This window comes from Sorex fumeus, unplaced genomic scaffold (assembly GCF_029834395.1).
Source record: "Sorex fumeus unplaced genomic scaffold, SorFum_2.1 ptg000045l, whole genome shotgun sequence".
Classification (NCBI taxonomy): domain Eukaryota; kingdom Metazoa; phylum Chordata; class Mammalia; order Eulipotyphla; family Soricidae; genus Sorex; species Sorex fumeus.
In genome coordinates this window covers 15,585,565-15,873,922 of record NW_026606102.1, presented here as the reverse complement: position 1 = coordinate 15,873,922, position 288,358 = coordinate 15,585,565, and the positions used below count along the sequence as shown (strand labels likewise).

The window sequence follows — 288,358 nt, the reverse complement described above, 5'->3', positions numbered from 1 at the left end:
CTCTCTTATGTGGGACATGATATACAGAGAATGCACCTTCCTGACAATATTAGACCAAAAATGTGAAAATCCAGTGTTTGATCAGCAATGCTTTCCAATAATGAACCAGTGATTCATTCTGAGAAAAATCTTGTTTAAAAAAGAGGAAATGTGAAAACACTAACATTCCTGAAGCCATTTTAAAAAATGGGACCAGAAGGTCAAAAGAAATAAATTACATCACCCATTTATTTGAAAGTTGGCCAATGACATTGAACTGGGTCAAAAGTGATTGTTCTAAGGAAGCATCAAGCATTGTTTGAGAGATCCCAGATCATGAGAACTGATGTTTATGAACTTTTACAAAATTGCTTATGTAGGCATCGTGATTTACAAAGTTCTCATAGTTGAGTTTCCGGTATATAATTTTACAACACCTATGCTGCCACCAGTCTCAACTTCCCTCCACCATTTTCAACACCTATCCTACCTCCTTGACAGGCATATTTTAAAGTTTGATTATTGTAGTTTGGATCTCATGCTTTCAATTTTGTTTGTTCTATGGTTCAATGTGTCTGTGGGATAAGACATCAAAGTGGGGATACCTAGATTACACTGGATCACTGACTATAGAACTAAGAATAGGGAAGGAAAGAAACTGATGTTTATGAACTTTTTTTAAACATTTATTTTCAGGCTAAGTATCAAACCCAGAGTCTCATATGTACAACACATGTGCTCTACCACTGAGTTACATCTCCAGCACACTAACTCTCTATGTAAACTCATCTTCCTCCTTCACTCTTAAACAAAAACCAACCCTGACTTTGTACCTCTTGGAAGGAGCCTGTTTTAGGCTTCCTACTTGAATTGCAAATCTTTGATGTGAAATTCAGATTTAAATTTGTCTCCTGACTTTTAGGTTGACAAACTTATTTTCAATAGAGATGATTTATAAGGTACATCAAGACGACCCATAGAATGAGTTTATTTATTAGAAATAATTTTGGAAGAATCTATGATACACTGCCTTAAATCTTTATGATTTATTAATAAAAGATTTTATCATTGGGGCTGGAGCGATAGCACAGCAGGTAGGGCGTTTGCCTTGCACGCGGCCAACCCAGGTTCGATTCCCAGCATCCCATATGGTCCCCTGAGCACTGCCAGGAATAATTCCTGAGTGCAGAGCAAGGAGTAACCCCTGTGCATCGCTGGGTGTGACCCAAAAAAAGAAAAAAAAAGATTTTATCATTGCATTCTTGTCTTTTATTTAGTCTGTGATCTAATTTTACTGGTAATACCTTAATTTCATCTTTACCATGAGGCTATTTGTTTCTTTTGAGATTCTTGTGCTAACAGAAAATAGTATTCTGGGACCTTATTTAGTTTACATTTTATCTTTTCCTATTTTATCATATTTGGAAAATCCAATTACAGTGTGCATTTCCTGCATGGAAATTCCACAGCCAGATTTTCTAGTTCATTGGTTAACTTTATTTTTCATGCTACCATAAAGTAATCATGTTGTCAAACTTCCCTCCAGTTTCCAATAACAGTTTCTTGACTGTTCTGCAAGTACCCAATAATTTCCTCCCAGATTTCCCAGCTTTTACCAGCAGACTTCTCAAGGAACTACAAGTCCCCACCCCTTCCCCAATCTCAAAGCTAGTGCCACATATTTTGGGATTTGTGTTATAGATGTGCCCCATTTCCAGATAAATTCTGGTCTGAATATTAGTTGTTGTTAATTGTCCCAAAATTTAGTGTTAAAAAAGTCTTATCTCAATTTAATGAGTCAATATTGAGCATGAGATTTGAATGACTAATTCAGCTCCAAATGGAATGAAGCAGGGTCAGTTGGTGGTATTCAGTTGGCAGTTGGGTGGAGGGTAAGATAACTTCACTCAGGTAACTAACAAAATGTCCAGGACAACTGGAAGATTGGGCTCACCCACATCCTCTTTTTTCCTGAAGCTTGAGCTCATCCTGTCCCTGCTTCCTCGTGGTCTCTCTAGAAGGGATGTCAGACATTTTAAGGAGCAACAGGAAGCAGTCTTCTGAGAGGTAGGAAATAGGAAATAGAAGCTTACAGTTTTTATAGTCTCAGTCTTGGAAACTGGTAGTATCATTTCTGCATTAGTTGGAAGAATCTTTTAAGATTCAAGGAGAAGAGACATAGGTAGCCCTCTTAATAGTAAACGTGTCAAGGAAGATATTGGCATATTCGATTTGTCACAAAAAGAACGCTAACAGTAAAGTCAAGAGTTGAATGTAGGTCTTTTCTCAAATGCATACATGTGTTATTAGAGCACTTATTTATTAATTAATAAATAAACATTTCTGGAGCTACCCTGGGGCAAGGTACCATGTTAGAAGCTGAGGTATGATGTGGTCACAAGGAGTGTAAACTCTTTGATGGAATAACTCACTCTCTAATGAGATTCGTTCACAGATAATGCTAGAAATTAATATGAGAGAAATGCAAAAAAAAAAAAGAAGAAAAAGTAAAAGGAGACTCAGAAAAAGGAGTCTCCAGTGAGAGAGTATGCAGAGTTTCCCAGAGAAATGGATTTAGGGTTGTTTTAAAGGCTAAAGCCTGGAAGATAGAAAAGGAGTTAAGGCTCTGGTTTGTATGCAGCTGACCCTGATTTGATCTCCATATCACATGTTCCCCAACACACCTTTCTACCACCATTCTTTCCATCCCTACTCCAAGCACCACTGGTTATTGCCAAAACAAACAAACAAACAAACAAAGTATAAGAAACTAGAGAGGGAAGGGGATTTGTGAAGTCAAGGGTTCTATCTCTCTCATTTCCCTAAACCTCACCTTTTACCTCAACCCCACCTCATTCCCTCCCACACTACAAAAAAAAAAAAGTAAAAACTAAAAAGAATTTGTTGAGAATACAATGAGATCTTTCTAGGCATGAACTAAGAGGATTTAGGGGCAAAAGAGCATGATGTTTAAGAAACATTGAGGAGTTAAGTGTTTGACATAAAGGATGTGTGGAGTATAAACTGCTCAGAAATCTTAACATTTTTTTTCCAAGACAGTGAGAAAATAATAGGGAGAAGGTGATTGGGTAATTCAACTTTATGCTTTTCCTCTTGATGGTGAGAGTTCTGAGGTCAAAGGTTTCCTAGCTATCCCATTTGCACCCCAGTCCCATGTCATTAAATCATAGTAGTAGAATTAAAAGACAATCACTGGTATGAGCCAGCGGTGACGGGGCAACTGCAGTCTCATGGGAAGGGAGGCAGTACCAGCTCGTCCTTCATGCCCTACTGAGGTCACGAGTTGCCCCCCATGAGTGGCTCTCCGGCACAGCCATAACACCAGACGCACAGAAACCAATCTCTAAGTTATCTGGCTCTTTGCAGAAATCCAAAATTGTGTGGCCGCAATAGCGGCCACACAACATTATATAATTCTCATAACCAATCTCGTAATTATCTGGCTCTTTGCAGAAATCCAAAATCATTATACAATTTTCATAACCAGCTATAGAAAACAAAGTATTTCACAATGCCTTTTCAGCAATTCTGATTGTTGGGGGGGAAAGTCTAAACAATAATGGTGCATCTTTTGTCGAAATAATGAATGTAATCAATGTAGAGAAGAGTTAAGTGGAAATCATCTGCCTCACAGGCATTGAGAGGGGTGGGAGGGGGTGTACATTGGGGTTCTTGGTGGTGAAAAATGAGTACTGGTGGAGGGAGAGGTGTTTGATCATTGTATGACTTAAACCTGAAAGCTTAGTAACTTTTCCCACAGTGATTCAATAAATAAATATGAGAAGAAAAATAAATAAAACTATGAAAAAAAAAAAGCAAGGTGGCGTACATGCCCAAATCAATCAGCTAATCAGTGGCTGAATAAATAGCAGTACTCCTACATAAAAATAAATAAATAAATAAAAATAAAAGACAATCACTTAATGTTCCACATTTGCATCCAAAAGATATTCTTCTGTCTTTGAACATTTCAATATAGGTAACATGCTATGTATCATGAATATCAGTCATAGTATTTTATATGACTAATATTTGGAAGTCTCCAATGGAGACGTTACTGGGCCCGCTCGAGCAAATCGACGATCAACGGGAGGGCCTTTAATATTTGGAAGTATTGAGGCTTGCCCTAGTGCTTGTGGGAGTCAAGGTTGCTGTGGAGCAACTAAGGGGTTACTTTACTTGTGCATGTTACTTTACTTGAACATGTTATCAGTGGCCATTCCACTATCTGTTCTCTGTGGTGCCTTTATGTTGTAAAGGCTTTTGTGCCTCTGGGCAGATAACACTTGCTTTGACTTTCAGAGTAGAGAAAGGTCTAATGTTCAACCCTAACTTGTCTCCTGGATTGAGCACCTTTGTGACATGTACAAAATGTGTGACACTGTCTTCTGGCTTTGTTGACTACTGCTGTGCCTGTTAACTTGACAGAGCCTGTGGACATAGATGGAAGAGGCCAGTTTCCCATTTTCTTCTCACATTCCTTGAGTTATACTATGACTTACTGATCAGATTGATATAATTCCTGTACTTTTCCTTCTCTTAAAGCTCAAAGGATTGTGCCTTCCTAACTTAACTATAGAATTCCATTAGTCTGGAATAAGTTGGGCAAGCATAATACTTTCTACATACTTTTACCTGCCAAAGAAAAATGATTTTTCTAAGAGTAATTGTTCTCATTTCACAAACCATTTTTGAGCACTAATATGAGGAAAAGAGAGAAAAAGAACAGAAGAGAAAACATTGCTAAAAATTCTTCAAGTAAGCAATTTTAATTTGTCTACAGTACCTTACTTACCATTATCTCTCAAGTTCCTAAATTCTAAATTCTCAACTTGTGTATCATTTTTCCCTTTGCCATTGTTCTAATGAGAACATTTTCTATCATATTTTCTGTACTTTTTACTAATACTTTTTACTAAGTATTTCCTGAGAAGTTTTAATGTTCCATTTGCTATATCAAATAATTACTTTGTTCTTTAAAAACTCTTAGGTATTGAAGATATAGTAGTGAAAATAACAAAACCCTTACATTATGGACTTAATTCCAGTTATAAATATTTATATTGAACACTATGTGTATAAAAATAACAACTTATAACAAAAAGTAAAGGAGGTAGATAAAATTGAGTTCACAAAATATCTCGTGGACTGAAAACATAAAATTACTTAGCCAATTCCCAATTTTTATTTATTTATTTAGTTTTTAATTTTATTTATTTATTTTTTATTTAAAAATTTTAATAGTGAGACATCATGAGGTACAGTTGCAGACTTACACATTTTTGTGCTTGGGTTTCAATTATACAATGATCAAATACCATCCCTCCACCGGTGCCTACTTCCCACCACCACGGATCCCAGTATCCCTCCCACCCCCCATCCCCCCATCCCACCCTGTCTCTGTGACCAATTCCCAATTTTCATCTTATTTTTATTTGAATTTTTTCCTTTAGAATAAAATTTCCAAAGAGAACTACATGAGTTTTATCCTGGTTTGATTGTTAAGATATTGGAATCAACACAACTCATATTTGAGAGGATAAAATGCTACAAAGAAAGGATTCTGGGAAGACAGCGAAGTAGGAAGTCCCATGAATGTTTCTCCATCACCTATACAACAACTGCATTAACCAGGATCTGCTTCGGACAATTTTGAACTCCAGAGTCTACTGAAGGTTTGCTTATGACTTCTAGGGAAAGACTGAGAAGGTAAATTTAAGTTAATTTTTATTAACTTCTGTTCCAACTACAGTAGAGGCCATTCCTTCTATTCCCTAACCTTGACCCCAGCAGCAGAGAGCTATACGTATGTTACTGGAGAGGCTGTACACAGTTCATGTTCAAAATGGACCGTCCTACAAATACCTGAGATCTGGGTTCTCATCACAGATTGCCATATCTGATTACAAGGGTGCAGAGAAAGAGGTGGTCAACAATTGTTCTTACACCTCCCACCTATTGAAAGCCTCTACCCATGTGGCTGGAGCCATAGTACAGTGGGTAGGGCATTTGCCTTGCACACGGCTGATCCAGGTTTGGTTCCCAGCATCCCATAATGTGCCCTGAGCACCGCCAGGAGTAATTCCTGAGTGCAAAGCCAGGAGTAACCCCTGTGCATTGCCGGGTGTGACCCAAAATGGTGCTTTCTTTTTTCCTACCTTGTCTTCCTTAATATTTCTTTACTCTTTTAAAATTTGGAAATCAAATTTAAAACGCCACTATATTAAAATAAACAGCTACATATATGGAAAAAATTAGAAAGTGACTATGAACATCCAGGAAAAGGTTCAGGAAAGACCTGAGAGGACCATAGGTTTACACCTTCGGCTGATCTCTGTCATAAAAATAGCCAACACAAAAATTTCAAACCAACAAAAATAAACCAAAATAACAACAAAAATAGCAAAACCTGGATAAGAATAGAACCCTCTTTTCAAAGTTACTCTATGAAGTTTTCAACAAAATATATAATGAGAAATGCAAAGCAAGTAGAAAGTATGGCCTAGTCATAGGAAGAGAAAAAACCACAGAAACTGTCCATGAAACTATCTAGAGTTGGATGCACTAGACAAAGTTTTAGACAAGTATCTTAAAGTTGCCTAAATTAAAGGAAATATGAAGAAAGATAAGAAAATAATTATGAGCAAAATGAAAATATCAGTAAAATTTAGAAAAACACAAATTCTGAGACTGAGAGTATACAAACATAATTCACTAGAGGGATTCAAAGACAATCGAGCAGTCAGAATAAACAGTGAACTTGAAATCTGAATAATGGAAATTACTGAACATGAAGAACCGGAAGAAAAAAAAGAAATAAAAGTGAACAGTCTAAGGGATCTATAGGTTACCTTCAGGTAGACCAATAAAAGCTTTGTAGGAGTCTTAGAAGACCAAGAGAGAAAGGGGCAAAGAGAATATTTGAAGGATAAAAGCTAAGAGACTCCTCTATTTGGTGAAGGAGAATATAAACATCCAAGAAACCCACTGAATTTGAAGTAAAATGTATTCAAAAGACCTATTATGCATCCTAAAACAAACAAACTTGAAAACTGAAAGAAATAAGTGAACCATCACATACAAATGACTTTCACTCAAATTATCACCAATTTATTTTTGCCTCCCAAGTGGTGCTCAGGAGGCCTGGGGGCCCCTGCTAATGATTTTAGTCCATAGAACCAGCCGTTCAACATGAGAGCCAGAGGGCAAGGTGCTGTGAGGACACGCAAGCGGTGATCCTGGCTTCCAGGGGCTCACAGAGGGGGCTCTGTGCCTCCAGGCCATACACTGCTCTGCTGGGGGACCCTGTGATGCCAGGTATTGAAAAACAGGGTTGGCTGTATGTCAGACAGGCACCTTAACCCCCTGCATTGTCTCTCTAGCCCCTCACCAAATTTCACCAAATTTCTTATCAGAAACTTTTCAGGTCAGAAAACTCTAAACAAATATACAGAAACCAAAATACAAAAAGAAAAAATAAGTTTGCCATCCCTGGCATTCCTTGGGGCTTTTTCCAGTTCACATTTGGGAATAATTCACAATGGTGCTTAGTGTTCAACAGAACAAGGAAAATTAAAATATGCTAGGATAAACACAAGCTAAGGAACTTTGTGGCCATTAGAACTGCTTTTTAGAATTCTTAAAAGTAAATGTGTGGGCAATCATTAAAAACTTGTATTATGTGACAATGGTTTGCAACTATACTTTTTTGCTATTAGATTTAAGGATCTAATTCATGAAAGGGAAAAACATCAATTTATGTATAATGGCTAGTATTGTTTTACTTTGGGTGGTATCTCCAAATTTTGCTTTCTATGCCATAAAGGAAACTAATATATTTTTGAAAAATTAGTATTTTAGGCCCACCTATTCTGGAGGCACCTGCATCCCACATTGGTGTCCGTTATTTATGGGTTTCTCTTATTATTTTTTTCCTCTCACATTTCTTGAATAAACCATTTACCTAAAAAAGATGAACTGTTATGGACTGGGGATGTAGTGTATTGGCAAAGCACATGCCTTACTTGCATGAGATCTGTATTTGATCCCCAGTACTGCCAAAATAATTAAAAGAATTTTTAGTATATATTTTGGTACAAATAATATATAAATAGGGAAATTGAAGACCATTAGTAACTTAGAAGAACGAAGTGCAGGAGCAGAGGGTTTTACATGTTATTGAATTAGCTCTGCCACAAATTCAAATTAGATTGTTAAAACTAAAGATAAAAGATTTCTAGAAAAGAAAATTCTAAAATAATTTAAACATTTTACTCTAAGAAATAATATGAATATTTGAGGCAGGGGGCTGGAGCGATAGCACAGCGGTAGGGCGTTTGCCTTGCATGCAGCCAACATGGCCCACCCGAGTTCGATTCCTCCGCCCCTCTCGGAGAGCCCAGCAAGCTACCGAGAGTATCTCGCCTGCACGGCAGAGCCTGGCAAGCTACCCGTGATGTATTCCATATGCCAAGCACAGTAACAACAAAGTCTCCAATGGAGACGTTACTGGGCCCGCTCGAGCAAATCGATGAACAACGGGAGGACAGGACTTGTATTTGAGGCAGGAGCAATTGTATAATGGGTACTGTGTTTGCCTTGCACATGACCTACTGGAGTTCAATCCATGACAGCCTATATGGTCTCCCAGTACTTCCAGAAGTGATTCCTTAGTGCAGAGCCAGGAGGAAGACGTGAGCACAAATACAGGATGGTCAAACACAAAGGGAAAAGAAGATGGTCACACAAAAAGAGGATATTGCAGACAGAATGGTGAATGGCATTTTAAAAAAGCATAAAAATAATAAAATTAAAAATTAAGAAGACAAAGCACAAAATGATAGAAATGAGTCTTTATCAATAATTACTTTTTGGTGAAGGGAGAACTGCCCAAGCAGTACTCAGGAGCTGAAGTCACTCCTGTGAATACTTTGCCAACCAGGCAAGATTTGTTTAGTGCTCAGGCTGATGGTGATTAGGCCAGTGGTACTGAAGCCCTCCAGGGTAGATCCAGTGGTGCTTGGGGAGGGGTCACCTGCCATTGGGGTTTGAACTCAGGTCTCAGCATATGCCAGGCATGAACCCCTGGCTGCTAAGATATCTCCCACCCCCTATCAGTAATTATTTTTTATTTGGGAGATTTGGGGGCCACGCATGATGGTGCCAAGCCTTTTTACTAACTCTGTGCTCAGTGACCACTCCTGATGGGTCTCCGGAACTATATGTAGTGCCAAAAAACAAACCCAGTTCAGTTTTCAAGACAAGCACCTTACTAATGTACTGTACTATCTCTTTAGCCTTCAGTAATTACTTTAAACATAGATGGATTTAACTGTCCAATCAAAGACAAGGATTTTCAGAATGAATAAAATCAAATGATCTGGAGCCAGAGAGAATACAGTGACTAAAGTATTTGCCTTGCATGTGGCTGACCTAGGTATGATGCCTAGTACTACACTGGTCATGCAAGTACCACCAGGAGAGATCCCTGAGCACAGACTCAGGAGTAAGCCTTGGGCACCTCAGGATGTGGACAAACCCCCCAAATAAAATGATTAAATCGCATGACACATCCCTCAATAATTAAAATATACAAATAAAATCATATGATTCAATTATATGCTATCTATAGGACAAATGTAAGAGGCTATATTTAATTCTAAAGCACAAATAGATGAAAAGTGAAAGTATGGGGACCAGAAAGCTCAGTGGGCTGAAGTGCAAGCTTTGCATGCAGGATCCCACTCACCAATCAGTCCCCAGCACTGCACAATACTCTGAGCACCACTAGAAGTGAACCCTGAACACTGAGTCAGAAGTTTGTCCCTTACTTAGCACTGCCAGGTGTGATCCTAAACAAAAAAATGATAATGGAAAAATAACATTCTACTCAAATAATATTATCCTTCAATAATAATAATAATAAAATAATAAAAGAGCATGTCTTGGTGTTGAAGACATAGTACAGCGGGTAGAGAGTTTGCCTTGCATACGCCTGACCCAAGTTTGATATCCTGCGTTCCATATGGTGCCCATGCACCACCAGGAGTAATTTCTGAGTGCAGAGCCAGGAGTAAGTAACCCCTGAGCACTGCCGGTTGTACTCCCTGCCTCCCTGCCCCCCAAAAGAAAGAGCATATATGGCTATGATATCAGACAAAAAATTTAAATAGATTAAAAATGACAAGAGAGAACACAATATCATTATATGCTAATATAGCAAGATATTTGTTTATAAACATATGCACATAACGACAGACTAACAAAATATATAAAGCAAAAACAGACTTGAAGGAGAACTAGTTCTGCAATAATAGTTGAAGTTTAGATACATGACTCACTTTAACATAAAACAACCAAGCCAAATACAAATAAGAAAACAAAGAACTTAACGCAACAAACCAAATAGATCTAATAGACATATACAGAAACTCTATTATATAAAAATAGCATATTCTTATGTACACATCCATAAATCACAAAGAACAGAAAATTTGAATAGATCTATACCTAGTAAGGGGATTTAAAAAGATCTTCCAACAAGAAAATTTTGGACCTGATGATTTCATTGGTATATTCTGACAAACTGTAATGAACTTTTCCTAAATTTTCTAAAATTTTACCAAAATATAAAAGCAAACATCACCTAGCTAGTTCTGAGACTGGTAATTATACCTGAAAAATTTCAGATAATGATACTATGAGGTAAATACAAACCAACACCCTTTATTAACATTTATATTAAATTCTTGAACAAAATATCATCAAACAATGGCAAAAGAGATAATACAAGGACTAAGGTGGTTGCCTTGAATGCTGTTGACTCTGAAGTCAATCTCAGACACCACATATAGTCCCTTGAGTACAACTGGGAGTAACACTTAATCAGAGAGCTGGGAGTAGCCTTCAAATACTGCAGATGTGGTCCCAACACTTGGCACCCCACTAAATAACAGGCAAAAAAATTAGCAGCACGTTAAAAGGATTATACACTTTGACCAAGTAGAATATATTTCTAAAACAAAAGGGTGTTATAGAAAATGTAATTTATCACAGTAACAAAATGAAAAGGGAAATATTAATTCATGCAAAAAAATCTGATAAAATTTAGTATACTTAGATGAAAAAGATATCAAAACAAACCCAAACCAAACCAAAACAAAACATGCACAAAATAAAAAATAGGAATAAAGGAAAGTACCTCAAGTATGAAAAAGTCAGCTAAAAAAATCACTCTCAATGATGAAAGACTGAAAACTCTCAGCCCAGTTACATATCCTGAAGTTTCTGCAGTGCGTGGCCATAAGTGCAGCTGCATGACATCTGCAAATTCTACAGTAATATCACAGTAGGAGTATAACAAATTAGATAGGAAAGTAACGTAGATGACAACTAGGCTCAATAAAAAATAACATAGAAGGTTCAAGTAGCAACAAATAGCTTAGTAAACCCTCAAACAAGGACTTAATGATCCTACATTAGATATAACAATTTTCACAATTTTTTTACTTAAGTTTTTTTATAATTCCATTGTCCATTTAGTTGTAATAAGAAATATAAAATGAATTATTTTGTTCCTATTAGGAGGCAGGGTTGGGCTGCTTGGGAAAATGGAAACAATGATGGAGGAAAGGACACACTGATGATGGGATTGGTGTTGGAACATTGAATGTCTGTAACAACTGTATTATGAACAATTTTGTAAACCATGGTGTTTAAATAAAGGGAAACATTTTTTAAATGAAGTATAATTGTCCCTATTTGCAGATGATACAATTTTATATATAGAAAACCTAAAAATGTAAAATTCATATAGAAATTCAAGGACTCAGAATAGCTAAAAACTTTTTTTAAAAAGATGAAATTTGGACTCACACTTCTGATTTCAAATGTGACTAAAAGGGTACAGTAAATTAAAACAGTGAGACATTGGCATTAAGAGAGACATACAAAAAAAACAGACATACAGATCAGTAGAATGGAACAGAGAGCCAAAGAAATAAGCCCTTACATATGGTCAAAATATATTTGATAAGTCTCCTTTGATCAAAAGAACATTATTTTCAACAAATAGATCTGGAAAGGCAGATCTACATATGCAAAATTATAAAATTGAAATTTAGTTAACACCACATAAAAATTAAGCCAAAATAGATCAAGGATCTAAACATAAGACCTAAAGCAATAAAAAACTATTAAGGGGAAAATAGACTGAATAAAAGCTTCACAACACTGGACTTGGCAATGATTTCATACTATTATACAAAAATACAAAAAAACATACACACACACATACACACACACACACGGAAAAATGGACTAAAGAGCATTTTAAAATTTGTATCAAGACACAAATAAGGAAGACCACTGCATGGGAGGAATTATTTCTAAATCATGGTTCTGATAAAGGATTACTATCTAGAATAGAGAACTTCTAGACTCAACCCAGAAAATGAACAACCTACTTTAAAAAGAGACCAAAATATTGAAAAGACATTCATCCAAAGAAAACATAAGTATATGAAAAAATACCCAATATCACTGATTGCTCGGAGAATGCAAATAAAAGTAAAATCAGATACCACCTCACTCTTGTTAAGATGTCTACTATCAGTTGAAAAGAACTAACATGGGGATAGGGGTGGCTCAGTGGCAGAGGGCATGCTTTTCAAGTGTGACAAAACACATTTAATTCCCAGCACCTCTCAAATTTGCTGAGCATGTCTGGGTAGCTTTAAGTGACCCAGAGTCTGTCCAATCTCTGATGCACTATACCAGGTGTGTCTAAGCAATACAACTAAAGTGTATTATATGTGCAAACACTGCAATAAAGTGTGCAAACCGTGACACCACTTGTATGAGTACCACAGTTAAAACATTTGACCCACCCCCAGTGAGCACATGTGCAAGCTCTGCAGTTTAAGCTGTGCAACCCATGATGATCACCACAATCAAGTGCGCATGCAACTGTTGGTCATCACAACAGCAACACAACAACAATAAAAAGCAAAGAAAGAAATAATTAAAAAAATAAATAAATAAATAATAAAAGTGATAGTATAGTGCGTAGGGTGTTTACCTTGCACATGGCCGACCCAGGTTCGATCCCCAGCATCCCATATGGTCCCTGAACACCACCAGCAGTAATTTCTGAGTGCAGAGTCAGGAGTAACTCCTGAGCATCACTCAGTGTGACCCAAAAGGAAAAAAAAAGAACACAGAGAATTTGTAACACTAAATACAGTGGATGGGTAAAATGGTAAGGGTTGTTCTTGGAAATAAAATGGAGGTTCTTTAAAAAATTAAATGTATTCTCATCTCATGATTCTCACCCCATGAGTATATAACAAAAGGAATTGATAGTAGGGTCTCAGATATTTATATATCCATGTCATAAAAGCATTATTCACAGCAGCTCAAATATGTCAACCACCCAAGTGCTCATCGATGACTGAATGAACATTTGTGTTAAACATAGAGAATGTGCTTTTCCCCCATACACAAAAAATAGAAACAGTTGTCTGCCATAAAGTGTGATTGCACTGTCTTTGGTTTCATTTACCTTTACTCAACTATGACCCTAAGATATTATACAAAAGTATTTTGAGAGAGCCTACATTCACCTAACTTTATCATTAGAGTCCAAACAACAAACACTCCTCCCGTTGTTCATCGATTTGCTTCAGCGGGGCCAGTAATGTCTCCATTTTGAGACTTGTTGTTACTGTGTCTGGCATATTGAACATGCTCGCCAGGCTTTGCCATGCAGGCAAGATACTCTTGGTAGCTTGCTGGACTCTCCAAGAGGGGCGGAGGAATCGAACCCGGCTCGGCCAGGCTGGCTACACACAAGGCAAACGCCCTACCGCTGTGCTATTGCTCCAGCCCTGTTTTAATTTTTCTATTTTGTTATTAGTACTTTTGTTATCTCTTCCTATGCCTGATTTGTGAGTTTTTCATAGGTTTGTATGTGTAGAAACAAACAGTATATATAGGACTAGATAATATTCACAGTTCCCTGATGACAAAATGGGGGCATATACCCTGTAAATAAGGAGGGGGGCTACTTTATTAGCCTTTAAAAAGAAAGGAAATTATGTGGTAGATTACAACATGAATGAGTTTTTAGTATATTATAATAAGTGAAAACTATTGTGTGGTCTACTGTATTTAGAATAGTCAAATCATAGAGATAAAAAGTAAAATAGTGATTGCTAGTACTTGAAGGAGGGAGAGATTGTATGATAAGTAATAGATTTTAAAATTTATAAAAATTTTAATTAAATTGTTTTGAACATGGTGGTGATGGTATAATACAAAGTATATTAAATACCTCTAAATTATACACTCAAAATGCCTGATGGTAAATATTGTGCTAAGTGTATTTTTGCACAATCACTGTCACTGTCACTGTCCTCCTGTTGTTCATCAATTTGCTCAAGCGGGCCCAGTAACATTATGAGACTTGTTACTGTAGTTGGCATATTGAATACATCACTGGTAGCTTGCCATGGTGGGGGCGAGATACTCTCGGTAGCTTGCCGGGCTCTCCGAGAGGGGCGTTGGAATCGAACTCAGGTCGGCCATGTTGGCTGCGTGCAAGGCAAATGCCCTACCTGCTGTGCTATCGCCCTTTTGCACAACAGAAAAAAGGAAATAATGGAACATTTCATAAAAATAACTCTACACATGAAAGTTTATAGTAGCTTTATTCATAATGAAAAGAACAAGGAAGCATGGAAGATAACCTTTAGCAGGTAAATGGATAAACTGGTATACCCAGACACTAAACTGTTACTCAGTGCTGAAAAGAAAAGGATATGGAATTCAAGTGAAAAAAGTTCATCTGGAAAGACTACATGCCTCAAGATTTTAGACTATAACAATTGGGGAAAGACAAAACTGGAGACAATTTTTAAAAATCAGGACCTAAGAGATAGTAAATGTAACTGCATTTTGATTCCCAGAACAACATGGTTCCTCAGGACTATGGAGTGTAGCCTTGGATGACCCCAGGACCCATGGTGTGGCCCAGGTATTCCAGGCATTCCAGGAGAACCTAAGCAGCATCACATTCTAAAGCCTTTGCATTGAATCCATGGTTTATTGGCCAGAAATTATTGGTGGGATCCCTGGATTTCCTGGGTACCACTTCGGAGTCGTTACTAAGAGGAATCATTACAATGAGGGGAAATTCAAGCTAAACATTCTTGATAGGGTTTTTGCTGAAAACAAACAAGCAAAAAGGGGCAGTTTTATATATAATAAATATTCTACTTAGTGTTACAGATATTCCACCTGACTGAAATCAAGGATAGCTTCATAAAAAATGAGAAATGCAGGGTCTTAAAATATGGCTAGACTTCAACCAGAGGAAACAAAGGCAAGGTCAGAGGTGGAAAATTACAGTGAAGTCACGGTAAACCATATAATGTGACTGGAGTGTAGGATGTGTGGTTGGAGTTAGTCACATGGGAGGTAAAGATGGGAATGAATTGTTGAAGAGCTTAATGCCATGCTCATGCTAAATTCCAGAAGGAGGAGTCCATGTATGCTCTCTGAGAGTTAGATTGTTTCCTTTGGCAGTAGTGTGGAAAATGGATTGATGGTAAGAAGCAAGGTTTTGTTAGGAGGCTACTGCAATTGTATCGAGGAAGCAAGGAAAGTGAAGAAAGGCAGAAAGAGAAAAGTACCTGAAACTTTCCTCTCTAAGGATCTAATAATTTGATTTTCCCCGGGAAATGATTCTTGGGAATGTGTGAAAAATTCTTATACAAGCATGACAGGAGGGATACACCTATTTAGGTGAGGGAGGGGGAGGGGTAATAATGAGGAGGAAAGCAAGCCTTAGAGAAGAGGGCATTTTACAGCAAAAAAGGTTTCATTTGATGTGGGATGTGGAATATGAGTACCTTTAAATAAGATAGCAGTTTTATAGATGAGGGACTGGAAAGTTGGAGCACACAGAATGCCTCTGAGAATGATTTATTTGGGGGAAATAGAATGTTCATATTCAGAGGTACTCAAGAGTACTGGTTCTGTGCTCAGGAGTAAACCCTGGCAGTGCTCAGAGGACAATATGAGTTCTGGGGATTCAAATGGGGGTCAGCTGTATGCAAAGCAAGTGACTTATTTTCTGTTTTGTTTATCTGGCCCCCGGGTAATTGCTAATTTTTACCCAAATCATGTAATAAGCACTTTCAAAGGAACCCTTTAAGAACCTTTTAAAGGTGGTGGATGAAGGGAAAGACATGTCTGCCTACTTACCTTTTTCAGATGGATCCTAAGTTCACTTGGGAACAGGTTAGCTCTAGTAAATCAACTTCTGTCATGTGTACACATAAATAAGTAAAAGATAAGTCCAGTCCCACCTCTTGTTGAATAAATGTTTCATTTTCATCTTTCTTGTTTCTTTACTTTGTTTAGGTTGCTCCTTGAGCTGTTTGGTAAGTCAACCAAGAAGAAAGCCTACTCAACCTTGTCAGTCTATGCACAGAGAGAGAAATGAGTCAGCTTGATCTGGTCAAGGTTTGACAGACTGAGACCACAGAAGAGGAAATTAACCCAGACTGAAGGGTTCCTGAAGAGGCTTCCCCAGAGAAATGAATTCGAGTCCAGGAAGGCCAAGTAGGATTGATGGTTAGCTTGATGGTAGATAAGAAGTTGAAAATGAGGAAAAGTGATTTTCTGATGGGAACGATATGGCTAGAGGCCCTTAGATAGAAGGAATAATCTAGATAATTGAAAGTACTTAAGACAGCCTAGAGTTAACACTGATGGAAGGAAGTTGACATTTGTGGTGGGATTGGTGTTGAAAATATTATATGCCTAAAACTCAACTATCAATAACTTTGTAAATCACGGCTCTTAAAGAAAAATTTAAAAATATCCTCGAGTTTAGAATGTTAGAAAATAGTGATGCCAGTGAAATTAGGGGATACATTTGTAAACACTTAAGAATTTATATTTAGCAGGCTGGAGCCATAGTAGAGCTGGTAGGGAATTTACCTTGCATACTTGCAGACCTGGTTTCAATCCCTGGCATCCCATATAGTCTCCCTAGCTTGCTAGGAGTGATTCCTGAGTACAGAGCTGGGAGTAAACCCTGAGCAGAGTTGGGTGTGGGCCCAAAACAAAAACAAACAAACATATATTTAGTAAAAACATCAACATTATTGGGGAAGCCACTGAAGGTTTTGAAGGGCAGTGACTTCATCAGATTTACTTTTGTTTGCTTGTTTTGGGCCACACCCAGTGGTACTCAGGGCTTAATCTTGGTGGTGCTCAGGGGTGCTTGGTGGTGAAGTGGAAGGATTGACCCTCGGCGGGCCACATGAAGACCACACCTTGTACTACCTTTCGGGCGCCCCAGATTTACTTATAAAAGAATTAGGGAGTAGTGGTTTAGCTATGGGTACCAGTGAATGTAGGCCGAACAGCTGAGTGTTGCAGTAGCTTTGAGCAAGAGATGATGGCTTGATCCAGTGTTAAGCGTGACAAGGAAGAGGACAATGCTATGTAGAGCTGAAAAAAAGAATCTCTCTAGCTGTGATGAAGAAGAAAGGGAAGTGGTTGGAGAGGTGGGCAGGTTTGACTTCATGCTCCAAGGGGTACGGAGAAAGCGTCCAACCCGGGGTCATGGGAATGGATCTGGAAATAGATCACGTGGCAGGAGACGGCGAGAAATCTTTTCAGAAGAGCGCCCAGGTAAAACCCGGGGTAAGCCGGGAGGGGCGTGGGGAAGGGCAGAGACCAGAGGGCTGGAGGTCAGGCGTCCAGCCAACTGTCAAAGAGAAGCAGAAACCGACTCAGCCCAGTAACAGCTGCTGGAGGGAGGCGGGGCCGCCGGGGGCCGCCCACGCCTCGGAGCGCGGGGCGGGACCGGGGCACGTACGGCGGCGTGACGCAGGCGCGCCCCTGCCCCGTCCAGGCCGCCGCCGCCGCTGTGAGGCGGAGTAGGATGAGGCCCGCGGCCGCGGCTCCGGCGTCGGCGGGGGCAGCAGCAGCTGAGGCAGCAGCTGAGGCAGCCGCGACGGCCGCGCCCCCCGCTCCTGACCTGGACTAGGCCCAGCAGCTCCGTGGCCGCCGCCGCCCCGCGGGGGGGCGGGGTGGGGAAGCGCTCCGTCTCCCCGCCCCCCCCGCCCCCCCATCGCCGCCTCGTCGGAGGCGACTGCCGCGACCCCAGCGGAGCCCGCGGCCCAGCCTTGAGCCCCCACCCCCGGGGGCTGGCATGAGCGGCTCCTCGGCGGCGCCCGGGGGCGGGGGAGCCGCCGTCGCCTGAGCCCCGGCCTGCGGCCCGACCCCACCTCGCGGCCCGAGGCTGCCGCGGGGCGAGCGGGCGACCCCGTCACCGCTTTCTTCCTCCCCTCAGATCGCACAGCCCGACCCCGGAAGATGGGGAACTGCCTCAAATCCCCCACCTCGGATGACATCTCCCTGCTCCACGAGTCTCAGTCGGACCGGGCCAGCTTCGGCGAGGGGACGGAGCCGGATCAGGAGCCGCCGCCGCCATATCAGGTAGGGGAGGGGGGGGGAGGAGGGTGCTCGGAGCAGGGGCCGCCCGGGCGGGGGGCGGGGGCGGGGGGCGGCCGAGGCCTGGGCCTGGCGCGCGGGGCGGGCGGGGGGGGCGGCGGCGACCTCCTTGGCGAGCTGCTGCTCCTTCCCCGCCCGGCCGGGGGTGATCCTTGACCTCCTGCGCGCAGTGGGGATGGTGCTCCCTGCCCTTGAGTGCTGGGATCCTGGCCCCGTGCTCCGCGGCCGTGGGGTCGGGAGTGACATTTCCCTGCTTCGGCGTCTGAATCGCGAAGTCTGAGCTGTGGGTTTGGGGGGGAGGGGACGAAGGGGGGGCTGGTTCCCCCGTCGGCGCCGCCGATGGGATTATGGGTCCTGGGTAGGTCGTTGCGGATCCCCCCCCCCCCCCCACTTCTGTTTTCTCGGGATCGGCGCCGCCTCCCTCCTCCCGGCGGTGTCGGGGAGTGTCTGTCCGTCCTGGCGTCCAAGTGATTTCAGTGCGTCCCTGCCAGCGACCTGGAGTTGTTTATGTCTGTGTATATTCGTTTTGGACCCCTCCCCTTGCTCCGCCCCTATGACACCCCCTGCAAACGCGCCGGCTTAATAAAACGGGATGATCTCGAACTTTGGAAACCCTTAGGCCGGACTTGAGAGAAAGGCCGGCAGTTCCTCGGAGCCGGCCTCCGTGGCCGCCCTTCTCGCCCTGTCCACGCTCTTCCCATCTCAGTCGGCGGCCCCAGATTGCTTACATGGTTTATGAAGAGCAAAGTCCTCTCGAGGAAACTTGAAATAGGTAGTAGATGTCATAATTTACAATGTGTCAGGAAAATCTTTTCTCTGCGTGTTGACTGCGTAGTTTCTTGACTTTTTCCCCCCCTCCCCCTCGAAGGATAATTCAGGGACTGAATTTTTTCCTGAAAAGGGCTTAATTTCCTAACAGGGCAGCTCCTTTGTTGTTTCATGTGGTGACATCATTATCTAGTGTTAATCTTTTCTCCTTCCAGTGTGAACCAGTGTCTCATCACACCAGAAAAACCTGATCACACATACGCTGGTTTTCTGACTAAAACCCTTTGGTCGTATCTACCAGTCAAGTTAAGCATTAATCGTTGCATAAGTAAATCTCCATGACTGATCTTTCACATTCCGTACTCCAGGCCTCCCATATAGACAGACCAGCCGGTCGGCGCCTCTCTGCTTCTGCTCTCCCTTTACTTGAAACCGTCCCTGAGGTCTGCCAGCTGAACATCCAGTCCTGTTAGAGGACGAGGTGCTCCTGGCACCTCATATCTGAACTTCCTGCTTTCCCTTTCCTCTGCCCTGAATTTGTATTTAGGCTGCTGGGACCCTTCCGAGCCCTCCTACACTCAGTTCACCAGGCACCTCTAACGCTTAGGTGTTGTATCCACACTAAGTTGCTTGAATTTACCTTCGTGAGGAATTCCTTGCCTTTCTTGTTATAAGCTGCATGAAGATAGTTGAGTCTCCTTGTTTGCTCTTGTGTCCCCTGTATTTGACTCAGTAGGTAATTGTGAGATAAGTGAACACAGTAAACCTTTGATAACATCTGGCTCCCCAAGGCTTATTGGCACATGAAACACTTAAGTACTGGATGAATTAGTAAACTTGAATTTAGGTTTATTTATTTTTTTCTTTTTCCCAGTTTTTCTTAGCTTGCCTGGTGGTGCTTAGGGATTACTGCAAGCTTGGGTCCCCCCTGTTGGTTGGGAGCCGTGCTATGGAAAGAGTCAAACCTGAGCCTCCATTCCAGCACATGCCCAACATATTTTAACTGTCTGGCATAGTATTACGTATTCCATGTTTATGTGCCCGTTTCCTCCCCACATATTGTTAAGGAGAGAGTCTCTTAAAAATAGAAATTATATCTTAGTCTTTTTTCTGAATCTTTAAAGTATGTGAATTATTTATTGTTCTCGTTTCTTTTAAAAAAAATTCAGAGAACCGTGATTTATAAAGTTATTGATAGTTGAGTTTTAGGCAATATTTCAACACTAACCCCACTACCAGTGGGCTGGAGTGATAGCACGGCGGGTAGGGTGTTTGCCTTGCACGCGGCCAACCTGGGTTCGATTCTTCTGTCCCTTTCGGAGAGCCCGGCAAGCTACCAAGAGTATACAGCCTGCACAGCAGAGCTTGGCAAGCTACCGTGGGGTCTTCAGTATGCCAAAAACAGTAACAAGAAGTCTCACAATGGAGACGTTACTGGTACCTGCTCTAGCAAATCGATGAACAACGGGAGGACAGTGCTACAGTGCTAACCCCACCACCAGTGTCAATGTCCTACCACCAATGTCAGTGTCCCTCCACCAGTCTTCCCATATTTCCATCCCCTCCAGACCCCATCCCCTCATTCCCGCCTGCCTTGAAAGGCACATTACAAAGTTCCATGGTTGCAGCTTAGATCTTCTGTTTTTCAGTGTTGTTGAGTGTGTGCTTTGGATATATAATTGTATTACTCTCCCACATCATCAGTATAAGGGAAGCCCCAACCCCTGTTCCTCATTACTTCCTTTTTTATCTTACCCTTCCCTCCTTCATTTCTTTCTTTTTCTGCCCTTGTCCTTAAGCCCTGGGTCAAGGGTGATCTGGGCATCCTCCCTTTATTACATTGCATTTCACAGATGAGACATGTGTTTGTCTCCTGGCTTCACTCAACCTGATATCTTTGAGTTTCAACCAGGTTGCAGCACATTGCATGACTTCATTGTTCTTGTAGCTGCATAGTATTCTATTGTATTTCACTGTTTTCTATCAAATACTGTATGATATTGTGCCTACTTTCCTGCACAAGTTTTTTAGAGGTAATAAATTTTTATTTTAGTCTCTTTCCTTATTTAGAGCCTGTTTAAGGCAATTTAGTGTCTCGGACATTGACTTCTTCTGTTCTTACAATGTTATATACAACTTTTTTTAGAGTTTATGAGAATCGTATGTGCCCTTCCTTGGAAAACTAGATAACAATGGAATATTTTTCATTTTTGGTTTCATAAAAGAATGTTTTTTTGCAGTATAGCAGGCATTTTTTGTTAATTGCCTTTTCCTGAGAATAACTTAGATTCTCATATGCAAATTTGTTATCAATTGGAAGAAAATACTTAAAAAGATGGGAGCATATGAGAAACTTTTGTATAAAACAAAAAAAGTGTCTCCCAGAAAAGAATATAGTACTGTTGATAGGGTGGTAGGAGAGCTGGAAGGGTGTTTGCCTTGCATGCAGCCCAGGTTAAATCCCATCCCATAAGATCCCCAAGCACAGCCAGAAATAATTCCTAAGTATTACTGGGTGTTGGGCTGGAGCGATAGCACAGCGGGTAGGGCGTTCGCCTTACAAGCGGCCAACATGGCCGACCCGAGTTCGATTCCTCCGCCCCTCTCGGAGAGCCCGGCAAGCTACCAAGAGTATTCGATATGCCAGACACAGTAACAACAAAGTCTCCAATGGAGACGTTACTGGGCCTGCTCGAGCAAATCGACGATCAACGGGAGGGCCTTTACTTTACTTTACTTTACTGGGTGTTGCATACACATTTAGATTTTTTTTTTTAATGTAGGAGTACTGCTATTTATTCAGCCACTGATTAACTGATTGAATTGGGCAAGAACTCCACCTTACTTTTAAAAAAATTAGATTTTTAGGAATAATTAAATTTACCTAAAAAATATCAGCATAAAATAAATGAACTTTGTCTTTAAGAAATAGTATATAATTAACAGAGCTACGGGAATATTGACATATTTCTTAAAGAATAGTATCAATTGCAGCGGGATTGAAGGTTTTTTTGTAAATGTAATAGCTAATTATACATTTATTTATATATACATATATAAAATCACCTGATATTTTTCTGTGATGAGTTTTAAAAAGATGTCCTTTATATTTGTGTTACACAATGGTCATATATGCCAAAAGATTAATACATAAGGCAAGTTCCAGTTACTTCCTATTATCATGATCTGACATATTTCATTATTGTTGGGACTGGAGAGAGAGTACAGAAGTTTCTCACTATGCTCCCATATTTTTGTGTAGTTATTTATTGTAGTTAAGGTAATGCATGTACCATAGTGTTGCCAAATATCGTCATGGTATGCATGGTATACCAAAATAACCCCTTCTTCCCATGCCCCTGTGTGTAACTTTTTCTTAACCCAATGGTCAGAGTGATTCTGGTAAAATAGATCATGACATTGTCCTCAATTTTCTATGGATTTCCATTTTGTTTAATGTAAAAACCAGATTCCATAAACACAACATAATCCACAATCTCTTTACTACTCTCCCACTATTCTTCCTTTCTGTCAGTTAGCTTCCTTTGGCCCTTCAGCCTCCTATTCTCTAGTATATTCCAGAGACTTTGCCTCAGTTATTTCTGTGTCTAGAGTGTTACTCCTTCAGGTTTCAATATGCTGACTACCTTTAAGTTTTCAGTCAAATATTACCCTTATAAAACCTTCTCACACCACCCAATTTAAAATCACATCCTGGGGCCAGAGGTTGCTATTTTAAATAGGGTGGGTAAGGCACTTGCCTTGCATGTGGATGACCTTGACCCCAGTATTCCATTTGGTTCCCCGAACACCACCGGGAATGATTTCTGAGTGCAGAGACGGGAGTAACTTTTGAGCATGATCAGGTGTGACCCAGACGCCTGTATCCCCCTGGCCTCCCCCAATTATTTTTTTTTTTTTTGCAACCTGCCCTGTTCTGGCTTTCCTGTGTAACTTTGCACACTATTTTAAAATGTTTTCTATCATTTTACTAGATTAGCTCCCTGAGGATGGGGGCGGGGGGAGGGCGGTTAAGAGTTGGGTGTGGCCTAAATACTGGGGGGGGGGGGGGAATGGTGATAGTCCCAAGTACAGTGTCTGGCCTTTGATTATTGGTTGAATGATAGATTCTTTCAAATAAACTATATACTAATTTTGTGAGAATTTTGACGAGTTATATATTCCTAGTACCTTTACCCCTATATTGTGGATCATTTCATTTATTTTGTTTTATTTTGGGTCCACACCCAGCAATACTCAGAGCTTACTCCTGGCTCTGCTCAGGAATCACTCCTGGCCATGCTTGGGGCACAGATTTGTAGTGCTGGGGCTTCAGGGATTTGAACCAGTGTTGAGTGGGTATAGGCAACCACCTTAATCTTTATGCTATCTTTTTAACCCCAACTGTAAATAATCTTAAAGGAATCAAGATTAAAATGAAATTAACAGTATTAATAGGATTTGATTTTAAGTAGTTATTGATAAGATAGTATTTTTATCCCGTGTATATATACTGCAACAAAATATTCTAAAAAGTGGCAGATTTTGCATATCAAAGGCAGTTTTAGAAGGGTTATAAGAGGGAAGATAAATGATAGAAGCGTAGGGAAGGAAGGTTCCTAAGGGGAGAGAGCCAGAAAAATGTAGACCCAGGTCTGAAAAGTATATGTGAGTAAATTGATGTACCAGTCTCACTATAAGATCCCTGTTTGTTTATCTTATGCTGATTCAAGACTGGCATTCTGTTGAAAATAAATTCATTGGACAACAGATGCCACTTCATAGTATTTTCTATTTTAATGTAACTGTCTAAATATGCAACTATCAAATTTTGCATTAATTTACATAATACGAAATTTAAAATTTACTAATCTTCTTTCCTGTACTTTTTAATATATTTGAGATTATAAAATCAGTGGAAGATAAGTTATTGTCATTATATTTGTTGAATACAGTGTAGCTCTGGTTTGGGATTCAGATAGATTAGATTTCATATGGTTTTCACATGTAATATGTAAAAGGAAGGGAGGGTTTATCAGATTATGTCTTAAAGAACTTTCACAAGTAGTGGTTTGGATATTTCAATTTGTAACTAATACTTTCTTCGAGGTATTTTCTTTATCTTTTATCTTGGTTTGTCCTATAGAAGAACTCATTAAAAAAACCCTCCCCCCCATTAAAATCTAAAATATGATCAAGCACTTTTTAAGCATTTGGAATTGTAATATATTCATACCTTTCTCCCCTGATAACGGGTCACTGTCCTCCCATTGTTCATCGATATGCTCGAGTGGGCCCAGTAACATTGTGAGACTTGTTACTGTGTTTGGCATATAGAATACGTCACGGGGAGCTTGCCAGGCTCTGCCATGCGGGCGAGATACTCTCGGTAGCTTGCCGGGCTGTCCGAGAGGGGGGTCAGCCATGTTGGCTGTGTGTAAGGTAAACACTTTACCCACTGTGCTATTGCTCCAGCCGGTATAATTCCAAGTAATTTAAAAAATTTTGTTTTCTCATATATTAGTATTTTTGGTAGAAATCACTACAAAATAATTTTGCATATCTTAGTGTGTTTCACATAAAAGAATAGCCTTTGTGTGAAATTTTATTCCTGTCAAAGTTGTTGATTTTCATCTGTCATCTCCAATATTCTCTTGGGGGTTGAGTACCAGGGCGGTGTCACCTAACCTAGGGCCTCACATATGCCAGGCATGGACATTTCTATTTTTCCAAGTTATAATTTCTTTAAACATTACAGGGATGGGGCTGGAGAGATAGTACAGCGTGTCGGTGCTTGCATTGCATGTGTCCAGCTCAGGTTTGATCTCCAGCACTGCTTTTGTTTCCCCAAGCCTCACCAGGAATAATCCCTGAGCACAGAACCAGGATTTAGCCCTGATCATAGTTGTCTGTACCCCCCCGCCCCCGCCGCACCTGCCTTCACCTGCCCCCATCCCCCAAAAAAGAAAATGTGGAGAAGGATGTGTAAAACTTCTAAACATTTCTCAGTGAAATGAAATGGCACCTCACACATTTTTAGGTACCCTAAGATTGAAACCCTTCTTATACTGGACTCATAATTGAGGTTCTCATTACTTCTCATGGTAATCTAAGTAATGTCTCTTGTCATCCCTGTTCATTCCATTCATTGTTACTGAATACATTTTATTAAATTCCTTTCTTAATAATACTTAATGATTATGACTAATCACTGAAAATCTGTAAATATTTAGAATAATTTTTAGCAGACTTCTTGTATACTTTTTCAGCTTTTGTAATTTTGTATACAATTTATACTCCAGTTAGACTGAACAGTTTTGTTCTCTATGTATGGCTTCTGTTTTCCAGTCCCGATTTTTGTTTCTGTTTCCTTTGTCCAGAATGTTCTTTCCAATCTAAATGCTGTCTTTCAGGTTTAGCTCAAAAGCCATAAATCTTTTTTTGACCTCCCCCCAAATGATAACTTTTAATCTGACTTCCTTCAGCAAGTTATTATTCTTCGGACTCTTTACTCTTAGTATTTGATTATAATTATTTATAACAATGTCACATCTGCTATCCTGTAACTTAAAAGCCTGATTTATCTTTGCATTACTAGAATGGGTACACTTTGCACATAGCTGGTACTCAGATACTTGAGAAGTGTGAAAATCAGAAAATGTCTTTTTTTAAAAAAAAACTATAGCACAGCGGTAGGGCATTCGCCTTACAAGCGGCCAACATGGCCAACCCGAGTTCGATTCCTCCGCTCCTCTCGGAGAGCCCGGCAAGTTATCAAGAGTATTCGATATGCCAGACACAGTAACAACAAAGTCTCCAATGGAGACGTTACTGGGCCCGCTCGAGCAAATTGACGATCAACGGGAGGGCCTTTACTTTACTTTACTTTGAGAACATGAAGTCTAATGATTTTTTCTTCTCTGCAAATAGCTTCTGGAATCCTATGCAATTCTATGCTTTAGTGTTTGACTTTTGTACTTAAAAGAAAGTGTTCTGCTATTTTTCTCTCACATTACCTATTTCCTTTGTTTATTCAGTTTTATCGTAGCACATCTGATTTATAAGCTTTATGAACTTTGAGAAGTTAGTTCCTTTACTAGAATTTGGTTTTGCATTTTTATAATTCAGCTTACCTAGTAAGCAAAGATGTTCACTTACTTATTTCTAACCATTGTGTATGTTAGAAAATTATTGGATATCACTTTGGATGTCATTTAATTAAAGAAGATTATTTGCCATGGAGATGATACCTGGAGATAAGGTGTTTGCCTTCAAGTGGCCAACTTTGCCTAGATCTCCATCTTCACATATGTTTCCTTGAATACTGCTAAGGGTCACTCCTGAGTACAGAACCAGGTGTAGTCCAGCCTCCTCTGCGCGTGTGCACACACACACATAGGGATGCACGCACGCACACAGGTCTGGAAGGGATGTAACTCACTGCTTAGAGCACTTACCTGGCATTTGTGAACTCCTGGGTTTAATCCCTGGCACTGTTTTTTCTCTCCCCACCAAAAAGGTATGCTCCTTGACTGGGGAGATTGAGGAGGGCTGGCACAAATGCTCGCTTTGCTTGGGTAGCCCCAGGTTCATGCCGCAATATTGCTTGGTTCTCTGTGCTGCGCAAGAGTTCTAATTTTTGCATTTCACCACTAAAACTTACTGTCCACTTTCTGTTTATTTATAGCCATCTTAAAGTATAAATAAACTATATAGCATATAGTTATGGCTATAAAGTAAGTGGTATCTCTTCATGATTTTGAAATGCTAACATTGAAAGTCTTTTTCATGTGTTTATTGACCTTTTCTGTATTTTTTAGAGAAATTTCTGTTCAGATATATTGTCCAATTTTAATTGGGTTCTCTTTTCACTACTGAGTTATAAGTAATATTCTTATATTCTATTTCCTTGTCAGGTACATGATTTTTCCCATTTTGTGGGAGGTGTTGTCACTTTCTTGATGGTGTTATTTGAACACAATTTTGATGAAGTTCAATTATTTTTTTCTTTTGTAACTTGGGTGTTGTGTCTCTGTCACTGTCACTCTCCTCTCGTTGTTGATTTTCTTGAGCGGGCCCAGTAATGTCTCCATTGTGAGACTTTGTTGTTACTGTGTCTGGCATATCGAATACTCTCGGTAGCTTGCCGGGCTCTCCAAGAGGGGCGGAGGAATCGAACTCGGGTCGGCCATGTTGGCTGCATGCCAGGCAAACGCCCTCCCCGCTGTGCTTTAGCTCCAGCCCGCTCCAGCCCTTTTGTGTCTAGAAAGGTTTATTTATTTATTTATTTTTTATCTTTGGGTCACACCCAGTGATGCACAGGGGTTACTCCTGGCTCATGCACACAGGAATTGCTCCTGGCAGTGCTCGGGGGACCATATGGGATGCTGGGAATTGAATCCGGGTTTGCTGCAGTGCAAGGCAAATGGCCTACCCACTGTGCTATTGCTCCAGCCCCTGTTTAGAGAGTTTTGCCTTGCCCATAGTCACAAAAAATTTACATCTGTTTCTTCTAAGAGTCATATAGTTCAGCTGTCACTTTTAGGCATGATACATTTTAAGTTAATTTTTATGTACATGCAAGAAAAGTCTAAATTTATCACACCCCCCTCCCCTTTTTTGTTTTTGTTTTTTGATTTTTGGGCTACACCAGGAATGCTCAGGGTTAGTCCTGGTTCTGTGATCAGGAATCACTCCTGATTGGGGACTTTATGGGATGCTGCGGATTGAACCCCAGTGGCTGAGTGCAAGGCATGTACCCCTCCTGGCTCTGTGATCGGGAATCACTCCTGATTAGGGACTTTATGGGATGCAGGGGATTGAACCCCAGTGAGCGCAAGGCATGTACCTTTGTACTAGCACTCCAGCTCTTAAATTTATTCTTTTGCATGTGTCATTGTCTCGGGCTGAAGCAATAGCATAGCGGGTAGGTCGTTTGCCTTGCATGCGGACGGCCTGGCTGAGCCAGGTTCAATTCCTCCACCCCTCTCGGAGAGCCCGACAAGCTACCGAGAGTATCTTGCCCGCATGGCAAAGCCTAGCAAGCTCCCCGTGACATATTCGATATGCCAAGCACAGTAACAAGTCTCACAATGGAGATGTTACTGGGCCCGCTCAAGCAAGTTGATGAACAACGGGAGGACAGTGCTACAGTGCTACAGTGTCATTGTCTTAACATTCTTGCTAAAAATCAATTGTCTGTAGTCTGGGTTTTATATCTGGATTCTTCAGTTCTGTTTATCCTTAATCTTGTACTATACAGTAGTATTATACACTGTAATAGGTTGTGAAATCAGAAATTGCGAATCTTCCGACTTTAACATTTCACTGTCACTTGTCACTGTCCTCCCATTGTTCACCGATTTGCTCTAGCGGGCCCAGTAACATTGTGAGACTTGTTACTGTGTTTGGCATATCGAATACGGCACAGGTAGCTTGCCAGGCCTTGCCATGCGGGCGAGATACTCTTGGTAGCTTGCTGGGCTTTCCAAGAGGGGTGGAGGAATCGAACTTGGGTCTGCCGTGTCGACCGAGTGCAGGGCAAATGCTCTATGTGCTGTACTATCGCTCCAGGCTTGTTTATGTTACTCAAAATTATTTTGTCTACTCTTAGTCTTGTGTAATTCTATATGTTTTTGGATCATTGTCAGTTTTTGTAAATAAGAAACTGGCATGTTAACAAAATCACATTTGATTTAATTTTTATATATCTTTTTTTTTTTTTACATTACTCTTATATTGAAGTATCAGCATTGTCTCCCAAAGTCCGTGTTTTACATTAGTGTTTCTCTTATGGTTTGTCCATTCTATGAGTTTGGACAAATATATATTGACATACATCCATCATCATTATAGCATCATGCAGAGTAGCTTCACTGCCCTGAAAAATCCTCTGTGCTCTGCCTTTTCATTCCTTTTTAACCCCCGGCACATAACTAGTTCTTTTATTGTCTCAGTGGTTTTACCTTTTCTGGATAGCATGTTACTGAAATCATGCATACACGACCATTTCAGTTTTACTTCTTTGACTAGTAACTTTCATTTAAGGTTTCTTAAATGTTAAGCTTTTGAGACTCCTTTATGACTCATTTCTATTTTCTGGATGTACCATTTCTATTTTCTGGATGGAGGTGTGGGGTGGATGTTGGTGTTGTGTCACACCCAGCAGTGCTCAGGACTTAACTCCGTGCTCTGAGCTCAGGGATCACTCTTGGCAAGGCTAGGGGCACCAAATGGGATGCCAGGAATTGAATTCAGGTTGGCCACGGACAAGGCAAGTGCTCTTTCAGCTCCACTATTGCTCTGGCCCCTAGATATAGCAATATTTTTTATCCATTTACCCACTAGTGCTTCAACCCTTAAATTTATTCTTTTGCACTTTTATCATTGTCTTAACGTTCTTGCTAAAAATCAGTTTTCTTGGATTGCTTCCACTGAAGGACATCTTGGTTGCTTCCAAGTTTTGACAGTTATGAATAAAGCTACTCTTAAGTATACATATGCAGATTTCTGAGTGGATGTAAGCTTTTAGGAGTATAACTGCTGCATGGTTTATGGAAAGAGTTTGTTTAGTTTTGAAATTGTAAAGTGTCTATTCTACTTTAGAATTGTTTTTGCATTCCCACCAGCAATGAGTGAGGTTCTTGTTGCTCTATTTCCCCCTAGCACTTGATGTCATTTTTTGAGATGTTCACCTTTTTAATAGGAGTATTGTAATTTTTTTTAAATTTGGTATTATATGGGGTGGGAAGATGGCTCAGTGGCTTGAGCACCCGACTGGCAAGTGAGAGCCTTGATCTCAGGTGTTTTAACATATGCTGAAGCCATTGAAGCAGTCCTGACTGTCTGGAGCTCTGTGGTCCCTTCCCTAGGAAAGGAAAAGAAAATTGGAATTCCCAGTATGTACCTCCTTACAGTAACATAGTGACACGTGCTGTCACTCTCATACTCACCTTCATTTCCTCTTTCTCTCCTCTTTATTGCCCTTACCCTCTTATTTTTTTAATTATTATTATTTTTTCATAACACCGTGATTTTCCAAGTTGTTTATAATAAATACAGTTTAAATACAGTTGTTGCAGGCATTCCGTATTCCACACCAGTTCCACCACCATTGTGTCCCCAGTTTCCCGCCCACCCCTAAGGCTGTCCCCTTAGGCACAAACACATTTACTTCATATTGTTTGTCAACACACAAAGGCAAATAAAAGTCAGTTTGTGATAATTGTTACTGTATTTCATAATAGTATTAATAACGTTATTGTCTTGAGGATTTATTTACTAGCCTGGTTGGTGCTAGTTGAGTATTTTGTGTTGCTTTCCCTCAATTGAGCTTGGTGATCATCTGCATTACTTTCCTATCAGATTTGTTGTGGTCCTGCTGGGCTGTTAAGTACTATGAAATTTGAAGGTCACGCTCCAGGAGCTGAAACAATTCAGTGGTTTGGCAGCTTGATAAAGTTCAGTTGTTGACTTCAGTTGTTGAGTTGTTCATTTCTTTGCCAAAGCGTGTCAGGTGTGGCTATGAGCTGCTGTGCCTTCAGGCAGAAAGAGGACTGGCCTGTCCCCATTCCATCAAAGCCCCATTTTTCAGCCCAAACTCATCTACTTGGGAAGATTCAATGACATCCTGTACTTAAGGAGGAGGTTAGTTGTAGAACTGAGCCATTCATTTTCCTCCCAAAAGAGATTCTCAGGCTGGAGCTAGTACAGCAGGTAGGGTGTTGCATGCGGCCAACCTGGGTTCGATCCCCAGCATCCTATATGGTCCCCTGAGCACCGTCAGGAGTAATTCCTGAGTAACCCTTGTGCACCGCTGGGTGTGACCCAAAAAGCCAAAAAAAAAAAAAGAGAGAGAGAGAGAGAGAGAGATCCCCTCTCTTTTATTCTTTTCCCCTTCTTGTCCTTCTTCCTTTCTCCCTTCCCTCCTGTCTTTCCTCCCCCATTTTCTCTCCTCTCTTCCTTCTCTCCCCAAGTGGAACAGGATGGAGTTGGTTTTTTATCCCTTTTCCCACATGTAAGTTTACTGCCAGCTGGGTTTGAGTATATCCCTCAGAGAGGATTAACTCTGATTAAAACCCCTAGCAGATTAAACTCTTGCAAAATACTTTCTCATGAAAGCAGAATATAGTCTAGCATATATAAAAATTATTCGCTGGGGGCAGAGAAAAAGTACAGCAGGTGTGGCTGGAGCACAGTGGGTAGGGCATTTGCCTTGCATGCACCCAACATGGCCGACCCTGGTTCGATTCCCAGCATCCCATATGGTCACCTGAGCTCCGCCAGGAGTAATTCCTAAGTGCATGAGCCAGGAGTAACCCCTGAGCATTGCCGGATGTGACCCAAAAAGCAAAAAAAAAAAAAAATATATATATATATATAGCAGGTAAGGTACTTGCCTTGCCTGTGTCTGACCCAGGTTTGATTCCTAGCACCCCTTATGGTCTCTTGTGCCCACTAAGCATGATCCCTGAATAAGCCAGGAGTTAGCTCTGAGGACAGCTAGACACGGACCCCTCCCACTCCCTGACGAATGGCTTCCCCCCTCTCATCCTTAGAGTGACATTTCTCAGATCTTTGCTGTGTGAATTTGGTAGAGCTTTTGGAGATAAACATTACAAAAGTACAGGGTCTTCTTGGACTTTAGACTTCTTTAAAGTGGGCCTCCAGCATTGTGACAATTACAGTGCATATTTTTTGGCCCCCTGGCACTGGTTTGGCTCATGGACTTCTATTTTGGTATTGTGGTTTTTATTGTATCTGCTTATCTTTCTTCAATTCTGTGTCTGTAGTTTTATCTTTACTGATTTTTTAATTTGCCTAGGTATGAATGGGAGTGGCTTCTTGTAAATTCTTAACACGCAGAACAAGGCACCAAAACTTTTATGAAAGTGAATGTTATATCCCACGTATAACAAGATAATAGATGAAGAAGTGATTGACTTAGCAGAGCTAAACAGTTGTGAGAACTGAAGTTTATAAAGCAAAGATAATTTTATAGTGTGGCAGAGGAATATGGAAGAAGAAGAACAACAACAACAAAACACTATATTTTAACTCAAAGACAGTCATGGAAACCTAAGATTGCATTTCTAGTACAATTTATCTGTCAGAATTGGATTTTAGTGGGGCCGAAGAGATAGTAAAGCCTTTAAGATGCTTTTTACACAGCTCACCCAGGTTTGAAGTCTGTCACCTCATATGATCTTCCAGATCCTACATTGAGTGATCCCTAAACATTGAAGCCAAGAAAAAGGCCCTGAGCACTGCTGGGTGTGCCCCCCCCCAAAAAAAAAACCAGAAGGGCATATTAGAATGCTGTCATTTATATGGTAATCATCGAATTAATGGAACTCATTTGTAATGTGGCAGGTTATTTGGGGGGGGGGGTGTCACACCTGGCTCTGCACTCAGGAATTACTCTTGGCGGTGCTGGGAAGACCATATGGGATGCTAGGAATCGAACCCGAGTTAGCCATGTGCTAGGCAAACGCTCTCCCCTCTGTGCTATCACTCCAGCCCCAATAATGTGGTAGTTTTATAATATATTTCATAAATCATATGAATATAGGTTTAATGTAATGTGCTATATTAATAAAACCATTTGTATACACAGCATCTTTTGTTACTTTGTCAGCAAAATGCTGAAGTTAGCATTTAGTGTTAGTGTTTTGGTGTTTCTTGGTCCCCTTTTCTAAAGCTAGTGATTGCCCTTTTACTTTTTCTACCTTAGGTTGTCATAATTTTATTTTATTTTATAAAGTAGCACTGTCCTCCCATTGTTCATTGATTTGCTCGAGCGGGCACCAGTAACGTCTCCATTGTGAGACTTGTTACTGTTTTTGCCATATTGAATACGCTTGCTAGGCTTGCTAGGCTTCGCAATATTTGATTACATTTAATATTCAAACATTAATCCCACCACCATACACCTTCACAATATTTCAGGTGTTTCTATCCCATAACCCAATCTCTGCCCCAAAGCAGAAACAAAATAATATAATATTTTCCTCTGTGTTTGGTTGCCTCCTACTTTAAATTCCATCAAAAGTGGCGCACTACTCTTTGGGTAGGGGTAGGGTGTGTCCTGTTTATGGCCCCTGGGTCCAGGAAAAGGCTCTCTCATGGGTGAGGCTCAACCCAAGCATGTATAGAGTGGCTGTGAGTATGATGGCGTTGAGTTCTGGAGGGTTTTTACTGCTGGGGCTGGGTCCCTTGGGGTGGGGAGGGGTCTCACCTGCCCTCCTCCAGGGCGCCCCAAGTGAAACAGCCTGGCTTGGGTCTGGTGGCATGGTTATGGCAATTTGATCATGTTATGCTCCCTTCTGGGAGAGAAGGACATGTGGTCTGATCAGTGGTCGATGATGAGATTATCTGGCACTTAGGCTGTCATAATTCTATGTATAATGTTTTTTCTCTCCCAAATAAAAAAATGTACACTTATCATTAAGATACCAATTCCTATTTATTAAAGCTTATTGCAATGAGTGTAAATGTGTTTTATTTAACATTTTTAAGACAGTACAAGCTTATTTTCTTGTCTCATTGTGATATTTTTTACAATTTAGAAGTAGATTTGGAGCTAAGGGGGCTATAATAAGTCCTATAGGTGTTCTATTCAGCATAATGGAGGTGCAAGGGGTCCAAGAAAATCACTCATTTTTTAAAAAATTTAATACAGTGTGTTTATTCCATTTAAATTTTCTGTTCCATGTTGAATTTTCACTGTGCATGCATTTTCCCATAAACTCTTGTTTTTTTTTAGATTGTTCATAATTTATTACATTCAATATTATCTAACACCAATCCCACCACCATTGTTTTGAATTTTCCCACCATCACCCAAGCCTGCCCCAAAGGCAGATCCTAAGCAATTTATTTATTGCTTGTTATGAATGACTCGCTAAAAATAATCCAGAAAGGTTTCCTTTAAGGAAAGTGTATGAAGATTGGTATATCTCATCTTGGAGCCATTAAGCCCTTATGTAAGAGATTACTAACATGTTGTTACAGGTTGAGTCTTGTGTGTTTTATATATGTGTGTGTATTTTTTTGGCAGGGGAGGGGGAGGATCAAGATCAGTTGCCTTCTACTTTATAGCCAATCAAATGTGACGTGCTACTCTTGGTACATCAGTGGCATAGCGTATGAGATATCACTTCTAGGAATTATAAAAATTCTAAAATTTTAAATAGGGTGATACAACTGGAGTTATATTTTTAAATGGATGGTGACTGGGTTCTGGAGGCATCTTTGCAGCTTGTTGCTCTCTTCCAAGATTGTGAGTCTCTGGATCATGGCCACTAATGAACTTATATGGTGCCCAGAAGCAGTTTGTGGGTGTAACTGCCAGGCTCCCTGAAGAACAGGGAGATGAGGGGAGGTCGCCCATTCGCAACTCTGTGCAAGCCTGGAGATTTCCAGATTTCTATCACAAAACCTGCATACCTGAGTTTAAGAAAATCACTCTTTAAAAGTAAACATAAGAGATAGAATATTAAAATCACACAGGAAAATGTAATGGATTTAGTTGTAGAAAATAGAACTGCAGCTAGACTTCAGTTTGAATGATTCACTTAGGATAAATATGGTTTGAATAGAAACCCTACATTTCTATTTTTAAAAAGTATATGTTTTTGTCCGTATTTTTTGTTCTAATAATTAAACAGAGTCAGAGTCAGTTAAGACTCTGGTTCTCACAGGGACCCTTCACAGACTGAGTAATAGAATGGTGTCTTTAGTCTTATATGTAGGGCTATTAGTGTTTTAAATGAGGTCCATTCCGCTTTTAATATTATACTTGTCTTTTGTTTGTTTTTTTTGGGGGGGGTCACACCTCCAGTTCTCAGGGAACACTTCTGGCAGTGCTCAGGAGACTATATGGTATTTTGGTTACTGAACCCAGGTTGGTGAACCTGAGTTGGTTAACCTGGGTTGGCGAACCTGGTTCAGCCTTGTGCAAGGCAAGTGCCTTACCTACTGTACTATCTCTCTCTGGCTCTAGCCATTTTTTCCTTTGCTGTCTTTACTCAGTGTCCATGGGTTCATCATCCAGTTAGTGCATTTGCCCTTGCAGTACATCTTATAAAACTCTGCATACTAGAAACCCAGTAATCAAGCCATTCATCGTATTTCTTAGTAGCTGCCAATAGACAGATCCCAAAGGCATAATTTAAGAAAAGAACATTTTCTATTATCACTCATGATTTGGGAAATGAAAATCAAAACAACATTGGGATATTAGTTCACACTAATGAAACCTGCACATATCAGAAAATCTGGAAACAGTATTGGTGGGTTGTGGTGAGAAAGGAACCCTCATCCACTATTGATAGGAGTGTCTTCTGCTTTAGCCTCTATAAAAGCAATATGGAGAGCTCTCTGAAAAATAGGAATATAACTCTCATATGGCACAGCAATACCACTTCTTGGCATCTCTTCCCAGAATACAAAAACATTAATTCAAAAAGATACATGCACACCTATATTCATCACAAAGCTTAATGCAATAACCAAGATGTAGAGACTACCCAGATGCCCAAGTACAGATGAGTATATCAAGAAGTTATTACACACACACACACACACACACACACACACACACGGATATTGTGCAGCTGTAAGAAGAACAAAACCATGCAGTTCGCTGTGATATAGATGAAGTAGAGGATATGCTGAGTGAAGGTAGTCAAAAAGAAGGGGACAGTTACACAATTATCTCTCATATATGGGATTTAAAGATACACAGGAAGGTAGCAACAAAGAGCAGAAGGGGAGACAATGGGAGAACTGATCCACACTACTGAGTTGTGGGTGGGAGATGGGAAAGGAAGGAGTGTTGGGGTCTTTGAGGGGGAGGAACGTGGGTACAGAGGTGATTGGTGTGGCGTTGGAATTAATAGTAGAAGCCATTATTAACAATATTGTAAATCACAAAATTCAAGAAGTTTTAAAGGAATATTTTTATATGTGAATGAATTTTGGGATGATTTGGATCATGGGTGCCTTGTAAATATTTCTATGTTCAAAATCATTTTCAGGGGCTGGAGCTATGGCACAGCAGGTAGGGCGTTTGCCTTGCATGTAGCTGACCTGGGTTTGATTCCCAGCATCCAATATGGTCCCCCGAGCACCGCCAGGAGTAATTCCTGAGCGCATAAGCCAGGAGTAACCCCTGTGCAAGGCCAGGTGTGACCCAGAAATTAAAAAAAAAATTATTTTCAAACATTTCTTTGAATGTTAAGAAAATTACAGCTTAAGAAAAAATAAGGAAAATCTGCTTAAGAAAATAAAGCCAATTTTGGCAGAAAATGACATCTAAATGAGTAGAAAAATAAAGGAAACTTCTTTAATAATAAATTAACTTACTAGAGATTTTTCATATACAGTGCTTCTCGAACAGTTTCATTACCTGAAATTTTTTTCCCTGGTAATATGATTTTATTTTTAAAACTCTTTCTATTTGTCCCTCAAAACATGCTTTGATTAGCTAGGATTCCTTGTAAGATCTAAATTCATATGTACTCTTTAGATTGAGAAGTTACTTACCTTAGATCCATGGACCCTTGTAGGAATAGTGCTGCATTTCCTTGATAATCTTATTATTTATTCAGAAACACTGAAATGGGTTTATAACTTCCCTCAGATTGCCAAAGTTTTCTGTACTACCAGGAAGGAATCCCTGAGAGGTAGTCTCTGAGTTATATCTCTTTGCTCCCCAAAACCACAAAGCTTCTGAGGTTTAAGCCACAGAGTTCTGATAGGTGTATTAGAATAGGGATTCGGTTAAGTTTTGCTGTTGTAATTGTCAGAGCTCCGTTTAAGATTGTATTGCATGAAATGGGCCTATTTTAAAATTTATTGAGAAAATTTACTCCGCCCCTCTCGGAGAGCCCGGCAAGCTACCGAGAGTATTCGATATGCCAGACACAGTAACAACAAAGTCTCCAATGGAGACGTTACTGGGCCCGCTCGAGCAAATCGACGATCAACGGGAGGGCCTTTACCTTTACCTTACTAGAAGTACAGTTTTTTGGTCATAGGTAAATTTTATGCATCACAAGAAAAATACCAAGGCTTTGGGTTTTTAAGTATTTTTATGGACAATAAAAATACTTATTTTTTGATAGGGATCAAACTCAGGAACTCACACATACAAGGAGTTACACCCTCCAGCCTTAAAAATGCATTTTTTTTACCACACTTCAGTTAAAAAAAAAGACATTGTATAGGATAATATTGACCTATGTATTCTTTATATTCTATTCTGGTTTCTAAACAGTCCTAGCTGTGACCATCTAAGTGATTTCACAACCATCATTAGATCATGACATACAGTAAATATCCCAAGATACAGAGCTGAAAGATAAAGATTGTTAAATACATTTAAAATAGTTTGTATGCCCTGCGTCTTAAAAAAAAAGATCTCTGTGAATCCAGATTAGGCTGTAAGAGAGCAAATTTTAGAGAAGTGGACATATTTGTATACTAGCAATTATCATTAAGATTCTGTGCCATATCCTTTACAATTATCTTTATTAAGGATTTTGGACCTTAATCTTCAAGCAGTGGGCAGATAGACCTAAAGGGTTTTAAGTAGGGCTGAGAGAGTGTGATTATGTATATTAGATTTGCATTTTAAAAAGAGATCTCTTGGAAACATTCAAAATATGGTGGTGGGAAGGTGTAATGGTGGTGGGATTGATGTTTGATTATTAAATGTAATCAAATACTGTGGAAAAAAAAAAGAGAGATCTCTGAGAAGGACTGGTGCAAAGTACAGCAGGTAGTGTCCTTGCCTTGTGTGTGGCTGACCTGAGTTCGGTCCCCAGCATCCATATGAGTCCCTCAAGTCTGCCAGGAGTGGTGTGAGCCACTAAGTGGTGTGAGCCCTGCTGGGTGTGGCACAAATCTCCACTCCCCCACTCCCCCAAAAGAAATTTGGAAACAAATTAGCAGCGGTAAGAAATCCATACCCTTCTACTCCCCTGCCCCCACCCTGGATATTCCAAGGAGTCCATCGGTGAAAGTGGAGGTCACAGTACACGGCAGAGGGCTCAGAGGGCTCCTCTCTGTAGGGCAGGGAGGCACAGGAGGGAAATAAGACCAGTAGGGGCCACAAGTCAGGGAAGGGTTGAGAAATACTGAGTTAGTGTATTGGCAACATAGGTGAAGAGTTACAGGAGGTGACCTTGAGATATTAGTGTAGGCACTTTGACGCTGATGGTGGGTATGGAGTTGGAAGGTTGTATTCCTGAAACTGGTATAAACTATTTTAGATCATAGTACCTAAATAAAAATTGGAAAGAAAATAATAGAAACAGGCAGGTACATATTTTATCAGTCAAGACACTGTCAGTGTTCAAGTATTCAAGAATTATGATGCAAATTGTATAATTATAAATGTTCTAAAAAACCATTGGGTTATATATTTTGAATGGACAGATTGTATTATGCAGATTACCTTTTCTGCTTCTGTGTTTTAGGTAACATGGGTGAAAAGTATTTCTAATAAATACGTTGTAAAGTGTGTCTTTTACCTTATAGTGATAAATTTCCTTAGTACTTTTGGAAATGTGCTTTTTAAAAACATTTTTTAATTCAGTCTGTGCATTTCAGTTTTGCACATTTTATTTAATGGTCTGTTTTTCTATTTTGCTTCGAAATTATTAGAATTTAAGAAAGGTACCTTCTTAATATTTTTTTTTGCAAAATTTTTGTAATTGAAGTTCAACAGTATAGAAAATTACAATTTTTTGAATTCTAACAAGTTTATTTGGAAATAAAGGGAGGTAAGGAGAGGTAAATTAAGATACGAGTTCAAGAGAAAGCATGGGGTGCTGTTTATTTCCACAATATTTTACTAGGTTGCTAGGAGAAATCTCAAGTTAATATGTTGTCCTTTAGGATAGTTTGAGTGTATATGTTTCAAGGATACAGTTTTACTACACTGTGCCCACCAGCAACAGTATCCCTCCACCACAGTCATTGGACCATTTCAGCCTATAACTCACCCCCTTGGTACTTTCAGTTATGTAGTCAGTCTAAAAGTTGTTTTCATTGGGCATTGTCTATTTCCTTCCTTCATTTCTGTTTTCACTCCTTGCTATCCCTGTATTGATGATGTAATGACGGTGATATTCACATGCAGACTTGATTGTTTTCCTCTCATACTTGGCTTTGGTGTTCACCAAAGGTTAGTCATTTACTTGTGATGCTTGCATATACGCTGGCTTCAGGGTCACAGTAGTAGTAGTGTTAAGCCACATACTCCCCAGGGGTGTTGCATTCTTGATGATGGTCCTCATACATCGTTTCAGTTGTAGTGTTTACACACACTTGGCTGCTGCTGAAGTCACTTCTGACTCTAGATCTTGTGTTTTCTCCTAATGTGTTCTATTCTTGGGAATGGTCTGTTGTGAACTGTATATTCAGCTTTTTGTGTATTCAGCCATTAATTCCACCACTTCCAGTTCCTCATTATTATTTGGTGTAATAATATTATTGTTTCATTACTAATTTTTTGTGTATGACTTATCTGTCCCATAGTGATATAGGGGTATTAATGTCCCCTACTAATACTATGGGCCGGAGTGGTAGCACAGCAGTAGGGCATTTGCCTTACGTGTAGCCAGCCCGGCCGAGCCGGGTTCGATTCTTCCGCCCCTCTTGGAGAGCCCGGCAAGCTACCGAGAGTATCTTGCCTGAACGGCAAAGCCTAGCAAGCTACCCGTGACATATTCAATATGCCAAACACAGTAACAACAAGTCTCAAAATGAAGACATTACTGGGCCCGTTTGAGCAAATTGATGAATAACGGGAGGACAGTGACAGTGACTAATACTATGCTGCTCTCAATGTCTCTTCAGGCCTTTTTTAGTTGCTTTATATTTCTTGTTGCCCCCTTCATTTGGTTTATTAATGTGTTAAATTTTGATGTGTTAAATCTTCTTAATGTACTGATCTATTAAAAAAAAAGATAAGGGAAAGAGTGGAGTAATAGTACAATTTGTAGGGTGCTTGCCTGGCACACGGCCAACCTGAGATTTATTCCTATCACCCCATTGGTCCCCTGAGACCAAATGGGGTGCTGGAAATTGAATCCAGGTTGGCTATGTGCAAGGCAAGCTCGTTGCCTAATTGAATCACCATGAAATACAGTTACAAAGCTTGTTTTTTTTTTCCTTCTTTTTGGGTCATACTCGGAGATGCTCAGGGGTTACTCCTGGCTTTGCATTCAGTAATTACTCCTGACAGTGCTCAGGGGACCATATGGGTGCTGGGAATCAAACCCAGGTCGGCCGTGTGCAAGGCAAATGCTCTACCCACTGTGCCGTCACTCCAGCCCCTACAAAGTTTTCATGTTTGGAATTCAGTTGTAGCATGATCGGACACCCATCTTTCCACCAGTGCACACCTTCTACCACCAGTATCCCCAGTATGTCCCACCCCTCCGCCCTCCATCTCAGTCCTCACTCTGCCTCCGTAGCAGGCAGTTTACCCAATACTCTCTCTCCTTTTGGGCATTATGTTTTGCTCAAATTTTCCCACCACCATTGAAGCCTGACGGCCAGGGGCAGATGCTAGATCATTTATTGCCCATTGCTCATTTTTTTAATATCTTGGGTATAGCAGTCACGTGCTTCTGGAATCCTACATTGTAAATGATTGGGTTCCAGAGACATTTCTTGGGGCACTAATCCATTTTGGGATTCAATTGGTCATCTCTGGACCAGGGCTGTTGGTGCACCAAGATGGTGCCCAGAGGCACATTGTGGGTGTTACAGCCAGGCTGAGGAGTGGCCAGGGAGCCGGCGAGGGACAGCCTGGCACCTCTGCCGCCATGTAGCATGGAGATTTAGTCCCGGAACCACATACCTGGGCATGCCTTGTGGAAGCTCTTGGTTGCCGGGATTCCATCTGGAGTAGGTGGGGAGACTGCACCTGCTCCATCTGGAATACCATATGAAATTGGCTCGGTACGGGACCCAGAGAGATCTCCAGTTCTGTAGTGTCTTCCAGGACTCACTGTTGTGTTTCTAACTTTTGATTTCTTTTGAGATTTATTTATGGGTCTCTGAAGCAAAACCAGTAATAGAGTTTATAGAGTCACACTGGAGTTGGTTCGTGGGGTGACCGCTAGTGCTTCCATGTGTATTGGGAAGTGGGGGGAGGTAGCACACCCCAACTCCGTTCACATAGACTTCAGTCACAAAACCTCTATACCCAAATTTTCAGCAGATTATATCTTTTTTTGGAGACTTCAGTCACAAAACCTCTGTACCCAAATTTTCAGCAGATTATATCTTGGTGAGGACCATCCTCCACTACCTTCATTACCCAGCTGCTGCCACATTCCAGGCTGCTTTCCAGCCACATGACACATCATAAGACACTTAACACCCATCTTCCAAGATTACCACACCATATTTGATGAAGTTCAGTTATGGTGTGAACCATGGGAACACCTATAAGCATGATTAGAGGCCTCCCTAAAAGCCTCCATCCCTCTGGAGAGCCTGGCAAGCTACTGAGAATATCCTGCCTGCACGGCAGAGCCTGGCAAGCTACCCATGGCATATTCAATATACCAAAACCAGTAAAAACAATGGGCCTCATTCCCCTGACCCCGAAAGTGCCCCCAATACAGCAGCATTAAGAGGGATGAGGAAGGAGAGGCTGATAAAATCTCAGGGACGAACTAGGCTGCCAAAAAGAAGAATGACTAAAATGGCTGCTTGTACTTTCAACGCATGTACACTGGCATCAGAAGCATCCATCGAGGACCTGATGGTGCAAGCACAAAAGATCAAGTACAGCATCATTGGTCTGACTGAGACAAGAAGGCATCAACCACATCATGCCAATTTTGACACTGGAGAAGAACTGTTTCTCGGAACATGCAACTATAGAGGTGTTGCTGGTGTCGGTGTCCTTATCAACATGAACTTGGCCATGAGCATTGATTCATTTGAATGCCTAACATCCCGAATTGGACACTTAGCTTGAATAGATGTGACTCATTGCTGGCAGTTTCTGTCTTCGTCATCTATGCACCAACATCCAACTACGATGAAGAAGAAATTGAGAAATTCTACATAGAGCTGGAGAAGTTCTATAAAGAAGACCACACCTTCTACAAGATCATTGTCGGTGATTTTAATGCTAAGATAGGACCAAGAAGATTGCCCAAAGAACTCCACATCGGAACCTATGGCCTAGAACGGAACAAACAGGGTGAGAGACTGTCTGAGTTCATCCTGTCGACCAAAACCATCCATGGCAACTCACAGTTCCAGAAGACCAAATCTAAACGTTGGACATGGGAGTCTCCCAGTGGACAGTTCCACAATGAAATTGACCACATCATATTCAATCGACAGTTTTGCCTGACCAGTGTTGCTGTTGTCCCAAAATTCCAAACAGGATCAGGCCACCGTCTCCTTCATGCAAAATTCTACTTCACAGAGCAAGGAGAAAAGGCTGCAGAGTTTAAGAAGAGAACTCTCAGAATGACCACCAACTGGTAGCTCTTTAGCACTGTTGCGGCAACATGGGAAGATGCCATCATTGAGACATCTACGAAGAATACAATCGACTAGTTCAGCACCTTCATGACTGTTCAAGGAACGCGGAGAGAGAGAAAACCACAAACAGATGCTTGTCTTCAGAAACTCTTGAGCTGATTTACCAGCATGCCTCGCCGCAAGCCTCAGGCAACCACAAGCTAATGTCCGAGCTCGGAAAGCAGTGCAGAGAAGCGATAAAGGAAGACCTCAAAGAGAGAAGAGCAGCAACACTGGCCGATGCGGCAGAGGCCGGGAAAAATATTTGCAACACCCGCCTGTCCTTCGCCAACTACAAGACCAAGATGACTGCCCTCTGACGTCCTGATGGATCTATCACATCTTCCAGAAGGGCAGTGGAGAAGATTATCCATGACTTCTACTCAGATCTCTTCGATAGCCACGTCCACCTGCCCACATACCAAATTCTGCAGGATGGATATGTCATTCTCAATGTTCTCCCTTCCAAAATCCGACACGCAGTTTTGTCAGTAAAGAAGTACACAGCACCTGGCCTAGACAAGGTCAGACCCAAACACCTGAAGAATCTGCCATCAGTACTCATCAATACACTGGCTCAGCTCTTCACACGCTACCGTCTGAATGCAAGGTTCTGTCCCAGTGGAAAACCAGCAGGACTGTACTACTGTACAAGAAGGGAGATATCCATGACATTGACAGCTATCGCCCGATCTGCCTGTTGTCTGTCGTCTAAAAGCTATTCACTCGAGTCATCCTGAATAGGATTGGCAGAACACTAAATGAAGGACAACCATGCAAGCAAGCCAGTTTCCGGAAAGGATTCAGCACGATCGACCATACCCACACGGTGACCAAGCGCATTGAGGTTTCTCAGGAATTCAAGATGCCGCTCTCTCTGAAGTTCATTTATTTAAAGAAGGCCTTTGATTCCTGTGAGACTGAAGCAGTTATTGAAGCCCTAGCCAAACAGGACATTCAAACTCTGTACATCAGGATCCTCCATGAGCTGTATTACGATTCACTACCAGGATCTCACCATTCTATAAGGAAGTGATCATTGATGTAGGAGAGAGGTTCGGCAGGGTGATACCATTTCACTTAAACTCTTCAGTGCTACCCTTGAGAACATCATGCAACGACTGGAATGGGAAGGAATGGGAGTGAAGATAGGTGGTTGTCAACTACACCACCTCCATTTTGCTGATGACATTGTTCTAATAACACCAAACATTAGCCAAGCAACACAAATACTGACCAACTTCGACCGTGAGTGTGGAAAGGTCGGACTGCAGCTGAATTTCACGAAGACAATGTTTATGAAAAACGGACTAGTTCCTGACGTTCCATTTGCTCTCAACATAATGAACATCTCCAAATGCAGCAGTTATGTGTACCTAAGTCGAGAACTCAACATGACGAACGACCTGGCACCTTAGCTGCCAGGAGGAAGAGAGCAGCATGGAACGCCTTCAAGAGCATTGAAGAGGTAACAAAGAGGACGAAAAACCTATGACTCCAGGCACATCTTGACTCCACCATTCTCTGTGGACTAACATACGCCTCAGAGACCTGGGCCCTACGAAAACAGGATGAGAATGCTATTCGGGTCACCCAAAGAGGAATCGAAAGAGTTATGCTTGGAGTATCACACTTCACTCAAGTGAGAGAAGGAATCTGGGGTTTCGACCTACGTCGATGATCAAGAATCAGAGACGCTGTCTCATTTGCCAAGGTGTCGAAAATCAGATGGGCTGGACACATAATGCGACTTGAAGATGACCGCTGGACTGGAGCTGTTACCAGCTGGATTCCACGTGACGTCAAAAGAACACGTGGCCACCCACCTACGAGATGGTCAGATTTCTTCGTCAAGACCCTTAACAAACGTTTTGAGTCTCTTTGTGTTCCTGGAGCAAGCAGACGCCATTGAGCTACACTAGCACGCGACAGGACAAATGGAGAAATTACTGGTGCGTGCTCTAGCAAATTGATGTGCAAAGGGGTATCAAGTGATCAGTGATCAAGAGGTCCATCCTGAGATGGTGGAGTCAGGCCGGGGATATGGTGGTGGTTTTGGATTGTGGAAGCAAGCAGCTGCTGGGGGCTCTGCTTGGGTAGGCACAGGCCAACCTGTTACCCTACCCCCCCACACACACATTTACCCCAGTCTGTTCAGCCATGCGCAGGTCCAAGATTAACTGTGACTTTTGGTCTCTTTCAGATTTATCTATGGGTCTCTGAGATAAGGCCAATAAATGAGCTTATATCACTTAGCTGGAGGTGGTTAGGGGGCGTGACTCCCACATACCTAACATTTGGCCATTTAATTTCTTGGTAAACTTGGTCCCAAAGGCACAGCGTCAATTTTTGAGGTGTCAGAAAGTCTGAAGGCACCATCAGGCTGCTGATGCGATCACCCAGCAGGTACAGATTAACCTGTTGGAGGCATCATACCCCCAGGATCTTCTTGACCTGTGCTCAGGTGTGACTTTGGCTTTGCTCTGAGGATCATGTGATGCTGGGGATTTAAACAAAGGTTGCACCCACATACAAGTACTGCTATTCCTATGTTTTCAGCCCAGCAAGCTGGAGAGATAGCTTTCATTGGGAGTCTTTTTTTTGGGTGAGGGTGGGGTGAGGGGGAGTGCTCAGTGGCTACTCCTGGAATTGTATTCAGGAGTACCCCTGGTGGTGCTTATTGGTGTCATGATCAAACCAGGGTCAACCACATGCAAGGCAAGGTCACAAACTCTACTACTTCTCCAGGTCTGTCTTTTTTTTTTTAATTGAATCACAGTGAGGTAACACAGTTACAAAAAATCGTTCATGATTGAGTTTCAGCCATATAATGTTCCAACACCCATCCCTTCACCAATGTGCAATTCCCACCACCAGTGTCCCCATTTCAGTCCTCTTATATTTGCATCTTCTATTTAAAGTGAAATGTACATTTTTATTCTTTCAAGTTGGTAAAACTCAGAGCTGGGATCTCGGAAAGTTGTTAGAGGTAGAACACATGCTTAGCATGCATGAGGCCCTGGTTTTGATCTCTGTAATTGCAAAACACCCATACTTTCATCTTTTTCCCCAACCCCAGCCCCTAATAATTCTTTAAAAAAAAATGAAGACAGAATTTTAAAAAGTAAGTTTATAGGGGCTGGAGTGATAGATAGTACAGCGGGTAGGGCATTTGTCTTGCACGTAGCCAACCCAGGTTTGATTCCCAGCATCCCATATGGTCCCCCGAGCACTGCCAGGAGTATTGCCGGGTATGACCCAAAAAGAAAACAAAACAACAAAACAAAAATGAAAAGTTAAGTTTATATGTTTAAATGAAGGGGCAGTGGAGGTGGGAATGCAGGATCTTTTTGATGTTAGCAAAGTAGTAGTTCCAACAGTAATGCATGCTCTAAGTTGCAGAGACATCTTCTGACCTGCAACTATGTGAGAAATCTGCAACTATGTGAGAAATCTGCCATGCTACTCAATGTTCAAGAAAAGAGCCATTTCCTTCCTGGAAATAAATTTGCTTTTTGAGAATGAAATGGCGGTCTAATTTAGGAAAGAAAAGAATGATTTAAAAAAAATTTAAACTATCCTAGAGCAGAGCGAAGGTGGATTATTTGAGTTGTATTCAGTTATATGGATTAGAGTCAGAAAGCTGACAAGGCCTTCAGAGAGGTTTCTCTGATTTCTCTTCTAATGACCTGTTTATACATGCCTCTTTTTGACTCCTCCATCACTTTTTAGGTCCATTGATTCCATTTTTTAAAAGACATAATCAAATTGGTTCAGCCGCTCTTCATTAACTAGGAGTGTGTAAATCTTCAAGAATTGGCTAGTCTCTGAGTCTGCTGGAATCAGTGTATGCCCATCACAGGTAATGGGCAATTTATGGATAGTACGAACTATGGTGTAGTTACATTGTTTACTATATATCTTTTGCCTAAATCACATCTGAAATAAAGTTAGATATTTAAGAAATTTTATATCTGTTGCCTAGGCTCAAAATTTGATTTCAGATTTATAATGTCCTCCCGTTCATCGATTTGCTCGAGCAGGTCCAGTAATATCTTCATTGTGAGACTTGTTGTTACTGTGTTTGGCATATCGAGTACGTCACGGGGAGCTTGCCAGGCTTTGCCGTGCGGGCGAGATACTCTCAGTAGCTTGCTGGGCTCTCTGAGAGGGGCTGAGGAATTGAACCTGGCTCGGCTTGGCTGGCTTTGCTCAAGGCAAACGCCCTACCGCTGTAATAGTAATATTGAGTACCTGTATTGACAGTGCCTGCTAACCCTGTATAAGTGCATAGTATGTAGATTCTTCACGTATTCTATGTGTAGATTCAATACATAAGAATCATTTTGTATTGGATAGAAGAAACCATTCTTTTCTTTCAAAAACAAATACCAATGCACTGTCCTGGAAGCAGCATTTGTTTTCATATTGATTGCTCTGGGTGTATACCCTCTTATTAAATGTAACAGCATATGACTTATAGGTATTATAGATGAAATGCTGCATACCTCCCCTCCCATGTATAATAGTTATCTTTTATGGTTCAGGAACTATGTTAATGCTGATTATCGAGGGGCTTTTTGGGTTGTTTGATTTTAAGACTCATTGAACATCAGGATCAGGATCAGGATATGAATCGGCACCATCTACTCCAAATCCTCCGTCTTATGGCCGGCAGTTTCAGTCTGAAAAAAATTTAAAGAAAAAAATAACAAGTAGGAGACTGCAGCTGGGAGGGATGGTGCCAGCAACAGCTTGTGAGACTGTAAGGAAAAATTCAGAAGAACTGACTCTTATTTCCTACTGGAGTAAAGGATACAGCTTTTGGTGACATGCTGCATTCTTTAGCAGTGACTTTATTTTTCCTTCACCACAAATCAGACTTGTACTATTTTCAGCTTCAGCACATTATTTAGGCACTTCCCCACTGCATTGTTTTAGTTTCTGAACTTGTATCATATTCCTTAAATTGAAGCCAACTTTTAATGCGATGACTTTTGCATAGACAAGTTTACACTTGCTCTGTTTGTCATTATTGTCTTGTAAACTCATTTAGATTAGGGCCCATTCTATTTTTCACAGAATTCATCATTTTACTGATCCTTTTTTGTATATTAACAAACCACTTAAATGCTTTCAAGATTGTTCTCATCAGAAGGTCAGATTTTTTATGACAGACCCTTTTCCCTTTGTTCTGCCTCAGCATATTTTATAATTTTGTTCTTTCATATTCTACCCACATCCATGATCTGAATTTCTTTTTCATAACATTTTAATTTAAAATGATTGCTTTTATTTAAGGCAAATGTTTAAAGCAGGACCGTGGATATGACTCAAGTGATAGAGTACAAGCCTAGCATATAAAAGGCCCTAGGTTTGAGCTTTGGCACTGCAAGGTACCCCCAAGCATTGCATGTTTTGACGCTGGATCCCCTGGATAACCCTGTTTAAAAAAATAATAGACCTAGGTTTGCTCTTTCAAATCTGTTTTCTCTCGAGTACATGAATATTTTAGCCTTTTCTACTCTGAAGAAGCCCATGTTCTCTTTTGAACACATATTCCTGTTGCTTCTAGTAAACTTTACTCAATGAAAACTATTTTTTTGCTTCACTAAAAATTTTAATAATAATAGGACTAAGAATTTTTCTCTTATTCCTATTTTGTTCACTTTGCATCAAGACTTACCATGGAAATTTAAGGGAAAAAATGTTTAAATTTATTTAAAATCCATTTTCTTCTCTTATTGTGAATTACCCCCTTCTCAAATTTTAAACTCACGGGGAATTATATATATGTCTCCTTCCTCCTATTTACATGAGGAAACGCTTTTGATTAATTTAAAAAAACATGAGGGTAATTGGAAGACAGGTTATCAAAGGATTAAGAAAGGATGACATGTCTGCCTTGGATGACTTTTATGATATCATCACAGGAAAGGTCCAAATACTGAGCCCTTATTATGGTAGGTGCTTTACTTGAAATTTTTAATTACTCCTAGTCAACTCTCTTTAAGACAGAGACTCTTGTTTTGCTAATGTGGAACTTTGTACTTTTTAATAGTGGTAAGTGCCAGGTCAGATCTCCTGTGGAGTATCTATGCTCTTTCAAGTGTGCTTCTTTGCCATTAACCTAGATAGTAACATAAAAATTCTGAGTTTGAGATTTTGGCAGTAGGAAGAAATAATTCAGTTTGGGTATATGTATTAAGTTACCATGAGATAAAGAAGTAGAAATTTGAACAATACAACAAACCAGATATTTTCACTTGGATAAGAAATCTTGATTGCTATTTATATTACATTTTCCCTTTTTGGCTTTATTGAAACGTAATTAACAAAGTCATTCATGGTTTTTTTAATATAGTATTTTTATAAAACTGATATTTATGTAAAGGTAAAAGGTAAAGGCCCTCCCGTTAATCGTCGATTTGCTCGAGCGGGCCCAGTAACGTCTCCATTGGAGACTTTGTTGTTACTGTGTTTGGCATATTGAATACTCTCAGTAGCTTGCCCGGCTCTCCGAGAGGGGTGGAGGAATCGAACTCGGGTCGGCCATATTGGCCGCTTGTAAGGCGAACGCCCTACCCGCTGTGCTATCGTAAGACTTGAAATATAGAAATGCAAACATTGAGTGCTGTGATTTAATTATTTAGTTATTCTATAATGTTTATTGAATCCCTACTGAATAGTGAGTAGTATATTGATAAGCATAGCAGACACAGAATCTGCCTGTATCAAGATTATGATCTAGTAATGAGGAAATACATTGATCAAATTACTGTACATAAAATCACATATCTCTTTATCTTTTTGTAGGGGGTCCAGAGCTGGTAGTGCTCAGAATCCTAATCTGCAGTTTGTACTGTAGTCAAAATTCATATAGACAGGGGCAGGGTGCTGTCAGCAGGTCAACCTGTTACCTGAAGTGCAAGTGCATCAACAGCCTGATGCTACCTTCAGGCTTCCCGATCCTTGGAAATTACTGCTGTGACTCTGGCTGGACCCCAACTCAGGACCAAGTTTCCTGGGAAATCAAATGGCCAAAAGTTAAAAAAAAAAAAAAAGATATGTGGGAGCCATGCCCACAAACCACCTCTGACTCAGCTATACAAGCTCATTTGTCGGCCTTGCTTCAGAGAACCATAAATAAATCCAAAGAAATAAAAACCTGCAATTAATCTCAGATCCATGCAAGACTGAGCAGACCAGGATAAATCGGAAGGACATGGGTCAGCCTGGTTCCTGCCCAAGCAGATCCTCTGGCAGCTGCTTGTTTCCACAATCCAAAATTGCCACCATTCCCCTAGCCGGACTCCACTGTCTCAGGATGGACCTCACCAAGATATAATCTGCTTAAAATTTGGGTTTGTGGGTTTTGTGCCTGAAATCTCCAGGTTTTCTTGGGGTCGGGATGGGCTACCTCCTCCACTTCCCTATATACCTGAAAGCACTGGCAGTCACCCCTGCGAACCAACTCCAGTGCCACCATATAAGCTCTTCTACTGGCCTTGCTGCAGAGACTCATAAATAAATCTTGAAAGAGATCAAAAACTGCAGTTTAATCTCGGACCTGTGTGTGGCTGAACAGACCGGCGGGGGAGTTGGGTGGGGGTGCTGGTTGGCCTGGTGCCTGCCCAAGCAGAGCCCCCGACAGCCACTTGGTTCCACAACCCAGAAGCGCTGCCAGGCCCCTGTCTGGACTCAGTGTTCTCAGGACAGAATTCACCAAGATATAATCTCTGAAAATTCGGGTATTCAGGTTCTGTGACTGAAATCTCCAGGCTTTCTCGGGGTTTTGTGACTAAAATCTCTAGGCTTTCTCAGGGTCAGGATGGGCTACCTCTTCCCACCTCCCTGTAGTTGCTGAAGCCACAGCACTCACATCCACACCCCAAAGCTGCCACTCAGTTAAAAAACTACCCTTCTGGGGCTGGAGCAATAGTACAGCGGGTAGGGTGTTTGCCTTGCATGCAGCCAATTGTGGTTCAATTCCCAGCATCCCATATGGTCCCATGATCACCGCCAGGAGTAATTCCTGAGTGCGTGAGCCAGGAGTAACCTCTCTGCATTGACGGGTGTGATCTTCCCCCCCCCCCCCCCCCCCCGCCAAAAAAAAAGGAAAAAAAAAAACTACCTTCCCAATAAAAATACCAAAAGCCCTGAGCAAACTCATTGACCTCTTAGTACCTGTGTTGCAAATCATAATGCACAAAAGGAAAAGGGGGTGGGGGTGGAGAGGGAGGGAGGGAGGGGGAGGGGGAAAGGGAAAGGTAGGGTAGGGGAAGGGGAGGAAAAGAATGAATCTGCTGTAGAGGCAGGGCTGGGGGAAAGGAGGGAAACTGGGGACATTGGTGGTAGGAAATGTACACTGGTGGAGGGATTATTACATGACTGAAACTCGATCACGAACGGCTTTGTAATGGTCTGTCTTGTGGATATTCAGTAAAAAAAAATTTTTAATAAGTATATGTGGAGTTCATTCTGCTTCAACCAGCTTAATCAGTGGCTGAATAAATAGCAGTCTTGTACATTAAAAAAATTCATATGGAATGATCATTCCTGAGTCATTGACAAACCCATTCAACGTCAAGGACAAATAATGTTTGTTATCCAGCAGAAAAAGCAACATGAAATATAAATACAAGGTTATAAATGATTTATAAATTTACCTAAAGAAACTTTGAGATTCTTGAAGTTGGACTGCCTGGCCTTGAATCCTGGCTTTGCCTCCTACTAGCTGAACAATTTAGGCAGAGTTTCTTTAGGTGCTTCAGCTTTCTTATCTGTAAAATATAAATATTAATGAGAACTTTATTTTTTAATCTGAATAAAGGCAGTGGAAATTGAGTTACTAAATTTTGGTAGATATGATCCAGACTATACAAAACTTGTAAGGTCTTACTGGGAACTTTGGCTTACATCAAAGCTATAGGTGAGAAGGGTTGGATATATTTGAAAACAGTTTTCTAACTTCTGGGTAGGGAACAAATTGAGATTTCGCTAGCCCATTTTCGTTCACTAGGAAGAAATGAGATCTGGCTTGTATTAGCAATAGGCATGGAAAAATAAATGTCTGAATTCGTTATTTTGGTAGTATGGGAGGGTAAGGCCAAAGGATATCACAGCCTTAGAGAACTAAATAATGGTCATGTCATTCACTAAGTTTGGGTACCTAAAAGAGGGGAGTTCACTTTTGGACATACTGAATTTGAGGTGCTTTTGAAATACCAACTGCATGTCAAATAGAGCCTGGGGTTTTATTTTAGTCTTTGTTTTGGGACCACTCTCATCAGTGCCTGGTGGCTCCTCCCAGTACTAGTTATGCTCTGGGAATCATGTGCCTATGATTAACCCAGACCTCCTGCATGCCAAGGAGTCTAAGAGAAAGATACAGATTCGAATAACTTCTTAGTAATTTTAGCTTACAGGATGGGCAAAAGTTATTGGAAGAAGAATATAGGATAGGCAAAGAGGCCAGGATGACATCAAAATCTAACTTAAAATGGTCACATTCTGAAGTACCAGGGATTAGAGCTTAGTGGTGCAGGGTGAGAGCTGGGAGGAGTGGTGGTGACATGGACCACATAGACACCATTTCTATCTCCATAGTGATTTTCATGGTGCTATGTAATAAATGTTGAAAATATTAGTTTCTTTTACAGTCTTTTTTGTTGGTGATCCATAGCCAGTGGTGCTCAGGACTTAGTAGTTTCTGTGCTTAGGGATCATTCTGGCTTCCTGGGGGACCATTTGTGGTGCTAGGGATCTAGCCTGAGTTGGCCATGTGCCAGGCAAGCGCCTTATCCCTGTATTTTCTCTCTGGTTCCTCGGAATCTTTTTTAAGTTTTATTGTATAACTACTGTTGTCAAAAAACACTTCAGAAAGGAACATTTCTGATGAACGTTGCCAAAGTATTTTAATAGAGTGAATCAGAGCCAGGGAGATAGCTCAAAGGGCTTGAGTACAGGCTTTGCATGCTGAGTCCCAGGTTCCATCCCTGGCACAGCACAGTTCCCCCGAGCACCACCTGGAGGAACCTCTGAATCTGAATGAATAGTCAGAAACAGCCTCCAAACATCTGGCAAAGATCAGCACACTAACAAAGGAGTCAAGGTATTGTTAGTTTAAGTATTACCTAGAATAGTCAGTAATTCAGTAGGAGGAATCACAAAATTTAGCATCTAATTTATCACAGCTATGATTTATAGTGGCTCAAAGCAAAATAAGGAAAGGGAAAAGGTTCATAATGTGCAATTCATAGGAAACCAGGTACCAGATTTTTAAAAATTTTTATTAGTGAAACACCATGAGGTACAGTTATAGACTTACAAATTTTTGTGCCTGGGTTTCAGTTATACAATGATCGCACACCCATCCCTCCACCAGTGCCCATTCTCCACCACCAGGGATTCCAGTATCCCTCCCACCCCCCACCCCCCTCCACCCCCCCTGCCTCTGTGACAGGGCATTCCCCCCTGTTCTCTCTCTCCTTTTGAGTGTTGTGGTTTGCAAAAGAGGCATTGAGTGGCAATCATGTTTGGTCCATAGTCTACTTTCAGCTTGCTTCTCCCATCCTGGGAGGATCCTCCCAACACCCTTTATTTGGTGTTCTCTTCTCTATCTGAGCTCCCTTTTCCCCTAGCATGTGTGGCTGGCCTCTAAGCCATGGAGCAAAACTCCTGGTACTAATCTCGGCCACTCTTGGGTGTTAGTCTCCTATTTTGTTACTTTATGTTCACCAGATGAATGCAATTTTTCTATGTCTATCCGTCTCTTTCTGACTCATTTCGCTTAATATGATACTTTCCATGTAGTACCACTTGTATGTAAATTTCATGACTTCATCTTTTCTAACAGCTACATAGTACTCTATTGTGTAAATGACCAGGTACCAATTTTCAGTCTTCTCTCCTAGCATAGTAAAATAGAAAGCACTTGATTCCACCAACTTTGAATTGTGCTGACATGTGTGAAGGACTCTGTAGTCAGGGATGCCAGATACCTTGAAGAAAAGCAGCTGCCCAACATAGATGTTGGTGTTTATACAAAGAGTTTACATGAAGTGAATCATCAGGGAATAATGGAACTAAATCTTAACCTTAAATGTACTGGAATCTAAATCTTAAAAATTGGTGTTTTTATATTTCTGTCTCATCTTTCATGTCTTCTAGCTAGCATTAAAAATAAGATTTCACTTTTTCCACCTTAAAATTCCACTGTATCTCTAGCTGCTAAACAATAAGTCATCCATCAGATCATTTTTAACAAGTATGATAGGAAATAGGTGTGTGTGCTGAGAAGGGTGAGACCACATCCATCTTTAAAATTTCAGGAGTTCTTAGTTATTTCCTTCCCTCTAAAAAGTGCGTGTAAATTTAAATTTGGATGTTTAAGTGAGATTCAAAGAACTCATTTGGTTCAGTAGAAGTACCAAAGGAAAATCTGTTAACATGTTTGTTTCTTCATAAAGTTAACATGTTTGTTTTCCTTTGTTCTCTTTTCCATGTCCTGTGTATACTACACTTGTGAGCCATGGAAGAAATCTAGCCCTTTAAAAAATTGTATGTGAGTGGCTGAGAAAAGAAATCAAAGTGATGGAACACATGCCTTGCATGTGTGAGTCATTAAATTTGATCTTCTTTATTACATGGCCCCGAGCACTGCTGGAGTGGCCCCCAAGCACAGCAGGGATGAACCCTGACACTGCTGAGCCAAGCTCAGAGCCAGCGTACCCACACACCACCTTCCCTGCTTGCCTCCGCCCCCCACCCCCCCATCCTTGCTGGAAGAGGCTTCTAATTAACAAAAAACAAAAAAAACCACATGCTTAGAGATGATTATTTCTGAAGCGGTGTAGTTATTTTTACTTGTAGTGAGTATGTCACAAAAATTTCGTAGTTCCTTTTTACCCATACTTAGACCAGTTTTTCCTTTTACCTGAGTGAGTTCTTAGTACTGGGCCTCCTCCACCCAGATCCCCGATCTTCCAGTAGCTAGGCGTTACACCCACCAGCTGCCCCCTGTGCCGTGCAGTCTCATCTAAGGCCAAGACCCAGAGACTATAAAACAAAGCTCCCTGAAGTGTGTGCATGACTTCTTATTGTCTAGTTCTCGCTCTCAGAGAACCCTGCAGGCTACCGAGAGTATCCTGCCCGCAAGGCAGAGTCTGGCAAGCTCCCTGTGGCATGTTCTATATGCCAAAACCCAGTAACAATGATGGGTCTCATTCTTCTGACCCTGAAAGAGCCTCCAATGTGTCACTTGCTAAAATCTTAGGGCTATGATGAGTGGAGACATTACTGGTGCCCGTTTGAGGAAATGAACAACGGGATGATGGTGACAGTGACAGTGACAGTGATTTCTTAGTACAACAGATGGCAGCTTACCAAAGTTAGATTAGACTAGCTCTGAGAATCAGAAAGGCAATCTAGAGTTGTCTTAGGGTTGGAAAGCGTAGAACTGGCAGGATCAAAACAAAGACCAAATGAGTACTTAATATTCGGGGACTAGCTAGAAAACAGATCAAAGCCCAGGGACATAGCAGTTATCTAAGGTTTTCAGATCAGAATTATTAGTGATGGGGGCAGGGGGAAACAGTATGAAGAGTAACTTGCAAATGTTGTCATAAACCAAGTTCTTACAATAGTATCTTACATGATTATATCATTTGACTTGAGTCACCACAGTAAGTAGTAAGACTCAAATCTTGAAATTAAGGTTTTTTTGGGTAGAAAATCCCATACTCTTACTTGGGAGGAGGTGGAGTTTGGACCACACTTGGTGGTGCCCAGGGATTATGCAGTATCTCTCTGTGCTCAGGGATGATTTCTGATAGGGTTTAGGGAACCATATGCAGTGCTGGGGATTGAACCCAGGTTGGCCATGTGCAAGGCAAATGCTCTACCTACTGTACTATCTCTACGGCGCCTGAAACCCCATACCCTTAGTTATTATGCTTCATTCACCTCATTCTATAGAGTTGCTCCAGACAGAGATTAAAGATGGAAACCCTGATTGTTCCTCCTCAGTCAGATTGCATTCCAAACCCATTGTACTAGAATAGCTATTTTAATTTATTGTATTGTTAGTAAGATTCCTTTGAATATAAATAGTTTTGTTTCTTTAAAGACTCATTGGATTTCTAGACTTAGGAAAGTGATACTGGAAACCAAATCCCACAGTGAGCACAAGAAGAAACTGTTCTCTGCTGTTTGAAAATAGCTTTCTGACTTTAGATAGCATTGTAGCACTGTCCTCTCGTTGTTCATCGATTTGCTCGAGTGACTTTAGGTAGCAGTGGATTTTTGATTGTCACCCAAATACATAGGAAGAACTACATGGAGTAGCCCTCCGGAGTTCCAGATGAAAGATCAACAGGGAAAAAAAGTAATTTGACTTTCAAATGTATCTGTTTTAGAGGAATAATTAAAAGATAAATTTGATTATTATTAAAGTTGAGACTGAAGTTATAAACCCTGTATTATAGATAAAATCATTTATTGAAGCATTCATTCCTTTGAAATGCCTGTTTTTGATAACTTTCTTAAAATGTTAATTCAAAGAATTCTTTTTTTGAAGTAATGTAGGTTGACAAAATTCACATGATTTATAGAGAATCTTGATATCTATAAATCAGGTATTCATATAGTAAAAATTAATTAACTTAAAACAGAGAGTAGAATTCAAGTTCCAGTACTGTTCCAATAATTAAACATGTGACTATAAGGCAAGTTTGGTCTATAAAATGGGAACATTAGTCTTAGAAGATGAATCCTAAGATTTCTTTTTTTTTTTTCCTTAAAGATAAACCTCTGCCAAGGTCCAATAAATTTCTTTCTCTTTTTGATTAAATTTTGTTTTATTTTGATTTCCGCTTTATTGAGATCTACCATATATAAGTCCAGTCTATTTGACAGGGGGTGGGATGCTCTTGGGACATACCTGGCATTGCTGGGGGGAAGGTAAAGGTAAAGGTAAAGGCCCTCCCGTTGATCGTCGATTTGCTCGAGCGGGCCCAGTAACGTCTCCATTGGAGACTTTGTTGTTACTGTGTCTGGCATATCGAATACTCTCGGTAGCTTGCCGGGCTCTCCGAGAGGGGCGGAGGAATCGAACTCGGGTCGGCCATGTTGGCCGCTTGTAAGGCGAACGCCCTACCCGCTGTGCTATCGCTCCATGCAATATAAGGGATTAAACCAGGGTCCTCAGAAATGGTTGCATGTTAGACAAAGTGCCTTACCTCCTGTTCGATCTCTGCAGCCTCCAGTCTATTTTTTAAAATATTATATTGTTGTTGTTGTTTTTGAGTCACAAAGTGTTTTTTCACAATTTTCAGACATTCAGTATTATAAAACCAATCTTCCTCCCCCCCCGCCATTTTTTGCTGGAGGTGGGGGACACATCTGGCAATGCCCAGGACTTATTCCTAGCTCTGTATTCAGGAACCGCTCCTACTAGGGCTATGGGACACGGGGGATCAAACTAGGGTCAGCCGCGTGCAAGCCAAGTGCTCTGCCCTCAGTGCTATCTCTCCAGCTTCCAATCTGTTTCTTAAGTAAACATTCGAGTGTTTTTCTACAGTCATAGCAGAACTACAATACTACTTGTTCATATTTAATGAGGTTTTATGTGTATCTTTTGAGGACAAAACTTGAAATATCTTGCTTTATTCTTTTTGTTTTGGGATTGTACTTTGCAGTACTTGGATGCTACTCCTAGCCTTGGGGGTTGCCCTTGGCAGTGTTCAGGGGATTTATTTAACCTGGGATTTCAACATGACTTCAACTTTTTGAACCATCTCCCTGCCATTTCCTGTTTAATTCTTACAGTGCCAGTAGTAGTACTTTCTGTATAGAGAAACTAAGGCTCATGAGGTTAAATAATTTGGTCAACGATTTATAGCTAATTTGTGGCATCACTGTGAGTCTGACACTGAACTGAGAAGTTTACCCATTGTAAAACTTTGAGCTGAATATTCAAGCCCCAAACCAGTTTTGGTGTAAGTACTGATATACCAAGGACACAAAACTCCACTGCAGTTTTGAGTATTAGTTTTTGAAAAGTCTGTCTTATTTTATTTTTTAAATTTTATTATATTTTATTTGTGGCCCACACCTAGTGCTGCTTGGGTTTATGCCTGGTTTTATGCACAGGGGTCTCTCCTGGTGGCGCTCAGGGGCCTATTTGTGGTATCCAGGTAATGAATTAGGGTTGACCTCATGTAAGGCAAGTGTCTTAGTCCCTGTATTATTTATCTTTCTGGCACCTAAAATAAGCCTGTTTTGTTCATTATATTGATTTAACTATTCATCAAAATTGAATACCCCTGGGTTATATAGTCCTCATAGAAATACATGAAATGTTAATGCATGCCAGTTTTTCAATGAAATTTGTGTTTACGTCTTTCGTCGTATATGCTAAATTACAGCAGCTGAAAGTCTCTTCTGCATAGTAACCCAATTTAACAAAGGCAGCCTGCTCCCCCATCCATAACCTAAAAATATGAAATAAAAGGATAGCCTTAGTTCAGGGGAAGGTTACTTTTAAACTAATTATTTTCTCCGTTTTTCAAAATTTAGGAACAAGTTCCAGTTCCAGTCTATCATCCAACACCTAGTCAGACTCGCCTAGCAACCCAGCTGACTGAAGAGGAACAAATTAGGATAGCTCAAAGAATAGGCCTTATACAACATCTGCCTAAAGGAGTTTATGACCCTGGAAGAGATGGATCAGAAAAAAAAATCCGAGAGTAAGTCTTAATAAATTCACACCTGTCAAGAAAAATATTTTGCATTTTGAAAGTCAAATATTTAATCAGTTCATTAGAATTTTTAGGTATAGCACTGTAGCACTGTCCTCCCATTGTTCATCGATTTGCTCGAGCGGGCCCAGTAACATCTCCATTGTGAGACTTTTTGTTATTGTGTTTGGTGTATTGAATACATTACGGGTAGCTTGCCAGGCTAGCAGTTTAATATTTTGCATTTTGAAAGTCAAATATTTAATCAGTTCATTAGAATTTTTAGGTATAGCACTGTAGCACTGTCCTCCCATTGTTCATCGATTTGCTCGAGCGGGCCCAGTAACATCTCCATTGTGAGACTTTTTGTTAGTGTATTTGGTGTATTGAATACATTACCGGTAGCTTGCCAGGCTAGCAGTTTTCATAAAACATTAGGAAATGATGGTGTGAATTCTGACCATTTTATGTGTTGCAAGTGTCCATTTGGATGACATTTGATGTTAGTTAAAAATTATTCATCTGGAGGCTCTTACAGTAGTATAGTGATTAAAGGTGCTTGTGGTCCCCAGCACCCTAGGGCCTGAGCAGCACTGTATGAGACCTGATTATCACTGAATCACTAGCCCAGTTAACAAAGTATTACTTTGAATGGTCCCCTATTCACTGAGCACTGCTTGGGGGGACACAAAAAATAATTATCTTGTATCTATAAACTAACTCTTAATATGAGAGGTGGATTATGGTATAGGGACATTTTGGTACATTATGCAATTATTGTTTGCTAAGTTTTTTAGTGATATGAGGAGAATCTTGTGTCTTATGCAATAAAATTATTGCAAAATAATTAAGCCTATTAAGTTGAATATAAATATTGTTTCTGGGGATTTTTTTCCTCAAATTTCTAGTATCTGATCAATTGTAATGAGTCTAGCCATTATTTAGGTAGAGAATAGTCTCACCAACATAGACACAATCTGTCTCGTTTACTGTGTTGTTTGGATGTTAGCCTTAGCATCATTTAGTACATAGTGCTTGTCGTACTTCAGTTAGTACCTCTGTCTACAAACACTGAAGAGTTGAATAGTGAACTTTAAAAATGTAATTATAGAGTCCTTTAACCTGCGGCATCCCAGAGAATAGGCTGAAGTTAGAAGTTCTGATTGTATGTTTTATCAAAGTTAAAACTATTACGCTTTTGTGCCTACACTAAATCTCAACTCAAGTAAAATGTTCAGTAACGATATTGATCTAACTTGAACTGGAGCAATAGTACAGCAGGTAGTGTGTTTGCCTTGCACACAGCTGATCCAAGTTCAGTCCCCTATATCCCCTATGGCCCCTGATCTGAACACTATCAGGAATAATTCCTGTGTGCAGAGCCAAGAGTGACTCCTGAGAATCTCCGAGTTAGATCAAATGTTTGATCTAACTCGGAGATTCTCAAAGTTGGCCTATGTACCTCTTTTCAGGGGTGAAAAAATCATTGTGTCCACCGGAAATATTCTTTACGTGAACAAAGTACCTCTCCATGATATTTAAGGTTATTATCAAACCCTGGTTCCTTCCAGTATTCTACAGGTGCTGTCACCCACTTTGGGAAACATTGATTCTAACTGATGATATGTAAAAAAACACTTTTCCCTTTAGTTGTCTTATGTAATTTGTAGCTATTTTACATTCAATGAACTTGAGTCCCATGCAGCCTATTTCTCATTGTTCCATTGATTTCTCTCAAACTATAAATCCCAGGGATTGAAATAAGAGATAAATGGATTAAATTTATTGGGGTGAAGGGATTTTTTTGCATGCTTCTTTTTCATGACTGACAAGCTATTACATAATAGAATTTTAAGGTATTCTGGATAGGTGATTTCTCTTAAAAAAAAAAAACAACATTTTTTCTCATTTCTCTCCCTTATCCCTGACAGGTGTGTGATCTGTATGATGGACTTTGTTTATGGGGACCCAATTCGGTTTCTGCCGTGCATGCACATCTATCATCTGGACTGTATAGATGACTGGTTGATGAGATCCTTCACATGCCCCTCCTGCATGGAGCCAGTTGATGCAGCACTGCTTTCGTCCTATGAGACTAATTGAGCCAGGGTCTCTCGTCTGACTTCAAGTGAACCATCATTTTTGGTGGTTTTGATCTTTTGTCACTGAGCCCAAAGAGCCAGGGATTAGGAATTAAGATCATGCACAAAAGTTTCCTTAAAATTCCTGAATGGCTGCAGATGTTGGGAGAAAAGTATGTGATATTTTAGAAACTTAGGGGGAAAAGTAGGTTGGTATTTTTATGTAAAGCCTTGACCCAGTGTTTAAAATATAATTGTATTTAGATCTTGTTATTGCTCCAGTACATAGGAATTGTGTAAAAGTGTTACAGCAGCTGTATATGTTTAAATTGTGTGTGTTGAAGATTAGGAAAAAGATAGTGGTTGTTTTTCCTAAAGTGAAATAATTTCCCCTCTACCCCCCCACCCAAATTCTTTTCTGAAGTTGCTGGCATTTGGGTCAAGGTTTTATTAAAAGCTACATTTTATAACACTGGCACAAAAAAAAAAGTAGTTTAAAGCTTGTTTGCACAGTTCTTTTTTTCCATTGGAAATGGAATTCATTGCCTTAGGTCTTTTTAAATAGTGTATTATTATCGTTGGGGCTGGCTCTATGCTTGAAAACCAGTTTATTTATAACCTATTATAAGTGCTATATCTGTTTGCAGTTAGGAAATGCAGAATTCAAATGATCTCCTAGCTTGTAAGCAAACTGAGATGCACTATCCCTTTTCTATTAAAAAAATTAGTTAATGTGTCAAGAAACCAACTATAGTAAAGTGGGATTTAAAATTACCCTTTCTATATGTTTTGTCTAATTATTTTAGTTGTTAATATGGTGATAATTAAAAGTCAAGAAAATGTTAAATATTAAGATTTTGATTTATTGAGCTTGAATTATGCCACCATGCTTATGTAAAAATGAAAGTGGCACCATGGTGAAACTGAAGTTTCTCACTTGTAACAGTTTTTGATTTATCCTTTTCTGTGACCTCCTTCCCTGTTGTCTTGGACCATAAGCAAAAGGATACTGCATCTCTCATTATTGTAGTGCTGAGGTTATTGAAGTTATATAGAATACATCTCAATCTATATTTCTTGGAAGGGAAAATCCTGCTAGCTGATTGACCAGTCTAAGCAGGGAGAATTAAGATAAATGTATTTCATGTTTTGCACACAAATACCGAATTTGTATAACCACATGACTTCATAGTTGTAATCTCAGAAGGAATTTTTTTTCCTTTTCTTTCCTTTTTTTTTTTTTGCTGTTATATAAGAACACTCTGAATCTCTAAGCTTCTGAAGTATTAGAGGTAGAGATGATCTAGTAAAAATGTAGTTTTAATGTTTTATCCATTTAGCATGTGTTTTTTTCCCTTATATACTCAAAGATGACTTATTTGTTCAACTCTGATATTAGCTAAAAAAAATCATTCACTAGCAAAAGGAGAATCAGTCTCAATCTAATAAATCGGAAGTGTTTATTTTGTAATGAGTTGAATATTTGACTCTAACACTTTTCTACATACAAAATGCAAGTATCTTGAAGGTTCTTCATAATTGCATTGTAGAAGTATTTTGTATGTCATAAATACTTCTTATGGATTTGACATTTGACTGTAATGTTCTTTTGTTGGTTAATTTTCTATGAGCCCCATGATGAAAACACTTAAAGATGAAAGATGAATTAGAGGAAAAAATCAAAACTATCAAGTTCTGTTAAATTGTTACATGTATCTTGCTTAAGTTTTTGTTCATTAATTTATATTCACCCAATTACATAAAGCAAATTTGGAGAAAACACCTGAAGTTGTGCAGTATTTTCAGAAATGTTACTTTTGTTTAATCTTTGTGTTGCTGCTTACAATATCATGTCGGTGTCATCACTATCAAAGACATTTTAAATTACATTGTTAAAAGTTGTAATGAACCTTACAAAAAAATCATCTCTCATGTTGGACTTGGTGTATTAGAAGACTTCTCAACAGAAGTTTGGCAGTATATTGAAGGAATTAGTATTGAGCTGAATGCTTTTTTTTTAAAGGTACTTTGTATTCTTTAATTTTGATCACCACATATTTGATCTCCACATATTATGTTAAGAATCATCAATTTTTGACTTTCATTAAATTAAATAAAGTTATAATACAGTTGTAAAGGGCTAAAATTAAGAGTTGATTATGTAAGAATATTGTCCTGAGTATTTGATCCTTATTTAACAGAGATGTATTAGTTTGATTTGTTACTTTAAAATTTCTAGATGCGTTTACTTTGTAAGAATCACTTTTTTTTTTTTTTGCTTTTTGGGTCACACCCAGTGATGCTCAGGGGTCATTCCTGGCTCTGCACTCAGGAATCACTCCTGGCGGTGCTTGGGGGAACCATATGGGATGCTGGGGATCTAACCCAGGTTGGCCGCGTGCAAGGCAAACTCCCTACCCGCTGTGCTATCACTCTGGCCCTGTAAGAATCACTTTTTAAATTTTAATTGAATCACCATGAATTACAGGGTTGCAAAGTTATTCGTAATTGAATTTTAGGTGTGCAGTGTTCCTTTCACCAGTGTCCATTTTAAGAGGTATTTTGAGGGGCTGACAGCATAATACGGGTAGGTGCTTGCCTTGCGTGTGGCCAACCTGGGTTCAATTCCTGGCATCCCATATGATCCCCTGTGCACCACCAGGAGTAATTCCTGAGTGCAGTGCCAGGAATAACTTCGGAGCATTTCTGGTTGTAAGAGAAAAAGGAGGGAAAAAGTATTTTGAGTTGCTTGGCATTAACTGTCATCTAATCACAAACTTAGAATCTTAATAACTTCGAATTTCTCAAAGCAGATAAAAGCAACCTTTTTAAATTTAAGCAAGATTTCAAGCTTGGTTCTGATTTGTATGCCTGAAAAGCCTGAGCAGGAAAAATTAAAAAAAAGAATCTCAGTGTGATAAATGAGAGTTTTTAAGTTGAAATACTTTCATATCCTTGTAGTTTGGTTCACAAACCCTTTTAGTTCTATGAGTATTCTTTATAGGGATCTCTTAAATAAGGTGTTAGAACTGAGTTCCTCTATTACTAATGTCTAGCATGTAATATAAGGCAGCATGTTTTACAGAATACAAGTGAGCATTTAACAAATTTTCTGTATGCAAAGCTCCTTCACAGGAAAACATTCATTTAAAAAAGGATTATAAGTAGTCCAAAACAGGATTTCCTTTAGTTCTGAGAGTGAAAATAATAAACAGTAATGAAGGTGAGTTTCTTTGGTATACTTCAGACATGTAGATAGTTTGGTGTCCACGTTTACTTACAAAGGCATTGGCCAGAAATCATTTCTTAGAGAGTCAGTTTATTCTCAAAAAGAACTACCTGAAAACATAGGCCTAGTTGAGGATGTTCTTATCTCCCTCATTCAGGGGCCTGAGAGCCATCAGAGAGCAGGGTTCTCTTGAGTCTTTGGGGACTTAATTGAATTACTCCTTGTTTCTTTCCTGTTTTATCCCATTCTGCAAGCATTTTGCCTTTAAGAGCTCATGCTTCCATCAATGCCATTCCCCACTTAGTCATGAAGATTATTTGTTCTTCCTGCTTCCTACGAAAATGAATTTGCTAGCTTAGCCTATGAAAAGATCAGATCCACCCATTCATCTGATAGGCAAACTTTAGCCTACCTTCTAAAAGATCCAGTCTAACCATTCATTTCTTTAAATACATTTTCCTCCCTCAGGAAGATACACACAAAACCTAGATGCTTTTTAAATAAATGTTTATTAAGTAAAACACATGATAAAAATATCCATCAGCAAAATTTCCATTGCTGTAACAAATGTGATTACTGATTGACCCACTGTTAGGTGAGCTATTCCCGAAAGCTGTCAAAAATGGTCTTCAGAATAGTTTGTCTCAGTTATGTATGTGTCAAGTAAGAATTTGCCTATGGTCAGGCAGTGGTTTAATGTAAAACAGACTTGCTGACAATTCAGATTTAGAAAAGGCTGAGTGATAATTTTTTTTTTTTTGCTTTTTGGGTCACACCCGGCGATGCTCAGGGGTTACTCCTGGCTCATGCACTCAGGAATTACTCCTGGCGGTGCTCGGGGGACCATGTGGGATGCTGGGAATCGAACCTGGGTTGGCCATGTTGGCTGCGTGCAAGGCAAACGCCCTACCCGCTGTGCTATCGCTCCAGCCCCACTGAGCGATAATTTTATGGTAGTGCAAATGAAACCTAGGATTTAATAGGGTAAATTATTGCATCATATAAATATCTTAAAGTAGTACTTTTTCTAAGTAGTGTTTTGGTTGGGGTGGGGGAAGGGGGTTGGTTTTTTTGTTTTTGTACCACACCCAGCAGTTCTCGGGTTATGCCAGGAATCATCAGTGGTGGTGCTTGGTAGACCATATGGGATGCTGGGAATCAACTCAGGTCACCGTATGCAAGGTAAGGTGCCTGCCTTGCATGTGGCCAACCCACGTTTGATCCAAGGTGGGGGCACTGGAGTACAGGAAGTAAAGTGCTTGCCTTGCACATAGCTAATCCAGTTCAATTCTCAACAACGCATACAGTCCCTTGAGCACTGTTAGGTGTGGCCCAGAAACATAAAAAGGATACACCGATTCATTTTTATGTATTTAAGAAAAGTTAACTAGGTCTGGCTGTTCTGCATAAGGATTTTGGGGGGGGGGGGTTCTTGGGTCATACCTGGCTCTGCACTTAGGAATTACCTCTGGCGGTGCTCAGGGGACCAGCTGGGAATTGAACTCGGGACTTGGGTCGGCCACGTGCAAGGCAAATGCCCTACCCGCTGTGCTATCTCTCCAGCCCCTGCATAAGGAATTTTCAACCAGTGTCAGTAACTACGATTTTGTTTTTAGCTCTTCAGGGATGTTTACATTAAGGCTTATATTAAAATGACATAAAAGTGAGTAAATGAATAAGACATGTAGTTTTGGAATATTGATTTAAATATGCTTTGCAGAGCTGGGTACTTAGTTGCAATGCCTGCTTTACTTGCAGAAAGCAGATTTGATCTCTAGCACTGCATAGTCTCCCTAGTAACCCTCAAGCACCCTGCTGGGAATCGCTCCAGAGCAGCATTGAGTATGGCCCCCAAACCAAAAATATACCTTGTAATGTAATTACTTTTCTCGATTTCTAAATATGCCATAAAAAAGTATTAGCCCACAGCTGTGGGTAGGTCACTTTACGTGGATACAGCTGACCCAAGTTCAAGACCCCATACCACATACAGTCAGGAGAAACCTCTGAGCACTGTCAGGTGTTGCCCAAAAACAAAACCAGATGAGTTCTTTTACAGCCTATTTCTTAGCCTGTAATATTTTTATTAGAGACTTTAGTGAAATTATTAAAAGAGGTTTGGGTTTATTTAGACATTTTACTAGTTTTCATTATGATAGCACAGTGGGTAGGGCGTTCGCCTTACAAGCGGCCAACATGGCCAACCCGAGTTCGATTCCTCTGCCCCTCTCGGAGAGCCCGGCAAGCTACCGAGAGTATTCGATATGCCAGACACAGTAACAACAAAGTCTCCAATGGAGACGTTACTGGGCCCGCTCGAGCAAATCGACGATCAACGGGAGGGCCTTTACCTTTACCTTTACCTCATTATGAATGATAGAGGATAATATGAATGATTAACGTTAGAGACAAAAGTCATTTACTATTTCATTAAAAAATTAAAGAAATTAGAACATACTTTCTATATCTATATTTATTTGCTTTTTGGGCCACACCTGGCAATGTACAGGGGTCATTCCTGGCTCTGCACTCAGGAATCACTCCTGGTGGTGCTTAGGGGACCATGTGGGATGCTGGGAATCGAACCCGGGTCGGCCGCGTGCAAGGCAAATGCCCTATCCACTGTGCTATCACTCCAGCCCCTACTTTGCTATATATTAAGAAAAAATACTGTTCATTGGAAGATCTTTGGGTAATATTAAGATGATAGTATCCAAAGATAATATCAGTGTATGAGTGAAGCAGTGTTATTAGTAAGGTACCAGTGTTGGGCTGCTAAAACTGTAGTCAAAAGGATAATCCTTGCTGGCTTTAAAACCTTTTTTTTTTTTTTTTGCTTTTTGCGTCTTGCTTTTTGGGTCACATCCGGTGATTCACAGGGGTTACTCCTGGCTCTGTGCTCAGGAATTACCCCTGGCGGTGCTCAGGGGACCATATGGGATGCTGGGAATCAAACCCGGGTCAGCTGCGTGCAAGGCAAACGCCCTACCCGTTGTGCTATTGCTCCAGCTCCTTTAAAACCTTTCTTACTACTTCAGTTTTGTAGCCTCCAAATTTATGGGCAGTGAGAAACAGTTGAAATGATTAACTCATTTTTTTGTTTTGTTTTTATGAGGTCACACATCGCAGTATTCAGGACTTGCTCCTGATTTTGCACTCAGTGATCACTACTGGCGGGACTTGGGGTCCATTTGGGATACCAGGGATTAAACCCAGGTCGGCCATGTGCAAGGCAGAGAACCTTACCTGCTGTACTATCACCCTGGTAACTCAAGTTTTGTATCAGGAATCTGAACGAAGTAATGAACTCTGAACTCAAGATCAAGTTGTCTTTGCGAAGGGGGGAGCTCAGCTTTTCCTCTGGGCACCACACATTAGTCTTAAAGAAATCAAAAGCAAGATTTAGGTATTGTGTGAATGAAGAAAACTCAGCTATGCTGCCGGGGGGCCTTGAGATGTATTCTAGCACTGTTCATCTATGCTACAGATGTGCAAATAGGCTACATCTGTGAATTTCAGAAACTGAGCCAGTCCTTTAATTTTCAAGCACGACAGAATAATGACCCTCTCTCTGTCCATGAGGGTAGCTGTAGTCAGCAAATTAAAAGTTAATAGCCATAATTTTAGGGTGTACACTATGTGGGGAAGGGAAATTGTTTTTCACAAACCATTTGTTCCCGAGGCCCTTCATGCTGATAATCACTATGTTATCTTGACACAAGGAAGAATAACTCATAAACATTCTTTCTGATAGTGAGTCAGGTATTTTCTAGTAGGGTATTTTCAAATGGCCAGACATTGCAAGCCTGTTCTCAGGAGATTATTACTGAAATTTTGAGTTAATGACTTGGAAGCTGTCCATCAAGTCTATGGATATGAGTTTTGACAAATAGGGATTGTTTTCCTGTTAACAAAAAGCATGAAATGGCAACTTACTGATTCTTAGAACTTGATTTTCACTTAGCATATTTCACTTAGCATATCTTTACTAGATATTCCCACATCTAATAAAGGTATTTTTAGTAGCTGTCCACACGAAGCAGAAGCAAATGGTGCTGGAGACCTTTGGCTTAGCACTAAGTTCCATGTTTAAATCTATATAATCCATTCTTCACACAATATAGCAAAAATAGTTTTTTAGAATGATGTCATTCACCTCCTTAGAACTTTTATAGTTTCCAGTTGTTCTAAGAATAAAATCTATAGTCCTTAGTGGCAGAAATAGTTGGCTTTCTTCCTCTCATAGTACTCAAGCTTTATAGATTTTTTAAATGCTAAACTCTGTTCTGCCTATGTCTTTTGAATTGTAACTTTCTTTCCTGTTTTTCCTTCCCCAGATCATTCACATGGTTGACTTCTCGTCCTCTGAATTAGACCAGAGACATCCTTTGTTTATTAACTCCAGAAGTTCCCAAACTTGTCTGGCCTACCCTCTTCAGGGAGGGGAAAATTACTATTTCCTTCACCCCCCAAAGGATACTCCACCACATTCCGGTGGACCCCCTCCCCCGCCACAGGGAGTGGTAGTGTTTGGAGAACATGACTCCATGATTAATTTTTACTGTATGTCTTTCTTACCAGAATAAGGTCCATCAGAGCAGGACCGTTAGGCACTGAACATTGTGGGGAGAAGTGGAGAAGGGGAGGAGAGGTCCTGAGCATTTCTGATAAGAGAGAGCCACTGTCAAAGAAGTGCTTGGTGCTTGTTGGAAAATAGGATCTTTGGGGGAACATCAAAGAGGCAAAGAGCTCTTTCTGATTGGGTAGCCCTCTGTAAGATGCCTCGATGAGCCTTGTCTATATAGACCAACAAACTACACCCACCTCTCCCCCTGTCACTTTCACTTGGGAATATGGCTGTTTGAAGTTACCAACTTCTGAAAGAAAGGACATGTAATGGTTAGGTGGTGCTTTTGTCTGCAGTGTAGCCTATCATTTATTTTTAGAAACGGCAGCCCCAGATAACTGAGCATAGACCCGAACTAGACTACTGATTGTACCACCTTCCCTCCACACTTTCCTGAGGCAGTGGCTCTCAAACTATAGTGGTGTATATCAGATCCATATGGAGGGCATTTTAAAATTTAGATTGCTCGGCCCTCATCCCTATAGTCTGGATGTTTAAAATGCCTACATTTCTAACAGATTAGCTGATCTGGAGAACTAAGGTCTCTAAGGGCTGGACATTCAAACCAAGCCTGACTAATACCATTATCTAGAATTTTTTGTACTGGAGTCATGGAAAGAAGCCATTTCCTTGTCCCAGAGCTGTGAGGATGTGAGGTTTGAAGTGCTGTTCATAGTAAAGCCCGTTCAAGAGATTGGTACAGAGCAAACCAAGAGAAGTTCTAAGTGAAAACAGTGGCATCTATTTCAGTCCCTGCCTAAAACCAAGTCCCCCACACCTGCTTTTCAGTCTTGAGACTGTGTTTTTGCCTTAATATTCTAAGGGTAGTGCCTAGGCTATTTACGTGATTTTTAAATTTACTGTTGTTTTGGGGACCACACCTGTTGTGCTTAGGGGTTACTTCTAGTGCTGTGATTAGGAATCACTCCTAGCAGGATTCGGGGACCATATAGGATACTGGGGATCAAACCTGGGTCTTTCACATGCAAGGAAAGCACCCTGTCTCTGTCTCCATACTACTGCTTCGCCCCCTACGTGATTTTTTTTTTTAAATGTAATCTTTGAAACAAGTTTTCATTTTACAGACGCATGAACTGATTTTTAAAACACAGAAATAATTTCAAATCTGAACCCAGCCTGTACTAATATATATATATATATATATATATATATATATATATATATACACATTAGAATTTAGGCTGGAGCGATAGCACAGCGGGTAGGGCGTTTGCCTTGCACGCAGCCAACATGGCCGACCCGAGTTCGATTCCTCCGCCCCTTTCGGATAGCCCGGCAAGCTACTGAGAGTATTTTGCCCGCATGACAATTCCCGTGACGTATTCGATATGTCAAACACAGTAACAACTAAGTCACACGATGGAGACGTTACGGGGCCCGCTCGAGCAAATCGATGAACAACGGGAGGACCATGACCGTGAATTAGAATTTAAAATGGTGACCCACAGATGTATTTGGCACATCAGCCCTCTTAAAAAGTTATCTTTGGCTGGAAAGAGTATGACAGGGCACTTGCCTTGCCCCTGGCCAATCTGGGTTCAATCCCTGGCATTCCATACAGTCCCCTGAGCACCACCAGGAGTGATTCTTGAGTGCAAAGCTAAGAGTAACCCCTGAGAATAATATTGCCAGAAGTGGTCACAAAACAAAAAAATATTTTAAGTTTGCCAATTAGCATCAGACACTTTTGAGTTTGCCAGTATTCCTACCTCTTACTGTTACACCAAACTCCTTGTAGCAGGTGGTTTGCTCCCCTTCAGCCTAGGCTTCTGCATCTGTGTGGCCTTTACTCCCATCTCTGCATTAGCTGATCGGAATGCTAACTGTGGAACTGGGGATTAGATTTCACCTTTTCATTTGACATCATTGTAATTTCATGAGCAAATACTCTTTCTTTAATGGATGCCTTTTTCCTTTTGATAATTAGACGCCCTATGTGACACTGCCAGGTGAGCAGGGGGAACCATGCCATATAGGCATATGCTCCATGTGTTCCACTCCAAGGATTTCCACTGAGTTACTAGCCAGTAAGTAGCTTTCCAACTTTAACAGTTGCCTAAGTCAATGAATCAGATCCAACTTTAATAATATTACAGTTTTGACCAGCAGTTTTGTAAAGCATGGGCTTTAGGTTTCATGAGCTTGATATCTTTCTGCTGTGTTAATAGCTATGCGATTTTAGGCAGGTTTTTTTTTAACTTGTTTTCTCATCTGTGAAATGATAAATAGTTCCAATTTCATTGGTAGTTTTAAGGGTGGCTGGAATAGCAACTGGTAAATATGGAGCTCTTATTAGCTAGTATGGGTACTGCATATATGGCGTCTTGTATTCTGAAATATTAATGTGAAGAAAAAGCTAAGCAATATAATCACAGTTATCTGTGAAGTGTTGGCTATGAAGCATCTGATTAAGCTTGTCAATTATAGATCTCCGTAACATTTAGTAGTTGTTTATTCCTAAGGAAGGGTCTCTGGTACATTTTTGTCACAATAATTAACTTTATGTTGTAAAAACAGTTCCTAGGTTTGCTCACTTTGGAGTTTTTAAGCCCCCAAATAAAACTTGTGGATTTTGTTGAACACTAGTGAGCTTTGCACCAGCTTATTAAAGGAGCTGTGCTAGCCCAAGCAAAAACACACTTTTCAGCCTTGGAAAACTGCAGACTGGGGGGAGGAGTTAGGACTTCACATTTGCTGCTTGGTGTTTAGAATCCAGGCACCTCTGCTTTATTACTGAATTAGTAACATGAATGATGGAGCTGAGGCTGAGGACACTGGGAACCAGTTGGCGTGACATTCAGCTTTAAATTTGATGCAAACAAGACAGCTTGTCCACTGGACATCATCTTAGAAGCAGTAAATTGGGAGTAATTCTGGAGAGAAGTGGAATTTATTTCCTTGAGTGGTTCTAGCAGCAGCTGGGGGCTTTCTCAGAACCTCCCAGAACCTCTCTACTCCTGGGAATCTCCCACCTGGACCTCTGCCAAATCTCCAGTTGTCAGTCGCCTTTTAGGGTCCTGGTTTTGCTCTCAGGTCATGGCTTTTTGCTGTGAATGACGATAGCAGTCTTGGAAACACTCCCGTTCTGACTTGAGATAAGGACTAGGGAATCCTGCCAAACCGTGGGAGAGCTGATAGGGGCTGGCACACTGCTGGAAGCCACCCTTCCAGTTCAGGGGCTGTGACCAGAAGCAGAGAGGTAGACTTCCTGATCATGATGTAGTTGCTACTTCTAACAACCAAGTTCCTCTGTAAGGCCCAGGAATTTAGACTTTCCTAAATGGGGATTGTTTGCTGTCTGTGGACCTGGGCTGCTGTAGAGGTCCCCGATTGAAGCAACGTACGGTTTTGATGTTTAGGGGGCCTGTACCCCAAGATCTCTGAAAAGCAGTAACAAAGCAGAGACTAGATTTCAAGTTTTCTCATGTCTAGACTCAAACCGGATCGGCTTCCTCCTCCAAGGGCAGATGTGCTTGAAAGGTCTGCACTATTAGAGACGCAATGACCAGAAATGACTCAGAAGAAACAATGAAAAGCCCATGACATCATTTTTACCTTCGGAGGCCTCTGCCTAAGGGAGGGAAGGGGTCAGACACCCAGTGTGTCATCGTCTTTTATGTACATGTTTTCAGTCGACTATCTCAAGTTGCAGGTGGAATGAAGGAGCCAAACCCACTGATTTCTCTTATCAGCCAGACTGCAGCTGGGCAGCAGAGGTAAAGGTGATGTAGGCTAACTAATGAAGCCCAGCAAGAAATCAGCAAAAACCAACACTGACAAGGAAACCAGCCTGGCATAAAATGTTTTAAGTGAAAGCAAAAGCCTACAATGTGTACTGAAATGAAAGTTTTGCAGACTGCAGTTGTGTTTGGCCTCCTGTGAACAGGTGCTGCTTTGATACAGGGTGGGGGGAGGGGTGGAGGGAAGGAGCAGGTATCTCCCTCCTCCAACAGCCAGGCTCCACTTACCCCCTCACCCTGCCCCACAACTTAGAAGTGGTTGGTCTAGCATTCAGGCTTTGGAAAAGAGCTTGCAAAGGGTTGTAGGGATTCTTCTAGTTCTAACAAATTAAGAATTCTTGTTTCAGCATGCCTGCTGATAGTTCTTAGTGCAAAAGAGGGTCTTTGAGTTTTTGCTATTTTTTTTCTACAGAGAATACACTTTATCTAAATTTCAGGATTTCAGTATCAGAGACCAGCTGACTCTTCTTAATACATTAACCCACCCACCCCTAGCAAATACAGTAATACCAGGAAAGTGGACGTAATGTAACTCTTTGTGCTGTGTACATGATTTTACCTCCTGGGAATAGTTAAGTTGCAGTATACTTATCTTCCAGTATAAAACTAGCTATGTTTAGTTTTTGTTTTGAATTTAAGAGTTCTCACTTTTGACAGCCCCAGAGCTTGAAAATTCAAGTGTTTTAAGCCAGGAAGGTAATACAAGAGCTTGAAGAAAAGTAACCTCTACTCAGCTGCTGCTGACTGCAAGGCAGATTTTAAAAGAAGAAGCCAGAAACCAGATTTATTTGTGAAAACTCACCATTTTAAATATTAGAAACATTCTGAAAAATTTTAAACATATTGTCTACATAGAACATACAGGTCCATACGACTTCAGAACCAAATTTGTGACCTCCCCAAGTATTGAAGCAACACATATTTAATTGAAATAGATGTTGCATGATTTCTTAAGTGTGTTTTATTTAATATCTCTTTTAACTGTAAAGTCTAAAATGTGTATATCAGCCTGAAAATAACTGTTGAGAAAAAATGCTCTCAGTAGATCAGTATACTTCAGAGTGAAGTATGGAAGGTTTATTTAATAAATGTTTCCCTGTGTTTTGTCTTGCAAGCTGGTTTCAGGACCTTCCCTGAAACTTCTTGACTTTGGTACAGAAAGGGCTGCCCAGTTTCTCGTTCAGCAGGCCTCAGATTCCCTATTCTGTACTGGTGGACTCAAATCAAAGGACATCTTTGATCTTTTTTGTTAAATTGAAGAGCTAGGAAATGAAAATTAACTTAGAAAGGAGTGAAGTGTATGTGTAATCCCTGTACCCAAACCCCAGAAAGTGCAGATCCTTCCGGTCCTCCTGGATTCCTCGGGTTCTCAGAGAAGTCTTTCTAGCCCTTGCTGAAGATTGAAAAGCAACTCGGTCTTTGGTGTTATGAGAATGTTTTCGAGAGCAATCAGTTAAAACAAAGATTTACAGGTGATTGGTTGGTGTTTTTTTTTTTTAAGCCAACTATGATCTCATCAATATATTTCTAAGGAAAATGTAAACTTTATACATTCTCTTAAACATCACAGTGAAAAAACAAGTACCCGTATGTGTGTAGGGCAGTCCATGTGCTCCACCTGCTCTGTTCTTGGCAAAGGCCCTTGGCCACACTGGTGAAATTGCTGGCTTCACTTCTGCACGGATACCTCTGTGGTGCCCTTCACTGGGCACACCAGTGATCCCAAAGGCAGGGCAGGGCAGGGCAGGGCAGGGCATGGGGGAGGAATTGTTTTGAAATGTTTCCAGGAGCTTTGTCAGCTGTGTCTGTCTTCAGGCTGGGAGTGCTGCACAAAACTACAAGGACACTGACGAGACCAGGGATCTGTTGCCGTTCTCTAAGGAAGTCTTGGCTTGGAGGGTGGCTGCCTGGATTCGAAAATGTGTCCTTGATTCCATGGAGTAATTCTTGTAGTTTTGTCTGGAAAAGACCAAACAATCAGACCCTTTTCCTTCCATTCGTGCTGTGGGATCCCACCAGCCAAGAATTGCCCTGTGTGTTCAACGAAAGAGTTGGGCCCTGTGCAATGGAGATTAGCAGAGAGGGTGCATAGTAAACCTTAGAGTTATAAATAGAAAGTTCACTCTTAGTCTTCATGAGTGCCCAAGCTGAGGAGTGATTCCAAGAGGTGGAGACCTGTGTCTACACCAGTCCTGCGGCTGGCCTGCGGTATGACCCCAGGGAACGATTCCCTGCTTCTGGGATTCTGGTTTCTTGCAAGTACATGGAGAAGGAAGCCTCCCTCACAAGGTGAAAGCTGGGTTCCCAGAGACGGGCCCCACCTCTGAATGCCATACTGCCCTGGGCAGCACCCTTCTTCCCTGCGGCCTGAGAAGCAAGTTCCTGAGCTCGGGTGGAGCAAAGCTACCAAGGCTACCCCAAGCCTTACTTGGCAGTTTCTAAGAGTTTGACAGCATCTTCATTTTTCCCTTGCTCCATAAACAGCAGGGCCAGCTCCAGCATGGCGTTTGGGATCAGGTAGTGGTCATATTTAATCTTCTTTTCACTGTGAAACGAAAGAGAATAAGGCTTACAAGTTTCTGCCCTTACTGTTCAGTAGGTTCCTTCGAGTCTTCCCCAAACAAGAGAATCCAAGGAGAATTCCTTCACATGACCCTTTGGATGGGAGTGCCAGGTTGGGGTGGTTTCCGCTTCCTAGCACTGCGAAGCTTAGGATCCAAGCAGCCTTCTAGTCCTCCAGAATCAGACACAGCCCTCCCCTCCACAACATCCTTTTTAGGTTGAACAACGTATTTAACTGGAAGATTTTCTCCTATCTAGCCTCCAAACCACCCTCCATGCTGCCTTTTTTTGTGGGGGAGGGGGTCACACCCGGCGATGCACAGGGGTTACTCCTGGCTCTGCACTCAGGAATTACGCCTGGTGGTGCTCGGGGGACCTTATGAGATGCTGGGAATCAAACCGGGTCGGCCGCATGCAAGGCAAACACTATACCCGCTGTGCTATCACTCCAGACCCCTGTTAAAGCTGTTCTGTGTCCTTCATGGCTCTCTCCTGTTCAGCCTTGTAGGCCTCCCCCTGTGTCCTCCAGAACTCATAACCTAATGGGCAGGGAAGACCTTAATCACGGTTGTCCTTCACCTCAGGTGTCTCCATTGCAACTCCCTTGTGAATTCTGTCCCCATTCCATGTAAAACTCCTCCCTTGGTTTGCCTGCCTGATAAACTTCTGAATGAAGCTGCCTCCCTAGAGGCCATTCCTGGTACCTCACAATATGTTCCAGTCCCCCCTCAGGAAACCTGTGCCCTCTGTTCTTCCTCTGTCACCCCCAGATTGGGTTGCCTGTGCATTTAAACTCTCCAAAGGCAAGAGCAGCCATTGAATTGGAGACTTGGGGGGCATCATGCTAAGGCAACTCTGTGCATGGGCTCTTATCTGTGAACTTCTGGGGATCTGAATGATATGCCCAGCCAGAAAACTGGCCTCAGACCTTAGTGTGTGTGAGGACTGAGCCACCCTGAACATTCTCAGGAGTTACAAAGAGGCGCTCACTTGGCAGAGATGCTTCTGAAGTTCTCCTCAGCTTCCTGGGTGTGGCCCAGGTACTTCAGACACAAGCCTTTTAGCAACTTCACCAGGCACTCATCGTCCATTGAGTACTCGTTCTCTGCGAATGGGGGAGTGAAGGAAGACGACACGGGTTCAGGTCTGACACAGTTCCATGGAGCTCCTACTCTGTTCTGGGCCCCAGGGACACAGAAGTGACTCACATATGGTCCCTGTCCTTGGGGAGCTCACATCAAGGGAAGACAGGTAATGAGACGATGACAGTAGAGTGAGGCCAGGACTGACTGGAGGAAGCCCAGGGGCTAGAAGAGCCCCGAGGATGCCTGGGCACTCAGAACAGGGACAGCTCTTTGGAGGAGCTGCCCTTGAAGCTTCATCTACAGAAGCAAAGGACAGTATAGGGAAGAGAAGGAAGGGAGGGCATTTCTCCAACTGTGAGACCTGTGGTCAGACCCAGCCTGGAGTTAGTCACCTGGGCCCTTCTGCAGAGTCTCTTCAGCCTTGATGATAATTTCAAGTATCCCGTCTGTGAGTTCCGGCTCTTTCCCAATCACTGCGTAGCCATTCCAAATGTACATCATTTCCTGAAGGCAGGGAGTAAATCAGTCCTAGGTTTTCTTTCCAATGGGGCCTCAGTTTCCCCATCTGTAAAATGGGCAGCTTAAATCAGAGGATTAACTAAAGGCCCTTCTAGAGCTTGTCTTCCACAAGTCTCAGTCTAGCCTATGAAGTTGTGGGTTTGAGGGGATTATGAGTGAAGTCTTATAACAATAATAAGATTATACCCTAGTGATACAGTCATGAAGATGGACTTATTTCTTTAATATTCTATTTAGAACAGTGAATAGTTTTCAGCTATTTCTCATTGTGCTACCCTGGCACTGTTACCCTCTCCCAGCCTAAGTCTGAGCTTTTCCTGTTCTATGAGGAACAAGCCATGCTCCACTCTCTCCAGGAAATCCCCCTCCTTGTTCCAGCTGGCAGGGCCTTATCCCAAGTTGGAGGAACCAAATTTTACTTAAGTATTTCAGAATTTCCAGTAGAGCTTAAGACTGTGTCGGCTTTTCTCCTATGGCACTTAATTAGAAAGAAATCAGTGAAATATATCTTAATCCTCTAGTCGCCTCCTTCCTGTTGAGTGTGCCTTAAAGATCAGGAAGCTTAGAAAACTCTTTTTCGTTCAGAGTAACTCCATTAGATTATCTTTTCCTAAACTACCAAACCAGGTAACAGATGCGAAAGTGATTTGTATAAATCAAGTTCTAGAAAGACAAGTGTCATGGCTGTTAGGGTCTTGAGAGGGAATTTGGTTTAGATCACTATTTCTCAAATCATTACATGGTCCCAAGTTAGCAAACACTCTGTCTAGACTACTTTTCTGTGGTCAAGCACACTGCAGCATATAAAGAATTCAACAAGGTTAACACATAAACTTTGGTCAAGTTTTCTAAATATATTTAGTTATGTGATCATTTCATGCATAAACTGAGTTTTGCAGATTATAGTTTGGGAAATTCTCCCCCAAAATTTGGTGTAGTTGCTTATCTCCCTTTCTTACAACCCTCACCCAATTTGATAATAATAGATTTGCTGTATATTTTAAACTAAAATGATTTCAAAATTTGCTTAGAGATACTCCGGATGCTAAATTCTATATGATACTGAACTTTTTGATTTATAGACTATGACACCTTTTATCAACAGATTCTCCTCATTGTCCTGGGGAATGGGTTAGGTATCAACGACTATTTCTACTTTACATTAAGGGAAAGGGGACTTGACTCAAGAGTCCATAACTTGTGACCAATCGGTGATGGCTGAACCAGTGCCTGTTCGAGATTTTTGCCTGCCCCACTACTTAAAGCATAAAAGGGCCTTAGCAAACTAGAGATGTTTTTGATATCTGTTCCGATCTTGTAAGAAATCAGCATCCTCACAGAGTTCAGAATATGGACTCTGGAACCCGACTATCAGGGTTCAAATTCTGACTGAGATGTGTCCGATGCTAGTCATTCTGTCCTTCAGCTTACATCTTATCTACTTGTGTGGTATTCTCTCTTTCTCCTTGTCTCTCTGGGGATAGCACAGCACCTCTCTGTCACCGGGAAGGCGGCTGTGAGAGCGACGGGCAGTGTTTTAAGGAGCCTTGAACATAGCAAGTGCCTAAGTGCTGCCATTGCTGTCTCACAACTGACTACTCTGTGGTTCCAGGGAGGGCAAACATGTCAACAGGACCATGTCACAAGACTGGGACACAGGGTGGAAACACAAACAGCTGGGGACAGAGGTGTGGTGCTATCTAGTGAGTCAGTCATCTTTGGGGTGTTTCCCTTCCCCCGGCCCCCCAGACTAGTTCTTTCAGACTCACCAGTTTTCTTCACCCCCGCCCGTGAACAATATCTCCCGGCTCCCCTGAAGCCTGAAGCTCCTCCCCCTTCTACTTGCCCCTAGGGGGTCCAGAGTTGACTCCCAGCTAATCTACCCAAGCCCAGGCTTGGGGTGCATGGCCAATCAAGATCTTCCTACCCACCAGAGCTGGGATAGGCAAGGAGACAGGATTGGGGGAGAGGTAGCGTCTGGACTTCCGGATGGCAAACTTCTCTGTGGGCAGAGATTTCCCAGCAATCTTCAGCTTCAGGCCTGGCACAGCTCTGAGAGAGGTAAGGGTAGAGGAAAGGGTGAGAAAACATTTGAGGGGACTGAGAGCCCCCAACTGCCCCACCTCAGCCTGGCCCCCTCTGAACTTATATGCCCACAGGCCAATCCGGCCCCATGACCTATCACCTCCTGTTTCTAGGCCAGGGGCACCTTCACACCATCTGGCAGAAATGAGAATGTTCCCAAACACACCTCAGGTCCATTCAGCTCTGCTGTACTGCCAGAACCCACTTCCGGGAGTCCTGTGTGTCTCTTTGATCCGGTTCACAGGGAGACAAACACTCCAGGAGACAAACACTCCACCCAGTTCAAACCTTTCGTGAACTCCTGCCAAGTCCCTCAGCTGTCTCTAAGGACAGAGTTAATTGTGCTTTGCAGCACACATGAGGACTCAGCACCCTCATTCTTTCCCACCCTCGAATTTCTGCCCGAGTCACTGGGTGTGGTGATGACCTTCAGCTCAGAGCCATCCATGTCTAAGAAACAGCTGGACTGAGTGTAAGGTTCCCAGCCAAATGCCTCTCCTGCGTATTCATACAGAACCACTCTGGGCCTGTTTTCTCATCTCTAAAATACAATATAATGATCCCTTCACATGCTTTCCAAGAATTTCCACGAGATGGAGAAAGAGGCACTTGGTAAATGATAAACACCTTGTGACAATGACAGTGATAGCCCAGGAGGCTCAGGCCACCCCCTAACCCTCTCCCAGGTCTGCAGGCCCAGGTGAAACTTCATGCTTAGACTCTATGAAGCACAGCAAAGGGGGCTGGGAGGGTGGGCGCGGGGGACACAGGGAGCGACCCGGGGGGAGTGTGTGGAGCTCAAGACCAGGAAAAAGGACACTGCACCCTCCCCCTCCCTGGTGCCCCCAGCTCAGGGGGACTGTGGTAGAGCCTGGCGGAGTCGGTGCTGGGGAGGCCATGATGGGACCCACCTGAACAGCTCCACTTCATCGTCACCGAACGGCTTGCAGTCGTCCTTCCCGAACATGCTGAGGTAGGCAGCCTTCATGTAGATGTAGGTGGCCTGTGGGAGGTAGTCAGGTGGGAGCAGCCGCCCATCATGGGCCAGTCTTGGACACTCCAGATGACCCCACACGCAACTAGTCTTGGCCCCAAACCCCGAAATCGAGGGTGGGGGAACTGAACTGACCTGAGGACTTGAACTGGGAGTGATTCCCAGCCTGGGCCCTGTTAAGGCAGCCACCCTTTCTCCTCTGAAGCATCAGAGAAATGGGCTCAGGGAAGCAGTGCATGGGCAGGTCATATGGAGAGTGAGATGGAGACACCCCCCTCCCAAAGACCCTGGGGCCAGGGCTCCTGAAAAGCAGTGACCCCCTTATGAGCCACTGGCGGCCAATAGTAAGATTCGCAGAGAGCCTGGCAAGGTAATTCCAGGCCAGGAAACAGCCTGAGCAACACCAGGGAAGGGCAGCAGCGTGCCCAAGCCAGCTGGGAGGCATGAGAGGTGAGGCCTGAGTCAGGGCAGGGTTCAGGCTCCCGGACAGAACAGCCTTACTGGGCGTCAGCTCTCACAATCACCCTGCCAGATCCCAGAGACTCGGCCCAGAGGAATCCACACCCACACCTGCTTCCTGGACCCGCAGTGCTACCCACGTGGAGCAGTGCACACGTCCCGCTCCAAGTCAGCGCCTTGCTCACTGGACCCACGCCTGTCCCTGGCAGGGACAACTGCAGGCAATGTGCCTCTGAAAGGCTCACCCCACAAACCCAGCCAGTGGAGTCTGGCTCGGTGCTGCCTTCCAGTGGCCAGACCATGAACTACAGCTTCTACACAGCCGCCAGTAGCCCCGGAAGAAATGTGGGGGTGGAGGAGGACATCCTGGAGTCTCACCTCTGGAAAACTGTCTCCACCAGGCAGCCACACCCAGGCTGTAGCCTAGGACGACTCCCAGCACCTGAAGTCTGCCCTTTATGAAATGAGGAAAACTTGGTCCTTGTGGGGTGCAGTGGGAAGGATCTCCCCACAATGAAACCTGTTTCCTAGTCCCTCTGATTTCCTGTTGTCATCCCTGCCTTCCCTACCCGCGCCCTGACATTGAATCATCCAGTGCTCATGGTTCTACCTGCTATCTTAGATTCCACTGGCCTCGCCCTCAATGGCTCACTCCAATTACTGAGCGTGACCCCGCTCTGGGGATGTTCTCCAGCCCAATCCTTAGGCTCTGACCGGCTCACTGCTTCCACTGCTGCCCCCTGCAGGCCACTTTCCACACAACCCCACAGTCTTCTCAAAATCATCTGCATCCCGGGTCAAATGTAGAATAAAATGCGAACTTCCTCTCACAGTCTGTCCAGTCTACCCCAGTTTTCTCGCCACCCCCCTCTAGGTACACTGATGTGTGGGCCCTTCCGGAAGACACGGAAGCCACGCAGTCCTCCCCGTTCCAAGCCACCTGCCACGGGGTGAGCTGCACTGGGGCTGATGCCTTCCTCTGTTCTGGGGTTTTCTCAGGTAGATGGGATGGTCTCCACACCACTCCCTCATCCCAACCTGGCACCCAGCATCCCTGAGCCTCTCGTCACACCTGCAGATTTCCTGTCTCTTCCCACCAGCACAGGAGCCCCAAGGGAGGGGGTCTATTCACTACCGACAACAGTCCCCAGAAGAGGGTTGCCAGTGACTGCCAAGAGACTCCTAAGATCTAAGCGTCAGGGGCTCCGCGCCCCGCCAGACTCCCCCTCTGGAACCCCATGACCTGCTGTCCATCTCAGGCTCCTCCTCTTCTGCTCCTTCACCTCCTCCTGGGCTGCCTGTGCTACCCCCTCCCCCAACCTGGGAGACGGTGCCTTTCCTGGCCAGCCTCATGCACTGCCCTCAACAGTGGACCCCCAGGTCAGATGTGTGACTAAAGCTGTGATGCCCATGGATATCCAAGTACCTGAGAAATGTTGAGGGGCTGGGAAGACAGCCACCATCTCCCCTCAAGGGAGATGTTTGTCCCCTGATCTCACACCTCTCTGGGGTCTGTTCTGAGTCTGGTCCTTCAGGGGCTTACTGTCCCTCCTTGCCAGTGACAGAACCTTCTGGTAACTTCCCTTGCTCTTCTCTAGGTTTGGGCTGTCGTTTTACTCCCTTCACTCAACCCCCTAAAGCCGCCTCCTGGCTGGGAGACCCCAGGTTCCCCTGAGTCCCCCTCCCTGAGCCTCCTGAGCAGTGCTGTGCCCCCCAGGTTCCCGGCCATCTCAGCTCTCACACACACAGGCTCCCCAGAAACCAGGGCCAGTCCTGGCAGAAACAGGCGCTAAGGGAGGAGGGTGGCTGGCATGTGGGCATGGACACCATTATTTGGAAGTTGGTGGGAGCTCAAGCAGACAGGGAATAGAGGTTAGAAATGAACAAGGGTCCAGCACTTGGGGGGCTGCAACCTCCCGTTTCTCAGGAGTGCCCATGTGCCAGGAGTGTCCACCTATGCTGAGTATCTCTTGTGCTTTGTTTTGCCCACTGGCATCCCTTGGATGCACCGCCCCCACCCTGCCACCAGCATCAACTTAACTTCAGGGATACAGCCTTGTTTTCCTGCTGGGGAGTCACCCTCTCCTGCCTGCCCCCCGCCCTCTCTCTGCACTGTGGCACACTGTGCCAGATCCAAGAGCTCTGTGTGGGCTTTGGTTGAAGCCCAAGGGACTATGAGAGTTGGGGGCCACCCTGCCTGTCCCAAGGATAGGTCTCCCTGCAACAAAGATGTCCTGGACGAGAGTGCAGCTACAAAAGAGGAACAGCCAGCCCTAAGGTCATCATTCGAATTTCTGGATCCAACCCAACCTGAAGTTAGGAGGTTCCTTGACAGGAGCCAAGGAAAGAACTTCCTGTGTTTTAGACCAGCATAACCCACTAAGGTGTCCATTAGCCACGTGTGACTTTTAAATTTTAGCTTTGCGTTCGATAAAACTAAATATTAAAAATACAGTTTTTGAGTTTACCTAAGAGGGTGGTCAGGAGGGTCCCTGGCACAGTGTGGAGGGAAAAGGGCACTCTGGTAGTGGATGTGGCACTGGGACTGATGTGTCATAAACGGTACTATAAGTCATAGTTCCTCAATAAATATGGGGGAACGTTTTAAAGATGCCAGAGTGACAGTATAGCTGGTAAGTCACCTGCTTTGCATGCAGCAAACCCGGGCTCAGTCCCTGGTACAACATATAGTCCCCTGAGCCCTGAGCGCCACCAGGAGTGATTCCTGAACGCAGAGCCAAGAGTGACCCTCAGCATTGCTGGATATGGCCCCAAAATAAACAAGCAAACTAATAACACATAAAGTCTTGAACCCCAGGCTGGGAGCAGTCCCTGAACACCACTCACTGGGCATGGCCCCAAGAGAAAAAAAAATTATAAAATCGCAGGCCAAAGAGATACTACAGTGGGTATAGAGCTTGTCCTGCATGTAGCCAACCCAGGTTCAATCCCTGCTGTCACATATGGTTCCCTGAGTCCCACCAGGAGTGATCTCTAAGCAACAGAACCAGGCATAGCCCTGAGCACCTCTGGGTGTTCCCCCCACCCCCCACCCCCTGCAATGGAAAAACTGCAAAAATCCAAAAACCAAAACAACAAACAAAACATCCGGCTCTCCAGCTACACTGGGCACGTCGGGTGCCACAGGGCCACATGCTGGGTGCTCCTGCCAGAGACAGCTGCGCGGCACTCCACCCGCCTTAGTTGCTGGTATAATTCATCTTCCAGGTCATGTGTTTCCTGAGCTGGGATTGGGGGGTGGGGGGAGGGCGACCCTGGCACCAGGCCTGCTGCTCAGTGCCCGGCACACGGGCTCACCCACCTTGGACCAGGAGTTCTCCTTGCTGAGCAGGTCGGCGTAGAAGTAGGCCATCTTCCACTGGGCCTTGTAGGTGAAGCACCACATCAGCTCCCAGTAGCACATGTGGTGGAACTGCTTCCAGTGCTGCTGCGCCTCACAGCACTCCTCGAACCGCCGGATGGCCTGTGGGCACCCCCTGCTCAGCCTCAGGGCACCCCGCACCTCCCCTCGTGCCCTGTGATCCCCTCTGCTGGCCAGAAGGCCCGAGCACCAGGACATTCTGGCCTGGCTCGGCCCCTAGGGATTCTGGACACGGGGTGTCAGCCCCAGGTGAAGGAATGGGCTCGGGGTGCTGGAGGGAGCCAGCACAGATTGTGGGGAGTCTCTCAAAGCCCTACAAAAGGGGGCTCGGGACTCCTGCAGACTCCAAAGGCTCTGGGAGCTCCTGCAAGGCAGCCTGGGCCTGCTGCCCCCGCAGTCACCCCAGCTCTGTACAGGAGGGTCTGTGCCACCCCCCAAAAGAGCTGGCTCTCTGTCAGGGTGGAGGACCTCTTGTCCTCTCTCTAGTCCTTTCTCCATCCTCACTCAGCGATGCCCATGGACTTCCGCCAGGTGAACCCCTCACCATCCATCCAGGTGGCCACTGCACACTAAAGCACAATGTCCCCATCCCTGCTGGCTCCCTGTCACCTCCTTCCTCCCCTCTGAGGTCCCCTCTGGAAGGCCCATTCCCACAGCCCTGTCCAGAGTTTGACTGTCAGCGTCTAACATCTGTCTGCAGTGCCCCAGGGTGACTCACCTCATCAACGTTGCCTTTAATGGCTTCGATCCGGCCAGCGAAGAAGAGGAAGATGGCACCCTGTGGGATGCGGGAGAGTGTGCGGTGGGCAGCTTGGTGCGGGGTGGGGGGTTGGGGTGCTGGCGGGAGGCAGGGCTCACCTTAGGGTACCGCTTCAGGTAGGGCGCCAGGAGCTTCTCGGCCTCCTCGATGTTGACGTTGCCGGTGCCTGGAGCAGGGAGCACACCCGTCACCCTAGGACACTTGTGTCTTGGGGGAGAGGTGAGGGTCACAGGAGACAGTGCAGATGGCCAGGGTCCCCACGCCCTCCGCCACAGGGGCGCGACCAGCCCATCTCCCTGGAGCTGGTGCTCCAGTTGGGAGAGCGAGTGCTCCGCAGGCAGGCCCAGGGTGCATGGTGTGGTCTGTGGTGCCGATACCCGGGGCCACTCCCGGGTACCTACCGAGCACGAAGGTGAGGAAGGTGTGGTAGCAGAGCAGCAGCATGACGCAGAGCACGGCGCGGAAGCTGTGGCCTGCAGCGCCCTCCTCCAGCTGTGTCAGCCCGTAGTCCTGGGGTGGAGGCGGAGTCAGGGCCAGCAAGGGGCTCCCCTGGACCCTGGTCCGAAGCCAGGTCCACTGCCCTGCTATGCCACCAGGTCTCAGCATCCTCCTGGGGCAAGTGCTGAGGCAAAGGCTTGCCGGGTCCCAGTAAGGCCCCATCTCAGTTTTTCCACCATTAACTTGTGGGGGGGGGAGGGGCAGAAGCAGCCCACCCCGGGGGGGGGGGGAGGGGAAACAAAAGGAGGCGAGGAATCTGAGGGACAGTTCCTGTAACGAAGGGGCCAGGAGGGCTTCCTGGAGGAGGCTCAGAGCTCTGAGGAGGAATCGGCACTACACCCAGCCGTCCCCTCCGCACTCTCAGCCCTTGCCTGTCCCTCCAAGAAGTTGTTTTGGGGTCACACCTGGTGGTATCTGGGTGACCAGGTGGTACCAGGGATTGAACCCAAGCTGCCCACGTGCCAAGCCTGTACTCAGCCTGTTGTGCCCCTTCCCTGGCCCATCTAGAACCTTCTGCATCTTCCTCACAGACAGACTCGGCTGCCCTAAAGCCCCTCCCTGGCTCCCTGGCTCCAACTTAGATGAAGTCCCGACAGAGTGACAGAACGGGACCTCTGCCCCACTGGCCTCGCCTTGCTCTCAGCCGTGCGGATCAGCCTGTGCCTGAAGGCGCTCATGCCTGGGTCGAGAGCCTTCTTATAACAGGAAGCGGAAAGGGCTTGCCATGCCAGTCAGAGTCCTGGCGCCTAGGCCACAGGGCAGGGGGGCAGGATACAGGACAGATAGGCTGAGACATGAGGCCCATATCCTCGGCACCAGGGGCCTGTGTCCTGGACCCCATGGTCCACCCACTATGCTTTCCCAGAGAGCAGCTGGGCTGAGCGGGCAAGGCAGGGCACAGCACAGCTGAACAGTTCATCATGTTCACTTTCATGATTATGTTCTTACTGTGCCAAGTGATATGGGCTTTCTGTTTCTATTTTCTTTCAGTAGATTTCACTGTCACTGTCACTGTCCTCCCGTTGTTCATCGATTTGCTCGAGCGGGCCCAGTAACGTCTCCATTGGAGACTTTGTTGTTACTATGTCTGGCATATCGAATACGTCACGGGGAGCTTGCCAGGCTCTGCCGTGCGGGCGAGATACTCTCGGTAGCTTGCCAGGCTCTCCGAGAGGGGCGGAGGAATCGAACTTGGGTCGGCCATGTTGGCTGCGTGCAAGGCAAATGCCCTACTGCTGTGCTATCGCTCCAGCTCCTAAATCAATAGATTTAGGTTTAAAAAAAATGGAACTGGGCTGGAGTAATAGTACAGCCCAGAGGCTCCTCACAAATCCTCTGAACATTTATTTGCCTTGCATGTGGCCAACCCAGGTTTGATTCCCCAGCACCCCATGTGATCCCCAAGCCCACCAGGTGTGATTCCTGAATGCAGAGCCAGGAGTAACCCCTGAGCACTGCCAGATGTAGCCCAAATTCCCTAAATAAATCAAGGAGGAATCATTTTTGAGAAAAAGCCTCTTGTTTATAAATAACAGAGGTTGTGGGTACATTAGAAATCAGGAAGGGTCAGATAAAGTCCAAGTGTAAAACACATTGACCTTTGTCTTTAAAACACGAAACCTGAACAAAACACAAAACCATATTTCATAGTAAACAGGTCCAGTGGAGGGTGCATTCTGCTCTATCACAAGGACCAAGATGGATTGACCTAGTACTTTGGACTTCTGGGCCAAAGCTACTCCTCTACCTGGGAGTCCTCCCTGATCTGCAACCTGGTACTAAAGTTCCTGCCTTCAGAAGAGCCTGCAGGCTCCTCATGAATCCTCTGGTTTCTGCTCTCAGGACGTGCCAGGAAGTTGGGCTTTTCTTGGGGATGTTCCAGATGAGAAAATGGTCCCAAGGGAAGACACTTGTGACTTAAGAGAGCCCAGGCCATGGGGCCAGAGATACAGTACAGTCGGGAGGGCCCTTGTCCAAACCCAGGCATCTTATATGGTCCCCTAAGCATCGCCAGGAGTGATCCCTGAGCACAGAGCCAAGAGCAACTCCTGAGCATCACTGAGTATGACCCAAAAAGCAAAGTAGAGAGAGCAAGCGAGAGCAAGAGAGGGAGCCCAGGCCCTGGCATGAAGCTGTGCTCATGGCACAGATACCCCCCCAGACACCCTGGGAGGTGCCAGGAGGGATCCCAGGTCCCATGGATCAGTCAGTGTTGGGAAGTGCTGAGCCCAGAGCCACCCAGGCCTTGCCAGACACACACCCCAAGCTGAGCTAAGACTGACACCCTCATACCCGCTGGAATACGGGGGCTCCCTTGTTCCCTAATATTTCCCTTCAGTAAGGGGCTTTACCTTGTTCCCGGAAAGGCCCACGAACTCGAGGAGGCGCAGGATCCTCGTGGGCAGCATGGACAGAGTCTGCAGGGAGAGCAGCAGGGGGGCCTGAGTGAGTCCCGGGCACTGTGGTATCCTCGGGGTACGGGCCCTCTGAATGCCCCGAGGGGGTCAGCCTCCCACGTGGGGCGGCAGTGTGCCGGGCGCAGCCAGCTCCCTGTCTCCTCATGCCGAGGGATGAGACCAGACTCTGGGGGACACACCATGGCCTTCCTTACGGTTTCACGAACCCTAACTTCTCAGTCCTCAGAGGAGTCTGCCAGAGAGCAGCACTGCCCCCTCACAGATGGAGAAACTGAGGCCCCGAGACGTGGACTCGGAGTAGAGATTGGCACTTTGCAACTTTCTAACACCTCAGCCCTGGGGCCAGGGCCAGGGCCCAGACTTAACTTCCCCAGGGGAGGAAGCTGGGACATCAGTGGTTCCTGCACCCTTGCCCTGTACACAGGATTTGTCTGGTGGGGGGTGAGCCAGCCACACTCCTGCACCCCGCCATGCCCGCTTGGGTAGGGGGCCCGGCCACCCAGGGCCCAGGTAGCCCCTCCTTCCCCGAGCCCTGTGGGCAGCAGCTGCTTCATAGCGGCTCCTCCTCTCAGTGCTCCACCAGTGGCCCTCCAGGGAAGAGCAGGCACTGGGCCGCTGTCCGCCCATTTCTGCTGCCATCCACCTTCCCACGTGGGGCAATGCCACGCCGCCTGCTGGCCCTGGGGAGCAGCGCACGGGAGCCTGGCCAGCACCTGTCCCGCCAGCTTGGACGCATCTGTCGCATTGCTGGGTCTGAGGGTCATGCTGGCTCCGAGCCCGGAAACCAGGTGTGGGTGGACGGGGCCCCACGACTCACCAGGTTGAAGGCTCCCACGCCGAGCTTCACACCGCCCTCAAAGTGCCGGTGGCTCTCGCCCTGGCAATACTGCGCTGACTGCACCAGGCTGTCCAGCTCCCTGATGGCACACAGTACTCAGCCTCCTGCAGCGCGACCCCCTCCCCGCTGTTGCACAATCCTCAGGGTTTGGGGGGGGGGGGACTTTAACCTGTTCTGGCCCCGTTGGGGACACAGCTAAGTGGTAATAGACGTGCCTTGTGTGAGTCCCTGGGTCGATCCTTGGCCCCTCTGAAATAACGGATCAATGCATCTGGGCATCCAGAGAGCTGATATTTGAGGAAATTCTCAAATTCCTGCCACTGTAGTAACCACCCCCCACTCCAGTCCTCAAATTCCAGCCCTGCCACTCTTAGTCATGTCGTCTTGTGCTCTGCACTTTTTCTAAAACAGTTTCTTAGGCTTAGCACTATGAACATTTTAAGAGTGTGTGTGTGTGTGTGTGTGTGTGTGTGTGTGTGTGTGTGTGTGTGTTCCTGTGCATCACAGGTGGCTTTGCAAGCACCCTGTCCTGGGATTGGGGAAGCAGGGTGGGTGAGGGTTCTATGCATCACAGAGACCTGAGCAGTACCCCGATCCCCTCACTAGATGTCAGGAGCCTCCTCTCCCAGGTGTGACAGCCAGATATCACATTGCTGAGTGTCTCCTGGAAACTGAAAGTTCCCCCCCCACTCTCCCCCACCATGATGAACCAGTGGGCCAACACCCAAACCTCTTCCTCCTGGAAGTCTTCCTGGAGTCTCAGCAGGTATTTAACCCTTTCTCCCAAAACCGCACCAAGGCCCAGCCCAGAGGGGTCAAGACCGGGGCTTCAAAGATGTGCCTGCCTCCTTCCCAGGCCACAGCATCACTAGGAGCGTGTCTGCCATCACTGACTGAGGTCTCTGAGGCAAGCACTGGGATAGTAGTAGATTAAACCACCATGTAGTTCCCTCATGACAGTCCCCCCGCCTGCCAGACCATACGGCTCAGAGGAGGAGCCTGGCGTCTACCAGGTCTGGGGCTGGTACTGATGTGAAGCCAGAAGACAGAGGGGTTGGCTTGCACCAAGGGGGCATGTCTGCCAGGCACAGGGCGTGGCAGGAGCGAGCTGGCACAGGGGAAGAAATGGGGTCCAGTGAGAGGTGAGAAGTGGCATCCAGCGGAGGGGACCCTCCCAGGAGTGACTCAGCCGTGACACAGAAGCTGGGGGCGGGGCACCCCACAAAGCCGGTGCTTTGAAACACCATGCCAGCAGCTGGTGGGGAAAGAGGAGTCAGTGTGGGGCTGTTTCCCTCCCGCTCTCACACAGTGCCTGGGGCACAGGTGCACAGACCTGGTGCTCTGCGTGCAAACTCAGTGACCAGTAGCAGGAAATGAGTTTCAACACCAACTGTGGGAGAAAATCCGGGGGTGCAGAGCTTTTGGGGCTGGGGGTTGCAGGTAAGGATTATGGTGCCATGTTCAGGATGAAGGGTTAAACACGGCCTGTCAGGGCCCAGAGCTGGGGGAGAAATAATGTGGGTGAGGGGGATTGTCAGATTGGGGGGGAGGGGACCACCCTGTGTACAGGCCAGGGGAATGTCTCTTAGCTGGATCTTAACAGAGGGTGCGTCCAGCTGTTCTCAAAGTACCTGTCCTGTGTCTTGCCCCAGCTGTTTGTCCCTGCCTGTGTCTCCCCTTCCAGCCCAGGCTCAAGCCCAGAGACGGTGGGCAGGGAATCACGTGGTCAGTGTCCATCTGCCTGAGGTCACTGCGGGCTTCCTGCCTCCCTCTCTCCAGCCCCCACAAAGCAACCTGGGGCCAGCACAGACACTGCAGCTCCGACACCTGCATGACCGTCCGACTCACTTGTAGGTCTGGTAGCTGTTTCGAACTTTGATGCCGCCTTTGATGAAGCTCACCATGTTCTCATCCTGCGGGACAGACAGAGGCAGACTGTGGGGATGGGGGAGGGTGGACAGGGGCAACTGTGGGGGTGGGAATCACGGGCTTCTCCCCCCCTTCCCAATTCTGTGTGGGGCCCTGGGGGGTGAGTGAGGTCAGTGCGGCCAGGCTCCCTGCCCCTGCATGAGGCTCTTATTTGTCAGCTAAGACCTCCAAAAGGCCCAGGCTTGGCTGCACACACAGACTGTGCACAGAGGGAGACAGGAAGAGACAGGCCGGGGGAGGGTGCCTGCCTGGCACACTGCCGACTCGGGTTCCATCCCTGGCACTCCATATGGTCCCCCGAACCCCATCAGAAATGAACCCTGAGTGCAGAGCACTACCAGATTTGGCCCCCAAACCAAAAAATTGAAAAAAAGAAAAACCCAAGGGTAAGATATATGTGAACTTCTCCACCCCATACATACACTTATTTTACATGATAAAATGTTCATTATAACCCTGGCTTGGTGAAACTGCAAGGGGTCAGTTCTGATGGCTGTGATGTGGTGAGGAACAAGGGCCCCGTGTCAGCCACACCTGGCAAATGACTGGCTCTACCACTTGCTCCCCAGGGACCCTGGGAACGGTCCCTGCTTCTGCTCTCCCCTCCCCTGCTGGCCGTCAAGTGAGGACAGAGTTGCACTGAAGATGGGGTATAAGCAGGGCAGCTTGCTGAACCTCGCGAATGGCTCAGGGGGGTCATTCAGCTGGGCTGGCGGCTCTGTGCACTAGTCCTGGCCCACGTGCCCCTCTCCAGGAGAACCGTGGCTGGGGTGGGGCGAGAGCGCCGCCTGGAGGTGACACGTGGCACCTCAGGAGTCAGGATGGAGGGAGTGGAGGGGGGTCCTGAACAGGAGTGATGATGCTAGAGCCCCTACCGATGGGATGGGGCCAGTTTCTGGAAGGCGGGGTAGGGGGCGCCTACCTGCAGGAAGGTCAGGGCCGCTCTCTGCAGCAGGCACTCTGCATAGCAGACCTCGGCGTGGATTTCCTCTGTGGGGCAAAACCAAAGCCTGCGGCCTCCAGGGTTCTTGGAGTTGTGGACCCAATTCTCCCACTTCCCAAAAGGCAACGGGAGCAAAGCCAGCACTGCAGTTCCCCCTGCCCTGTGGCCTGGTCGCTTCTCTGCCCCCTGCCTACTACCTGTGACCCCTGCCCCCTGCACCCTGACCCCATATCACAAAGGTCAGCCCCAGGCCTGGTTTGCTTATTCACCAAATGCCATGTACCAGCATGGCAGGGCCTGGGCTGCGAGGATGAAGGATGGGGAGCAGGTCCCCGAGAATCCCAAGGCTGGAGGGACAACAGGAGGAAACCTGGCACAACAGGGAAGCTGGCAGAGGAAAGCGCAGCTGAGTTGGGTTGGGCGAAGGGACAGGAGGGGCAGGAATGTCACACTCAGATGCTGGGGCAGCTGAGTCAGAGGGTTGAAGCTGGGTGAGAAAGGGGGAGACTTAGAGGAAGAGGGCCAGTAGCAAAGGGCCATCACTGCTGGTGTGGACCTCTGATCTGGGGACACAGGGGACTGTGGGAGGACTAGGGGAAGAGGGCCTGGCCAGGTGCGCTCTCTCCCCACCATAACCTGCTGGAGCCCCGCGCTGAAGAAACCTCCACGTGCGAGGTGGGTTCAGACACACGTGCATGAACCTCGACCATCTCTTCCAGGCCTGGCTGGCCACGGTCACCCGAGTTGAGGCCCCTAAGCCTCACCCCAGACTCAGCCCACCCGGGGCCGCAAGACAAGGCATGGGTCTTGTGTGAGCCTGTCTCTGAGCGTCCTGGTTTCTCACAGCCCGTGTGTCACCCACTGCCTGCCCCAGCCTGTCTGTGGCCCAGCACCCGGGCCCCATGAGGCCTCACCTTCCGTGAACTGGTCCATGGTGGGTCGGTGCACCAGGTTGCTGAAGGAATCCGAGACTGAGGACTTCTTCCGGTGCCTGAAGGGGTAGGGCCTCATTTGGTGGGGGGGTACCCAAGTGGGTCAGCCACACCTTTTGTCCTTCTCATAAGAGGCCCATCCGGCCCCAGTTCCCTGAATTAGGGCCTCTCACGCCCTCTGCTGGCTATGCTTTCGGCTCCTCCTCCCGCAGGACCCAGCTCTTGCATCGCCTCTTCCAGGGAGCCCTTCCCACTCCTCTGGCAGGACCCAGCACACACCCGCTGCCATGCTTCCTGCATCCTTCACAGCCCAGGGACTCAGGGTCTCTGTGTTTTCTCCCATAGAGGCAGTGGTTGAAGGGGCCAGAACCCAACACAAGGCCTGGTCTAGGACAGGCACGAGAACATGCCCAGTGATGGCCATCGCCACTGAGCAGGGATGATCAGGGACTCGTTCATTTGTTCACACAGTTAACCATGATTGGACGCCAGTAGCACAGCATATCCTGTGACCCGGGTGGACCTCCGTCCCTCTGACAACTCGACCATCAGCCCCATTTTACACATGAGTAAAGTCGAGTCCGGAGGGAGACTTGTCTGAGATCAAGAGTTTCAAAGCAACCAGAAGCCAAACAGGAACTTGGGCTCAGAAAATGCAGCTTGTGGCAGCTCGGTGGATAGGACCAGCTCCCAGCCCTGGGAGACATGTCCTCTGAGGCCAGTGGGCAGCTCTAATGGTGGCATTCCCATCACTGAGACCGGCCCGGGAGCCTCACTACCCCTCAACCATCACCCCTACCCGCCTGAAGCCCTGACCTCTGACACAACGACTGTGCCTCCTTCATCATGTTGCCAGCCAGCAGGATGTCCTGAGGGTCAAAGGTCATCATGGCCTTCATCTCCAGGATAGTGGCATACGTCAGCGAGTGGTACATGCTCTCCTTGGTTCTGCCAGAGAGAAGGGACACAAGAGCACCAACTTCTAGGCCCTGAGAGGCGGCTGGCCCATCGTGTGTGTGTGTGTGTGTGTGTGGTGTGTGTGTGTGTGTGTGTGTGTGTGTGTGTGTGTGTGTGTGTGTGTAAACTGAGTTTATCCCAGTTTTCCTCAGGAGTTTTCCTAGGAAGCTGGCAGGACGGCCTGGCCTCCTCGTCCTGAGGCTGCTTGCCCTGTGCTGGCTCGTCTGAGGCTTCTCACCTCCGTCAGCTACAGCTGAGCCTGCCCTGTCCTGGGATCCCTCCAAAACTTATGCCTCACCTCAGCCTTGTCCCAAACTGGTTACCTCAATGCCGACCTCGCCACCTGCCACCTCTCCCACCCTGCGTTCTGCTCACATCACTCCCTCCTTAGGTCCTCCACGTTCCAGCAGTTCTGCTCAGCTCTGCAGTCCCGCCCTTTGCCCCTGCTGCCCATGATTCCCTCTGCCCCAAGACTGCACCAGGGGTCTGCTGAACTCCCCTCAAGAAAACCCCACAGACTCTCTGTCATTGTTGGTGGGAGTACCAACTGGTCCAGCCCTTCTGGAAAATAATATGGGCTTTCCTTAAAAAACTAGAAATTGAGCTTCCATATGACCCTGCAATACCACTTCTGGAAATATATCCAGGGGCGCAAAAAAGCACAGTAGAAATGACATTTGCGTCTTATGTTCATTGCAGTACTGTTCACAATAGCCAAAATCTGGAAACAACCTGAGTGCCTGAGACCAGATGACTGGTTGGAGAAACTATGGTACATCTACACAAATGGAATACTATGCAGCTGTTAGGAAAGATGAAGTCATGAAATTTGCTCTTAAGTGGATAGACATGGAGAGTATCATGCTAAGTGAAATAAGTCCGAAAGAGAGAGAACAGACATAGAATGGTTGCACTCATTTGTGTAATATAAAATAACAACATGAGACTAACACCCAAAAGCAGTAGAGAAAAGGGCCAGAAAGATTTCTCCATGGTTAGAAGCCTGCTTCATGAGCTGGGGAGAAGACAGCTGGGATACAGAAAGGGTCACTAAGCCAATGATGGTTGGAGGGATGGCTTAGGATGGGAGATGTGTGCTGAAAGTAGATATAGGACCAAACATGATGGCTTCTCAGTATCTGTATTGCAAACCATAATGCCCCAAAATAGAGAGAGAGTGAAAAGGAAATTTTTTGCCAGAGAGGCAGGGGGTAGGGTGGAGCAGGGGTGGTGGGAGAGATACTGGGGACACTGGTGGTGGGAAATGCACACTGGTGAAGGGATGAGTGTTCGATCATTGTATGACTGAAACTCAATCATGAAAGCTTTGTAACTCTATCTCATATGATTCAATAAAAAAAAATTTAAAAAATTTCTAAAAAAGAAAGAAAACCCCACAGTCCCTGTTTGAAATGCCTTCCCCAAACCCTGCTTGCTATGGCCCATCTATCAAGGTCCCCCCAAAACCTACAGAATCCACTGGGAACCCAGGGAGTGTGTCAACAGGCAAGGCTGCGCCTTTCTCAGAGGACTCTTCCCTCTTCCCCAGACTCCTGCACCCCGGGGACAGCTGGTGTCTGCTCCTCAGCCTCAGCACCCATCAGGTCATGGGGCCCAGGCCCTGGCCTCAGCCTGCCTCCCCTCCTGCTTCTGGCTCCTCAGCAGAGATCCTCTCAGGGCTCTCAGGGATGGGGGTGGGTGGAAGAACTTCTGTAAGAGAAGCAGCAGGGATGCAGCGGGACAGAACAAGGCCAGGTCCTTCCTCCACTTGGGGAAGTCTGTGTTGGAGCCTTGGAGACGCACCTGCCCGCAGCCGGCCCTCACCTGGGCGCGCCCGGAGAAGCAGTTTCTTCTCCTTCCTACACAGACTCCCACGTAAACTATTCACCAGCTGCTCTGAGCCAGGCCTTGCTGGGAGGATGTCAGGGGGAAGGGCTGACTAAGGTTTAGAGGCCGGTTTACTGTAAAATCATGCAGCTTTTCCTGCCTTTCTCATTCAAAAGATAACTGTCAATTAAGCTGCTCTCTTCCCTCAGGGTACCCCATTTTAGTGATACCATGTCTGGGGGGTCAAAGGTCTTAGAAGGAAGTCAAAGACTGGTCCACCCCTCACAAGCCCCAGACGCCATCAGGACACCTCCCAGGTCCTGGCAGGGATTGTTTGATCTGAGGGCAGTGGCTTCTGGGAACGAGGTGGCCGCCTCCAGTGATGACAGCACTCAAGCTTCCGAATGCCCGGAGTAGTGTGGGGCTGCCCATTTGGAACTGTCTCATCTGGACGATCCTGCAGCCCCACTCAGTCTCAGGGACATGGCTACAGTCGCCCCTCTCTAGGAAAATAGAGGCCAGGGGACACCCACCTGGGATGCCATCACCCAAGCTCCTGAGTGTGACTCCCTCCTCCACTCCTGCCGTGCCAAAACACCATCTCCTAGGAACAGCATGAAGCCAGTCAGCAGAAGAGGGACAGCTGCAGAATGGCCTCCCCTAGGGGCACAGATACACAGCAAGGGCCAAAGGCACCGTAGTGGGAGAACTGAGTGGGCAGTGGGGCTGGCGGAGAGGAAGGAACGCGCTGGGATCCTGGGAGAATGAGGGGGCACGTGGGTGATGCATGTGGTGTTGGAAATATGTGCGTGAGAAACCATTATTAATATCACTGTAAGCCACAGAATCTCAAAAATAAACACACTGTCTCCAAGAGGAGGGGTTTTCTGGCAGTACCCAGACCTCCACGGACCCCAGATAATCCTTTCCCCTAGTCCCTCTCCTCCCAGTGCTCAGTCCTGCCTCTCCCCCGTCCCTGTCATCCGGGGCCCTACAGCACCCAGCAGTCCCACCTGCACCCGGGGTGGGGCGGTGCTGCCCGGGCAGCTGGCAACCAAAGTGGATTTTCTAGTCTGGGGCCCCAGGCGTCGCCTGCATGTGTGGCTAGAATCTGGCCTCCGTCTACCCAGCACACCTGGAGGCCCTCCAACTGGGGTCTGCCCTGGACACTGGGGTATGGAGGTTTGACAACCCCAGGTTTCAGGGCCCCCTGTCTCATTTCTAGCCCACAGAACTCTCTCTTGCACAGAGCATTCAGACCTGGGGCCCAGCCCTGGGTTCTGATGCTCATGGGGCCCCCACCTGCGCCCAAGCAGCCGGACAGCTGGACAGCTGGGGAGGGCCTGGCAGAGCAGTCAAGAGCGGGGGTGGGGGGAGCGCTGGGCACTCTGGGCCACCTGGAGGTCAGCTAAGTCCACAGACCTGTACCGCCTGCCTAGTCACAGAGGCTTGTCAACTACCTCTCAGCTTATTTGCCTCATCGGAGTCTCTGCCTCCCACTGCTTCTATCTGGAAACCGCCAAGGACCCTTCGGGAGAGGTTGCTCTACTAGAAGCTTCCAAGCGTGCTTTCTCACCACAAAAACTCCCACTGGTCTGCAGTACACCCCAGTCATATCTGGGGGCGTCTTTCCATCACCCACCACCTGCTGGACCCACCCTTCTCCCCATGCCAGTCAGGCCAAGTGTCTCAGTTCCTCAAATACCCTGGACCTTCATCTACCCCAGGTCTTTACAGTTTCTTTCCTCTGCCTGAAAGTGTCCTCTCTATGTGGCTGACTCCTTATCCAGCCTTTCTCAGCATAAATGCCACTTCCTCCAGGAAGCCCTCAGGGCTGGCTTTACAGGTCAGTGATCTGTGCAGTTACAGAGTTTCATGGGGCCCCAGTCTTGGACAGCCCCATGCTGGGCTTTAAGGTTCTGAAGTTTTGAGTTCTTAACAACTTTTATCAAAGGACCCCACAGTTTCACACGATTTCACTTTGCAATGGGTCCCAGAAGCTGTGACCAGTCCTAAAGCTTCCTGTTTCCTTTCCTTTTTCCTTTCCTTTCCTTTCCTTTCCTTTCCTTTCCTTTCCTTTCCTTTCCTTTCCTTTCCTTTCCTTTCCTTTCCTTTCCTTGTCACACCCAGCGATGCACAGGGGTTATTTCTGCCTCTGCACTCAGGAATTACTCCTGGCAGTGCTCAGGTGACCATATGGGATGCTGGGAATTGAACCTGGGTCGGCCACGTGCAAGGCAAATGCCCTACCCACTGTACTATCGCTCCAGCCCCACATTAAAGCTTTCTTGGACAGATTCTCCCTGACTAGCCTTGGGGCATAATTCCCAGCGCCCCCCATTGTTTGTTTTACAGTTTTCCTGTAGAACCCCAAGAACAGTCAGGGATGAACCCCCACTGCCCCCGTCTAATCCGGAGGCTCACACCTTGACCCCACAGGATGGCTCTGCATCTGCCCACCCTCCCAGCCACAGCCTCTCACCTCCCTGCCCCTCTTCATTCAACACACACACGCCCGATTGCCCCCGCCCCCCCCCCCCACCTGCTTTCTCTTCCTGACCTGTATCAGCCACTTTCTTGTCAGAATACTCATTGCTGAGCCTTCCAACGTCCTGCTGCCCCAGGTAGGACTCCCCAGTCCAGGTGCCAGCAGCTGCTACTTTCTCCACATGGCCAGAAGCAGACCGGAGGAGGCCCCCCCAACCCCCTGCACAGCACAAACCCAGCTGGCCAGGCCCCTCATCACTCAGAAGCTTCTCCCCTCTTCTCAAGGCCCCAAATACCAGCTGGTCTGTCTCTCCCTCTAAGCAGGGACTTGCCCCTCCCAGCAGGAAGCAGACCCTGCACCTGGCGCCATGCACCCACCCCCCACCATCTCTGGTGCCTCTCCTGGCACAAGAGGTGAGAGTGATGGGCTGCTCCTTCAGAGCCAACTCCTCCACCTGCTCGGGGACTCTGCTGGTGCAGGAGGCAGCGCTGGGCCTGGGGCTGTGTCCTGGCTCTGCCACTTACCAACTGTGGCCATTCTCCATCAGGAAAAACGGATGTTGTAGTTACCACAGCCAGACAACGTTCTGGGGCAGGTGCAGCAGAGGAGAACTGTCATTCCAAGAAATGACAAAGGGGGCTCAAGCGCCATTAGGGATGATGTTAAGGGCTCTCGCTGCGATGAGATGCTGCTGATGCGTAAGGGGGTAAAGGGCACACTAGACCAGGAGAAGGAACTGGACCCCACTGTGGTACAGGAAATGCAGAGGAGGCTGGTGTGAGTTTTGGTTTTGTCTTTAGGCTACACCCAGCAATGCTCAGGAGCCCACTCAGTGCCAGGGAGACCATGTCAGGGATCAACCGCCCCAGACCGTGCCAGGGATTGACCCTGCACCCTTTGCATGCGAAGCCAAGGCCTTGGAGAATCTCCCCGAGCCTGCTCTCAAGGTCCTCTGGAACAGTATTTCTCAAAGGAGCTAGAGAGGAATTTTTACCAGCAGCAGGACGCATGGCCATTTCTGGAAACAACCTTTGGTTGGCATGAGGGGTGGGGTTGGCTACGGTGGGGTGTGTGGCAGCTGCTGTTGGGGGGAAGCGCTCAAACTCCAAAAGGCGGGAAGATCTTGTCCCACTCCCAGGTCTGAGGCTGTGCTGGAAAGCCCTGTCTCCCTCAGGAAAGCAGTGTCTTTCCCACCGGCCCTCCCAGAGAGAGGGGCCACACCAGGAGAAGGGACTGCGGGGAGCAGGGGCACCCGAGGGATAGGCAGTGACCAGCAGGCAGCAGGCAGGCCGAAGGCGTTCTGCACAGGGGAGCGTAGAGGACTGGCCTCTCGTGACTGACTGCTCTCTTGCTTTGCCAGGCCTGTCCCTGCTCCTGTCCCACTGGGTGGGGCTGGGTGTGTGGGTGGCAGCACAAGGGACTTAGGCACAAGGGACTTTGCAGAGATTCCTCAGGATCCTCAGGCCCTGGACCTCCTGCTGGGTCAGCCCTGCTACTGCTGGAGGAGGAGGGAAAGGGGGAGAAGGAGAAGGAGGAGGAAGAGGAGGAGGAGGAGGAGGAGGAGGAGGAGGAGGAGGAGGAGAGGGAGGAGGGGAGGAGAAAGAAGAGGAAAGAAGGGGAGGAGGAGGAGAGGTGGAGGAGGAGGGAAAGGAGGAAGAAGAGGGAGAGGAGGAAGGGGAGGAAGGGGAGAAGAGGGACGAGGAGGGGGAGGAGGAGGGGGAGGAGAAGGAAGAGGAGAAAGGAAAAGAAGGAAGGATAGGAGGAGGAAGGGAGGAGGAGGGAAAGGAGGAAGAAGAGGGAGAGGAGGAAGGGGAGAAGAGGGAGGAGGAGGGGGAGGAGAAGGAATAACAAATGGTGCTGGCATAACTGGACAACCACATGCAAAAAAATGGGTTTAGACCTCGACTTAACACCATGCACAAAAGTCAGATCAAAATGGATTAAAGACCTCAACATCAGACCAGAATCCATAAGGTACACTGAAGACAAGGTCGGCAAAACTCTCCAGGATATTGAGGCTAACGGTATCTTCAAAGACGACATGCCACTGACCAACCAAGTGGAAACAGAGTTAAATAAAGGAGACTATATTAAACTAAGAAGCTTCTGCACTGCAAAAGATACGTGACCAAAATACAAAGACAATCAACAGAATGGGAAAGGTTACTCACCCAATACCCATCCGATAAGGGGTTGATATTAAGGATATACAAAGCACTGATTGAACTCCACAAGAAGAAAACGTCCAACCCCATCAAAAAATGGGGTGATGAAATGAACAGAAACGTTGTCAAAGAAGAAATCGAAATGGCAAAAAGGCTCATGAGAAAATGCTTTACATCACTAATCGTCAGGGAGATGCAGATCAAAACAACAATGAGGTATCATCTCACACCAGAGAATGGCCCACATCCAAAAGAACTAAAGAAACCGGTGTTGGCGCAGATGTGGGGAGAAAGGGACTCTCCTTCACTGCTGGTGGGAATGCCGACTGGTTCAGCCCTTTTGGAAAAAAAGTATGGACGATTCTCAAAAAATCAGAAATTGAGCTCCCATTTGACCCAGCAATACTACTCCTAGGAATATATCCCGGAGAGGCAAAAAAGTATAGTCAAAATGACATCTGCACTTGTATGTTCATTGCTGCATTGTTCACAATAGCCCAAAATCTGGAAAAAATTCGAGCGCCCAAGAACAGATGACTGGTTAAAGAAACTTTGGTACATCTACATAATGGAGTACTACGCAGCTGTTAGAAATGATGAAGTCATGAAATTTGCGAACAAGTGATTCTACATGGAAAGTATCATGCTAAGTGAAATGAGTCAGAAAGAGAGGGACAGACATAGAAAGATTGCACTCATCTGGGGAATATAAAGTAGCAGAATGGGAGATGAACACCCAAAAATAGTTGGGATAAGTACCAGGAGGTCTGCTCTACGGCTTGGAAGCCAGCAGCACATACTGGGGGAAAAGGCAGCTCAGATATAGAAGGGAAAACCAAGTAAAGGGTGTTTGGAGGACTCACTCAGGATGCGAGATGCGTACTGAAAGTAGGCTATAGACCGAACATGATGGCCACTCACTACTTCTATTGCAAACCACAACACCCTAAAGGAAAAAGAGCAAAAGAAATTGCCCTGCCAGAGGTGGGGTGGTAAGCGGGGATGGGGAGGAGGGAGAGGAGGGGGAGGGTGCCTAGTCAAATCTAGAAAAGGGTACAGGTGAAACCTGGGGGCCTGGTCCAGGGCAAACCACAGGTCAGAGCAAGCGCAGGCAAGATTAGAACCCTGCCCCCCCCCCCCACACTCCAATCCCACAATTCAGGCAGCAGTTCTCTGACTCCTTCCCTCCCCGCTCCCAGGAATGAAAGGGTGTGGTCAAGGAAGCTGGCTCGGGCCAGCGTTCATCCAGATGAGCCAAAGCTGGTGCCAATTTCAAGACTGTGGCCCAGACTTTTGTGGAGCGTAGAGTAAACTAGCTCTGATGCGTGATCACACACTGAGGTCAGATGCTTGAGAACCGCCCCCCTCCTCTGGGAGAGAATCCCCCCTTCACTAAATGCAAAGAAGGAACCTGGAGAAACCTGAGATTATGCAGTAAAAATAATAAAAAACATTTTGACAAAATGAAATGCTGCAGCTAATGACAGCAATAAATACGTAAGCACAGACTTAACTACTATGCCAGGCCCTGTCCTAAAAGCCTCACATTCCAAATACAGAGTGTATTGCACCCATAAACCGAGAACAAAAGGAACATGAGAACAATGATTGGTACAAGAAAATCAATCACACAAGCACAGGGATTCAAAAAATCAATACAAGAATTTAATAAGGTTGAAGAGTTTCCAAAAAAAAAAATTCAGAGGGAAAAAAGGAAAAGTGTGGAGGTGGGGGTGCGGCTCAGCAGACAGCACTCGCTGTGCACGTGAGACTATGAGTTCCAGAAACCCAAAACGAGAAACACATAAAAGGGTAGAAGGGACTTAGGTCACTGCCGAAGGCTGATCCAGAACCTCCACAATCAGCTTTAAAATAAGTCCAAGAAAGGGCAATGAACAAGATCACGCCCAAGAATTTGAACTGAAAGTAATCTCAAATAAAACAGACCCAATGGAAAACACTTATATCTCAGCATATCATTGTGAAATTTCAAACTTGCAGGAATAAAAGCAAAAACTCCAAACACTTCTAGAGAAGGGGGGAAAAAAGATCACTTGTAAAATATGAATTAGGACTACAGTAGATGCTACAAAAGGGGTGTGATGGCATCAAAATTCCCAGGGAAAAAAATTATACTCATGCAACATTGGGAAGAGACGAAACGCTGGCTGCGGGAAGGACAAGCAAAGGGAGCCCCCACCCCAGGGGACCTCTGGGGACAGCCAATGACACTCTGTCCGATGAGCAACAGGCTTCCGGGCCAGGACTCTGAGCAGTAGTCAAACAAGCCTGAGTATTAGGTTAAATCTCTGATCTCATGATCTGATGGGATAGCGACAAGAAGTTCAGGATCCATGGAAAGCAAATTAGGCAAATGAGAAAACAATTATTAACTCCAGAACGGAAACAAAATCTTACTTGGTATGACTTGTCTCTTCAATAAGTGCTAATTAGAGTCATAATAATGCAAACACTGATAACCGATACAGACAAATATTGTGAATATAATGATAAGAGGAGGATGTAGGTGGGGCAGGGGGCATAAAAAAGTTAAATTCCTAGGGCTAGAGAGATAACACAGAGGTAAGGAATGTTTGCCTTGCACGTGGCCAACACCAGTTCAAACCCTGGTACCATATATTATGCCCTGAGCACTGACAAGAGTGTTCCCTAATCACAGAGCCAGGAGAAAGCCCTGAGCAAAACCAGATGTGGCCCCAAAACAAAATTTTATAAAAAGGAAAATAAAATCTTCTACCAACAGATGATGATTAAAAATGAAAATCTTGAATTTTTATGGTACACAAATTATATCTCAATTATCTTTAATCTGAAAAATGTGGTTAGTAAAACAGGAGTAGAATGGACTCTGCATTGACAAATACGGCAGAGAACACTGGAAGAAGTAGCTCAATGACACACCATTATTACAAGCCTTGAGGCTTTATTTCTGTGAAGAAAAGAAAAAGAGGAGTGGGGTGGCTTTTGAGCGGATGGGGAGAAGCCTCTAGTTGACATAATGGGATAAGACAAGGAAACAGAAGAAGCCCAAGAACCTAAGTCAGTCACCCTGGGCTGAGGGGGGCCTGGGCTGAAGAGGGGGACACTGAGCTATTTTATGACACTTTCTGCATCATGGTACATGGGGCGCCTCTCACACAAGACTTCTAGTTCTCCATGGCCGGACAACCCCGTTCCCCACCCCCATCTCTACACACACCCCTACCCCAGCTGGGCAAAGCCTCACCTGGGCTTGAGGTAGCAGAGTGCTTCTGAGAACTGGTTGGTGAGGAAGAGGTCCAGGGCGATCATGCACTGGTCCAGGGCCTCGTGGAGGTTGCTCACAGGCGTCCTGAGGGGAGAGACACTGGCAGTGACCCGAGTCCCCGCCCTCCTCTGGTCAAAACAAGCCTCACAGGCCCCACTAGCCTCCTGGGGGCCTCGGATGCCTGTCCCCAGCCAGATCAGGTTGTTCGCTCCCTGCTGAGATGCGAGACCCCCTGGATCCATTCCTGGGTTCCTGAAGCCGGGGCAGGTATCATCCGAATGCCGGTGACGGAGTTTGAGGAGGGGCCCGGGACAGGGGAGTTACCTGCCACAAGAGTAAAGGGAGTCTTTGTGGCTCTTCTGGCCCATGGGGCTTTGCTGCCCCCTTGGGGGGCACAGCCCACCCACTAATCCCACTTAATCCCTCTCTTCCTCCTCCTTCTTCAGGCCTTTTCCTTCCCTCCCCCTATCCCCCCTCCCGCCCACACTCTAGAACCCCAAGACACTGTCACAATGGGGGGGAACCAGCCTGGAAGAGCTGCATGGGGCCACTCATGTCCAGAATTATGTCCCTAGTGGCTTTTCCCGCACATCAGGCCTCTCCAGTCCTGTAGCTTCTGAGGAGTTTTGGTCGCCAAACAAGCTTCACTTGACTTCCTTTTGCGGTAATTTGCCATTCCCCTCCATTCATGGGTAAGCTTCCTGAAGGCAGGGGGTCTTTGCATTATCCATGTTTAATCCCCAACACTGTCTGTTGCACAGTGGGCTTTTGTTCCCCTTCTGCTGAGCCAATGAGTGGATGAACAATCGAATACATGGATTCTAATGCAGGAGCGCAAACCCCTGACCTTTCTGTGTCTCAACTTCTCCATCTGATAAAAGAAAGAACGAAATGGCCACCTCACAAGCCCCATCTGAGACGTCTTGAGAATGTCTCTTCCCAGGCCACCTCTCCCGAGTGAAAGAAGGTTTCCTTAAAAGGGCCTATGATCTCTCTGAAAGCGGATCTTTTCTCCAAATGCCAAGTCCCTTTCCACCAAGGCACCTGCTCCACATTCTCAGTGACACTGAGAACATCAGCAGATCTTCCCAAGCCAAATGAACCACGGTCTATTCCTAAGTGAACTTTTCATTTCCCCCAAATCTCAAACAATTCAATCCTACTCTTTTGCCACCTTCATAAGTGACACCCATTTTCTGAACGCAGAAATCTGATAAACTTGCCACATCATTTTCTAGTCTATCATTAGATCTTATCATTTCTACCTCCTCTACATACAGCGATGAACCCAGTGCTCTCCAGGCCATCATCTTTATTGAGGGGAGGGTGGCTCACTGCTGGTGCTCAGGGATCACTTCTGGCAGTGTGGAGACTGAATCCGGGCCAGTTGTGTGCATGGCAAGTGCCTTAGCCCCTGTATCATCTCTCCAGCCCTAGGTTATCATCTTCACATATGTCCAATGGAGGCATTCACCTTACCCCTCTCACCTCCCAACCCTCTCTCTCTCCTTCCGTACTTCACATTTCTTCACTCTCTTCTTTGCCATCTCTCTGATTCGATCAGATCTTATAATTTCTGTAGATCTTTAATAGTCTTTATTTTATTTTTTGTTTTGTTTTTGGGCCATACCTGGTGGTAATCAGAACTGACTGCTGGCTTCGCTCTTAGGAATCACTCCAGGCTGTTTCGTGGGACCATATGGGGAGCTGGAGATCAAATCCGGGTCTGCCACATGCAAGGCAAGTGCCCTCCCTGCTGTACTATCACTCCAGCCCCCCCTACTCTCTTTAGATCTATCTGATTTGCTACTTATCCTGTCTACAGAGGTTTTTTTTAATTATTTGCTTCATTTCCAAAAAATGACATTTGGTTCTTTTCAAATTTACTAGGTCATTTGAGGCAGTGTTTTGTTTCTTGCTTTACTGAGATTCATCTTTGATTTTTTTATACATTTAAACATAATCTCTAGCCTTATAGTTCTCACAGTTCATATCATCATTGACTCTTGCAGAAACTGATTTTGCTCTCCCTTGCCTCAGCTGTCCATCATCCACAGGGATCTTTTTCCTGGTGTTCATGTTATAGTTTTCCTATAAACTCCTATTGACTGACCCCAAAGGGAACTGGGGGTGGGAATTTTTTCCTCCAGAGAAAAATTTCATTTATTTTGGTCAGATTCTTTGGTGGCACTGTTACCCTAAGACTACTTACATTACCATTTTTTTCTAAGTTTGGTATTTACAGTACTACAAAAGTTTTGTGGATTCAAATTCAGAATTGTGTGAGAGAGAGAGAGAGAGAGAGAGAGAGAGAGAGAGAGAGAGAGAGAGAGAGAGAATAGCAAGTAAGCACTTGCCTTGCAAGTAGCCGACCCAGAGTGATCCCTGTGTACAGAGCCAGGAGTAAGCCCTGAACAGTGCCAGCTGTGGCACAAAAACAAACAAAAATCAGGGCCCAGAAAGATAGTGGTTAGGGCATTTGCCTTACATGTGGCTAAGCCAGGTTTAATCGTGGCATCTCATATGGTCCCCTGAGCACCGCCAAAAGTAATTCCTGAGTACAGAGCCAGGAGTAAGCCCTGAGCAACACTGGGTATGGCCCAAAAAACAAACCAAAAAATCAAACTCAGAATCTGTATGAAGATGTGCCAATATTTATTATTTTTTCAAGAGCCGTTTGTCTCATGTTGGAGGCTGATCTTCCCCATGGGCCACAGCCCCCATTCACTAAGAAAGTAACCCGTCAAAAGACCTAGAAGCCTGTGGTGGCAAGGGGCTAGTTTCCATCTCTTCACGTGGTGCTGTACAGTGGAGATTTTGTACTCCATCACTGAGGAAATTATTGAAACCCGATGCCAGGTTTGGGAATCTGGAAACACCCAAGGTTCCTGGGGCTTGTTTCCCTGCCTGCTTCCAGACTTGACATTTCTGCTGTTTCTATGGGACTCAAGAATGTCTTTTCTCTCTGTGTGTGTGTGTGTGTGTGTGTGTGTGTGTGTGGTGGGGGGCGGGGAATCTGGGGAGGAGAGACAGACATACCTGGCGGTGCTCAGGGCTTACTCCAGGTCTGTGCCCAGGGATCAGCCTTGGCACAGAGTGGGCGGGCATATGGGTTGCCAGGGATTGAACCCAGGTCAACCACATCAAGGCAAACATCCTACCTGCTTACTATTGCTCAGCTCAAAAAAGCCTTTTTTTAAAAAAAAATGGGATCACTTGAGATACACCGTTACAAAGTTGTTCATGATTGAGTTTCAGCCATACAGTTTTCCAATACCCATCCCTCCACCAGTGTATGTTTCCTGCCACCAATGTTCCCAGTTTCCCTCTTTCATCGCTCTCTCTCTCTCTCTCTCTCTCTCTCTCTCTCTCTCTCTCCCTCTCTCTTTCCTATATTCCTTTCTGGCACTGTGGTTTGCAATATTGTTGCTGAAAGGTTATCTTGTATATCCCTTTACCTACTTCAGCACTTAGTTCTTGTCCAGAGCGATCTTCAGTGTCACAGTGGTCCCTTCTCTGTCCTAACTGCACTCCCCCCAACTTGTGGCAAGCTTCCTACCATGCACCAGTCTTCTTGGCGCTTGTCTGTACTGTCTCTGGGTATTATTCTCATACTCTGCTTTTTCATATCCTGCAAATGAGTGCAATCATCAAGAATGTCTTTTAAAGGGCTCTGTGGAAATCCATCCAGCCTCTCAGTAGTTTTTGTAAGGGAGAATTTTTTGTTTTGAATCAGTGACCGTTTTACTTCTGTAAGGGAGAATACTAGAAGCATCATTTCCTCTAGACCAAACCTCTTAATACAGCAACTGACCTTGTCACTTATAGACTTAAACTCTTTCACCAGCTTCCCATGATTCTTAGGGAAAAAAAGCAAGTTCATTTTCCTGGCCAAAAGGCTCCCCTGGAAGCAGTCCCAATCTCTCTGAGATGGAGGGCAGTGCTTCCTCTGCCTGTGACTTAGCCTCGGGACCGATGCTAGATCCATTCAGCTCTGTCAGATGGGTCAGTGCTGGGAGTGAGAACCTACTTCCTAGATATTCAGTGGTACCCACAAGCCCTATGAAGTGGGGTCACTACCCCCACAGAAGATGAGGAAACAAAAGCACAGAGAAGGTCACCCTGGTCAAACCGGAGGCCCCACATGGATTGTCACAGAGTTATGTTTCAGTGTCCCCTAATGTGCACCAGCTCAGCTCCAGGGAAGCAAGTCCTGACTTAGTCCATATCTGAACAATTCCAGAACACACTTCTTTAGTTTTGGGGCCACATCTAGTGGTGCTCAGGGCTTACTCATGGCCCTGTGCTCCAGGATGGAACGGAGCCCGGCCTCAGCAAGATCCTTGACCCCTATACTAACTCTCTGACCCCCAACTGCTATTTTTGTACACACTCCATGTTTACTGCTTTCACCCCCACCAAGGAAGAGGCTGAGTGGCCTCTGTCTCCTGGACAGAGACACCGACAGCTCAGAGATGTGTATCTCCCCATCCTTGAGCTGACTCCCACCTTCCCTACCAGATTCTAACTCAGCTCAAACTCTGGAGACCCTGGTAGACCCAGACTTGGGCCTGCTGGGGGAAGTTTACAGCCCACAGAGTCACAGATCCAGGCAGCATCGGTGAGAGCCAGAACCACCAGGGCTATGAGCTTGAGAAGAAGCAGGGACTGAAGAGGCTCAGAAGTGGGGTGTAAGGCACTCAAAAATAAAAAACCATCTGGAAAGGGTGGCACTGAATTGAGGACAAAATGGAGAAAGGAGGGCCAGAGGGGCAAAGCACTGGACACAGGCAGAGGAGGATCCACAGCGGGGGACAGACGCATGCCATGGGGCAGGGCTGCAAGACAGAAGTTCTCGAAGGCAACCTCCCCCTCCTAACTTCAAGTTCACTAAATTGAGGATTGTTATTTCACACACTCCTCCCCCGCATCCAAGAGGCAGGTGCTGTTATTTGCATTGTTATCTGACAGGCAGAGAAGTGAAGACAGCGAAACTAGGAGCTAGTCTCTTCCTCCCAGCGCCTGGAAGAAGACAGCAATTGTTTTCAGCAAAAGCCATTGCACCAAACCTTCCCCTGACAAAGCTTCTGCTTCTCTGCAGGCTTCCGGGCCTTTCTGCTCCCGGTCATCTTCCTGAACAAGCTGATAGCTGAGAGTTATTGGTAGTCTCTCTTCTGCATCCTGGGGAAACTGAGGCAGAATGCAGGGCATTGAGCTGGGCGGTATAGGGAGCAGGGCCAAGGAACAAAGTCAGGAGCTTTGGCATAGGAGGAGGGTTTGAGACTGTCACAAGAAGGGAGCTAGCGGGTGGGAGACTGTCAGGAAGCGTGGAGTTACCCCCTTCCTCTTCCTTCCTCTTGGGTTGGAGGACACTTTGAAACCTGCATACACGGTTCCATAAAACTACTACCCAGGGATTTATCACCTCGGGAATCCTGGAACCCACAACAAAAGACTACCTACTGGCCCTTGGCACTAGCCAACCAATGCCCGCCCCAGGCCTCCTTTTTAATATAAACCCACCCTAAAATACAGGCTGGCACACCTTCATTAGCCTCGAGATGCTTGTGAGAGCTGCCCAGGAGTGCTCTCCTTTCTATAAACCCGGTTTCAGCCTGATTCTCCTCTCGAACTCAGTGTCTTCTGTTCCCCAGCGCATCCACAGACCTTAAACTTCCCACTTCCCTGGGTAGCCTGCCACTATCTGAGCACCTAATGGGCAGAACTCAGTGGAGCTGGAGGACGCTCATTGGTTCCTGGGGATGAACCCTGGCCACAGTCAGGGCTGGGGTGTAGGGCGGGGAGGCAGAGCAGTGAAACAGGAAGCACGGCGCAGTCAGCGCTGGGGCCGGAACCCCCATCCCCTCCTCGGGCGGAACTTCAGCTCCTAGGGAGAGAGACCTGTCTATGGGGATCTGCCACATCCAACTTTTTAAACTGCAAATAGGCCTGAGTTTCTGCCTCCTTAGCAGCAGGCTGGGACGGTGGCAGCTCAGCAAGAACTTACTGAGAAACTCCTTTCTGCTGAGCCTCAGTCTCGCCGTGATAAAAAGGGAAGGCCAGCAGCAGCCCTGGAGGGTTGTCATGATGTGAGATGGGGACACAGTAAAGAGGACTCTGGAATGGCTGTGATTGTTATTTTTTCCTAAGATCATTCATTTCCATCATTTATTGAGCAGCACTGCTTTAAAAGGACATGAACTCACTCCGTGACTGGGAGCACTCACCCTGTCCCGCGGGGCAGCCCAGAGGAACACAGCTCCCTGGACCAGACACCTGGGCAACAATATTTGGTCTGAAGGGCAAGAGTCTGGGGATCCCTTCAATGCCCATCAAGAAAAACGACTAAGAAAATGGGAGCTATTCCTTGGGGGCACAGCACACAAGCATCAGGGCAACCAACAGGAGCTGCCAGGATCTAGAGGCTGACTGGCAGCCTTCTGCAGGCGAGTGAGAAAAAGCCAATTCCCTGATTCATGAGGCATGGCTCCCTTCACACAAACGTGCCAACGAGCAAATGCACATCTTTGACAAACACACACCAGCAGAAGAACAAAAGCCCAAGGGCATGTGAAGACCAAAAGGCAGAGCGGTCACATCATGAGGGAAGGAGGTGGGGTCCACAGTGGTTGCAGGGGTGCCTGTCTGTCAGGTTTATTTCCAGTAAGAGATGAATGGAGCATGCTGTTCCCTTCTGGAAAGGCCCGGTGGCAAAGGCGAGGATTTTATTACTCGCTCCATTTTTCTGAGGGCTTTGGTGATTTTATAATTTTTCAAAGGGATTCAAGCTTGCCTTTTGTCCACCAATGCCCACATTCTCATGTGGGGCCCTGCGTGCTGCAGTTGGAGTGAGTGCACGCAGGTCCACCTTGTCTTGCTTGGCGCAGCTCTCCAGATGGCTCTGGTCAGGGGTGGACAGGTCAGCAGGACCTTACAGAGGCAGCACATGTGCTGCAGGGCCAGACGTGAGCAGGCACAGCCGACTCTGCCAGGAGGGAGGCTGTGGAACCTGAAAGCCGTGGGCGGGAATCCTGCTCCCCACCAGCCTTCTCTCCAGGAAACTACTGCTATGGGTCTTATGCCTGCCTGCAGAGACGCATCCCGCTCCAGATGGACAGAGACTTTGGCCCAGGGCAGGAAGGGAAAAGCCTGACTGGGCCCTGCTTCCAAAGGACACTGACCAGCAGACCAGCGTCCAGGCTAGGAAGTCTAACCAAGATACCCCAGGAACCCAGACCTAGGATGAAGCGTCCTCTAAGTCCCTGACTAGGGGCACCCACCAGCTGTTTGAAGGCCAGCAGCTGACCGCTGGCATGAGCCCTGTCACCTCCCTGCTCCTGTCCCTTGGTAAATATTGTTCCTGGTGGTGGCTCCGGGCAGGAGGTGGGGCCCTGCAGCTCACCTGGGCTGGATCCCCACCCAGCAACTTCCTGGCAACTGGCTCCCAGCAGTACTCCAGGCCCCACCTGCCCCCACAAGGCCGGGGGTCGCCAGGCTTTGGCCTCTGCTGCTGTCCGGGCAGTTCGGAGTCCTACAGTGCTCCTCAGTGAAGTGGGGGCGAGTGAAGGCAGGAGAGCCACGTCCAAAGTGACAACACCCATAGCTCATGGTTCCCGAAAACCCGTGTTCAGGGCCAGACGTTCTCCCTGAACCTTTTAGCTCCCCTAAACGCCCTTCCTGAAACTGAGGCACTGTGACCCTTGGCTCCAGCACCCCATTAGGCAAAGCTGGGTGGGTCCGAATTCCCGCCCATCTCTCACCTCCTGGGAGACCCAGGGACAAGTCACCGCAGAGGCCTGCCTCAGTTTCCTCTGTACCGGAGACGACCTCCGCACCCCCGCCCCCTCCCCCCACGCACAGGTGTAGACGCCGCGGCGGAGGGAGGTGGTTCCGAACCCGGCAGTCACTGCAGTTGGGGACAAAGTTGGGGCGCGGCGGGGACCCGGCGCCGGCCCCCACGGCCCCCTCCCGCTCTGCGCCCGCCGCCCGCCGCGCCCCGAGGCCGGGCGGGTGGGCGCGCGGGAGCCGCAGTGCGGGCCGCGGGCGGGGGGCGCGGAGGGCCCCACCCGCCGCCCCGCGCCCCCGTCCCCGCCGCACTTACCCCGCGGGCTGCGCGCCGGGGGCGCCGGCCGAGCTCATCGCCGAGGGCGGGCAGCGGCCCCGCAGCGAGCGCGGCCCAGGTGCAGGCGGAACCGCGCCGGGCGCCGAGCAGGGGCCGAGAGGGGCCGAGTCGGGCCGGGCGGCGCGGCCGGGAGGGGCGCGCCGGGGGCGGGGACGGGGCCGGGCCGCGCGAGGGTCCCCCACCCCCACGCCGCCTGGCCCCGAGGTGGCCGGCCCGGCCCAGCGCCGCCCGTCCGCGACCGGCGCAGAAAGTTCTCCGGACCTGCGGCCCACCTGCTTTCCTCCGCGGCACCGGCTCTGCGGCGGCCCCCACCTGAGCACCGCACCCCGCATCCTCCGAGCTTGGCAGGGGGCGTTGTGCGGACAACACGGGGCTCCCCGCCAGGCCCCGGGCCGGCCGGGGTCCCGATCTCAGCCCCTTGCCCGCGGAGGGCTCCGGGGCCAAAGCCGGAGCCGCGGGTTTAGCTGACCAGCGGTCCACACTCGCTCAGTGCGCTGAGCCCCCATCAGCGGCGGGAAAACGGAGACGAAAAGGAGGGAAACCTAGTTTTTGAGAGTTGCTCAAGGCCACTCACCTAAAGGCAAGCTGGCAGGATGCAGCCCTCCAGATTTCAAAGAACATTCTGCACCCCCCCCCCTGCGCCCCACTCAGTCCCCTTCCCGCCTCCCCCCCACCCCCGCCGCCCAAATTTAGGCTGCTACACCGGGGTGACTCGTAACATTCCCCAGATATCCACCTTGTGCCAAGTTCTGAGTGGGGACGTGGGGCAGGACTGAAGCCCACCTGGCCTTTTGGCAGAAAGCATCCTTGGCCCATGAAGAGTTAACCAGCCAGATGCTCTTAACCATGACTCATCAGAGCACACGGCTGCCATTAGAGCTGTCCCTTCCCCAAGGCTGGGGACAGGAGGAAGGACGCCAGGGCCCTGGGATCAGCCGGAGCTCCAGGATGTCAAAGAGGAAAAGGAGGAGCCTGCAGGAGCCCGGTGGGAGGAGGGTTGGACGAGGGCCCGGGGACCCAGACACAGAAGACCAGGAGACGGTGGGGGAGGGGTACACTGTTCCAAGCTGAACAGGAAAGAGGGTTCCCCTGTCCTGTATGCACAGGCGCAAGTCCCTCCGTTCATCCTCCCAGGGGAAGGTTCATCCCAGCTCGCTTCAACACTGCAGGCTGCAGGAACCCAGATCTGAGAGAGTGCAGAGAGGAACCGAGAAGAGTGGGGAGAAGCCCATCTTGGGGTTTCTCTTATTTACACACGAAGAATTCGTGGAGAGGGAGCCCTGGCTGGCAGAGGAGCAGGCTGAGAGCTCAGAGAGCAGCAAAGGCAGCTGGCACTAGAGAGCTGGTGGGTGCAAAACCAGAGAATCTGGCTGACAAGCCGGGGAGGGGGGCACCCGACTACCTGCTGTCTGCTTCCAATACCCTGGACTCTGCAGATGCTACGCTTGCCACCTGGGCACAGCTTCCTCCCTCCTTCATTACACCAGAGCCTGGCATCAAAAAGATTATTTTTTGTTCTGCTCTTTTGGCGGGGAGAGGGCGTTGGGTTCTACGCCACAGAGCTCGGGGTTTAACCCTGGTCCTGTGCTCAGGGATTACTCTTGACCATGCACAGGGAACCATATGCCATGTTGGGGATCTATCTGAGGTCTGCCGCTGCAAGGCAAGTATCTTAATCCCTATACTATCTCTCTGACCTGATGTTAAATTTTAATTTAAAAAAAAGTTTTGCTTTTGTTTTTGTGCCACACCTGGCTGTGCTTAGGACTTACTCCTGTCTCTTTGCTCAAGGATCACTCCTGGCAGGCCTCCGGGACCATATATAGCGTCAGGAGTTTCACCCAGGTCATGCAAGGCAAGTGCCTAAACCCCTCTTGCAAGGCAAGTGCACTCTCCATCGCCTAATGTGTTTTTCTTTAAAGAAATTTTTTTTAAATTTTATTTTGGGTTTTGGACCACACCTGGCACTCCCTGAATGGGGGATGGAGTGAGTGAGCCGTGTGTGGTCTCTGGGACACTTCCGGACAGGGCGCCTCAGAAGACATCTCAGTGTCTCTGCTTATGGAGCCACCAGACTCCAGCACTGGGTGTGGCTCTTGAACACTTCTCTTCACGGAGTTCATATCAAAGACTGATACTCACCAGAGCCTTTCCATGCAGTGCGCATGCTAAGTGTCTAACCTAGGCTCTCTCTCTTTCAATATTTTGTTTCAGGCCACATGAAGTGGTGCACAGGGGCTACTCCTGGTTCAGTGCTCAGGAATCACTCACTACTGGAGGTACTGGGGGACTATTAGACCAGGGGCTTGTACATTCTGAGCATCATTCCAGCCTTTGCCCCATCTCCCTGGCCCCAGACGATCTCATTCAATACTCACTTTGGAAGACAGAAATAATACTTCAAAAGTGAGAGTGAGGATCTGGACCCCATATATATATATATATATATCGGGCCCGGAGTCCAGCTGTGGCACGTGCTGCTGGTGAGACAGAGCGTCTCCTCTCCCATGCTGAGCCACTCGTGCCTCAGAACACAGAGTGGCTGCTGCTCAGTGGGATCCGCCCAGGAGCTCTGGCCAGCCCCAACCCTGGGGAGCCTGTGAGTCACCATTATTTCCACTTCCCAAGGCAGGTCACCTTGCTCAGGTGGCTGCCCACTCCCATCCTGAGCCGACAGCTGGGACCAGGAGCACCTGGGTCTGGAGTGCTTCCTGCTGCCTGGGGACTGTTTCCTGGTGCCCTGTGCTGGGAGCTGCCGGGAGATTGCTGGGCTCACTGCTCCTCTCCAAGGGTCTGAGGGCTTCCAGGGGCTGTTTTCACTTATCGTGTATCTCTTAATGGGCCCCCTCGTACATATGTTTGGTGAAATTGCTTCAGAGTGCTCTGGAAGGTTCCACAGGTGGGAAAGTGGAGGCCAGGACCAAGGGTGACATGGACTTGACCCCTGGCACCCTGCAGGGAAAGCCTGGAACTGAGAAGCTGCAGACACTTCCCCTTCCTCCTCACACAACTGCTGGCCTAAATTGCCACAGAAGCCAGGCTGCTTCCCTGGGCCTCAGTGTCTGCACCTAGTAAACCTGAGGCAACAGTCCTAGCCTCTGGGGCATTTCTCAGAAGATTCCTCCCCTCTTCTCCCCTCGCAGTCCCTTCCCTGGGGAAGTGCCCCATTTCACTATCTCTATCAGTCTGGGTCTCTCCTCAGATGCTAGTCCTTGCCACCCAGCTGAGCTGGTGACTTGGAAGCAGGCCCCTGAAGAGGGCTGTGATAGTCCCCATCCTTAACCACTCATTGCCTCTCAGGTGAACTAGCTCTGCTCCTTGGATGCCTTCGGATGTGGCCCATGCTAGCTGTGGGGTCCTGGAAAAGTGACTGCTCCCCATTGGCCTTCAAATTCCCTCTTTCCCCAAAGGTGATGGGGGAGGAACCCCTTTTGGGGAGCTGAGTTCTTTTCTGGAACCCTCACTATGGAGGCATGAAGGACCAAGGACAGTTCTGACTGAAGGAAAGAGGTAGGTCTTAGAAATGAAGGTCAGAGCCCTGATCCTCAGTAGAAAGCTTGTGACAATGTTGGAAATGAGGTTAGATCAGAAAAGGGACCACTATGACAATAAGAGTGGGAAGTGATCGCTTCAGACAAGAAATGGGTGCTGAAAAGAGAGACACATGATGCCCTTTAGGTAAGAGTACTGCAAATCACAGCACCTAAAAGTGTCTGACGTAGGCACAAGTGGGTGGCAGTGGGAAACTGGAGACCCTGGTGGAAGGAAGTGGACATTGGTAAAGGGATGGGTGATATTGAACACTGTACAATGGAAACTCAATCATAAACAACTCTGGAACTTTGTATCTCATGGTGATTCAATAAATTAAAATTAAAAAAAAAACACTTCATTGAAAGACGATTTAAATAACATACCAAAAAAAGGAAGGAAGGAAGGAATAAGAAAGGAGGGAAGGAAGGAAGGAAGGAAGGAAGGAAGGAAGGAAGGAAGGAAGGAAGGAAGGAAGAAAGAAAGAAAGAGAGAGAAAGAAAGATGTAGGCTTGGGGCCAGGGAGATGGTTCAAAGGTCTGGAGTCCATGCTTTGTGGGAGGGGGATCTGTGTTTAGATCCTTGGGGACCACATGGTCCCCAGAACACCACCAGGCATGTCTCTGAGCACTTTTGGGTGTGGGTCTCCAAACAAAACAGTAACAAAAATAGGCTGGCTCTCTTGAGGTCACATTGGGTGACTGTACACAGGGGAGCAAAACCTGCTCCAGAAAGATCTGGCTGGACTCGTGCTACCATGTCTTCGCTGTGCTGCTTTGAGTGTACACCAGGCTCACAAGCCAGTGCTCATACCACTGCTCTGGCAGCCTGGGTGCTCAGCTTTTTTCCCCTTTTACTTGCGCTCTCTGATATATTTCTAGTGTCCAGAACTGTGCTGGCACATGGCAGGCTTCCACTAAATGCTGGTCATCAGCTGGAGTTTTCTAGAAGGTGGGGAAATTTTTTTTAGAGCATAAAATAAAATCTCGAAGATGGCAGTGGCACTCACCTTATGGGGTGGTCGCAAGGGTTAAAGAAACAACAGCAGAAAGCATTTGAAATAGGGCTTATCTTTCCTGCAGGAACAACAGGATTCTCCAAGAATCCTAGGGAGCCCCAGAACTGGGCAAGACTGTCCAGAAAAGAGTGAGTTCCCCTAAGTTGTGCGCCTGGTCCTGGCCAGGCCCTGAGGACAGAGAAGCATCCATTTCACTCCTACTATAAGCCTTCATGGCAAAAGTGCCCTCTCAACCCGAGGCCACGGGAGTACGAAGTGGCACAGCTGGAATTAAAGACGGAGCAGCCAAGACCACAGACAAATCTTTGTGCCTCATGAAGTTTTCAACCTGAATATTCCTCTGGATAAGTGAGGAAATTAAATGACATAAAACTGCTGGGGCACCTGAGGCCTCTCCTGAGGCCCACACAGAGTCTCTAGAGAATTTCTGGGCCTGGGTTCACGCCACTGTCTCCTGACGGACTTCTCTGATCCTCCCCTGCCCCACAGGCTGTCCTGCACCCAGCGACAGCCCCCCTGTCACCCTCTGCCCCGGTGCTCCACGCTGCCTCCCTTAGCTCTTAGCCACACCAGCCTCTGGCCTCTTGTGCAACGGGTCCTGGTGCTCCCAGCCTCAGACCCTTTGACCCTGCCATCCCGCCATTTGCTAGCAATGCACTTCACACACTCACCCCTTTCAGGACCTGTTCCCCTCGAACTCTTGTCCAGAGAGCCTTCCCTGGCCATTCTATTGAAAAGAGAAGCCTCGCTGCCCTCCTCCCAAGCTTCTTACCTTCAGCCCTTTTCTCCAAATCACTTGCTAACATCTGCATATTTCTCTTCCTCATTGATTGTATCGCCCTTTAAATTCTACCTTCCACAATGCCAAGGTTTTTTCCCCTTTTACTTGCGCTCTCTGATATATTTCTAGTGTCCAGAACTGTGCTGGCACATGGCAGGCTTCCACTAAATGCTGGTCATCAGCTGGAGTTTTCTAGAAGGTGGGGAAATTTTTTTTAGAGCATAAAATAAAATTAATAAAATTATACTCCTTGTATGAAAAGGACATTCCCATGTCGTCAATGCATTTAGGAGACAGCAGGAACCTTTGCTTCCCAGCTGTGAGAGGGGAGTAGGGATGATAGAGTGGATGGTGGGGAGACAGCTAGAGGCCAGGGAGGGCCGAGAGTTAGTCTACAGAACTTGAGCTGTTCCACATCCCTCAGGCAGCATCCAGGCCAGCTGGAGGAGGGTCTTAGTGCAGAGGCTGTGCACTGACCTGTGGAATGGCCTCCCTCTAGGACCTGCCTGGCCTGTGCTCAGGGACAATGTGTAGTATGCCCCTCGGGCCCTGAAGTCCCCACCCACATTTTCTGGGAAATACAGCAGGGTGGCCTTCAGCCTGAGACTTTGGTTTTCTATGTGTGAAAGAGAGAGAGAAGCAAATATCGGGAGAAGGGTCTCTGCAGGAGGGCCCGGGAGAAGGGTCTCTTTGGGGGGTCTGGGAAAGGGGTCTCTGTGGGTGGGTCCAGGAGAAGTGTCTCTGCGGAGGGTCCAGGAGAAGGGTCTCTGTGGGAAAGGGTCCAGGAGAAGGGTCTCTGCAGGAGAGGGCCTGGGGGAAGGGTCTCCGTGGTGGGGGTCCGGGAGAAAGGTCTCTGTGGTGGGCTTGGGAGAAGGGTCTCCACAGGAGGGTCCAGGAAAAGGGTCTCTGTGGGACAGGGTCCAGGGGAGGGGTCTCTACGGGTGTGGCTCTCCCAGAGTGACTTTTGACTTTATTTTTGAGGCCATTCTGGGTAGTGCTCAGGGCTTCCTCCTGGTTCTGCGCTCAGGGGTCGCTCCTGGCAGTGTTAAGGAGACCATATGCAGAGCCGAGGATGGAACCTTGGTTGGCTGCATGCCAGGCAAGCGCCCTACCTGCTGTACTATCCGGCCCCCAGAGTGCTACTGTTTGTGAGGCAGACCAGGGAGGCCATTGGAGGGGCAGGCAGAGCAAACTCATGGCAGGAAAATGGAGTCCAAATGGCTGTCTGGATGGGCTTCCTGGACAGAGCACCCAAGGGTCTGATGCCCTCAGCTAATTGTCCAGCTGCTGGCTGTGCAGGAAACCAGGCATTGTCAGAGAATGGGGTAAGCAGTAGGCTTCAGCCCCACTGTCCACCGGTGGGATCTGGCCTTCAGTGGGGGAAGAATGTTTGGAAATGGGTTGACAGGAACTTCCCAGGGCCAGGGATGTGGCTCAGAGGCAGAGATTTATCTCACACGTGGAAGGCCCTAGATCAACCCCTGCACTGCAAAAGTGAAAAAGAAAGAGCAAGTTCCTCCTCCCCAAGAAAGCGGATAGAGACAGACACAGGCTCTGGGAACAGAGGTTGTACGGGAGGATGCCCTCAGGGACGGCTGAGGGGTTTGGAGATGGATCATGAGATCAGCGAAACTTTCTGTTACTCATTTCTCAAGTCTTACATCACAGCCTGGGCCTAGTCAACTAGTGAGTAATTAATTAGGCAGTTGCCCGACTGCCCCTTGCCATACTCTGTCCAGGATGGTGGTGAGAGGAGGGCTGGCAAAGTCATGACCACAGGGGTGTGTGCCCCCAAAGATGGGCACTGGGACCAGGTCCCAGTATCCACTGGAAGGGCTCAGAGGGAAATTGGCAGGAGTGTTCCAATCTGGGTCCTTCATGGGGCTTATTTCAAGTCCATATTGATGCTACAGTGCCACCAGCTATGAACACTCGATTTTGGAGAAGAACTTCTCCTTTCCACTTCTCTCGTCCCATTGACTGAGTGGGAGGAACGTCCTTTTATTGGACCCCATCTCCCAGGACACAATGTCTGGCTGAAGTGAGTCAACGGGAATATTTCCCTGGACTTTACCAAACCAGAGCTGCTAGAGAAGCCCTTTCCTCTACCGGCCTGGGAGACTGGGAAAAATCAGATGACTCGCCACTGCCAGGCCCTGCTATCACGCTCTGCATGTCCAGTTCTGCTGCCCTTGCCACCATCCCACGAGGCAAATCCCAAGAGGGCCTTCTTGGTACAGATCAGGAAAGAAAGGTCAAGCAAGCACCCTCTCCAACCAAGGTTCCACTGCTAGAAAGTCCCCAAATCAGGATGCCAAGTCAGCCCCCAGAATCCTTCTCCTGCTATCTCAGAGCTCCGGGTGCAAGCCGCGGTGAGCCTAGCCGTGTCTGCGCTGTGTGGAGGGGCAGGTGAGCAGCAGCAGAGCGGGAAACTGGCCACAGATGGAATCGGAAGGAGCCTTGCAGACACCTTCAGGGTCCTGAGTGACTTAGTGACAGATCTGAAGATATTTCAGGAAATGTGGCATGTGGGCAGAGTAGAAAGTTCTGTCTAATAAACCTCTTTTCCACTGATTTCCTAGAGACATCCCCAAACAAAAACCATCCTGAGTCAGAATCCTTCCCTAGTGGCAAAGTGGGGCCAAGCATCCCTCTAGGTTTCCATGAGCCAGTTTGCAGGGGAAGATGCAGGGGTCCCAACACCCATGGCAGGAGGGAAGATCAGGATCCTGGGAACTGAAGCTTCAGTTTGAAAATTGAACTCAAATGCCTCGCTCTGCAGGAGTTGAGCTATAATGGAGGTGAAAATGTGATCTGAGTCACATTAAGTCTCAAGGAGGCACCCCACGGCTGCCCCAGGGCTTGACAAGAATTCTGCACACATTAGCCCAGAGACCCCAGCCTCTTTACTGGGACCCTCCTCAGTACTGGGGGAGTCTTTCTCTCCCCCAGTACTGCTTTTTCTCAAAAGCCAGAGCCAGAGCTGTGGTTCAAGTGGCAGAGCACATGCCCTGTAGTGCCGGAGGATCACTGCTACCACCTGGCCCCTTAAGCTTTGTGGGGTATAGTTCTGGTGAGCCCTGAAAACCATCAGGACCTAGCACTGCTCAGTACTGACAATACATGTTACCACTCCCCACACACACACGCCCTACCGCCCCCCCCAAAAAAACACACACCCAAACAGAAGCAACCTGGCTGCCTGAATTGCCCTTTGCTCGTGCTGCTGTCTCCCATGGAGCAGCGTGACAGGGGCTAGGAGGGGGCCCTCTTTGGGCAGGTAGATGCTGATCTCCGTGGAAATGGCATCATTTCCCCCTCCTGCCAGTTCCTGGTACCCAGTCTAGGTGCTTGGAATCCCAAGACTCCTCCTGAGCTGGAAGAACCCCTGCTGCTCGCTGCAGATACCTGGGTCACCAGCATCGTTCGCCACCCCTGATGACGATGACGAGAGATTCCTACACACCAGTCAGTGGGTGCAGGTGGTGAGACCCCGGGAAGTTGCCAACACACAAAAGATGTGCAAACACTGTGGTCAGGAGTGCGGCTCCCAGACCGCACTCCCAGCATGTGTGAACATTACAGCAAAAGTAAGTGACTTCTAACGGGCACTGCAGCTGAGTCTGTGAGCCCAGCAAGTACCACAATCAAGGGCACCCTGGTTTCTGCAGCAACTTCAGCAGAGAGAGCATTCCTGGGATTTGTGTCTGGCCAGTTTGGGCAGAACCACGAAGGATCTGACACTCCCTCATATGGCCATCGAAGGCCTCTGCATCGTTAGAGCCCCCCTCCCTGTGTCATCGAGATATGGGTCTCACCTCCCAGTCACCACTTCTTAGTTCTTTCTTCTTAGGTTCTCCTCTCCCTCTCACACATCAATTTTCCTGTCAGACCCCACCACCATCTGAACTGAGTCTTCAGTCTCCCTGCCTCTTGCCATACTGACACCAACTGCCACGAACACATCTGGGAACACATCTGGGGCAGAAGGGGCCTGGCGCCTCCAGGGCTGCCCAGTATGGCCACACCCCCAGCCCAGCTGGGGGTGCTCACCCTCTTCAGAAACCTTTTTCCCAGAGCTTCCTGGGAAGCCAGTTCTGTGCTGCACCTCAGACATGGGGATGGAGTCTGTCCCTCTTCATGCATCCTGGGAGGCAGGAAGGATGACAGTGACCTAGTATTGATAGCACCTGCCAAATTCTCTCCAAGGGTCATCATTAGGGATGACTCCCTTCTATAGGGTCTCATTCTCTGTTTGTGGTAGCCTGAGGCCTCCTCTGAGAGCCCCGGGCTCTGTTCCTCACACACTCTCAGCCTCTGACCTGAGCTGCCTGCACTGCCATGGAAACTCTGGGCACAGCTGACTCACCCTGCTTTAATACGAACACAGGCCCCGTTTCTGGTGTTGACTCATTCTCCCTCCTTTTCAGCTTTCCCACCAAAACATGGTATGGTGAGAGCAGAGAGCTGTGTCTCTAAACATATCTGCAGGGTCCAGTGCAGTGCCTGACCAGAGAGCTGAGGGGAGGCCTTGATGCTGGAGCCCAGAATCCTGAGCCTGCCTGAAGGGTGAACCAGACAGGCCCTTCTCAGAGGCCACTGAAGCTGGCATCTTCCAGAGCAAATGCCAGGCATGAAGATGGGCCTTTTGGGCACAGGAGCCCGAGAGCTGGGGCAGAGGTGAGGATACTACAGAGTCTGCTGTTGCTTCTGGACCAGGGGGAGCCTCAGAGCAATGCTGTCAGGTCACAGTCTCTCCCCTCAAAGCCTTCAACTCTAACCCTAGGTAATCCTGAGCCACAAAGTCAAGGGAGTTTAAGAAAAATGATGTCTGGTCTGTGCTTTAGAAAAGACCAGTTGGGGGCTGGAGAGATAGTATAGTGGGTAAGGAACTTGCCTTGCAGTATGCTGACCAAGGTTTGACTGCTAACACACTGTAGTGTCCCACCAAACGCTACCAGAAATAATCCCTGAACACAGAGCCAGGAACACAGGTAGGTGTGGCCCAAAAACCAAAATAAAAAATAATCAGTTTAGGGGATGCAATTTGTTTTTCTGGGCTACAGCTGGTGGTAGAGCTCAGGAGAACATCGTGTGATGGGAATCCAAACAGGGTCATCCACATGCAAGACAAGTACCTTATTCTGTACAATCTCTGGCCCCTGGAAGAGACATGGGGAGGGAGGTGACTGGGCAAATCTGGTCCGACTTCAGAAGTTCAGAGGGATGAGTATCTCTGAGACACACACAGGAGATAAAATCAGGAGAAGGAGGAGGCTGGGGTGGAGCTTTGAGGGAGGGCGGTGAAAGGATGACTCCCAGGTTCTGAGCTTGGGCAACTGGGTGGATGCCTGAGTTGGGGACACACAGGAAGTGGAACAGGTTTGGGAGTGAAAATATGGAGTTTGATGTGGGATTTAAAGAATCTGAGGTGCGGGCCCGAAAGATAGTACAGGGTAGGGCATTGGCCTTGCACGTGGCTGACCTGGTTTCCATCCCTGACATCCCAGAGCATCATCAGGAGTGACGCAGAGCCAGGGGTAACCCCTGAGTGTTGCGGGGGGTGACCCATACCCCCCAGAAGAATCTGAGGTGCTCATAGGACTGGCAGATGGAGATAGCAATTTGGGGGGAATATAGCAGATAAATCTTAAGTATGGACACACAAAGAAACTGGGGGGCAAGGGTCAGAAGGGAGCCCCACCCCACCCCCTTCCCTATGGAAACGTATCTGGAGGTCCCAGCTCAGCCAGAGTTGATCAGGAGCAGCTAGGGGGTCCTGGACCCTGGGCTGCGGCTCTGCTCGCTCACAGCGGGAGGTCCCGGGGCTGGGGCTCGCGTGGGACCGCGCTGGGCTGCACTCCCCGCGGGGCGCCCGTCCCTCAGCCCCCCAGCACCCCCGGCCTGGTACCTGCGCTGGCTTCTCCGGAACGCCGCTCGTTTCCAGGCGGTGAGGAAGGCCATGGGCGCAGGCGGCGGCGGCGGCGCGGGCTCCTGCGGCGGCAGCACCTGGACCCGCGCGCAGAGGGCGGCCCGCGCTCCTCCCCGCGCTCCTCCCCGCGCTCCTCCCCACTCGCCCCGCAGGAGCATCGCAGACCGCAGCCAGCACGGGTGCAGGGAGAAACTGAGGCCGAGGGGCTTGTTCAGTGACCCCCTGCGGCCCGGCTTCCGCGGGAGCAGGGGCCAGTGTCCGCATCGCGGCCCCCTGCCCAACTCCCAAACCTGCCCTGCAGGGCGGGCAGGGGACAGAAGGCGCCGCCGCCAGCTGTCCTGTCACGTGCGCTCCAATTTGTCCCTTTCAGTCTCTAGGGACATTAGAAGGTTCGGTTCTGACACAGGGAGCACCCAGGGCCCCGAGGGGTACCGAAAAGGCTTGCAGGGTCCAGAGAGGATGACTCCCAGTCTTTGGGGGCTCCTCTCAGTGGGAGGCTAGGGGCGATCCGCGGGGTGGCAGGGACACTGTAGGTATGATGTGCTGGGTCTCTGTGCTGGGATTGGGCAACGCAGGCTACGTCTAACAACCAGAGCCAGGTCCCAAGGCAGGTGCTCTGCACAGATTCCTGGTTTCACCATAATGCAGGCAGTCCCCTTTGGGATGGGATTAAAACCCGCTGACCAACACTGCGGGGGCCAAACTGAGGAGCCGGGTCTCAGGGGGAAGCCAGGTCTGCGGACCCTGCCTAGGGTCCAAAATTGGACTGAGCACCCAGTGGAAGGTCTGGGTGAAGCCCCCAGGGATTATGTGAGAAACTTCTCTCACATTTCCGGGAAGGTAGCACAGAAAATGTGACCTTTCCCCTTTTCTCTGATCTGCCGTGGTCTTGGCAGATCAACATCGGCCAAGAATGTTGTCAGCCAGACCTTCCAGATCTGGTAAATCCAGTTACAGGGCACCCAGGGCTCAAACTCCTGGCAGGCCATAGGGCCTTGACCACCGTGGGAACACTAGTTGGCTTCAGATGGCCAACTTTCCCAGACTAAATCCCAGTGACTATTAAAATCCCATCCAGCTCAGCTCTGAGCCTGTAGCTAATACCACTTCCTCCAGGAAGACTTCCTGTATCTCCCCAACAAAGGAATCTCTCTGTCGCCAGGGATTCCATTTTGACCCATCTCTCATGACATTTGGCCCTCCCTATTTTTAATCTTAGGAAGTATTAGTGACTGAATTAGGCGCACTCTTCAGCTCTCTCTCTGCGGTGAAAGTTTCTCACATCTGTGTCTTCTGCAGAGCTAAACTGCACAATTCCACACCCTGCATGTGCTTAGTGGTGGTGGATGAAGATGGAGCCAGGGCTGGTTTGAAGGCAGGGACTCTGCGGAACGCATGTACCCACACTCTCTAAGCTGGCCAACAATTCTATCCTGAGACTGTATGAGTTGAGGTTTAGGAAGGATCAATTAGGGTCAGAGAAGTAGCACAGTGGATAAGGCAACCATCCCAGGCTCAATTCCTGGCACCACACATAGTTCTTGGCCAGCCCTGCCAGAAGGTGTGCCCCCAAAACAAAACAAAAAAAGGAAGAAGAAAAAAGAAACATGTAAAAGCTGGGACTCAATCCCAGGGTTCTCAAACGTTAGGGCTTATTCTCTTCCCCTCCCCCTCCTCTTCCTCACCATTTAGTGAGGCATTATTTAAAATCCTTTATATGTGTCAACTTATTTCATCCTTAAACAACAGTTAGTCCTTAGATAGTAAAATCCTGATCTTTTTGGTTCAGAAAGTGAGGCAGAGAAGAAATAGATTTGCTCACGGTCACAAAGGCTGGTGGAGAGGCAGTCAGGATTCAATCCAAGAAGCCAGATTCAAGAATCTTTCTTATCTTAATCCCAGCCTCAGTCTGCCTGTCACACATGCTCTCAGCACACATACAGCTTTGATGAGCCACTTTCCCAAAGCTTCTCCAATCTCCAATCTCCTAACAACCCCCAGGTAGACTAGGTTTTATTCTTTAACTTGCTCTTGAGCCAGGTATCTGGGCTGTAATCTTGGCCTCACCCCTGGTCAGCTACCTATAAAGTGCAAATAATGGCCCCTAAGAGGTGGGTTGCTGTGAGAATTAAATCAGTGAACACAACCAAAACAGAATTACTTGGATACAGCATGTACACATCCCACTGTGTGAATTTTATTGTCAGAGGGGGAATGAATGGTTCTTTATGTCAATAAACTTTCAAGATACAAAATTTATAAAACTCTTTCGATTTAACCACACTCTTAAAATGCCTTTTATATTTTCCCCTCATTATTATTTTTGGTCATTCCTGGCTATTTATGTTCCACAAAGTGTCAAGAGACAGCACCTTTACATGCATGTGCTCCCCCCCTCTGAGCCATCTCCACCGTCCTTTTATTATTATTATGATTTGGTTTTTGAACCACATATGGTGATGCTCAGGGGTTACTTCTGGTTTGCGCTCAGGAATTATTCCTGGTGGTGCTTGGGGGACCATACAAGATATTTGGAATCAAACATAGTTTGGCCGTGTGTAAGGCAAGTGCCCTACCCACTGTACTATCTCTTCGGGCCCCTCTTATTAATTTTTAATCGAAATGACAGGACTGCAACCTTGTTTCCAACCTGCAACAAGGAAAGGCAGCAGACAGGTCCCCTTTGTTCCGATTTATCAACCTCTCTTCCTCCCTTCCCTTCTAATCGTTCTTTTTCTGTCTTAAATATGGATGTGATAGCTCTCAGTGAGTATCTGCCACATAAAAGGATTGAAGACTTTATACCCCATTTACAGTTGTAAAGGTTTATTAATCCTCACCAACAACCCTGTAAAAGAAAACTGTTATTCCCACCAAGGGTCGGTGAGGTTGATGGGTTTGCCCCAAATCACACATTTCAACTAGAATTTATACCCTATATGTAAGATTCTAAACCCTGGGTTTCTTCAACAAGGCCAGGCACCTTCTGGAAAGCTGCAATGAATTAGTGTATCTTTGGAGAAGTTGCAATGAATTAGGGTTCCCTGTGCTTGGATGCAAATAGGGCAGAATTTTGCAGGGGCTAGGAGAGGGGTCAGGGTACTCTATCCAGGTCTCTATGCAACGTAGAGCCCGCAGAGTCTTTAATTCAAGACTTGAAGGATGTCACACAGAGGCCCACATTCTGAATGAGGATATTTCAGGGTTGGGCGGTGGTGTGGGCATGTCCAATGTTTAGCTATTCTTTAAAAGTCTATAGGAACTCTGCAATAACCTACTGTTCTTTTTTTAAGTAAAGGAATTTTATTGAGGGCTGGAGAGAAGGGAAAGGGGCTGCAATGATAGTGTAGTGGGTAGGGCGACTGTTTTGCATGCAGCCAATCGAGGTTTGATTCCTGGCTTCCCACATGGTCCTTTAAGTTCACCAGGAGTGATTTCTGAGCACAGAGCAAGTACCACCAGGCATGGCCCCCAAGCAAACACAAAACAACCCCCCACCCCCCACCAAACAAACAAAATGGCTCACTCAACAGATTGCATACAGGAGCCCAGGCTCAATCCCTGGCACCACATGGGCTGTGCAGTTGTAGGAGAGCCCAGAGCACAGAGCTGGGATTAATTCCAGAGGACTACCTTGTGTGGCCCTGGAAAGTTTAATAAAAAAGTGTGTGTGAGGGGTTGGAGCGACAGCACAGTGGGTAGGATGTTTGCTTTGCAAGCGGCCGACCCGAGTTCAATTCCCAGAGTCCCAAATGATCCCTCAAGCACTGCCAGGAGTAATTCCTGAATGCAGAGCCAGGAGTAACCGCTGTGCATTGCTGGGTGTGACTCAAAAAAAAAATAGTGCATGTGTGGAGGTGTCCTGCAGAGCTCCAGAGCGGCGCATGGTCTTATGCTTCGATGCAAGCTTCTTGCGCAGGGTCCAGGGTTGCTCTGATCCTTCCCTGCCACTCCCTCAATCTCTGTAGCTGTTTCAGCTTCTAGGATCAGGGTAGAGCAAGCAGCTTGGTACTGTGGCACAGAGGGGTTCACCTCCCTGGCTGAGTCTCTGCTCAGTCAAACCTCTTCTGTATCTCTCCACCTCATGCTTCTCTCTATTGTGAATGTTCTGAGGATTAAACAGGATAATCTATATTAACTGCCTGAGTGCTAGGCTCCGGAAAAATCCTCACTAAGCATTAGATACGTTTCCTTTCTACAAAATAAATTTAGTCCTTCCAAGTTCTGATTCCAGAGGTAACAGGAGAAGTGGAAAGTAAGATCTCAGGTTTGGGGCAGCCAAAAACATTCTGTAGCTATTGGGATGGGGAAAATGGGTAAAGTCTTTCTCTCAAGACAGACCTTCCCTTCCACAAGATAACCTTTCATTAACTTGGATTCCTAACACTGGAACCTGCATTTCTTACTTGAAACGTTAAAAAAAAATAATCAGCAATTCTCACTTTATTTTGTGACCCTGTTATATATAGTTGTTTTGGGGCCACACCTAGCTGTGCTCAGGGCTTATTCCTGACTCTGCTCTCAAAAATAACTCCTGGTGGTACTTGGGGGACCATATGTGGTGATACCAGAAACAGAACGAGGGTTGGCCTCATGGAAGGCAAGTGCCCTACACACTGTACTATCACTTGTCCCCCGGTGCATAATTAAATGTATTTCATCATTTTTAAGATGATGTTCATTAACATATTGAAAAATAACATCAGAAGAGTGGGTGAAAACCTAAACAAGATTGGATATACACGGATAATGAAGCCATTATTGGTACGGGCATTCATTCCACAATCGTGCTCTACTGCATGTTTTCAAAGTTGCTCTATAGTCTGTAAACTGATCTTAGGGCTGGAGAGATAGTACAGTACAGGGGTATCTACAATGTGGCTGACCCAGGTTTTATCTCTGGCACCTCGAGCCCTGTCAGGAGTGATCTCCGAGGGCAGTCAGGAGTAAGCCCTTAGCACAATCAGGTGAAACCCTCCCACCAAAGGATTAAAATGTTAAACTGATCTCATGACCTAAGTAATGTATTAGAGTCTGTCTGAGATATTAGTGGGGCTGGAGCAATAGCAGAGCAGGTAGGGCATTTGCCTTGCATGTGACCGACTTGGGTTTGATCCCCAGCATTCCATATGGTCCTGAGCACCACCAGGAGTCATTTCTGAATGCAGAGCCAAGCATTGGCTCTGAATGCAACCCCTAAGCATTGCCAGGTATGGTACAAAAAGGAAAGAGGGAAAATTTTTTTTAAAAGTATTTATTACATTAGTGAGTAAAATTATGCACATTTCAGAAGGATCCCATACGCTGTGATCAGATTACAATGTAATCTGATTTTAAATATTTCCTTTAAGTAGTTTTTTTTCCACTATACTAATGAGGATGGGCTGGAGCGATAGCACAGCGGTAGGGTGTTTGCCTTGCACACAGCCAACATGGCCGACCCGAGTTCGATTCCTCTGCCCCTCTCGGAGAGCCCGGCAAGCAACCGAGAGTATCTCGCCCGCACGGCAGAGCCTGGCAAGCTATCCGTGATGTATTGATCTCTCTTCATATCCGTGATATGCCAAACACAGTAACAACAAAGTCTCCAATGGAGATGTTACATTACTGGGCCCGCTCGAGAAAATCGATAAACAATGGGAGGACAGTGACAGTGACAGTTTTTTTTCCAAGTCCTGTTCAAAGGGAAAATAATTACCTTATATGTGGCAGGCCATTACCGATTAAATACTGATGAGAAACTGAGAGTGTGAAGGAAAAGCCTAAGGAAGATGGTAATCTGTGGCAAATTTCTGATTCTAGAGTAATCTGACAGTGGCATGGAGAAGGGTTTGGAAGTAGAGGAAATCGGAGACTAGTGTCAAGGCGAGAAGGAGCTTTAGAGATGAAGAGAGATGAAGATGGCCTGGGGTGCAGAGGACAGACAGAAAGGCCAGGCACGGTGGTGACTCGGTGGCAGATAGGTCAAGAAGGAGCCTCCTGCATATGCACTCCATAAGAAATAGGATCAACGAAAGGAACCAATAATTCAGGGTTTGAAAGCAAAGGCAGTCACCCCAAACAGCTTCCCAAGCATCCAAACTGGATCATAACCTGGCTAAATTTTCATCTAAAAATCATGTTTATGGGATGGCCCAGGCAGCCCTGGTTACAAACTAAGACACCTCAGAGGCAGGAGGCAAGGAAGGGTATTTGGCCCAGCAGCTTCTTTCAGTCCTCTGGCACTTTAGAAGACACTGGCATTCTGGTCCTGAAGTCAATCACTGCGAACCTGTAGTGGGGGCTCTTTAACTGATGAAGATCAGGTTTTGGTGCTGGAAGGTGGGCTCTGAGGCCAGGGTGAATCCGCTAAAGTCATGAATAAGTGAGACCTCTTGGGAGAGAATGCCAGCTTGTCTTTCTTCTCCAAGGGTCCTGACAGCAAATGCTGTTGTCTTGGAAGAGTTGTGCCTTTCTGGCTGACAGTCACCATCTGTGCTTTTCATTACTGCCAGGAGCAGAATACTAAATCTTGGAGATACCTCTTTTGTGAAGTCCATCCCAATGCTCTTGGCAGGAATGTTCCCCTTCATCTGGGTATTCTAGCTTTCCTTCCAAAGCCCTCGGTATAAGGCACTTTGATACTAAATGTAAGTGAATATCCATGTGCTCTACTCCAGCACCGATGGGAAGATCCTGATATGAGTGTTCTGTGCCCCCTGCCCACAGTACCCAGAACACAATACAACAAAGTCAATGGAGCGCTAATGGTCTTCTCCTGTGCATCTGCAAAACCCATTATAGGGCTTTCTGGCAATAGGTAAACTATTGGTCCAGGTATCAGAGTAAAGCAGAGTCTGAGCATGAAATCTGGAACCAAATCGTCTAAGCTGGAGAATCCTAGCTCTGTGATCTTGGGAAAGATATTTAGTCTTTTTGTACCTTGACTTATTCATCTAGAAACAGGGCATAATAGTGCTTAAGGATTGTTATGGAGTAATAGTACTAAAGGATTATAATAGTATTCAAGAATTGTTATGGAGATTCAAATGAGTCAGTATATATAAAGTACCCCAAATAGTATTGGTATTCAATAAGTAGTATAGCATCTGTTAGTTTGCAATAATTTTTAAAAACCTGTCTTTAAGATTGGAGGTGCTTTACACTTCAAAGAAGAATTTTTATCTCAAGTGTGGAGTGGTAAGGTACAACAAAGCTGTAGAGTGACAGATTTAAGCTTTGATACAACTTGCAAGAGATGGGTCAGGGATGTGATTCAGTGATAAAGTATAAGCAGGAGATGGGTTAAATCCCCAGCACTGCAAAACAACAACAAACAGCTGGACAGATGGGTCAGCGGGTGGAGCACATGCTTTGCATGCTGGAACCTCAGGTGTGATCCTCAGCACCACATGACTGCAAGTTCTGCCATAAGCAAGTCCAGCCTCACCACCCCGCTTTTCCCCAACACTATGTCTGGAGAAGCCTGTAGTACCTGAGCACCAAAGTGTGTGGCCTAAAAATAAACCAGCCAAACACAAAACCCTGAAATATCCCTGCAAGAGAACAAGAACTTGAAAGTCATCTATTATAGTGTTCTCAAAGTGGTGTCCTTGGGTCAAGAGTTTTCAGCATCATGAGAACCTATTCAGAAATGAAAAAATTTGGGGTCCCATTTTACACCTAATCAAATAAAAAATTGCGGCTGGGATCCACAGCTGTCACTGCTGTGGAGGCCATTTCTAGCAGTGCTGGGGGCCACCAGGGCTGCAACTGCTATGCAGAGGCAGGGGAGGGAGTGTGGGAGGTGAGAAAGGTTTGAGTGTGCTGGGGGACTGAACCCAGGGTCCTGGCAAGTGCACTAGCATCACTCTTTGAGCTCCTTCTCTAACCCTCTACAATCTACTTGAACCTGCAGAAGTTCCCGATGTTTGCTGCCAGACTGCAAATCCCTTCCCTTTCACCGCATCATCTACACCTCAGACTCAAAGGCCTATTCTCCAGAATTAATTCTGCTCTCCTTCTCTCAGACAGCTGACAGTCACGATTTGGGTCCTTAGTACTTCCCCTGAGGAACAGAAACAACCACGATAGCCTCTCCCTGACTAGCCTGCTCTCTTCCTACAGCAATCCTATCGTCACCAGAGATACATTTTGGACTACTCTGATACTGGCAGCTCTCCAGCATGCTAGCCAAATCCTACCCCTGTGTCTTTATACATGACATGATTCTGCCTATAACTTCAAAATCTACTTTACCTATTTGTTTGTTTGTTTGTTCATGGTCACACTTGGCTGCACTGCAGGAATTACTCCTGTCTCTCATGCTACGAGATCACTCCTGGTGGTGCAAGGGACAGAAGTCAGGTGGGGGCGGGTGGCATGCAAGGCTTTAACTTCTGTACTATCTCTCTGGTCCTCTCTCTACTTTTTTAAAATGAATATTTCTAATTTTTATTTATACATACCTATGCATAAAAATATTTTTCAGATTTCTATCATATCATGTATTTACTTTTTTTAAATTTTTTTAAAAAAAAATTAGTGAAACACCATGAGGTACAGTTGTAGACTTACAAATGTTTGTGCTTGGGTTTCGATTATATTCGAGTACCCATCCCTCCACCAGTGCCCATTTTCCACCACCTCTGATTCCAGTATCCCTCCCACCCCCCATCCCACCCTGCCTCTGTGGCAGGGCATTCCCTTTTGTTCTCTCTCCTTTTGGGTGCTGTTGTTTGCAAAAGAGGCACTGAGTGGAAATCATGTTCGGTCTATAGTCTACTTTCAGCATGCATCTCCCATCCTGCTCTCCCTACTTTTTAATGTATTTTTTTCTCCTGGTGTAAGATCTGGTAAATTTTCTTTTTGGTTTGCTTGTGGTTGTAAAAATTGTAATTATTTTTTCCTTTTGGTTTCTGGGCCATACCCAGGGGAGCTCAGGGCTTGCTCAGGGATCATGTAGGGTGCTGGGGGTTGAGATCGGGTTGTTTGCATGTAAGGCAAATACCTTACCTGCTGTACTCTGGCCCCTACAAATTATAATTCTTGAATATAAAGTAGGCTGACCATCTGACCTACATATTTATCACTTACGGTAATGTTGATAACTAAGGTTTGAGTGTCAGACTGTCCTAAATCCCGGTTATGTATTAAGTAGGAAAATGAACTGGAAAATGTTTTATAGGATAATATACTTTATTACTTAAAGTTTATTATTCTCATAATTACACTCTACAATTTAGAAGTCTGAAACATAAGAGAAGTTTCCACAGAGAGCCCAAATGAATCTGAACAGGTATAGAGAAAAAGGTGAAACTCTGTAAATAGTGCCACTTAGCTCTCAGGAGTACTTATCTGTCCTTTTCAAGCACAGGTGTTGGAGACAGTGAACATTGTAAAATATAATCACAAATGACTCTAAAACACTCATTCTACACAAATAAGCATGGAGATAAATATATACTTATATAATATATACATTCTTTAATATTATATTGGTCCACTGAGTATACATATTTTAACAAAAGATAATAATCTATTTAATCCAGTTAAACATACATAAGATTAGGGTACACTTATTACATCAAAAGCTGGAGTTTATAAGTTACAGTTATTTAATATTTTCCAGAGTGTTTTTAATTAAAAAAAATATTTTAAAAGTTTTTCAAACATCTGTTCATTTTCCCAGTGCAAAAGAAGGTTATTCAAGTCAACTTACCTTTTATTTACTGACTTGTATGGGAAAGAAAAAAAAACCCAAAACCACTACTTAAATCCCAATTCCCAACACTACCTTCTTCTTATTCTTTTTGCAGGGGAGCTGTGCTACCCCCGGTGGTGCTTAGGGCTTACTTCTGTCTCTGTGCTGAGGGGAACAATGGGCTGCTGGGGATCAAACCTGGGTTTACTACGTGCATGGCAAATGCCCTACCAGCTCTGGCCCCACCAATACTACCTTCTTCATCACCATCTGAGAATAACCTTAAGTCACCAGATTAGTTTATAAATAGGAAAACCTTGCAATTATGCATTCAGCCCTTGCTTCGTATGTATGACTCTTATGCTGAAATGTCTCCATTTATAAAAGTAGAAAAACGTTAGCAGTGCAAGAAAGTGGCTTAAGTTTGTTTTAAACAGCAGCTGTCCAATTGTGTGTGGAGAGAATAAAAGCACCATTTCAAGATGAAGTTAACTGAATATTTTGGAATTTATTCATAGGCTAGGCATTAAGTCACTCTGATTAACACAGATCAAACCACCTTGACTTAGTGACCACAGATGCTTTTAATTAGTCATTAGGTGCAATTTTCTTTATCTTGGTATTCAGTACAGTATCTAAGTCAGTAACTGATGATTATAATATTTAGATTACAATTAACAGCCTACTTCACAGTCTATTTCCAATTCAGCTTGACTGCTGGGTCAGTTTTACAGGATATGGGCTTTTAATACAAGAAGAGCTCTGATAATTTGGCAATTTGGCAGGTCTATTCTCTACCAATTAAAAGAATAAGATTTTTCTTGCTATCTTGCCAATTTTACTGGTGAAAAACATGAAGAAATTAAATTATTTTAAATTATGAGGATGGGCAAGATGTAATAGTATGATTTATTTAATATATCACCTTTTCCATTTGTATTCAGTGGAAGTTTTTATATTTCAAGTAATTAAGCCTTCATTAAAGCAAACCATATATACATATATGTGTATATATGCAGTATAAAAAATTAAAGTACCTTCCAGTTCTAGCTTGCTCATGTTTCTTCTGCACAAATACAAGAATAAACCTACCATGAACTGAAGAGGATGATATCATAGCAAAGGCAGGACGGCTGCCAGGATAAGATGTTTGCTTACCTTATACTGAAGGGTGTATTTTAGGTGATAAATGTTTCCAGTATAGCACTTAAAATTATAGAGAGGTATCTGTTTATCTTTAAATTCAGAAAAAAAAAATTTAAATATATTTCCCACCATGAGGTGTTTGTTAACATTTTTATTTAGGAAAAAGTTGAGTCTGGAGTTGTAATGGTTCAACCTACACACCACCTTTTCAATAGTGGAGTCAATTTATGTGAAATATTTTTCCTTGTCTCTAAATAAATTTAATAGTATTTTTATTATAAGGAAATTATAAACATGCACCTTAAACTAGCCAATCTGCACAATCATCAGAGAAATAGGATGTTCTTCCCTCCCTCAAATATTCAAGTGGTGGGAGAAAATACTGCAAACTTTAAGGACCCCTCCACTTAGCTATCAGAGTAACTATAGAACAAAGGTAGCACAAGGATGGAGCTATTTTTCTATATTCCAGAAGGCAGCAGTGAGGGTGCTCTAGCTTTACAAGTAAAAGTAGCATAGGCAAGCAAAAGCTCACAGTAAATGCACACCATAACAGGGGTCCAGGTTAAACTGTCTGACTAGGTTACTGGTTTTACAGCAAAAACAAAACAAAACAAAACAAAAACCCAAAAAAACCCCAACCTGAAATGGAGTAGAAAACAAATGCCCTCCCCAACCCCAGGGGGAAAAAAAAGCCCCAAAAAACTTTTGTCACATTTACAGGAATCTCAAACCTTTTGTATTCCCATGCTGATAGGTAGTTTTGAAACACACTGTAAATAGCTTCAGTATTCAGGAAGAATATTGTCTGGTTGACAGATGACAGGAGTCCTTAAGCTTCTGATATTTCAGACTTGCTAAGTGCGATTGCCAGCTCTAAGTCTTCTTGCTCTTGCTGATTCAGTCGGGCAAGCCGTTGTTCCTCCTCTCTTTCACTTTCCCTCTTGGCCCATTCAATCATGTCTTCTTCAGAGGGATACTGCCATTTAAAAGATAAGTAAGTAAATAAATAAGACAAATAAAAGGAAAAAAGTTTACATAAAAGGGCACTACTTCTTTCACCTGGAAAACCATGCACATAATCTTGTCTCCACACACGGTGTGAAAGGTTACTGGACTAGGGCTCAACAAGAACAAAACTCAAGGTAGCATCTACATTGGTCAGTTACACACTAAAAGCATGTCTTAGTTTACCTATTTTGTGGCTCTGGGGTCACACCCAGCGGTGCTCAGGGGCTATTCTCAACTGTATGCTCCTCAGATCGAACTGGGGTTGACAACATGCAAGGTAAGCCCTGAAGGCCTGCACTTCTAGCCTCAAAAACCATCATTTTAAAAAAAAAGTAGAAAAGATTAGGGTAGGCCAGATTTAAAAAGGAGAAAATTCTAGTCTTTTTTCATTTTTATTTATTTATTTTTGGGGCACACCTGGAGATGCTCAGGAGTTACTCCTGGTTCATGCACTCAGGAATTACTCCTGGCGGTGCCCTGGGGACCATATGGGATGCTGGGAATCGAACCTAGGTCAGCTGCGTGCAAGGCAAACTCCCTACCCGCTGTGCTATTGCTCCAGCCCCGAGAATTCTAGTCTTTTTATGTACTGCAAACATTTACTATTAGTGAGCCATTTTGGCATGAAAAGTCACCGGTAATCCCACTGGTGATTTTCTACCTTCTCCTAACCTTTTATGTATAGAAAACTATGCAGCAAAGAATGTACTAAGTTTGGGGTGATGGGAGGGAAACTGGGAACATTGGTGGTGGGAAATGTACACTGGTGGAGGGATAGGTTATAATTCATGATGTGGGAACATTGCATGACAGAAACCCCACCATGAATTAGCTACACATAAGAGTATTGAGTATACCAACAACATGTAGACGGAGTCATTTTTTTTGAAACATTACGAAGATTTTGGCAGGCTTTGAGAACTTTTGTTTTTTGGACCACTCCCGGCTGTGCTCAGAGATCACTCCTGGCAGTGCTTGGGGGACCTTATGTGGTGCCAGGGATCGAACTAGCCAAGGCAAGTACCTTACCCACCACACTAGCTCTCCAACCCTGTTGATACAGACTAAATAAAGTCTAGCACTGGTAATTATTATGAGGGGAAATATTTTTTTCTATCAGATACTAGTATCTGATACTATCAGATACTAAATTTAAAACTCTATTTGGTTTCAAGTCTTGTCATTCAGATAAAATTAAAAAAAAATTGACAGGAAAATAGTAGTTTTCTTTTCCCTATGAAATAAGCTCCTTGGAGAAGCTTATAATATCAATATCATTTTCCATCAATATAAAGAAAGTCATTTTATTATAACCTATTTTATATTATAGTATATTGAGATCTTTGCAGTATTAAATAGGGAAAATGCCTTAGCTATTTTTCTTTTTTGGTCCACAAAAGCGGAGCTGAAGGGGTATTCCTGGCTTATGTGCTTAAGAGTGATCCCTGGCAGTGGTCGGGGGACTACAGAACTGGGATCCACTGAATTGTAAGGCAAGTGCCTTACTCCTGCACTAACTCCCTGGTCAATATTGTTTGGAATAGTTTTTCTTTTTGGCAGGGAGGGGTTTGGGGCCACATCCTTAGGCACTGAGGGTACTATTCTGTTCAGTGCCAGCGACACCCAGTGGCTTAGCTACTTTTCAAGTATGATTCCAACCAGACTTGGACTTTCTAAAATCATCTTTAAGGTAGTAACAAACTGCCAGGTATCACAATCTGCCAGAGGCTTATTTTATAAGGATTATAATCTCTTACAAAGGGAAAATTTTAATTCTTAAGCAAGTAAAATTCCACCTAATGAAAGTTAAGCCAATATGATTCTGATACTCCGTTTTCCAATATACCATATATTGATACTTGGGCTGAGGAGGAGTGCTCAGTGGTTGAGTGCAAGTTTTACATGTATAATGTTCTGTGTTTGATCCACAGCAGCATAAATACACACAAAATTCATTTCCCTTCTTCACATTCACAGGAAGCAACTGGAATTTACAGAACATATTCCAAAGTTGAATAGCTCAGTCTACTTATCTGCCTTAGTTGCATGTGAATTCCTGCTTATTCCTTTAAATAAGAAATGACTACAAGGAAAAAGACTGGCTCAGTGACTCACGGCTGACTGTGGAGCCACCTGACCATAAGATTTTCTGGTTGCAGAGAACAATCCCTTTGGTATTTGGAACAGGTAGAGAAAATGAAGGTCATCTGCCTGAAAATTTTACTTTTCTGAGAAAACAAATTTTTGCTTTTAAGCCCCCACCTCCCAAACTTATTTTTTGTTTTGGGGTGACACCTGGCAATGCTCAGGGTTTACTCCTGACAGTGCTATGGATCACACCTAGTGGGGCTCAGGGTACCACATCAGGTGCCAGAGATTGAATCTGAGTTGGGCGTGTGCAAGGTAAACACCCTATATGATGCTCTTTCTCTCCAACCCTGGCCCCAAACTTATTTTTATCTGAGCAGTAATGTCATTATTTTATGTCCCTCCAGAATGATGTTTCTGTATCTGGTCAACCACATCTGGGATCTCAGCACCCTGCCTATATATGCCATTACCATAGCATCCAGCCATTGTATTTACCAGTCTATCAATTTCAGTCAGCTCTGAGAGAATGAAGAATAAATACACAAGGGTAATGAATTAAGAGTTATACAAATAAGTAAAATTACTTAGCTCATAATAATACTAATTCCGCTGGCATTTATTTATTTATTTATTTTGCTTTTTGGGTTATACCCGGCGATGCACAGGGGTTACTCCTGGCTCTGAACTCAGGAATCACTCCTGGTGGTGCCCAGGGGACCATATAGGATGCTGGGAATCGAACCCAGGTCGGCCACATGGAAGGCAAACACCCTACCTGCTGTGCTATCCTCCAGCCCTGGCATTTATGTTTTAAAATACATAGAACCAGAGATTTACTTTCCATTCCAAGAACCCTGTCCCCTATACTCTCGCAAACAGTAGCTGATGACTCTCCAGAAATCAACAAAGCTCAGTACACAAACACACATACACCATCACAAATACACAAACTTATTACTGGCATTATTCACCCAAAGGCAGAGAGAAAATGACTCTTAACTACATCTGCAAAATAAAAACTGTCAGGATTTTACTTATGTTATCAAGAAAGGTTGTAAAACAATTTGTATATATCTCAAGAGCTAAAAGTATTAAAATAATCTGTGAAAGGAATCCTTAAAGAACCATCAAAATAGAATCAGACAGAGGTTTGGTTGGGGGATAAAGATCATTTTTACTATATTGGTAAGCTTAGTCAAAATGATACAAATTTGGCAGACTCCAAAGTAATTGTTGAAAACTGTTCAAACTGTAAATGGAATATATTTTCCCCCAAACAGCCCATTCACAGTACTTACAGCACTGAAGTTAGCAAAATTGCTTGGGTCAGCCTCTTTATTGGTAGTGGAAGTAGTAGTAGTAGTAGAAGTAAATGAATCGCAAAACATATCAGGATCTTTTTCTTTGGGGCTATCACTGCCTGGGAAAGGCTGAAATGGATCATTCAGTTTAAAGGGATCGGAAGAATCCAATTTGTTGATGGATCTTTTCCCTGGATCAAAATCATTAAAATTAACTCAACCAGAAAATATGGCAAACACAAACACACAAGAACATGAATGCAGGGGGTTTAAAGAACTAGGGCTGCCAAAACACACTGTAAATATAGGCTTAAAAGGCCACACCAACCATCTGTCCTAAATTTTCACACTCAACCTGTATACATTTCAGCTCAGTTTTGCTAAATAAAAATAAACACACACACAAAAAGCAAAGGAGTAGGGGTTGGGCCAGGAATCACACTTTCATCCCAAGAATAAATGTTTTACCCAGAAGCAGCATGTTTCAAAGAGAAAAAAAATTAAAAAGGAGAATGAAAAATAAATAAAGACAGAAATGGGCTCTGTGGTTATAACCTAACCTCATCCTGAATTTTAATCAATTATCCACTAGAGGCAGAAAGGACAAGTGACCTTTGAAAAAATGCCAAAATTCTTCACATTCTTCTTAGATCTATGTACAACATTAAGCACTAAAAAAAATTAAAAATTACTTTCACGAACTATATGCGTACTTTGCTATCTATAATATCTCAAACTGAAGTCTATGGCCTAAATCTTAGTGACAGCACATAAAAATTAATCTTTTACTAAATAACAGCATACTGCTGCTCATCGACTCATCACTATTTCCAAACAAGTTCTTTAATTTTATAAGTACTAAGAATATTAGTACTTCTTGAAAATCTCATTAGAGTTGGTTCAGATGTATTTTTCCTAAAATGCATTAAGTGGGTAATAGAAATCATAACAGTATTTTTTAAAATTATTATTATTACAGCAGTCTACAGAAAAGAGATCCAAGGTTATCTAGGCAAAATAGAATTACTGCTATGCCTAGGTATCTCAGGCGCAGACATAAGAAATTGCACACTCAAGATTACAGAGCTAGTCAGAAGATACCTAGAATTATAAACTAAACCTTTAAGTCCCAATTCAGTGCCCTCTCCAATAAGTCACTTTCTTCCTTGAACTTTCTACTGTAATATAGTTACTTAGCTGAAGATTCTTAGATTTTGTGAAAGCATGAGTATATTATATTCACCTCATCATATAGGAATAAAACTTGAAATGCACAGATTACAGACTGGTGTGTGTGTGTGTGTGTGTGTGTGTGTGTGTGTGTGTGTGTGTGTGTGTGTGTTATGGGTCCCATACTCCTGGATGCTGAGGTTTTAAACCTGGGTTGGCTGCATGCAAGATAATCGCCTTACTCACTGGCCCTTCTTTTCTGCTTTTATGTTTGTTTGTTTTTCTGTTTTTGGGTCACATCCAGCAGTGCTCAATAGTTACTCCTGGCTTTGCACTTAGGAATGACTTCTGGTGGTGGTTGGGAGACCATAAGAGATGCTGGGAAACAAACCCAGGTTGGCCTTGTGCAATGAAAACACTACCTGCTATTCTATTGCTCTGGCCCTGCCCTTTTATGGTTTTAAATTTTTTTCTAAAAACTGTACCCTCTAGTATATATATGATACTAACTACTTTTCCTTGAAAGATAGGAACTTATTACCTTGTTTATCTGATTTCCAAAAGATAACTGAGTATTAATAATTATATAAGCAATTCTTTTCTTTTTTGTCTTTTAGATCATACCTAGCAGTGTTCAGTGCTTACTCCTGGCTCTGTGCTCAGGATCACTCCTTGTGGGACTCAGGGGACCAGACAGGATGCCGGGAAATGAACCCAGTTCAGCTGCTTGCAATATAAGAGCCCAGACTGCTGTACTATCCTCCTGGTCCCTATGAGCAATTCTTTAACTTGACAAAGGAAAATAATCTGTTCAAGAAATACCATAAGGAGGCTATTGAGAAAAGGCAAGAATAATAATCTATACTAGTGCTGAAAACTTACCAAGGAATGGTATGTAATTAAAACAATGTGCCAGATGTGTGTATTCAGCAGCTAGCATTGCATTTACTCAGAGGATGGCATTTTTAGTGACTTCTCATGAACTCTATCTCTATTAAAAAAAAACAAAATGCCTTTCCTCTTATTGGATGCTAAAAGTGAAACCATAATTCAAAAAAGGGGGAAATTTTATAATTGATTTCTGAAACTCCAAAAATCACTTCTATAAAATGAAAGATTCTCTTATTAAGTGAGGTAAGACCATATATTCCTTCAAGAAAAACAATGTCTTCTTTGCTACACTCTGGATGTCAATGAAGGCCATATATTCTCATGTTAAAGAATTTAAGAAAAACTTCACATTTGGCAGGAATAGAAGGGAATGTTGAGTTAATCTCACAGAAATTATTTAAAAAACAAATTATTGTTGGACTTACCACAACGAGCAAGACATTTCATTGATATTTCCCTTTTTCTATCAACAATCTCTTTTGCTACAAGACTAGCTCACGACAGCCCCCTGTAGCCTCTAAGTGCGTCTGAGGTCAGAACAGGTGCCAGCTGCAGGCTAATGCATGTTTTCTCATTGCAAGGTCCCTCACAGAAAGCTAGGGGGCCACACAGGATAGTTCACAGAAAGACCCACAGAAAGACCTTTAACTGATTCAGGAGAGATACTGATTCGCCTACCAGGTGGTGGTGGGCAGGGTCTTGTTGGCGTTCCAATCTTTGGCGGCAGTGCTGGGGGTATGTCTTCATTTTTAACTGATGCTTCCTCGAGCACATTCTTTGTAATGACCACACTGCTGACAGAGCTCGATGCAGCTGAACTAAAAGGATCTTCATTGTTGACCTTCGAATAGAAATTATACAGTTACATACATTATACCAACCAAACTGCATGGATGGGCAGCGTGTGGAAGAATAGTCTCTTTTGTTTTTGGGCCACACCTGGTGGTGCTCACAGCTTACCCCTGGCTGGGCTCATGAATCACTCCTGACTGGCTTGGGGAAACATATAGCGTATGGGGGATCAAACTCAGGTTGCTGTGTACAAGGCAAGTGACTTATATGCTGTACTATTCTTCTAGTCCCTGGAAGAATAATCTTAAGTCTTATGTAGCCTCACTTATTATTTCAATTATGAAAGCACCATTGTTTTAATCTTGCATTCAGGACCCAAAAAGACAAATTAAGAAAGATTGTTTCTTGGTGGTGGTGAAGTAACTTCTACACCAAAACCACAAGCTTAAATACTACTGTAACCACATTATCTAAATTAAAGTATTTTAAACGTTCTTTACGAGCAGTGAATAAGATAACACTAATTATTAAGTGCAAGCAATAGAAAAGCCAACTCTGGATTAAAGATTTGTCAAGTTTCAAGTAATAGAATACCACGTACAGCCCATTTTAGTTTATGTGATTTATGCACCACGCCTGGCAGAGGTCAGGAGATAGTCTCAGCTCTATGCTCGGGGTCACTCTTGGTGTTGCTTTTAAAATCATGCAGTAATGCAGACAGTATCTATACCTCCTGCATGTAAAGCATGTGCTCAGGCCATTGAGTTATCTCTCTGACCCCTTGAGTTCCCATTGAAAAGAACTGTGTGTCTTTTATCAAATGACTATCTTATCCAAAATATTTTTAAAGAGAAAAAAGTACCATTATAGTTAACACTAATAGTAAAAAAAAAGCATCTGACAAAATATTAAATATTATGTGAAAGTCAATTTATAAGGCAAAACACCAACCCCACAGAAAGGTAAGTTTGTGTGTGTGTGTTTTGCTTTGCTTTGTTTTTAAGTTTTGGGGTCTCAACTGGAGTTGCTCAGGAGTTACTCCTGGCTCTGCAGTCAGGAATTACTCCTGGCAATGGTTGGGGGACCATATGGGATGCTGGGATTGAACCTGGGTCAGGCATGTGCAGGGCAAGTGCCCTACTGGCTGTAGTATCTTTCTAACTCCAGAAGAGTAAGTCTAAATAGGGGCCTAAGGACTATATCTTTCTGATACATGGAGTAATACAAGATTTACTCTTTCTTTTTTAGGGGGAGGAGCTTGTAAACAGTGTTCACAGGATTTTGGAGTCACTCCCAGTGAGGGTAAACCTAGCTGGATGGTTCTATGTGAGGGCATTTTAATGTGGCACCGCAGGGCTAATGCAGGGACTACCAGGTCTACACCCAGCAGTGCTCAGGGGCTTGAAGGCTACACTCAGTGGTGCTGAGTAGGGGGTGGTGCTCGAAGAGTCATGAAGAGTTGGGAGTTAAACTCCTGCAATACAGAGTATGCACTCGTGAACCTTGTGCTATCTCCCCAATCCCAAGGTTCACTCTTTTTCAATCTACTTAGGCCAGAGTTTCTCTACAGTAGCACTACTGATATCTGGGTTAAATACAATTCCACATTGCGAGGGAGTTAGACATTTAAAAGCATTCCTGGTTTTTATCTATTAGGCAAGAATAGCACCTAGACACCCATCCCCAGATGACAACCAAATATGCTCCGAGATATTGTCAAATGTTTCCTGACAAAAATGGGGCAGGGCTGAGAATAACATTCCACTGAGGACCAATGACACAGACAATTTAACGTGCACTCTTAACTGCCTCAACTGATTCTAGAGCTATACTTAAAAATAAGTAGTGGATTATTTATGTTACTAACTCAGCCTCAGAATATTAGATCAAGTACCCAATGCAGAGAGGATACAATGAGTGCCAGATTTTATACCTACTTATTATTAGGGGAAGTTATTAGGGGAAGTGTACTTCAATTGGGGAAAAAAATATGCCCCCGAAGACAGAAGCAGAAGATTATAATGCCTTGTATTATCATCACTGTCTTTATGCAGGGAAATATCTATTTTAACGACATTTTAGCTTTCATTTTTATCTGAAAGCAACATCTACTGTAATTTATTTTTAATCTTTATTTATTTTAAAAATTTAATCATTGTGAATTGTGAATGACAAAGTCACAAAGTTATTCATGATTGGGTTTCAGAGGTACAAGGTTCCAACACCAATCCCTTCACCAGTGTCCACATCCCTCCACCAATGTCCCCAGTGTCCTTCCCTACAGCCTCTATGGCAGGTGCTTTTTCCTTTTAGGCACTGTGGTTTACCATACTTGTAACTAATTTATTGAAGTCAGGTTACAGTGTCTATGAGAGAGTCATGTAATTGAGCAAGAATTGTCCCTTGATGGAAACAGAGTATATTTTACCTTCCCACTAATGACTGATTACCTTTGACAATGTGCTGAAGTCAGCAAATCCATCTTCAAATGATTCATTTCCAAAAACAGAAGCAAAGGGGTCTGCGGCTAAAATGAATAAAGGAAATCAATGCAACTGAGCAGAAAGCCATAAACTTTTCGCAACGAAGTCATAAAATTCATGCTTCTCTTACTTGGTAATATACAGAAGAATGAAAAAGATCTAATCTCAAGTAATAATTTCCAAATTTATAACAAACTCACCAGATAACAAGCACACTGACAATCCTGTCAAAATGTATTCCTTTATGATGAAAAAAGCAGATGAACTTACTAAGTAAAGAGTTTACAGTTTTGAATATATATTGAGTATTGTTCTTATGTACTTAAACTAGTCCTAATATGTCAGTAAATTAAAAAAAAGTTAGCACCATTAATTCCAATTTTTTGTGTATTGCATTTACCAAAGGGGTGGAGTGACAACATAGCAGTAGGGGCGTTTGCCTTGCACGTGGCCGACCTGACCTACTCAGGTTCAATTCCTCTGCGCCTCTTGGAGAGCCCGGCAAGCTACTGATAGTATCTCGCCCGCACGGCAAAGTCTGGCAAGCTACCTGTGATGTATTCGATATGCCAAACACAGTAAGAACAAGTCTCACAATGGAGACATTACTGTGCCCGCTCGAGCAAATCGATGAACAAGGGGAGGACAGTGACAGTGACAGTGACAGTGCATTTACCAAAAGAATACCTTGGCTGAAATTAACTGTCTTTGAGGTTGGCTTTACCTACTGTGTATAAAGGCTACATCAATCAACTCAAAGAATGTTTAGAGGAATTGCTGCTTGATACAGGAAAATAGAAACAAAGCAAAGAATTGGGAAGAAAAGAGAAAAGGCAAGAAGAGCAAGCAAAGCAACACAGAAAAAGTTTTTGTTCTTTACTCAACTCTAGTTTTTTGTTTTTGGGCAACACTTGACAGTGCTCAGAGGTTACTCCTGAGAAACTCACTTAGGAATCACTCCCGGCAGGCTCTAGGGACCATATGGATTGCCAGGGATCTAATCCAGGTGGGCTGCAGGCAAGGCAAGCGCCTTAGTCACTGTACTACCTCTCTGGCCCCATTTTTCCTCAACTCTTATCTTTACATCAAATCAATTTTAGAACAATAGTGTGCCTAACCATTTAAATATTTAAAGTATGCCTTTAGCCTCTAAAACAGAGTATCCTGGACAAAAAGAGAAGCAAGAAAGATATGTATAATTTTTGTTGGCTTTGTCATTAAGACAATCATGGGGGAGATGAAGTAGGCAAGAGGGCATATAGAAAATAAAAAAAAATACCATACCTAAAAATCAGGGGGTATGGTGCCACCAGCAGGTCAATCTGTACCTGTGAGGCGAGTGCATCAGCAGCCTGATGGGGCCTTCAGACTTCCACATACCCCAAAATTGCTGCTGTGCCTTTGGCCAGATCTCAAAAACTTGGGGCAAAGTTTACCAAGAAAGTAAACAGTCAAAAGTTAGGTATGTGGGGAGACACACCCACAAACCACCTCCGGCTCAGTTATAATTGGAGGCATGGCCTCTCCAGTTCCTGATCGAACTGCTTAATGGCCATGATCCCAGAGACTCAGAAACAAATCTCGAAACCCAATAGCTTCTGGCAGAAATGTGCTCAGTCCCTGCAGTAGGTTACTGGCGCCGGGCCACCCCAGGTGGGAATAGGTCTTGTGCCTTGGCCTGGTCCCCCTGGTGGCACGGTGGCCTCCATCCTCCAGAGGCCACTGGACAGTTCGGTTTGGATCCGCAGTGACGAGACACATGGGATCTCACGGGATGGGGGTGGAGCTGGCCCTTTCCTCCTCACCCCAACGAGACCTCTAGTCGCTGCCCACGAATGGCCTCTCTGGCTCCTGAACAAGCTGCTTAACGGCCATGATCCCAGAGACTCTGGAACAAATCTCAGAACCCAGCAGGTTTTGGCAGAAATCCCTCCAGATTTAAGTGTTAAAATTTTGGAATTTCAAAATCACGTGGTCACTACTGCAGCTGCGCAACATCATATATTATTCATAACCAGCAATAGAAAACAAATTGTCTACTGTTGCCTTTTCAGCAGATCTGAGTGTTGGGGTAAAATCCCAAATAATAATGGTGGGTCTGGTGTCAAAATATTGAACATGATCAAAGTAGAGAGAGAGTAATGCGGAAATCATCTACCCCACAGGTCGGGAGGGTTTGGGATGGGGGTACACTGGGGTTTTGGGGCGTGGAGAATGGGCACTGGTGAAGTATGGGTGTTTCATTGCATGACTGAGACTTAAACCCAAAAGCTTTGTAACTGCTCTCACGGTGATTCAATAAATAAAATTATTGAAAAAAAAAAAAAGAAATATAGCACAGCGGGTAGGGCGTTCGCCTTACAAGCGGCCAACATGGCCGGCCCGAGTTCGATTCTTCCGCCCCTCTCGGAGAGCCCGGCAAGCTACCGAGAGTATTCGATATGCCAGACACAGTAACAACAAAATCTCCAATGGAGACGTTACTGGGCCCACTCGAGCAAATCGACGATCAACGGGAGGGCCTTTACCTTTACCTTTACCTTCATCAGAATAAAATATACCCCCTATAGCACTGGTCCAAACAATGAGGGACATATGTATCCTGGCTCACTTTTGCCAAACTGGAGAATTAACACTGGTAGGAATTTTCTGAGATACTGCTCATGGTTGGTGTTAAAGAGAGGCCTATCTAGAAGCCAGAAAGACTCGATGAATGTGAACTTGTTTAGATTGTATGTGTGCGAGATATCTGATGTGGAATGTGGGAAATAATTACGGGTGGCTTTCTTCCTCTTAATGCACACAAAAATGCTCAAGGCTATAAAAATCAGGCTTTAAATATAACTGTGACATTAATACAACGGTGACCTCTTCTCCCCAAGAATAAAGGTAATAAATACTTTGAAAAAATACATGAATGCATAGCAACAAAAAAATCATAATCTCATCATCAGAAATCGTCTTCACCAATATTCTAATATAATTCTTTAGCATCTTCTCTCCCTGGCAGACCTTTTCTTACATATCTGAGACTGTAACATACTAGTGGGACTCCACACCAGGCTGTGGCGCGGGTGAGAGCCCTCCCACCCCAAGGGACCAAGCCCTGGCAACCGACCTCCACTGCCCAACCACCGCCATGCTCCAGGCCACTTTCCAGATGCTCAGGCCAAGCCTCACGCAAGAATGAAATCCCACGGAACTCAAATAATGCGGAACTTTGTAACTCTCGACTCAATGGGTCCCGAACAGAGTTCCTCTGCCTGTCTCCCCCAGTCTCTGGTGACTCATGGATCATACCCATAAGCCACACCCTGCTGGCACCAGATAATCTCCTCATTGGCCACCCTCCAGAACTCATTGATGCTCCTCCCAGACGGGAGTATAAAAGAAGGCTCCCAGAACCATGCCTATGGACTCGGCACCAGGCTGTGGGGTGGGTGAGAGCCCTCCCCATCCCAAGGAACCTAGCCCCAGCAGCCAACCGACACTGCCCAACCACCGCCATGCTCCAGGCTGCGTTCTGGACCAGCACAGCCGCAAAGCGGCTATACATCACATTATAAGACACTTTTTACCCATTTATGCCTCTCAGAGAGCCCGGCAAGCTACCAGGAGTATCCTACCCGCACGGGCAGAGCCTGGCAAGCTCCCCGTGGTGTATTCGATATGCCAAATACAGTAACAACAATAAGTCTCATTCCCCTGACCCTGAAAGAGCCTCCAATTGTTGGGAAAAGACGAGTAAGAAGAGGCTGCCAAAATCTCAGGTCAGGGAGGAATAGAGATGTTACTGGCGCCTGCTCGAGTAATTCCACAATTAATGAGTTGACAGTGATAGAGTGACGGTGAACATACTAGTGTGCCATTTGGAGAGATGTGAATGACAAAGATTCACTTTAAGCAATTCACTTTTTATTTTTTATTTATTTATTTATTTTTATTGATCAGATGCCGTTTATTCCATTCTCCCCACGCGCCTGCCCCAGTCTCTCTAAGCCTCCCATTCTAGTCTCACACTGATCCTCATTCCCGTTTCCTCCTGTCTCTCCCACTCATCTCTCCGTGCTCCATCTTGCAGCTTCGGCTCTCTCTCTCTCTCTCTCTCTCTATGTGTTTGCTTCTGTATTCCTCCTCTACATTCTTCTCTCTGTCCCCCTTGCTAGGCTCTCCACGGTCCATCATGCTGCCCTGCTTTCTTTCTTCCTAGCTCTCTCTAGCTCTCTTGTTTCTCCAACTCCCCAGCCCTCTGGGCTGACAGTGCACCCAGTCAGGTAGCAAAATCCACATAAGAAAAAAGCCTTCTTGGACCCACCAAGTTCAAAGGGAACACCACCTAAAAGGTATTCCAAAGCCCTTCCTGACTGCCCCAGGCAAAAATACCTCTTAAGGTGTTTTTCTCCTTTCCTCACTCCAATAACTCTATCAACATCTTAATACTAGTTATATTTGTATGGACACAGTAAGAGATACCTTTGAGACTTGTAGGGCAGCTCTCCTGGGAACATCTTGCCACCGACTCAGACTTCAGTGCTCAGGCCAAAATCATTTCTAACCCTAGCAAGGTCCAAATCTAGTTATTACTTTTTGGAACATAACAGCATTTGTCCATGACCAAGCTCTTAATTTATAGTTAAGTATTATGGCGCTTTGGCCAGGCCCATCTCGATGCCAGGGTAGCACATAGCTTACTGCTTTCCCTGGGTCCATCCAGTCCCTTGCTGGGACCCAGCTTTTGGGGGCGCAAGGAAGTAAAGGCAGCTGAGGCTTAGGTGAGAGAACAGATGCCCAGGAGGGAAATATCACTGAGAGTCATATTACAACAGCATGTCTTCTTGTGTCCAAACAAAAAGGACAAGCAATTCACTTTTTAATCCTTACATCCTGATTTAATTGCCAGCATTCATTAGTGCTTGACATATTATACATCTGTTTATTGTCTATTTCCCCTGTACTAGTTCTTATACAGAAAGGAACTTTATCTGGTTCACTGTAGTCTTGAGGCCTGGAACAAGATCTGGCAAACAGGAGAAACTCAAGTTTGCTGAAAATAGTGAAATAAAATGGGAACTGAAACCAGCTATTTATGAAGGTCCACCAAACAGATAATCTTTCTGAGATAAACAGTCTATCAATATGGAATAAGACAAACTAGCTACTGGGGCCAGAGTGATAATCCAGCGGGAAGGGCCAACCTGGGTTCAATCCCCGGCATCCCACATGGTCCCCCCAAGCACCGCCTGGAGTAATTTCTGAATGCAAAGCCAGGTGTAACCCCTGAGCATTGCTGGATGTGACTTAAAATGCAAAAAAGAAAAGAAAAAGAAAAAAGAAAAACTAGTTATAAGGCTCTTACCAGACAATATTGAGATGAGGAAGAAACAGCTAAGTCACAACCAATAAGACAGTGAAGTTCAAGATCAGAGAAAATATACAAGAGATATTCATATGTAATCTGGGGCATAAATGTTAGTCTTATTAAATAGGTCACTTTACAAAACTGGTCTCCAATTTACTCACTTATTCACTAATCTTCTCATCTACTCCCACTGACAAAGAAACCAACAGGCTCAAAGTTGACTAACAGGGATATAGAGGACTGAAGGAAACAAGTGTCATGAGTAACTTACTTGAGATATAAAATTAACCCCAAATGGATCAAAGACCCAAATATTAGACCTACAACATTTAGAAGACAGAGGAAAGCATTATGATGTTAGGTTTAGTAGCACTTCCTTGGGTATAATACCCAAAGCAGGCAACAGTAAAGAACTTGAAATTAAAAGTTTTGTGCAACTCATAGAATAAAAGAAATATAAGCAAATCACAAGTCTCATAAGTATATATACATATATAATATATACTCTTAATACCCGAGTATATATAAAAAGTTTCTATAATTCAACAACAACAAAAAGTTAAAAACCAGTTAAAATAATGGACAAAGAAGATATATAAACAAAGAAGATATATAAACATTCAACAGAAACACAAAAATAATTGAAATCAGGAATTTGACCAGATATTTTTATACTCATTTACATAGTAAGATTACTCACAATATTCAAAATGTGGGAGCAATGTCTATTAAAGAATGAATAAACAAAATATGGCATAAACAGACAATAAAATATTAGTCTTTACAAGGAAGGTGATTACAATCCAAGATACAAAATCGATGAATCTTAAAAAAATTTTTAAGTCCTCTGTCTCCCAACAACCCCAACACCCTTCCCTCTCACCCAACACCCCAACTCAATTCTGTTGATCAGTTTTCCCATTATGTTATAATTATAGGTCTAAATGCCTCTGGACCTTTTTTACTATCTTGCTGTGTATCTTTAAATTCCACATATGAGGAGATCAATCTGTATCCGTCCATCCCTTCTGAGTTCACTCAGCATGATATTCTCTAGTTCTACAACATAAGATAAATCTTAAGGACATTACCACAAGTGAAATAAGCCAATTACAAAAAATATGATTACTGGGGCTGGAGCAGTAGCACAGCAGGTAAGGTGTTTTTGCCTTGCACGCAGCCGACACAAGTTTGATCCCCGGCATCGCATATGGTCCCCCAAACACTGCCAGGAGTAATTCCTCCCACAGGAGTACTCCTGAACACTGCTGGGTGTGACCCAGAAAAGCAAAAAAAAAAAAAGAAAAGAAAAAATATATATATCACGGTCACGGTCACGGTCCTCCCATTATTCATCGATTTGCTACAGCGGGCCCAGTAATGTCTCCATCGTGAGACTTGTTGTTACTGTGTTTGGCATATTGAATACATCACGGGTAGCTTGCCAGGCTTTGCCATGCAGGCAAGATACTCTCGGTAGCTTGCCTGGCTCTCTGAGCGGGGCGGAGGAATCAAACCCAGCTCGGCTGGGCTGGCTGCATGCAAGGCAAATGCCCTACCACTGTGCTATTGCTCCAGCCCATATATATATATATATATATATATATATATATATATATGTGTGTGTGTGTGTGTGTATATATATATTATAAACTTAGATAGGCTACTGTGCGTAGTTAAGTTCATAAACGCAGAAAGTAAATGATGGTTTCCAGGAACTGAGGAGAAAAGTATTACTGAGGAGTTTCTGATTAACGGATTCTGAGTTTCGGTTCTGCAAAATGAAAAAGTTCTGGAGATGGATGGTTGTGATAGTTACAGAACACACAATGGTTCAAATGATCCAATTATAGTCTATATATTTTGCCTAAATATTAAAAAATTAATCAGAATAAAATAAACAGATCTTGCAGGCAGAGAAATGGTCCGATTCCACAACTTATCTTGAAAAGAAAATAATGCTACCAAATCTTCTCAGGTAGACTGAACGGGACTGAAAACTTTGGGGCCTCCTTGGAATGGGGGCAGACAGATTTCTTTTCATGGATGATGGCACAGCAGCTCCCAGTCACACCCAACACCCTCTAACATAGAAACGGCCTAGCTCTACAACTGACCCTCATCAAACAAGCCAACGAATTGCTCCAGCTCCACAGCTCCTGGACCATGCGGCTGCCTACACAGCACCAAATTTAGTACTGTCAGTCCAGTAGGATCACAGCAAATCAGATGGGAAAGTTGCATAGAAGACCACCAAACTCAATGAGCCTAAACAATAACACAGAGGGCTCAACTAGCACCAACCAGCCCAGCAAATCCTCAATGACTTTATTTTTAGAATTAAAAAACAATTATTGATGGGGCTGGAGTGATAGCACAGCGGGTAGGGCGTTTGCCTTGCACCAACATGGCCGACACAGGTTCGATTCCCAGCACCCCATATGGTCCCCTGAGCACCGCCAGGAGCAATTCCTAAGTGCATGATCCAGGAGTAACCCCTGAGCATCACCGGGTGTGACCCAAAAAGCAAGAAAAAGAATTATTGAATCATAATGAAATACAGTTACAAAGTTGTTCATGATTGGGTTTCAGTCTTACAGCTGTATCTCTTCACCAGCGTACATTTCCTACCACCAATGTTCTCATTTTCCCTTCTACCCTCTGCCTGTCTCTATGGCAGGCATCTCTCTCTCATTCTCTCTCTGTCTCTGTCTATCTCTCTCCCCCCTTTTCTCTCTCAAACAATGACTTTACAGCACCACCGTGAGATATAAAATCACAAAAACACAAATCATCCTGTTATTCGTCGATTGCCTCGAGCAGGCCCCAGTAATGTCTCCTTCATCCCAGCCCTGAGATTATATTCAAGGCTCTTTAGGAGAATGAGACCCATCATTGTTACTGGTATTTGGCATATTGGGTACTCCACGGGGAGTTTGCCAGACTCTGCCGTGTGTGCTCGCTTCAGCAGCACATATACTAAAATTGGAACGTGAGATATAAAAATTATCACAAATTGACCTTTATTGATTTAATGATGAATGGTGGGTGGGAAACTGGGAACACTGGTGAGGGAAGGTCACACTGGTAGTGATTTTGGTGTTGGAACATTTAATGCCTGAAACCACTGTATTACGAACAACATGGTAAATCACAGTTTTATTATAATTAAAAAAAAAGAATGAAATAAACAACATGCTTCCTCCCACAGGAGTCCTATTATAAGCTCTATAAGGTGAAAAAGAGATTCATCCATTTATTCAGTAATATTATGTGCCCAACAAACCAGTAAAGGTTCTTGGTATCCAAGACTACAAAAATCCCACTTCCTTATGGAGCTTATATCCTAATGGAAGGGGGAAGTTGTAATCAAACTGTCAAAACTATTTGTAACTCTGCAACCTTTCCCTTTCTCCCCACGGTCTGAGTTTAAGCCTAAACAGAATGGACCAAGACCTGTTGTTGGCAAGTTGTGACACTCTCTCCTCGCAAGTAGCTCTTGATACATTCTTGGCTTTAACTGGGCTGTAACAGAACTTTCACATGTTAAAGCCGGCACAGCACTGGTGGCTCACACTTGGATGGAGCTTAACACAAACTGCAGAATCAGCACTGATGTATAAAGAATACTTCTGTACTGATAAGACCCTGCCAGATCCCTGGCTGGAGAATGTTGATCAGTGGAGATTAGCAGTGGGCCCTCCTGAATTTCTCTGCACTAAATTTCTCTCCACTATACATACAACCCTGATGTTTCTGTGGATTTTCTATATATGACAGTATTTGTTGTATTTTTACATTTGTTGTATTTCCTTAATTTCACATGGCCAATATTTATTCTCCCTCAGAAATATGAATTGAGTTTCCTAAGTAACTAGTAAATGTGTACAATACCCTATCAGGCAAAAAAAACTAGATCCCTCCTTCCACTTTCAGAAGGCTGGGTTATGGATTGTGCTGTTAAACTACTTCCCAACTTAACTCAGCCAATAAATCCCCCCTTTCAGCCAGGTCTTTGTGGGTCTAGGTTTTTATTTTTCCCCTCTCTTTCTTTCTCCAACATCCCCACTCGAGATCACTTCTAGTGGTTGGTTACTATGAAGTGGGGCTGGGTAAATAGGATAGTGACTAGTGCATTTGCCTTGAACATAGGCAGCCCAGGTTCAATCCCCAGCACCTCCTATGGTCTCCTGAGTCCTGCCAGTAGTGATTCCTGAGCACAGAGCCAGGAGTAAGTCCTGAGCATCACTAGGGGTGGTCCAAAATAAAAAGACAAAATGCTCTTCCCCCCACCATCCCCCAAACCAAAAAAAGAGGCCATTTTTGGAAAAGTAGAGACTAGAAAGGTAGGAGTGCTGGGCTGGGCAGTAGCTTTGTGAATTATTAAATAGGGTGGTCGGAATAAACCTTACTGAATAGGTGATAATTTGGTACAGATTTGATAGAGGTAAAGGAGATCATTGTGATGACTGGAGAAACAGCAATGTAAGCATAAGAATAGCTAAGGGCCAAGGGCCCAAAGCATACCACATTACATCTGAACAACAGTAAGAAAGTCAGTGTGGCCAAAGCAAAACAAGTTAAAGAGACAATGATGTTGGGAAGTACTGTGAGGCATTCACTGGATATAATTGGAAAGAAGAGCTAGTATCATTATGACAGGTCAAAAATAAGAGAAAGAGACAATTCTAAGGTTTTATTTATTAACTGTTAAAAGATGAAATTACTATTAAGATGAGGGAAAGGTGAAAGAGAAGCAGGTTTGTGAGAAAAGATTAGGTGTCTGGTGTGAGACATACTATTATTTTTATCTATCAGATATTCAAGTGGAGATGTATAAAGATAGCTGGATATATGAGCACATAAATATGAGTTTAGGGGAAAGATTTTACCAGAGACCTAAATTAGCATACTGGTGAAGACATGAAACCAGATGAGATCCACAAGGAATACAGTCAGAGAAGAAAAGAGATAACAAAGGCATATGAACTAGAACAATACACCACAAAAGTTGAGAAAAATCAACAAAGACTCTTTCAACTGAAAGAGTCAGTGGAAACCGAAGACCTCATCTGGATGTGGGTCTATCTCTTATTTTGTTTTTTATCTTGTAAATAACAAATTATTGTTGTATGTCCTGATTTTCCTTTCGGTATAATAAATGTCAATTTTCTGTTATTGTGAGAATTAAATGGTAACAAATATAGGGAAATGGTTAGCACATGGAGTGCTCAAACTATGCAAAATTTAATAAATGGTATCTATTTATCACAGTTAACAGTAAATCATAGCTCCCTTCTACGTGATTATAGTCCTTTAGTCTACCACTTTATAGAAAGTGAGTTAGGAACTGGAATTAAAAGCTAAGGATTTTTACAGAAACATCTGAAGAAGGCTTTTAGGGTGCAAACACAAATCACCACAATTCAGTCTTGACTATTCTTATCTAGAAGTAAGTTTCATAAAAATGTCCATTTTTCCATGTACACACCCTGTCTTTCCTACCTCCAAATCTTGCTCTTATTACTTTATTACTCTTTGTCTCACATACTTTCCTTCCCCCCACCCCCCCCAAATTTTGTGCCACATCCAGCTATGCTTAGGACTTATTCCTGGCTCTTCACTGAGGGATCACTTCTGGCAGGATTTGGGGGACTGCAGGTGGTGCCGAGGATCAAACCAGGGTGAGCTGTAAGGCCAGTGCCTCCCTGCTGTCCTTTCCTCTGGTCATGGCATATGCCTTCTTTCCACACTGATTACTTATTAAAAGCCTGGCCCATTGTTTTAAGACATGCCATAAAAGTCACCTTCTGATCTGAAATCACTCATTATTTACCCTAAATATATGCAATCTCCCTTTCCATTTCTACATTTTTATTGAGCTGTGTAGGAACTTAACATTTGGCAACCCAAAATTAATTATAAATGTGTTAACCTTTCATTTTATTCTGAGACTTTCCTTTTTAGTCACAAATTACGTTTAGCAATTTATTTAACAGTTCAATACTGAGTTGAGAAAAGCATGTTTCATTAAAAGATGCAATTTACTCACTGTTACACCAAGTTTTTTATAAATCATGTTCTAAGTTTTGGTGTGAATCAATACTTACAACTAAACTAAGTCTTATTTCCTATATATCTGCTTCTCACATTCTTCCTTCTTTAAGTTGGAATCTAAAACAAATAATTTCACAGCCCTAAATTTCATCTTGTTATAATCTGTAGAATATAAGAAATCCAAACTGTTGGGGGTATGCTGCCGCCAGCCGGTCAATCTGTACCTGTGAGGCGAGTGCATCAGCAGTCTAATGGCACCGTCAGACTTTCAGATACCACAAAATTGCTGCTGTTCCTTTGACCAGACCCCAACAACTTGGGGCAAAGTTTACCAAGAAAGTAAACGGCCAAAAGTTATGTATGTAAGAGACACACCCACAAACCACCTCCGGCTCAGCTATATAATTGGAGGCATGGCCTCTCTGATTCCTGATTGAACTGCTTAATGTCCATGATCTCAGAGACTCAGAAAGGAACCTCAGAACCCAAAGGCTTTTGGCAAAAATGTGTCCTATTCCTGCAGTAGGTTACTGGCGCTGGGCCACTCCAGGTGGGAATAGGTTTTGTGCCTTGGTCTGTTCCCTCTGGAGGCCGAGTAACCACCATCCTCCAGAGGCCACTAGATAGTCAGATTTGGGACTGCAGTGATGAGACACGCTGGGTCTCATGAGATGGGGGTGGAACCAGCCCTTTTCTCCCCATCCCAACTAGACCCCGAGTCGCCACCTACAAACGGCCTCTCTGGCTCCTGATCAAGCTGATTATCGGCCATGATCCTAGAGACTCAGAAATAAATCTCGAAACCAAGCAGCTTTTGGTAGAAATGCATCCGGACCACATACAAGGTGGCCGCCGCCTCAGACCTTATTGGAAAGCCAGGTATGGCCAGCGGTGATGAGGCAACTGCAGTCTCATGGGAAAGTGGGTGGTACCAGCTCGTCCTTCACGCCCTACCGAGGTCATGAGTTGCCCCCCACGAGTGGCTCCCGGCACAGCCAAGACACCAGACACACAGAAATCAATCTTGTAATTATCTGGCTCTTTGCAGAAATCCAAAATCATTATATGATTCTCATAACCAACTATAGAAAACAAAGTATTTCACAATGCCTTTTCAGCAATTCTGATTGTTGGAGGGGGGGAATTCTGAACAATAATGGTGCATCTTTTGTCGGAATAATGAATGTAATCAATGAAGAGAAGAGTTAAGTAGAAATAATCTGCCTTACAGGCATTGGGAAGGGTGGGAGGGGTGTATATTGGGGTTTTTGGTGGTGAAAAATGAGTACTGGTGAAGGGAAAGGTGTTTGGTCATTGTATGACCGAGACTTAAACCTGAAAGCTTAGTAACTTTTCCCACAGCTGGAGTGATAGCACAGCGGTAGGGCGTTTGCTTTGCATGCAGCCAGCCCGGCCGAGCCGGGTTTGATTCCTCCATCCCTCTTGGAGAGCCTGGCAAGCTACTGAGAGTATTCAATATGCCAAACACAGTAACAAGAAGTCTCACAATGAAGACATTACTGGGCCTGCTCGAGCAAATCGATGAACAACGGGAGGACAGTGTTTGACAGTATTCAATAAATAAATATAAGAAAAAAAAAACAGAAACAAAAAAATAAAAATAAAAATAAATCCAACCTGTGAAAACATGTCTACTAATCTTTATTATAACTCTCAATCTGTCAAATCAGCAATTTGCATACTAAATTATCCTATTTCCATCTTGAAAAATTACACTATTTTCAGTTTATTATGTATTTTCAATATATTTGAATTCACTTCCCTCTAACTCTGCTAATCTAAATCATAATTTTTATTTATGATTTTAAAAGTGTTTTAAAAATTTTATTACTTATTTTTGTGTCATACCTGGTAATGCTAAAGGGTGTTACTTCTGGCTCTGCAATCAGAAATTGTCCCTGGCGGTGCTCTGGGGACCATATGGGAAGTTGAGGATTGAACCTGGGTCAGCTGCATGCAAGGCAAACGCTGTACCCACTATCACTCTGGCCTCTGTCTAGTTTTTAAATGAAGTGAGAAGGGAGCCAAGATGACTTGGTTGAAAAACTTTTAGACTGCATTTAGATTGAATCACAATTTCCTTTGATTCAAATCCAGAAAACTGGTTAATAATTAAGTTACTGAATATTTTGGTCCCAAGTTTATTTTTATTTATTTGGGAGAAGGGTCTTCCAAGTAGTGGTGAGGGGGACCAGGCATGAGGGAGGGGATTCCCAGTGATTCTTGGCTAACCCAGTCAGTGGTTCAATGCATGGGTCCATGGTTTTGGGGTCTGCAAGGATGAGGATTACCCTGGTCACTACAGTGGTACCAAAGAATTCCAGGGCAACATAGAGTGTGCAGGGTGTTGCCAGGGCTACAGTCAGTGATGTTCAGGGAACACTGTGGTGCTGAGGACTGAACCAGGGTTAGCTGCTGCAAGACATGAGTCTTAACCCCTGTACTACACCCCCAGACTAGTTTCCTAATCTTTTTTTAAAAACTTTTTTTATTTTTTGCTTTTTTGGGGGTCACACCTGGGGATGCACAGGGGTTACTTCTGGCGCATGCACTCAGGAATTATTCCTGGTGGTGCTCAGGGGACCATATGGGATGCTGAGAATCGAACGGGGGTTGGCTATGTGCAAGGCAAATGCCCTACCTGTTGTGCTGTTGCTCCAGCCCCCTAGTTTCCTAATCTTTAAAATAAAAATATTACCTGAAAAACTTTTAATAAAGACAAATATAAAATTTGATACCGTAAAGACAGAACGCTAGAATCACATTTAGCTTTTCGTAGTATTATTATCACAACCTACCCACTACTTGTCAAGTTCTTATCACTGCCTACTGCAACCCACTAATCTTTTAATTTAGGGGAAAAAACTCTGTAAGAGTCAATGCTGACTTCAAAGCTGCCAAGCAACACTGTTCTTTATAAAACATTTTCTGTTTCATTCGCATTATCTAGTGCACATGTTCCAGTGAAATCTTTGACATGAACAATAAACGATAATAAACTGGTGTGAAGAGTTAAACTTTCAACTCTTTAAAAATATTTTTAATAGACTATAATTAGATATAATTATGTACTAACTTTAAAGCCATACATAAGCAAAGTAGGGCAAATATGCTTGAAGAAAAGGGCAATGTTTACTATGCAAAAAAAAAAAACCAAAACCCGATCATTATTTCCTTACCTGAATCTCTAGCAGCAACAACAACTGTTCCACCAGGAGCAAAAGGATCATTGCACTTCAACGTTTCTACCTAAAAAAATTACAAAAAAGCATAACTGAGACACAACATTTTACAGCTAAGACCTATTTCCACTTCAAAGAAAATATTGTTTACAAAATCTACATTAAGGCTTAGAAGGCATTGAGAACACATTTCCCCCTACTGATATGCAATCGTAATAAATCAAAATGAGATAATTTTCCAACTTTCTTTTATTCTGCAGAGACACTTAAAATATATATGGTTAAACAAATGTAAATAATAATTGCCTCCCAGCAAATTGTCAACACCTCAAGTATATTTGTGCTTTCTTCAATCGTACTATTTCTCCTCCAAAGTAATTATTTTGACTTTGGTAGTATTCATGTCATTTTAACTTGTGTAGATGTACATTATTTTAACTTTTTATTTTGAAACAACTTTAAGACTAAAGAAGAGCATGGAAACAACAGAGTTCCCATATATCCCTTGCTAAGTTTCTTCTATGCTAGTATCTCAAAAAATCATGGTATGTATTTTAAAATAATAAATCATTTTATATAAAGCTATAAACTACAGGTTTTGTTTGGACATCACCAATTTTTCCACTAATATTCTACTTCTAGAATATCATGTTGCACTTAGGATATGCAAGACTGCGATACTTAGTATCAGAAAATGCTACACTTTGAGATTTTCTTTCTTTCTTTCTTTCTTTCTTTCTTTCTTTCTTTCAATTTTTATGTAGGAGTACTGCTATTTATTCAGCCACTGATTAAGCTGACTGAATTGGGCATGAACTCCACATTGCTTTTTTTAAAATTTCTTTAAATTGGATATCCACGAGATAGACCAAAGCTGTTCATAGTTGGGTTTCAGTCGTACAATAATCCAGTACCCACCCCTCCACAAGGGTATGCAACAAACGCCCACCATTTCCCTACCACAATCCCCCACTGCCCCACTCCCAGCCTCCCTCTATGGGAGGCATTTTCCTTCTTGTTCTCTCTCTCTTTTTCCTCTCTCCTTTTCCTTTTGTGCATTATGGTTTGCAATACAGGTGCTAAGAGGTCATGGTGTTTGTTCAGAGCATTTGGTATTTTTATTGGGACGGTAAGGCTGGAGTAGCTTTTCAATTGGTGGCAGTTTTGGGGTATGGATGTGACTGCTGAGGCTTCTGGAAGTACAGGAGGTGGGGGCAGGTAGCCCATCCTGGCCCCGAGAAAGCTTAGATATTTCAGTCACAAAACTTGCATAACCCGTATTTTCAGCAAACTATATCTTAGTGAGGTCTGTCCTAAGATGGTGGAGTCAGGACTGGGGTATGGTGGCGATTTTAGATTGTGGAAGTGAGTGGCTGCTGGGGGCTCTGCTTGGGTGGGTACAGGCAAACCCACCCCACTCCAATTTACCCTGGTCTGTTCAGCCATGCGAGGGTCTGAGATTAACTGCGGCTTCTGATCTCTTTCGAGATTTATCTATGGGTCTCTGAAGTAAGAGCAATAAATGAGCTTGTATAGCTGAGCTGGAGGTGGTTTGTGGGCGTGGCTGCCACATACCTAACTTTTAGGCACTTAATTTTTTGGTAAACTTGGTCCCGAGTTGTTGGGGTCCAGCAAAAGGCACAGCAGCCATTTTGGGGTATCAGGAAGCCTGAAGGCACCATCAGACTGCTGATGCACTCGCCTCGCAGGTACAAGTTGACCTGCTGGCAGCACCATCACTGTATCACTGTCATCCCATTATTCATTGATTTACTCGAGCGGGCACCAGTAATGGCACTATTCCTCCTAGTCCTGAGATTTTAGCAGCCTTTCCTTACTTGTCTTTCCCAACGACTGGAGGCTCTTCCAGGGTCAGGGCAGGGGAATGAGACCTGTTATGTTACTGTTTTTTTTGCATATTGAATTGCCACGGGGAGCTTGCCAGGCTCTGCCCATGAGGCCGGGATACTCTCAGTAGTGAACAGAGTGATACAATGACAGATCTGTGCTCTTATATATGTATTTCTACCTATGCTCTACTGTAGGATAACACTGTTTTGTCCTTCCTCAGGTAGCTTAGGTTTATCAGGTCACACCCATCCCAGTGCTCCTGAGTCACTCCCATTCTTTTATTTGTAACTACTTCTCTATGCTCTCTTCCCCAAACAGTTAATCAGCTTATTCCCCTAGTCAGATTCTGTTAATTTGTAAGGTCAGATCTTTCTAGGGCACTGAGCTTATATTGTAAGTTAATATTGCCTTTCTCCTCTTCTTATGTCTTTTGAATAGTTTACTTTAAGGCATTGTCCTTTTGTACAGACACAATAAAGGTAAAGTTAAAGGCCCTCCCGTTGATCGTCGATTTGCTCGAGCGGGCCCAGTAACGTCTCCATTGGAGACTTTGTTGTTACTGTGTCTGGCATATCGAATACTCTCGGTAGCTTGCCAGGCTCTCCGAGAGGGGCAGAGGAATCGAACTCGGGTCGGCCATGTTGGCCGCTTATAAGGCGAACGCCCTACCCGCTGTGCTATCGCTCCAGCGATAGACACAATAAGACAATTAATATTATGCTTTTGTAACTTGGGATTGAAATGGCTTCAAATACTATTCATTCCCAGGCATCTGCTTTCTCAACTTAAGCCTCAGTTGTCCTCACTTCCTAGTGCCCCCCAAAACAGGGTCCCGACGAGGACCCCTGGATGGAACCAGGGCAAGCGGTAAGCTATGTGCTACTCTGCCATGGAGATGGGTCTGGCCAAAGCACCACAATTCTTAACTATAAGTTAAGAGCTTGATCATGACAAATGCTTTCATGATCCAAAAGTAACGACGAGACTAGGACCCTGCTAGGGATAGGAATGACTAATCTGGCATGAGCACTGTAGTCTGAGATCAGGATGACCCTAGGAGAGCAATTCTATAAGCTTAATGCGTCTCTTACTGTGTCCATACAAAATGATTAATATGATGAATGCTTATATGTTTGTTGGACAAGGAGAGGAGAAACACATCCATGGGATTCCACCCTTGGGTGGGTAGTCCTGCTGAAAGAGAATCTTTCCTAGAAGCAGCATCCCCTGAGGGGAAGAACTTTAACCTTATTGATTGTGACCACACCTATGTTAAGCCCAGCCCCTCAAGGTTGTGGGGATTTAATTAGACTGTAAGAGGGGGTTGAGGGGTGAAGATCAGATAGAGATCCAGAGTCAGAACCAGGAGGAAAGAGGGGTTCTACATTGGGACCCGGGAGAGAAGAAGAGAGAGAGAGATAGGAGTGAACAGGGATGAGAATGGAATAAATGGCATCTGATCAATAACTGGCCTGGTCCTCATCTCCTCTGCCATCTGCCCCAGGGCCTGGGGTGCCCTGGCTGAGGGGTGGCCAGGGGAAGAGCCGTCGGGGCCATCCCCTGGCCGCCCTCGAAGTTTATTACACTCTACAACATAATTAAGGTGCTATTGTAAATAAAACCTCAACATTTAAAATTATAAAATTACCTATTAAAATCAAAAAGAGGAGCCAGAGAAAGAGTATAGGTGTTAAGGCACTTGCCTTGCATGTGGCCAAATCCAGTTTAATCCCAGACACCACATATGGTACTTTGGGCACCAACCCCTGAGCTGGATGTGTCAAGAATCCCTCCCAAAATAAAAGAAATGATGATAATAGTATAACACACAGAAAATGATAATGAAGGATATTAAAAGTAAAATTACCAATAACATTAAAAACAGTATTAATGAGAAAAACAAACTGTGTGCATTACCAACTTATTAATGCTTGATTCTATTTGTCAGCAGTTTTCTTTTTGTTTTTGGGCCACACAAGCATAGTTCAGAGCTTACTCCTGGTTCAGTGTTCAGGAATCACTCCAGTGATGCTGGAGATTTGACTCAAGGCTAGCTGCATGGAAAACAAGCAACATAACCCCTGGTACTTTCTTTCCAACTCCCTGAGTAGCATTCTTAGATAAGCACAATTAGGTATGTGCATTTTAGTTAAAAGATTTCTGACTGCAATAAACCCATGCTCCACTATGTATGAAGGAACAGCAATTAAAACCTTTTCTCCCTTGTACCATAATCCAGGGTAAAATGGAGAGAGTGGCTGATTTTGTAGCCAGAAGAAAATTATACAATTTTTCTACTACTTTTCTACTACTGATAAATTTGAAACCCGAATGAATTTTCCTCATCCTAAATTTCATTTGTACAGAAGTATACCACAGACACAAAAAACAATTTTTTATTTTGATTAAATTCAGCTCATCATCTTTGATTTTTGTTTTTGGGTCATGTCCAGCAGTGCTTAGGGCTTACTCAGCTCAGGTATTTTATCTAGGGTCCTGGAAATGCTCTTATCTCTGCCTCCTCTCCCAGAGAAGATTCCTTAGATAAACTCACTTTAAAGACCTCAGTCATATATCTCCTATGCCCCCTCAGTCACTATCTCCTTTGCCCTGTCCATCATGCAGTTCCTGCTGACTTGTGTTAGCCTAGCCTTATTAGGTCAGCTTAGATAAGCAAATGTTTGGAAACAATTACCCTTGCTCTTCCTAAGACTGCTGGTTGAGTAAGGGATGTGCTAGAAAATTGGGCTCTCTGTTCATGAGGCTATGAGTACCCTAATACTGTGCTTTTCTCTCTTATGTCTGTCTCTGTCTTGTTTTCTTAATCCTCGAAGTTCCCCTGCTTCAGACCCGCTCACATGAGACAGTCCCCAGAAGAAGAGCAGTTACAACAGAGCTGGAGCGATTGTACAGTGGGTAGGGTGCTTGCCTTTCACTCAGCCAACTTGGGTTCAACCCCCTGCAAACCACATGCTTCCTAAGAACCACCAGGCATTATTCCTGAGTATAGAGCCAGGAGTCAGCCTTGAGCATCACTGGGTGTAGCCCCAAAACAAAATCCAACCAAAGAATAGTAGTCATGACATCAGATATACAGTGGTTCTCACTAAGATGAACAGACACATGAACTAAAATACTGATGAAACTAATAAACTATTTTCTTTCTTTATTTCTAGATAATATGTATTTGGCATGAAATCCTCAAATACTTAACTACATTTATCAAGAAATTAAAAATAATCAATATGCAATTAAAAATTCCCTAATATTTGGTCGGGGGTAGCACTTCTCGGGGGGCCAGGGGGCTATTCCCAGGAATTGTTGGCCAACCAGGCAGTTTGGCTGATATGAGATCCCAAGGATATGATAGTGTCAAGACTGTAATACCAAGGACCACTAGGGACATGCTGGTGGTGCCCAGGAGGTTTCCAAAATCACAATCAGTAATGCCTGGGGGGTCCATGTAGCACTGGGGATCAAATCTGGATCAGGCATGTGAAAGACATGTGCCCTCTGGGTTGATTTCACCAGGGTTCCTCAGATGGAGCGGGTGTCCCAGCTCTGTCCACTCCAGATGAACCCCTGGTGGCCATAAACTTTTAGAAGAATAACCCAGCTATGCAGGAAAAGGTTCTGAAGACACCAGGCCACATGGCAGTGGAGATGGTTCATCCCTTCCTGTCCCCAACCCTCCCTCACCTCTGCCCCTTTGGGGTCCTGGCTGTGATGCCCAAGAACTTCCTCTGGGCCATATTTAAGCATGCCACAGGCCTTGATACAGAGATCCACAAACGAAATGGATTAGCTTCTTACAGTAATGTTTCTGGGCCCCAATTATCTACATATTTAGAATTCCAGGAACATGCGTCCACGTGACCTCTCACGACATTCCTAATAAGCAATAGAAAAAAAATTATCTAGAATCTACCTGTAGCAGGCAGGCTTGAACAGCGATGGGAAAATTTGAAATAATGGTGGTGGGAAGGTGTACTGGTGCTGGGAAGGTATAATGGTGGTGGGATTGGTGTTGATATACTGAATGTAATCAATTACTGTGAACAACCCTGTCAGTGTCACTATCCTCCCATTGTTCATTGATTTGCTTGAGCGGGCCCAGTAACATCTCCATTGTGACACCTGTTACTGTGTTTGGCATATCGAATACATCACAGGTAGCTTGCCAGGCTTTGCCGTGTAGGCAAGATACTCTTGGTAGCTTGCCGGGCTCTCCAAGAGGGGTGGAGGAATCGAACCTGAGTCAGCCAGGTTGGCGGGTGCAAGGCAAACGCCCTATGAAAATAAAATTTTTTAAAAAAAAAAGAAAAGAGAGGCACGTGCCCTAATCTTTGCACCCTCTGGTTTCTGGTTAAAACATTTAATTTAGGAACTTGAGACAAAATATAGCATATAAGGCACATACTTTGTATGTGGCTGACTTAGGTTCAATCCCTGGCACCCAATATGGTCCCCAAGGATCACCAAGAGCGATCAATAAGCACAGAGCCAAGAGTAAGCCCTGAGCATTGCTGGGTGTGTCCCCAAAAGAAAAATAAAATAATTTAAATTTAGTTTGCCTTTACTTAAGTCCTTTTTAGCATACACCTTATTTACCTACTAACACAGATGATTCAGTAACTATAAATAAATGTTAAAGTTAAGTTTTTTCATAATTTGGTAATATTATAACCACGTTGACAAGTAATATTGACTATATATCTCAAATAGCACTGTAATGACATTAGCCTGCCCAGCCTTACTAGTAGTAAGCCACAGAAAACAGAGAAACATATGATAGATAAGTAAATGTACAAAATTACATGTATATTACTTTTTCACTGAAACAACACAATTTGTTCTGATGTGATTTGTAATTCATAGAGATCAAAGGTATAGGATACATTTTAAACTGATCATCATTGGTTGTGGCCCAAAATTTCAAAAAGTTTACAAGCTTAAATACTTAAGTATTGTACTGTAAACAAGTCATTGCACCACATATCCCAGCTGATGTACACTGAACTTCCTGGCAATGTGTAGCATTCACCTGCCAACACTCCCTGATTAAAACTTGCCAATGCACTGAACCACTGATCGATTGGTTATAGCTTGCATTTTGTGTATGTATCTGGAAACTAATCATCATGATATTAACACAGCAAACAGTACAAAACATTTTTCAAAATTTTATTCTCCTGGGGCCGGAGAGATAGTACAGCAGGTAGGGCATTTGCCCTGCATGCGGCCGACCGGGGTTCCATCCCCCATATCCCATGTTACCCCAAGTGCCGCCAGGAGTAATTCCTGAGTACAGAGCAAGGAGTAACCCCTGAGCATCCCTAGATGTGACTCAAAAAGCAAAAAAAAATTTTTTTTCTTCTCTTTTTTATGATTCCATCACCCCTTGCTTTTTTTTTTAATTTTTATTAGTGAAACACCATGAGGTACAGTTATAGACTTACAAATTTTTGTACTTGGATTTCAGTTATACAATGATCACACACCCATCCCTCCACCAGTGCCCATTCTCCACCACCACTGATCCCAGTATCCTTCCCACCCCTCCATCCCCCCCATCCCACCCTGCCTCTGTGGCAGGGCATTCCCTTTTGTTCTCTCTCCTTTTGGGTGCTGTGGTTTGCAAAAGAGTCATTGAGTGGCAATCATGTTCGGTCTGTAGTCTACTTTCAGCATGCATCGCCCATCCTGGGAGGATCCTCCCAACACCCTTTATTTGGTGCTCCCTTCTCTACCTGAACTGCCTTTTCCCTTAGCATGTGCAACTGGCCTCCAAGCCATGGAGTAAACCTCCTGGTACTTATCTTGGCTATTCTTGGGTATTAGTCTCCTATTTTGTTATTTTATGTTCCTCAGATGAATGCAATCTTTCTATGACTGTCCCTTTCTTTCTGATTCATTTTCACTTAGCACGATACTTTCCATGTAGTACCACTTGTATGTACTTCATGACTTCATCTTTTCTAATATTGCCCCCTGGATCACTCCACTGCCCCCTAAGAGCATTACTGTCCACTTTGGGAACAGTATTGTCTATTATCTAGTTGAGACTCTAGCTACCAATAGGAAAGGGAGGCTGGGAGGAGTGGCAGGGAAATACAAATAAATTTTTTGTTTGTTTTTGGGCCACATTCAGGGCTTACTCCTGGCTCTGTGCCCTGGGATCACTCCTGGCATGTCTTGGAGGACAATATGGGGTGTGGCGATTAAATCTGAGTTGACTCCATGCATGGCAAGTGCCTACCCACTGTACTATCGCTTTGGCCCTGATTACTAAGCAATTTTGTACACAAAAATAATTTTCACCACTACAGTTCTGTGATGGCATCACTTCATATAATTAGTATACCATTATTCTCCTACAAAGTCATCCAATTTATCACTGAAATTCTCTCTCCTTGACAATGTAAAATAACACTTGAATGTTATCAGAAGTAACACTTAATGTTACCTCACATTAGCTAGAACAGTAGGACATAGAAGTTTTTGTTTTTTTTTTAAAAATAAAAAACCCCTGATGGGGATATGGTGCTGCCAGCAGGTCAATCTGTACCTGTGAGGTGAATGCATCAGCAGCCTGATGGCATCATCAGGCCTTCAGATACCCCAAAATTGCTGCTGTGCCTTTGGCCAGACCCCAAAAACTCGGGGCAAAGTTTACCAAGAAAGTAAACGGCCAAAAGTTAGGTATGTGGGAGACACACCCACAAACCACCTCAGGTTCAGCTATATAATTGGAGGCATGGCCTCTCTGATTCCTGATTGAACTGCTTAATGGCCATGATCCCAGAGACTCAGAAACGAATCTCGGAACCTAAAAGCTTTTGGCAGAAATGCGTCCTATTCCTGCAGTACGTTACTGGGGCTGGGCCACTCCAGGTGGAAATAGGTTTCGTGCCTTGGCCTGTTCCCCTTGGCGGCCTGGTGACCATCATCCTCCAGAGGCCACAGGACAGTCAGGTTTGGGCCTGCAGTGACGAGACACGCGGAGCTTCATGAGATGGGGGTGGAACCAGCCTTTCCTCCCCATCCCAGCGAGACCTCGAGTCGCTGCCTACAAATGGCCTCTCTGGCTCCTGATCAAGCTGATTAATGGCCATGAACCCAGAGACTCAGAAATAAATCTCGAAACCCAGCGGCTTTTGGCAGAAATGCATGTGGACCACATACACGGCTATGGCTCCAGAGGCAAAAGGACTTAATCCAGAGTCTGGCAGCTTGCGGCAGAAAAGTGAATGGACCATGCGGCATCATGCCTACCCGGGAGGGAAAGGGTGTTGCTCCCTTCCACCACCCCCCCCCGGCAGCAAAGTGGCCACCTCCTCAGAGTTTATTGGAAAGCCAGGTATGAGCCAGCGGTGACGGGGCAACTGCAGTCTCATGGGAAGGGGGGCAATACCGACTCATTCTTCACGCACTACTGAGGTCACGAGTTGCCCCCCACAAGCATCTCTCCGGCATGGTCATGGCTCCAGAGGCAAAAGGACTTAGTCCAGAGTCCAGCAGCTTGCGGCAGAAAAGTAAATAGACCATGCGTTAAACTATGGCGCCATGCCTCCCTGGGAGGGAAAGGGTGTTGCTTCCTTCTGCCTTTTCTGCGCCCCCATCACCCCCCGGCAGCATGGTGGCCGCTGCCTCAGAGCTTATAGGAAAACTAGGTATGAGCCAGCAGTGGCGGGGCAATTGCAGTCTCATGGGAAGGGGGGACGGTATTGGCTCGTCCTTCATGCCCTACTGAGGTCCTGAGTTACCCCCCCCCCCCCCCCGACCGGCTCTCCGGCACAACCATAACACCAGACGCACAGAAACCAATCTCTAAATTATCTGGCTCTTTGCAGAAATCCAAAATTGTGTGGCCGCAATAGCGGACGCACAACATTATATGATTCTCAAAACCAGCTATAGAAAACAAAGTATTTCACAATGCCTTTTCAGCAATTCTGATTATTGGGGGGAAAATTCTAAACAATAATGGTGCATCTTTTGACGAAATGATGAATGTAATCAATGTAGAAAAGAGTTAAGTAGAAATCATCTGCCTCACAGGTATTGGGTGGGGTGGGGTATATTGGGGTTCTTGTTGGTGAAATGTGAGTACTGGTGAAGGGAAAGGTGTTTGATCATTGTATGACCGAGACTTAAACCTGAAAGCTTAGTAACTTTTCCCACAGTGATTCAATAAATAAATATAAGACGAAAAATAAATAAATAAATAAAACTATGAAAAAAAAAAAGTAAGGTGGAGTTCATGCCCAATTCAATCAGCTAATCAGTGGCTGAATAAATAGCAGTACTCCTAAAATAAATAAATAAATAAATAAATAAAACCTCTGACAGCAGAAACCAGTCAAAAGGCACAGGAAAGAGTCAGAGGGAGAGATATTGATGTCAAGACTTATAATCAGAGGACTCTTAGGAAAGAACACACATACCTCCCACCAGTTCCACGGGTTTCACAGTCAGTGTACACACACAATTAAAGTGCTTGATAGACACTTTAGTTGTGTGTGTGTACACTGGACCCATCCGGCCCCTACATATATACACACACACACACACATTCAATTTTGAAAAATTTGCACATATGTCCAAATAGCAAATTTAAGTACTATAGGAAAACAGAGTATCCAGTAGCTTGCGGAAGCCACAAATATTCTGTTACAGAGGCAGCTGCTCAGTGTTATCCAATGGAAAATATCAGTTGTTAGCCAAACACCTGTCTACCGAAAACCATAAGGAAGCAATGGGAGAATATCAAAATCTATTATATCTAAAAGAACCAATTACTTCTAAGGAGGCATCCTTTTTGAATACACTCATGAGGAATACGACATACTGCACCGACTCACACAAGCCTTAGTTTCCTTCTCTTTCATCCCTTTCTCCCCTGCCAACCACACTCCGGTGTCCTTACCTTAAGAGACTCGGTTCTATTGGTAAAATCTTGGGGTTTGTTTAAATTGGCCACTGCCTTGTCCATAGCTTTGGTACTCCACATATGAGTGAACTGATCAGTATTTATGGCTCTTCTTAAATTTATTTTTGTTTTGGAAAGACTCCCAGAGGTTCTCCTTGGGCCACAGCATGTGGTGCTCAGGCAACCACATGGGGTTCCGGGATTTGGACTATGTTGAAGTCGCTTGTTGTCCTTTTAACTCACTTTGCTTAATATGACACCCTCCCATTTCCAAACAAGCTGCAAAGATAGACAGGATTTTACCTATTCTTAGAGCTATTATAACTGCCTTAGCCACTCGTGCAGTTGAGCCGTGGGCTGTCTCCATCTCTTGGTAACTGTAACTAGCCCTGCAAATGAACACAGGTGTGTGTGTATCTCTTCAGATTATTGGTTTGTGTTCTTGGGATAGGTAGGAGTGGTATTACTGGAGAAAGTGGTAGTTCTATTTTCAACTTTTTGAAAGGTCTCCATACTGCCTTCGAACACCAACTGTGAATATTTCTTTTCCACCCAATTCTTGTCAGCATCCATTATTTCCAGTCTTTTTGATACAGACAGTTCTTAGTGGTATGAGGTGATATCTCAGTGTTGTTCTGATTTCTGAAATTAACTGATTTCACAGGTAATCAGTGATGATAAACATATTTCCATATGCCTGTTGGTCATCTCTATGTATTCTTTGGAAAGTGTATCCAACTCATCTCACCATTTCCTGTCTTTTAAAATAAGGGTTTTTTTGTTTTTGTTTTTGGTGAGTAGGGGCTTGGGGCCATACCTGATGACATCTCAGAATCAGAGTTCTGCCTGTTTTCCTAGATGTATTATGTAGATTCTAACACTAAAATCCCTAATCCATTGTTCTGTTTTTTGCTTTGAGGTCATATCTGGCGATGTTCATGGGTTACTCCTGGCTCTGCATTGAAGAATTACACCAGGTGGTGTTTGGAGGACCATAGGGATGCTGGAAATTGAACCCAAGTTGGATGCATGCAAAACAAGTGTCCTACCCACTGTCACTCTGGTCCCTCTAATCCATTTTGAATTAACTTTTATGTATAGTCTGAGACTAGTGCCCTAGTTTTTTTTTTTTTTTGCAATGTGGATAACCAATTTTCCCAAAAAATTATTATCGTCTTCTTCCTCTTCTTTTTCTTCTTCTTCTTTTTTTTTTTTTTTAAAAAAAGCAACAACTATTCTACTATTCTAGTTCTTTATTTTTTGGCCTTTGGGGTCACACTCAGCGGTGCTCAGGGGTGACTCGTGGCTCTGCACTCAGGAATCACTCCTGGTGGTGCTTGGGGGACCATATGGGATGCTGGGGATCGAACCCGATAGTACAGGGGTAGAGCAAGCGCCCTACCCCCTGTACTAACGCTCCAGCCTCTTCTTTTTCTTCTTCTTCTTTTTTTAATCCTGGGCCGCACTTGGCTGTGCTCAGGGCTTACTCCTGGCTCTGCATTCAGGAAACCACTCCAGCTGGCTTGGGGAACATATGGAGTGCCAGTAATCCAACCAGGGTTGGCTGCAAGCAGTTCATTACCTGCTGTACTACCTTTCTAGTCCTTCCTTTCTCTTCTTTGTGCTCTTGGTTCCTCTGTCATAAATTAACTGCCCATATATTCATGGTTTTATTTCTGGGCTCTCAAATCTATATAAGTGATATGAGTCTGCTTTTATTCCAGTAATTACTATAGCTGCAGAGTATAAAGTCAAGGAATGCAATACTTCTCATCGTCTTTTCTCAGAATTGCTTTTGCTCTTAGGGGAGTTTATCTTTTTAGCAGTCTTTGTTCTGTGTCCTTGAACAATGTCATTAGAATTCTGATAGAGACTGAATTAAATATATTATGCTCTGGGTAGGATGGTTATCTAAACAATGTTAATTCGTCCAATAAATGAGCATGGAATATTTTCCCTTTTTTTTGTTTTCTTCTATTTAATAGTAATTTATTGGTGTAGAGACCCTTTGACCATTACATAAAGTCCATCTCTGTCTTTTGCTATTTGGTTTAGACTGAAGTCAATTTTGACTGACAATTATGACAATTAGGCTGTCATAGTCTTTTATTGGTTGCAGTTTGCCGGTATGATTATTTTCCACACTTTTAATTTGAGCTTGTCTTTATCCTAGTGTGATAAAGTGAATCTCTTACAAGCAGCAGGAGTTTGGGTTCAGATTTATGATCCATCCAGCCATTCTGTGCCTCAATTCAGGCCAGTGCCATCAAGAAATTAATAAAATAAATGTAATGTCATCTTTTTTCATGGGTTCTGAGTGACACTGTGGTCTATTCTGTTGGCTTTTTATATGAAATCATTTAGTATATGTCTTGCAGTGTTGGTTTAGTGAACAAGAACTGCTTTAGCTATTGTTTGTCAGTGAAGTTTGTATTGTGCCTTCTAATTCAAATGATATTCTAGCTGAATAATATTTTCTTGTTTGAATATCTATTTCATTCAGGGTATTGAATATATCCTACCATTTCCTTTTAGTTAAAGGGTTTCATTGAGGGATGCCATGACAGGGGGTCCCTTGTAGGCAATATCTGGCTCTGCCCTTGCTGCTCTTAGTGTATTTCTTTTTTTATAGGATGGGGTGGGAGACTGGCCCAGATCTGGCAGTCCTTGGGGATTTATATATGACTGGTTTATGGATTTTTAATAACTTGTTTTCAATATTTCTCAACAAGGTAGTACCTGATCCTTTGAAAGATGAATTTGATTGTTGGATGACAGTCAATTCCAGTGGGTGATCAACATGAATACCAGTCTGAACCAAAAACTAGATGGGCTGCATAAGACTGAGTTTTCCTTTAAGTACCACAGAGGTGGTACTCAGGGCCTACTCCTAGCTCTGCACTCAGGAATTACTCCTGGCAGTGCACGGGGGACCATACTGGAAGTCAGGGATTGAACTCAGGTCAGCCTCATGCAAGGCAAATGCTCTGCCCGCTGTACTATGCTCTGACCCCGAGAGAGATTTTGTCATAGATCATCAGAAGCACTCTAAAAGGAAGCTTTCATCATTGTATATTTCAAGAAACTCACAAAGGTTGATTATCTGTTTCATGGCTTTTAACTCCCCACTTACCGAAGTCGTACTGCTACTGCTGGCTGCACTGAAAGGGTCAGTACTTGATGTGGCAAAAAGATCGGCAGAAGACTGCTTGAAGAAACAATCAGACGCAAATGGATCTGAACCCTTGAAAGGGTCACCTCCAAATGGATCTAAGAAAACACAATACATATAAAAATTATTACATGAAATTTCCTGGCACACGAAGGCATAATAACTGGCCTATTTGAAAGACATTTTAAACTCCTGTAAAATCTGTTTGGTACTTTGTATTATGGTTACTGATCATTTTAAAAAGCATAAACAGTACCTAGTTAAATAGCTTTAATTAATGTTCTTTCCACTTATTTATCTTTCACTCAAAGTAAATTATTAATTCCAACGATTACTATACAAACATTATGAAAATGCTATGCTTAAATAATTCCTCTAAGCTGGTGATTTTATTTTTGATGAGTGTTCAAAGACTCCTCTGTGGCTTTGAGAAAAGAAACCATGTCTTTCACCAAATGAAATTACTCTTAATAAGCATATGATTTCAAGTTGCTTAATTTTAAGACCATTATTCTCAGCTTTAACTAAATGGAATACCAGACTTACTCTATTTTAATGAAAAGTCTCAAAGAAATAGTATCTTAAAAAGTCTGATTTGATAATTCCTAAAGAAGTTTCCTTTCCTCACACTTATTAAAATTGCTCATGATCTACTTAGAAAGAAAAAAATCCTATACCCTGTAGAAGCAGACAACATTAAACTCATCTAATTCTTGGCTAAAAAGGAAAAATCAGTGTAAATATTTTAAAAGCAGCATATATAAGGAATAATGTCATTTTCCCCCATTGAGAAAAAATGAGGAAATTTATAAGAAATTACCATTATCTCTCTGAAAAGATCAGCAAAATAACCACATGAATTTGAAATACTTTTCCATTCCAAATCATAAATAGAGTTTCAAGAGGCTAGAATGGAAGACTTTAGAAAATAGATTAATATGTATAAATTGAATTTGCTTAGTGTGGAAAAGAGAAAAATTCTGAGAGTATGTTAAAGGGGCCTTATATAAGTTTCAGAGCTAAATAAAAAGTCCTATTTCCTATAAATACCCAACTGGGATCTTTTACTTCTAAATATAACATAAACTCTTAAGTAGAATCAAATTAAAACTAAAATGAACCTCAATACAATACTGACCAATTTTCCCAAAAGGATCATCCTTGAAAGGATCACCTGTGATTAAAAAAAATGCAGAAATCAAAATAACAGTATTTATTTTTATGGTACATTAAAGGGTTACTTTAAAACAAAAGCAAGTTCTTTAAGGCAATTTTTCCATAAGTATTATCTCAAAGTAGATAAAACAATGAATGCCACACACTGTAAGGAAATATTTGAAATAATAAACAAATAGAAGTATAGCAGAAACACAAATAAAAGAAGCAAATCTTAGTTAACTATACTTACCCATGACCATAAAGTGAAAATGTAGATAAAGAAAGAGGCAAAAATCTTACCAACAAAATCTCTAACCCACAAATATACTGGATGAATACTACCACATTAGAAACAAAGACAATTCACTGAAGTCAGGGGCCAGAGATAATACAGAGGTCAAGGTGCTTCCCTTATATGCACCATACCCTTGTGTGGTCCTGGCACTACTTATGCTCCCTGTACCATCGTCAGAAGTTATCCCTGATCATAGTCCCAGGAGTAACCCCTGAGCAGAGCCAGGTGTGTCCAAAAACCAAACCAAAACACTTAAAGAACTGAAGAGTTGACAGGGTAGACATCATAATAGGTACTACAGAAATCCAAAGGATTATCAGAGATTACTTTGTAAATGTATATGCCATGAAACGAGAGTCTAGAAGAAATAAAAAACTTTTGGACTCCTATACCTCCAAGGCCACGGAACACCTGAACAGACCTATCGCTATCAGAGAACTTGAAATGGTAATCAAAAGTTTCCCTGAAAACAAAAACCCAGGTCCAGATGCATTCATTAGTGAGTTCTTTTAAACTGTTACAAAAAGACTAACTGCCAATCCTTTTCTTTGAGACTCTTTGAGGAAACTGAAGAAACAGAAAGACTCCAAACAGTATCTATGAAGCAAATATTACTCTGATATCAAAAGTGGACAGAGACACCACAAAGAGAGAGAGAGAGAGAGAGAGAGAGAGAGAGAGAGAGAGAGAGAGAATTACAGACTAATATCCCTGATGACCTGATGAACATATGAAGATCTCAACAAAATACTAGCAAATTGAATCCAACAATTCATCAAAAAGATCATACAACATGACCAAGTGGGATTCATCAGGGATGCAAGGATAGTTTAACATATATAAGTTAATCAATGTAATACACCATATCATAATGAAAAAAAATCATATGGTCATCATATGGTCACATCAATAGATGCAGAGAAAGCATTTGATAAGATCCAGCATCCTTTCATGATAAAAACTCACAAGAGAATGGGAGCAGAAGGGCTTTCCTCAACAGAGTCAAAGCCATTGACCAGAAGCCCACAGCAACATTATACAGAATGGGGAAAACCTAAAAGCCTTCCCCCTAAGATTAGGCACAAGACAAGGTTGCCTACTTTCACCACTTCTATTCAATATAATACTGGAAGTATTTGCCATAGCAGCCAGACAAGAAAAAGATATTAAGGGCATCCAGAAAGGAAAGGAAGAAGTCAAGTTCTTATTATTTGTGGATGACATCACACTATATTTAGAAAAGCCCAAAGACTACAAAAACAGTTTCTGGAAACAACAGATTTGTAGAGTGGCAGGCTACAAAATTAACATGCAAAAGTCCATGGCTTTCCTATAAGCAAACAATGAAATAGAAGAGAAACAATTTTAAAAATACCATTCATAATTGTGACTCAGAAAATCAAGTACTGGGAGCCTGAGAGATAGTATAGCAGGTAGGGCACTTTCCATGGCCAATCTGGGCACAATCCCTAGCATTCTAAATGATCCCCTGAAACTGTAAGGAGCGATCCCTGAGTGCAGAGCCAGGAGAAACTTCTGACCACAGCTGGGTGTGGCCCTCAAATTAAAACAAAACGTGAAAATCAAGTACCTAGAAATCAGCTTCATCAAAGAGGTAAAAAACCTATATAAAGAAAACTACAAAATACTACATGACCAAGTGGGATTCATCAGGAAAAAAAAAGAACACAAGGAAATGAAAACATATCTCCTGCTAATAGGCTTGGGAGAATTAAAATCGTCAAAATGGCAATACTCCCTAACATATTATACAGAATGCAGTCCCTACAAGGATATCCATGACATTTATGACATTTTTCAAAGTAACAGATCAAATATTCCTGAAATTCACATTTTAACAATAAACTCCCCAACTAGCTAAAGAAACCCTTGGGAAAAAGAAGTTGGGAGGCATCATTTTTCCCAACTTCAAACTGTACTACAAAGTACTAGCAATTAAAACAACATGGTACTGGAATTAAAAAGACCTTCTGATCAATGAAATAGAACTGAAAATTCAGACACAGACCCTCAGGTATCTGATCAATTAATCTTCAAAAAAGGAGCAAAAAATATGAAGTGGGGCAAGGAAAGCCTCTTCAAGTGGTGCTGGGAAAGCTGATAGGCCACTTTCAAGAACATGAGCATAGCCATCTTCCTGACACCATGCAAAAAAGTCAAATCAAAATGGGTTAAAGACCTTGATAGCAGACCTGAATTCAAAACTTGCCACAGTCCAGCTGCAACAAAGGTTCAGGACCCCTGAAGGTGCACTGGTGGTGTCAGCGAAAGAACACGAAAAAACTTTTTCAGGTGTTGAAGGAGATCTCTGCTTCATTCCATTTTGTGTCTATATTTATATTTATTTTCTATGCATGCATATAGCTTATGAATTCCTTACAGCAGGAGATTAGGCAAGCAGCTTTCTGTCTCACTTGTGGTTGCACAGAATTAAAAATAAACTGTTCAAACATAGCATGCAGAGTTCACAAATACAACTCATAAATTATGTCAAACTAACACAAATAGTTAATCAGACGTTGATTTATATCTAACTGTATTTTCAATAATATTTTGCTTTTTTCAATAATATTTTGCTTTTGAAGGCTTTTACGATATCCGGGGGGCAGGGGGGAGTGTAGTGCCCACCATAATGACTAAGCATATGACACATTGAACCTTTGGCAAAGAATAAGGCGCAGCAGCCCATTGTGGTGTTTGTTAAATATAAAACAAAAGGTTGATCTTATAAGGCAAATTAGGACCTGGAATCATTGGTGGGGAAAGAGTTGGTTACAGTTTAACAAGAAAGAACGAAGGGATCCGGATATCATGGGGAATAGTGGCCCTCCCATTGATCGTCGATTTGCTCGAGCGGGCCCAGTAACGTCTCCATTGGAGACTTTGTTGTTATTGTGTCTGGCATATCGAATACTCTCGGTAGCTTGCCGGGCTCTCCGAGAGGGGTGGAGGAATCGAACTCGGGTCGGCCATGTTGGCCGCTTGTAAGGCGAACGCCCTACCGCTGTGCTATCGCTCCGGCTGGACCCGAGTTCGATTTTCTGCCTTGTGTAGGCAGAAAACTCAGTCAGGAACAACTTTATAACATTGTATCTCACAGTGATTTAATTAAAAAAAAAGGGGGGGGGTTGAAGAGTACAGAAATAAAATCTTATATTTGTTTATCTGATTTCTGAGATAATTGCCAAGACAATGCAATGAGTGGTAGAGTGACTAACTGAATATTCATGCAGAAAAGAATAAATTAGATCTGTATCTCATATCATATGCAAAAAAAATAAGTTAATATGGATCAGAGACATAAAGAGCTAAAACCATAAAACTCTTAGAATAAAGCCTACGAGTAAATGACGGTTTGGGAAATAGTCTGGATCTTAACTATGACATCAAAGCATAAATAACAAAAGAAAAAGTAAAGTGAACATCAAATGAAGACAATACAGAACACAAGAAAGTATCTGTGAATCATACAGTAAAAAGAAGAGACCTGTATTTACAAGTCAACTGATTTTACAAATCAATGATAAAAACATAAACAATAAGAGATAAACATTAAAAATGGGTGATGTGAATAAGCATTTCTTCAAAGACGACAGATGTCTAAGAAGCACATAAAATAATTCTCAAGATTAGAGAAACAGAGATCAAAGACACAGCAAAAAACCACTTCACATTCACTAGGATGACAATGACCAAAAATATATTAACAAGTGTTGGTGAGACTATCAAGAAAATGCAACGCTTGTAACAATGCTGGTGGAAGTGTAAAATGATAGACACTTCGGTAAATAGTTTAGCAGTTCCTCAAACAACAGTTATAGTATGATCTGACATAGACCCAGAATGAATAAAACCACAAATTCACACAAAAACAGTATACAAATGTTCATAGCATCATCATTAATAATAAAAAAAACAGAAAATCTATTCGTTCATCTTAAAGCATAAATATGCCTTATCTATCTAATGGAAAGTTATTCATCAACAGAAAGGAATAAAGCTTAGTGACATTACAACATGAATAAAACTTGAAAATATATGCTAAGTGAAGGAAGTCAGGCACAAAATATTAGAAACTGTGTAATTCCATAAATAAGCATATCTATAGAGATTAAGAAGTAGATTAATGGTTGCCTAGAATAGGGGCCTTAGGGGTTAGAGGTTGGACAGTGATTCCAAATGAGTACTGAATTATTTTTATAAGGGGATTAAAAAAAGTTCCAAAATTAACTCTGGCAATGATCACACAACTCGGCATATTAAAAATCATTCAACTGTACAATTTATTTTATTTGTTTGCTTTTTCAGCCACACCTAGCAGTGCTTAGGGCGGACTTCTGGCTCTGTATTCAGGAAGTGCTCCTGGCAGGCTCGGGGGACCATAAGTGCTGCCAGGGACAGAACCTGAGTCAGCTGTGTGAAGACAAACACCTTACCCTCTGTACTATCACTCAGGCCCCATCAATTGTATAATTTCAATTTACAATTGATTTACCTTTTAACATTTCACATATCTCAATAAAATATTTAAAAATTTTTCTAGTACTTAGGGGATAGAGCTCTAAATTAGCTATGCTTGGAGTCACATCCCCCCAAAACATTTTTTTTTTAAAAAGATCTAATATTTAGGGGCTGGAGCAATAGCACAGCCAGAAGCATGCCCTGAGCACCACTGGGTGTGGCACAAAATACAAAAGGTGCAATAAAATAACATACTTAGAGTCATGGGGCTGGAGTGATAGCATAGCGGTAGGGCGTTTGCCTTGCACGCAGCCAACATGGCTGACCCGAGTTCGATTCCTCCGCCCCTCTCAGAGAGCCCGGCAAGCTACCGAGAGTATCTCGCCTGCACGGCAGAGCCTGGCAAGCTCCCCGTGACGTATTCGATATGCCAAACACAGTAACAACAAGTCTCATGATGGAGACGTTACTGGGCTCGCTTGAGCAAATCAATGAACAACGGGAGGACAGTGACAGTGACAGTGACTTAGAGTCATGTCAGAACTTGGCCTAAATATGGGAAATCAATCTCTCTCCCTTTCTCTCTCTGTCTCTCTCTCTCTGTCTCTCTCTCTCTCTCTAAGGGGTGCCAAGGAAAGTGTCATCCTGCCCCTTGTACCACCCTTCAGGCCCCAGTTTTCTATCTTTAAAAGTGATTACTGTTACAATATGTTTTTGGAAATAAAATATAAAAAATGTTTTCAGTTTACATTGTCATCAGATATTTCAGTTTATTAGATTTCTCTATTTCTCCAATTTGACTGTGGGCACCTCGAGGCAGGGGGGATCAGGCTTCTAACAGCTTCCACTATTTTAAGAGTTTGCTGCTGGCACTGTTGGCAACTGGTAGCTGACTTAATAGTGTCCAATCTCCTCTGCCAGTCCATAATACCTATTTCTTTTGATTAGTATTCTGAAGAAGAAACACACTAGTAATCAGGCATTCTTAAGCATAATCAAGGCTTAGTTCCAGGACTTAGTTCCCTGAAGAGCACAAATGCTATCAAAGCTAACATTTTAAATCTCTACTCCTCTCTACCTCTGTTACATCATGTAGGATCTCAAAACAAAAGCCCTAATTTTTATACGGACAATATACATAAGAGGTTTAATTTTGGGTGATAAATCTCTAATACAAAAATAAGAGTACTTACTGCCAACGAAAGGATCAGACTGGAAGAAATCCAAGTTTGAATCTGCAACTGGATCTGCCAGTGAACTTGATTCAACATTAAATGGATCTTCCTAAAATGATTTTAAAATTTAAAGACATTGTTTCAGGAGTCAAAGTTTTAAAAGATAATGTTTTAAAATAAAATGAAATGCTTTGAAAATTCAATTTTTGCTCTTTGGCCCTTTGCAAAGTTTGCATTCCATGATAATGCACATTTTATTTTCTGATTATTAGGTTAGAGATCAGATTAAAGAACTAAAAACTTTACCTCTAATTCACTCTAATTCAGGGGCCAATTAAGAAGACTTAAGGGAGAGTAGAAAATACTGAGACCTGAATGCTAACAGATCAAGACCTTTAAAATATAGCTAACGATGTCCTTCTTGAGCAGCTCTCCGGCACGGCCATGGCCCCTGAGGCATATGGACCTAATTCGGAACCCAGTAGCTTTTGGCAGAAATGTGAATGAACTATGCATTAAGCTATGGCACTGTGCCCCGCTCCCCCAGAGGGAAAGGGTGTCTGTCTCTTCCGCCTCCTCCCCCCAACCCCCGCAGCATGGTGGCTGTCACCTCAGAGCTTATTGGACAGCCAGGTATGAGCCAGCGGTGACGGGCAACTGTGGCCTCATAAGATGGAGGAGGGGGGGCGTGGAACCTGCACGTCCTTCTTGCCCCACCGAGACCACAAGTTGCCCCCCACGAAGGGCTCTCCGGCACAGCCATGGACCCAGAGTCACACAAACCAATCTCAGAACTATGCGGCTTTTGGCAGAAATTCCTCCAGACTTAATTAGTAAAATATCAAAATCCAAAATGTGCAGCCGCTATTGTGGCCATGCAACATCCTATGGTCTTCATAACCAGCAATAGAAAACAAATTATTTTACGATGCCTTTTCAGCAGGTTTGATTGTTGGGGAAAAATTCCAAATAATAACGGTGCATCTTTTGTCGAAATAATGAATGTAATCAAAGTCGAGAGAGAGTTAAGTGGAAATCATCTGCCTCACAGGTATGGGGAAGGATGGGATGGGGGGTATATTGGGGTTTTTGGTGATGGGAAATATGCACTGGTGAAGGGATGGGTGTCTGATCATTGTACAACCAAGACCGAAACCTGAAAGCTTTGTAACTGTACTCACGGTGATTCAATAAATTTTTTAAAAATAAATAAATGAATAAATAAATAAATACTTTGAAAATTTAACTGGTGGTAACAACAAATATTTTTGCAATTTTAAGTCCATTTAATATATATTTTTTCTTGACTTAATATAATCCATCTAGAAAAACCAACAATCAAAGAGCACTTAGAAAAACACATACTGTTTTTTGTTTTTGGACCATGCCTGGCCTTCTCAGAGCTTACTCCTGGCTCTGTGATCATGGATCACTCCTGGAAGTGCTCAGAGGACCACATGTGGTGCCAGTAATAAAAATCAGGTTGGCTGCATACAAGGCAAATCTTACACCCTATTACCACCTGTCTGGCCCCAAACAAAATTTTTTTTACCTCTTTCGAATGTCTTTCATTGTTAAAATCAGGACAAATTTTTTCATTAACAGCTGCAGTCACCACTTCATTTTCATCAGTCACATCACCAGGCTGTATTTCAGGACTAGTTCTTGCCTACAAGATAACACTACAATGGACTAACAATGCAATTTCTACTTGGCAGAGGAAACTGAGAAAAGATAACACAAATTACTAAAAACTTTTCTTAAAAGAAAGCAGAATTTATTCATGAAATAACTTACCCTAAAATCTCCCATAGGAAAATGGCATCAACATGCACTAAAGTCATTCAGACTAGAAAATCAGGACATCCTTAACCATATCCCTCTGATCAATCCCCATAAATTAGTTGCTAAGTCTAGCTAAGTCTACCCTCTTTCCCTTTCTCAAATATTTCTCTTACTCTCTTTGACAGTTCACAGTTTCATCATTTCTGGCCAGCAACCAACTGTCTTCCTGACTCTAACATTTGCCCTTTCAATCTACACTTCTTATAGCAGCCAAAGTAATGGATTTAAAATGTGTATGTGATCATGATCTGATAAAACAAAATCCTTCACAATGGGGGAGGGGTGTATTCTGAATTTAAACCAGTAGGCATTAAGGCGTAAGAGTGAAAAAGTCAATCTCCATTCTATTCCATCACCATTCTTTGAATGATAACCTAATAATTTGTCTTTAGTTATTGAAAGGCTAAATGTATCTAATAGTGTATTTACATTGCCTACATATAATTAAGACAGACAAATTTAGATTTTTAATAGCTTTTAAATTTGTATTCTTCTTACCATCTCTCCTGTTATTATTTAAGTTTAGTCTCTTATGCAGATGATTCCAATACTCTCAAAATATCTCTGCATCTAATCCAATGGATTACACTCTCAAGTCTATTTCCCATATTTTCTTAAAGAGAAATAGACTGCCTTTTCTTGCCTCATGGCTATTCGCTTCAGTAAGGCAGAAACTCCAGAGTTTCAGATGAATCTGAACTTTTTTTTTTTCCTTTTTTGGGTCACACAGGCAATGCACAAGGGTTATTCCTGGCTTGTGCACTCAGTAATTACTCCTGGCGGTGGTTGGGGGATCATATGGGATGCTGGGAATCAAATCCAGGTCGGCTGCGTGCAAGACAAATGTCCTACCTGCTGTGCTATCGCTCCAGCCCCTAAACTTCTAATTGTCTGGCACTTTCCTGACCTAAAAGTGTTCATTACTTTTCCAGGGACACATCACAATCACTCATGGAATTTGTATGTACCTGTTTCCATCCTAGGTTAAATGGCACAATGACACTGACATTTTGATCAAGTTAGCAGTGACACTTGCTCACCAAGAGAGCATCTTCATCTAACAGTACTCTCCTGGTATCACAAAAGAGCCTCAAATATCTCGTGACATTGGCAAATGTTGATGCTTTTTTCCCCTGCCTGAAATGGACCATCTGTTTAACTAGTCTTACTTCAAAGCCCACTTGTAAAAGTCTTCCCTACAAAATCTTAGAAGCCCCTCCAAAATGCCCTAGCTACATATTCCATGTTTCCTTTCTCACAGTTCTCCAACAGTGTCGTAATACTTCTAGGCTGTATGCTGTGAAGGCAAGGTTAAAGGTATTTTAACTCACACAAGTCTTTGTAGTTCATACAGAACACAGCAGCCCTCTTGCACATAACTGGAGCTCTCGAAATAATTGATAAACAAATGCCTTCAATGTTCTAAAATGATTATTTCTAGTTTGAGGTGAAAGAAGTTAGACATGTCTTTATACGTTACCATCTACAGACCTAGTGCTTGAAAAGTATACTCCCTAATAAGTAGACTGGCTGAAAGTGTATTTTCATAGTAGTCAGAATTTTTGGAGCAGTATCCCTCTCTGTTATTAGAAGAATACTTCAACTAACCTTAGCTCAGGTCTGACCACATATTTATACTGGGTATGACACAAAAGAAAGTTTGAGTTGAATGAGTTTTGTTTTCTGAAAGTTGATTATGAAGATTATGGAAATAATCAAACTTACTGGAGACTCCTGCTGTATAGGCTCAGATTCTAGGGTGCTCTGGTTTTCAGCATGCTCATTAAGGTTGGCGGCTTCACTGCTGCTGGTGCTGAGGCTGCAATAATCTGTAGAACCATTTACAATAATGTTGTGCGGATTATTGCACCAGTTTAATTGATTATTGTGGTTTTCTAGATCTTTCATTTCCATGAGCTTCATTTTCATCTGTCAACACAATACAAACCAGATTTTATTATTAGAAAGACATGTAACATAAAAATGGCAATTCCCTTAGACTTGGTCAATGACAAATTTGAGTTTTTTGGGGGGGAAGGGGTTAGGACCACACTAGTGCTCCAGGATCAATGTTTCTGCACTCAGAGATGACTCCAGGCAGGGCCAAGGGGACCATATGCAGTATTGGAATTTGAATCCAAGTGGGACACATGCAAGACAAACTACAAGCTGTACTATTTATCCAGTCCAAATTTGCTTTCTTTAGGGAGAATTCTCCAGGTATGTACCATGAATTAGAGAAAATACTTCAGTATTCCAATCCAGTAAATTGTCCTTTTGAAATTCATTTGTGTATGTGTGTGTGTGTGTGTGAGTGCATGCGCGCACAGCATGTGAATACACACACACACACACACACACACATCTGAAAGCTCTAGGAATTCTAATTAAAATAACTTCATATTAACAATCACCTGGCATTAGAAAATGATTCAAGTATTGAGGAAAAGAGCAAAGAATCAGGGCAAGAGATTTTTGTGAAGCTCTAAAAGACATAAACTAAGCTCACATAGAGCACAAAGGCTTTGGAGTCATCAATACTTCTAGGAAGAAAAGGAATGAAGACGACATAAAATAACGTCCTACGCTCTAGCATTAGTTTTTAATAGGCTAGAGTCCTACGAAGCATTCTACAAATCTAAATCAAATATGTTAAAGATCTATTTGAAGTTTTTTTTTTGTTTTGTTTTTTTGCTTTTGGGTTCACACCCGGATATGCACAGGAATTACCTCCTTGCTTTGCACTCAGGAATTACTCCTGATGGTGTGCAGTGCTCAGGGGACCATATGGGATGCTGGGAATCGAATCCAGCTCAGCCATGTGCAAGGCAAACGCCCTACCCACTGTACTATTGCTCCAGCCCCTATTTGAAGTTTTCTTGATTCCAACATTCAAGTGACTTTAAACTCCCGACTCTACACTACTGGAAACGAGAAGCAATAGAAAAATGCTATTAATATCAATAGCACTGTAGCACTGTCCTCCCGTTGTTCATCAATTTGCTCGAGTGGGCCCAGTAATGTCTCCATCGTGTGACTTACTTGTTGTTACTGTGTTTGGCATATCAAATACATCACGGGTAGTTTGCCAGGCTTTGCCAAGTGGGCAAGATACTCTCGGTAACTTGCCAGGCTCTCCGAGAGGGATGAAGGAATCGAACCCGGGTTGGCTGCGTGCAAGGCAAATGCTCTACCCGCTGGGCTATCACTCCATCCCATATGATGCCCTGAGCACCACCCTGAGTGCAGAGCCAGGTGTGACACCTCAGCACCCCCTTCTCCCCCAAAACAAACAACCCAAAATGACAATGGAGGTGCCAGATAGTACAACAGTAAGGTATAGCCTTACACAAATGTGACTTGGGTCACATAGCACCCCATATGGTCCCCCAAGCTTGCCAGGAGTTATCCCTGAGCACAGAGCCAGGAATAAGGGCTAAGAACAGGCAGGTATGCCCCCTCCCCAACAAAAACAAACCAAAAAAGACAATGTAATTTTCTTTATTAACATGCTTTTTTTTTTGCTTTTAACAAATATAGATTACCAACTTTCATTTTACACATCATGCCTTTACTTCCCCAGAAGCTTTTAAAATTGCTCAATCTGAAACCTCCAAGCCATCATTTCATCATAGATCTTCTCAGGATTATAAACTAATCAAGAGACAGATGTAAATCTACGTAAATCTAGCTGTCATTTTTTTTTTCTTCTTTTTTGTTTTGGGGCCACATCTAGTAGTGCTCAGGGCTTACTCTGGGCTCTGTACTCAGGGATCACTCCTGGCCTGGCAACGCCGAAAGGACCAGATATGGTATCAGGGATTAAATTAGAGTAGGCTGCAAGAAAGGCCTTACCCTCTGCACCACATTTCTGGCTCCCAGTTTCCATTTCTTAATTCATACAGGGAGTTTAAGAACTACCTCCATAAGGTGATTATCAAGTGAGGCAAAGATATAAATAGTGGACAAAGTGTGCAAAAATGCCTGACACACTATATTTCCTAAAAGTATTCTTCCCCTACTCCCCATCCCAGTCAGCCAATTCACCAATTACTAAAAAGTTAAAAGACCTTGGGGTCTTTGAGGATAGGTTCACAAATTCTGTTACCAATTTTGTATCTTCAATATTCAGTTTAATGATACACAATGAAAGTGCTCAGTACATGTTCACTGAATGAATGCAAGTTTTATGCTTATGAATTGAAGCGGTGAGCATCAGCTGGCATTTATATGTAGCAAATGCACAGTATTTAGAATATGAGCAATCTCCAAATACTACACAATGGAAAAATAAACCATGTGTGTCCTGTATAATCCTTGAGCTTTTAACTTATAACTGTTTTTCTTTACTCCACAGAAATAATTTTATATCCTAATCAAGTGAATATGTATATTATTAAAGGTAATACTGAATATGTATGGAATATTTAAATGCATGTATACATAATATAAACACATCTGTAATCTCACATATACATAGGCACACATATTAAGAGTCAATTTTCAGAAATCCTATTCTATTAAAAATAGTTTTACCATGCCATATTAAATTAAATTAAATCAATTTAAATATCCATTAAAAACCTACAGTCAGTCTAAAATTTGAAACATTAAGATCAAAAATCATATAAACAGTTAATGCTTCTTTTTCAAGTGTTTTTTTTAATAATCTTCTTTGAGCCAATCAATCTAGGCTTCCAGCATTTAATTCTTTCATTCACTTGTCACTAAGACTGATCTTCCTTAGTCTCTGCTTAAATTTAAAAAAAAATATATGTATAGTATGTATAGTATAAGTAAGATAGAGTTATGGTCAGAAGTTCTTTATTATTTTTCTTGTCCCGAATACTAGGTATCACAATGCCCAAAAGGCAGGCAGGGGGTGGAGGTGGGGGGGGGTGAGGAGGGGGAACCTGGGGACACTGGTGCTGGGAAATGTACACTGGTGGAGGGATGGATGTTGGAACACTGTATGACTGAAATCTAAATGAACAGCTTTGTAAGGTCTATCTCATAATGATTCAATTAAAAAAAAAACACTAGGTATCAAGATGGAAAACTCAAAGTTAAATTTTCTTTCTTTCTTTTCTTTTTTCCATTTTAATAGACCCATGGGAATATACTGCCCTCTGTGGGAAAGACACGCCAATGTCACTAGTCAAAAGTAAGAAATTAGCAGGTCAGAGTGATAGTTTGTCAAGGAAGGCACTTGCCTTGAGTGTGGCTGACACAGGTTTGAACTCGGGCACTGCATATGGTCTTCTAAGACCAGCCAAGAGTGAACCCTGAGATCATAGCCAGAAGAAGCCCTGAGCACGGGCAAGTATTGACCCTACCACGCAAAATACAAAAATCAGAACATTTATTCTGAATCTGGAGATCAAACACAGAGTTGTAATTCTACATTACAATAAACATGTTCTAAGATACATGGTGGCATGACTTGCTAAAGCTATTTTCCTTGACCACAAACATAATTCCATTTTCTTAGCCATGATTTATGATATCTAGGTTCTTTCTGCTTTTCTCATTAAAATATTCTCTTTAAAATTCCCTTTCAGAGAAGTCAAGAAAAGAAAAGCAAAAGTTTAGGTAAAAATAATTTACTAATCAAGTATCTGATAAAAAGACATATCCAGAATGTATTTTTTAAACTCTTACAATTTAATAAGTCAGACAATTCAATTGTTTTTAAAGGGAAATGAGCTAATACAGACATATTATCCAAGAGTCTATACAAGGCTAATTAACACTAAACACACAAAGAGATGTTGAGCAGAACTAGTAGTGGAGAAATGCAAATTAAAAGCATTCTAAAATACGACTTTACACTTAGTAGAATGATAGTCAAAAGCACAGATAATGGAAATATGGCTCAGTAGTACAAAGACATACACTGTAAGGAGAAGGCAGAACCCTCTTATGTTACTACTGGTGGGAAAGTAAAACGGCACAGTAATTTTGGAAAACAGTTTGGCAAATGTATGTACAAGAAAAGATTAAAACTAAACAAAACTACTATATAAGCAACTATCCTAAACCCAAGACTTGTGAAAAATTCAAAGAATTATGTGTATAAGTTCATAGCAGTTAAAAAAAAAGGAAAAAGGAAAAGAACCCAATGCCCATTAACTGGTGAATGGCCAATTGAAACACTTTATAAATATACAATAGAATATACTGTTGATATATGGGTAAAGCTCGGAAAGATTATACCAAGAAGAAAACACATGAATAAGCCTACAGTATTGACTTCATCTATTTGAAATTCTCAGAAAAGACAATTACAGACGCAGAAACCGTATTAGTAGTTACAGTGGTAGGGCGGGGGACAGACTACAAACAGGAAATCTTTGGGGAGTTATGGAAATGTTCTAAAACTGGATTGTGATGTCTGAACTACTCTAAATTGTGTCTTTAAATCCAGCCAAGCCTTATGGTATCATAAATTATGTTTATTTATTTTGGCTTTTTGGGTCATACCCAGTGATGCTCGGAGGTTACTCCTGGCTCTGCACTCAGGAATTATTCTTGGTGCTCGGGGTAACATATTGGATGCCGGGGATTGAACACAGGTTGGCCGCATGCAAGGCAAATGCCTTACCTGCTGTACTATTTCTCCAGCCCAAATTATATTTATTTAAAAAATGGTTTTTTAAAGTATTTTTGAGCCGGACTTTATGGTGCTCCTAGGACAGTGCTTGAGGGACCATGTAGTGCTGGGGACCGAACCCAGGTTTTCTGCACACAAAGCATGCACACTGGTCCTCTGAATCCTCTCCCTGGTCCCAAAATAACTCAAAGAAAAAAACAGGTTTTAAAAATATCAACAGAGCAGCATTCTCACTAGGAAAAACTTTCTTTGTATTACCTGTTTAGCACTTACAGAAGGAAAATAACTGTACTGAGTTAGATTAAAAAGTATAAATTTTTAAGAGTAAAAAGCTCTGAGTGCTAAAAAGAAGTCATACGTGTAACCAAATATGCTAGGGGTGGGGTTGGGGGAGGAGTAGTATTACTATTACTATAAGAGAGTTACGGAGTCCAGTAAAAGGGAGATTCAGAAAGGTTTGGACTGAGAAGACAGTTCAAAGGGCTGAAGTGCGTGCTTCGCAAGTGGGACTCTCAGGTCTGATCCCAGGCACTGCAAAGACCCCTGAGCACCCTTAGAAGCAGAGCCTGAGCAGAGCCGGGAGCCGCTCCTGAGCAGTGACCAGGGTTTCGTCCCCCGCCCCCGCCCCCAAACAAAACATGACAAAAAAGAAAGAAAAGGTCAGGCTATATCTTGAAAAAGTAGTTTATTCATCTGCCAGACTAGAGAGAGGAAGAACATAAAGAGAAGAACTTTATTACAAGTAATAATTATTAAGGAACACTGAACTAGGCTCTAAAAGATTTGAACTCTAGGCTGTGGATTTATTTTTATTCATTTCTATGGGGCCTCTGGGCCACACCCAGCAGTGCTAAGAGGTCACTCTTGGTGGAGCTCGGGGGCATCATAGGAAGTGCCAGGGAGAGGACCAGGATTGGCCTCATGCGACCTAAGTGCCTTAATCCTGTACTATCTCTTCAGTCCCTAAACAATGGCTCTTTCAAATGCTATGTAATCACTGGCAAGTTTCTTAACCTTAGCTGTCTTCAACTTGTTCAAATTCAAAATGAAAGCAATGAGTGACAGGATTTATCTATGAGTGACACTGCTCATATCTATCTTATCAGTCTATTAAATATTACTCTCCATTTAGAGATACCTAACAGAAGTACCCATAGCTGGGACCCATCACAACACTACGCATGTATTCCTATAAAGAATGTTCCCTAAGTAAAAAAAGTTTGGACTAGGGATGCAGCTCAGAAGAGCACTTGCCTTGCATATGTGAGGTTATGGGTTTAATCCCTGGAGCCACAAAAATAAATAAATAAATAAGGATTTCCAAATGTCATTGTGACTGTCACTGCCCTCCCATTGTTCATCGATTTGCTCGAGCGGGCCCAGTAACGTCTTCATTGTGACAATTGTTACTGTGTTTGGCATATGGAATACGTCACGGGGAGCTTGCCAGGCTTTACCGTGCAGGCGAGATACTCTCGGTAGCTTGCCGGGCTCTCCGAGAGGGGCGGAGGAATCGAACTCGGGTCGGCCATGTTGGCTGCGTGAAAGGCAAACGCCCTACCCGCTGTGCTATCGCTCCAGCCCATTTCCAAATGAGTAAAACTGATTTTTTAAGATCAGAATCACAAATGGAAAGATAAATGGAAAGATACTAGGTTACTATTTATAAAATTAAGCATAACTTACTGAGCAAAAGTACCAAACACTGTGCTACAATATCTCACAGGTTTAACCTCCATTCTTACAGCAGCCCAAAGAAGTAGGGGTACTGTTGATTATGTAACTTCAAAGACAGGAATCTGACGTTTAAGTGACTCCAACAGCAAGTGGCAAAAACTGAAGGCCAAACCAGCTAACTACAAAGTCCAGGCTTTCAGTCACTGTTCCAATGACAGTCATACTTAAAAGTAGTATGACAGTTTCAATTTATGAGAGGTAGTAGAAACCATTTGCATAAAATGAAGATTAATAAAGTAGGAAGAGGGAGATGGAGCAGTAAAGTTCTCTTTATTAAAAAGATATGTGACTCAGGGGCTAAAAAGATCGTACCATTAAGGTGTTTATCTTGGATCTAGCCGACCCTGGTTTGAACCCCTGTACCACATATGGTTCCATCGTGCGGCCAGAGGATGGTTATTTCTGAGCACACAGCCAGGAACAGCCCACAGTGCCAGCAAGCAGCACCAAGTGTTGCCCCAAGCCCCGTAAGCACTGCTTAGGAAGTCCCCCTCCACTACTGAAAAACTACGTGAGGGCCCATTTAAGCATCTTTCTCACTACCACAGAGACTTACTGAACTAATTTCCTGCTGCGAATCTTGCAGCTGCTGCTGAAGAGGTCCCAGCTGGGCCTTCCCGGACTCCACGCTCTCCTCCAGTTCTGCTGTTTCTTGCTGTAGGCGATTCAGCTCTTCCCGAGCTCTGGCCAGTTCTTCCTCATAGGTAGAGATTTGTGATTCTTGATTTGTTATTTCAGCTTTCAGAGATGAGATCTGTATTATGGAAATGAATGAGAAGAAAAAAGGATTTTTAAAAAGATATACTGTCAAATGTTTCTTAATTCAATAGATTTGTTTTATTTAACTACTTTGATGTAGTTTTTTGGTAGAAAAGTCCTTTTCGGGAAAGATAAAGAGTTGAAAATGTGTAGTGGTATCATACTTCCAGACTGAAAAATGGGAAAACAGTCCATTACCTGTCCTATTTCCCCTGAAGAGTACTATAAATTCTGGTGAACTAAATTCTGGGTGAACTAAGGCCTTCATCTCCTTCATAAGTCCAACTGCTAAGTACACTGACACCCAACCACCTCCACCAACAGAGAATGTTTCGCCCTCAGCCATGAAAAGCACCCAGTTGTAGACAAAGCAGAAATAAAGAGCCAGACTATACCAGCTGGGCCTCCTCGGCACACTTTTTCCTAACTTCTTTTAGTTGTTCCTCCAACTGGGCTTTTTGCTCATCCAGACCATCAAGCAGTTCCTGTACTTGCTGTTTCTGGGCCTGTAGTTTTTGCAGATTGGTATTCTCCCTTTCAACTTCATCTTGAAGATCCTGAAACACAATAAAATTTATTTATTCTCTTTAGAGGCATGAGAAAGCCTAGGTAACAACTTAAGCCCATCTCTTTTTTGGAGGGTTTTTGTTCTTTGAGTCATACTTGGTAGTGCTCCCAGGGAATGCTTCTGGCTCTGTGCTCAGGGAAACATATGCGGTGTCGGGTTGAACACATGAAAACATATCCTCTACTACCCTGTACTATCTCTCTGGCCCTGGAAGTCAATCTTAAGGGAAAGTGAATTTTTGTCTTATTACTGGGCTACATCAGGCAGTGCTCAGGCTTACTCCTGGCTCTATGATCACAACTGGCAGTGCTCAGCAGTCATATAGGTATGTATGCCACGCAAGGGATCAAACCTAGGTTGGTCACGATGCAGGCCAAAAGCCTTGACCCCTGTACTATCTCTTTGGTAGTATTGTCTCTTGTCTTATTAAGGATACTGAGCTAGTTAAATGGAAGATTCAGAGTTTTAATCACAATCTTTATTTGAGGACCCTTCCCTAAATCCAGACTAATATGTACAAATTGTTTACACTGAAATCTGCCCTTGGAATGTCTGACAGGCTTCTTTAGCTTGCCGAACTTCTGGGGTCCCCACAGCCCCCAAATCTGCTTTATTCTCAAGGAGAATCACAAATCATGTAGAATTGTGTAACTAGCTTGAAACTTAGCAACCAGTTTCAAGGTTCATCTATGTTGGTATAAAGTAATTATTTTAAACAGCTTTGCTGAGCCATAATTTATGTATCACAATTTGCTCACTGCATATAATTCAATAAAATTTAATAAATGTATACAGTGTGGAGTCATTACCCCAATTCAGTTCTAGAATACTTACTTGCATCACCCACAACCTCTCTCATCTCTTAATGCTCATGCCCATTTCAAGTCCCAGGAAACCAATGATCTGATTTCTGTTATCACAGATTTTGCCTTGTATAGAACTTCACATAAACAGAATAATATAATATGCAGTCTATTTCACGTGGTCTCTTTCATCTGATGTAAGGTATAAAATTTGTGAGATTCATCTATATGGTTACATGCATTTGCTCCTTTTTACTGATGAGTAATATTCCATTGTGTAGCTAAACATTTAGTTTTTGGCTATCTGTGAATAACACAACAGTACATTTCATTTTATAGTCTATTTCCTCCTATTTTTAAGCTCTAAGACTTAAGGGGCATTAGATTAGTTTTATTCACTGCTATATATTCACTTCTCCTTGTATATGGATGCATATAATATTTATATATAAAGTACTTCATAAATGATCAGTGAATGGTAGGTGACATAATAAAGATTTCAACTCTATGAATCTATACATTCCAATGAAAACCCTAACAAGGATTTTCAAAGATCCCACAAAGCTAATTCTAAAATATAGAAGAATAAGGGGGGGAAATCCAGGATTAAAATTTAAAAAAGACATTCTATTAGACAAACTAGAAAACTGAAACAAAGATTTTGGTATTGAGTCATCACTATGACTAGAGCAAAGGAACAAAAAATGAGAATTTAGACACATCTTGACATATGCAGAAAAAATGATGGTGGCTTGATTTTCAAGCCCGTCTTCTCCCTTTAACACACTTGCTTCTATGTTTCTTTGCTTGCCACTCTGGAGAAGCCTGTGTTCTCAAACATGTAATTTTTCCTTTCTCATCCTTCACTTCTTTCTGAATAAGTTTCAATAAAAACTCTCTGGCTTCACAAAAAAAAAAAAGAAAACAAGAAAAGAAAAAGATGGTGAGAAATGATATTAAAATTGACTGGAATTTTGTGTGGTTCAGCTGCTTTGTTAAAGAGTATGGAGATTTCTAAGAAAAGGAAGAATAGAGCTTCCATATCACCGAGCAGCTGTATTTTTTGGCATCTATTCCCAAACAAAAATATTAATTTGTAAAAATATATGTACTCGCATGTTCATTAGTAAAACAACCAGGATACAGAAAAAACTAGCAACAACTGAATGGATAAAGTTGTGATACACAATGGAATACTATGCAACTGTGAGAAAAGAAGACAGCAACTTAGATATAGAGAATATGAGGTTAAGCAAAACAAGTCAGAGGGAGAAGGACAAATACATGATGATGTCACTCATCTGTGGTGCACAGAGAAAAAGAAAGTAATAGATAATATGGAACCATGACCAACCCTTGATTATCATGAAATGGGGGTGGGGAGAGCGAGGAGGATGAAGAGACGGACTAGGGTAACATAAGGTCAGTGGGAACCAGAGGGACAGTATAGAGCTTGCACTGCACATGGCTGATCCAGGTTAGATCCCATATGGTCCCTTGAGTACCACCAGGAATAATTTGTGATTCCAGAGCCGGGAGTAACCTCTGAGCATCGTGGGATGTGGCCCCCAAACAGAAACAAAACAAAACAAAAACCAAACACAAAAACATACAGTCAGTGGTGGAGGATCTTGGGCATTTTGGTGGTGGTTGAGGCATGGTAACTATGCTCACCACAACCATAAATGAGGGGAAGGGGAGGTAATACAGGGGTAAAGTGCTTGGCTTGCATGCAGCTTACTTTGGGTTGGCCCTCAGAGCTGCATATGGTTCCCTGAACATGAGCAGGCATCAATCCTGAGCACAGAATCAGGAATGGTTCCTGAACACTACTGTTGTATGGCCCAGCCCTCGCCTGGCCTCAAATAGGGGCTAGGAGATAGAATATTGATTAGGATACAGGCTCTGTAGGCTCACGATCTAGGCTCAATTTCTGGCACCAAATGGTCCTTGGAACATCACTGGGCGCAGCACTGCTGGGGTGGTCTGGGAAATCTCTGATTCACACTTCAGAGACAGAGCTGTAGCCTTCACCATCCAGCTGGCTACTGGTTTCTCAACTAATACACACTAGCTTTCAGTGTTCTCCCTTGAATTTTAACCCTTCCTTTGTTTCTTTCTATTCCAACTGCCCAAGTTCCTTAAAACAACCGACAAAAACCCCAATGCAAAGAAAATGTCTTTCTTTTTATGCAGAATTTAAATATATATATTAGGCTGTTACAATAGTATTAAAATTATGGTACATTAAAATCATAAGTACAAAATTGTGAATATTGTTGAGGTCACACCCCGTGGTGCTCAAGGCTTACCCCTGGATCTGTGTTCAGGAACTTGGGGTACTATATGGGGTACCAGGAGATCAAAATTTATGATACTGCAAGTACAAAATTACTTATTATTATTGGTTGGGGCCACAATGGGAAGTGCTCAGGGCTTACTCCTGGCTTTGTGTTCAGTGATCACTTCTGGTGGAATTTGGGAGACCATAAGGGGTGCCAAGGATTGAACCGGGCTGGGCATATGCAAGGCGAGTGACTTACCTACTGTATTATCTCTCTGCCCCGGAACAAGATTATTTTACTCTCCCACCACCAAAGTGCCCAAGAACCTCTGCCAGTGTCCCTCTTGGCTATTTCAAAAATATACAATGGTAAACTCATACCTAAAACAAGCTATAAGACACATTAAACTTTCAAATTGAGGGCCCCAAATTATCCTTTCTCCTCTACTATCTTCATCCACTCATATTCACTCATGCACCAACCTAAACTGACCTCTTCCTTCTGTAATAGACAATAAATTTCAATTTCCCTGCAACTTTCCTAAATCATTTCCCCTACACTTCTCTGTCAACTATCTGGCAATACTTTTTTTCAAGGCATAGTCAAATTTAATCTCTTCTGACCTACCTTAAGCTCCTTTTACCTGTATTCTTACAACAGTTTATACCTTAACTTTATTAGGATACTTACCACAGTGAGTTACCATTTAATCAATGCAAGTACAGAGCTGGTCTCTCATCTATCTTTGGGGTACCATAATCTAACACAACGTCAAACACAGCCCAGATGATTAAGCAATGATTTGTAACAACTATAAGGATCCTAATATCTACTTGAGAGAAACTATCAGAGAATGTGCCTGAAGTTGACAGGAAGAACTTTATAATTCTTTAACCTGTTGTGAAAAGTGGCATTCTAGGGGCCAGAGAGAAAGAGAGCATGGAGGGTAGGGCGCTTGCCTTCCACACAGCTGACCTGGGGTTGGTTCTCAGCATCCTTTGAGCACTCAAGCACGACAGGGTGCTCAAGCTGGTCCTTTGAGCACTGCCAGATATGGCATATGGGATGCTGGGAATCAAATCCCGGTAGGCCGCGTGCAAGGCAAACGCCCCACCCGCTGTGCTACTGCTCCAGCCCTATTTTCATGATTTAAATAAAACAATAAAAAAATAAGCAAAAAGGATACTAATTTTTGAGTAAAACTTACATAGAAAGTGTGGCTGGAATGACAGCACGGTGGGTAAGTCGTTTGTTATTCACACGGGTGATTCAGCTTCAATCTCTTACACCCCATATGGTTCCCCCAGCCTATAGGAGTGACTCCTACACACAGAGCCTGGGTATAGTGCTTACTGAATATAGTTGGGTGTGGCCCAAAACCAAAAAATCCTGTCACTGTCACTGTCCTCCCGTTGTTCATCAATTTGCTCGAGCGGGCCCAGTAACATCTTCATTGGAGACTTTGTTGTTACTGTGTTTGGCATATTGAATACGTCACGGGGAGCTTGCCAGGCTCTGCCGTGCGGGCGAGATACTCTCGGTAGCTTGCCGGGCTCTCCGAGAGGGGCAGAGGAATCGAACTCAGGTTGGCCATGTTGGCTCCGTGCAAGGCAAACGCCCTACCGCTGTGCTATCGCTCCAGCCCAAAACCAAAAAATAAATAAATAAATTCAAAGCATACATACTGGACATGCACTTATACTGGCATAATTGTACCTGAAGATTATCAGAGAAAACAAGGAGAATACAAAGTATGATAGCAGTATCACCAAAATACGCTGTTTATTTTTTTAAAAAAAAAAACAACCTGTAATTTATTATGTTGGTTATGAAAGTTACAGGATTGTTTTAATTGGGGGAATTCCCAAGCAATACTCCAGAGGCCCAGGACCCCTCCCAGTAATTCAAGGTTCAATGCAAGGGCCTGAGGATACAGTGCTGCTTGGACTGTGGCGCTGGGGGATACCCAGGTCACCTAGGATGTGGCAGGTCACCTCTAGAACAACTGGAAGCCTCCAGGGCTGCACTTGGCAAAACCTGGGGGAAACAAGTAGGGCAGAGATTGGACCAGGGTCAGCTGGGTGCAAAACATGCCCATAACCCTACATTATCTCTTTGATTCCTGGGATTATTCTTTTTGGGGAGTGGGCCAATACTTGGCAGTACTTAGGGATTACTCCTGGCTCTGCACTCAGGAATTATTCCTGGCAGGCTTGGGGGACCATATGGGAAGCTGTGGATTGAACCCAGGTTAGCCACATGCAAGGCATGTGCACCACCTGCTGTACTATCTCTCTGCATCCCAGCCCCCTCGGATTATTCTTAAGGTAAGGTAAAGGTAAAGGCCCTCCCGTTGTTCGTCGATTTGCTCGAGCGGGCCCAGTAACGTCTCCATTGGAGACTTTGTTGTTACTGTGTTTGGCATATCGAATACGTCACGGGGAGCTTTCCAGGCTCTGCCCTGCGGATTATTCTTAATATTAACAAAATGTAGTAGGAGGCTGAAAATGTAGCTTATTGATAAAGCACATAACCTGAATGTGTGAGAACATCGGTTTGATCCAACACTACCACCCTGCCCCCAATGTCCCCTCTCTCTCTCTGTGTGTGTGTGTGTGTGTGTGTGTGTGTGCGTGCACGCACGTGCGCTCGTGTGTGGTAACTTATTGGTAAGGCACATACCTGCATGTGTGAGGCTATGGGTTTGATCCCTGACATCAAAAAAAGATATCATATATATAATATATATGTATATGTGTATATATAGTTTTATATATACATTTATACATATTAACTTTTAGAGCAAAATATTGAAGTCAAAGAGCAAAAGGGGCAAAAACTAAACTAGGTGGGTGCTAGAAAACCTTTAACAGCTGCCTTTCTTTCCCAATCATATGCTTCCCAGCATGTTCTAAGAGAATTACTGCTAGGAAAAGAATGCTGAGCTCATGGATCTAATTTTATTCGCCCCAGAAATAAGTCATCCTTCTTCATCTAAGAGAAAAATAAAACAACTACATGAACTAAAATTTTTAAAGAATAAAACACATGAATAATCACTATGAATTGGTGAATCTAAATAATGACGTACAAATAATCGAACCTCCAAAATCTCACTCTTCAAGATACCTACTGTGCTCTCAATCCTCTCTGTGGTTTCTAGGTCTATGTCACAATAATTATATTGTAGGGTGTATGTCAGGGGTGGGGTGGTACCATGCCAGGCTATATTCTGGAGCGACTCCTGGCTTAGTGGCCAGGAGTTGTTCCCAGCAGTGTTCTGGGGACAATATGGTACCAAGGATTAAACCCAGGTCTTCTTTTATTTTTTAATGAACTTTTTTGCTAAGGGATTGTGATTTCCAAAGTAATTTACGGTGGAGTTTTGGGCATATCATGTTCCAACCCCAGTACTACCATTAGTGTCAACTTCCCTCCACTAATGTTCTCAGGTTCCCACCACCTTCCAGCGGTCTCCTTTACAGGCACATTTTTAGTTTTAATTGCTGTACTTTGAATCTCGTGCTTTGTGTTGCTGACTCTGTGGTTTAGATATATTCATTAACCACACCATCCAAGTGCACACGTCCCTGCTTCCTGCCTGAAATTTATTCCTTTTTACTGTTGTGAATAGATTCATCAAATTTATCTCCAAGGTTAGATCCAAGGCACACAATTTCTAAGCCTATATTAAATTTCACAATATGCGCTAGAACAGTTTCAAGTTCATAGAAACAAAAACTAGTAAAATAAGGTATCATACAGGGTAAAGCCATGTAAGAGGTTATGCAATCCCCTCTGGAAGCTCCAACCCAGGAAAACCGGATGTAGACTGCAGACACAAGGGATAATCTTTAAGAAGAGGTGGGGTCTGAGTTGGGTTTTATGGCATGGTTAAAGTTCACTGAGCAGAGAAGTGGGGAGTATTCTCAACTGCAACAATAAGAGGTGAAAAGAGTGGAGGATCAGAGGGAGACAATATTTCCAAATTTAGAACGGGACAGTGCTGGGAAACATTCCAATGCACCAAGAACATGCCTTGCACGCAGGGGGTCTGAGTTTCATCTCCAACACGGCACTGTCCTTCAAGCACTGGCGGAGTAACTGCCAAGCACAGAGCTAGCTCTGCTGGGTGCCGCCCAGAGCTGTGCCAGCACCAACAAAATATTCATACAGGAAAAGGCTTTATCTTATCAGTCCCTGGTAAAGAAGCCAAAGGTCAGAGAAGTAGGAAAATATCTAAGAAAGCAGTAACCTATGGTACTACAAATATGAGTATCTTTAATTGATTTAGAAAGACTAAATGCAAAACAGTTGGAAAAGAGCCTTTGGGTCTTTGACAATCTTATTTTTGTGCTTGAGATAGTGTGGTCATACAAATCACTATCTGTAACAGTCAGAAAAGTCATGTCTGAATTAGGCAAATACTCATTAATATGTCAAAATTCCCTCACTTCTCTCCTGACATTTTTGTTTGGCAGTTGTAATTAATATCTACATTAGATAAAAGCTGTGAAGTACACATTCTTTCACTTTGCTATTTATTAATAGCTATAGTAAACTCCCTTCTACTAGAGAAATTAGAAATTTAACACTAAGAGTTGGAGGTACATGTTGATTTTAATGATCATGTTATTCCTAGTCTGTATCTCATTATCAATGGATAAACCAGAGTTGAGAGACGATAAAATTTATTAAAGTTTTTAATTACCTGTAGATAACAATTGTTTAGGTCATTCTTAGTCTAGTGCACAGGTTTCCAAACCGATTTGACCCATATCCACCTTTACAGAAAAAATATACTCAGTTCCCCACCCTGGAAAACTATCCTTTTGGGGTTGGGGTGGGGGCAGTTTGGGCCACACCTGGGGATGTTCAGAGGTTACTCATGGCTCTGCACTCATTCCTGGCAGTGCTCAGGGGACCAAAGGGATGCCGGGTATGGAAACTCAGGTTGGCTGTGAGAAAGGCAAGCACGCTACTCATTATAGTATCTGTTGGCCTGAAAAAATGCCTTCTTTAAACAAAATCAAAAGTGACCCCATTGCACGTGAGGCTACTGCGGTCCTCCTGGATCTTTCCAGCAAACTCTACTGACATGGGGTGTAGGAGATGTAGTGCCCATTTAAAGAAACCATAGTCGAGTCTCATTATCATGTATGATAGAGGTAACCATTTTGGGCTAAAATAAAATAAATGAAAATGTTTGTTGTTGTTTATGTTTTGGTTTTGGACATACCTGGCAATGCTCAGGAGCTATTCCTGGCTCAGCACTCAAAAATCACTCCTAGTGATAATTTGGGGACCACATGGGATGCCAGGGATCAAACCCAAACCCAGGTGAGCTTCGGGCAAGGCAAATGCTCCAATCACTCTATCTCTCCAGCTCCCCAAAATGAAAAGTTTTAATTCAAAGTTCCTGTTAATAAACTTATTTTCAACAATTACAATTTGACCTCTGCTAACCATGCTTGCAGATACTTCTTATTGCATCATTCTCTATGCAAAAAATATCAACAATCTAGACTTTTTCAACCAGGTATCCTGGGGACAAGGGCTATCCTGGCGGGGGCAGGTGCTTCCTTTGCATGCAAGAGGCCCTGAATTCAATTCCTCCACAGCATGGCCCTCAAAGCACTGCCAGGTGCAGCAACAGTGGTCCCTGAGCAGTATCATTTCCAGGCCTAAACTGTATGGCCTATGTGGATAAGAACCACGAGGAGAGTTCCCCTGCGTCCCCTCAGCACTACTTGGAAGAAACTCTCCTTTGTAAAAATTCAACATTTAGCAAATTTTAAGATTAAATATGTATCTTACTAAAACCACTAAGAAAAATAAGCAAACCACAAAGAAAATACGAATGAGAACAAACCTCCTATCATTGCAAGAAATAAATATGAATTGCTTATTTAGCCCTAAAGGAAAAAAATATAAATGCTAGTATTCTTCCAAGCTGGCTATTGAAATGTACATCCTTGAAAAATGGAGTAGGAAAAAACCAACAGGAATCACAAAATATTGTCTATCACAAAAAACCTTAGTAAACATTATCTGGCTAAATTCAGAACCTTTTCAAGATAATATCAGCAACTATTTTTTTTTAAGGTTAATAAAATGCGGATTAAATTGTGTTTCATTTTAAAGGTATTTTCGTTAAGAACTGTTTAAAAGCTGAGATTCTTGCATTTCTTAAGAGGCTGAGACCAGTCCAAGAGGGAGAGCACATGCCTAGCATGTGTGAGGCCCTGAGTTCAATCCATGCCACTCTAGAGCCTCCAACACAGCACCATGTGGTGTATGTCCTAGGTGGCCTCCCCAAAACTGTCTGGCACAGGCACCGAAAGTGGCCCTAGGTCCCAAGTTCTATGTGGTAAGGCCCATATGGGAAAAAAGAAAGCCCCAAAATCATGCAAAAATGTTTTTAAATCTAGGTAACCACACCCAATCTCACTACTATTAAGACACTAGAGATAATCTCTTGACTTCTGTATCACCTTTAGGAAAATTCCTGTACATTAATTTAGAGACAGAGAATCAACTTCCAGCAAGAAGTCTCCTTCTGGCTTCTTCCTCCATCATCTCCCCCCTCCAGCACTGGCCACCTGGCAGACAACTCTGGGGGGATGCCCTACTTCAAAACAAAACAATGGCTCTAAAAGCTCAAAATTTCATCCATTTAAAATGACCTGGACAAGCGGGGAATTTTCACATACCAGCCACATATTAAGAAACACTCATCCCCGAGCTCTTCCTGGTCAGTGTTGCCAGGGCTTCCATGCCTGACCTCCCGCATGTGCTGGTACAGCAGTCGGGAAACAGCGCCCCAGTACCTGATCACATGGGCTGCTTACAGCTCTGATGCAACAATGCCCAATTTTCTATACTTTCTAATATCTAGACTATTAACTTTAGAATAATTTTAATAATATTCCTTTTGTATCTTTTCCTAGTAATACCGTTTTTTAATCAGAAACACACTTCACTATCTTTTCTATCTGTAAAATGAAGCTATTTGAGATAATTTAGTGAAAATAAATCTCTTTTGCTACAGTTTAAGATACCCTGGATACTAAACAAATAATAAAATGCAATTTTAAAATTGATCCATATCATTTTGCAACCTTCCAGTCTGATAAAAAACAGTTCTATAAAATACTAGGTCTCTTATCTAACAAAATCTCTTGCCCATGAAAAAGCAATTTGCATTTGCATGATGATGACTTTTATTAATTTAATTTTATTGGCGTAAATAATATTTACACTGCAAGTTATCCAAACTTACCTTTAATGATAAAATATGCAGGTAAATATTCATCATTAAAATACCTTTGAAACTAAAAATTTATGCTGAGAAATACTGCTTTCTCATTGCAGTATAAAGTCTGCAGGCCAGAAGTCAAAGAAAATCATCGTTTTGCAAAAAGTAAATATTGATGTCACATAAGTAAGAGTTATTTATTCTCTTGATCTATACCATTAGTACCATAATCATAAAATAGTAAATGACATATTACATTTTAATGAATTTTCCTAAATCAGAAATAGAATAGTGAATTTTATAGTTCACATACCTGAACCTCACTTGTCCTCTGTTTAATAGTATCTTCTTTCTCTTTAAGGTCCTGTTCCACATTATTCTTTTCCCTAGAAGACCAGCAAACAATGCAAGAATATTTGAGAACATCAGCTACAGCCGGTATGGTTATCCATCCTCCTAATCCTGAATCGCTTTTTAAATACATAGTGAAACATTCAATTTTTAAATGAAGGGCAGATTTTTCTACCCTCTTTTAATTATTTATGGAATAGAAATCAATATAAGCTCTGTTTGTTAAAACAATTGCTTTCTCACTAAAATGTGGTGAAAAGAGAATAGATTAAAAAAGGAAGAGGAGAAAAATAATCAATGAAACACTCGGGTTTCACTGATATCACTGTTGCTATGGAAATGTTGTCCAATGAAAACTAGTAGTGAAAAAGAGGAGGGGAATAACAGCTTTGGAATCTTAACCCTTAAGCACCACTGTGAAACCGAATGAAAATGGCTAATAAAAACAGTCAACAACATTAAAGAAAGGAAGGACATTTAATGTAGCGTTAATTTCCCCTTGAATCGCTCATGTGCACCAGCATCAGAATGAAACAACATAGATTAAATGGATAATATTGTCAATACAAAAGCCACTTGCTTTATGCAACACCACATCTGCTCCAAAAAGCTATTTGATTAATTAATCCCAATTGATTAAGTACATAAAACAATTTATTTTAGGCTTAAAAAATGAATCAAATTAACATTCTATTCTTAAGATCAAACTTGCCAGGATCCACTTTTACTCTGAAATATCATTATCTACATGTTTTTATTAGAGCCGAATTCCTAACAAATAAATCCCAAGCAATCCAGTATGTAGAATTACCAAATAATGACACTTCTTTTGACATAATAAGTGCAACTTTCCATTTGTTCTATCACATCTTACACACACACACAGAGAGAGAGAGAGAGAGAGAGCTAGAGAGCAACAGAGCAAACTCCCTTCACTTTATATTCCACAAGATGAAAAATCAGAATACTGTATCAATAATTTTGGAGGAAAAGGAAGGTTAAAAAAAAGCAACGAGAAGAGGGGAGGATGGCATCCAAGAAGTCCCCTGGACCAGTACTGCAGAGCTTTCCCTAGAGTTTCATGACTATCATTTCATTCCAGACAGAACCCAAATAAAAACAGAGGCTCCATTAAACTGCAGCAAAATGGAAAGTGAAAAAATTATACAAATGGAGACGCAAAAGGGACAACTCACAATGTATGTATATTTCTCACCTTTCTGAGGGGCTATTTTAATTGTAGGCAATCATCCACTGTTTTGATTATCTAGGCCCAGTGTTCTTAAGTTTGAGCAAAACCAAGAATAAAGCTACTTGTTATACTGTTACTTTAAAATACCTGAGACAGCCACTGCGCTCATTAACTGGTTTTCAGATGGTTCACAAAGTGGGTCGCTAAGTGTCTGAGATTTTAAACAGTCCTTTACTACACAAATCCTTTTTCAAAGCCCCACCGTTCCCTTACTTCAGGTCATCCTCCACTTCTAATCCTTATATAATTAGGTAAAATCAAAATAGAAAAAGAGGAAGAAAAATCTAAATATACCCCACAAACCCAGCAAGCTCAATCTCAGAAATGTGTTCTTTCCTCCTTATGTGAAGAGTACTTCCAGTCCTGCTGCAGCATGTTACAGATAAGTCACATAAAAACACTATCCCCCCCCCCCCCCATCTTTGCAGGCGTTCTTCCATTCTAATTATCAATTCAGCTGCTCATTTTTGGACAGCAGGCAACAAAAACTAGAAATATGATACAGATGAGCACTACACACACTAAAGTGCTTATCTGTATTCGATTCAATCTGTTAACTGCCATTACTGACAGTGCCTGTGCAAAGATCAAGTGTGCATGCAGAAAGCAGGGTGTAGAAGGTAGTGAGCTGGCTCAAAGTAGCCATGACAGACAAATGGGAAAGCAAAAGAGGGAACTTCTTGGTGAAGATAGAACAGATTCCACAGAAGACTCTTAGAGAGCTCTAACCAGCAAACGCAATATTCCGTAAAAAGGAGAAAGCTTTGAAAGCACGCATTTCTCTCCATTGCTTTGGTGGTCGGGAGGAATGGGAAACAGTGGGGATGCCTCCAAACATGTCATGAAGCACAGTCCCAACTAAATATGAAAATATGAAATATCTCTAGGGCTGGAGCAATAGCACAGTGGTAGGGCGTTTGCCTTGCATGCAGCCAGTCCGGCCAAGCTGGGTTCGATTCGTCCACCCCTCTCAGAGAGCCAGGCAAGCTACTGAGAGTATCTTGCCTGCACAGCAAAGCCTGGCAAGCTACCCATGAGGTATTCAATAGTAACAACAAGTCTCAAAATGGAGACATTACTGAGCCTGCTCGAGCAATCGATGAACAATGGGAGGACAGTGCTATACAGTATGGATTGGTATGGATTTGTAATTTTCTTAAGGATCAGATCATTTAATTTTCAATCTACCTTTATCTAGCAAGATTCTGATCTCTCACCATTCCTTTTATTACCAAAGTCAAGCAGTGCAATAAACATTAGTAAAGGGAAAATGTTTTAAAATAATAAATTAAAACAGGAGTCCAAGAGATAGCACAAGAGGCAAGGCGCTTAACCTTGCATGTAGCTGGCCCCAGTTCAAGTCCCCAGGATCATAGTTCCCTGAGCTCTTCGAGAAGCAATCCCTCAGTGCAGAGCCAGGAGTGAGCTCTGAACATAGCCAGGTGTGGCCCAAAAGGGTGGGGGCAGGAGGAATGGATTGAGAATTAAATTAAGTTAACCAGTTATATGATTCTCTGTCACTGTGTCACTGTCCTCCCATTGTTCATCAATTTGCTCGAGCAGGACCAGTAACATTGTGAGACTTGTTACTGTGTTTGACATATTGAATATGTCACGGGTAGCTGGCCAGGCTTTGCCATGCGGGCAAGATACTCTCAGTAGCTTGCCAGGCTCTCTGAAAGGGGCAGAGGAATTGAACTCCTCAGGTTGGCCTTACTGGCCACATGCAAGGCAAATGCTCCACCGCTGTGCTATAAAAACATTTTTATTTAAAATATTTGATGCTATCAGACTAAATCAAGTAATATTTTAATAACTCAGATAATAGTTTCAGTCCCCAAATGTTATTTTGTAGTAGATGCAGCTGCCTAAGGAATCTAATGATATGTGGACAATATCGTCCAATATAAAGTTTCAAAATAAGTGTCAAACATTGTTTTCAAAGCACTATCTAATTTGGATGGAACAAAGAGTTGGTTATTGGCTTCAGTCAGGGAATGTGGCTCATATGAACAAGTACATGCTTCACAGGAAGGAGACCCTGGGTTCAAACTCTTGGCGACACAACACACCAAGCACCACTGAGGGTCTGGAGCACTGCTGGGACTGCCCCCAGCCCCGAAGAAAAATTTTACGGCCTTCACCTCAACAACTTCCAGAAAGGGAAAGAAAAAAAGAAAGGTAGAGAAAGGGGGGGGGGAGAGAGAGAGAGAAAGGGAGGGAGAGGGAGGAGAGAGAGAGCCTATCGACTCCCAGATGGGGCACATCCTGATTAACCCACACATACCAAACTATAAAGAAAGGCAATTCCTTGGTATTCCAAAAATTGACTGTCAGGATTCTGAAGAACCTAACATCTGAAACAACAAAGAAATGTCCATGCTAGGCTTTCAGAAGAAGTCTAAATTTGGCAACTACATAAGCACACTACTAAGTAACAAATGCTACTCACAAGATGGTCAAGTTCAAGGGCTTTGCAGTTCATGTAATCTACCTTCCAGACACTGTCTATAAGAACATGGGAATGAACATAATACCCCTTCTGGGAATATATCCCAAGGATGCAAAAAAGCACAGTAGAAATGACATCTACACCTATATATTCATTGCAGCACTGTTCACAATAGCCAGAATCTGGAAACATCCCGAGTGCCCAAGAACAGACGACTGGTTAAAGAAACTATGGTACATCGATACAATGGAATACTGTGCAGCTGTTAGGAAAGATGAAGTCATGAAATTTGCTTATAAGTGGACAGTCATGGAGAGTATCATGCTAAGTGAAATGAGTCAGAAAGAGGGGGACACAGAATGACTGCACTCAACTGTAGAATATAAAATAATATATGAGACTGTTACACAAAGACAGTAGAGACAAGGGTCAGGAATAATGCTACATGGTTGGAAGCCTGCCTCAAGAGCTGGGGGAGAAGGCAGCTGAAATACAGAAGAGAACACAAAGTCAATGATGGTTGGAGGAATTGATCAGGATGGGAGATGTGTGCTAAAAGTAGATAAAGGACCAAATGTGATAGCCTCTCAGTACCTGTATTGCAAACCATAATGCCCCAAACTAGAGAGAGTATAGGGGAAACTGTCTGCCACAGAGGCAGGGGGAGGGTTGGGATGGGGGAGGCAGGAATACTGGAGACATCGGTGGTGGAAAATATGCACTGGTGGAGGGATGGGTGTTCAATCATTGTATAACCGAAACCCAAACATGAAAGCTTTGCAAGTGTTGCTCATGGTGATTCAATTAAAAAACAAACAAACATGGGAGTGAGTGTTGGTCTTAATTTTATATAATAATAGTACTGCCACAGAAACAGGAGCAAATCATCTTCAAAATCCTTTCCAGAAACAGTTTTATATCTGTTTTTAAATATAAAAATCATTCTTTTCCAACCAGAAAACATAAAATCTAGAAGCCCGTTGAAAACTAGAATGATGCAAACCTCTTTAATACTACTGCTATTATCGTGTAGCTTGTCATTCAATCTCTCTTCTAAGCAAAGACAAGCCCGATACTGTTCTCAAGCAGTCTTCAGAAAGGCATCTGGGTCTTAAATAGAGCAAGAAAATAGGACTAAAAACTGGAGCAGTGGGTTCTAATCTGGCTCAGAAGTGAAATAGTTTTTCTGATTCTTTTAGGCAAAATATTCCCTTCTAAATAAGAGTTTTACTTTTTGCTGTGCAAATGTTAGTTAACTACCACCTTTTTATGTTTTTTTCCTAATTTATTTCTTTTCCTGTCATTCTGCTGCGAAGACAAGGGATTGCAGGCTTGGTTGCAGTGTTAACACACTTTGCTAGTTGTTGTGATGCCAGGGGTCACAGGTCTCACACAAATTTGGCTGTCATGTGCTAGAGATGACACATTTCTCCTGTGGGGAATCACACCAACAACTGTGTAAACAGGCTGGGTTGCCTTCAGTCAAGTGAGGCTGTGCTAGGGGTAGAACGCCTGGCCTCAGCTGCAAAGCAAGCATTCTCCCACGGAGCCCGTCCTTGGCCCTGGCCCCATGTCCACCATCTTAAGATCTGAAACACAAGATGTCATTCAAAAATAGGAGGGAAAAATGCAGTGTTTATGCTTTTTACTCATAATGTTAACACTGCTTAGAAGTTTAAGTAACAATGGGCTCATTTTTTAATTTCTTAAAAGGAATTATGGGTTACATACAGTTTAGAAAATTATAGAATATGCAATTGCCAAAATCTTTGCACAAAAATCTTGTTGAATATTGAAAATTAAACTACTCTCATTAAAAGATTTTCAAGGCATAAGGTTTAGCATAAAATTGTCCAGAATTCAAATGCTGGCTCCATCAAGTGAGTCATCTCAGTTTGACCTCTGTAGCAATAAGCTATTCATTCTGGCTGACACACCCCCTCATCTAGAATGGAGCAATATTTTCAGACAATCAGACAACTGTTCTTTCTCCCTCAATGACTATCTTTCTACCCTTAAAGACCAAATTAAAAATGCCACCTTCTTATAAACCCTACCTCTTGGAGCAATGATGGCCCACAGATTAACTCCTGACTAAAATTTACCAGCCATAGAATCCCACTTTAAAATCACAAATCAATTAAAGAATGGGCTCATCACTAAAGCAGTTCAAATTTTCACTTAGGATGCCTTTAGTTGGAACTAACAATACATTACCATTGCCATATTATCCACCACCTTCTACTACTACTACTGTTACTACTACTGAGAAGAATAGTAACAAGTCACTACTACTACTACTACTACTACTACTACTACTCTGTTACTATTACTACTACTAAAGATGATAATGGTAAGTTACTACTGCTGCTGCTACTACTACTACTACTACTACTACTACTACTGACAACCGCCATTATAGAAATTAGTATAAGGAATGATAGATGACAAATAACCGCATCTGCACTAGACCCCATTAATTCCTTTTTTAAAAAATCTGGCCTATATACAATGAAATACTACCTCTCTGCAAGAAGAGAAGAAATCTTGTAGTAGCTGCAAACTGGATGGAGCTAAAAAAATGTCATGCTTAGCAAAGTAAAGAGAGACAAAGACAGGATGATCTCACTCATTTATGGAGTATAAAGAAACAAAGGGAGGGAACAGACAACGGATCATGAAAACAAATTGATATTCTGCCAATAGAACTGAGCCTGTCAAACTCAATCAGAGTTGGCAGGGAATGGGGGAAGGAAGGACAGGATGAGAGGGGACCTAGGGGCAGTGATGGAAGGAGATTAGCATGATAGTGGGTGAGGTGCAATAACATTACATGTTTATTATTATTATTTATTATTATTATTATTGTAGCACTCTGGCACTGTCCTCCCATTGTTCATCGATTTGCTCGAGCAGGCCCAGTAACGTCTCCATCGTGAGACTTGTTGTTACTGTGTTTGGCATATCGAATACATCATGGGTAGCTTGCCAGGCTTTGCCATGTGGGCGAGATACTCTCGGTAGCTTGCCGGGATCTCCCAGAGGGGTGGAGGAATTGAACTTGAGTTGGCTGCGTGGGCTGTGTGCAAGGCAAACACCCTACCCACTGTGCGATCACTCCAGCGATAATACTACTATTATTATTATTATTGCTTTTTGGGTCACACCCTGCGATGCACAGGGGTTACTCCTGGCTTTGCACTCAGGAATTACTCCTGGTGGTGCTCTGGGGACCACATGGGATACTGGGAATCAAGCCTGGGTTGGCCGTGTGCAGGCCCTACCTGCTGTACTATCACTCCAAAATATTGATATCACTCCAGCCCCAACATTACATGTTTAAGGAGTGATGTTATTACTACCATATGCTATGATAACTCACAGTCACGGTCCTCCCGTTGTTCATCGATTTGCTCGAGCAGGCCCAGTAATGTCTCCATCATGAGACTTGTTGTTACTGTGTCTGGCATATCGAATACGTCATGGGGAGCTTGCCAGGCCCTGCCGTGCGGGCGAGATACTTTCAGTAGCTTGCCGGGCTCTCCGAGAGGGGCGGAGGAATCGAACTCGGGTCGGCCATGTTGGCTGCGTGCAAGGCAAATGCCCTCCCCGCTGTGCTATTGCTCCAGCCCTGACAATATGATATTCTTAATGCTAAAAGAACTAAGAGACTTTTTAATTACTTTTTTAAGAAAAAACTTTTAACTTCAAATATTATCTGGCAAAATTATGTTTCAAAAATGAGGGAGAAATTAAGACTGTCCCAGGTAAACAAAATTTGAAGGACTTTATTATCATTACATGTGTACTAAAAGGAGTCCTTCAGGTTCAAATAAAATCAAGTAGTACCACAATTTGGTTTGCAATTCCACTTTATATTGTCTACAATGTTTAAAAAACAAATACATTAAAGTAAACATAAAATCTGTTAAAGAATACTCATATATAAAGATGTGGTATATTATATCAATATTTATTACATCAATATCAAGTGGCAGGGAAGGAGTTATAATAATAGAATTTTGTGTGTAATCAAAGTTAAGATGATATCAAGTTCAATTAAATTATTCAGTTTGGAGTGATAAAAAGTTGTGATAAAGTTGTGTAATATGAATGTACTCAATGCCAATAAATTATATAATTAAATATTTTTAAATGGTAAATATAGTGAACATGCTATGTGTTTTAACCACCATAAAAAAATTTAACAAAAAAAAAGAAGGCATGGATATTAGGCAATTTTAAACAGCAGACTAACTTATTTCTCATGGAAAGTTCATGGATGACATACAACTTAATAAGGCAGTGGTAAGTACGTAAAGGTTTCTGATGTGTTTTGAACTCTTAATGGCTTATTTAGCGATACAGCTCTTCTTCGCCTGCTTGCTTTTGCTCTGTGGGAGAAGAGGAAACAGGAAACTGAGGCAAATTACTTGGGGACAAAAGTTTGCTCTGACTGCTTATCTTTAAACTATCAAAAGTCTTGAACAACTACAGATATCTAACAAGCAAGTTTTAACTTATAATTCAAACCATGCTAAAAGTTAAACAGTCTTTCATTCTAAAAATTCAGTGCATAGGTAAAATTTTAAGTTTCAGTATAGAGACATCAATTTGTACTTTAAGTTTTTAATTTCTCTGAACTTTGCCTAAAATTTATATTATTTTTTCTTTCAATAAATATCCACTGAATATTATTTGCAAATCTGATAAAAAAGCAGGTCTCTACTTAAGAGTTTTCTGGGGAAAACCAACAATAATTATAAAACTTTTTTATATATAGAAATTTTTTATATAAAAATTTTTCTTATAAAAGTTAAATACACATGGCACTATACTTCTTATTTCTGAGAAGCGGGATGCTTAATGAAGTTTTATTTTTAAAAGTAAGTCACAGAGTATTTTTGTTTTGCTTTTGGACCACATCAGGAAATACTCAAGGGTTATTTCTAGCTTTGCACTCAGGAATTACTCCCAGTGGTGCTTGGGGAATCATATAGGATGCCGGGGATCATACAGGGTGCTGGGGATCAAAACGGGATTGGCTGCACACAAGGCAAATGTCTTACCTGTACTATTGGTCTGGCACTGTATAGGATATATTTTTAGTTATGTGGCTAATATTAGATATGCTGTCAGCCTTTAGCAAGGAGGCTTTCAAATAAGGGAAGTCTTCCTAAAGAGGGGTTTGAAACGATGAGTAAAGCATTTTGTGTGAATATGAATTCAGTTGCCTTATTCTTACCAAGTAAGTCTACACTACCTTTAATTATTCAGTTAATTAACACCAATTTTGAAATCATTAATTGAGACTCCTAGTATCAGTACTGCAGATTCTTTTATAGGGCAAGAAATACTTTAGGTCACATCACATAAATAAAGAGCTATAGATCTTGTAGCGTGATCAATATTCTCTTACAGCGTTAACGTTTCTAGTGGTATTTAAACTTAACAAAATTTTTTAAAATTTAATATAAAATATATGTTCAACACTGCCTGAAATTATTTTTTAATGTTCTTAAATATGAATGAAGTCAGAACACCTGGCTAGTTGGCTAAGAAGTTCCAGTCCCTTTTTAACTAAGGAAAACAAGTGTTCTTTCTGCTACTCCATCCAATGTTTGCTGATCACCTACTCAGTAAAATGTTGGGTTCAAAGTACTGAGATAGATGCAAGGGAGAATAATGAAGATAATTACTGACATGCACTGAAAATTTACTGTGTTCCAAGAACTATATCAAGAGTAAAATTATTTAATATATCATATTGTTTGAGGGCTGGAGAGATAGCACAGTGGATAAGGCGTTTGCCTTGCACGCGGCCAATACGGCCGACCCGAGTTGGATTGCTCCGCTCCTCTCGGAGAGCCCGGCAAGCTACCGAGAGTATCTCGCCCACACGGCAAAGCCTGGCAAGCTACCTGTGACGTATTCGATATGCCAAACACAGTAACAATAATTCTCATGATGGAGATGTTACTGGACCCGCTCGAGCAAATCGATGAACAATGGGAGGATAGTGCTATCATATTGTTTATATTTCCATTTTACATAGGAAGAAACTGAGGTAGTTGAATTAAATAACCTGTGCTGTGTCAGAAACCAAAGCAGGCAGACTGGCTAGAGAGTGCAGGCTGTGAAAGATTACTACACTTTTTATGCCTTATTATGCTGAAGAGACAATTTGTGCTGTCATGCAGAGCTTAGTCTCTGGGCAAACTGAGGATATCAGGAAAAATGTCTTAAAGATAAAACATTTGTTCTTTTCTCAAATGAAAATCAGGATAAAGCTACTCACCAGTCAGTGATGTTGTGAAAACTGAAGAGGAGAATTTATATAAAGCAGGCAAAGCAAAATGCCTAACTATTTCTATCATTGTCTATCTTATTTACTGGCCCAGGACCACGATAACAAACTGGACAGACAGGATGTTGCTTCTACTTCCTGACATTCTTGCAAAAAGGACAGAGAAAGGAAGTAGAAGCTAGCAAAAGACAAATAAGTATTAAGTCCTGCCTCAGCATAATCCATCACTACCACCACACCAAGTGACTGAGGGAGTTTCTGTCTCATCTTTTCCCTCCTAGGAACTTCTCTACTTCAGCAACTTTACTTTCTGAGAGCAAAGAGATTTTTTAAAATGGAATTTGACAGGAACTAGAGAAATAGTCCAAACCACAGTAGTGCATGTATCTTGAACATGTGGGGCCTGAGTTGAATCCCTGGTACCCCATGGTTCCCAGACACGGTCACTAAAGCTGAGAATTTCCAGGAGTGCCTCTGACCACTGCTGGGTGTGGCCCCATAAAATTTTAGATGGGACACAGATAGCTTTAAAAGCCTGAGAATTCCTGGAATAAATGCAAATTGGTGTTCATGGATAGAAGCTCTTTTCCCCCTCTTCCTGGGAAAAAGTCTAACAGTCTTCACTGATATTCCCAAAGGAAATTTTTGAGAGAAAAACAGATGATAAAACAGAAAGCTAGCCAACTAATCTTAAGTGTCTCTGTAAGAACATGCTCCTTGATTTTTTAAAATAAACTATTATTCTCAGAAAACCTTTTCTCTTATCATTTAAAACTTAGCTTCTAGTCTGACATTAATTTTTTTAAGGAATTAAGTATAGGAAATATTCTGATATCTGCAACACAGCTTGACTCAACCAAATCATTCATTTGATCAGCGAGATTTTATGCTCCTGGGTACTCTGCATTAATTTCCAGACCTATCCAAATGAGTAAGATATAGCTCCTATGATTAAGGAGTTCAGCTTAAAGAAAAAAGAGGCTACAATGAAATATGGTGAGAACAATTAAAAAAGAATTAAGTCTATAGAAATGGAAAGAAAAAGGACATATAGCAACCAAGATTTAATAGAAAGTTTGACAAAGATAATGATACTTAAGCTAATCCTTCATGCATTAATAGTTTACAGGGCAAAAGGCATATCCAGTCAAAGGAACAGGATCAGAGACACAAAACAAAAGTGGTAGCATAGTGAAAGGAGAGGTAACAACCTACCATATGGCTTAAAAAAAAGAGAGAAACCAGAGTGGCAGATTAGAACACTATGTTGAAAACTTGATAGTACAAAGAACAAACACATGTGTCTATTCTCAAAAAACTTTACAGTGGAAAAGAAGTAACCATCCTTTACAGTGGAAGGTGGGTGAGAGAGGGATGGTGAGGATGCCAAGAGAAAACCAAGAATGAGAAGCCTTTAAACCATACTCAGAAGGGAAACCTGGATCCATTCGGAGACAGGGAGTCAATCAGGAACCTGAGTTATATTTCACACAATAGTTGAAAGCAGGATGGCACAAAAGGAGGGAGGGGAGACTGGAAGGTGTCATTAAGGAGGTGACAGCAGTGATGCAGAGAGAAGGAGCGGTTTTAAAACTAAGAAAGAACAGAGGACAAATGTTAATGGTAGGAAATTTCTTCTACTGTATTAAATAAGTTAGAAATAAAAGAATGAACAAGAAATAGTCCCTCTCTTTAAGAATTACATAGCTTGGGGCTAGAGCAACAATGCAAGGGGTAGGGTATTAAACTTGCACACAGTCAACTTGAGTTCAATCCCCGGCATCCCACAAAGTCCCCTGAGCAGCATCAGGAGTAAACCCGAAGCACTGCTGGGTATGATGCCCCCGTTCTCCCCCGCCAAAATAAATAAATAAATAAATAATAAAAAACCAAAGAATTAGTCGAATAGAAGATTAAAATAAAAGACAATTATAATAAATTCTGACAAATTTACAACAAGCATAAATATAAAAACTATGAAAGGTGGGTTCTGAAGTAAGACTGGACAGGTATATGCGTAGGGAAATAAAGCTGTCAGAAGTATTTCTCTTAGAGAGAAAAAGATGCCTAAAGTCAGGATGAATAAGAGCTGTCTAACCAAGCAAGCTGGGAAGGTCTGGAAGAATGATCTGAAGAGGCCTTTTCAAAATAGAAAAACTGGGACCACAGAGATAGTATAGTGGGGCAGGGCACCTGCTTTGCATGGGACCAACCCTGGCTCAATCCCCATCTCTCCATCTAGCCCCTTGAGCCCTACCAGGAGTGATTCCTGAGCGCAAAGCCAGGAGTAACACTGCTGGGTATGACCCCAATTCCAAAATAAGTAAAATAAAGATACAAAAACAAAGATGAGAGGTAGCAACACTTCAAGTTCGGGACCAGAGACACAGGTCAACATGCTGAGCACATGCAAAAGCTTTGCATGTAGGAGGTCCAATTCCTGGTACCTCCTGATCCCCCGGGCACCACACGGCACAGAGCTGGGAGTAGCCCAACAGCAAAGAAACATACAAACAAAAGAAACACCTTAGGTTTCCCTAGCTTGAGTGACTACATGAATGGCGGGATCTCTGAGAAAGAAAACTAAGATAAGGATAATGGTTAGGGAAAGGCCAGGAAGTCAAATCCTACCAAATAAGCAGACGGAACCACCTCAGGTACTTATAGGTCCTAAATTGGTAGGTATGTATAGGTTGAGGACTGGAGAGATAGAACAGAAGGTAAGGCACTTGCCCTACACAAGGACAACCCAGCTTCTCTCCCCAACACCACGTTTGGTCCCTGCAGCACCACCAGAAGTAATCCCTAAGCACAGTCAGGTGTAGGCCGTGAGAATCATGAGAGGTGGCCCAACTCAGGTCAAAGATCAGGTATTTGATATTATTGTGTTGCAACTATATCATACTGTAATATAGTTATTGTATTACAAATTTACTGTTCTTAACAGGGTTTTTAAAACGCATACGCATTTAATCTGATTCAAATAATTAAGTTCCTACATAAGCAAATGTTGAAGGAATTACATAAAATGCTCAAAGGAAAAAGTGTACCCAAAAGCACCCTGTGTCCAACTCTTAATTATTAACTAGAAAATATTTGGTGAACTAGAAATGAGCACAGCACCTCTTTTTCTGATCAACAGCAAAGAACTTTTGATGCTGGTTTATTTATTAATCCCCCCCAAACCCCCACCAACACACACTCTGGTTGTGCTCACCGGGACTACTCCAGTTCTGTGCCTGGAGTGACCATGTGGTATTGGGATCAAACCCAAGTCTCCCAAAGGCCAAGCATGCACTTGGTCTGCTATGCTATCTCTCTGGGTACAGCAAACAGCATTCTTTACACAAGTTCCCAGGTGAACAAAGAGCATTTCATATCTCCAATGATTTTCTCCTTTATTTTTCCCTATTTACATATTTTTTGTAGCTTAGATAACATGGTTATAACAATGTTAACCTTTATGGTTTTGGTGTGCGAAATTATTGTACCTTCACCACCACCAAAGGGCCCCAGACCTTCTACCACTGTCCTTATGTAACTTCTAGTTGACACTTTCCTCCTCTTGTCCAGCATACTTTTTTCCCCCATTATTTGGTAATGGGAGTTTGTAATCCAGGACCATGGTTTTGTCATTGTTTGACACTATCCCATGTTTTCTCTATATACCACAGATGAGAGAGATCATCCAGTCTTTGTCCTCCTCCTTCTGACTTACTTCTCTTTAACATGATACTTTCCAGATCCAGCCAAAGTGCAGCTAACCACAAGAACTCATCTTTATTATAGATACACAGAATTATGTACGTATACACACCACAGCTTCCTTATTCAATCATCTGTTGTTTCATTTTTTTATGCTTAAAATATTATAAAAAACATGTTCCTGACTTCATTATGCTTTTCCAGACTTTGCAAATATTTACAATAAGCATATATTATCACTATTCCCATAGGGGAAAAAGATTTAAAATGTTTTTAAAACATTAAAACAATTAATGGAAGATGAAGATACAATGAAGATACACTGGTCAGACAGGCGGTGTCTACTAAAAAGGGAACCTGATACTTCACTCCAGAACTTTGTTCCTCACAACCAAGACTTTAGCAATTAGAAAACCTAAATTTGGTTTTACCACATCCTGACTACCACAGTACAGTCTTTTCTAGTCTTTCATCTTCCCCACCCCCATTCCTTTGTTGTACACAAACTAAAAGTGTACATGCATAAGCATTTGCATTTTTTAAAACTATATGGACAACGGTATGCTTTGCTAAACATCAAAAGGATATGGGGGGAAAGAATGGACCTGTGAAAATACCTGCCTTAACCAAGTGGAATGCTCATTTAGCACTTATCTTTGTACTCCAGGAAGTTATTTTGCATTTAATGCTTAACAGCAAAAACAAAAGAGCATAAAATTCTTTATATCTTGATTTAAATTTAAATACTTTTCACCTGCTGTTGTGAGAAACAAAAAAAACCAAACAATTTTATAACCTTTTGTTTGTTTTTGGGGGGATCACAACTAGTGGTGCCCAGGGCTCATTCCTGGCTCTATGCTCTGGAATCACTCCTGGAGGGTTTGGGGAACCATATACACACCAGGGACCAACCCTGGATTGACGACTGACTGTGTCAAGGCAAGCACCTGCTGTCCTTACCTGCTGTCTCTCCCACCCATTTTTTTTTTTTTTTTTTTTTTTTTTGCTTTTTGGGTCACACCTGGCGATGCACAGGGGTTATTCCTGGCTCATGGACTCAGGAATTACTTCTGGCTGTGCTCAGGGAACCATATGGGATGCTGGGAATCGAACCCGGGTCGGCCGCGTGCAAGGCAAACGCCCTACCCGCTGTGCTATCGCTCCAGCCCCCTCTCTCACTCATTTTTATAACTTTTTTGGTATGTGGTTGTTACACATAGATCAGTCTGTCTTTAACTGGAAATTACTGTAGAAGAAATTAATCCTACATAGTTTTCTTTTTAAGTCAAATATCTTCTTGTTTAAATAAATATCTTCCTTAGAATGAGCTGTACAGGCCAGAGATACAGTATAGTGGGTAAAGTTCTTGCCTTATACCCAGCCTATCTCAGTTGGAACCCCAGTACTGTCAAATGGTCCCCTGAGCATATAGGAGTGCTCCCTGAACAGTCAGAGTAAACCATGAACACTGCTGGATGCAGCCCCCAAACAAAAACCAAAGCAATAAATAAATAAAATGAGCTTCTTTATTCTGAAATAAAGAAAAAAATATTTTTTATTTTAAGAAATATTGCAAGGCAAACTTATAGCACAGCAGTAGGGCGTTTGCCTTGCACGCAGCCAGCCCGGCCAAGCCGGGTTCGATTCCTCCGCCCCTCTCGGAGAGCCCGGCAAGCTACCGAGAGTATCTCACCCGCATGGCAAAGCCTGGCAAGCTACCCATGACGTATTCGATATGCCAAACACAGTAACAAGTCTCAAAATGGAGACATTACTGGTGCCCGCTCAAGCAAATCAATGAACAACGGGAGGACAGTGTTTTATTTATTTAAGAAATGTTAAAGTAGAAAGTTGAAGCTTAGAAAGAAAACTCAGGATGAATATGTCTGCTAGCAGGAACATTTCAATGAAGAAATTAAGGTACATAAATAAGGAAATATAAGGAAAAATTCATTAAATTATAATGCATTCCTAATAAATTATTCAACTACATAGAGCTAGAGAAAAACTATTTGTAAGATTAACACTTCCTATTCTCTGAAATTAAACAGACTCATAATTCATAGTATCCCTTTATTTCAAAGTGGTTTTTCTTCTTTTAGTGACACATAATAATAAATCCTACTATTCCAAGTTTTCTTGGATTTGATGAAATAAAGCACACTGACTCCCAATTCAATAGCCATGATATCTGATCATGTAGCAAGATAGACATTTGAAACAGAGAAGGGTGGGGTGTGTGCCTCTGTGTGTGTGTGTGTGTGTGTGTATATGTGTGCGTGCACAGGCACACACACGCACATTAGAAGAGTTGTAATTTTACTTGACATACCTCTGCAGATCAACTATTTCATTGTTAAGGGTATCTAGCTCCTTAATAGCAGAGAAGTCTGCAACAGGGCTTGATCCTATGACGCTCTAAAAACAAAAAGTTGACAATTACATATTATTACCATACAATTATTTAATACTGAAAATCATCATTAAAATGTTAAAAACTTTATATATATTTTATTGTATTACTAGCAATTCATTAAAAAAACTGTAACTAGTACATTTGTAAATACACAGGTAAAAATTTAGAGAAAATTGTTCTATAATAGATACCACTTCAGATCTCAATGTCTTGTCACTTGATCCTAGCTAAGTCAGAACACTGCATCAAAGTAGATAGATACAAGATTCATAAACAAATTACTCCATTGAAGTATAAATTGGGGGGTATGTGATTTATTTACATTTATATCACTGGTACAGAGTACAAGTATATAATTTTTTGTTGAATCTCAGAACTATAATGGCTAATTTTGGTGAATAAATAATTTTATTCAACAAAAATTTACTTTTGTTAAATATTCTTAGTGTCTACACTATGTGAAGGAAAACAAACTATTCATAGCAAATATTTGTAAACCATACATGAAGTTGTCCTTATAATTTATACTCTTTCATGAATGACGACTGCAGTTAGAAATCTAGTTGAGTTTATTCTGGTCTCTGCTATTTTACTAGACTGCATGAACTGCACTGAAATAGGTACATAATCTTTCCTTCTCACTCTGAAAATTTAATTAAACTGAGCTAGAGAAATAACTCAAGAGTTCAAAGCAGCTTCGCATGCAGGAGGTCTGGATTCAACTGGCACCTGATGGTCCCCCAAGCATTGCGAGAAGCGATATCTGAGCACTGAGCTGGGAGCAGTCCCTGAGCACCACTGGTTATGTTCCCAAACAAAAACAAAAACAAAATATCAAAAACCGAAATGGAATAGGGCTGGAAAAAGGTTTGAGAGGCTGAGCACATGCTTTGCATACAGGAGGCCCAGGTTTCATCCCCAGCACTGAGTAGGAATATAGCCTGTGTATGAGCAGTACAGGGAAAAAAAAGAGAAATGATATTGTAAAAAAGTATGTGATAATCTGCCACTGCCACTGTCTTCCCATTGTTCATCAATTTGCTCGAGCAGGCCCAGTAATGTTTCCACTGTGAGACTTGTTACTGTGTTTGGCATATGGAATACGTCACAAGTAGCTTGCCAGGCGTTGCCGTGCGGGCGAGATACTCTCGGTCGCTTGCCGGGCTCTCCGAGAGGGGCGGAGGAATCGAACTCGGGTTGGCCATGTCAGCCGCGTCCAAGGCAAACGCCCTACCCGCTCTGCTAGCCAAATCTACATTATCAACTATTGTTGATGCCTAAAATAACTGACTAAAGTCAAGGCAAAAGGATATATATCTGTACCTTCAAATAGTTTAGCAACACTACAACAAAATTGATAACAGAATAATAACCACTCAGGAATATTAAGATGGGGCCTGAATATGCAAATTTGGATATACTGAGTATTGATTAGTAAACATAAATCTTAATATTAATGTTGCTGTGAACTTATTATGTTTACCAATTCACTCAAGAAATCAAAATATACAAAATATTTTATGCTTTCTTTGTTTTGTTTTTTTGCTTTTTTTGTTTTGGTATCATACTCAGAGATGCTTAGGGCCTCCTCTAGATTCTGTGCTCATGGATCACTACTGTTGGTGCTCAGGGGACATATGTAGTATTTAGGATCAAACCTGGGTTGATGCCTATACCCCTATACTTCAGCCTACTAAATACTTTTACATCTATTAGCCAATTCTCATAACTACCTGAAAAGTGGGTGGTAGGTAGGACAGATATTATTAACCCCATTTTAAAGTAAAAAAAGCAAAATATATCATCTATTGTTGACCCTAGCTAGTAGATAGTTTAATCAGAAATTTTCAGATTAAATCCAAGTGATATCTGACTCTATGCCACTTGGCAGCTGCAAATCAATATTAACTGGTAAATAAAACCATTGCTTTAAAAGGCAACTTTGTTAATAGATAAACTAATAATGTGATAAAGAATTTATTCTATATTTTATTTTGTCTATCAACACTAAAAACTCATCTTAAGAATTCAACTAATATTACTCTCAATTTTATAGTAGATGTGTATCAATTATTTCTCTTACAGTTTTTACTGTGCTTTACTGATACAGAGAACAATATTTATCCTAAATTAAATTACAAAACTAAAAGTGAATTTTGAATGTGACTGGTAATCTCTAGAATTTTTAACTATTTAAACTTTGATCTATGAGCTACACTTGCCTAGGCAGTTGGAAAGGTAAACAAAGTGAAAAATTAGCACTTGACCTCATTTCTATCACCAAGAGTAAGTTACATCACCCCAATGCTACTGAGAAATTTGCTATCAGAGGTGCAAGCAACCCAAGAAACTCATGACTTTCACACCTCTTCTGTCATTCTAATCCCAAAGATGTGACTCATATTTGATATTATTTCACTCTTAAAAATATCATCAAATGAGCAAAATGATACTAAAAGTTTAACCTCAAGCAAGTTATAAGGTAACAACACCACAAATTACTTTAGAACAGGGGAAAGTACTGTAGTCAATAATATTTGTGTCACTACTCAATTACCGACACGAAAATAAATTCCACTCTAACGCAGTAAAATGGCATGCAACCAAAGAAACATGAAAAAAAAAAGTTCAGCTAACAGTACATGAAGAAAATGTAGCATGCTCCCTTCTTTCAAAATATTTTCTCACTCTATTTAGTGAGTCACTCAAAAATTTGACTTCAGTGACTTTAATAGATTCCAGGGAGGGTGATTTACAGCAAGGACCAAGTGACCAGACAGAAGCATGCTATTTAGATCCACTTTGCTTCAAACAAGATCTGTAAGTTTAAAATGTAAAGTGTCAACCAAAAACTGTAACGCTACAAAGGCATAAAGTAAAGCTCTAACCTTGAGAGAGTAGTTAAGAAACTGACAGTACAAGAAAGGCGAAAAGCAGAGTGCTGCAGAATGGAAAAAATAGTCCAAATTAGAGAAAACACAGAAAGGAAAGCAACATTCAAAAAAGGATTAGTCAAAGCTGCAAAAAATGCAATACTTAAAAAAATATTATCAAAAGAGATTATTTGAAAGACAAAGCAAATGCAAATTTTTTATTTTAAGGTTGAATTTTTGGTTGCTAGACAGGTAACAGCAATAACTTCTCATTTTAATGAATAGTATGTATATCTGGTATAAATAGACAATGCTCTTTGTGCTCTGGAGAATGGACTTCAGACAAAACTATTATATTAAAAACTATATAGCTGATGCAACTTAAAATGGCTAATGCTATAGAGACTTTAATGAATGAACAATATGCTTCAGATATTTCCAACATACCTGTAATTTGTGTCAGTGGGAAACTCAATAGATTTAAAATAAAGTAGACAGAAGAAGGCATTAATACCCATTTGGAACCTTTATGTTTCTGGATGGCATCATTTTGCCTTCTGCATAACTTTGGGAACCCTGTTCTACACCACAAGAAATCCCCTCAAATTCACAAGATTACAAAGCAGATCATCAGGTCTTATTTTAAAATTAACTTACAACTTCTATATCTGGTGGCTACAAAGTTTCATTTAGCTAACTTACGAAAAAGGCAAAAAATTTACTTTTATTAGGTTTGCTAAAGTGGGATTTTTAAAATGTATGTCACAAAATTAATGCAAAACCAAAATATTCTACTGATAGAGTAAATGTCATAGCTGATATTTCACAATCCCTGTTACATATAACCCCAAAGAATCACCACAGCAACGGTTATATCACAGGTCACAGGAGATTTCAAGAAATCAAGTTTGTACTTTTAAAAGCAAAGAACCATTAGTGTATGCAAACCCTTTCAAAGCTGCATTAAAGCCAAGATACTGCAAATGCGCTATACTAGGAAGGATTTCTAGAAGAGGAGAAAAAAACCCAAAGCACAATATGGTTAAAACAATATGGTTCTGAAAATTAGCACTGCTGGCCAGAAACCAAAAGTAGCTAAAACTTGCTTCTAGCTCCTAAGATGTGAAATCAGTCCATATGCTCACAAAAGATCATGTATGTGGCAAAAACCACACAAAACTATTTTCAACAGAATGATTCTCTTATGTTTTATGTAAAACTGGACCAAGCAATCACAATCGCCAAGATTTTATTTTTAAATCTGTATCATTTTCTATGACAAATCATCAAATGAAACAGTAATTCTGATAACTTTCATTTAAACTGTATAACCATTTCATAAAAATTAAAAACCAGGAAGGGGAAAATAATGCCAGATTTATTTTACAATTTTAAGAGGAAAATAAAGAAGAAATAACAACTGGTCTGTCTTATTATTTATATATTTTTATATGTATTTATATAAACATAACTGATTAACAGGTCAGAGATATCATACAAGACATTCAAACATTTGATAGGCATAAACCAAACCACAAACAGTATTCTGTCCTGCTCCTACACAGTCAGATACCTTTTCCTCACTCTTCAATCTAAAGTGAACCTGTCATCTGATATCTCTATTTTGTTAATGCAGTCAAGATTTCTTGGGTAAGTTTCTTACCTTTTGTAAACTGGCCCTGTCTGACGGTGGAATCATTTCAGGTGTAAGAACGTGAGGAGGATCAATGCCCTTTATTAACTTTTGATTGATTAAATGAAAAGCCAAGGCAAACTGATCCTTTGAAAGTTTCCCACAGTTCTTTGTGTCGCATAATGCCCTGCACAAAGAAAAACAAGTAAATAAATGATACAACTACGATTCTGAAAACCCAGAGGAAAAGTAATATTCCTGCGCAATTGTTTTAAACTGCTCGGGTGCTTTCTAATGGAAGAACGAAAAAAAAACGAAAAAGAGAACCCAACAGGTGTCTTGCCCAAAATTCATTCAAATGCTAGGAGACAAACCAGCTAAATGGTGAACAAGTGAGTGGAGAGAGAGAACATCCGCCCTAGTGCTGATCAGGGGTCTCTAATCTAGGTTCACTTTTGTGTTTTCTTGCTGATTTCCATCAGCAGTGTAGAGAAATCAGAGCTTTGGTGGGCCAAAATACTCCAACATTCTCTGATCCCAAGAATTTCCCACATTAAAAGGCATTAAAAGATGAAACCAAAGTCTTAACAAATTTTGGCTCATTAACCGGCATTCAAACAACACTAAAACAAGCAAAAATTTCCATGTCAGTTTGTTTCTTGCAACTCAGAGTAGGAGGATAGAAGGCTCACGGAGTTAAAGCAGGAACAGCTGCAAACGGAGATCACATGTGACGAGAAGGCTGCAATCTGGAAAGCTTTACCGCATCACTTCAAGAAAAACAGCAAATGTTTTTCTCTCTCCCCCTCACCCTCCCCAGCCTATAAAGGACAGATATGCCAAAGTGATAGCCCAGTGGGCAATGTACCTGCATAGAATCAACCTCGGATTCATCCCTGCCAGCACCACATCCCTGAGCACAGAGCCAAATGTGAACCTTGAGAGTCACAGGATGTGCAAACCAAAATAAAACAAAGGTAACACCCACCTTGCAAGGTTACTATGAAAATTAAAGATAAATTGCACTCAAACTCTGGGCAAAAAGCCAAATCCATAAGAACTGCCATTTATTGAGCATAGTGTCTGGCCTACACACTCGAAAGTGGAAAATATAATTGTTTACCCATATTTAATCTTATACTGATTGTTGGCCCACACCTAGTAGTGCTCAGGAGTCACTCACTGCGTTGCCTGAGGAATCATATGTGATGCTGGAGATCAAACCAAGGTTGGCCAAAGCAAGTAAGTGTCTGAATCCCTGTACTATCTCTGTAGCTCTATACATATTTAATTTAATCTTTCCTAGTTTTGGATTCATGCTTTTTTCTGAATTTTCTCTTTGCAACTATGTGGTTCCATTTTTAATGTTTGCTGTTAGTTGAAAATTCAACATAAACTATTTATAGGGATTGGGTCAGTAGCAGATACACTACAAAAGATGTTTATATTACCTCATTACTCACATCACTTTATTTATCACTTCAAAAATTATTTACATTACTCATATGTGATAACATAGCACATGAAAGTCACTAAGAACAAAGTATGTATTTCTTCAGGACCCAGTATGTAATTCCTATGTAAAGGTACAAAAGCTTATGTATGTTCTAAAAAATTCTTTAAGGAATACTCATTAAAAAATTTATACTGCTTAAATTTCAGGTTTATGGATTTGCCCTTCATAATTTAAGTTACAGTGACATCAAAAGATGCCTCATTTTAACATTCTGGTATTAATTAACCAGCGGTCAATCTCACAAAACTTTAGCAATCTCAAGTTCTATTATCCAAAAGAAATTTTCAGATTTAAACATTATATATAAAGATTTCTAAAATGATTCTAAGTATAAATACCTAAAAACAAAAAACGCACAAAACTAGAGTGATACAGGCCATACTTGTCTTTGTAAATAAATTTAATTAAACTCTTACCAAATATGGGCTAGTAAGCTTGAAGGCAAACCTGTCTTCAGAAAAATTTCACGAACTTCCAATCCAGACACAAAGCCATCCATATCTTTATCAGTTTTCAGGAAGATTTCATCATATTTAGCTTTTTCTGCAGGGGACACAACCCACTATAGGAAAAAATAGATACTTATATAGTATTTCTGTCAAAGCAAAGTAAACTCTAGTACCACTTTTTGTTTGCTTTGTTTGCTGTTGTTTTTCCGCTTTGGGGCCACACCAGCAGTGCTCATGGGTTATTCCAGGCTCTGCACTCAAGAATCATTCCTGGCAGGCTAAGGGTCCATATGAGATACCAGTGAGTGAACCCGGATCGGTCACGACGTGCCCTACCGGCTCTACTATCTCTCCAGCTCCAGAGTCACTTTTTCAATTATCAATCAACATAAAAAATTCTGAGCAACTCTACCATTAACTAAATCAACAGTGTTTCACTTGCATCACGGCAATGCAAATATTGAGATAAAAAAACAAATTATAAAAGATAAATACAGGTCAGTTGAGACTGAATTTATAGATGCCCATTTTACATTTTTACCTTGTTAGTAATGAATAAATTCAAGCACACTTAACTCTTGATTTATGAACAAATACAACTTATATGGATAACTAACAGTCTGTATAAATATTCAGATAATTATCAATATCTGTTATTTTTATTTGTTTGGGTGCCACACCCAGAAGTGCTCAGGAACTCAAGAGGACCACACAGTCCCAGGGATCAAATTTGGGCCTCCAGCATGCAAAATGTGCTACAGTCTGTTGAGTCATCTCAACAGACCCCCAATTTCTGATTTTTTTTTTTACAGCTTGATTAAACATTCTTAAATGTAGCCAGACAGGCTGATTTTGTATCTTGTCAGTTTCTTTTTTTGTTTTTTTTTTTTAAACTCAACATGAGTAGAAGCAGGATAGAGGGTAGCAGGTGGGGGAAAGATCCTGGAAAACCCAAACTTGTATAATCTAGTAATGAAGAATCAAGAGTTAACTGGAGATTAAACAAATAAAAAACTACGAATAACTATACAAGGGCAAGAATAGCACATCACATCTCTCTCCACCTTTTATTCCAGGGAGTTCCAGGCAAAGCCAATGAAACAGCCCTCTGACCTAAATTGGGCCAATGACAAGAGAAGGGCAGTCTGCCTTCTCTGGGACTTAGCTTAGGAGAGTTCAACCAGAGGGAATGCAAAATTTTTGATCCCTTTGTTTGTTCCTTCTATCAAGCTACCAGCTGTTAAATGTCATGCATTTTGTGTTTATTTTTAAAAGTCCTTTAGCACTGATGAATCTATACCTGTCTTAATGATGCTTTGGTAGGTAAAATGCCTACAGGTGGTAAGGAGTGGCAGGGTTCCTTGACTGATGCCGAAGAGGGGATGAACCGCACAGAGCCTGATATACTGACCGTTTTTCTCTTAGAAGGTGGCACCAAGGCTGGAGGCAAAGACATTGGCACGGGCTCCTTCTCCAGTGCACAGTATACCAAAAACATGGCCTTCAAAACAGATGAACCACAGTCACATATATTAAAATCACTCAACATTCACCCATTGAACTGATCATTGTTCAACAACAAAGCATTTTCAAGCTGTCAAGTCCTTTCTTTAAAAAAAAAAAAAAGAGATAAACCTAAGAAGAAGGCAGACTGTCCTTCTCTTGTCATAACCTGGGAAGAAAAGGCGGAAAAGAGGGGGAGATGAAAGGAAGAGAGGAGAAAAGGAAAAAAGGAAATATTTCAAAACTAAACAGTTTAAACAATTTTTAAACTATCCTTCAACTACAGTACGGGCAATGTCAAGAACAATCAACAGGGTGGGGGAAGGATTAGGAAAAGACAAAATTGAACAAATATTTTATTGGAAAGTAAATACTATAAGTTAAACTATAGAAAATACTCACTTAACCCCCTAAAATTTAGTTAAAACTACACTAATGCCATTATGTATCTACTATGTTAGCTAGATTGGGCAAACAGGAACTCTCATACATTACAAACCAATAATGAACCTTTCAAGAGCAATTTGACAACATCTACCAAATTAATTTCCTACTGATTTTACATCCTCAAATCTGGGAATCTACCCACAGACTTACCTAGTTATGTAGAGAACACTATATGAAAAATGTTGTTAAATTATGGAATTGTTTCTAACAGCACCCAAGTGCTCATAAAAAAAAAGCTGGTTAAAAAGATACTAGCGCATTCATAACAAGATACTGTAATGCAATTAAATCAACAAAACATGAGAAACACTTTGAATCTGAACTATAGTAGTACCTTCACAGATAAATATATAACTGTTAAAACCCATTAACTTTTGTAATTAAAATAAATACAGTTCACTGTATGGAAAGTACTCCTTAGTAACATCAACAAGTGGGGGAGAGAGTAGCACTGTAGCACTGTCCCCCCATTGTTCATCGATTTGCTCAAATGGGCACCAGTAACGTCTCTCAACAAATTGTGAGATTTGTCTTTACTGTTTTTGGCATATCGAATACGTCACGAGTAGCTTGCCAGGCTTTGCCGTGCGGGCGAGATACTCTCGGTAGCTTGCAGGGCTCTCCGAGAGGAGTGGAGGAATCAAACTTGGGTCAGGAGAGCAAAGTCAAATGCCACATGCAGAGACACCCAAAGGCACTAGGGGGATCTCCTATATGAGAAGAAAAAAAAACTTAAGTACCACTTCTATCCCCAGGTCATAATGAAGGAAAGGAAACAAGAGACGCATTAGAGATGGCAGGCCCAGGAATGTGTCTCAACATACTTCACCCAAGTTGGAAAAAAACAAATGTGAGGCTAAGATCACAAAAATCTTCCTTGGTCGTGATTATTCACGTGATACAAAGGACAGAGGTTTTATGGGATAGGGGTCATTTGAGACCTCCCCAACTCCAACACAGTGTCCCTGTATAGAAATAGTGAGGTCCCAAAGTAAACATGGGACAGGAATATGACATCTCTGCTCCATTGGTCACCTGCCAATCTAGCACAAGAAAACAAATCTTACCTAGATCCTCAGATGGAAACTCATTAAGCATCTGCTGAGAGTCAAGTGCTGTCAGAGTACTGAGACTCCCTAACATCACAGCCCCCCAAGAGAGAGCATACTTCCTGGGGGAGAGAGTCACGGTCCTCCCATTGTTCATCTATTTGCTCGAGCGGGGCCAGTAACGTCTCCATCGTGAGACTTGTTGTTACTGTGTTTGGCATATCGAATACATCACGGGGAGCTTGCCAGGCTTTGCCGCGCGGGCAAGAAACTCTTGGTAGCTTGCCGGGCTCTCCGAGAGGGGCGGAGGAATCGAACTGTTGGCTGCGTGCAAGGCAAATGCCCTACTGCTGTGCTATTGCTCCAGCTCTATCCAAGATATACTATTAAAAAATTTATATACTGCCTAGAAGTGTATAAAGTGTGTTATTATCACTTGTGGTGAGGGGTAGCAACTGTTTACACGGGTTTGTATTTGCATTAAAAATTCTAGAAGAAACAAGAAAGAAAAATGAGTATAGTGCAGGTATAAGTGGAGAAATGGAGGACGAGGACAGAACTAAGACTTTTCCCTACTGATTACCTTTTTTTGGGTTACTACTCTACTGATTTCTGATTCATGAATATGCATTACCTAAAAAAATACGAGGAGGGGGTGCAGCAGAAGAGAATGTAGGGGTTACGGCTCTTGCCTTGGATGGCACTTACCCTGGCTTGGTCCCTCGCACTGCACATATGGCCCCATGCACACAGAGCCAGGAGTAAATCCTGAGCACAACTGGGTACGGTTGAAAGTACCCTCCCCCAAAGAAATCAAGTTTGGGAACAGAGTTAATACAGGAGATAAAGTACCCCCTGAATGTGACTAACTGCAGTTCAACCCCTGGCACTAGAGTTTAGTCCCCAGCAGGGTGGAATGGGGAGCATGCTACAGGGATCTTGTGCTGGTAGGAATCAAATTAGGGTCTTAGTTAGGGTCTTGCTGCATGCAAGACAAGTACCTTAACCTGTGTGTCATCTTTCGAGCCCTCCAACCACATCGCATTTTGTTTGGGTTTGTGCATGTGTGTAACCCTGTAGTGTTCAGGGTCACTCAAGCTCAAGGGAGTATATGTGGTGCTGGGTTCAAACCTTAGTTGTGTGCAAGGCAAGCTCTTTATCCACTGTCCTATTTCTCAGCCTGTACCTTTGAGACTTTAAAAAGATGAAATGTACATGACTTACTTCAAGCATATAAAATTATACAAAACATGTTGGAACTTCCAGAGAGGTTCCAACAGCAATTGGGAGTAAATTACCATTTCTCCTCTTATTTTTTTTTCTTTCATTGAAAAAAGTTACAATTCTCCCCCCAAAAAAAATCTGCTTCTAATAGCACAGCGGTAGGGCGTTTGCCTTGCACGCAGCCAACATGGCCAACCCGAGTTCGATTCCTCCGCCCCTCTCGGAGAGCCCGGCAAGCTACCAAGAGTATTCGATATGCCAGACATAGTAACAACAAAGTCTCCAATGGAGACGTTACTGGGCCCGCTCGAGCAAATCGATGAACAACGGCCTTTATAAGTTAAATATTATGGGGCTTTCAAATCAATATTTATCAAGATGACACACAGGTTAAGGTACTTGTCAAATCAATATTTATCAATATGATCCATGAACAATGAAATAATAATTCATCTTACAGAAAACACTAAGGTTCAGAAATGTTAATCAACTTGACCAATATATATTTAAAACATGACAGAACCAGATCTTCTAGTTCCAAAGCTCTTGCTTTCTGTTTTTAACCAGAATTTAATCATCCTCAGTAGGTGTGCACAGATAATTTTATAATACGATACTCCCCTCTATAAGCAATAAAACTTTTAACCTGTGGTACCCAAATTAGATATAGCAGGCATCATAATTGCCTAGAAGCTTGGTAAAGTTTAGGTTTCTGGACACCATTCCCAGAGATTATAATCATTGAGTTCATGGTTGGATGCAAGAATGTGTGTTTTAAAGAATTCCCAGTGGGTATTCACCATGTCTGACCTAGGAACACCTTTGTTTCTCTGGTTGTTTAGTTTCTCTGATGGTGCTCAGGGATGGAATCCCGGTCTCCAACATGCAAGGTATGCACACTAACACTTTCAGCTAGGTCCCTGTTCCCTGGGGAAACTTTTTTTTAGGGGGAGGTTAGTGGTGGGCAGGGTAGAAGGGATGAGCTGCCCCAGTGGTATTAGGATGGGGGTAGGTGGCTAGTATAGCTCTGTGCTCAGGAGTGACCCGTAGTGGAGTTCAGGTCACGATATGTGGTGCTGGGGATTTCGACAGAGGTCAGCCACATGCAAGGCTCCCTCCCTCTCTTCCTTCCTTCCATCTTTCCTTCCTCCCTCCCTCCTTCCCTCCCTCCCTCCTTTCTGTGTTATCTTTCTGACCCTATTTACCACTTGACCCAAACCAAGAATTCTCATCTCCCCATTCACTAGTCAATTATAAGAATTTAATTCAATTTCAGTTTTAGAAACACACAACTTTTCTAACTCCAAAGGACTTAAAGTATAGAAAGGAAACAATCTGAGTAGCACATACATTCGTCCAAATTCGAAATATATGCAATATTACTAATTGCCACAGAGCTACGGAAAGTGCCTAACAAGCACATTAAAGGTCAGCATTCTCTCACTGCAGATGGGAGTCATTTCCTGGAAAAGTGGACACTGAGCAAAAAAACACTGTTAACCATCTGTTAGCAACAGACAACACATTTTTTTTAAGTTAAAAGAAAATATTAACTTCATGTTGCCCTGAAAATAGTTTGTTTGACAAAGTTGAAGCCAAAATATTCCTACCAAACAGAACAGAAAACACAGGCTGTAATTTTGTTTGTTTCATTAAATGGTATTTTATCCTAATCAAAGTGAGAGAGACAAAATCAGCACCTAAATCAAAGGATGCATCATAATCACATGCACATAAACAAATCTGACCAGTAATTGGGTTTTGAACTTCAGTGTGTTAGCAAATGCATTTAGAATTTTTTTGTGTGATTTCAATATAACAGCATCAAGAATAAACTTAAGCTTATTTAGAAATTTTAAGGAGAGAATGTCACACTACAGAGATGCCTCTAGACCCTGTGCAGGAGGGGCAACTTGGAAGGGGCAGGTGAGTTCCCCTTTCTGCCCCAATAGAGCCCCAGAAGCCAAAAAAACTTCAGAACTCAATCACCGCCATGCTCAGGGCTGCTCTCCACAAGCTCGGAAAGCCTCAGCTCTGAGTGATTCCTGGAACGAATCATACTGTCATACTCTGCACGACTGATATACCAAGAGTAGCGAACCACATTTGATGGGTTTAAAGTAGAAGGCAACCAATCTCATTAAGAGGAGAAAATATACACAAGGGCTTAAAGACTCCGGAATGAAATACAACAATCTTCATATACTTTCCTCTAAAGAAATTTTGTTGGACCATATTTAGAGAATTACTCGTAACAAGCAATACAAAATTAATTATTTTGGTTCTGCATTTGGGGGCACAGTTTGGGATTTGAAATATGGTAAGAAGGTGCAATGGTGGTGGGATTGATGTTCGAATATTAAATGTCATGAATTATTGTGAACAATTTTATAAAAATAAAACTTAACAATAAAAGTTACCCATGACGTATTTGATATGCCAAACACAGTAACAACTGTCATAATGGAGATATTACGGGGCTTGCTCGAGCAAATCAATGAACAACAGGAGGACAGTGACAGTGACCACAAAAAAAAAATGTTAAGGAAAAGGAAGAGTTGGTTTTGCTGTTGGGAGATAATTACCAGTAACAGGTCACTCTTTTTTTATATATATATTTTTATTAGTGAGACACCATGAGGTACAGTTGTAGATTTACAAATTTTGTACTTGGGTTTCAATTATACAATGATCAAATACCCATCCCTCCACCAGAGCCCATTTCCCACCACCACGGATCCCAGTATCCCTCCCACCCCCCCACCCCCCCATCACACCCTGCCTCTGTGACAGGGCATTCCCCTCTGTTTTCTCTCTCCTTTTGGGAAAAGGTCACTCTTTTTGACTGTTTTCATTCTCTTTATAAAGTATTTCCCAAAGTTCAGTTACAAGAGGGCTTTTACTCTTTCCACAGAGATTATGATTTACTTAGCACAGGGAAAAGCCTGAGGATTTGCTTTTCTAATAAATTTTCTAATAAAGCTGATATTGGTTTTAGTAGACCATATTTTAAGAATCAGGTAAGTACCCAATCCTCTGTACTATCTCTCCAGTCCCAGAAATCCCACCTTAACCAAGAAATAAAGGTTAACATCAGAGATGGCTGTGGACATCACTTACCCACCAGAACAAATGTAACAAGGAAGGTATTTCTTTCTAAAACACACACCCAAGTTAAATCATGAGAAAAATCACCAAACCCACATTAGGAAACATTCCACAGGCTACGTAACCTACTTAGCATTCCTTAATAATGTCAAGGCCATAGAACAACAAAACAAGACCAAGAAACTATGAAAAGACTAGGGACACTGAGGAAACATGGTAATAAAATATTTAGTGTTCTATCCGCTGTACTATTTCTCCAGCTCCAAATGGTGGTTTTGTTTCTGCTTTTGTTTTCAATTTGACAAGAGTACCATGATTGGGTGAGAGTGATGGGAGAGTGGGTTGGGCATTTGCCTTGCACATGGCCAACCTGGGTTCAATCCCTGGCATCCCAAATGCTCCCTAAGCCTGCCAGAAGTAATTTCTGAGTGCAAAGCCAGGAGTAACCCCTCAACATTGTTGGGTGTGACCCACCCCCCAAAAAAAAGAGTACCATGATAATGCAATATGATGATACATATTACATGAGAACTGGGAGTAAAATGCTGGGAAATTCATTAAACTATTACTGCAACTTTTCTATAAATTTAAGCCCAATAAAAATATATAGGCAAGGAATGTGGCTCACTGGTACAGCTCTGGCAAGTAGATGAAGTACTGGGTTCCAATCTGGCACCCTCCTCCAAAAAACAAACAAACAAAAAAATCAAAACAGAAAAAAAAAAATCTTCAAGGCTCAGATTGAACCTGGCTCTTCCACTAAAAGCACATTTATAAAGCTTTGTCCAGCTCTAAAACTCCATGAAGAAGCAAGAACATAAATTCATTTACCAAAAAAACAAAATCACTGCTACTTTTTGTTTGTTTGTTCGTTTGTTTATTGGGCCACACCTGGCATTGCTTAGATGTTACTCGTGGCTCTGTGCTCGAGAATCACGTCAACCATATGGGATGCCAGGGATGGAACCTGAGTCAGTTAGCATGCAAGGTAAATGCCCTACTATAGTACATGCTATACTATTGCTCCAGCTCCTAAATTACTTTTATTTTAAAAGCACCATTTCTGCTTCAACAAAACAAAGAAAGGACTTTCAGTCTCAATAAAACAAAGAATAGCATACTTGTGGAACTTTATACTAAAACGGAATAAATGAGATTATTAGTCGCTCCCTAGGAGTTTTGAAAATTCACATTCAAGGTAAAAGGTAAAGGTAAGGTAAAGGCCCTCCCGTTGATCGTCAATTTGCTCGAGCGGGCCCAGTAACGTCTCCATTGGAGACTTTGTTGTTACTGTGTTTGGCATATCGAATACTCTCGGTAGCTTGCCAGGCTCTCCGAGAGGGGTGGAGGAATCGAACTCGGGTTGGCCATGTTGGCCGCTTGTAAGGCGAACGCCCTACCGCTGTGCTATTCCTCACATTCAAATATGTAAAAATAATTTTTACAATCCATTTTATTGGGACAGAGATTGTACAGCAGGTAGGGTGCTTACCTTACATGCAGCAGACCCAGGTTCAATCCCTAGCACCTTACATGGGTCCCCTAAGCCCTGCCTTAAGTGGTCTCTGAACACAGTCAAGAGTAAGTCCTGAGCACCAACAGTTGAGGCCAGGTATAACCCCCAAACCAAAAATAAACAGGTGAATAAATAAAATCCATATTACCACTTTCAAAAGTCATTTTAATTGTGGTCAGAACATCAAAGTCATGACAAGGCCTGGACCTTTAGAAACTCAGTTAAAAAGAAAAAAACTCAAAGATATTCTAGGTTTCGGATTTTTAATTAAATCACTGGGTTTCAGAGAATATGAAAGCATTTACATTTGAAAGGAAACTTTAGGACCATTCATAAAAGGTTCACATGGTAACAGAAGCTGTACAAGTTAGAATTTCTCAGTAACTTCAACTTTATTGATTACAATTAAAAGAAAATCTCAATTATGCTATAAAAAGAAACTGGCTAAGAATTTTAAAGGTTAAGTTTCCCACATAAATATTCAGGTTCAGTAAAATTTTTATTCATTGATGAAATAACTATTCACTTTTAAAAATCTATAGAGCAATTTAACATCCAAGTGAGAATCTGTCAATAACTACATTTTTATTTGTTCTATTTAAAACACATACATAAAACCAAAGCAAATACTGAATTTATTTGAATATTCAAAGATAAGTGCGATAAACTCATAAAAATTCAATTTTTTAAAATACTGATGCTTATAATTAAAACTAAACACCACTGACTTACAGTTACTATGACACTGGCTATGTTGTAATTCTAATTAATGGACTAGATTGTCCAACAAATAAAAATAAGAAATATATATGGCAAAATCTACTTATAAGGAATAACCCTAGATTCAAAATGACTAAATTAACAGTATGATTTATCAAAAATGTTCCAAAATCTTCTGGGGTTGGGTAGAAAAAGAGAAAGAAAGGAAAGAAAAATAATTTAAATACCTCACTTTTGAGGGCTATTTTTTTTCTTGGATTTCCAGCACTGCAATTAAAAATATGTATATATATACAAAATAATATTGTTTCCAAATATTAAAGAGTGAAAAGTAAGAAAAGTAAGGTATGGGGAGAAAAAAAGGAAAGGAATAGTAACCATTAATGAGACATTTTAACAAAATTCCCATATTATAAGAAGGGAAACGAATCAATCACAACTTGATAACCAAAAACACTGTTTGTTTCTACTGCATGATTTTTCCAAATGTAATATATGAATTCTTCCTATTTCCTCTGGCTCTAGGGGAATTTATAAAATTTATACAATTTATAAAAGCAAAAAGAGAATTTGAAACAACAGAACCAATATTAGACATTCATTAATGATGTCTAGTATTTTAAGTCAAAAGTGATTAAAACAAATCATAAACTTGCCATGATGAAAATCTTAACAAATTTTTCTTTTAATTTTTTGCTGTCTTTGGGTCACACCCGTCAATGCACAGGGGTTACCTCCTGGCTTTGCACTCAGGAATTACTTCTGGCAGTATCAGGGGACCATATGGGATGCTGGGAATCGACCTGGGTCGGCCGCATGCAAGGCAAATGCCCTACCCACTGTGCTACCGCTTCAGCCCCTTAACAATTTTTTTAAGCAGAGAAAAAAATTCTCTCTCTCACTATAATCCAACTGAGCTAAAAGTATGCACAGAGATATAAAAAAAATTCAAACATATTTAAATACTTTGAAACTAGGATACTTTACATCAATTTCCTCTGACTACCGCTAAAAATAAGATTCAAGGGAAAATATTTTCTTTAAAAATGCTTTCAATATTAAATATGATTTTAAAATAAAGGAATACAGACTCATCTTCATAAACTTATTTGGTTTTTTGTGCAATCTTTTGGCCATATTCAATAATGCTTAGAAGCTATTTCTGGTTCTCACTCCTGGAGGTGCTTGGGGAACCATGAGATGCCAGGGATCAAACTCCAGTCTGCTGCATGCAAGGCAAGTGCCCTACCCACTATACTATCTTTTCAGCCCATCATCTTCAAAAATTTTTTTCTTTGGTTATTGGGTCACACCTGGTCACATTCCTGACTCTGTGCTTGGAGGATCATGCAGAGCTGATAATCGGAAGAGACCTCCTGAAGGCAAAACATGAACTCCAGGCTATTGTAATATCGCTTAAGCCCTAGAAAAGTTTTAAGTAAACCAAAAGAACTTAGGAAAAGAAATTAAAACTTAAAAAGGAATGAAAAAGTCAAAACATAACAAATGAATAGTCCAAAAGATGGCCCTTTTTAAAGGTCAACTAGGTAAAATCTAATTTTAAAAAATGAGAGAATAGGAAAAAGTACAGAACATATAAAATAAGAAAAAAACACATTGATTTTTAATGATGCACAGCTGAAACTTGTATGATGTTATACATACAGTGATGCACATTTTAAAAAATTCATTAGTGGACAAAGCTTAACAGATTGGAGTAGGTTGGAGGAAGGTGGGTTATCCTGGTGTCCACCCAAACAGAACCCCCAGAAGTTGCTTGCTTCCACAATCCAAAATCACTGCCATGCCCACATCCAGTCTGCACTATCTCAGGATGGACCTCACCAAGATATTAATCTGCTGAAAATTCAGGTATGCGGGTTTTGTGACTGAAATCTCCGGGATTTCTCAGAGTTGTGGTGGGCTACCTCCCCCCACCTCCCTGTACTTTCAGAAGCCCCAACAGTCACGTCCACATCCCAAAGCTACTACTGAGTGAAAAAAACTACTCCAGCTTTCTGATAAAAATACTGAACATCCTGAACAAACATGATGACCTCTTAGTGCCTGTACTGCAAGCCATAATAAACAAAAGGAGAGAGGAAGAAGAACGGTACCTGTCATAGATGCAGGTGGGGGGAAGAGGAGTTGGGGGAGGGGAGATGTAGGAAGGAAACTGGAAACACTGGTGCTGGGAAACGTACACTGGTGGAGGGATGGGTGTTGAAGCACTGTATGACTGAAACCCAACCATGAATAGCTTTGTGATGCTCTATCTCACAGTGATTCAATTTAAAAAGTCATTAGTTTAAAAACGGTACACATCAAAGAGATTAAAAGAATAATGCAAACTTGGAGAGACAAGTTGAAAAGTCAAAGAAATGGACAATTCCTTAAGCCAAACAAAAACAGAATCTCAACAACCTACTTACTTTCCAAATAAGTGATTAAAAGAAAAAGGACAGAATTCATGAATTCACAGCAGAGTTTTACCCAAGCCTCAAGGAAGAAACAAACACAAGTCTATTTGGAAGGAGAGATCCAATTATTAAGGATAATGGATCTTCAGATATCAAAATTTTCTGTCTTGATAAATGAAATGAAACAAAAGTGTTACTCATGTTTTCCTACAATAAAAGTGAAATTTTTGGAAGGAGGGCACATTTGTAGCAAAATTATTTCCTGCATACCTTAAAGTCAAATACAAAGAATGTACAGGGGATAAGAAGAAGGCTCAGGGGACCGGAGTATGTGACTTGCATGCACAATCACAGGGCTCCACTCCCAGCACCACACATTTTCCAAGCACAGCTGGGAGTGGCTCCTGAGCACCTCTAGATGTAGCCCCAAACCAAAATTTTTTACTTACAGAAATATAGTATTTTATAAAATTTAAATAAATGTAAATGTAAGGGCTGGAGCGATAGCACAGCGGGTAGGGCATTTGCCTTGCATGCAGCCAACATGGCCGACCCGAGTTCGATTCCTCTGCCCCTCTCGGAAAGCCCGGCAAGCTACCGAGAGGATCTCGCCCACATGGAAGAGCCTGGCAAGCTCCCCGTGACGTATTCGATATGCAAAACACAGTAACAATTGTCACAATGGAGATGTTACTGGGTCCGCTTGAGAAAATCGATGAACAACAGGAGGACAGTGACAGGACAGTGACAGTGAATGCTTAATTTAAAAATTTAAAATTACAAAATTTAATATATATTTTAAAGAATGGCAAAATATATCATTTTCAATATCCACTTATTTAAAAACATTTATTGATGACCTGTGAATTCAAGATATAATGTTCACACAATCTCAGGGAAATAAAGCTTTTCTCTAAGAATCAATTGAAAGGAGAAATCTCTAAAATGCTGAAGATTTTAAGAGTACTGAATTACTTACAACTGCAAATTCATCTCTATCAAGCATTCCATCGTGGTCAATATCACTCAATTCCCAAACCTTAAAAAAAAAGAGAGAGAAAGATTAATATTTTTTCATTTATGAGTTACTTATAAATACAAAAATACCTAAATGCTTGGAAAATTTCACCTAAATACTTTTGTTCCTGGGACTGAACACACGCATGTAAAGCACATGTTCAGGCATGCACTAAGCCATATTCCTGGTCTCTTAATTTTACTAAATGTTTCCTTCAATTATACTGATTAGTTAATTTATCGTAGAACTACAATAAGCTACATTAGCAGAATTGTAAAAAAAAAGTAATTTTTAATACCTAATAATTATTTTGTTTTGGTTTTGGGGCCACACCGAGAGGTGCTCAGGACTTTCTCCTGGCTCTTTGCTCAGGGATCACTCCAAGCAGGAACCAGGGGACCATATAAAACGCCAGGGATCAAACCCAGGTCAGCCATGTGCAAGAAAAACGCTGTACTAACATTCCAGCTAACTATACTAAGTATTTTTAAGTAGAATTTCTTTTATAGCTTTTAACTTACTTTTTATGGGATCATACTCAGCAGTGTTAGAAGATGGGGTTGGGAGGGGACAGTTCAGGATTACTCCCAGCAACACTCTGCCCAGATGCAATTCAGTGCTCAGTCCAGCAGCATCCAGGGACAATCAAGTCCATTCCCAGTGGCTTTGCAGGCAATCAAAGTGACAAATGGCAGTGCTGAGGGCAGTCAGGTCCAGTTTGATCAGACCCGCTGATTAAACTCAGGACTTCACACATGCTAACCATATCCCTGACCCCCTTATGCAATTTTATTTTACAACTTTAATAACATATCTTGTTCCAGTTAAGTAGGGAAATAATTACGTACACAGTGTTTTTGTAAAAATCATAATTTGGGAGGGGGGACTGAGTGATAGTACAGCCAAAAGGGTGCTTGCCTTACACATGGTCAACCCAGGTTCAATCCTTGGCACCCTATAAAGTTCCCTGAGCACTGCCAGAAGCAATCCCTAGTGCAGAGCCAGGAGTAATCCCAGCACAGGCAGGTGTAGCCCTCAAGCCAAATATAAATAGATAAATCTAGAATAATTAATAAGGCTAAAAAGTTAAGCTAAATATTTGACATCACTTAAATCATTCAACAAAAAATTGTACTGGGCAGAAAACAAGTGTACTGATGAAAGTCGGGACCAGAGATTCTAAGAAGGTACCTCATGGTTAGACACTTTGAAAAGAATTTAGACTTTATCCTAAATGCACTGGGAAATAATTAGGTTTCAAAATAAAAACCAAGAAGACTATATTTATAGTTTAAAAATCCTACATGAGAAATTATTAGTGGGAAACAATACTAGTAAAGAAGTTTTATATCATTATTTATTGAGAATGTGACAATCAATCCTCATCAATTAGTATGTGGAATGGGCATTACTATCATAGTCATCCTGGCAATACATTGCACCAAATACTGTTAAGTACTTCATATACATGATCAGATTTAATTCTAACAATCCTTTAAACTAGGAATAATGCTAATTTTAAAGACAAGCAAACTGAGATGAGACTTTCTAACGATTAGCCTATGGCCACAAAAAATAAAAATGGTACAGTCAAGATCTGACTCTACGTCTGACTAAGCCGACAGATTCAAGAGTGAGCTCGAAGTTTGAGAGTAGATAAGGTCTGACAGGAAAAGAGAAATCATTATGTAAACAGCACAAGAAGGGTTGGCAGTTAGTGATCAGGAAACTATGATGACACCAATTTTATTAAAAGGTTCTTAGTAGTACATACGCAGCCATAAACAAGGCAGGTAATCAGGTTGGTGCAAACCTGAATTTTCATCAGGAAGGTTAGAATAACAGGGCAAAGGAATCAAAGGATAAAAATATGTAGAACAAAATTATTTCACATTGGATATGGAGGAAAATAAATTCAGAAGATCAAGCAGAAGAATTGGGGGGGGGGGGGGTATTGTTGCTCCTCCCTACCCACTTTAGTGATGCAAGGATGGAACCCAGGAACTCACACATGTAGCATGTGCTGCATAGCTAAATCTCAGCCCCAGTTCCAGGTTGAGAAGGCTCTGAACTGAAACATCTGCTATGCAAGCATGAGACCAGTGTTCAATCGTTGGTACTGCCTATATGCAAAGATAGTAGCCCCCATAGCTCCAAATATTTGGAAGCATTCCCAGCACCACAATAGTAGCATCACAAACCCACCAACACACTGTAACATATGTGTATGAGTACAGCAACTAAAGCAAAGCGTACAGCTCCAGGAAGTATAATAGGTATAGCTATAACATTATACTATGATGTTATTTATACTAAGAGTGTAAACCCCCCCCCCCCACACACACACAAGCAACAGAAGTAAGCATGTGTGCAACATCCAACAACAAAGGGAAGGGAAGGGGATAAAAATAAGTACTATAAGGATCTAAAAAATAATCTAGAGAGACAGGAGATTTTGGAGAGCAGAATTTATATTTCAGAGATGAAACTTCCTTAAGTCAAGGCCTCAGCAATAGGTTTCCAGAAATTAAGCTAGGAACTAGAAGACCAGGACTTTCAGCACAAAGAAAACAGGTCTTACTCAAGGGTTTATATATACAAAACTAATTTCAAATAAATCTTATAGGAAATAACCAAATACAGAAATAAACTGGAAATAATTTTGTATAAAACTAGAACACAAAAAATTATGTAACAGCACAACTTAAAAGTTCATTCCATGTGTTTTTTTTTTTGCTTTTTGGGTCACACCCGACAATGCACAGGGGTTACTCCTGGCTCTGCGCTCAGGAATTACTCCTGGAGGTGCTCAGGGGACCATATGGGATGCTGGGAATAGAACCCGGGTTGGTCGTGTGCAGGGCAAATGCCCTACCCGCTGTGCTATTGCTCCAGCCCCCATCCATGTGTTTTTTAAAGAAGTGAGCAGTGACTACTTACAGAAATTCTTACAGAAATTCTTGTAGATAATAAATTAAAGTACATTTAAAAATCATTTAGGAATTAACAATATCTTACTCGTCCAAGGATATCCACAGGTAACTTAGAGTTAAGCAACACTGGTTTCACTTTATCACCAGATAGAAATCCATTCTCTGGACTCAAACTATCAAAAATAGCATCATATTTGGCCTTATCTTCAGACTGTAATGAAAAAAATGTCACAAGTTAAACAATAATGAAAAACTTTAACTGAAGTTATAATAGCAAGTCCTCAAAGAATTAACCATGTAATTTTTTTTTTAATTTTTATTTTTTTTTGCTTTTTGGGTCACACCTGGAGATGCACAGGGGTTACTCCTGGCACTGCACTCAAGAGTTACTCCTGGCGGTGCTCAGGGGACCATATGGGATGCTGGGAATCGAACCCAGTTCGGCTGCATGCAAAGCAAACGCCCTATTCACTGTGCTATCTCTCCAGCCCCCAACCATGTAATTTTTAAGTGACCACTGAAAAAGTATTTTTCATATTCCTCAAACTGTATTAGAATAAATAATAATTTAAAAGCAATTCTCCTCAAAGTCCAGTATGCCCCAAATTCTTTTTGTAGCTAAAACACTTAGCACCTTGATCGTCAGGCTAGAATTAAAAGATTTTGGTGAGAGGCTTTGACAAAAGCATTTAGTCAAATGCTCTCACACAGATTAACAGAAAAGGTGTTATTTGCCATAAGAATACATAACCAGTCAATCACAGTGATTTTCTATACTGTTATTTATACTACAAAGTTAAATTTTAAAAAGAAAACCACTATCATAAAAATAAATACCAAATTCCCCTCATTTTTCCAAAAGCAAGACTTTTTATATTTTAATCAATAACACTTATCTAAATTCTAGTTTTATATATATATTTTAAAACCCTATTACTCAGTGTTTTCTCAGTCAAGATCAAATCTTACAATTTTTAAAATTAACATACAAGTTATGCAAATACAAATATACACAAAATTAAATTACTTTTTGATTTTGCTCTTGGGCCACATCTGGCAGTGTTCAGGGCTTACTCCTGGCTCTGTGCTCAGGTAACACTCCTGGTGGGCTCTGGGGACCAAATAAGGATGTTTGAGGATCAAACCTGGGTTGGCCACATGCAAAGCAAATGCCGTCCTTGCTGTACTATCGCTCTGGTCCCATATAAATTAAATTCGTTTTCTGGGGCCAAAGAGGTGGTATAGCAGGTGGAGCATCTACCATCCATGTGGCCAACACAAGTTCGTCCCTGGCATCCTAAATATCTCCCACCCTGAGCCAGAAGTGATTCCTGAGTGCAGAGTTAGGAGTAAGCCCTGAGCACCACCAGATATTTCCCCAAAACAAACGAAAAAGATTGTTAACAATTATTTTCTGATTTTTCGTAGATACTTATTAAAGGTCATTGATATGCTATATTCTAATACCATTCTAAGTCTGCAATTTGAATATTTTAACATGCAATTTTAAATTATCAATATTTACTATTTAAGGTTTTATAAAGAATTTTTAAGAATCACAGAGATTATTAACTTGAATTTTAAAGCAAGAATAACACCAATAAGATACTACCTAATTAGAGAGATGGGTATTTGATCATTGTATAATTGAAACCCAAGCACAAAAATGTGTAAGTCTGCAACTGTACCTCATGATGTCTCACTATTAAAAATTAAAAAAAAAAAGATACTACCTATTTATCAAATGGTCACGGTCACGGTCCTCCCGTTGTTCATCGATTTGCTCAAGTGGGCCCAGTAACGTCTCCATCATGAGACTTGTTACTGTGTCTGGCATATTGAATACGCCAAGGGTAGTTTGCCCGGCTTTGCCATGTGGGCGAGATACTCTCGGTAGCTTGCCCGGCTCCCCAAGAGGGGCGGAGGAATCGAACTCGGGTCGGCCATGTTGGCTGCTTGTAAGGCAAACGCCCTACAGCTATGCTATTGCTCCAGCCCATTTATCAAATATTTTAGTTAATTCGGTATTATGACATAACTATTTTGGGTTTACACTTAACAGGTCAATATAAATTGTTAAAAAATTATTGATAGTGCTACTAGATCCTCAAAGGATTTCTAGGGGCTGAAAAGATAGCACAAGTACTAAGGCACTAGCCTTGGGTGACCCTGAATCGATCCCTGGCACCACTAAGTCCCCCAAGCATCGAGGGTGCAGCCCTGGAGGTGCCAGGGTGGACTGGGTGTTCCTGGCACTGCAGGGAGGGCTCTCATTGAACTGCTGGTCCGGTTGGCTGAACACTCCTGCAAGGGGTTGCCAGGCTTCCAGAGCACTGCTTGGAAGGACCCCAAAATTAATCAATTAAAGATGTTTAAGTATCAATATTTTCCTCTAATGTCCTTGAATAATAGAAAATAAATATCTGACAAAGATTTTCTCCGACTTACATGTTAAAAATAGGGAGAAAGAAAGGATTATATGGATTATATTATAAGGAAGCAAAGAAGGAAAAGTCTCAAGTTTACTTACCTTTACAGCCCACGGGAGGTCAGCTGCAGCCGTTCCACTGACTAGCAAAGGACTACTGGTATCATGCTGAAAAGGAACACACAGCACAGAGCTGAAACCCTAATATCTCTGAGCAGTGATGGAAACCTGGTCTTTGGACTTAAAACATTCATCTAAAATACTGTCTCTCAATGCACACAGAATACTACTTTAAATGAACTATTTTACATTAATCCATTAGACCATTTTGGAACAAATAACAAAATCTATTTTTGCAAAGTTGTCTGCATAAATAATTGTGGACTAGCAAACACATGTGTTAGAGATGAAATTTTGTTACCAGAGAGCTAAATATAACAAAAGTATCTATGGATTATTAATTGGTGACTTTTCCCTGATGCCACAGCAGCTATAACAAGAACTCAGCTTAATATTTCTAAGTAATAAGTACATGATGTTGAATTTAAATATAATTTTTAAAATAATTTTTGTTGTTTAGGGCAACATAATTATATTTATCTGCTTATGCAGACAAATGAATATATTTGAAATTTTGTATAATAACATAGTTGGGCAACAAATCCCCATAATAACCTTTGACTTCATGCCTAAACTGGGGGGGTGGGGGGAAATCACAAAATTCAAGCTACATTGATAATAAATAATATTAAAATATGGAATTTCAAAACAATCAAGAAGAGCTACAAAACTTCTGGGAAAGAGCTAATATAGGAAGAAGTAGCACTATCAGATATAAAAGTGAACTAACAAGAATGAGAACTATAATAATGTGAGATCAGAATCACTGTATCACTGTCATCCCGTTGTACTTCGATTTACTCGAGCGGATGCCAGTAATGTCTCTATTCGTCCCAGCCCTGAGATTTTAGCAGCCTCTCCTTAATCGTCTTTCCCAACGTATGGGAGGCTCTTTCCAGATCAAGGGAATGAGACCTGTTATTACTTTTTGGCAAATCAAATACGCCATGGCTAGCTTGCCAGGCTCTGCTGTGTGGGCGGGATACTCTCAGTAGCGCTATATATATATATATATTTAAAATATATATATAAATATATATATATTTATCAAATATGCTGTGGTAATTATGGAAAATGGGCAAGGAATGTCTTATGATGTGTCACACAGCAAAAGCCCTTGGGGCGGGGAGGGCTCTCACCCGCCCCCCTCTGTGATACCCTGAGTGGAAACAACCTGGCGTGGAGACCAGATCAGAATATGAACTGATTAATAGGTAATAACAAAAACCTCGACAGAAAACAAATCACACATGACATTTCAGCAAATAATGCAGGTGGCATTTCAAATCAGTAAAGAAAAAAGTGATTATTCAAAAAACTGTACGAGGTTTATGGGGTAAATTATCTGGAAAAACATAAATGTGAATCCATACTCAAATCTTTATCAGAAATAATTTAAAAGTTAAAAAAAAATTTTTTTAGGCACATGAGAAAATGCTCCACATCATTAATCATTAGGGAGATGCAGATCAAAACAACAATGAGACATCATTTCACACCTCAGAGACTGGCCCACATCCACAAGAACAAAAGCAACCGGTGCTGGCGCTGATGTGGCAAGAAAGGGACTCTCCTTCACTGCTGGTGGGAATGCCGACTGGTTCAGCCCTTTTGGAAAACAGTATGGACGATTCTCCAAAAATTAGAAATTGAGCTCCCATTTGACCCAGCAATACCACTCCTGGGAATATATCCCAGAGAGGCAAAAAAGTATAGTCGAAGTGACATCTGCACTTGTTTGTTCATTGCAGCACTCTTTACAATAGCCAGAATCTGGAAAAACCCTGAGTGCCCGAGAACAGATGACTGGTTAAAGAAACTTTGGTACATCTACACAATGGAGTACTATGTAGCTGTTAGAAAAGACAAAGTCACGAAATTTACATACAAGTGGTACTACATGGAAAGTATCATGTTAAGCGAAATGAGTCAGAAAGAGAGGGATAGACATAGAAAGATTGCATTCATCTGGGGAACATAAAGTAACAAAATAGGAGACTAACACCCAAGAATGGCCGAGATTAGTACCAGGAATTTTACTCCATGGCTTGGAGGCCAGCCACACGTGCTAGGGGAAAAGGGAGCTCAGATAGAGAAGGGAACACCAAATAAAGGGTGTTGGGAGGATCCTCCCAGAATGGGAGAAGCATGCTGAAAATAGACTATAGACCAAACATGATTGCCACCCATTGCCTCTTTTGCAAACCACAACACTCAATAGGAGAGAGAGAACAAAAGGGAATGCCCTGCCACTGAGGCAGGGTGGGATGGGGGGATGGGGGGTGGGAGGGATACTGGGACCCGTGTTGGTGGAAAATGGGCACTGGTGGAGGGATGGGCATTTGATCGTTGTATAATTGAAACCCAAGCACAAAAATTTGTAAGTCTACAACTGTACCTCATGGTGTCTCACTAATAAAATTTTTTTAAAAAATGTTAAAAATAAAAAAATAATTAAAAAAAAATTTTTAAATACTAGGGTTGGGCTTCCATAATCCAATCACCATCATGATACAGGCTGGACTCCACAGGCTCAGGACAAGCCTCATCTAGGAATGAAACTGTTGAAAACCTCAAGTATGCATGTTTTATGACCAAAGTCTCCAAGCTCTCATGAAGTCAGGGATAGGCGACCTCCTCCCATTCCCCTGTTCTTCCTGGAGCCTGGCAGTCCACCCATGAACTGCCTCTGGCGCCACAAGCTCATTAATCGGTCATGATCCAGAGATTCACAAATCTGGAAAGAGATCAACAAGCTGCAGAGATGCTTTTTGGATCCCCAAGTCACCAACTGGTTAAAAACTGAACTCCAGTTCTATCACCCCATTCAAAATTTTAGAATTCCTAGAGCGACATCTCATACTCTACTCCACTGATTTATGAGGAGTAGCACACCACGTTGGATGGGACGTAAAGTAGAAGAAAACCAATCTCAATTAAGAAAATATTAAAACACAGGGTGTATCCTTTAACAACATGTTAGTAATCTTTTATCCAAGGGCTTAATGGCTCCAGGGTGAAATATAACAATCTTCACACTCTTCTAAGGAAATCTTTTCTGATCATTTTTAGCTAATTATTCATAACAAACAATACAAATGAATTATTTAGGGTCTGCTATTGGGGCAGGCTTGGCTAATGGTTGGGAAAATTGGAAATAATGCTGGTGGGAATGTTTAATGGTGGTGGGATTGGCATTGGAATACTGAATATAATAAATCTTTGTGAACAACTTTATTAAAATAAAATTAAATTAAAAAAATAAATACTAGGGTTGGGGAGATAGCTCAAAGGATGGAGCACCTGGTTCCTCAAGCACCAAAAAGAACGATGCCACACCCACAGCAGCCCCAGCACAAGCCAGTGCGGCCCCCAAAGAGAAATTTAAACACAATGTATTCCTCTCTTTTTCTTTTTCCTTCCTTAAAAACAATTATTGAATTGCCTCCTTCCTCTTTTTTGTTGTGCCAGGATCTAGCACAAAAAAGCTCTACCTCTACCACTCAGATCCAAAACAATGATTTGAGGGGGCAGGGGCGGTCCACACCAACAGGGTTCAGAGCTTATTTCTGGCTCTGCACTCAGGGATCACTCCTGGAAGGCTCAGGGGAACAAATTTGGTGTCAGGAGTTGAACTGGAATTGGCCACGTACCAGGCAAATACCCTACCCACTTTACTATAGCCCAGCCCCAACAATGATTTTTTTTAATTAGAAAAAAAAGAATCACCACAAAGTCAAAGGACAGGAGACAGAATGATAGTACAGAGGAGGAAGAAAAGAAGTCAAAGGACAAATAACAAATTAGTTGCAACTCTAACGTGCAAAGAGGTATTTTTCTAATATAAGAAGCACAACTAAGATTCACTAAGATAATGATCAACAAGCCCCTCAAAATTAGGCGAGGCTGTAAAAACACACTTGAAAATGTAATTTACAAGGATCAGAGAGAAAAAACAGAGGGGAAGCCCCTTGCCTTGCATGCGATAGGCCCGGGTTCAATCCCCAGCCCCGATATGGTCCCCAAGCCTGTCAGGAGTGATCCCTGAGTGCAGAGTCAGGAGGAAGCCCTGAGCACCAACAGATATAGCTCAAAAACCAAAATAAAATGTAATTGGCATAAACATGAGATTACTCAAACTCAAAAAAACCAAAAGAACAAATTAAAACTACACTTACATTACACTTGTCAATTATCAAACAGGCATGCATCCAAAAGTTTGACAACACTATGTAAGCAAAAGTGCATTCAACAAATAGTTGGTGGGATTGTGAACTAATGTAACCACTATGAAAGACATGTTAATAATATGGTGAAAATTACAACGGCACCAACTCTTCAAAGAGTAACCCCACCTGAGTGTTTACGCCATACAGACAAAAAGACACATATATAGATATATATTTTCAAGGTTATTATTCAATATAATGTTATATCAAAATGTAATAGAAACAAGCTAAGAGCTCATCAACAGGAAATTACAGTAAATAATATAAACAAAGAAATTCTGAGTAGCTCTACAAAACATACTTAATAAGCTTTAATGTAACGGTACGTAAAGATATCTAAAACATTAATTCTTTCAAGAAGGGGGTTAGGGAGATGGCTCAAAGGGCGAGTGCACATGCATTGTTTGCACAAAGACCGGGTTCACTCCCCAGCACTATGTGGTCTCCCTCAGCACCAGAGCCAGTAACCAAAACATCTCAAAAGGAGCGGCCAGGTCAGCCAAACCCCTGCACAACCCCTGTCCCTACTCAGAACAGAATTATGTCACAATCCAAAGGGAGAAAAATATACATTTGTATTTCTTTACACACACACACACACACACACACACACACACACACACAGAATAAAAGAATAGCTCTGGAAGGATAAGAAACACAAAAACAGCAGCAGCCTTTGAGATAGAAGTAAGAAAGCTGATAGGGATGTTAAAAGGAAAAAAATAATACAATAACTATAGCTTTCAAATTATATGGTATCATTTTGTTAAGTTAAAAAAAAACAAATTGAAAATATTTCTTACAAATCTTGGTGGAGGGACAGCCAGGTTCAAGCTACTCAGCGAAACCTCCAATCCATTCTGGGCACATGCTACGAGACGCAAAGCAACAAAGAATTCCTGAGAAAGAAAAGGATGGATATTAACAGCACAATCTATTTTTCCACCATCTATCATCCACTCACATGCACACCTATAATATGAAACATTAAATCACAACTACCCAAGTATTTATATAGCAACAATATTACAGTACGGGGGCTGGAATACGGAGCAGCAGATAGGGCATTTACCAACCCAAATTCAATCCCGGATCCCATATGGTCCCTTGAGCACTGCCAGAAGTCATTCCTGAGCTCAGAGCCAAACTTAACTCCTGAGCATTGCCAGGTGTGGCTCCAAAAAAGCCAGAAATAAATTATAGTACTTTTCTTTAAAGCTGAGGTCTCTCAGGGCAAGTATTTCAAATATAAAAATTTGCTAAATACGAATATATTTAAATTAGTGTGAAAATTATGCAAAAGTGATAATCATGTTTCAAAAAGTATTTGATATTAAGAAAAGCTACTTATCACTTAAGCATGAAACAAAAAATCTTAAGGGCTAGGTTGTAGCTCAGCGGCAGAGCACTTGCAGTGAGGTGTGAGGCATGGATTCAGTTCTTTATCTTCATGAGCTTTTATGCAATCTGACTTTAACTCCCATGCTTAAGTAGAGAAACTATTGTCTGTGTCACTGCTTAATGATCTTAACGACTCTTTACTCTTTCCTTGTTTTTTACTCTTCTGTTGCTGTTCTTCTGGAAGCCTAGACACTTTGATCCTCCCTGAAGCTCTCCACCAACAATTTTGATGAGCTTTCCTGTTTTCTGACTTTTCAATTTTCTTCAGTTGGAGTTAACGCTTCCTTAAGTGTGTAAATCTTCATATACTAAGTATTCCAACATTGACCCTCTTCTCATTGTATGTGAAAATCAATGACTCCTTTAAGAATCAAGTCTATTCCCACAGTGTGAACAGACTCTGCAGTTCAACACCAAATAGCAGATTGTGATCTGATACTTAAAAGTTGTGAGGCCTTGGGAAAGTTAATAAAACTCTCCCATCAAAAGAGATGAAATAGGGGACTGAGAGACTACAGTACAGTGGGGAGGGCGCTTGCCTAGCATGCAGCTGACCTGGGTTTCATCTCCGGCACCCCATATGGTACCTAGAGCCCACCAGGAGTGAAGCCTGAATGCAGAGCCCAATGTAAGCCCTGAGCATGGCCAAGTATGGCTCCCAATATAAATAAATAAATAGATGAAGACCTTCCTTATAATATGTTAAAGGAACAACATTAATAGAATATTTTATTTTTTTCAAAAATACCAATTTTCCCCCCTATAAACAGGTTTTATTTGTGATTTTTTAAAACTGAATTAACATGATACATAGTTAGTGTTATTCATGATTAGGTTTCATACAATGTTCCAACACCCATCCCTTCGCCAGTGTGCATTTTCCTCCACCAATGCCTCACCCCCCAACATGTCTCTGTCTCTGACTGTCTCTCTCTCTCTCTCTCTCTCTCTCTCTCTCTCTCTCTCTCTCTATGTTTTAGGCACTGTTGTTTGCACTGTTATTGAAATGTTATCATGTATATGATTTTGCCTCTTTCCAACACTCAGTTCTTGTCCAGAGTGATCATTCCCAATTAACACTGTCATAGTGATCTCTTTTCTATCCTAATTGCACTCTCCGACAACTTGTGGCAAGCTTCCTATCTTGGACCAGTCCTCCTGGCCCTCATTTCTACTGGCCTTGGATATTATTCTTTTTCATATTCCACAAATGAGTGTGATCATTCTGTGTCTGCCCCTCTCCCTCTGACTCATTTCTCTCAGCACGATACTCTCCATGTCCATCTGTACTTAAGCAAAATTTATAACTTCATTTTCCCTAACAGCTGCATACTATTCCATTGTGTATATGTACCATGGTTTCTTTATCCACTCATCTTTTCTTGGGCACTTGGGTTTTTTCCAGATTCTGGCTATTGTGAATAGTGCTGCAATGAACATAGGAGTGCAGATGGCTTTTCTGACTTATTTTTGGGGGCCTCTAGGATACAATGCCAGAAGCAGTGTCTCTGAGTCATGTAAAAAGTTCAATTTCTAGTGTTTTAAGGGATGTCTACACTGTTTTCCAAAGAAGGCTGGACCAGTCAGCATTTTCACCATCAATGAATGAGTGTCCCATTAGTGATGTAGAGCATTTTTTCAAGTGCCTTTGGCCATTTATATTACTTCTTCGAGGAAATTTCTATTTATATTGTCTCATTTTTGAAGGGTTTAATTTTTTTCCTTGTAAAGTTCCACCAGTGCCTTATTTATCTTTGATATTAACCTCTTATCAGATGGATGTTGGGTAAGTAATATTTTCCATTGTGGGCTGTCTTTGTATCCTGTTCATTATTTCCTTTGAGGTGCAGATACATGATAGATGGCTTACTGTAATCCCATTTGTTCATCTTTGCTTCCACTTCTTTTGGTCAATGATGTTTCATCCGTGAAAATGCCTTTAGCTTCAATGTCATGGAGAATTCTGCCTATATCTTATACATTCAGGTCTGATATTGAGGTCTTTGGTTAGGCTTTTTGTACATGGAATTAGAAAGAGGTCTGAGTTTTTGTTTTAGTTTTTGCATGCATGTAGCTGACCAGCTTCACCAGCACGATTTGCTTAAGAGGTTTTCCTTGCTCCACTTCATGTTTTTTGCTCCTTAATCAAAGATGAACTGATCATATATCTGAAGGTCTATCTCAGAATGCTCAACTCTATTCCACTAATCTGAACGCATGTCTGTCTGTATTCCAGCATCATGCTGTTTCAATTCACTACCACTTTATAGTATAGTCTGAAGTTGGGCAAAGTGATGCTTTAGGCTATTTACTGGAATGGGTGGTGGGGGGAGTGGTGATATTGTTCCATATTAATTTCAGGAGTTTTCGATCTATTTCATTGAAAAATGATACGGGTATCCTTATAGGGACTGCACTGAATCTGTACAATGTTTTTGGGATTATTGCCATTTTAATGATATTAATCTCCCCAATCCATGAGCAGTGGTTATGTTTTAATTTCCTTGTGTCCTTAATTTCTTGAAGTAGTGTTTTGTAATTTTTCTTAGTATATGTCTTTCATTTCTTTAGTTAAGTTGATTCCAAGGTAACTGATATTCTGAGTCACAAATTGTGAATAGAATTAGTATCTTTTTCTTCTCTTTCATTATGTGTATATAGAAATACCATAGACTTCTGCATACTAATTTTTTTAAATTTTTATTAGTGAAACACCATGAGGTACAGTTGTAGACTTACAAATTTTTGTGCTTGGGTTTCAGTTATACAATGATCTAGTGCCCATCCCTCCACCAGTGCCCATTCTCCACCACCAATGATCCCAGTATCCTTCCCACCCCACATCCCCCCATTACACCCCGCCTTCGTTCTCTCTCTCCAACTGGATGCTGTGGTTTGCAAAAGAGGCATTGAATGGCAATCATGTTCGGTCTATAGTCTACTTTTAGCACTGCATATTAATTTTTCAGTCTACCATTTTACTATACAAATCTGTTTCCAGTAGCTTTTCTGTTAAGTTTTTAGTATTTTTTAAATATAGTATCTTGTCACTGACAAACTGTGAGCTCTTGATTTCTTTCTTTCCTATCTGTAAATCCCTTGATAACTTTTCCTTGTCTAATTGCTAAGGTGAATACTACTAGTACTATACTGAACAGACGTAGTAAGAGTGGGCAACCTTCTCTTCTGCCTGATCTTGGAGGGAAGGCTTTTAATTTTCTCCAATTCAATATGATGGTTGCTGTGAGCTTGTGGTAAATGGCTTTGATTATACCAAATTTATTCAATATAATCACCATTTTGTTGAATTTTATGTCTATCATGAATGAGTGCTGGATCTTTTCAAATGCTTTCTCTGCATCTATTGATATGACCATATAATTTCTATTTTTTCTTTTATTGATGGGCAGGAGAGATAGCACAGCAGGTAGGGTGTTTGTCTTTGCCTTGCACGCGGCTGACTTGGGTTAGATTCCTCCGCCCCTCTCAGAGAGCCCAGCAAGCTACTGAGAGTATCCTGCCCGCATGGCAAAGCCTGGCAAGCTACCCGTGACGTATTCGATATGCCAAAAACAGTAACAACAATTCTCACAATGGAGACATTACTGGTGCTCACTCGAGCAAATTGATGAACAACAGGAGAATAGTGCTACAGTGCTTTTATTAATAGGTGTATTATGTTGACTGACTTGTGAATGTTAAACCATCCTTCCACCCCTGGGATGAATCCTACTTGGAAATGGTGTATGATCTTTTTGATGAATTGTTCGATCCCTTTTGCTAGTATTTTGTTGAGATTCTGTGCATCTGAATTCATCAAGATACTGGCATGTAGTTCTCTTTGTTGATGGTATTTCTGTTTGATTTTGGTATCAGGGTGATGTTTGCTTTGTAGAAACTGGAAGTGTTTTCATTTCTTCAATTTTCTGGAAAAGACTGAAAAGGACTGGCAGTAGGCCCTCTTTATTTTTTTTTTTTACTTTTTAAAAAATTTTTATTAGTGAAACACCATGAGGTACAGTTGTAGACCTACAAATCTCTGTGCTTGGGTTTCAATTATACAATGATCAAATACCCATCCCTCCATCAGTGCCCATTTTCCACCACCACTGGTCCCAGTATCCCTCCCACACGCCTGCCCCCCCATCCCACCCTGCCTCTGTGGCAGGGCATTCCCTTTTGTTCTCTCTCTCCTTTTGGGTGTTGTGGTTTGCAAAAGAGACACTGAGTGGCAATCATGTCTGGTCTACAGTCTACTTTCAGCATGCTTCTCCCATTCTGGGAGGATCCTCCCAACACCCTTTATTTGGTACTCCCTTCTCTATCTGAGCTCCCTTTTCCCCTAGCATGTGTGGCTAGCCTCCAAGCCATGGAGCAAACCTCCTGGTACTAATCTCGGGTAGGCCCTCTTTAAACATTTGACAGAAGTCACTAGCAAATCCATCTGGGTCCGGGCTTTTGTTTGGGGGAAGACTTTTGATTACCGTTTCAATTTTCTCAATAGTGATACATCTGTTCAGATACCCCAAATCTTCCTGGTTCAGCCATGGGAGGTTACAGAAATCCAAAAATATATTCATTTCTTCTAGGTTCTCTCATTTCATGGCATAAAGATTCTCAAAGTAATCTCTGGGGATTCTTTGAACTCTGTGGTATCTGTTGTAATGTCCCCGCTTTCATTTCTGATTGAGTTTTTAAGGCTTCTCTTTTTTGTCTTTCTAGTGGTTTATCCATCTTGTTAATTATTTCAAAGAACTAGCTCTTGGTTTCATTGATCTTTTGAACTGTTTTATTAGCTGGACTTCAGTTCATTAATTTCTGCTCTAAGTTTTATTATTTCCTTATTTCTACTCACTTTGGGCTCCTTTTGTTGGTGATTTTGCAGTTTCATAAGTTGTGCAGTCAAGTTCCTTATGGGGCCACTCCTTCTTGATGAATGCTTGTATTGCTATAAACTTTCCTCTTAACACTGACTTTGCTGTATCCCATTAGTTCTGGTAGGTAGTATCCTCATTCTCGTTTGTTTCCATGATTTTTTAAATTTCCTCTTTGATTTCCTCTCTGATCTACTGGTTGCTCAGTAATGAGCTATTTAAATTCCAGGTGTTGGAGTTGTCTTGAAGTAAATCGTATATATTTTTTTTGAGAATGAAAAGCCCTATATACATCTACTAAACCCCTGTCTTATGTTCCTTCCTTCAAAGCAAGTATTTCTTTACTGAGCTTTAGTCTAGTTCATCTATCAAGAGGTGACAGAGGAGTGCTGAAGTTTCCAACTACTATTATGTTGTTATCATTGTCTTTCTTCAAGTCTATTAGCAGTTGTCTCAAGTATTTTACTGGTCCCTCATTTCGTGCTTATATATTAGAAGTGTGAGTTCTTCCTGATATACATATCCCTTGGTCATTAAGAAATGACCTTTGCATTAAAATCTTAAAATCTTTAGCAGCCTGGAGTCTATGACATCTGATATTAGTATGACCACCCCAACCTTAAATGAGAATTGTTTGCTTGAAGATTTGTCTTGCAACATTTGACACTGAGTCTGTGTTTGCCGACTATTCAAATGTGTTTCTTGCAGGCAGCAGAATGTTGGGTACAAATTTCTAAGCCAACCTGCCACTCTGTGCCTCTTAATTAGTGCATATAGACTCTTGACACTGAGAAAGATTATTATCATGGAATTTTGTGCCACATTCTGCAGGAATTTGGCATGTTTGTGAGACAAGTCTTGTCTTAAAGAGCCCCGTTAGTTTTTGTAAAAGTGGTTTTGCATCTATGAATTCCTGACTTGTTTCTCTTTAAAGTTGTACATTGTTCCTTTAAATCTGAAAAAGAGTCTAACTGGGTAAAATATTCGTTGTGAGGCGTTCATTTCATTTTGAGTTTTTCACTATATCCCACCTGTCCTTGGGTTTGGAGCATTTCATTTGATAAAACTTCAGTAAATCTTAAGGATACTCTTTGAGCAAAATTTTCTTATTTAATCTTTCTTCTTTCAGTATTCTATCTCTATATATGGATTTTGTCATCAGGATGTGTCTTGGAGTATTAAGATTTTTCTTATTTATTTATTGCTTTTTGGGTCACACCCGGTGATGCACAGGGGTTATATTTCTGGCTCTGCACTCAGGAATTACCCCTGGCGGTGCTCAGGGGACGATATGGGATGCTGGGAATCGAACCCGGGTAGGCCGCATGCAAGGCAAGCACCCTACCTGCTGTGCTATTGCTCCAGCCCCTATTTAGATTTCTTTTAGCTGGTACCCTTCAGTCTTCCTGGGTCTGGGTGCATGTACTCTTCAGTTCTGGAAGTTCTCAGCAATGATGTTTTTCAACTGTTGCTTCCTCATCAGAGTTGCTTTCCTGGTCCTCTGGGACCCCAATGATTCTTGTATTGTTCCTCCTGAATTCATCCCAAAGTTCTCTTGTCAGCTATTTGCTTATTTTCAGGCCCTTTCCCACCTTCTGCTGTTGTCTGGAGGTTTTCTGCACCTCATATTGGAGCTCACTGATTCTGTCCTCAGCAGCTATTACTCTGCCACTGAGGCCTTCCAGTGAGTTTTTCATTTCTCCTACCAAGTTTCTCAGTTTTGTCATTTCTGCTTGTGGTTTCCCCATTTCTGCTCTTATATCCTCTTGTGTTTTATTGATGGTTTGTTCCATTGTTTCTTTGAGTTCCTTAAACATCTTCAACAATTACTCTCCAAATTCCTTATCAAACAGGCTATGCAGCTCATTATTACTGACTGAATCTTCTGGGCTACCATCTTCACTCCCCAAGCCTGCTGGGGTTCTGCACTGCCTTCCTATTGTGACACTTGTAGTTTGGAGTTGTTTCTTGTGAATTTCTATGTGGCTAGGTGACTACAGTTATAATTTTTCTTGGGTGTTCACACTTTGTCATGGAGAGGTAAAAAAAAAATGTGCAGCAATGTAGCACAGCCACAGCACACTTGACAGGCATGAATAATCCTGACCTGGGAGGCAAGATGACAGTCCTGAGTACCAAGCCAGCAGGCCCCCAACATCAGCTGCTGCTGTACTGTGCCTCACTGTCCTGGGACTGGGGCTGGGCGGAGCCAAGCCAGGGTGGTTAGCAGCCTTTCCCATCTTTTTCCACTTTGCGGGAGAGGATAATCCTGACTTGGAGGGCAAGATGGTGATCCTGAGTGCCAAGGCAATCCTGACACTGGCTGCTGCTGTGTTCACCTCAGTGTCTTCAGGGCTTTATAAACAGTTTTATAGGAAAAAACTGACTTCTGTCTATACTTTTGTCAAAACCAAGTATTAGCTTTTCTTTTATGATAATTTAAAAATCTATCCTCCAAAGCAAAGAGACAATTTTTACTGCAAACTATACATACAGTCACCTGATTAACAAAGGTTAATCTTAAAGTCAAACTCAGGACTCAATGTCCAGGGAGATAATGAAGAACTGATTACATGTATAGTTAAATCATGAACATAGGTACCAAATCTGTCATGTGTTCACCTCTGTATTTGAGCCTGATTCATAAAACAGGTTTCTTGACAAATATTTGCAGTGGTCAGCACCACGGTGCACATATGAATTTAGTTTTCCTGTGTTTCCAATGCTTCAAGTTGATCCTCATGCCTGAAGGGGTTCCAACAGGGACTACAATCTAGCCCTGTAATCTTAATTTAGACAAGAATAGATGTGCGGGGTGAAATAGCCATAGACTGTAATATTAACTCAGGGATCCTCACATGCAATTTTCCCCAATCCATTTATAAGTCTGATCCTACTTTAGCTATCCACACAAGAGGAAACTGGCTCTGAACAGCAGTGGTCAGCCAATATATTAGCAAGTACCAAGCTTTGAATTAATCCTGTAGAAATTTGAAATCCATTACAAACAAGTAGAACTTCAAAGTACACCAATTATGTACCCAACCTATAATAACTTCCACATATTTGTAGACCAGGGTTTACTTACGGGCCGTAAACCAATTATTTGTTTGCTTATAGGTCAAATACAAGATCGTGGGACTGGACAGATATTTCAAGGGTTAAGGTGCTTGTCTTACATATGGTTGACTCAGTTCAATTTTCTGCACCACATGGTTTTTCAAGCCCTGCCAGGCATAGCTCTTAAGGTATTGAGCGCTGCCAGATATAGCCCCAAAGATCCCAGAACAATGCTGTGCTCAAGCACAATGAATCCTCAGGTTCTAGCATTGGACCTCTACTCTAGATGGCCAAGAATCACTGATGGGACCCCCGGCATCCTGAGTAACACTTAAGAGTGCCTTCTCCCCAGAGAAGGTAAGGCCTAAACCAGAATATTTAAACTTAATAAGCCAAGAGCTACCTTTCAAGTGTACTGGTTAATCTTAACACTTATGATTTATTTTTATTTATAGCCCTGTACATTTAAGAAATTTAATCAATAAGATACAACCAGAGAGTAAAATCTTTGTAAATGACAAAGGAAAAAATAATACCATATCTGAATATATCCCCACAAAATTTTTATGTTGAAACCCTAACCCCCCAAAATGATGGCATTAAGAGGGAGGGTCTGTGGGAGGTGCTTAATACAACTAAGTGGGTTCTATTTTTCTTTACCATGAATGGTATTTTATTTAATCATTTTTGTTTTAACTGAAACTCTGGGAATTCAAAATTAATATCCCTGCCTGTGAGCTTTTTATAGACACCTGAAAAGGTTTCAGCCTCATGTTCTACATTGTTCTGTTGTGCTTTTTATCCAATGAACCTTTATTAGCCACTGCCATTCATCGAGTTTCACAGATTCTCTTGCTTATAATTTCACTAGGAAAGACCAAGTCCTCCAGGATTGCATCATGCATGGCTGTCAGAGAGCTGCTTCTAGGATGCTTCTGCTTATTTTTTGTACAGTTTTATTGAGTTGGCTTAGGCAAAATTCTTCTCTGAGCAATAAAGACAACATTATTTCCATTGAACTTTTTCTCCAGTTCCTGTACTAGCCGCCTTGGATTTTCTGGAAAGACCTCAGCTGAGGAACAGAAATGGAGTTTCTAATAGCTTTTCATCCACCACCAAATTTAATTTGGCTGCCATGATATTCAGCTCCCTCAGCTGGGCCTTCATACCCAAGTTCAACTCCAATTCAAGGAGAGCCTGGGAAATACTGGTCTCAAATTCGTTCAGCTTCACAATCTTCGCACTCGTCCTGAATAGAGCTTTCTCCTTGGTGAGTGCTGGACTAGGAAGCTAAGTGGATTCTTGAACAGGATTATTGAACAGGATTATTACATTCCTGCACAGGATTATTATGTTTTAAAAAGAGGGTTAAGAAAGATCCTTAACTGCTTCTGCCATGTGAGGGCAAGAAGTCTGCAAGGTGAAAGAGAGCCTTTATACCACATGTTGGTGCCCTGGCCTCAGACTTTTTACCTCTGAAACTCTGAGGGACAGGTGTCTGCTGCTTATTAACGATCCGGTCTGTGGTATTCTGTTATAAAAATCTGCTTAAATTAATAATGCTGCAGAATGCTGTCACCAAATTAACACTAAACTTCAAGGATGAGTTACTTTAATGTCTATTAATCAGAAATATTTCAGTGTTATGACAATGCTTTTGCAAAACACTAATGCTGCTGGGAGAAAAAATTGTCAATTTAACTTTCTGAATCTAAATTACTCTAAGTTCATATGAATTTCTGAATCTTACTTGTTTGTTCAGGATACCTTTGCCATCTGTATCAGATAAATCCCAAATCTGAAATAAAAAAATATGTAAGTCAATCTATATTTAAACAAGAATATTTTAAGTTAATTCCCTACAATTTATGATATATTCCTGGCATAAAATTTAAAGTGAAACAAACTTTTAAGATCATTTAGTCCAAAGATACTTATAACCAGTGAAGTTAAGTGACTTATTCAAGAACATTGAAGGCATGAGAAAAATAACTAAAGCCCAGATTCTAACTTGTAGAGTAGAAGCCCACCACTGCCACAAACAGGTATAGTAAAGCAAAATAGAAATAATTTTACTACTGCCCATTCTTCTGGTTACTATGATAAACACATCACTAGTCTTTGTCATCTATAGATCGTTCAATACCTTTTTTTAATCACCTGGTGTTCCAAATCCAAGTCCAGTGCTCTTGCTATGAGAATATACCACCTTAATTTTAGAGCCTCATAAAACGATTCTTTCTTTCTTATGGGCAAGATGAAGTAGATAATGTGCATTTTAGATAATGTGCATCAATAAAGTGGAAATACTTTTAATAATTATTAAATAAGTTGCCAATGAATATTAAAAATTATTTTAAATGGTGGGCTGGAGCCATAGCACAGTGGGTAGGGCGTTTGCCTTGCAAGCAGCCAACAAGGCTGACCTAAGTTCGATTCCTCCAGCCCTCTCGGAGAGCCTGGCAAGCTACCGAGAGTATCTCACCCTCATGACAAAACCTGGCAAGCTACCCATGACATAGTCAATATGCCAAACACAGCAACAATTGTCACAATGGAGATGTTACTGGGCCTGCTCGAGCAAATCAATGAACAACGGGAGGACAGTGACAGTGATTTTAAATGGTCAAAGAGTACTAATAATTTCTTAGGATTCTAAAAACTTATCAATTACATACTAGTATGCCCCAGTAGAGTTTTCCATCTCTCTACACTGTTTCCTAAGCCTCTCATCCTTCACTTTACTCATCATGTATTAAAAACACAGTTGGAGACCGTTGTAATAGAGGAAGCAGGGATACAGCCAACTCTCAGAATAGGTGGCAAGGTTCCCAGTCTGTACTGTTTTTCCCCTCAAATCCCAAATGTACTCTTACTTCCTCAATTCATCCTACTAAAAAATAAATTGTTTTCAAAAAATCTGAAAAACACTTCTTGGGAGAGTAAATCAATCACTTATCAAAAATTCCCTTTATCACATTACTATAATTATGACTAGGTTTTAACTTCTAAGTTTCTAAATGGTATCTCTCTGAATTTGGATCTAATTCATCCACACTATTAAGTATCCACTTGATAAACTAGTCATAATGAACAAGAACTACCTTTCCAAGTACCAAGTCTGGAAGCCCTGATTTTTTCAGGAAAGCAGCAGCTTCAGAGGCCAATACCCGTCCAGTATTGCCAGTATCCACCTAAAAAGATGAAAACTGTTAGTTGACAACAAACAGAAAGACCAAACTATCATCATTTTGCCTTTTTTCTTCCCTCATTTGGGAAAGGGCATCCTTTGACTACCAAAAGCCAAGAATATGTGAAGAGCCATACACAGAGTGCCAGGGAGTACCATCTAGATAACCTCAATAGTTTACAAATTGTTTTTTATCACACCTATTACACAAGTAAGAAAACTTAAGCTCAGAAAAAGTGAAGCAAATTAGTGGAATCATAACACTAACACTCTTATTGTGACTCCTAAATTTTCTAGAGCTGGCCATATAATCCTAATAAACTTAAAACAACAACGAAGCAGAGAAATAGCATCTCAAGGAGAAGTCTACTGACAAATACAATAACTGGGTAAGTTATCTGTTTTGCAACTATTATTAAATCAACTTTTATTATATTTATTCTTTGAAACTGCAACACTTAAAAAAAAAGAATAAAAGTAGTATCAGCTACAAAAATGACCAGGGGCACCAGATCCCATGATAAATTTAAAGAAACTTTTTTTAAAGTTTCTAAAACACATTAAGGGAAGAAACACATCAATTTAACTGATGGGGACTTTCCTTTAAGACAGAATGAGGTCAGCAAGAATGAAAAACCAGTTAAAAAAAAAACCTAGTAACTCTCACTTCTGTAAATGTTTCCTGAAGAAAAGTTCTATTTGTACAAATGAAAAATAAATTTGAAAAACTCATGGGAAAGATAACATTATATCAGAATACTTGTGAGCTACCTGCTTTTCCAATTTAAAGATTAAATTTGTTGTAAACATAACAAAAACGTTCCAGGCAGGTCAAACCCAGCAAAAAAGCAAAAGAGAAACCCTTTTTCCCAAATGCTAAAACATGGGCTAAATCTGTCACTTAGCAAAAAAAAGAATTACCCATCTAAATTTGGATAACAATGAAATATGAAAAGGGCTCAGAAATTTGCTTCAAAAATTCTCCAGCATTCTTTTCTGTTTGTTTGTTTCCCCCCTGTTGACCAGGGCAGAAAAAAAAAAAAAGAAAAGAAAACCCTACTTCCAACATAAAACATTGGAGATAACCCAGAAGAAATCTGATTAAACTCTTAAAAAATATTTGTTCACTATATTCCAATAAAGAATTTTACTATTACAGCCTGAGATGGATACTGGATGGAGGAGCTTGTCTTGCATGTGACTGACCATGGGCATCACATGCCTGAGATCCTCAGAGCACCGCAGGAAGTTACATCTCACCAGTACCACAGGGAATGATTCCTGACCCACAGCAGGAAGCCTAACTCCACCACTGCCAGACAGGAGAGGAGGAAAAAAAAAGGAATTTTTTTTTTTTTTGCTACTGCCCATTCTTCTGCTTACCATAATAAATTAAACACATCACTATCACTAGTCTTTGTCATCTATAGATAGTTTCTGCTGTACTTTGATGTTTGCCATAAAAGCTATCAGCTACAGTCCTCAACAAAGTGGCAGACTCTGGAAAGGTACTCTGAATTACTAACACTTAGAATTACAGGCTTCCCGGGGAACAACTTCTGAGTTGACATCTCTCATAACTTTTACACTGAGTTGACAGGCTAAGGCAAGATGTCAAGAGCTCTTTATAACCTTTTATTCAGACAGAACAAGTCACCATTGAGAAATAATGATTGACTATTCACAGCCTATATCTTACAAAGCCCTACCAAGAAAAAAACAAGCTGCAATCCGGTTGAAAAAACATCAACCTCACAATATTAAAGCAGGATCAATTATAAACAGGCTAGAAATCTTAGCAGATATGGGAAACCGCAAAATGAGATCAATTCTCTCAAATGTACACGTACTGCTGGTGAAATATGAGGGGGAAAATGTCTATGGTTTAGATTCTAGCTGCAAGACAGAAAACTAGTAACATAGGCTTTAAAATGAAGAATTCTTGGGTGTGGCAAAGCCCCCTAACTCCCAAAGACATAAAGAATCTGAGATTCTTAAAACGTTTGAGGCAGCGGGCCAGAAAGAAAATCCAGGTGTTACAGCACTTGCCTTGCATGTAGCTGACCTGGGTTTCATATGCGGCACCACAAACAGCTCACAAAGCACTGCCAGGAGTGATCCCTGAGCAGATTTAAGAGTAAACCTGAGAAGAATGGGTGTTGTCCCCAGAAACAAGCAAAAAAACCTTGAGGCAGAAAATAATTCTTATCCTTAGAGGCTACTAAATGAGACCATGGCTCTAGATTTGCAAGTGAAGCCTAAGGTGGTTCGGTAATACCTGGTGCAAAGAGGTCAAATATAATGAGAGGAGACTTTTCTGAGATCATGAGCCCAGGTAAGAAGCCCTATGAAAAATGACCCAATATTTGGAAAGGAGAAATGAGACTGTCTAAACCTTTAGGAAACAATCTAAACTATGGTATCTCCTCTAGTTATGGCTGACTTTCTATCTACTAAGTCATTTTACAAGAATTCCTGTCAATACCAAAAATTAGTTTAGTTTGGTTTGGTTCAGGGACCACATCCAGCAGTACTCAGGGTGAACTCCTGGCTCAGTGGTTCAGAAGTCACTGCCAGCAGTGGTTGGGGCATAGTGTGGTACTGGGGTTAAACCTCCTGTACATGGCAAAGCATGACTTCCAGCCAGGCCTATCTCCCCAGCCATAGTTTCAATGTAATTTCTACTTGACTTAAAAATTAACTTGGGGGGCTGGAAGTAGGGCATTTGCCTTGCAGGTAGGGCATTTGCCTTGCACACGGCTGACCCAGGTTCAATTCCCAGCATCCCATATGATTCTCCAAGCATCGTCAGGAGTAATTCCTGAGTGCAGAGCCAGGAGTAATCCCTGTGCACTGCCGGGTATGACCCAAAAAGAAAAAAAAATTAACTTGGATATTTATATCTAGCTGAATACAGACATTTTTGAGGAAAGGATTTTAAGTGCGTGTTTATGACATTAAGTGCTTGGGCATAATTACCCTTATGCTTCCTTCACTTTTCTGAGAATGTGTTCAGGGGCATTAAGTTCTCAAAGTATGAGACTAAAGAACCTCTAAAAGCAAAACACATTAAATTTATTTAGCTGTTAGTAACCCACATGCATACAACCAAGACTTGAAAATCTACTTTCTGTTAATCTGGAAGACAGAGAAACATAAATCTTACCTGTCTATAGTATTTTTCATATACAGGATTTCCACTTGATAACTATAATTAAAAATAGAAATTAAATGCTGTTTAGTAAATTTTACTAGTATATTTTCATTCACTTAACAGATATCTGAGAAACAAAGATAATTAAGATTAAAATACTCTTGATGTCAAAAAGTTTTTCTTTCTTTTAGGGATGAAAGGGGAGTAACATAAGCAGCCACATGTATTACTAAAAATGGGGGAAAAAATAAAACAAGAAACTAAAATTTTTTGACATTACAGCTTTTCCTCATTCAAAATCTCAAGCAGAAATCCAATATATATAGCAAATTAGGGGGTGAAATGCTTTGATAAAATCAACTCCAGGGACCAGAGAGACAGTACAATAGGTAGGAGTTTGCCTTGCACGTGTATGACCCAGGTTTGATCCCTGGCATCCCATATGGTCCCCCAGGCAATGTCAGAAGCAATTCTTGAGTGCAGAGGAAGAAGTAACTCTTGAGCATCACTGGATGTGCCCTCTCTCCCCCAAAAAATACCAACTCCAGGCCAAAGGGATAGTGGGTAGGGATAAGGTGCTTGCCTTCTTTTTGATGTGTCCCAGTCTCTCTGGCGTAAAATATTCCATTGTTGTTTGATCAAATGGAAGCTTGATTTGATCCCCAGTATCCCATATTGTGCCTTGAGCACCACCAGGAGTGATTCCTGAGTACAGAGCTAGGAGTTACCCGAGGATGGTCAGGTGTTGCCCAAAAACAAACAAAAATGAAAAACAAAACATAACCCAACTCCAAAAACTTACTAAATATTCATCTTCTACCTACAAAAAAAGTCCCAAGAGGGAAATGCAAATCAAAACAATAATGGGATATTTCACACCAGAGAGACTGGGACACATCAAAAAGAATAAGAACAACTAGTGCTGGCGTGTATGCAGGAAGAAAGGGACTTGAATTCACTGCTGGTGAGAATGTTGACTGGTCCAATTTTTCTGGAAAACAGTATGAACACTCCTAAAGAAATCTAGGAATTGAACTTCCATTTGACCAGCAACTCCACTTCCTGAAATAAAGTCCAAGGGCCCCCCCAAAAAATGGAGACTTAAAAGACATCTGCACCCCTATGTTTCTTACAACACTACCTACAATAGTCAAAATCTGCAAACAACCCAAGTGTCCAAGAATAGATGACTAAATAAAGAAACTTGGTACACGTATACAATGAAATAGTACTTGGTCATAAGACATGCATTTTTTGCTGCTACATGAAGAGTACCATGCTCTTAAGTAGTGACATGGTTTGATGTGCTCTTAAGGAGTGACGCTGAGTAGTGACATGGTTTGAGGTAAGACTGAAGTTTGGGAGCCAGGGATGTGGCTCCAGAAGTAGGAAACATTCACTGTATAAGCAAAGACCTGGGTTTCAACCCAAGCACTGCCTGATGTTGTCCTATTACCTTGTTTCACTACCAGCAAGGTCAGGAAAGGGACCAGGTCCCCAAGCAGCAATGGGAGAGGCCCCATCCCCCCATACCTCCCCAAAAAGAGACTGTGAGGTTTGCAGAAGATAATTTACAAAATAAAGTGTCTCATCTGCCAAAATAGAACTAAAGAAAATGAGGATAGGAAAAGAGGAAAAACTGAAGTGATTAGTATTAATTCTAAGTGATTAAATGTGAAGAAACTAAGCAGTTTAGGGAATTATCTTAATGGCCTAAGAGAGTGGTTGGCAATAACAAAAAGAAAGCTATGGTTTGAAGAAAAATTTGGAAAAACAAAGTTGAAAAGATATGCTAAGTAAGTAGAAAAGAGGGTGGGGAGACAAAGGGGTTTTTGGTTTTTTTTTTTTTGAATCTTCAAAAACCAAAGCTGTCTATAGTCGTAATGGATGCAAGACTATTTTGAGAACATACTGCTAATTGTTTTAGAAACACCACACTTAATCTGGAGAGCAGCATATTTTTGTCCCAATTTGCAAATTAACAAAACCAACTGCGAAGATTAATTTGGGGCACTAATTTGGCTACACCAGGGTACACAGTTGTTGACCAAGTCTCAAGGAGATGTTACAGTCAAGGTTTCTTTTGTTTAGATGTGCTTAACATTTAAGTAGGTAGACCTTGAATAAAGCAGATTACTCTCCAGATTACCCTCATCTGAGCAGCTGCTGGTTTTAACTGAGGTTCAATGAAGAATTCTAACTCTAGGCTGCATACAGTCCCAGTTATTACATCAACTTGTTCCTAGCCTGCTGCCTTCCCTGGATATTAGGATTACCAGTCTCAAAAATTGTCTGAGCCAATTCCTTAAAACAAATCTATATGTGCGCATGGATCTGGGAACATGTTAGTTCTCTGGAAAACCCTAAAACACCTATTCTCAGAGAAACAACTTACCCAGTTTTTAAATGGCAGAACCACAAACCTTGAAATCAGGTCTGTCCCTTCCCAAACTCCATGCTCTTTCATCACACCATACTGCTTTCCTTTATGATCTGGTTTGTTCGGGACAGAAAACCCTCTTTTCCACTTACTTAACATATCTTTTGATCTGATCCTCAGCACCACCTGGCCTCCCAAGCTCTGGAAACACCCTCCAGGCATCATAGATGTTGTCCTGGAGGCCTTCAGACCAGCTGGGTGGGACCTGGTGGCTCCTGGCACTGCAAAACTCCAGAAGAATCACACCATTGGCTCCAAGAATCAAGCTACTGAGCTGGTCACTATAAGTGGTTCCTAGGCCCCAGGGGAGTAAAAAAATTACATTAAATTAATTTAAATTAATTTTTTTAAATAAGCCAAGATGGATTTTGTATACCTCTACAAGTAGTAAGTAATGTTTAGCTGCAAAAAAAAAAAAAGATAAAATCTTAAAAATAAGATTCATTTATTTGTGATAATTCATTCCATCTCAAATAAATGAGATAATTCCATCTTTCTCTCCTGATACTTTTGTTTTTTTGGCCACACCCAGAAATGTTGAGAGGTTACTCCTGGCTCTGCACGCTGGAATTACTCTGGAGGTACTCAGTGAAGTTCCAGTATCCAGAGGAAAACAAAAAAAACTTTACACAGTAAGAAATCCTGAGCTCTAAAAGTAAACCCTGTGCAGATTACTACACTAATAAGATACAGCTTAGTGAGAATGGAAAAAGCCGTCTAAATTGCCAGTTTCCTCACCAAACAAAATGACTCAAGTGTTGGGGGCTGGAGAAATAGCACACGAGGTAGGGCATTTGCCTTGCACGCGGCCGACCCAGGTTTGATTCCCAGCATCCCATATGGTCCCTTGAGCACCGCCAGGAGTAATTCCTGAGTGCAGAGCCAGGAGTAACCCCTTAGTATTGCTGGGTGTGATCCAAAAAGAAAAAAGAAAAAGTCACATATTGAATGCACAGAGAAAAATGTCTGAAAGCAATAGCTAAAATAGTAATGGTGATTCTTCTGGATAATGTTGCAAATAAATTATACTACTCTAAACTCTGAAAACTGTTTTATAATAATCATATCTTATTCCTATGATTAGACTAAAACAATTTACATTTTCAATACAAATTTTTAGGATGTTCAATTTAGAGAAAATATAAAAATTCAAAAATCTGAAACCAGTATGCAAAACTGCATATGGATTTTAACTTAATTAATGTATTTTTGTTTTCTTTTGTTTTGGGGTCCCACCCAGCAATGCTTAGAGATTACTCTGACTCTGCACTTACAAATTATTTCTGGAGGTGCTCTGGAGACCCTATAAGATGCCGGGGATCAAACCCAGGTCAGCCGCATGCAAGGCAAGTACCTTACCCACTGTACCTTTGCTCCAGCACATAAGTCAATTAACTTTAAAGAAACCATTTAAACCTGTAAAACTAAAAGCCAGACCTTTAAATTCGAATTTAAAAGCATTTACTTATTTATTAGCCATAGTATAAACTCTTCTAAGAATTCTTTCTAATAGTTATTGGCTGGAGCGACAGCACAGCAGATAGGACGTTTGACTTGCATGCACCCGACCCGGTCGGCCCAAGTTCAATTCCTCCGCCCCTCTCGGAGAGCCCGGCAAGCTACCGAGAGTATCTCGCCTGCACGGCAAAGCCTGGCAGGCTACCTACTACGTATTCGATATGCCAAAAACAGTAACAAGTCTCACAATGGAGACATTACTGGGCCCGCTCAAGTAAATTGATGAACAACGGGAGGATAGTGACAGTGACAGTTATTAGCTATCTTATTCAATAGCTACTTTTTGCTACTCTAAAGAAAAAAGTGATTGCAAATGAAAACCACTAGAAAACTACAGTTTTGTAAACAAACAAACAAACAAAAAACCCACACAGGGGCCGGAGTGATAGTTCAGGGGGTAGGACCTTTTCCTCACATGTGGGCCAATACGGGTTTGATTCCAAGCATCCCATATAATCCCCTGAGCACCGTCAGGAGTAATTCCTGAGTGCAGAGTCAGGAGTAACCTCTGTGCATTGCCTGGTGTGACCCCCTCCCAAAAAAAAAGACCCACACAGGCTCTGTTATCAGATAGGCCTAGATTCAAAATCCATTCCACTACTAATTGTAAGATCTCAATCGACTGATTTCATCATTTAAGAAATTTTTTCCTTATCTGAAAATACCCATAAAATCTATTTTTATATATTTTATATGAATTAAATTGAATGAAGTAACAAGAAATGGCTATCTGTATCCTGATATCCTTTCACCTCCTCTAAGTAAATAATGTGCCCAGCTTTCATATTATTGTGAAATAATGTGCACCTACAAAAAAGAATATTTCTAAGTCCCAACCCTTCTTCCATCTGGCTAGAAGAGCATGGAGTAGCAGCCCAGACTGGGAGGAGAAAAATCTGGCTGAGACTAAAAGCCATTAGAGAAAAAGGGTCTAAGTCCCTAAAACTGTCATAAAGCTGCTGTACCAGCCCTACATCCACTTACCCTACCTTAGACAGTTATGAGAGTGATAAATTCACTCTTCTGTCTCTGATTTTGGTTATAACAACATCCTTATTAATGTTGCAAAGTAAACATAATAATAATCATGTAAAGTACAACAAAGTTGGCCTAGAGAGATAGTACTGTGGGTAGGGCATTTGCCTTGGGTTCAGCCAACCTGGGTTCAATCCGCAGCACCCCATATGGTCCCCTAAGTTCCTCCAGGAGTGACTCCTGAACACAAAGCCAGGTGCAGACCCTAAGCACTGCCTGGTGTGGTCCCCAAATCAATAACAAACAAATAAAAAAACACGTATAATAATCTTAATGAAGAAAAGACTTATTACAAAATAGCACAGTAAATATCCTAAGGCTCAACAGATTGCATTATAATTTTCAATTACTTATTCCTCCTATCATTTTTGTTTTGAGGCCATACCCAGCAGTAGTCAGGGCTTACTCCTGGATCTGTGCTCAGAGGTCACTCTTGGCTGTGATGAGAGACCATATTTGGGGCTGAAGATCACACAAGGGTTGGCTATATGCAAGGCAAGTGCTTTATCTCCACTCCTTTTTATTCTCCTTTCTGTCAAAGCATTACTATCCCTAACTGTTTCCATGTGATTTGTATTGTCTTTCTGTGTGTATCCTATAGTGGATTTGCCCTATGAAATATGGAAAAGGTTGTCTTTCTGTGTATCTTAAAGTAAATTTGTTCCATGAAATATGGAAAAGGTCATGTTTCATTTAGAAGTTTTTAAAACTATTGTGTGTTGAGGCCATAGAGGTAGTACAGCAGGTAGGGTACTTGCCTGCATATGGTGGGCCCAGGTTCAATCCCTGGCATCCCATATCATCCTTTGAACACCACTAGGAGAAATTTCTGAGTGTAGAGCCAGCACCACTGGGTGTGGCCCAAAAACAAAATATTTTTTTAATTAAAAAATAAAGCTATTATGTGCTTCCATCAGCTTTTGCTCTTTTTCTCTCTGCCAAATATTTGATAAATAAGGGATGCTCCTACAGCCTGGCTTCTAAAATAAAACAACTGTGGAATAGAACTACAGCTGATTACTAGGAAACAATATTACAATACAAGCAAACAAGAAACCTAAATTGGAGTTAATTTTTAGGGCAGTACACTGCACTGCACTGTCCTCCCATTGTTCATCGATTTGCTCGAGCAGGCCCAGTAACGTCTCCATCGTGAGACTTGTTACTGTATTTGGCATATCGACTACGTCACGGGTAGCTTGCCAGGCTTTGCTGTGCAGGCAAGATACTCTCGGCAACTTGCCAGGCTCTCTGAGAGGGGTGGAGGAATCGAACCCAGCTCGGACAGGCCGGCTATGTGCAAGGCAAATGCCCTACCGCTGTGCTATCGCTCCAGCCAATCTAGTAAAATTAAACACCTATGTAATGTAACATCAAAACACATACATAATTTACATCAAAATCTATCAGGTAGTAAGAAAGAAAAAGAAAGAGATCATGTCTTTTTAGATTTTTTCTATGTGGGGGTTTTATGTGCAGGGGTGATATGAGACTGTATGACTGAGAGTCTGACACTATAATGCACCAAAAAAGTGGAAGCTTAAATCATATTAGGCTTACTGCAAATGATTACAGTACCATGTGGGAATAGGTAAAAATAGTTAGACATCCCCTAAAACACATGCTCATCTTTTTTTGGTTAATCACATGGTCATATTACCCAAAGGAAAACCAGCAAAAGTACTATAAATAAAATGGTGGGGAAAGTGAATCTGAATATAAAGAAGTAACTTGAAGAATTGTACACAATCCCACACATACAAAACTGCACATGTACAAATTGCATAAGCACATAATTATATATACAAACACAAAACTGATATCTGTAGAACTGGTGACATCTGAAAAGGGTTGTGAATTGTAGCCATGTCAATTTCCTGTTTGGTTGCTGAACTATATATACTTAAACAAAGTGTGACAATTAGGAACACCTGGGTAGAGAACACTTTAGCACTTTTTGCAACTTTTTGCAAAAAAGAACACTTTAGCACTTTTTGCAACTTCTCATGAGAAGAGGATATTGAAGACCACTGTGAAGAGTAAGTGCCAATTCAGGCAGAATGAACAGTGTATGTAAGGATGGATAAGAATCAAGTGGTAGAGTTCAATCACCAATATTACATAGACTCCTGTGTACTCTGGGTGTGATCCAAAAGGGCCCCATTCCTGAACCACCAGAAGTGGGCCCCCATAGATTTTTTTAAAGAACCCTATGTAAAGGTGAATGAGACCAGTTGTAGTTACTGGTGTAGTTAAAGGTGTAGTTACTGGTGTAGTTAAAGGTGTTTCACTCAAATGAGAGAACGAATCCGGAGTTCTGACATCCGTCGACGATCAAGGATCAGGGACGCTGTCTCATTTGCCAAGGTGTCGAAAATCAGATGGGCTGGTCACGTAATGAGATTTAAAGACGACCGTTGGACTAGAGCTGTTACTGATTGGATTCCACGGGATGTCAAGAGACCGCGTGGCCGCCCACCTACCAGATGGTCAGACTTCTTTGTCAAGGTCATGAACGATCGGTTTGAGGCCCTCCATGTTCCCGGAGCGAAGAGATGCCATTGGGCTACACTAGCACGCGACAGGGACAAATGGAGACGTTACTGGCGCCCGCTCGAGCAAATCGACGACTAACGGGAAGTTAAGTGATTAAGTGATGTAAAGGTAAACAGACAGAGAAGGCTGGGTTGTGAAAGGAAACAATGTAATAGTACTTAATCCTTCAAGGAAGAGAGAAGAATCCAGCAGTTCAGAATTCTTGCCTTCTGTGTTTTTTGTTTGTTTGGTTTTTTTTTGTTTTTTTTTTTTTTTTTTTTGCTTTTTGGGTCACACCAAGCGATGCGCAGGGGTTATTCCTGGCTCTGCACTCAGGAATTACTCCTGGCAGTGCTTGGGGGACCATATGGGATGCCGGGGATCGAACCCAGGTCGGCCGCTGCAAGGCAAACGCCCTACCCACTGTGCTATCGCTCCGGCCCAGAATTCTTGCCTTCTAATACATCATATTCAAGAGAGGTAAAGAATCAAAAGGGAAACTAACCCCTACATCATTTCAACTTCTCTTCCAAAACCACTACTACCATCCCTCTAGTGTTGAATAGCAAGTCCTAAGGCCAAAACGCCACTTGAAGAAGTTAAGCTCATATACAAATATTTACACAATCGAGGGCTTCCAGGGTAGGGTGATAAAATCTTTTCACAGGCTTGCAATGTTCAAGAGTTGTACATTTCATAATTCAGAATGTGTTAAAACAAATAACAAAAGAAGGCAAGAATGAAAACTAAAAAGAACAGCAATGATCAATGGTAATTCAAGTGGAACAAGTTTCTAATAAATTAGAAACTTTAGAACGGAAAATCGGCTCTGAAGTTGGGTGGAGAAAAGTAAGTTATCTGAGTAGTTTTCACCTTTAGAACAGTGGGGAGGAGCTCAAGGAAACACAAGCACTGTTTCTGAGCAGTTCCCATAGAGAACGCAAAGGATCAACCTTCAGCTCTGTTACTCGAAATTCATTTAATAATTGAATAAACATGTACCAGATACCTCTTAGGTACAGAATACATATTTACCTGTCTAGGATTATAAAAATCATACAGAGCTCCTGTAGTCAAAACATTTTACATGCTAGTAATAGTTAGAATGCTCCATTTTGCAAACATGGTAACGTATTTGTTTCATAAGAAACCATTATAAGTTGATAATATAGCAGGTTAAGGTCTAGGAATATTAAGCATTTCTATTACAGAATAGTATTATAAAGAAAGCTTTGAATGCAGTGTTCTAAAGAATGCTGTCAAATTTGGATTTGAAATACATTTGCTTTGAGGATTATCAGAAATAAAAAAGTAATAAAAGTTTAGCTAATGAAAGAATTTCAAAAGATAATTCTAATGTATAGTAGAAAATGTATTCTATTCCAATGTATAGAGAAACAATGGATGAAAACTGTTCATACCAGCAATTCAATCCAGGGACTATTTTTGTTGAATCCAATTCAACCTGATTTAACAACAACAACAAAAAAATCTAGGACTTTGAGGGCAATATGACAAGAGTGAATACAAAGAGTGAATACAAAGCTTTGGTCTTTCATCAGAAGACAGTGAATCCCACATATGCAATTCAACCCAGTCTGGGAGCAGTATTATCTTTCAGCAAGAGTAACATATAAACTTGTATTTGAAAAAAGTCATTTAAGTCACAAATGAAACAAAATCACTATTTCTCGCATTTACAATGTGCTTTATCTTTAATAGGAGATGTTCCCAACTTCAACTCCTATGCTAATTCATAGAATTACATCTATTTCCATGTTTCAAATATCAATTATGCTAAGAACTATCAAACTGCTATCTTGAGTTAAAACCTCTTGGGGACAGAGGGATAGTACAGTGCATAAGGCGTTTGTCTTGCATGTAACTAACCTAGGTTAGATCCATAACACCACAGACAGTCCCCCGAATACCATCAGGTGTGATCTCTGAGCACAGAGGCTGGAGGAAGGAGGAAGGAGGGAGGAGGAAGCCCTGAGCACAGTCAGGTGTGGTCTAAAACCAACCCCAAACCCCTGAAAAAAAAAAATCTCCTCTGAAGTCTTACATTGACCATCTAACTTTACATTTAAATGTCTCCCAAACATCTACATGCATAAATCAAATATCTAAGAACTAGTCTGTCTCTAAATTTTTGACCCTTCAGCAATTATCATCTCTAATTCTAAAACATATGCTGAATCCAACCACCTCTATCTTTGTCCTTATTTCACCCTTATCACACTGTAATATCTCTATTATAAAATGTTTTATTCATCCTTTCTGCTTGTCTGTTATAAAATGTTTTATCCATCCTTTCTGCTCTATTTTTTTCTCCACAGATGGCAAAATAGTAATTTAAAAATATAAATCAGGATATAACATTCTCCTGCTTAAACCCTTCAATTGCTTCTCATCTGATAAAATTTTTATAAAATCTAAAGTCCTTGCCTTGTTTTCAGTACCCAAATGATTTAGCCTCTGCTTACTTTTCCAACCTCACCTAGGCTGCTAAATTCACCCTGATATTTCAATCCTTCCAAAAGCACAAACAGTTCCAACTCATGTCATTCTCTCTTCTTGGAAACACAGTTAGTATCTTAATTTTCTTTAGGGCTAAATAAAACGTTTCCCACCCAGAAAGTGGGTTTAACTCATAAGATAGGTCACCTTTTATTTTATGCGGAGGGGTGTCTCCAAAGTCGTGCTCACTTCCATTCAATTCTCAGCAACTGGGCCATTGGTTTGATGCAAGGTACCCTGGACGTGGTGCTGCTTAGGACCTGTGGTATCAGGGATCACCCCAACCTCAAGAAGAGCTTTGGTGTCTTCAGGGCCATGGACCCAGCAGTGCTTAGGGGCTTCCAGAGCTACAGCCAGCAACACTTGAGGAACCACTGTCAGTGCATGCAATGTATGCTACTTAACACCTGTACTATCTCTTCAGGCCACCCTTTTATTTTTCTATCTCAGTAGTGCATGTTTCCTTCACAGACCTCATTACAATCTGCTTTTGTCTATGTACTATTTTCCACTACTCTCACTTAACAGGAACCTAATGAGAGAAGAAACCCATTATCTATCTTGTCACTACATATCCTCTATCCTCAATACCTAACACATTACCAAGCACATTATATATAAGCATTCCATGAATGAATAACTGCTGATGAAATCCTTTCTGCTATGAATTCTCAAATACTGCTAGGAGGAGAAATTCATTTATTAAAACATCCACTGGCAGTATGTTGCAGCCAAACACTGAACTAGGCACAGTGAAGAACTACGAAGTACCTGATCAAGGATATTATCCCAGAGATAAGGAAGAAGCAGGAAAGTTCTTTATTCTCACCCTCAATCTAAAAATTATTCCCTTCACCTCATTCTCTGAGTCTTACTTTCAACTCAACCTCTCACCTCCCTGTTGCCATCTCAAATGACAGCAATCTAGTTTTAGCAATCTGTCTACTTTAGGTTCTAAACCTGGAATTAAAATTCTCTTTGCTCACCCATGCAGCTTGACCACATTCTACTACTTGAATTTCCTGTTTTAAACATAAAGAGGGAGGTCAGAGAGACAGTACAGACAGTCAGATGCTTTCCTTATACACAGCTGACCCCAGGTTAATCTCCAGCACCATGACGTGGTCCCCCAAACACAGCCAGGAATGATCCCCAAACAGAGGCAGCAGTAAGCCAAGAGCATTGGTGGGTGTGGCCAAAAATTAAAAAATGAAAACAAACCAATAAAGACAAAGTAAAGCTCTACTCTTTTAAGTTTTTTTTTTAATGTTTCAATAAAAGTACTCTTCTCATTGAGGATTCTCCACGTTAATCACTCATCTAAAGCTTTAGGATCTGCTCAATTTCTTTCTTCATCTCCATCCCCAAGCCCTATCAAACTGAATGACTGACCTCCAATGGCATCTTCAAAACACAGAGTCATTCAATGCACCACCCATATATGGCCCCGGCAGTCTCTACAGACAGCCCAGGGCTAACATTCTTCCTTACTATCATCAGCCTAAATCACTATTCCAAGCATTTTGTCCTTCAACCATAGGCTCTTCTTCCTAGCTATCTTCTTTTGACCTCTATAAGACCTCTTTACCTGGATCCTTTCATTCTGTCTCTGAAAAAACTTTCTTTTAAAAAAAATTATTTATTTATTGCTCTTTGTGTCACTCCCAGCAATGCTCGGCGGGTACTCCTGTCTCTACTCATGAATCACTTCTGACAGTGCTGAGGGACCATATGGGATGCCGGGGATCAAACCCCGGTCAGTCACATACAAGGCCAATGCCCTAACTGCTGTACTATCACTCTGGCCCCTCACAGACTTTCTTCTCTGCTTTTCTTTTCTCTTCTATGATGCATTCTTTGAAAAGATCACTTGCAAATAACCTAAATTCTCCTGTTTCACTTGTTTTTAGTCACACCTACAGTTAAGTTCCAAACCTGAACAAACCAGCTACACTTTCTTTCTTTTCTTTCTTTTGATCTTTCTTTCTTTCTCTCTCTTTCTTTTCTTTTCTTTCCTTTCTTTTTGTGCCAACAGCTGAGAAAGTCACTCAGCATATAAACTCATGATCACTATAGTAATAGTTCATTAAGACTGCCACAAAAAGTATCACAAACTGAAAGGTTGGAACAACAAATTTACTATCTCACAGTTTGGAACCAAGAAATCTACTATCAAGATGTGACAGGCCCAAGCCCCTCTGCATGCACTAGGGAAGGATCTTTTCCAGAACTTTCTCCTGCTTCTGAGAGTTCCTTGGTTTACTTCAATCCTATGTTGCTTTCTCCCTGTGTATTTATCTGTATCCAAATTTCTCTCTATGCTGAGAGTAACAGTCATATTCAGAAATGGACCCAGCTTAATCCAGTTAATCTCAAGTAATTAATTACATCTGGAACAACTGCATTTTCTAAGTTACACACTGTGATGTTGTGGATTCAAACTTTAACATATGAAAGGAGGGAAGGAGGAGGGGAGGTATGAGGAGGTATGCCAGTTTACATGCCAGAGTGAAAGTAGAGGGGTTAAAGTGTTTGCCTTGTAGAGACAGGAACAGTCTCTGAGATCCACCAAGTGTAGCATGAAAACCCAAATCATGATGATAATGATGATGATGATGATGATGATGATGATACAAACTAAGCTAAGTATACAGCTCGGTGGCAGAGCACTTACCATGTATGTTTAAGGCCCTGGGTTTGATGCCCAGCATCACAAAAATAAAGCAAAATAAAGAGAGTGGCCTATTAGGGGAAGTAGGAGGAATAAATTGGGCAACAGTAATAAATCGAGTAATCGTAAGATATATGAAAGGATTAAGCTTTTAGTAGTGAACTGAATATTACATATACAATTGCTTTTTGTTGGGGCAGTGCTAAGGACCAAGTCCAGGGCTATACCCACGCAAGGCAAGTGCGAGATCTCTCCACAAGCAAAGCCCGGCTACATGTCCAGACCCTACACTTCCTGGTTTTCAATAGCAGACACCCAAAATTTATATATTGCTATAATAAAATGTTACTTCAGTAATAGAAAAAATTTCAAAACAAAGACACTTGCCAATCCTAAGACACCTTCAGTTTAGGATCATCTTTTGAACATATTTATTATCAAAACAAGAGGGCTAGAAACAGCTCACAGGGCTTTGCATGTAGGAGGCCCATGTTCAATCCCCAGTGCTGCACAGCGTCTTTTTCTCAAATTTTAAAACCTGTGGTAAAATCAGGCCAGAGCAATAGTACAGTAGGAAGGGCATTTGTCTTGCACATGGCCAACCTGGGTTTGATCCACAGCATCCCACATAGTCCCCTAAGCTCCGCCAGGAGCAATTCCTGAGTGCAGAGACAGGAGTAACCCTTAAGCATCACTGCATGTAACCCAGTCAAAAAAAAAAAAACCTAATGTGTATGTGTGTGTATAAGAGAGACAAAATGCCAAATGCAAAACCAAAGCAGGCTATTTCAAGCAAGTCTAACTCAAAGTCATCAAGAGAGTTTAAGTTTTGGACCCTTCTAAAGTACCAGATGGTCCAGAATCCACCCCCAGATCTCTTACAAGGTCCTGCATAAGTCTGCCAGGAAAAAAACAACAACAAAACACAGAACAGAATGTAGAGAACAGAGAAAAATTAAAAATGAAAGCAACTCGGTCTGCAAAGGATAAAAACTATACAAACTGAAATCATCCAACTTCAAACTCACAAATTTTAATCCCAATTGTTAAAATTTATAAATTCTAAACTATCTTTATGGCTAAATTAAACACACTCATCTTAATATCTTCACAATGGTATTTTGAGCATACTGTTCCTAAAAGTTGTTTTGGCTTTGTCACTCAAGTTCTTACAGATTTAAACAAATAAAAATCCCACACTGAATTTCAAAATTCAAAGACATGAACGAAAAAAAATCAGTTATATGCTAATAACTACCAAAAAATGAAAATGCTATAGCAAAAATTATCTACAACAGCATAACTATAATTGATAAAATATTTGTAAATAAGCTAAATAAATAATAAAATGTCTAATCAATTAATATATTATGAAAACATAAAAAGATGCTACAAAGACCACACAGAAAAACATTTATGGTTTTTCATTTTGTTTTGATGGTTCTAGGGCTCAAGATTTTACCCAGAGCCTATGATATCAAGTCAAAAGTAAAATACAGGGGCCAGAGGGTCAGAGCAATAGTACAATGAGTATGGCATTTGTCTTGCACACAGCCAACCAGGATTTGATAACTGGCACCGCACATAGTCTCCCGAGGCCACCAGGAATGATTCCTGAGTAGAGCCAGAAGTAAGTCCTGAGCACTGTGGGATATAGACCTCAAACCATAGAAATCAACATTTTTAAAAACTAAACGGAAATACAGAATTGTGTGTGTGTGTGTGTGTGAGAGAGAGAGAGAGAGAGAGAGAGAGAGGGAGGGAGGAGAGGTCACAACAACCTTTCCCCCTCCTCTCCCTCTCCAACCTTTTAATAACTTAAAGGTCCCAGAGATGATTCAATGCCTTACAAGCATGAGGCCTAACTGGCAGCCCAGAGCTGCCCATATGCCTGAGCACAGTCCTGGTAGTTACCCCCAGGGAATACCTACATCAGATGTGCAAACTCACAAGGACTACAACCAAGTGTGCAAGCACCATAATCAAGCACGTCTGGGATCCCAGTCAACACAACAACAAAAACGAAACAGAGGGAAGTGGGATGGGGAAACAGTGAAAAACTAAAACCTAAAAAATGGAGTTCATGTTTTTTACTGCTTTTTTTCCCTGCATGTTCCAAGTTTGATTTAATAAGTAAAGGAACTTGGGCATGAAAAGAATGAGTTTGCATTCAAGTATCTATAATATGTTTACAGAAGGGAAGGAAGTTCAGAGAGTTTAACTTGCTAAGTAAGATACTCAAAGAGTGCAAGTGAAAATGAAAGAATTTAAATCCAGCTTTGCTTTGTACTAAGTCTAGTACTTCCCACTACATAAAACTTTGCTTGGTATCCCTGAAATAGAAATCTTACTTCTCTGCTACAATACAGAAATTACTTTTACGTAGTATTTTAGGATTGGTTACAGATCCTTTGACCTCTATCTTGAAACCCCTCCCAAATGTCCTACGATCTAGATTAAACGAACGATCTTGCTTTTTGTTCAAGAGCTACAGCTGGTATCTGAGACCTAGTCCATGAACACAACACCAACAACAGTAAAGGGAAGCGAACGGGTAGGGGGGAACTCAAAATAGTATTGCTTTACTATTACATAAAGAAGAAAAAAACTAACCATTAGGAAATGGATATTAGATGCCCTAGTGTAAATTCTATGTATCAAAGCACTGACATCTGTAGCACTAGCACTGTCCTCCCACTGTTCACCGATTTGCTCAAGCAGGCACCAGTAATATTTCACAACAAATTGTCAGACTTGCCGATACTGTTTTTGGCATATCGAATAAGTCTCGGGTAGCTTGCCAGGCTTTGCTGTGCAGGTGACATACTCTCGGTAGCTTGCCGGGCTCTCCAAGAGGGGCAGTGGAATCGAACCTGGGTTGGCCACGTGCAAGGCAAACACCCTACTCACTGTGCTAACGCTCCAGCCCTAAACACTGACACAGCTCAAATATACTATATGTATAATATATACTATTGTTGCTCTTGCTTTTTGTTTTGTTTTGCTTTTTGGTGTGGGGGACTCACCAACATTGCTAGGAGCCCCCAGTTCTACCCCCATGGTGGTGCTTAGGAGCTGGTTACAGAACCTAGGACCTGTGCATACAAGGGGTGGAGCTTAAGCCCTCTGAGATATCTCCCCAGGCCCTGATTCAAATCAATCAAATTAAATGTTGCTTTATATCAAAACCTGACTCAAAGGTCAGAGAGATAATATTGAGGGTAGGGCTCTTGCCTTGCATGTGGCCAACTCAATCACCAGCACCCCAGACAGTCCCCTGAGAACTGCCAGGAGTAATACCTGAGTGCAGAATACCAAGTAACCCCTGAGCATCACCAGGTGCGGCCAAAACAAACAAACAAACAAACAAAAAAACTTGATCCAAAATACTGACTGGAATTAAATATCCCTATGGTTAGTCTGTTAAGTACAATTTAAAATATTTCAACGTTAGTGAAAATACTGAAAACTAAATTAGCACCGAAAGTTCCATCTTATTCATAGGATTATTACTTAACAGTACAGAGACGTACTTAAATCAGACTTTATCATAGATTCATCACACTAGAGAGTCCATTTTATTTCCCTCAAAGACTAACTAAAAGGTACTTTGTACAATACATGATTCTGGGTCTTAGACTTCTTGTATGGCCAAGGTATAATAGAGTAAAGACACAAAGGAGTCATTCATGTATGTTATGTAAAAGAAAGGGCCAACACACAATAATGGAAGCATGGAAGTTTCCCATTTTAGTACGTAATAATACATAGGTTAAGTGAACTATATGTAAATCACTAAAATTCCTATGCTCATGCTCATTAAGAAATATCAAAGAAATATAGATTTCCTGAGTATTAAACTGCAAAACTTCAAGCACAAAAGAAAAACGTCATTATTGTGACTTTTTCATAGCAGGAACTGAAACATTATGTCATGTCGGATCAATACCTCTTTGGGTCTCTAACAACATACAGCAATTTTCAAACTCGACCTTTTATTTATGGTCACAATTGCTAAAGCAAACCACACTAAGGCCGTATGTTTAGTAACAGGCTTTGTGCATTTCTACCATTTTAAATCAAATAGAAAATAAACGACAGAAATTTAATTTATGGCACATTTTCCCTCCCTCAAATTTTCAGTTTTCTATAATATCATTATATCATTGCTGCAATTTCAGAGAGAAGGCACCACACCTGACAGGGATGAGGGGACTACTGGAGGTGCTTGGGGCATCCCAGGGATCAAATCTAAGTCCCCATATGCAAAGCAAATGCTTCAGTCCTTAGAGCTATCTTGGTGGCACCAGAGAGAGAAGCAATTTTTTAAGAAAGCATTCAGGACCTCTGCGATATCAATAGGCCCAGCAAATCTCCTGATCTTCTGCCTGCTCCCGAACCCTTCCAAGTGACATGAATCTCCAGTTAACATCTCCAGGGATTTTTTTTGGAACCAGAGGCAGAGTCCCCACTCTTCTAGCAAGGTCAGGGCAGGCTCCATGCCTGACTTCTACCGTATCAACAGGCTCAGGTTCATATCTCCTCAATCACAACAGCTCTACTCATCATACTTCATAGGGCTCACAGCTAGACTTCCTGTCACTGGGTGCAGACAAAAAGGGAAGAAAAAGATCAACTCCCAACCTAATCCCTCAGAGATGCAAAGCGGGCGCAAAATACAAAGATTCACCCTCCGCACAGCAGGAGCACAGCAAACCCAAAGGGTAAGACCACGTGTAGAAGCCCAACAAGTTCAGTGAGTAAAAACTCAGAGGGGGAAGTAAAATCCCAAAGAGGAAAACCCACCAGGTTTTGTGAGTAAAAACTGGGAAGTCACAATCAGCACAAACTTGATCCATAAATTCTCCGAGAATGACTTTAGCAACACTATTATGAGAATGTTTAATGAGGTAAAAGAAGAAAGTATGAAAGCCAAATGAAAAAACTAAAATCAGAAGTGACAGAAATGAAAAGCAGAGCAGGTAACACAAAAACACAATACAGGCTCTGAGCAGAATAAAAGCAGCTGAGAAAAAGATCAAAGAGCTCCAAGATAAAATGCAGAAAACCTCTAGATAACAAGAGATGGGGAAAAGTCTGAAAAGAAATGAAGAGAAGGATGAGATGAGTTCAAGAAGAACAATTTAAGAATCATCAGTGTCCCTGAAGAACATGAAGACAAGTTCAATGAAGAACCAATAGTTAAAGAAATCACAGAAAAAAATTTTCCAGAGTTGAGGAATACGGGCACCCAGATCCGAAGGGCTCCAGCAGAAATACTCAGGAAAAACTCCAAGACACACTACACTCACTGTGACAAGATAAAGACAAAATACTGAAAGCAGCAAGATCAAAACAGAAACATACACACAAAGGAAAGTCCCTAAGATTCACTACAGATCTATTAAATGAGACTCTACGGGCCAGAAGATTACGGAGGAATACGGTACAAAAACTCAGTGAAATGAACAAGTCACCAAGAATACTCTATCAGCAAGATTATTATTTAGATTTGAAAAAAAGATACTGAGATTCAGGGACTGACAACAGCTTAGTGAATTTATAGCCTCGAAACCAGTTTTGCAAGAAGCACTAAAGAAGCTTCTTTAAAAGATAAGACAGACCTATCAGCACTTGGCACTGAGTTTAGCATTCACTCATTGCTATTCTCTATGAGATTAAGAAAGGTTTGAGTACTCCTAGTTTGCTAACAGATTTTATGTATTCAATAACATTAGACTGTTCTATGTCTAATCAGGTGTTTTGTTTTTCTTTTTTTTAACATCCTTGGGATAGCACAGTGGTAGGGCGTTTGCCTTGCACGCAGCCAACATGGCCGACCCGAGTTCAATTCCTCTGTGCTCTTGGAGAGCCCGGCAAGCTACCAAGAGTATCTCGCCTGCATGCAGAGCCTAGCAAGCTACCCGTGATGTATTCGATATGCCAAACACAGTAACAACAAAATCTCCAATGGAGACGTTACTGGGCCCGCTCGAGCAAATCGATGATCAACGGGAGGGCCTTACAACCTTACAACATCCTTGGGAATTTTTATTATAATATTTTACTTAATGCAAATATTCAAGTGGTATTTATAATGCAATTTTTTAAACATAAAGCCAATATTTCCTTTCTTAGGATAAAACATATTTCTATACTTATACAGTTCTATTCATATTTCCCCAAAAAATGGTCTTAATTCTCTTCAGTCTTACTAAATTTTACATTTGTAGTACTTATCTATTTCATGTAAATTTTAAAATGTATTAGCACAGAATTACTCATTTATTTTTTTAATTTTATGCCTATTAAAAAAAGAGATTTTGAAAAAAATTATCAACCTACTGATTTGCAATTTTCTGGAATTTCAGGAATTTAGCTCTATCCAACTGTAAGAGGATAGATGTCACCACACTCAAAATGAAAAAAAATCTTTCCCATAAGTGAGATAAAAAAGAAGCATACAAAAGGAAATAAATAATCAAAGCGATAGCACAGCGGGTAAGGCGTTTGCCTTGCACTTGACCCACACGGCTGACCTGAGTTTGATTCCTCCGCCCCTCTCAAGAGTATGTTGCTCTCTCTGAGAGTATGTTGCCCGCCCGCAAAGCCTGGCAAGCTACCCTTGAGGCATTCAACACAGTAACAAAGTCTCACGATGGAGATGTTACTGGGCCCGCTCAAGCAAATCGATGGACAATGGGAGGACAGTGCCACAGTGCTACAGTGCACCAGGACTGAAAATTTTGTCTACAGAACTGAGCTTACATGGGGCAGCACTGGGAGGGTCCTTGGGATACTGTGGAAGGAAGCTGGCTCTCTGGTAATGGGTGTGGTATTAGAAAGATGTATGCATGAAAAGTGTAATTAATAGTACTATAAATCCTGGTACCTCAATGAAAATGGTTAAATAATTTAAAAAATAAGCATTCTTATAGACTTTTTTGCTTTATACCATATACTAAGGTTTCTTCATATTCAGTCCCATTTTTAAGTGCTTTTTTATTGCTGAAAAAAAATCCTTGGATAGCACAGCGGTGGGGCGTTTGCCTTGCATGCAGCCAACATGGCCGACCCGAGTTCAATTCCTCCACCCCTCTCGGAGAGCCCGGCAAGCTACCGAGAGTATCTTGCCCACACGGCAGAGCCTGGCAAGCTCCCCGTGACGTATTCGATATGCCAGACACAGTAACAACAAAGTCTCCAATGGAGACGTTACTGGGCCCGCTCGAGCAAATCGATGATCAACGGGAGGGCCTTTACTTTACTTTACTTATAGTAAACAGCTGCAAAGAATAAGAGTTGGCTTGTCTTTTCAAGATAGTGGTTTTGTGTTCTTTGGATAAATACCTTAGAAGAGGAATTGCTGGATCCTTCAGTAGATCCTTTTTTTTTTTTTGCTTTTTGGGTCACACCCAGCGTTGCTCAGGGGTTATTCCTGGCTCTGCACTCAGGAATTACTCCTGGCGGTGCTTGGGGGACCATATGAGATGCCGGGGATCAAACCCAGGTCAGTTGTGTGCAAGGCAAATGCCCTATCCGTTCTGCTATTGCTCCAGCCCCGAGTAGATCCATTTTTAATGTGTTGAAAATTCTCTATACCGTTTCCCAGGGGTCAGAACGACAGCACAGTGGGTATTGTGTTTGCTTTGCATGTGGGCAATCGGGTTCGATCCCCAGCAACCATAAGGATCCCAATTCCATCAGGAGTGATCTCTGAGTTCAGAACCAGGAGTTAAGCACTGAGCACTGCCCGTTGTGTCCCCCCCCAAAAAAAAGAAAAACAAACAAACAAACAAAACATACTGGTTTCCAAAGTTGTTGAACCAAATTTGTATTTCCACCAATAGTGTATGAGGGTTTCTATTTCTTCACACCCACAAACATCTGTTTCTGGAAGTCTGCTGCTATTTTCTTCATCTTCTTGGATGAAACACCTCACACATGAAAGGAATATGCACTCCCACTGAGTCACATCCCAAACCCCATTCCTAGCCATTTTACATAGGCCATTCTCACTGGTGTCAGTCATGAGATATTCCCCCTAAAACACACGCAGTCTGGTAAACTGCTATCTCAACCAAAAACAAAAAGGAATTTTAAAATCTCCACTAAATTAAAATGAGAAAACTTCCGGGGCGAAAGCACTAGTACAACAGGTAGGGTGCTTGCCTTGCAATGCAGCTGACCCGGGTTCAATCTCCAGCATACCATATGGACCCTGGAGCCTACCAGGAGTAAACCCTGAGCACAGGGCCAACGGTAAGCGCTGAGTACTGCTGGGTGAGGCAAAAAAATTTTATTTTAATTTTTTTAAAAACAATAAAACTTTGACAGATAGCTGAACTGCTGCAAGTACTGATACCAAGCCATATTTATATAAAATAAGACTTTTATCTTCATCAAAGGCACTACTCACATAGCCACAATAGTACCATCAAGATACCATGAAAGGCCCTAGAACTACAGAGGCAAAATCTATGGTTTCCATCTCAAGAAGCTTATTGCCTAATTAGGACAATAGTTTATACAGCAAAAAAAAAAAAAAGAATAAAATTACAAGGGGGCACTGTATATGCCAAGCATCTAACACACAGAAGTGCAATGAAATAGATAGCTTAAGTCCTACAGACGTTGGCTGAAAACAAGAGCAACCATTTACTAGCTTATGTAAATTACTTCCTACATTTGTAAAATATAGCATTAGATCAAGAGAACCAAAATTTCTGACATGAAACAAAAGATAACACTGTGCTGTTACTAGGAATACAGGCCTGAACAAATAGTCACTAAAATAATCAAAATAATTTTTTAAAATATCACAATAAACAAGAATTTATATTATAAAATTATATCATAAAGGCAGGTATTATCTCTTACTGAAAAGAAAATAGAATATCGAGAAAAGACTCCTGGAACTAGAGAACAATAAGGCAATACAGTGTTAAAGTATCCTAGGAAAGTAAACTCTAATCTAAAATCATAGAATACGAGCTATAAAATAAAATGTTGGTTAAACAGGCCCTTAGATCAGCTGATTCAAACCCATTTCTAGAATGCAAGCTCTATGTTTTGTCTTCATACTTCAAGAATTGTTACTATTTTAGTCATTAGAATATCCTCAGTATCTAGAATAAGTAAGAGCACATAATGAAATGTTTAACAGCTATTTCTTGAATGAATATTAAAGAAAACAGGCTTGGAGGCAATGCCATGCAGTTAGCTGTTAACAGAGCTGGAACTAGAAATAACATTTCACTGTTCTTAAATTCTATCCTCTCCATAAACTAGAGCATAATAATGTACGTAATTTATATAATTTATTTTGGTGGCTGGGGAGCTGAAATGTTGGTTAGCAGGATAAAGGATAAAGGAGTAAATTAAACATTTCACATATTTTTCCCAAACCATCCATTTCACTTAATAATAAAGGCAAAAACATTATAAACAAGACAATCACAGTACACTTAACAGGTACTTAATAATTATTTGTTGACCGACTGAACCTATTCCAAAAACCATTATTATTTCATGACCAGAGGCAAAAGCTAACTTTAGCACCTTTTTAATCTTTGTAGCTGTCAAAAAGCTCTTCAGAATTTCCATTCATAAGATGGAGTTATAAATCACTTTCTTCCAGATGGACGTTGAGGGAGAGAGATGAATGAAAAAATATCCTGTCCCAGGAAATCTTTTGCATGTGTATGCCTATTTCTAAGTGTATATACTGGAGAGGTGACATAAACAGATCAGTAATGAATTTGAATCCAGGTTGCACTGTCACCTGTTCATTTGCCTCAAGCAGGTAAAGAAAATAATTCTTTAAAAAACACATATCAGGCAATTTTTGAAATAACAAGTCACACTGGAGTAGACTAACACCTGAGAAAGTTCTGACCTGTGTGTTTACAATATATGAGGGACAAGGCTCAGCGGTACACATTGGGGAGGCCCGAGTTCCACTGAAGGGATCTTATTGCTTCTTAATAACTTAAAATTAATCATCACTATAAATGAACTGTCAAGGCATATTCTTTCATATGAGACTACATATTTATTCTGTATATGTTCATTTTTTAAAATTTATCTAGTTTAATACAAAATACTGGTTAAACTCCACAAGAAGAAAACATCCAACCCCATCCAAAAATGGGGCAATGAAATGAACAGAAACTGTCTCAAAGAAGAAATCCGAATGGCAAAAAAGCACATGAGAAAATGCTCTACATCATTAATCATCAGGGAGATGCAGATCAAAACCACAATGAGATACCATCTCACACCTCAGAGACTGGCCCACATTCAAAAGAACAAAAGCAACCGATGCTGGCCTGGATGTGGCGAGAAAGGGACACTCCTTCACTGTTGGTGGGAATGTCCACTGGTTCAGCCCTTCTGGAAAACAGTATGGACGATTCTCAAAAAATTAGAAATTGAGCTCCCATTTGACCCAGCAATACCACTCCTGGGAATATATCCCAGAGAGGCAAAAATGTATAGTCGAAGTGACATCTGCACTTGTTTGTTCATTGCAGCACTCTTTACAATAGCCAGAAACTGGAAGAAACCTGAATGCCCAAGAACAGATGACTGGTTAAAGAAACTTTGGTACATCTACACAATGGAGTACTATGTAGCTCTTAGAAAAGATGAAGTCATGAAATTTACATACAAGTGGTACAATATGGAAAGTATCATGCTAAGCGAAATGAGTCAGAAAGAGAGGGATAGACATAGAAAGATTGCATTCATCTGGGGGATATAAAGTAGCAAAGTATGAGATTAATACCCAAGAATAGCTGAGATCAGCACCAGGAGGATTACTCCATAACTTAGAGGCCAGCCGGGTATCCTAGAGGAAAGGGCAGTTCAGATAGAGAAGGGAGCACCAAATAAAGGATGTTTGGAGGATCCTCCCAGGAGGGGAGATGCATGTCGAAAGTAGACTATGGACTGAACATGTTTGCCACTCAATGCCTCTTTTGCAGACCACAACACCCAAAAGGAGAGAGAGAACACAGGGGATTGCCCTGCCACAGAGACAGGGGGTTGGGGGGATGGGGGTGGGAGGGATATTATCCATGGTGGTGGAAAATGGGCACTGGTGGAGGGATGGGTATCTGATCATTGTATAATTGAAACCAAAGCACAAAAAATTGTAAATCTACAACTTAAAAAAAAAATAAAATAAAATAAAGGGAAAAAAATTTATCTAGTTTAGGTAACACAGTTACAATAGTGTTAATGTCTATGGTTTTGATGCAGTGCACATGCTAATATTTAATTATATAGCCACAGGGCTGGGAAGATAACACAGGACTTAGGTGTTCATGTTTTGCATGTGTGGGACCTGAGCTCCACACAATACCCCCAGCACTCTGGGGTGTAGATCTGGAAGTCACCAAGCTCTCAGTGAGGTCTTAGAAGCAGCGGCAACTCTGGACTAGTGCAGTGCAGCATCCTGGGCCGTAGCACTGAACAGTCCAGCCCAGTGAGTGGAAAATCGCTGGACGTGACCCCAAGCACCGCTTGGGAGGCTTCCAACATATATACAATCTCAAGAACCTATTTATATTACTATAACTCAGCCAAAGCCTAAGAAAACCTCCAGATGAATGACAGCAAAATAGAAACTGAAAACAGTATTAACCTGAGGCAGATTCAAGTTTGCACACAACTAAGAAGTCAATTTACAGAAGTCTTCAAGAGAACACAATCTTCAAGAAGGGAACACTCCTGCCCCAATTGGCCAACAGAGCCAGAGAGCAAGAGCTTGCCAACAGAGACCTCGTTTTATGCCAGCCACTAACTAGACTCAGGAGAAGCGAAAGTCTGAAAGTCAAATAGGAGTTTCCAGGAGGTCCCTTAGAAAGAGATTCACCAAGACTTAACTACCACATTCCAAGAATTCTTCCCCATTAACTGCTTATCAAAATAGGATAAGCAACACCCAGTAAACTGGGAAATGAACAGACTTCGCAGAGGAGACTGCTAAGCCCCAGCCACAGTACACTGGGGTTCAATTTCTTCACGACCGTCAATGCTAGTTTCTGGAGCGCCCCTCCCCGCCCCTCCCTGCAGTGCGAAGGACTGAACCCAGCACCTCACCCGTGCAGGGAATGCGCTCTACCAGTGAGCCACACCCCCGGCCCCATTCCTAGTTCTCTAACCCGTGGCGCATGTTTTGTAAGTGACTCCTGGTTCCTGGAGAAAAACATTCTTTTAAAAAAATTATAAAGTAACACGCACGCTGCTTTCGGCCTCCAGCGTGAAGCAAAACACCCCCACAGTCTCTTGATACCCAGCACAGAAAACTCCCAAAGCATGCCCAATCGCAGCTTTCAAAATCGCAGGCCAAGGAGAATACAAGGTGGCACCGGGCGGGCGAGCATGGTCCGGAGGCCACCAGCAGCGCCACCAGCCGCCAGCCGCGGAGAGAAGCGGCTGAAAGGGCTGGAGTGAGCCTGGGCGTGCGGGGCGGGAAAGGGCCAACAGGTGCGCGTCGCCGCATCAGCCTGCACATCCCGGGAGGATTCCACTCCGCTGTCATTACGGAGGAGCGCGGGGGATCCCAGAGCGAGGTGCCGAGGGGTCGAGGGGTCGGTGCAGGTGCAGCACAGGGTCTGGGCTCAGAGGGAAGCCGACAGGCCCGAGAGCCACTCTTGGGGCGGATTCCCCGGGACAAGTGATGCTGGAGGAGCATCACGCCCCTGACAGCGGCTGTGTCCCTGTCATCCGCCGGGACAGCGATCGAGAGCCCACCAGGTGGGAGTGGAAGGGGCGGGAGGAGGACACACTAGCGGAGGGGGGGAGCCGGGGGGCGATCCGACCCGGCGGAAACCCGATCGGGAGGGGACAGGCTGGACGGGGCTAGCAGGGGAGGACGAGGCAGACTCGCTCTGCAAGAGGCGGCTGGGAGCCAAGCGCTGGGGAAGGGGCGCTCTCGGCAAGTCCGCGGGACAACGCCACTCGGGAGGGGGGAGCGCGGCCCGGAGGCGGCTGCTGCCGAGGGCGGGGGGTGGGTAGCGCGCAGCCCCCCGCGTCCCCCCGAACGAGCCTCGGGCGGGACGAGGTGGCCCGCGGCGGGATGCTTCTCGGCGCGAGCTCACGGGAGCTCACCTGCGCGGCCGCGCCGGGCCCGGGGGAAGAAACTTCCTGGGTGCGGGCCGGCGCCCCGAGGGTCAGGGGCCGGGCCGCGGCCGCGACCGACCCGGAGCGGGGCAGAGTCCGCGCGGCGGCGGCGGCGCGGGGACCGGCGGGGCGGGGCGGGGCGCCCCGAGCCCCGGGGCGGGGTGGCGGCGGCGCCCGGGAGCAGCCGGCGGGGGCTGGCGCCGTCCGCGCCTCCCGCTCGCCGCCCCGCCGGGCCGGGCGAAACTGCCCGCGTCGGGGAGGCCGGGGCGCGGGGGAGGGGGCCGGGGCGGCGGGCGGGCGGGCGCGCGCGCCGGGCGGGCGGCCGGCGTTACCTGTGTCAGCGAGAGCTGGGCCGCCGCAGCCATGGTGTTTCCATCATGCACGGGAGGGAAGGAAAGACGGGCGGACGGGGGCTCGGGGCGGGGAGGAGGCGGAGGGAGCGGCCGGAGGCGAGGCCGGGCGGGCGGGCGGGCGGGCGGGCGGCGGCTCCCGAACTTCGCCAACTTCCCTCCTCCCGCCCGCCCCGCCCCGCCCGGCCCCGCCCCCGGCCCCGGCCGCGGCGCCGTCCAAAACCTGGCGCCGGATCGAGGCGCCGCCGGACCGGAGCCCGACCGCGGGGCCGCCCGCGAAAACCCGGCGCGGACGCCCCGTCGGGGCGGACGGGCTGCGGAGGCCAATGGGGACTCCAGAAGGAGAACCTCGGACTTCCTGTAACCCGTGAACCTTCCCTAGTGTAACTCTTCGGGAGATAATGCCCAAAGTCCAGACTGCTTGCAATAAATGCAACAGGTGTTGGGGAAGAAGAGCAGTAGTATGTGTGTTTGTGTAGTTGTGTGCACGTGCCAAGGTCTGTGCCAGACATTCTCTTCTTCATGAATGAAGGAACTAAAACACAGACAAGCTGTACAAATGAGGAAACTAAAATGCAAATAAGTGTCTTACTTAGGTCCTACTGCTGATTGCTTCCATATGCAGATTAGAATCCAGGTCTGACTCCAAAAGCTTTTCTTCAACCATCTGCTGGTAAGGTACGCACTGAAAAAGAAGACTTGTAAGTGATTCTCTCCAGGAACCCTAATCTGGGGGGGGGGAGGAGAAAGGAATACTTTCCAGGCCTGTTTGCTGCTCGGAACACTTAGGTTATTCAAGGAAGGGCCTTAAGAAGCCTCTGGCCCTTGTACTACTCCCAGAGTCCACCTGGCATAACTCCTCCACTCTCATCTCTCAATTATCTTGTCATCTGTAGA

General features: G+C 42.4%; 3 protein-coding genes and 1 pseudogene across 10 annotated transcripts; 1 reads left to right on the top strand and 3 right to left on the bottom strand.

The window, feature by feature from the left end:
- The first annotated feature begins 17,902 nt into the window (after nt 1-17,902).
- Nucleotides 17,903-62,817, top strand: RNF11 (ring finger protein 11). Its single transcript, XM_056122292.1, has 3 exons — nt 17,903-18,516; nt 58,444-58,613; nt 60,536-62,817. Exons 1-3 carry the CDS (start codon nt 18,394-18,396, stop codon nt 60,705-60,707), a joined length of 465 nt encoding a protein of 154 aa, XP_055978267.1. The 5' UTR covers nt 17,903-18,393; the 3' UTR covers nt 60,708-62,817.
- Nucleotides 62,818-72,817: 10,000 nt separating this feature from the next.
- TTC39A (tetratricopeptide repeat domain 39A) lies at nt 72,818-121,863 on the bottom strand. 7 transcript variants are annotated; one of them, XM_056122413.1, is made up of 18 exons: nt 121,774-121,863; nt 102,390-102,494; nt 92,522-92,653; nt 91,688-91,764; nt 90,753-90,820; nt 89,750-89,814; nt 87,881-87,980; nt 86,998-87,063; nt 84,550-84,658; nt 84,247-84,314; nt 84,107-84,166; nt 83,329-83,490; nt 79,465-79,556; nt 78,400-78,520; nt 76,342-76,453; nt 75,855-75,969; nt 74,731-74,847; nt 72,818-74,261 (listed from the first exon to the last, which is right to left on the bottom strand). In XM_056122413.1, exons 1-18 carry the CDS (start codon nt 121,824-121,826, stop codon nt 74,138-74,140), a joined length of 1,746 nt encoding a protein of 581 aa, XP_055978388.1. In that variant the 5' UTR covers nt 121,827-121,863; the 3' UTR covers nt 72,818-74,137. The 7 variants fall into 7 exon arrangements, with proteins under 7 accessions (XP_055978388.1, XP_055978387.1, XP_055978389.1 ...); XM_056122412.1 differs by lacking the exon at nt 121,774-121,863 and adding an exon at nt 111,316-111,405; XM_056122414.1 differs by lacking the exon at nt 121,774-121,863 and adding an exon at nt 111,107-111,121.
- A 9,371-nt stretch (nt 121,864-131,234) lies between these two features.
- On the bottom strand, nt 131,235-287,576 carry EPS15 (epidermal growth factor receptor pathway substrate 15). Of its 2 annotated transcripts, XM_056122410.1 has the most exons (25): nt 287,444-287,574; nt 261,274-261,315; nt 258,022-258,111; nt 256,668-256,715; nt 246,386-246,481; nt 241,336-241,401; nt 238,891-239,016; nt 235,834-235,893; nt 224,279-224,368; nt 222,835-222,980; nt 220,933-221,089; nt 216,313-216,398; nt 200,227-200,299; nt 189,395-189,556; nt 188,797-188,994; nt 181,616-181,819; nt 179,598-179,714; nt 178,064-178,154; nt 172,074-172,109; nt 170,897-171,033; nt 156,978-157,047; nt 142,329-142,405; nt 139,765-139,927; nt 137,023-137,216; nt 131,235-133,601 (listed from the first exon to the last, which is right to left on the bottom strand). In XM_056122410.1, exons 1-25 carry the CDS (start codon nt 287,474-287,476, stop codon nt 133,455-133,457), a joined length of 2,709 nt encoding a protein of 902 aa, XP_055978385.1. In that variant the 5' UTR covers nt 287,477-287,574; the 3' UTR covers nt 131,235-133,454. The 2 variants fall into 2 exon arrangements, with proteins under 2 accessions (XP_055978385.1, XP_055978386.1); XM_056122411.1 differs by lacking the exon at nt 137,023-137,216 and having other exon boundaries at nt 133,460-133,601; nt 287,444-287,576.
- On the bottom strand, nt 255,599-256,315 carry LOC130030978 (40S ribosomal protein S7-like; annotated as a pseudogene).
- Nucleotides 287,577-288,358: the final 782 nt, after the last annotated feature.

Excerpts from the sequence above, each read along its gene's own strand:
- RNF11 (XM_056122292.1), top strand. The coding sequence starts at position 18,394 with ATGGGGAACTGCCTCAAATCCCCCACCTCGGATGACATCTCCCTGCTC. Across the intron at positions 18,517-58,443 it reads AGCCGCCGCCGCCATATCAG|GAACAAGTTCCAGTTCCAGT; the intron begins GTAGGGGAGGGG and ends TTCAAAATTTAG. Across the intron at positions 58,614-60,535 it reads TCAGAAAAAAAAATCCGAGA|GTGTGTGATCTGTATGATGG; the intron begins GTAAGTCTTAAT and ends TATCCCTGACAG.
- TTC39A (XM_056122412.1), bottom strand. The coding sequence starts at position 111,380 with ATGGTTAAGAGCATCTGGCTGGTTAACTCTTCATGGGCCAAGGATGCT. Across the intron at positions 91,765-92,521 it reads GCACAGTCGTTGTGTCAGAG|GCACCGGAAGAAGTCCTCAG; the intron begins GTCAGGGCTTCA and ends CTACCCCTTCAG. Across the intron at positions 74,262-74,730 it reads AAACTCTTAGAAACTGCCAA|ACAAAACTACAAGAATTACT; the intron begins GTAAGGCTTGGG and ends GGTCTTTTCCAG.
- EPS15 (XM_056122410.1), bottom strand. The coding sequence starts at position 287,476 with ATGGCTGCGGCGGCCCAGCTCTCGCTGACACAG. Across the intron at positions 221,090-222,834 it reads AGCTTACTAGCCCATATTTG|GGCATTATGCGACACAAAGA; the intron begins GTAAGAGTTTAA and ends TTCTTTGTGCAG. Across the intron at positions 139,928-142,328 it reads ACTTCAGCACATTGTCAAAG|GTCAACAATGAAGATCCTTT; the intron begins GTAATCAGTCAT and ends TTCTATTCGAAG.